General features: G+C 40.8%; 4 protein-coding genes and 1 long non-coding RNA gene across 7 annotated transcripts; 2 read left to right on the top strand and 3 right to left on the bottom strand.

Moving 5' to 3' along the window:
- Positions 1 to 36357: 36357 nt before the first annotated feature.
- Positions 36358 to 143533, top strand: LOC308659413 (unconventional myosin-X-like). Its single transcript, XM_081312988.1, has 42 exons — positions 36358 to 36530; positions 71736 to 71834; positions 73868 to 74026; positions 79276 to 79463; positions 79607 to 79741; positions 80621 to 80745; positions 81112 to 81125; positions 82267 to 82351; positions 86958 to 87061; positions 88694 to 88823; positions 89461 to 89579; positions 92965 to 93111; positions 93836 to 93936; positions 94256 to 94322; positions 98115 to 98207; positions 99911 to 99979; positions 100968 to 101050; positions 101666 to 101774; positions 102285 to 102365; positions 102853 to 102977; positions 103523 to 103637; positions 111194 to 111300; positions 114884 to 115180; positions 117085 to 117124; positions 118425 to 119210; positions 120503 to 120629; positions 122436 to 122679; positions 123951 to 124046; positions 125500 to 125593; positions 126888 to 126943; positions 129183 to 129325; positions 130692 to 130886; positions 132808 to 132965; positions 133500 to 133623; positions 134754 to 135051; positions 135497 to 135704; positions 136325 to 136461; positions 137013 to 137136; positions 138117 to 138566; positions 140154 to 140345; positions 141500 to 141609; positions 142744 to 143533. The coding sequence occupies exons 1-42, from the start codon at positions 36510 to 36512 to the stop codon at positions 142754 to 142756; spliced, it is 6168 nt and encodes a 2055-aa protein (XP_081169114.1). The 5' UTR covers positions 36358 to 36509; the 3' UTR covers positions 142757 to 143533.
- A 1180-nt stretch (positions 143534 to 144713) lies between these two features.
- On the bottom strand, positions 144714 to 156414 carry AIP (AHR interacting HSP90 co-chaperone). Of its 2 annotated transcripts, none has more exons than XM_081312989.1 (6): positions 156147 to 156414; positions 153095 to 153274; positions 151146 to 151334; positions 150320 to 150496; positions 148242 to 148383; positions 144714 to 148063 (listed from the first exon to the last, which is right to left on the bottom strand). In XM_081312989.1, the coding sequence occupies exons 1-6, from the start codon at positions 156243 to 156245 to the stop codon at positions 147858 to 147860; spliced, it is 993 nt and encodes a 330-aa protein (XP_081169115.1). In that variant the 5' UTR covers positions 156246 to 156414; the 3' UTR covers positions 144714 to 147857. The 2 variants fall into 2 exon arrangements, with proteins under 2 accessions (XP_081169115.1, XP_081169116.1); XM_081312990.1 differs by lacking the exon at positions 156147 to 156414 and adding an exon at positions 154053 to 154351.
- An 8621-nt stretch (positions 156415 to 165035) lies between these two features.
- On the bottom strand, positions 165036 to 178595 carry MTCH2 (mitochondrial carrier 2). 2 transcript variants are annotated; one of them, XM_081331059.1, is made up of 13 exons: positions 178306 to 178595; positions 176128 to 176212; positions 175024 to 175130; positions 174024 to 174050; positions 173771 to 173827; positions 172772 to 172829; positions 171706 to 171757; positions 171448 to 171507; positions 170972 to 171065; positions 169878 to 169925; positions 167218 to 167285; positions 165902 to 165977; positions 165036 to 165225 (listed from the first exon to the last, which is right to left on the bottom strand). In XM_081331059.1, the coding sequence occupies exons 1-13, from the start codon at positions 178390 to 178392 to the stop codon at positions 165139 to 165141; spliced, it is 906 nt and encodes a 301-aa protein (XP_081187185.1). In that variant the 5' UTR covers positions 178393 to 178595; the 3' UTR covers positions 165036 to 165138. The 2 variants fall into 2 exon arrangements, with proteins under 2 accessions (XP_081187185.1, XP_081187186.1); XM_081331060.1 differs by having other exon boundaries at positions 178328 to 178435.
- Positions 165236 to 190741, top strand: LOC308670028. The gene is made up of 3 exons (XR_014026910.1): positions 165236 to 165280; positions 184379 to 184470; positions 190709 to 190741. It is a non-coding gene; the product is annotated as an uncharacterized lncRNA (long non-coding RNA).
- AGBL2 (AGBL carboxypeptidase 2) lies at positions 181672 to 208161 on the bottom strand. The gene is made up of 18 exons (XM_081330998.1): positions 207982 to 208161; positions 207492 to 207554; positions 205639 to 205702; positions 203358 to 203486; positions 203051 to 203239; positions 201038 to 201145; positions 198887 to 199037; positions 195668 to 196447; positions 193911 to 194070; positions 192523 to 192649; positions 191183 to 191283; positions 189899 to 190023; positions 188674 to 188740; positions 187386 to 187505; positions 186460 to 186493; positions 185149 to 185343; positions 184761 to 184803; positions 181672 to 183171 (listed from the first exon to the last, which is right to left on the bottom strand). The coding sequence occupies exons 2-18, from the start codon at positions 207522 to 207524 to the stop codon at positions 182874 to 182876; spliced, it is 2724 nt and encodes a 907-aa protein (XP_081187124.1). The 5' UTR covers positions 207525 to 207554; positions 207982 to 208161; the 3' UTR covers positions 181672 to 182873.
- Between the last annotated feature and the right edge of the window lie 710 nt (positions 208162 to 208871).

Below are 208871 nucleotides of genomic sequence, written 5' to 3'. Positions count from 1 at the left end.
CCCATATCACCCTTGTATCTCCCACTGACAACTGCCTAGTTTTCTTTTAATTTAGTCCTGCTACTTTCTTCTACAGTTGCCATATAAAGATCAGATTTTGTGACAAAGCTAAACTGCATGGAAGATGCTTTGGCTTTGTTCGCTAAATTTGAACTTTTAGAATCTGAAAAGCCTGCTCCCTTTTCAGTTGCATTCATTCAGTCATGTACATTGCATTTGTGCTTGATTCATAGGCCAAACATATGCCCAAACACCATGCAGCACAAGTTCAGTGCAAGATTCCAGCAGTGCTATCCTACTTGGATCATTAAACAGGGACTCTAGTGAACTGTGAAGTCCTGTTCCATCAATCTGTTGTATGTAAGTGGAATAAAAGATATACACAAAAGGTCAACCCTGACTTGCCTTTAGTGAGGCAGCAAACCATATGACATAAGAATTTGGTTCATGGCACCACTCTGCTCCACTGCCTCTCTCTGTTACTAAAATGGAGCTGTCCCTACCCACCTACCTCAGGGGTTACCTATTGAGGGCTGGATTGTCATGAGGCCATATATATATTCCTCTATTCATTCCCAGCTGGCTGCCAGCCTACCCCACCCACAGACAGTGACCTCCATTGTGCCCTGTGTAGCAAATCTGAACTGTCGGGGCAGAGACCCCAACACAACTCCTCTGAATGTAATAGGAAGGATATGGCTGCACCAATAAATCTTTCACTGGTATGTTTTGCCTGGTTCCTTTTATATGCTCCTGAAATAGAAAATCCAGCAAAATAAAAGCCCCATTCAAGTAGAATCAGGGCTTTTTTTGTCATAGAATGCTCAGAATAGAGTTCCGGCACCTTTTTTGGATGGAACCTTGTAGGGTAGGCAAGGCGGGTTGTATGACGTGTGAGTTCCAGCATCTTTTTCTTTTACAAAAAAAGCACTGAGTAGAATCAAACACAAGGATTCAACTAAAGTTTTCCCTTCTAACTGTCATACATGTGCATGCATTCTGAGTTGCCTTTTCTTTAGATGATTATTAGCAAGGCTGTTCTTGCGTTCCTTAAGCCTCGGTCCAGGTTATAAATAAATGAAAGATGTTCCTGTTTCTGACACCAGATCTGAATAATCTACACTGACTGTTATTGCCTCTCAGATGTTTCAGCCAGACACCTGTCCTTGGCTTGCCAGCAGAAATCTCAGAAACACAGAATTCAAATTCTTGATTTTATGTAGGCATAGCATATGTTCTGCTTCCCTCACCAAAGAAGTTATGCCTGTCCATTAATTTCTTTCATTAAACTGTACTCAAGGTTTCATTAAAATGTACTCCAGTTTAGGATCAAAGAAAGGACAAATGCACAACTCCATAAAACAAAGTAACATTATCTATCTATCTATCTATCTATCTATCTATCTATCTATCTATCTATCAATGACATAGTTGGCATTACAGAAACCTGGTGGGACGAAACCCATGAATGGAATGGACTGATGGATGAATACAAATTGTTCAGAAGAAACAGGTCTACAAAAAGAGGAGGGGGAGTTGCACTGTATGTAAAAGAACACTACATATCTACAGAAATGCACGTGATCCAAGATAAAATCTCTCCAGAATATATATGGGTCAATATAAAAGGGGAAAAAAGTGACATTACCATAGGTGTATATTACAGGCCACCCAACCAAACAGAAAAAATAGATGAACTCTTTGCCAACCAGCTAACAAATGTATGTAGGAAGCATACCACAGTAGTAATGGGAGACTTCAACCATCCAGATGTCAACTAGGAGACAAACTCTGCAGCAAGCAGATGATCAGACAGATTCCTAACCAATCTAGCCTACAACTTTGTCATCCAAAAGGTGGAGGAAAACAACCCAAGAAGCATGGGGAACTCTGAAAAATGAGATCATAAAAGCCCAGACCAGCACAATACCACTGAAAAGAAAAACAAGAAATTCAAGAAAAAACCAGCATGGCTGCACAAAGATCTCTCTGACAAACTGAAAGACAAAAAGGACAAATACAAAAAATAGAAAGAGGGGTACATAACTAAGGCCAATTATCAACAGACAGCCAGAACATGCAAAGATGAAGTCAGGAAAGCAAAGGCTCAGAACAAGTGAAGACTTGCAACAGAAATCATGGATAATAAAAAAAAAGTTTCTTCCAACATATTAGCAACAAGAAAAAAGTCAAGGAAACTGTAGGTCCACTAAAGAGAGAACATGGGAAGGAAATAACAGGCAACAGGGAGAAAGCAGAGCTGCTTAACTCATACTTTGCATCAGTCTTCACACAAAAAGAAACATACCAAAAAAACCACTGCAAAAGACAAATTAGAAACAAAAATTAAAATAAGCAAAAAATGGTAAGAGAACGCCTATCCAACCTTGACGAATATAAATCACCGGGGCCTGACAGATTACATCCCAGAGTTCTGAAGGAGGTAGCAGATGTTATCTCAGAACAATTGCACCACATCTTTCAAAATCCTGGAGTGCCAGGGAAGTACCTGAGGATTGAAAAAGAGCTGATATGGTTCCCATCTTCAAGAAAGGGGAAAAAGAAACAGACCCAGGAAACTACAGACCAATCAGTTTAACATCAATACCTAGGAAGGTCCTAGAAAAGATAATCAAAAAACAGATCTGTAAATAACTAGAAGCAAACAAAGTTATAACTAGTAGCCAGCACGGGTTTGTTAAAAACAGATCATGCCAAACCAATCTTATTTCATTCTTTGACAAAGGGACTAAACTAATAGACCAGCAAAATGCTGTGGATGTAGTATACAGTAAGGCATTTGATAAAGTAAACCACAACCTACTCCTTAGTACGCTAAAAAAAGGTGGAATAGACAACATTATCACCAGATGGATCTATAGCTGGCTGACAAACCGTACTCAATGAGTAGTCCTCAATGGCACTACATCCACATGGAGAGAAGTAAAAAGTGGGGTACCACAAGGCTCCGTTTTAGGCCCAGTACTCTTCAATATCTTCATAAACAACTTAGATGAGGGAACTGAAGGGGAACTCATCAAATTTGCAGATTACACCAAACTGGCAGGAGTAGCCAACACCCCAGAAGACAAACTCAGGATCCAAAAAGATCTTGACAAACTTGAACAAAAGGCCTTATCCAACAAAATGAGTTTCAATGTGGAGAAAAGCAAAGTTTTACATTTAGGTAGGAAAAGTCTAAGGTACAAGTACAGATTGGGCAAGTCCTGGCTTAAAAATAGTAACTGTGAGACGGACCTTGGAGTCCTAATGGACAATCACTTAACCATGAACCAGCAGTGTGCAGCAGCAGCCAAAAAAGCTAATACAATCCTGGGTTGTATAAACAAAGGCATAGAATCAAGATTACACGAGATATTCGTACCACTTTATAAAACCCTAGTAAGATCACATCTGGAATACTGCAGCCAATTTTGGTCACCATATCATAAAAAAGATGTTGAGAGTTTGGAAAAAATTCAGAGAAGAGCAACTAAAATGACCAAATGTCTGGAAACTAAAACATATGAAGAATGGCTGCGGGACTTGGGTTTGGCTAGTCTAAAGAAAAGAAGAAATAAGGGAGACATGATAGCAGTGTTCCAGTATCTGAGGGGCTGCCACAAAGAAGAGGGGCTCACATTATTCTCCAAAGCACCAGAGAATAGGACAAGAAACAGTGGTTGGAAACTGATCAAAGAGAGAAGCAACCTGGACCCAGATTGTTGGGGGCAATTAAGCTGACTTTGTAATAATGCCGCTTGGGGTGTGTGTGAAAGCCCTAATAAGCAGGCATATACATAGAATGAAGGCTACTGCTAAGCTTGTAAGCCACCCTGAGTCTTCGGAGAAGGGCGGGATATAAATGGAATTAAAATTAAAAAAAAATTAAGGAGAAACTTCGTGACAGTGAGGACAATTAACCAGTGGAACAGCTTGGACCCAGAAATCATTAGCATTCCATCACTGGAGATTTTTAAAAAGAGGCTAGAGGCTAGACAGTCACTTGTCTGAGATGGTATAGATTTTCCTGCTTAAGCAGGGGGCTGGACTAGAAGACCTCTAAGGTCCCTTCCAGCTCTATTCTATCTATCTATCTATCTATCTATCTATCTATCTATCTATCTATCTATCTATCTATCTATCTATCTATCTTCTCAAGATAGATATAGTATGGGTGCAAAAGCTGCCAACTGTACATACTATATGAATGCTTATAAAATAAGCAAAATTTAGAAGATTGCTCAAGATGAGGAACCAGAAAGGAAAAAAAATCATTGGGACTTTGTGGGGAAAAAACAGACTGGGAAAAAAGGGTGAAGTATTGTTCCTGCATTTCAGTATTCCACGTGACCCTTCTAGAAGTGTTTGTCAGGCCCCTGTCTTAATTTTGTTACAGAAAACACTTCCACCTTAAATGAAATCATACTTCTTAATTAAATACATTTCGGCCCAAGTTTTATAGACAAGTTTATTTCAACTACAGTGTGCCCCCCACAAAGCTCCTATTTCTTTTTTTCCTTGGCAAATTTTACTGTTAGGAAAAGCAGCAAACAGTTGTGAAATAGCTTCTAAATTATTAAGAGCAGCGTCAGCTGAGTATCAGTTTTCTATTATTCATTCATTTGATTTTGATCCCGCCTTATATTACTTTTACAAAGAACTCAAGGCGGCACACATATCTAATGCTCCTTTCTCCTCCTATTTTCTCTGCAACAATTCTGTGAGGAGGGTTGGGCTGAGAGAAGAGAGTGACTGACCAGCTTTCATGTGTAAGGTGTGACTAGAACTCACCATCTCCTGGTTTCTAGGCCAGCACCTTAACCACTACACCAGTATTCATCCCAGGGAATCTACAGCAAGCCAATATTTCATCAGGAAAAAAAGTGCAGTCACAACACACGCTCTGCCCCTTACTTGTGTGCAACATTACAATGCAAGCATAAAAGGAGTTAATACTTTATAATGCTTTGGTAAGACCACCCTTGGAATGGAATGGGACAACTCACCACAGCCAACTCACCACGGCCAATTCACCAAGGGACAATTCACCATGGCCAACTTGCTGCTGGACAGCTCTGTGGGACAATTCAATTTAATTATTTAAAATAAATTTATTTTTTTTTAATTTTTGTCATTCACATATTATTCTGTCCCTCCTTTTACATCCTTGCTTTAATGATTCTATTCTATCATTTCTTTGATATTGGTGTAACTCTTGTCCCACAGCGAGTTGGCCATGGTGAGTTGTCCTGTGGCAAGTTGGCTGCAGCAAGATGGCCCTGGCAGGTTGGCTGTGGTAGGTTTGCTGTGATGAATTGTCCTAGGTCCCACTTGGAATACTGCATCCAGCTTTGGACACCATATTATAAAAAATATGTTGAGACGCTGGAAAGAGTACAGAGAAGAGCAACAAAGATGATTAGGGGCCTGGAGGCTAAAACATATAAAGAATGGTTGCTGGAATTGGGTAAGTTTATTTTAATGAAAAGAAGGATTAGGGGTGACATGATAGCAGTATTCCAATATCTAAGGCAGGGCTTTTCAACCAGTGGTATGGGTACCACCTGTGGTACATTGGCACCTGGCAGGTGGTATGAGACCATCCTAGGAAAGTGGTAGTGGGGGAGGAGAATGAACCAGTGGTAGCACCGTATAAGCCTGAGCAAGAGATGGCTGGAGCTGCAGGGCTGTTAGGGCACAGCGGAAGCGCCAGGATCAGCGGCAGGCTCCAGCTGCTGAGCCCAGAAGAAGCGCTGATCAGCTGGAATGATGCAGCAACTCCAGGGTCTTGTGATTTACATTCAGATGCTTGGCAACTGATTCATATTTATGACGGTCACAGTGTCCCAGAGTCATGTGAAGTGACCAAAACCTGCTGCAACCACCCAGTAGAGGGGAGGGGGAATCAAAACCAAACACTCCACCACCACCCCACCCCTGCTGCCAATCCTCAACAGAAATGCTCACAACAATGAAAACCTCAGACAGGAGGAAGAGCGCCGCTGGGCGGGCAGGCGGGTGTCTTGCTCGGCTGTGGCCTGGGGGGGCACTTTTTTCATTGCCATTGTAACTTTGAACAGTCACTAAGCGAACTGTTGTAAGTCAAGGACTACCTGTACTTTATCACTCTTTTCCTTTTTTTTTTTTTTGGTCATCAAGTTTTTGACACCTTGCTAGGCGACTGGTGGTACTCGGATGTTGCCATATCCTAAAAGTGGTACAATGGGTGAAAAAGTTGAAAAGCCCTGATCTAAGGAGCTGTCACAAAGAAGAGGGGGCAACTATTTTCAAAAGCATAGTAAAAGCAGGACAAGAACCAATGAATGGAAACAAATCACGGAGAGAAGCAAAGGAGAAATTTCCTGACATTAGAACAATTAATCAGTGCAACAACCTGTCTCCACAAAGTTGTGAATGCTCTAACATTGTAAGTTTTTAAGAAGAGTTTGGACAACATTTGTCTTAAATTAGTGCAATTAGTGCAGGTTCGCATCCCACCAGGCTCAAGGTTGACTCAGCTTTCCATCCTTCCGAGGTAGGTAAAATGAGGACCCAGATTGTTGGGGGCAATTAAGCTGACTTTGTAATAATGCCGCTTGGGGTGTGTGTGTGAAAGCCCTAATAAGCAGGCATATACATAGAATGAAGGCTATTGCTAAGCTTGTAAGCCGCCCTGAGTCTTCGGAGAAGGGCGGGATATAAATGGAATTTTAAAAAATGGTATAGTTTTTCCTGCCTGAGCATGGGGTTGGACTAGAGGAGACGACTTTCAAGGTCCCTTCCAACTCTGTTATTCTATATTTATAGGAGTAGAGTTTACATTGTGATATCACAATGCATGTTTCATCATTTTCCCCCTCCTTGCCTCCCAATTGAGGCAGCATGTGTGAGTTTATAAGTTCAAAGCACATCCTATTAAACTTACCTGATGAATTCAATCCTGCCAAGTTAGCCAAAATTATTATTTCCATATTATAGGCAGGAGAGCTGGTAAGACTACAACTCTATGATGGTAGTTTGCTTATACTGTTCAGATGAAATTTGAACTAAGGTGAAATCCTGCCAGTTCCACCCCACTGCACTGGATGGGAAGGAGGATTCCTGCTTAACAAGTGATACTGGGTAAAGGACAAAAAGAAATTTGGAATCCACCAATCACTGCTTGAAACTTTCCTGTATTAAATCATAAATCCTATGGGGATAACACCATTTAGGTCAACATATTTTTCTGTTGACTCAAGGATGTGAAGAATGCAAACTGGGGTTCTACAAGACAGTATGCAACCCCTGATTTGCTCTCACCTGAGCTAGGAACTTATTGGGTCACCCTTTGTGCAAGGTGCAACAACAGCTTGCATTTACGATGAGAGTGGGGTTCGACAAATTGAAAACTGCAGCAACCTGCTCAGATAAGACAAGTGAGTATTTCTAGGCATTCCAGATGCAGGAGTAAATCCCAGAATACCCTATGCTCCAGATCCAAAAGAGGACAGACAAAGAGTTGAACTTTGTCAGCAATGGGCATCTCTTATTTCAACTAGGTCAGGAATTTTTTGACTGCCATGACTTTAAGTCATGACTGATTTCGTCAATGCCCATGACTGCTTCTTGTTTAAGATTTGGTTACTTCCAGAACACAGTTTCTGGTTCCTGTTTTCCATTCCTTTGCTCAATCAAAACAGCCTTTTGGTGGATGAAATTCAGTCCTGGGAAAACACTTCCTTAATACCAAGGAAGTGGTCATTTCAACTAGAAAACCAAATCCACAAACTCAGCATGCAGAGCGCTCCCAAACCAAGAATAAGGTTCCCCTTTGATAAACTCGCTAGTGTAGAATTCCAGGAGAAAAAAAAAAGACTTGTCTAACCACAGCAAACCAGTCCTAGTTGTACTCCTTTGATTTAACACAATAGGGCCTTAAAGTCATGCAACTATTCTATACCAATCCAATCAAAGAATGCCGATTGGTGGCCCCCAGGGGGAGAGCGTTCTCTGTGGGTGCGCCAGACCTATGGAACCGCTTGCCGGTTGAGCTCCGGACGGCCCCCGACCTTCGCTCCTTCCGGCGCAACTTAAAAACATATCTATTCGAGCAGTTCTGACCTGGTCTGATGGGTTAGGGTTGGGGTTTTAATATGTTTTAATACTGTTTTAAACTGGGCTAAATATTTAATCGTTTTTTAACTTTTGTATTCCGCTTTTTTATATTTATTGCCCTGTACACCGCCCTGAGTCCTTCGGGAGAAGGGCGGTATAAAAATATAAATAAATAAATAAATAAAAAAAAATAAACTGTTTGTAAATGTGAATTACAGGTAGTCTCGACTTACAGCCATTTGTTTAATGACGGTTCACAGTTACAACTGTAGTGAAAAAAGTGGCTTATGACCATTTTTCACACCTGCAGCCATGGATCATCCCCATGGTCATGTGATCAAAATCCGATCACTTGGCAACTCGTTTGTATTTATGATGGATGCAGCGTCCCAGGGTCATGTGATCACTTTTTGTGACCTTCTGACAAGCAAACTCAAAGGGGAAGCCAGATTCATTTAACAACCATGTTACTAACTTAACAACTGCAGTGATTCACTTAACAACCGCGTCAAGAAAGGTTGCAAAATTGGGCAAAACTCACTTAACAACTGCCTTGCTTAACAACAGAAATTTTGGGCTCAATTGTGCTCGTAAGCTGGAACACCTACCTGTTCCAGCTGAAGTAGCTGAAACAGTAGTTCTTTCCAGAAAATGAGAAATATAGGGCCACTATCCAATAAGCAAGACTCGATGATAAGATATTTTGGTCAGTAATAATATACACTTTGCCCTATTCCAAAGTACCAAGGATTTCAACAATGAATTAGTACAGGCACTTAAATTATTTTATTAGGGGTGAGAAACATGAGTTGTTATTGAATTATACTTCCTAGCATCTTTCACCATTAGTCTTATTGATTAGACTTTTAAAGATATGGTGTAGCAACTTTATCTACATCCCTGATAAGATAAATCTGCATCAGCTGCAGCTTCCAGACAATCATCAATGGCAGCCCTTAGTAAAACACATTACAATATAGCGTATGAAGCTAGGACTGAGGTGATTATATTATGTAATATAAAGATGGGGGAAAGTGAGATGGGGAATTTCCCCTAAAATCAAGTCTACATTAAAGGTATCACTGTAAGCTAGAGCACTTTTCATTCTCAAGGACAAGAACTCAATATATTCAGGCCCACTGAGTTGCAGGAAGTGCATGAATCAATTCTATCGGCTGGCAGGAGATCATGTTGAATTTCTTCCTCGGCTTGCAAAAGCCTCTGGCAGCGTTCCTGCAACTGGAAGGCAAACAAAAATGACATGAATCATTCACATGATAGCAGAATTAAGTAATCCAAAAGAACCCCTTTTGCCTAACAGTCACACCTAACTAAAGGGATTCGTTTCCTCCATTCTTTGACAAAAGATCATTAACACAGTACATTATGAAAAGGCATCTAGCCCCCCCCCCCCAAAATATAGTACACTGCCTTTTTAATTTATTCAGGACCCAATTCCTCACAGCTATTGGAAGAACTAGAGCTGCTAGTTCTGTGACCTTCCTTGATTAGCTACAACTTATTAACCTAGACTCTTACTGTATAAATTGGTCGTATAAGGATTGGCCTGACCTCCAACTCTAGTAGCCAATCTCTCTGTAAGATGTTCTTGCGGTACTTCTCCAGCCTAAGCTGCCTCTGTAAGACATTCAGCTCACAGAGATTTCTTTGGTGCTGTGTTTTAGACACGTTCCAGTTGCCTTTCTTAAGTTGTTGCTCAAGGGCTTTTAGTTCATTTTTCTTGGCCTCTTGCTGCAGATGCAGATCTGAAATCCTCTGGTTTACCTCCTGAATCTCTGCTTCCAGTGTCCAAGAACGTTCCTCCCGCCACAGCAGGGACAGGAGCTCCCCATAGATCTCCTGAAGCTGATTCCTTTCCTGGATAATTGCTGTCTGATACATGTCTCTATTATTTTTGTTGTTGTTGGCTTTGGATGGTCGTGAGGTCTTCATACAGTCATGATGGTTTTGAGGTAGTTCAGATTGGCAAAGGGATACACCATGCCAGGGATGGGAGAGGTTGCTTTTCATCACTCTTATGTCACCACACCTCCGGATTAGGATTGGATGTGAATGTTCTGGGTGAGAGCTATGCCTGCTAGCATGGTATTTCACCCACTGCTTAGTAAGTTCAGCAGCTACTAAGCTCTTATGAAAAAGATCTGGGACTAACCTCAAGATCTTCACAAAGGGATGGATGTAAGCAAAGCCCTGCAGATCAAGCAGGCTCTGAGGGTGGAAGGCTTGCTCACAGATTGAGTCCTTTCTCAGGAGCAAGGCCCATTTCCTTCTGAGGGCAAACAACTGCCTGGCTGTACGTGCTATTGACACTGTGGCATGAGGCCTGCATCCTTTCATGAATCCCAAAGGCCACCCATCCAGCGAGTCATCATTAACATACAGGTTCTCACACAAAGGAAACACAACTTTGGCATCAAACTCTTCTTTCAAAGAACTTAGGTAGCTCACATAAGAGACAAACCAAGAAATGTAGCTGGCGATGTCAGATTTATTCCCACTAATTGTAATTCTCACAATGTCCTGTCCGTTACATTCCTTGCACTCCACAAGCTTTTGCAGCTGCTCAAGACTGTGAATCTCTACTACACCATCATCTTCACAGAGCAGTAGCAACAATACATTGTAAAGAGTGTGAATGTCAAAAGCCTGCTGACAACATTTTATGTGCTTCTCAAAGGCCTGGATCTCCTCTTGAAGACTGGTATACAGGGCTTCCACAGGTGCCATAGGCCACCTGAGAAAGGAGAAAGGGAAATTGTTGAGGGAAAAAAATCACTGGGCAAGGTTTAATTGCATACCCACAAAAACCCATGTTTTCTCTTGAATAATTGGGATAGCTCCCCCCACATAAAAATATCCTCCTCAAAACAAAATAACAAAGAATCTTATACATGTTTAAAAATCAGACAATGTATATACAGTATTGGATACATTTTCATAAACTAGATAGATAAAATATTATCCAAAAAAAAGGAAATATATTTTGACAAGAAGCAAAAATCCCAAAAGTGTTGTCTGTGAAATTCACTGCTAAATATTGTTCTCTATACCAACATTTTGCATCCTTCCCACTACTCTTCATACATGCACGTATGAACAACTGAGTTCAATATTGCATACATCTGATGTATTTACAGGAATAACTTAACCAAATTACTTTTCTAAACATTGTAATCTAAAATTACAATTAAATTTACAAGAAAAGTGCACTTACTTTTCTTTTATGTTCCACCTTAATCTCTGAAGTTCAGACCTTATCACCTCAGGCTGCAGTGCCCATCTATTGAAAAGAGAAGCTGGTTACATTTTATTGAGCAGAGGGAGAGAGATAAACAATTTTTGCCATGGACACAGCATGTTGGAACTTGCTTGTAGGGCTCACTGCCAGGAGAGAAACTTAGTTGTATTATGATCCATCAACAATGGAGAACAAATTTCCAACGGACAGAAACTCAATCTCACTACCAAGAAAGAATTAGGAAGGGTAGAAATTCTAACTCTACTAGATATCAAGGCAGACAAGACTCCTTTAGTCCTCACATTTGGACAGAAAAAGGAGTTGCAACTTAACCTGAACCTGATAAAATTTCAATTGAGTTCACATAATATACTAAGTCAAACGGTCCATCTCTGAAGCATTGTTTTATTGTCCCTAATAGTATACATGACCCTGGGTGGAGAAAAGGAGACTTACTCCATCTCTTCATCATTTGATTTTGGAATACAATTATAGGGAAAAAATATTTCTTACATGCTGGAGTTTGGAATTGAATTAGAAAGTCTAAAGACAACTTTTAGAACAGGAGATGGAAATAGAAAAGCACTGATTTCACCTGAGAGGGTTTGGGTTTTGTCTTCTCTTGACAAACTGGTTACATCAAATGATACTTGTTTGGAAAATATTTAAAAATCACTAATGAATGCAAGATAAAAATGTTGTTAAATGAGGTAAATACAAGAAAAATGCACTGCGCCCTTCTGAAAAGATAAATTCACGGGAAGCATATGGAGCCTGGATATACAACTGCTCCTAGATACCCTCAATTTACAGAGCTTAGAGGTACTCTGATGCTCTGAAACAAGAGGTTTTGAGAGTAAGGGCTACTCTGTACACATCTACTCTGTACACATCCTCTAAATAAGCTGGCTAAGATAATTTTAGCAGTGGTGTTGCAGAATCCAGAACAATGGATCCTGGGAGAAATCAACCCCCATACTAAGTGTCAATTTCTGCAACGAACCTAGCTGATGCCATCTTTGTTGTTTGTTCTCACTTGCCACGTAAAGAGAGGGGAGATCAGGTTGCTTTTATTTTTCTTAGACTACACATAGAACGATCTCGAGGGAACCAAGGTCATTCTCATCAGACCCTGAAGGCGGAGAGAAAAACTGTCAAGAAGACCACCAAATGCACTTATTGGATAATGTGATCAGTAGCATAATAAAAGGGAAGGAATTGCTACATTTAATTACTTTGAATCTCTGGCAGAAAGTTTAGAGTTGGTTTCACTTATGACAGTGCCAATATTATGTATCCAACAAATAACTTCTTTGTGGAGTTCCCAAGCCTCAGAGTTCTACATTATTCAGTTTCATTCGTCAGAACCTTGACACTAAGATTGGACTGGATCAGCTCAGGAATTCATGGGATCCATAACAACATGGAGAGAGCCAGTTTGGTATTTTGGGTAAGGCATCAGGCTAGGAACTGGGAGATTATAAGGTCTAGTCCTGCCTTAGGCACAAAGCCAGCTGGATGGCCATAGGCCAGTCACTTCTCTCTGCCTTAGAAAGTAGGCAATGGCAACCCACGTCTGAAAAACCTTGTTGCCCTATCTATGTTTCTGGGTAAAATACATGGGAAAATCCTATTGGAGGAAAATTCCACTTAGGGTAAGGGTTAGGTCAACATGAACTCAGAAAAATGGACATCACCAACAAATTCAGAGTGCTTGGGTATGGTTAGGAGGGCACTGACTTTTCTAGCCTGCCCTATATGTGTTTCCTGCTAAAATACATGGGAAAATCCCATTGGAGGAAAATTTCACTTAGGGTTAGGGTTAGGTCACCATGAACTCAGAGAGCAAAATGGACATCACCAACAAATTCGGAGTGCTTGGGTATGGTTAGGAGGGCACTGACTTTTCTAGCCTGCCCTATCTATGTTTCCTGGTAAAATACATGGAAAAATCCCATTGGAGGAAAATTCCACTTAGGGTTAGGGCAGGGGTAGGCAACCTCAGCACTTTTATGACTCATGGACTTCAACTCCCAGAATTCCTGAGTCAGCATAGCTGACTCAGTGAACCTGTAGAGTAAAATGGACATTGCCAACAAATTCCGAATGCTTGAGTGTGGTTAGGAGGACACTGACTTTTCTAGGCTGCCCTATCTATTTTTCTTGGTAAATGTCAGGGCCCAGTTGAAACCTCATCCCAAGAATGTAGAACTCATGGAAGCAATTTCTTGCCAAAGGATCTTTTATTATGAGAAGTTTATAGCAGGCATACTAGACAGGTTTCCTGCTCAAATAGATAGGTAAAAGTGTCCCAAGCAAAACCCCACCCCATAGTTCATCGGGTCAGTTCAAATGGCCCAATCCCCAAGTGTTAGGTTCCTCTTGGGAAAAGGGAGATAACATCTGGACATCTCTGGTTGTAGCTGCGATTTTTAGGTTGCTCTTTGCACTTTCTCCTGGAAGCACAGAGATAAACCAGTTGCCAAAGGTTGCATTCCATTCTTTCCCTCCCTCTGCTAGCTGACATTAAAGGATGGGAAAATTCACAGAAGAGATCTGCAGGAGCTTGTCTAGTGAGTTGCTAAGAATTGGACATGATTGAATGCAAGTAAAAAAACAGTTGAGGATGTCCTGATTTGCCCTCCATCTGCACACAAAGCAAATAATATCCTTGGCTGTTGCAATGTTTTTTATTGTGATAAAAATAATCATATTTGGATGGATTTATTGTGGGAATTGGGCTCATAACATTCAACCAGTCTTTCACTTCAAGAATGGAGAATCACTTGAGAAAGTCTGCCTAGAGCCTTATGGAATCTAATGGATTCCTGGAAAAATTTTCTGCATGGTTAAAGTTGGTGATTTTGTTGAGACCACAGCTATTTACTAGAAAGGTATGATGAGATGGCTGAGGAGACAATCACTCTTAAGAATCTTCTACAGCTTTGCATATTCTGTATTGCACTCTAGTTCTCAAAGGAATTGTGGATGATTACAACTGGCTAAAGAATTAATGATGGAGAACTTATCACAAACATGACTGAATGCACATTAGGAAACACAACTATGCCTACAGCTTAGCAGCACGGGGGCTGGGGAAATGATATTTGCAAATTACAATACATTTTAGCTCAGGGGTTGCAAACTACTCTTCCCTAATCAAAGCACTCAAGCTTTTATCAGTCTGTTATGTGACAAATTTGTTCAACATTTCAGTTATAAAATTATTTGTCTGTGAAGATCTAAAAGGTAGATTTCAAAAGAGTCTGAACTATGTGTCCAAGACACAGCCATCAATACTGATTCCTCCAAACAGTAGCTTTGGGAAATACCCTATGTAGACCTTTCCATATGGTCAAATCATGAGGAAAGCTAAATGGCCATTAGCACCACAAAAGTTTCAGCACAGAAACAATAAAGCAGACATGTCAAACACAAGGCCCGGGGGCCGGATGCGGTCCGCAAAGTGGTTTCATGTGGCCCGCGAAGCCATCCTGGAAACAGTGAGGGAACGGCCCCCACTGCCTTGGCCCTGGCCCAGAGACCCTCCTTCTGCCAGAGACCCTCAGATCTGTCCCACTCCTGCCCAGGCCCCCATAGGCACCCTTGATGCGAACGATGTAGAGCTGGCCACGCCCACCCAGTAGGCCATACGCACTCTAGCCACGCCCACCCAATAGGCCACACCCACCCAGTAGGCCACACCCACCTGGCCCCTTGAGGGCAACCGCAATGCTGATGCGGCCCTCAATGAAATTGAGTTTGACACCCCTGCAATAAAGGGTAGGCGAAACATGAGCAGGAGCAGGAAGTGGTCTGAAAGGTGGAGTCTTCATATCTGTATTTCATCTAGGCCTAGCAAGCCTCAGGAGGCAACCACCCACTTAATGGCTTAGAAACAACCAATAGAGCATCTAAAGAGTGAGCCAAAGGGGTCTGGGGACAGTGTTCTTGGAGGAGCATTCCTCCTCATTAATTTTGTATGAGTATATTCACTACCCAAAGTGAGAATGCTTTGGGTAGTGAATATACTCATACAAGTAACATGATCAAAGTACTCAAAGTAAGTGAGGCGTTGTCTGCTTGTGTTTTGTGGGATCCATTTGAGTTATTGTTCAGTTGACAAGAGCTTGCTGCAAAACCATCTGCCCTCTGATTGGAGATCCATCAGTACTTTCTACAGTTCTCTAAAATACTCAGCAGACAACCTGATGGAATTCTTTGCAGACCCATAAATGTTCTCAAATATATGGCAACAAATTCATAGACTCTGGAGGGAGAGGAAGACTGCAAGATTTTTTTACTCTCCTAAATTTTGCTTTCTCTTTTTGCCTTTATGAACACACGGGAGGGGTTGAGCTGTAAACCTAACAGAAAGGGCATGCAACATGCTTCTGCAAAAAAAAAAAAGCTGATTCCTAATGCTCTCAGTCAGTTGGTGCTATTCTTCGTGCCGATCTATTGGGGCTGCATTGTCAGTTCTCTCCGTGAGCCCCAGATCTGACAAAGAACGCATTTGGGAGTGAGGACAGATAAGAATAGCAAGAACAAAGGAAATAGGAGATATAAGAAATGCTAGGCACATAGGGTAGAAAGTTATTTTTGCTCTGTGATGCTGAATCTGTCCATGCTCTCCTTAAATAAACAGGATGCTTATTTTTTTTCTATGCCTGGATAATTTGAGAGAAAGTGTCTTTTTGCAGCCTGGAGTTGACTTGTATTGGGGAAGGAGAGCTGACACATTGCATTAAGCTATGGTTTGATTAAATGTGGCTTATATAGTGAGCCACAACAGACTCTATTCACCCCAGCAACTAAACATAAGCCAAAATGATGAATCACAGTGACTGAATTTGCACAACACATTGAACTGAAACTAAACAAATAATACATAATGCTTTAGTGCAATGTATGAATGCTGTTACTACTTATTGCATTTTATTGTACAAACCCAACATCCTGTGCTTCCCTCCAGAGAGCAGCAAAGAGCTAGCCAGGGCATTAAAAGCTAAGAAGGTGGCATAGCAAAAAAGAAGGAAGGGAATCAAGAGATAATTGTGTGAGACAAAATTGTGCTTCATGTGCCAAAATTGACCTGTAGTGCCCTTCCTGAGCAGGAAATGATGCAAGTGGCACAGGGAAATGAAGGGTTAAATTATGAACGAAAGGGCTGCAATTTAGGTCAGAAATAATTAGTGCTATCTTTGTTGTTATAAGAGAGTATGATAGGATGTCTCCATAAGCTGGTTATTACTGCATGTTATGATTTAGTAAATTGAATTGCCATAATAGCCAAAGCAGAAATGAATTGGGGAAAATTGTGAGCATTCTAAATGAATGTGTTCCTGGGGGAAAATATGGTGCTATTAGTTAATTAGAAGGATGTCTGGTAGTTATCTGCATAGAAAAAGATATGAATATGAATGAATGAACCTTTACTGTCAAAGTACAACCATGTATACATTGAGATTGGCTGAGCCTGCCTTCGTGCCCCCCCACAACTCAGTGACAACAAACCCTCCATCTTGTTACACCATGTGAGCTAATTGCACAACACACCGGCCTCACAAGTCAGTCACACATAAAATTATAAAATTATTTCCCATTCAAGACCCTAACTGCCCATGGATAAAAGCTGTTCTTCAGCCTGTTGGTATGGCTGGCTATACTCCTGTATCTCCTACCCGATGGTAGGAGAGTAAAGAGATACCGACCAGGGTGTGAGTCGTCCCTAAGAATTTTCCTCACTCTTCCAAGGCAGCGAGCCCTGGCGATGTCATCCAGTGGTGTCAGGGGACAGCCCACATTGTCTTGTGCTGTGCTCATGGTTATTTATTTGCAATAAGCATGCCTAGTAGGGAATATTGGGGGGAAAGAAGTGGAAGAAAAGGAGAGGAATTATAAAAAAACTAGAGTGAAAGTCAAATGACTGCATTCTGTATGAAAAAACACACACACCAGGTGATAGATGAATTTTGCTCCCAACAGAATGAAAAGGGCCATTAAAGAAAGAGAATTATGAAACTCTTGGAATACAGTGAAAATAAATATGTGGAGTTATACCAATGTAATGGGAACTATGAAAGAGGATGCTTGAAGGAATGAGGAAAAGAGGCTATGGATGAGGAAGCAATGGATATAAGGGAATGACAGTTGCAAAAATAATAAGAGAAAGCTACTGTATAATATGCACATAAAGAGGGACGAATAGTTGTAGAATGTTAAAAGAGACCAAGGACTGGTTAAAATTAAAGAGGCCTGAGAAAATGTAAAGGTCTGATGAGGATGCAGGACATGGGTTTGTTGGTGGGTATGAAGAGGGCCAAACAAGGGCCCCCTGGCAGACAGAAAGGGATTAAAAATGAATGTTATGAATTTATTTAGGATGAAATTGAAGAGTAGAACTGCTAATAGTATTTTAAAATGGCATTTATAAGTTGAAGACGGGAACCACAACCAACGTTGTGCATATTATTATTCAGGGGAGAATGATGAAAAGGAAGTCCTAATGTTATAGGAATACAGGAAAAAAACAGATATGATGGAAACAAACCATATATGAGAACATATGATACATTTACTATTTATTATCATGTGCTTTAATGCTGAACAGAGATGGAACTAATGCATGGCGTTTTCTTGCTCAATTAATATATTTATAGATGAAAACATAAGTAATGGTTTTAGTAACCATAATGATGTGTAGGATGGGAATGTGAAAAGATGAATTTTTTATGTAGATAGTGGCTTGTGTTTGGCAAGAACCAAAATAATGTCCAGCAAATGTTAGATATAATGTAGAGCAGAGGTCTTCAAACTTGGCCCTTTTATGACTTGTGGACTTCAACTCCCAGAATTCCTCAGCCAGGCACGCTGGCTGAGGAATTCCAGGAGTTGGTCCACAAGTCATAAAAGGGCCACGTTTGAAGACCCCTGCTGTAGAGAGTGATACAGTGTTGAATACTGGCACTGGAGAATCATGTGACAAAGATCAAGGGAGTGGTGATTGACAGAGAAGATGGAGTGAACAATGGCAAATTATACGTCCAGCAAATGGTGAAAAATTAGAGCAGGTGACTGAATTTGTTCAGAAACATTCTTGGAAGAATATTTACTAAAGATGAAAAAACAGATGGGGAATTTTGAGGTGTGCAGATGGAAAGCTGAGAGAAAGGTAGTAAATAGTAAGTAGTTTGTTGTGGAAAGGAAACAGGACTGTACATAAGACCGTGCCTCTGCTGCTTTTTTATATGGGGTGAGAGCCGGCTATATCAGAAGGCATATAAAAAGACATTGAATGCAGTGAGAACAGGGTACTTTACAAGCACAATAAAGCAAAAAGATTCAAGAATAAATGAGTGATGAACATGACCTGAACACAAAAAGAGTTTCCTCATATAGCATGAATGAGGATTGAATTGCAAAATAAATATAGGAAGGAAGGGTGAATGACTTGAGCGAAAAACTGATTGGATGGAGTTGGGAAAATGTTGAAAAAAAGAGAGGTAAGAAGTTTAAAAACAAAAAGTAATATATGGGTCAGTTTATGGATAGGTACAATTAATAGTGTTGTGTAAACTAGACTTTGCTGTATGGTATTTCTTTTCCTTTTTTTAATCTCATGCCTTTAATTTCTCTGTTCTTGCTATTTTTAAGCTACTTGTGTTTGGTATTTTGTCTCTCTTTCTTTTTTTCTCCTTTTTATAGTTCTGCATAAAGTTGCTTAACCAAAAGAGAATAGCATTGTAATGTATTGGCCATAATTGTTTTAAATCACTTGTTTAATGTCTGATCACTTGCTTAATGTCTGACCTAGATTTCTCTGTTATGTAACAGTTGCTGTTACTGAAAGCCAGACTTGCTGTCTCCAGGCTGATAATTAGGTTTGGGGTGGGAAACTGTTACTTTAAACTTACTGGTCACCGCCTAGAGGCTAACCGTATAAATAGCTGCGCAGCAACCATTAGGGCTGCTTCTGTTCTCAGTTAATAAACTTGTTTGCTGTTTTAACACTTCGTCTCGCTGAATGCCTAAAGAACCGAAGATATAACAGTGGCAATGAAGGTGGGATGTGCTGCTTCATCATAAGAGTCTGAAGTCACTAGGGGGTGAGGCCAGCACAGAGCCTGGCAGGGACCACATTTCCCCCCCCCCGGTCTGCCAGCAAATCACGCTGGAGACCACCTCGCCCTAAGGATCCATCCTAGGGCCTATGCAGAAGCCAGCAGCACAAGGCAACGCGAGCAACAAGCAACACAAGCAACTCACCATGGCGAAAGTGGAAAACTCAAAGAGTTTGACATCACACACCCGGAGAGATGGGCATCCTACATTTCCTGTGTCGAAAATTACCTCCGCCCCAACCAAGTCGGTAAAGACGGGCTGAAGGCCGCGACTCTCCTCTGCATGTGCGGCCCCGCCACCTTCGACATTGCCGAGAACCTGGTCACCCCGAATCCGCTCGAGTCCGTCACCTACACGGACTTGAAAAAGAAGCTCTGAGACCATTTTGAGCCTAAATTATCTGTCATAGCGTGGAGGCACGCTTTTGAGCAGCGGGAGCAACAGCCCGGTGAGACTGCTACAGAATTCATCGCCGCTCTTCATCAAGCATCCCGACTCTGCAATTTCATGGATTTAGAGGAGAGATTAAGAGACCACTTAGTTTGTGGCCTCTGGAATCAAGAGCTCCAACAAAAACTGTTTGCCAAACAGACTCTCTTGCTACAGGAGACCTTGAAGGAGGTCATGATGGACAAAGCCGCCAGAGGGCCCGTTAAAGCGCCATGGCCTTCCAAAAGCACTTCAAGCACTGAAGCCGTCCACCACAAGGTTGCTGAACGGATGGAAGACACCAACTCAGACTACGAAGTTGACAAGCTACAGAAACACCAGGAGAAGGGACTGCGGCCAACTGAGAAGGCAGTTCTGTTCCTTAGATGCATGGGCTGCGGAGGCTGCCATCAACGTGCGGAATGCCGATTCCAAACAGCCATGTGCCGAGCCTGCAGCAAACCAGGCCACATTGCCACCCTCTGCTGAGGTCACTAGAGGGATTATCCACAGGAAGACCCAGTCAGGAGAGGTACTGGGGCCCCGGGGCAATACCGAGTAGGGTTCTGCTCCAGCCAGAGGAGTGTGTTCTGCACAGGTGCCCATCGCCCCCTTAAACAGAAGCTTTGACTTCAGGTCAAGCTTCAGGGAGTTCCATGCAAAATGGAACTGGACACAGGCTCAGCCATGTCCATCATCTCCATAGGAACATTCAGGCACATTTGCAACCGCAGCAACAGATGGGTCAAACTTCGGCCATCTAATCTACTGCTCATAGACTTTAAAAACTCCTGAGTGGTGGTCAAGGGCGAAGCCACACTTCTGGTGAATTTCAAGGGGTTTGTAGGCCTACTAAATGTTGTAGTGGTGGAAGGCCAACACACGAGCCTCATAGGGCTCGATTGGTTTGATGCATTGGGCATTCAAGTAACCGGCATTCACCGAACACAGGCGGCAGACTTGTCTTCAGTCTTCCAAGAGTTCGCAGATGTTTTCAGTTCAAGCCTAGGGGAGTACAAGGGTTCTCCGATAGCCTTCAAGCTTGATCCCCTGGTAACACCAATACAGGTCAAGCCTTGAGTGCCTTTCGCTTTAAAACCCAAAATCGACGCAAAACTGGACAAGCTAGTCAGTCAGGGGGTACTACAGCCCATAAACAGTGGGGTGTGGGAGACCCCCATAGAAACACCACTTAAGGCCAATGGAGAAGTACGCATATGTGCTGACTATAAGTGTACCATTAACCGGGCACTTCAACAGCACGCGTACCCAGTGCCAGCTGTCAGCCATATTTTGGCGTCATTGCAAGGAGGCCGTGTTTTCGCCAAATTAGATTTGGCACAGGCTTACCAACAGCTGCCGGTGGACAAGGCCATGGCAGCCGCTCAAACCATTATCACCCATCGGGGGGCCTTCAAGGTCAAGTGCCTATAGTTTGGGGTGAGTATAGCCCCAGGGATTTTCCAGGGAGTCATGGAGCACACACTTAAGGGCATTCCTGGGGTCTGCCCCTACTTCTATGATGTTCTCATTGCCGGTGAATCTGTAGAGGTCATGGCTGAATGGCTTAGAGCCATCCTTCAGCGGTTCCGCACAGCAGAACTTAAATTAAAAAAAGAAAAGTGCAAGATTGGGGTAGAGTCAACTGACTTCCTTGGGTTCTGCATCGATGCCAATGGCATTCATCCAGTGGACTCAAAGCTGAAAGCAATTCATCAGGCCCCAAATTTGAAGTCCAAAGGAGAGCTTCAAGCCTTCTTGGGCCTTCTTAATTTTTATCATGCATTCCTCCCACATAAGGCCGCAGTGGCAGAGCTGTTACACCGGCTCTTAGACAAAAAGGCTCAGTGGCAGTGGACCAGTGTCCACAAAAGGAGTTTCCAGGCAGTCAAATCACTGCTGTCCTCGAACTCTGTACTCACTCATTTTAATGAGAAGCTGCCAGTCTGCATCACGTGTGATGCATCACCATATGTGGTTGGGGCTGTGTGGAGCCATTTGTCAGCTGATGGGAAACAGTCTCCCATCGCCTACTATTCTAGGACCCTGTCATCTGCAGAGCGCAATTACGCGCAGATTGACAAGGAGGCCTTGGCCATTGTGGCCGGAGTTAAAAAGTTCCATGACTATGGCCACCACTTCACAGTCTTTATGGACCACAAGCCACTTCTAAGGTTGTTCTCTACGAACAAACAGACACCTCAGATTCTGTCTCCTCGAATGCTGAGGTGGTCTATATTCCTTTCAGCCTACAGCTACAGTCTGATTCACAAAGCAGGCAAAGAAATGGGCCATGCAGACTGCCTTAGCTGCTTAGCAGATTGCCCCTGCCTCACGTGGAGCCAGATCCAGATCCAGCTGCACGCATCCTGGCTATTCAGGATTTGCCAGAGTCTCCTCTCCATGCTGGAGACATAGCTGCTGAGACAGCAGCTGACAAAATGCTTAGCCGCATGTTAAATTGGGTACACACTGGATGGTTGGACAAAAGTCCAGGGCCAAAATTTCAGAGTTTCTTCATGAGGAAAGATGAGCTTTCAGCTCATAAAGGGTACATTCTTTGGGAAAGTAGGGTCATAGTCCCCAGCTCTTTAAGTCCCAGAGTTCTTGAGTCTCTGCATGAAGGCCATCTGGGAATAATCCAGATGAAGGCACTGGCGAGGAGGTACCTTTGGTGGCCAGGGCTAGATAAAGCTATCAAGGCCCAAGTACATGGTTGTTACATGTGCCAACAATCCAGGCCGGAGATGCCACAGGCCCCTGTCCACTGATGGGAGGACACTCACACACCATGGTCAAGAACCCACATTGATTTTGCCAGGCCCTTTCAGGGACAGCTGTTTTTAATAGTGGTCGATAGCCACTCTAAATGGTTAGAGGTTGCACCAGTGCCCACTTTGATTACTGCCAGGACCATCCAGGAACTGCGCAGAATACTTGCAACACATGGGCTTCCAGACATCTTAGTCTCAGACAATGGGGCTCAGTCCACCACTTCAGAATTCCAAGCCTTCCTCAGGGCAAATCTCATAAGGCATGCCACATCGGCTCCTTTTCACCTGGCATCGAACGGTCAACCAGAACGCATGGTCTGCACCACCAAGGAATCCCTGAAACGGATTGTCACATGGGATTGGCACCACAGACTGGCCGATTTCCTACTCTGTCAGCACACAATGCCTTGCACTGCCACGGGCAGGAGCCCAGCTGAGCTCTGATAGGATCGATGCTTGATCACCAAACTGGACAGGCTACACCCTGACAGAGTTGCCTCAGACACTACACAGCCAAAGGCACCAAGAAGCTTACAAGTGGGTGACCGGGTTTGGACCTGGAATTACAGGCAAGGGGCTTTGTGGGTGGCAGCAGTGGTTGTTAAGATGTCAGGACCACTCTCCTACGAGGTGTCCTGGAAGATGGGCAAGTCCTTCGCTGGCACATGGACCAGCTGCGTCGGCGGCTAGGGGATCAGTCGCTGGCTCAGAACTCCCAAGAGGGCTGAACTCAGGGCCCGCAGGACAGTGGTCCAACAGAGCAGCTTGCACGCTCCGACAGAACTCTTGCTCAAGGAGATGGGGGGATGGCTGTGGAAGAGTCTCCTCTGGACACACAAACTGTATCTGCTGATCAGAACAGGCAAACTGTGCTAAGAGACAGCCCTGCAGACTTTGCTGCACAATTGGACTTTGGTTTGGGCTGACTAAATATCTGCAAGATTATGTCAAACAATTGAGAGTTTGAATTATCTAGGGGGAAGGGGTGTAATGTATTGGCCATAATTGTTTTAAATCACTTGCTTAATGTCTGATCACTTGCTTAATGTCTGACCTAGATTTCTCTGTTATGTAACAGTTGCTGTTTCTGAAAGCCAGACTTGCGGTCTCCAGGCTGATGATTAGGTTTGGGGCAGGAAACTGTTACTTTAAACCTATTGGTCGCCGACTAGAGGCTATCTGTATAAATAGCTGTGTAGCAGTCATTAGGGCTGCTTCTGTTCTGAGTTAATAAACTTGTTTGCTGTTTCAACACTTTGTCTCACTTAATGCCTAAAGAACCAAAGATATAACAAGAGTGATGGGTATAAATATGATAGTAACAGCCAGTTTCCGAAGTGTGATTTCTAAGGTGTAATTCCAAGAGGCACCAGTGAGGAACTTCAAAAGGCACTTTGTCTATTACCTGAGTGGGCATATTGATTATTACCACATTTCCCACCCACCCCCACCCTTCTGCCCTGTCAGATTCATGTGCCTTAAGAGCTTTGCAACAGAGAATTTCTATCACAGCATCATCTATGCCGGAAATCACTATATAAAGACTATCAATCGGCAAGAGTAGTCTGAAAGCCACAGAAACCTTGACAGTCCTCAATATCAAGAACCTTGATCAGGACTGTGTTTAAGGTCTGGGCACCAACTTCTGGAGGAGATCTCTCAAAAGAATATCTCCCCTGATTTCATGAGCATTTTTAATTTAAAAATCTAATTGGGAAGCTAAATGTTATCAAGCAAAGAACTAGCCACAAACACACACACACAAACCTTTATTCCAAGAATACCTCTAGACCTTTCAGCTATAGAAGGCTGTAACCCAGGGTTTTCTTTACATGCTTTGTAACTGGCCATACCCAAATGGCAGCCATTTTGTGACTGTACCCACAATATGGTCTCAAAATTGTCTGGTAAGTAATTTAAAAAGATAGGGGTTTTCTGGCACAGGATAACCAACAAGTTCCTAGACTCCAGCCATTGATGCACCCAAAGCAGTATAGGACAGGAAATTGGTGTGATAATAAGAAGACAGTAATTCCAATAACACATCCTAAACATCTAACATACCCTGAAATATCTACTGAAATCCAGAATCAATGGTTCCCTCTAAAAATTACCCTGTGGCAAGCGGTAGTTTTGCTAGCTTATGCGGCCCGGGAGGGGACACGAGGCTGGTTCCACGCAGTAAGGTGCTGGTGATGACCTATAAAGCCCTAAATGGCTTGGGTCCGGGATATCTGAGGGAACACCTGCTGCCGGCATCAAGTTCCCTTCGTCCAGTGCGCTCCCACAGGGAGGGTCTTCTCAGGGTGCCACCGGTAAGAGATTGCCGGCGGGTAACACCCAGGGATAGGGCCTTCTCAGTGGGGGCGCCTGCCCTTTGGAACCAGCTGCCAGTGGAGCTGAGGACTGCCCCCGACCTCCGTTCATTCTGCCGGGGCCTGAAGACCTGGCTCTTCGAGCTCTCTGGCCCAGGCTGAGGATTAATCTTATTTTAACTGGGGTTTTATTTATACAGGGACAAATATAATTTTTTTTCAATTTGTTCTTAACTTTTGTATCTTGGTTTTTTAATCACCCTGTAAACCGCCCTGAGTCCTTCGGGAAAGGGTGGTATATAAATGTAGTAATAATAATAATAATAATAATAATAATAATAATAATAATAATAATAATAATAATAATAATAATAATAATTATTATTATTATTATTATTATTATTATTATTATTATTATTATTATTATTATTATTATTATTATTATTATTATTATTATTATTATTATTATTATTATTATTATTATTGTCCTCACTTGTTTTCAACTTGTGGCCATATTTTTTTTAAAAATCAGGATACCACCATCTGGCAGCTTTGCCTGGGATAGAAATATCCTTCCCCTCCCTCTTTGTGAGAGCAGGTGTTACCTTTCCCAGTGTGATCCTGTAAAAGCTCTCCTACCCCTACATCTCATTCCTCTGGAGCAATGGCACAGCTGGTGCACGAACAGGGTCCTCCTCTCTGGGGAAGAAGATGCAATTTCCGTAAAAGCAACAATGAAGAAGATAGAAGGAAGTGGTGGGAATAATTCCAGAAAAGGTCACACGGTGAGAACCACAAAAAAAGAGCGGAGGGCTCTCCTCTCACATGCACCTGCCATCCTAGATCTCTGACTGAGCATGGCTGCACATGCATAGCATCACCGGAACACACACAGAAATTCCCGTGTCTGCTAAATATTGTTATGCCTCAGAACAAAACGTTCAGTGCCAGCTGGATAAAAATCACAATCACTGCCAGTTTAAATACATGTTTAAAAACAGCACCCAATAGGGCATGTTATTGGTTGCTAATCATGTGTAATAGTATGCACAAGAAATATTTTCTGGCATTAAACATGCTGCCAACTCATTAGGGCTCTGATTCCACAGTACAGTCAAGTTAATAAAATATATTTTAGTCCTAAAAGTATGGCTACTCTGTGATATTTTGATGTGTATAACCAATACTTTGCTTACAACCCTGCATGCAAAGAGCTAACTTGATTTGTCCAGTGCTCTAACATAACAACGGCAGAGCAGAACCAAAGGCATTTGTCCCACGCAGAAGAAAATATTTAATGCTGGAGAACCGCAATTCCACACATTGCTTGGCCTGGTAAGATCAAAACCTAAACCCAAAGGAAATGCAATCCACTCTTATGCATCATTAACATGTAGGCTAGACAATCTCCTGATTAGTTGAGGAGGAGGGAGGAAAATACATCACCAGAGGAAAAGACAAATTAGCAGGAATAGCTACTTCATTACCATTTACATTATGACATAGGGAGGTTGGTCCATGCACAATCTGATCCCGTTTAGGAGAACAGGTAATTGCTTCTTATATCAAAGTATTGAAGTAGAATTCATGGATGTGAATTCTGAGGAGTTGGAAACTATGAAGAAACCATAGGATAAACAGGAAGAAATATCTCCAAAATTCACTACACTAGGCAATATCTTCACTGGATTCAAACAAAATATCACAAAACAGTGAGAGTTTATGGGTTATTATTTTTTTTTAGTATTTTGCTGACAGTTTGGTCAGTCCTAATATAGATTTTATCTGGCTATGAGTTTTCAAGATTTCTTTTTCTGACGGATCAGTATGACTCTAATTGTTTTCTATGGGAGAATCATGGTAATAAAAATTTGAAGTATGATTTCAAAACCATGCATATTGCTGGGTGTAAACTTTCCCTAATAGTTTGACCTAGCTCACAGAGGTTGTTTTTTTTTGAAGATAAAATGGGAGGGGAAATGAGATATTTGGATAAAAGACAGATATAAAAACCAACAATCCCACAAGTATACGACCAGTTGAATATGAAAATCAACAATATACAATGAAAAATGAAAAGAGAATCATATATTTTGCCACAATTTCTATCATTAAGTGTATAGTAAAGCTGAATCAACACTGTTAGGATTAGAATGCAATCTAGCTAGAAGCAAAACCTTCCAGATTTAGTACTCTAGGTAGAGTTGGAAAGATTTCTGCCTGGAATCACAGAGAATGCTCAACTAGACTAGAGAACCAAAAGGTCTGTGACTCAGTGAAAGGCACTTCCTATATTCTTATACTAATCCTTTTTATCAAAAATGATAAGGAAAAGCAAACAGAAATCTGATAATTATGTTGCACAATCAGTGCAAGACTAAGGAATGGAATAAACAATGGGCCCGAAGCAAACATTCTGGGGTTATGCCCTTCCAAATATGGAATACAAATGCATCATGAGTAACACAGAAGTCACCCACAGAAAATTGTTTCCACTTGTACTTTGAAAACTGGTATCTGACTCATGCGGTGTCCTCAACTGGAAAACCTAAACACCTGGGCAACTGGGTTAGCCTCTGTATATATACCCTGTGCTTCCTGAATCCTTTAATAGAAATTGAAAACAGCCAGAGTTGGGGGAGAGGAGAAATAGGTGCAGTCCTGTGATCAGAAAATTGCATTTGGACTGCAAAGCCCACAAACGCTTCGGAAGTGCCCCAGACTAATTCCCTTTTTCCCCTTCCCCCACTTCTCTGACATCAGAAGGGGTTGCAACAGGAAGACAGGAAATAGATGCTCACAAGGCCCTTTGATGTGCTGATGGGTTTGTGTCAGTGACCAGGCATCTTCAGCCAGCTGCCAGTTCCAGGCAGACAGGATGGCTCCCTTCCAACCAAGGAAGAGTGTCCTAGATACCAATCGCCTATTTATCATTCAGAAGGCATGATAAGAAGCATTCTAGAAAAGAGAAGGATGAAGGAAGAACGCTTCCTGTTCTAACAACTTAGCTCTGGGTCCCAGCTCTACCATAAGCCCAACTTTTAACTCCTTCCAAGACTGCTTCAATATGCTCAATATCATATCTTAGGTTGAAATTCAGGTTGTCTCCCGTCAGCAGTCCTATGGTATTTCAGAGCAACCTCTGTGTGCAAAACCTGACTTTTGAGCAAAGGTAGTCCTTGACTTACAACCATTTGTTGAGTGACTGTTTGAAGTTACATTGGCACTGAAGAAACTGACATATAATTGTTTTTCACACCTATGAGCATTGCAGCATCCCCATGGTCCCATGATCAAAATTGAGACATTTGGCAACTGGCTTACATTTATGATGGTTGCAGTGTCCCTGAGTCGTGTGACCCCCTTTTGTGACCTTCTGACAAGCAAGGTCGATGGGAAAGTCAGATTCACTTAACTTTTGTGTGATTTGACTTAACAACTGCTGTGGTTCACTTAACAACTGTGGCAAGAAAGTTTGTAAAATGGGGCAAAACTGACTTAATTGTTTTGCTTAGCTACAGAAGGTTTGGGCACAGTTGTCATAAGTCAAGGACTATCTGTATCTCTGAGGAATAGTTTTTTGATTCCCATGCTTTCCCATCCCTGTTTTGCAATTGCATAAGATAATTATGCAATTGCAAAAATCACATAAACTTGGAAGAAAGGAAGTTTTTACTCATGAAATTCTTGCCCTTTCCATTCTTCCATTATTTCTCTGTGTCAAACATTAAACTATGAGCCACATGGGGCATATTGTCTGTGAAGCATTACTCAAAGTAATCATTCAATAACTATGACCATAACCTTAGCAACAATAGTAATATTTTCTGTCTTGCTTTCACAATGAAAGAATGATTAACAATGATGTTGTCGATTCCTGAACGTTTCTTTGCTACAGGGGTTGCCACAAAGAAGAGGGAGTCAAGCTATTCTCCAAAGCACCTGAGGGCAGGACAAGAAGCAATGGATAGAAACTAATCAAAGAGAGAAGCAACCTAGAACTAAGGAGAAATTTCCTGACAGTTAGAACAATTAATCAGTGGAACAACCTGTCTCCAAAAGTTGCGAATGCTCCAATACTGGAAGTTTTTAAGAAGAGACTGGACAGCCATTTGTCTGAAATGGTATAGGGTTTCCTCCCTGAGCAGGGGGTTGGACTAGATGACCTCCAAGGTCCCTTCCAACTTTATCATCATCATCAACAACAACATTTATTTTATTTTATTGTATTTTACTATTTTATTAATTTATTATATTTATTGGTGTATATGAATTAAAAGATCCCATCCTGGTCTAAAGGATGGTTTAAGAAGTGGATTAAACTAAAGAGTAATTATTTCAGGTCAACTTGTCATGTCCCTGACTAGAAGCTGCTGCTTGGCTATTGCAGCCAAATTGTAATCTTCACTGCTGCCTCATTTCTGTGGCTTTGTGGCTGCCTTTCAGGAAAGGAAATGGGAATTGCCTCATCAACAATACCCCAAACCTCCAATTGCATTGAAAGCCACACCTCTTCTCCACTGCTATTTTAGTGTCTCTGTCAGATTGTCTTTGGCTTACCTCTCACATGCCCTGGCTGAGGGCTGATTGGCAAAAGGAGAGAGAAGGAAATTCTATTTCTTTTTCTGGTCTGTAACATATGTTGTTATGACTAACCCAATGTTTCTCAACCGGGCTGGGGAATGCTGAGAGTTGAAGTCCACACAGCTTAAAATTGCCAAGATTGAGTAACCCTGAAGTAACCCATCTGCAGTCGCAACATGACTAGGTTTTGAGCAGAAGAAGCAGAAGCAAAAGAGGTTGGCTCAAAGGAAGGGAGAAAGGAAGGTACAAGACATTTTTATTCAATACCCAAGAGACTGTATGTAGCTCAGAGTTGAAATGTGGACTCCTTAATGGTCTCTGAGTTTGATTGTTTGCTTGCAGAAATTTTTATTATCTGACCAGGTGGTATCATCAGTGCACTGATGATGATACCTAGATGATATTACCAATGAAGCATCTGCAAGCAAGCAACCAAACTCAGAGGGCACCAATGTTCCTCTAGTAACTTGGCAATCTCATTTCCCGGCTTTGGGGGGGAAAAACCCTCTCCAGAACTGCAGAGCCCACCAGAATTATTCCTGACTTATGCAACTGCACCATGGTGTTTTTTTGTTTTTTCTTTTGAAAAGGAAAATTAAATCCCAAGGCAGCATCTCTACTGTTGGTCTCAGGGTATGAGTACCGCTCTGTACTTCAAAGACCGTATCATGTTTATTTTTTATGGACCATAGCTGGAGAACTGTTTGGGACATATTGCTTCCAGAATTAGCATGCCCTTGAACCTTTCCAAAATCAAAGCAAACCTAGTCTGAGCATGGCCAAATAGTCCTGTTTCAATGAAAGAGTTGATATCCATTTATTAACTAATTATCTATCTATTTAGGATGGCCTTGCCTTTTGGAAGGCTAGCTTCTCTTCAAAAGCCTGCTTGTTCTATCTCCAATTTAAGGAAGATGCAAACCTACAAAAACCTTGGAATTAACTATGATGCAGATGAAGCAAATGCACTTAAACAAATTACAATCTTCCACGATATTAGATATTATTTAAATAAAGATATAATTATTTTAAAATTTGTTTCTACACCTATTAACTAAATATTGTCCATCAGGATTTTTTTTCCTGATATATTTTCATTCCTCCCCCCATCCCTCCACCAGCCATATAAACACAGTCATTGAGCACAACATTAAATATGCAGGTTCTTGTCCACTCCTAGAGAAAGACATTCCATTGGATCACACAGCTTGCTCAACAGAATACGGTTTCTTAAGTCTAAAGTTGGGTTTTTAAGCAAAGGGTTTTTAGATCTTCCCATTGCTGTTGACCTTGAGAACTACTGTAGTTTTATTCTGCAGTTGTTTTAATGCTTTGGGGATTTTTGCTTGCTTTATTCTTTATTCACATACATTATGATTTATACAGTATATTATGTTACCCTGATTTGGAAGTATACCAAATAATATTGGATCATTGATCTACTTTGCAGAGCATTTAAATAGCCCTGTCCTCTTATGCAACTACTTGTTTTAATAATCTCTTGGTAATATATTTTGGTTTCTTGATAATATATGTTTGTCTTCTACATGCACTTTAGATGTTCTAGCTGATGTCTTCCTCAATCTCTTGGGGATCATAAACCCTTTTCAGACAACACAAATAGTCAAGGCTTTTTGAGAGGAAGCTGTTCTTTAGTTCTTCCTTTGTGAAAGAGTTAGTAATATCCTAAGTGCTACTTGAGCCATCCTGATAGTTTGTTAGTTCTTTTATTTATTTTTGGATGCTTATACTGTAACCCATTTCAATCAAAGCAGAGGTTTCTGTCAGTCATGAGGCAAGTTAATTTGGGGGCACTCATATATAATCTTTTTGTCTAAGATTTTATAATCTTTGCAGTTATGCTAGGATTACTCAAGGAACTACTGTAGTCATTGGCTATAAATACCTCATCAGCTTTAGCACTATGTAATTATAAAAACATTAGAGCTTTTGCATTTTACAATACAGTCTTTTACAAGAGTCTAGCTAACGTTTGTACAACATGAAGGTAAGGAAGGGGGGAGAAGTTATAGGTGAAGGAGTTGTGGTTTTAATCCTCAAAGAGAAAGAAAATTATCAAATTTCTGGGTTGATTGACGTAATATATAGAAGGGGCTTCATTTCTGTTAAATATGAGAAGATAATATAACCAAAGAGAGAACCATATGTGCACTGTAACCATAGTGCAAAAGCTTCTCAGCTTATATATTTATGCACACATTACATACTTATAGACAATTTTTTTCATCATTAAAACATATAAAAATTAACTGGAGGGGTAGTAATTCTTGACAGTGGGCTGCAATTCAAGAAAAATTATGCTTAGATAATAAACCTATATACCAAATAAATATAAATAATATGATTATGCTTATATAAATAAATAATAGTGAAGTGCTGCATGTTTCCATGAAAATTATGCTCTGGCCCAGTTTAGTCTAGATCAGAATTCCTTCCATGATATGTATCTTTCATGTTAATTTTTTGACTAAAATAGAGATAGCTGCTGACTTTGTCCAATTCACAATTTTCAGTTTTATTGGCCTTCCCACAATAGACTTGCAAGTAAATACAGGTACAGTAGTTCACGACTCACAACCATACGTTTAGCACAATGTTCAAAGTTACAACAGTACTGAAAAAAAGTGACTTATGACCTATGACTTACAGTCCTCAAACTGTCACAGCATCCCCAGTCCTGAGGTAAAGTTCATGTGTTTATGGCAATTGCAGCATCCCGGGGTCACGTGATTGCCATTTGAGACCTTCCCAGCCAGCTTCCAACAAGCAAAGTCAGTGGAGGAAGCTAGATTTGCTTAACGACCATGTGGTTAACTTAATCACATGGTCGTGAATTCACTCAACAACCATGGCAAAAAAAGGATGGAAAACTGGGCACGATTCACTTAACAACCACCTTGGTTAGCAACAGAAATTCTGATCTCAATTGTGGTCATACGTCGAGGACTATTTGTACCACTAAAATAAAGAGTACTTACTTATAGTAAATATGGGCAGTTCTGTGCACAAAAACATCATATGGAGGTGGATTGAAACTAGATGAGTAAGCATCAAGAAAGTCAGTTTGCTGAAGTGACAAAAGTGCCGGGCTAGAAATTGGGATATCATGAGTTCAGGTTCTCCCTTAGACAACATGAAAGCTGATCAGATTTGGGGCCTGTAGCTCTTAACCTAAGCTACCTCACAGGGTTGTAACTGTAGGAAGGTACGAAAAAGGAACATTATCTGCTTTAGTTGACCAAAAATAAAGATAATATAGAAATCTAATACATGAAATCATATTGTCAGACTTTTTCTCTATCATATTTCTACTTGTTACCTTGTAGCTGAATAATTTTTCCAGCACCTGTACAGATATTGTAGATGTTTGACAAATAGTCCTTGCTGCAGCTGAGTGTGTGGTTAATAATAATAATAAAGTTTGAAGGGACCTTGGAGGTCTTCTAGTCCAACTCCCTGCTCAGGCAGGAAACCCTATACTAGAGGTAGGCAACCTTGGCTCTTTTATGACTTGTGGACTTCGACTCCCAGAATTCCAATATTGGAGCATTCACAGCTTCTGGAGGCAGGTTGTTCCACTGATTAATTGTTCTAACTGTCAGGAAATTTCTCCTTAGTTCTAGGTTGCTTCTCTGTTTGGTTAGTTTCCATCCATTGTTTCTTGTCTTGCCTTCAGGTGATTTGGAGAATAGCTTGACTCCCTCTACACAACATCACCACCAGATGGATCTGTAGCTGGCTAACACACCATACCCAACGGGTAGTACTCAATGGCACTACATCCATATGGAGAGAAGTAAGCAGTGGGGTACCACAAGATTCCGTTTTAGGCCCAGTACTCTTCAATATCTTCATAAACAACTTAGACGAGGGAATTGAAGGGGAATTCATCAAATTTGCAGATGACACCAAACTGACAGGAGTAGCCAAAACCCCAGAAGACAAACTCAGGATCCAAAAAGATGTTGACAAACTTGAACAATGGGCCCTATCCAACAAAATGAGTTTCAATGTGGAGAAAAGCAAGGTCTTACATTTAGGTAGAAAAAATCAAAGGTACAAGTACAGATTGGGCAAGACCTGACTTAAAAACAGTAACTGTGAGAGGGACCTTGGAGTCCTAGTGGACAATCACTTGACTATGAACCAGCAGTATGCAGCAGCCACCAAAAAAGCTAATACAATTGTGGGTTGTATAAACAGAGGCATTACTGCTTTATAAAACCCTAGTAGGACCACACCTGGAATACTGCAGCCAATTTTGGTCACCATATCACAAAAAAGATGTAGAGCAGGGGTGTCAAACTGTCAGCCCACGGGCCGGATGAGTCATACGGAAGCTGCGCCCTCCCCACTGCCGGGAATGGCAAAATCGTCCCGATACGTTGCGCGATGTCACGTGATGTGCAAGTTTGACATGTCTGATGTAGAGTGTTTGGAAAAAATTCAGAGAAGAGCAGCTAAGATGATCAAAGGCCTGGGGACTAAAACATACAAAGAACGGTTACTAGACTTGGGTTTGGCTAGTCTAAAGAAAAGAAGAAATATGGAAGACATGATAGCAGTGTTCTAGTATGTGAGGGGCTGCCACAGGGCAAAGGGGGCCAAGTTGTTCACCAAAGCACCAGAGGGAAGTACGAGAACCAATGGTTGGAAACTGATCAAAGAAAGAAGCAACCTGGAACTAAGGAAAAACTTCCTGACAGTGATCTTGAGTCTGTCCCTCTGTTAATGCAGCCTAGCATTGTGTTGGCTTTTTGGGGTTGATTTGGGTTGATTCCTTTCATACCTCTGCATGGCATTATTGTTACAATTTGCAGTTTTGATAAATTGTCATCCTTTGTACTATTAATCCTCTAACTGTGTTATGTTCTCATTTATTTCATGTGAGGTAGTCTTTTATTTGCTAAAACAAACATTAAATTATGTGGCACAGATTTATTGTGAGATTGGCATACTTTTTCACAAACTAAAAGCCAATTTATGAGATACCTAATGATCTCCACTTAAGATATAAATGGATCACACAAAGATTCCAGGATATTTAGTTTGTAATTCTATATAGTTACCAGGAGTAAGCTCCATTACAACACTAATCAATTAGTTGCCAGTTTTAGAGAAATGCCACTTATTCACTTACCTATTGGAAGAAAATTGCTCTTATCATTGCAATGGCATAACTTGATCCTTGCTGGCATAATGCAACTTTTATCCATAAGTAATGGACACTAACTCTCATTATCTATAGCTTCAATCGATGGACGTATAAATTATTGGATGATGAAATTTGTTTTCCCATTCTTCTGCTGGATGCCAGACTAGAATAAAAAGCCTAATAGTTTCCTCATTACTGGAATTTGAGAACAGTAGGTACCTAAATGTATTTTAAATACTGTAATGATTAAAGCTGCTCTCCAGATTTTGAAACCTTTTCATTTTAATAGCAGTATTTTTAACTAGATTGCAGTGGGAAGATCTAACTGAGGTTATTTCATTCTTGCCGGAGAGAAAAGGAAACGCTTGACAAGGCTTTCTCTTGCCACTCCAAGTATTTTTTTTGCTTTTAATGCTTTTTCACTCTTATGAAAACTTAAGCAGATGAATAATACATTATTTAAAACTCTTTTTAAAGTATTAATTTTTAAATTGGGAAAGAGCATTATAATATAGGCACATATCAAACATCTATAAACGTGATGTGTTTCCACTCTCTCTAATTAATCACTGGTTCTATTTTATCCTCTTCGGGATCCCTTCTTTTATAAACGATAGTCTTGAGTTAATAACATTGTCTGTTCCTGTGGCTTTCACTACTTCCCCAAGGCGTCTAGCCACAATAGAACTCTGTAAATTTATAGTTTATTATTATTAAAGCTTGTGTGAAATACGCCAACCCTAAAACAGCATACAATCAACAGCAGACACAACAGCTGCAGGTGGGGTATTCAAACCAAAAGCCAATTAGAGTATTTCCCCGCCTCCAGTCGCGTCTGTATTTTAACCACAACAACATATTTCTTTTAAATAAAATCCTTGGAAAAGAGGCGATTTTGTATTCAAGTCAATAATACAACACGCAGCCACAGAGAAGCGCCTTTAGCGAAAGGATGGTTAGTTTAGTGATGGTTAGTTTAGGTAGTTTAGTGAAAGGAGATTGCGTATTTTTAATGCCAGGGCTTTTTTTGTGATAGAACACTCAGAACGGAGTTCCGGCACCCTTTTTGGATGGAACCTTGTAGGTTAGGCAAGGCAGGTTGTATGACACGTGTGAGTTCCGGCACCTTTTCTTTTACCAAAAAAAGCACTGGTTATTACAATTCGATTTGCACCGGCGAAACATCGAGGGATAACAAAAAGTTCAAAAGTTGCCAGGTTCTCAGCCTTCTGATCTCGACGCCCTGGAACGAATACAGCGCAGGGCCCGGACACAGTGCTTCTGAGCATGTACAGAGTGCTTTCGGATTAGAAGGAAGGGGCTGCTTTTTCTTCGTCCGGCTCTAAATTCTCGGAACCCCGGAGCTCGATCTTCTGCGAACCTCGGCGCGCTCCCTCGGCCGCGCCTTGAGGTGGAAGAAGGCAAAGAGGGACCACAGGCCGGCGTTCTCGCTGGATAGAGAGAGAGAGAGACAGACCCCACCCAAAGGCTCTCCCGCCCTCCAATCAGACGCGGCTAAAGGCGGAGTCGGAACTGGGACCGGCCACTCGCTTGGCCCCGCTTGCGGGATGTCGGAGCTGCCTCTGAGCGCGCCCGGTCGGCTTTAGGAGGTTTTGTCGTTGTTGCTCCAGACCGGCTGAAGCCCTGCCAAGCGGACGCCCATGCGATAGAATCGCGCCTGCCTTTCGGCTCGGCGGGAAAGCCTCTCCTCCTCCTCCTCCTCCTCCTGGCAAGCGCCTCCAAAGCAGATGGACCCTCAGCTGCAGGAGGTAAGAGCGCGCCGGGGGTGGGGTGGGGAGTCTTGACTGCTGTCTCGCCATCTCCGAGCCGTTCGTCTCTGGGCGCTGAGATTTTCCTCTTCCTCGCCCTTTTTTTTTTCGGGGAGGGGGGCGGGCGGGCGGGGAAAAGGCCTGAGTTCTCTTTTGACCCGGCCAGAGGTGGCTTTGCTAAGCCAAGTAGAGAGGGGCCGTTCTCCTGCCGGACTTTGATGCCCTCCCACCCCCGACCGCCTGCTGGACTCGATCGCACCTCAAGGGCTGAGTAAAGGTTGCCAAGGAGTCGAGGGTTGGCGTCCCAGGCTGGTACGGGGGCTTCTTCCATTTGAGACGGACGTCTGCCAGCTGACATTGTCAGGGGGGCAATCGACTTTGCCTATCGGAGATGGAGAATAGGCGTCTTGCTTTCACCTCCCTTCTTTGGCCGACGTGTCCCGGTTCCTTTGCACCCTAGGCAGAAGGAGACATCAGTCTGCCTTTGGGAAGAGAAAGGAAATCAGCCCAGAGCCCCATTGCAGAAGAGGGAAGAACAACACGTAGTCAAAGAGTATAGCTGGGTTGTGCTGCCAGCCCTTAAAAGAAAGGCTAAAAGGACCTTCCCTTCCCAAGGCAATCTAAATAGCTTGGATGACAATTGCCAAACATCCCTGATAGCGTGACCAATTGAGGCTGATAGATCAGGGGTTGGAAAAGACTGCTGCAAAAGCTGAACACTTGGATTACAAATGATGCCTGATTACATATACATGTATCAGGACTATAGCAGAAAACTGCTGGCTCTGGTTGAAGAGAGTAATGAAATTCTATGCTGGCAGGTCTAGGCCTAAAGAGTGGACTAGTATAATGTGTGAATCCTATGTGTGAATCATTTAGCCGAAGAAGTCACAGCTTCCGCCTAGGGCTTAACTCTAGGAGGGATTGAAGGGCATTTTATTGCCACAGTTAACCATCAGTATACAATTTGCTTCAGGCTAGAGCCTTTCTCCCTTCTGCCAGTATGCTTAGCCTGCTTTTAATAGGGAACATGCTTCTCTAGTTATGACAAAGATGGCTTTGGACCTTGAGTTGCTTGCTGGTACTTCCTGGCGACTTCATGGTCCTTTCCTGCATCTGTGCGTGTTGGCTGATTTTACTGTGCAGATTTTTGCCTTTTGCTAGGTATGTAAAAGCTGCATCTACTTCTGTGTATGGAGGAGGCAAAAAAGAACCAGCCAGCAAGAGTAATTCCTTGATTCAAAGTGACTGTTGCACACTCATCTTTCCTTCTTCCTCAATTAGTGACTTTCAATTTTATGCCAGAGACCTTACCCATTTTAAAGACGTGTGGACTTCAAATCCCAGAATTCCCCAGCCAGCATGTGGAAGTTTATACATATTAAAATGGCCAGGGTTGGAAAACATTGTTCTCCGGCATCCTTGGAACCATGGAAGCCATGCCACAAACTGTTTTGTGCTTTTTAGACTTATTTCTGTGGCTTCTGAACTAAGGTGTTTGGCCAGGCACCCTTGAGTACAGGCTAAAGTTGCCTTCCTCAGTCTGATGACTTTAGTTCTGATGGAAATGGTAACCTCAGAGTTGGGGGGCCAAGGTTTACCAGGATTGGGAAAGGCTAGATGCTTCTACTGCTGGCAGCTTCTTAATTGGCTTCATGCTCCATGTATCCTGATGCTCATTTAACTTTCATGGTCTGCCTGAAGCCATTTTCTCCAAAGCTTTGACTTGGTTGATTAATTCAATCTACATACTCCCAAAGCTGCAGCCAAGTGCTTAACTTATACAACAAGGTCTATCTGTAGGACTTCTTTGTGTCTCTTGATCCTAGGGCTAGCCCAAAAGCTGTCCACAGTAAAACAAAGAGTTGGTGGTAACCTTGTTGTGATTATGAGGCAGGATAGTGCAGTCTTTGTTTATTGGCGTTCACCTTCCACGGAACAATAGTAGGTCCCTGGGCAATATAATAAATGTACAGATGTAGTTCTCTCTTCTTCCACGGAAAGGAAGGGGCCCAGCTGCTTTATCCAAGCCAGATGACTTTCTAAGGGAAGAGCTGATGGGTTTGGAGGCCTCTTTGGTCTTTGGTTCCCCTTGATTAATCCTGAGGGGTTCCCATCTTGGTTCCTTTCTCAGCCATTAAGCTAAGTGTATGAGCTGCCCGTGCATTAGTGGAACAGGAGCAGATAATGAGTTTAAGAGGTTACTTTTTGCCCAGTCTCTCTTGGTTTACTTTATCCAAGCATCTGCTTGATTTTATGGAGTCTACCTCCCCAACCTCACCCAACAGGCTGTGTCTGTTGTTGCCTCCCCCAGATTCTCTTCCTGAAAAATGTAATTAGGAGCTGCTATATTCTTTTAACTGATTAACCTAATCTGTGCAGGTCATCTGGTGCCTGACTGTAATTGTAGGAAGTCTTGATTTGCACGAGAGTATCTTCACCCTGGCTTCTCTTTCAATAGCTACCATAGCTACTTGGGAAAAGGTTGGAAATACTGATTGGTAATAGCAGGAGCAGCCCAGCCTCACAACTGGCTTCTACTGTTTTATATCCACGATAAGTTTTTTTTTAACCTTGATAGTTAATGAATACAGGTAGTCCTCAACTTACGACCACAATTGAGTCCAAAATTTATGTTGCTAGGTGAGACGTTTGTTAACTGAGTTTTGCCCCATTTTACAACCTTTCTTGCCACAGTTGTCAAGTGAATCAGTGCAGTTGTTAAGTTAGTATAACCTGGTTGTTAAGTGAATCTGGCTTCCCCATTGGCTTTCCTTGTCAGAAGGTTGCAAAAGGTTTATCGCATGACCCAGGGACACTGCAACAGTCATAAATATTGCAAGTATCCTAATTTTGATCATGTGACCATGGGGATGCTGCAACGGTTGTAAGTGTGAAAAACAGTCATAAGTCATTTTTATCAGTGCAGTTGTAACTTTGAACAGTCACTAAATGAACTGTTGCAAGTTGAGGACTATCTGTATATACCTTTCCTTCTCTCTTTGTCTATGTGGAACAGACCCTAGCTATTTTACACATTCAGTGACTGAACCAGGACTTTCTTGTAACCTACACACTTGATTTTTGTGACAGCTTCTTTCTTTGGATTAACTCCTGATTGAGAAGTGTAGGGTCTAATAGGTGGAATATCTGAAAGGGAGCAGCAGTCTAGGTCAAATCGGCAAGAGTATCTGCTGCATATCTTTTAGCCTGATGCATTTTGCTGTGCCAAAGAGCAGTAGATTTCATTTCTCTACTCTGATCTTCCCTGCTCTGTGCCTCAGCTGGTCCCTGGAGTGCCAGAGTATCATACGTGAGGCTATACTGTATATCATTTTGCCATGTCTTTCATCTCATTGTAAGGCATGATGATGGCCACCAATTCATACCTTTTAAAAAGGGAGGGGCAAATGTACTGAATCCAGAATATTAATGTATGAAGTACATGATTGCTGGTTGAGTGTAGAAAGGCATCTTGGGCATTATGATTTTTATTGTTAAACCTTTATTATTTTATATTTCTTAGCTTAGTTATTTTGCTACTGTACAACATATTATCGGACTAAATCCTAGCATAAATCAAGACAGGTAACCAATGGCTTAACTTGGTACGTTTTAAATAAATGGCATTTTTATTGAATAAAAAGCCCAAATTGCCAACAGAAATACCTATAAAAAACCCCATATAAACAAAAACAATGATGGAAAATTCCAGTATAAGAGACAAAGAAAATCACCGTCTAAAATCAATTGTATTTTTTAAAATTGATATGACCAACCATTAACAAACATTCTTTAATTTGTAGAGTTTACTAAGGTGCTGAAGATCAAGGGATGAAATGGCAAATCTTTCGAGGGATGGAGGTTCCAAAGTCTTTTGTGTTCAGTGGCTGAAAAGAGTCCATTCCATATCTTCCCTTGCAGCTAAGCCTCAGCTAAGATTGCAGAGAACAGTTAGATTCAAAAAGGGAAGGTTGGGGTTAATAATATAAGTTCTAATGAGAACATTTATAGGGTGGTAAGATAAGCATAGGGACGCAGTGGCTCAGTGGGTTAGGACGCTGAGCTTGTCGATCAGAAGGTCAGCAGTTTGGCAGGTCGAATCCCGAGTGCCGCGTAACAGAGTGAGCGCCTGTTACTCGTCCCAGCTTCTGCCAACCTAGCAGTTTGAAAGCATGTAAAAATGCAAGTAGAAAAATAGGGACCACTACGGTAGGAAGGTAACAGTGTTCTGTGCGCCTTTGGCATCTAGTCATGCCGGCCACATGACCATGGAGACGTCCTCAGACAAACGCTGACTCTTCGGCTTTGAAACTGAGATGAGCACCGGCCCTTAGAGTCGGAAACGACTAGCACGCATGTGCGGGGGGAACCTTTACCTTTACCTTTTTTTAAGATAAGCATGTTGTAATGAATGGGCAGAATAGAACCAATGGATGTTGCATTCTGATTAAAATTGGACTGGGAATGATAAGACCAGATTTAAGTCCCACCTGACCATAGAACTCAGTGGGTGACTTTGGGCCAGTTATGATCAATTGGGTATAGCAGAGAGTAGCATCTAGCCAACTATGGTTTAACATCAAAAGGCAAAGTAAGGTTGAATCTAGTTAGTACTTGGAGAAGAGACTGAAGGTTAGACAAGAAAGTCAAAAAAGCATCCAGGAATGGCAAGCTACTTCCATATTGTTAAAAAAAATCACTCTGAATTGAGTTTGACTTGAAATAATCTTCACATTTTACATTTATTTTCTAGCAACCCGAGTTTTCTCACAGTCATTGATATGAAAATAACATTAGAGGAGAATAACCCCCAGCCCGTGTGGGTATCCTTTAAACTCTCATAGTCAAAACAAGTATAATGGATTAATCAGAAATACACTTGGTGTAGTGGCTAAGATATTGTACCAGGCTAGAAATTGGGAGACCATGAGTTCTAATCCAGCCTTAGGAACAAAACCAAGTGGGTGACCTTGGGCCACTCATCCCTCTGGACATGGAGCTATTCTAGTTATTCCACTGTTAGTTGGCTCTTCTTTTATTGCTCAGCATTGTGGTGGTGATGGTGGCAGTTATTGTTATTGCAGAATGCATCCTTGGCTTCAAGTAGCAGATCATTGCTGTGTTTAAAAACATTGCTTAAAAACAAGCTCATTCATTTGAAAGGGCATCCCTATGGGGAGTAGTGGCACCGTGCCCATTGTGCCAGCTTCTTGATTACCTCAGCGTATGCTGCAGGCAGGCTGCCCTGCTCTCGGGGGACTCTTGCCAGCGGTCTTGGGCAATTCCAGGTTGAAATTGAGAACAAATTTTAGAAAGCTCTTCTATTTTATTTGTGTATTTTTTTTTAGCTCTCTTTAGAAGCTACATAGTCTGCAGGGACCAAGGGGTGAAATTGAGCTTTGGCTTCTTGCTAGATGTGGCCAATCCCACTCAACCAGAGAGAAGTGGCGTGTGGGGAGGAAGGGAGTTTTAATTCTAGGGAAGGCAAACATTTGCTTATATTAACAACAATAACTCCACTAGAGAAAGAAAGTGAAAGAGAGAGAGAATGAGTGAGAGGCAAGTGGGAAAAGCGAATGGGAGGTCCAAGGGAACTGGACCAATGATTTTGCTTTGTCTCCTGTAATCAAGAAGTGAGTGAAACAGCCTCTTGGTTTTTTTATGTCGGTGTTTTTGGGAGATAAACAGAGATGTTTGAGTCAAGCTCTGAGAAATGCCTTTCTCTAGACTAGTTGCATCTGCAGCAGACTCCTAGTTTCCTTTCCAGTGGGTAACCCTAGGGCTGATGGTTGCCCTGGCAAGCATAATTTTTTCCATGTCAATCCTTTTTGTTAGGTTATAATGTAAAATACAAAAATACAAAAGCAAATAATAGGAAAAATAGGGGAGGGAAAACGAATGAGAAAAGTGTAGAGAAGAAGGGAAAAAGAAAGAAAAGGCATTGACTTGCAACTCCCTTTGGTGCAGTAGAATAAGAAGTAACATCGAACCTCAACTTTTTACTTTTACATAATAGTGTAAAAGAGCCATTTCTATAACAACAGATCTATCTAATCCGTAAAACCCCAAACCAAAGTTTCATTTATTTATTTTTCCACCTCAGGCACAAAGTCCAGAAGCGGTTTCCAAGTAGAAACAAAAGTACTTGTGTTTTTTTCTTTTATCAAAGCAATCAATTTAGCCATCTCTGCTAACTCCCTCATCCATTGTGGGGATTGAAGCATCCTTCCATTTTTGTGCATAAAGTAATCTTCTGCAAGCATAATCTTTCCCATGGCTTCTTAACTTCAAGCAAATCTTCCTGCGTAAGGATTGCATATCGTGATGCTAATATTTCTGCCTTTTCTGTGATATGCTGCATTGTCTGATAGCTTTCAGGAAACTGAGCAAGTGAGGAATAGGGCTTTGGTAATACTACATATGTATGTACAGTATATATATATATATATATATATATATATATATATATATATATATATATATAGGGGTGGCTCAGTGGGTTAGGACACTGAGCTTGTCGATCAGAAGGTCGGCAGTTTGGCGGGTCGAATCCCGAGTGCCGTGTGGCAGAGTGAGTGCCTGTTACTCGTCCCAGCTTCTGCCAACCTAGCAGTTCGAAAGCACGTAAAAATGCAAGTAGAAAAATAGGGACCACTGCGGTGGGAAGGTAACAGCGTTCCGTGCACCTTTGGCGTCTAGTCATGCCGGCCACATGACCACAGAGTCGTCCTCGGACAAGCGCTGGCTCTTCGGCTTTGAAACGGAGATGAGCACCGGCCCCTAGAGTCGGAAATGACTAGCATGCATGTGCGAGGGAACCTTTACCTTTACCTTTACCTTTACCTTTACCTTTAGGGGTGGCCCTAGCAGCAGCAGAGTCTCAGTCAAACCAAATTGAAGATTGCTGTCATTTAGGGTGAAAGTTCATTCTCTGAGCGTGTGGGTTGGTTTCTGAATGTTTCATTACGAGGCTAGGTAATATCTTCAGCATTTAAACTCCAGTGAAGATATTACCCAGCCTGGCAACGAAACGTTCGGAAACCAATCCACACGCTCGGAGAATGAGCCTTCACCCTCATCCTACACCCAAGCTACAGATATTTGCCACTATTGCTGTCATTTTTAGGAACCAGGTTTATTGTGCTTGGATTTGTCTGCTCTCCCAGTGGTTTGAGCCCTGCTGAACTGACTTCCTTTATGTGCAGTCTGAAGAATGAATGGTGGCCTATTTTCAAAGATTTGGTTTTTGGGTGGAAGACAATGGAGTCTCAGGCATCCTTTCTCTTGACTCATTTAGTTCATAATGCTGCCATTCTAGGGTGATCTGTAAAGTTCTATGTAAAGAGCTGGAAGATGATGTTTACAAATGGTGGTCCATAATTGGTCAGGTAAATTACGAATTGCCCTGCCAGATATGGAAGTGGTTATGGTCTGTGTGAAAATCTATTGTTACCATAGTCTCTGGATTCTGCAGGATCTGAGTGACTTAGCTGATGAATCCAAATGATAATAAATACCGGTAGGTTGTTTTTTCTAACAACTGACTCAGGTAGACTGTGATCTGCACCCATTGTCTTTGTAGTTGTATACCACTGTTTCACAATGAGACCTGGTTCTCTCATCCCATTTATTGCATTGTTTAAGATAGTCTTCATTAAGAGAAAAGAGAGTGGCCGGTCTAAGTTCTGCCAAGTAACTTTCCAAATGAGGGCAGTCTGGGCAAATCGGAAAGAATTTCAGCTACATACAAGACAGGGAAGCATTGGAATGGAGAAGCAAGATAAATTTCTGATGGAGAAAGTTGTAATCAGTATCTGATCAGACTGCATAAATATTATATTTCTAGCCCTCTCTCTCCCCAGTACCCATTTTTGACCCACACCCTATCTTGGGTGGTAGGGATGGTTGTTGTTTTTCTCACAGAGGGTTGGAGTCTAATCGTTTCCTGGTAACTTTAAATATCCAAAGATTTGCCAGTTGAACTTGATCAACCTAGGGACCTCCAGTCTTAATCCAATAGTAACTATCAACTCCCTATGTTTATGGTTTTAGACCTTTAAGGATATTTAAAAGCTTACATATTTATTCTAAAAAGATGTTGGATTTAGTAGGCTATGAAAATCCAGCCCATTAAGATTCATTTATTAATCTTCTTTAAACAGCCTGGCTTACAGTGATGTGATCCAATCACACCCTGGGAGAAATAACTTAAACTTCCAAGGATAAAAATTGCTTATATAACTGCAGATGCTTCTATGGGTTGATGTCCTTTTTGGATGCAGTCATGTACAGAACGGTATTGTTCATCTGCAATGTTATATCTCTCTTGTCACCAAATACAGAAAAATAATCAGACATTGTCTCACATGCAAATTGTCTTCATCTGAGTCAGTTAATTTGTTCAGTGATGAGCATACAGCCGATGAAGTAAACCAACCATTACAAATTCCTAGACACCATCTTTTTGTGTGTGTGTGTGTACAATGAGCCATTATAAACACACTTAACTATTTGGAAATAGGAGATGTCTAACAAAGAAAAAAGAATCACTTCAAAAATGCACTGTAAAAATCTGGGAAATCCTCTATTTGAAGTATATAAGTGAAGCATTATTACATGCACTATTTTCTGGGTACAGCTCTAAAGACAAATGTCGCATAGTTTAGATTTGCCATGACAGAGTGCCCTAGTGCTGCTAATATCATAGCTAAAGCATCCCATTTTAACACAGGCTTAGAAATTCTGGTGTATAACAACTTGGATATACACAAATGGCACTTTAGTTTAGAGAATAATTAATTAATAACTAGAAATTATAGGCAGCCCTTATTTAATGATCAAAATTGGGATTGGCAACTTGGTTATTAAGCAAAGCTGTCACTAGTATTCCTGGCCACATTTTCAGAAGTGGTTTGCTGTTGTCTCCTTCCTAGGGCTGATAAACATTGGCCCAAAATCACCCAGTTGGCTCTGTGCCCGAGGCAGGATTAGAACTGTAATTTCTCTGCTTCTAGTCCAGAAACTTAGCTACTTAGCCACAAGACCAAACTGGCATCCTCTGCCCCAAGTCCTTATTAAAATTAGTGGTCAGCCTAGAATCTAATTCCATCTTTACAGTTCCATTCCCATCCCAATATTAGCTTTTTCCATCTTTCTTATTACGTCTATATTCCTGCCTTTTATTCAGAAGGTAATAATAATAATAATAATAATAATAATAATAATAATAATAATAATAATAATAATAATAATAATAATAATAATAATAATTTTATTTGTATACCGCCCTTCTCCCGAAGGACTCAGGGCGGTGAACAGGGCAATAGTGCTTCCTCCTATTTTTTCTGTACCCCACCACAACTCTGTGTGATGAATTGGATTGAGATGGAAAGTCACTCAGTAAGTGTCCCTGGTTTAATATGGACTAGAATCTGAGTTCCCTAGCTAGCCCAATATCTTAATCACACATAATTCTTTTTATTTTACATTTTATAAGAATCACCGTTTGGATTTCATCAAGGTTGCTTTTGAATTGTAATCATGTCTTGTTCTAGTGTTTGACAATCCCTGGGATTGAAAGATGAATGAACTTTTTTTTATTTTCAGATGAGAGACAAACCAGGAACCTATTAAGTTGGCTTGATTTTTAGCTGTTCCATTTGCTGGAACAAATCACAAAACTCGGTTGAGGGATGGAATAACAGAAAGGATAGTGTGATGTTAAAATAACCAACACAAATCTGACAACAGACATTTATACCATTCAAACATGTTCCCTCCAGTTTTGATAACATAACTGTTTTGATCTATGGGGGATGAAAAAGGGAAGCAATTCAAAATTTACTTAATCTTCAGTAGGCCATATTGGCAAATCTCCATACTATGAGCTCACAGTAGCTCAAAAATGTGTTACTCCCTATGGCAATTTATCTGAATCCTTGTTTCCTTACTAAATTGTGCCCTGTTAATAAGTATTAATGTATGGTTTGTTATGAAAATAACAGCTAAACAGTATAGTAACATAAACTTTATTTTATTGTATGTGAAGCATCCGAGATTGTCTTTGTGTTTTGATGAAAAGTTGAATACAGATGACTCTTGCCCAAGGTGATTCTTATATAAGACAATAGACACTGTTTCCTGGAGTTTCCCATGTATACCTTTTAATTATATTAAAAGATCAAGCCAAACAAGCTAGCCATTAAATTGCAAAAAAAAGACCTTAAAGTTATCAGTTAACTCCATGAAAGCATGCCAAATTAAGATTGACCAGGGATAAAAAATCATTGATGTTTCTTAAATCCTACTCAGTATAATTTCTCTTTAATACTCTGGTAGTAATTGTTTTAGACATTCTTTCACTTATTGCAATCAAAAGCTAGCATTTAAACCTTGATTCTAAGTGGTATTCATAACTTGAGAGTTACTGTATCTGTCTGTTGTCTTATGTAAGAATCACCTTACTATGAGCTCACAGTAGCTCAAAAATGTGTTACTCCCTATGGCATAACATATTTTTATGTTGATAGGATTTTTTAGGATTTTTTCCTGATCTGCTTTCCTGTAATTTCTACCTATTGTTTATAAACTTGACATCTGGAGTAATAGAGATAAATTCTGCTTCATCTTCTATATAACAACATACTGTATGTAAATTTCTTCTTAAAATATGATGCCAAGGAATGAATACACTACTCCAAAAATGGCCTAACAAATCAGAATAGAATTATATTTTCAGTGATTGGACATAATAGTTATTTTAATGCCATCCACACAAGCTTATTTTTGCTAAGTTTATGATCCACTAAAATACTTACAGTAGATCTCTCCTGAATGTCCTGCTTTCAAGTAACATTACCCTCATTCTATCTTGTATATCATTTTTTTAAATTTGTTTTTAATACTAAAAACGAGTTTGCATTCTAGTGCACTAGTTTGGGCATGATGTTCAAAATTGTTAAGATTTCTTTTGAAAGTAGATTTGACTTGGGAAGCATGCATTTTTTGTGTCACCTGATTTTTGTGTCACCTGATGATTTAATAAGTAGCCTCTTTATAGCCTTATTCAGTTATATTTTAAAACCACTGAATAGTACAGGACACAAGACAGAGTCCTGCAGCATCCACTGGAGTCCTTCCTCCTGCTCATGACAGAGCAATTGTTGAAAATGACTGCTTTACTAGCTGCTGATTTATCTAAAAATACCAGGCACCAGTCCTTATTTTGCTCTTAATTTAGATATGCATTATTAGAGTCAAGATATAATATTCCCATATACTACAAGAGTTCTCCTGGAATAAAAGAAATAAAATAGTCTGGCACTATTTGCTTAATCACTTAATCTGTTTGAAAATCTTACCTAACACTTTTTAGAGTACTTAAGAACTGAGCATTCTGGTTACCTTGCCCCACCCCCACCCCGATGCCATATTTATTTTAATGCCAGTTGCTACATTCATAGCTTATGAATATTTAAAGCAACTAAATGTTTTTTTTTTACTTTCTACATGAGTCAGGATTCTACTTTATCAAGGTTACATGGAAAGTAAGATTGCTTCAGGGCAGCTGGAATCCTGTAAGTGTCTGCAGCAACACACACAAATTTGATTGACTTTGGCAAGGAATGGAAGATATTCAGAGTTGAATGCTTTTGGATAACAGTGTCTTAATGGGACTGCTGATACCAATTGGAGACAGGAATAAAATTCAAAATGACATTAATAATAACAGGGTGGAATTTAGCAGACAAATGCAAATTAAATGCTCAGGTATAGGACAGAGGATAATTAGCTTGCAGCAGTACTCGTGAAAAAGAATTTGGAATAGTAGTTAATTAAATTGCAACATAAACCAGCAGGTTGCGTCAACAAAGGTATAGTGTCCAAATTATAGAAAAGAATAATTTGTATTTCTTTGTTTGTTTATTCTACCTTGACTAGCAAATCCGATTCTAGCCACCATACCTAAAAAGGATTCAGACAAGCTGGCAGGAAGAGAGGAGAGGAAAGTTGATCAAGGGACTAAAACAAGGGACTTGACAGGATACTGCCAAAATCTAAAAGACACACAGAAGAAGGCCATGACCATTGCAGGATTAATTGCAGGAAGACAGATTCCAATTGAATTTCATAAATACATAAAGAAATAAATTATGAAATCATTTATTTCATAAATATATAAAAAATCCTGAAAGTTAACCAGAGATTTTAAGGGCTTCTGTTCATTGGCTAAGATTCCTTAATTTGTTTTCTTACACTATGCAGATGGTTGAGTTTGATAACTTAAAATGATCCCCGTGATTCTCTAAAATTGCACTTACATGCTGCTAGAAACCATGAGCTTGGGAAAATCGTTAGCATTTTTTTCTATATTCGTACCACACTCCTGAACTACAATAGCTATTTCTATTCTAGTTCAGATACATTTTTTACAAGTACGACCAATGTTTTAAGACAAGGAATCAACAATCTGAAATGGGCAGAAGTAATCCTCAAGGGATCTGATTGAAACCCATTAGCACTTCTTTGCTTGCCTGCTAATAATAGGAGAAATAGTGCCAATGATGAGTAAATATACAGAGATATACACATATCCATCAGATAATTTTTGGAGGGTTGAGCAACATTAAAAAGCACAGAAAGGGCTGAAAAATAGTATGCCAAAGAAATTAAAGGCAAGAAATAAGGAAATGTAGCTAAATTTAGGTAACACTAATACCGTTTACTACATCTTCATATCTTTATATTGCTGTAAACTATCCTTGTTTCCACTGCTTCTAGTTAGATATTGCTTTCTTTAGACTTTCCATCTCTCTTTGAGGATTGCATCAACTTTCTCCAACCACAAGTTTTTCTGCCTTTCCCTTAATCATGAACCGGTCACTCATCCTTCGTTTATTTGTTTTATAATTCAGTCCTCATTCATATTCTGTATATCAGGACTTTTCAACCAGTGGTACGGGTACCACCTGTGGTATATTGGCACCTAGCAGGTGGTACGTGACCATCCTAGAAAAGTGGTAGTGGGGGAGGGGAATGAGCTGAACCGGTGGTAGCACCGCACAAGCCTGAGCAAGAGATGGCTGGAGCTGCAGGGCTCAGCAGAAGCGCCAGGATCAATGCTCCTTCGGGGCTGTCAGGGCTCAGCGGAAGTGCCAGGATCAGTGCCAGGCTCCAGCTGGAGCTCGGCACTGATCCTGGCACTTCTGCTGAGCCCAGAAGAAGCGCCGATCAGCTGGAATGTTGCAGCATCTCCAGGGTCTTGTGATTTACATTCAGATGCTTGGCAACTGATTCATATTTATGACGGTCACAGTGTCCCAGGGTCATGTGAAGTGACCAAAACCTGCTGCAATCACCTAGCAGACGGAGGGAATAAAAACCAACCCTCCCACCCCACCCCCACTGCCAATCCTCAACAGAAATGCTCACAACAATGAAAACTTCGGACAGGAGGAAGAGCGCTGCCAGGTGGGCAGGCAGGTGTCTTGCTCAGCTGTGGCTTGGGGGGCACTTTTTTCAGTGCCATTATAACTTCGAACAGTCACTAAGCGAACTGTTGTAAGTTGATGACTACCTGTACTTCATCACTTTTTTCCTTTTTTTTTTGGTCATCAAGTTTTTGACACCTTGCTAGGCGACTGGTGGTACTCGGATGTTGCCATATCCTAAAAGTGGTACAATGGGTAAAAAGGTTGAAAAGCCCTGCTCTATCTGACAAAACCAACACAATGTATTTCTTTCATATTAGTCACTACCTTTCGAATTCAAACTACATCACCCATTGATTCTTGGCCCTACTTGTTGTACAATGGACAATTAGTATTACCACTTCATTCAATTAACTTTTATATTTCTCTTGATGTACCAATCTCTCACTTCCTTATAACAAAGATAATTGAAGCACACTTTTATACACAGCCACTTTTGCTTTTTTTCAACAGGATTCTTCATTAGAGTATATATTAACCACTCTTTGATATTAGCATTTGCATATCTTAAAATGTCTCCATCTGTTTTCCCATCATCCATAAACATTCTACCAAGATACCCAAATTAATCTAGTTTCTCATCATTTATGTGCAACTTGCAATTATCTTCATATTCCCTATCAAACAAAATGATATTGGTATTTAACATAATATTCAGATCCATATTACTTATTACCTTATATAATCTCTGCAATAGTCAATGCAAATTATTTAGGCTCTCAGCCAACAATATTTATTTATTTATAGTTATTTATAGTTACATTTATATACCGCCCTATTCCCTGAGGACTCAGGGCGGTTTACAGGGAATTAAAATCCACCATACAAAAGTTAAAAAAACCAATTAAAAAAAAATATTAAATTACCCTGTATACATTAAAACCCCAATTAAAAATTTCTCCTCAGCCTGGGCCTGAGAGCTCAAAGAGCCAGGTCTTCAGGCCCCGGCGGAATGATCGGAGGTCGGGGGCAATCCTCAGCTCCACCGGCAGCTGGTTCCAGAGGGCAGGCGCTCCCACCGAGAAGGCCCTATCCCTGGGTGTCACCCGCCGGCAATCTCTCACCGGCGGCACCCTGAGCAGACCCTCCCTGTGGGAGCGCACTGGGCGAAGGGCGTTTGATGCCGGCAGCAGGTGTTCCCTCAAATAGCCCGGACCCAGGCCATGTAGGGCTTTATAGGTAATAACCAGCACCTTGAATTTCACCCGGAGGGCAACCGGAAGCCAATGCAGCTCGCGGAGTAGAGGTGTTACATGGGAGTATCGGGAGACCCCCATTACAACTCGCGCGGCCGCATTCTGCACCAGTTGAAGCCTCCGAGTGGTCTTCAAGGGCAGCCCCATGTAGAGAGCGTTACAGTAGTCCAAACGGGAGGTCACAAGCGCATGAGTAACTGTGCGTAGGGCGTCTCGGTCCAGATAGGGACGCAACTGGCGCACCAGGCGAACCTGTGCAAAAGCCCCCCTGGTCACGGCTCCTATATGGTCTTCAAAATTGAGCCGTGAATCCAGGAGGACGCCCAGGTTGCGAGCCCTATCAACGGGGGGTAACACCTCACCCCCCATCGTTAGAGGTGGAATAACTTGGTTAACCCGAGATGCCGATATGCACAGCCACTCAGTCTTGGCGGGATTGAGACGAAGCCTGTTTCTCCCCATCCAGACCTGAACCGCCTCCAGGCACCGGGACATCACGGAGAGGGCATCGCTGGGTTGGTTCGGGGTGGAAAGAAAAAGTTGGGTATCATCAGCGTACTGGTGATACCCCACACCGAACCCACGAATGATCTCGCCCAGCGGCTTCATATAGATGTTGAACAGGAGAGGCGAGAGGACCGACCCCTGCGGAACTCCACAAATGAGAGACCTCGGGGTGGATCTCTGCCCTCCTGTCAACACCGACTGCGAGCGGCCCTGGAGGTAGGAGGAGAACCACCGTAAAACGGTGCCTCCCACTCCCAACCCCCTGAGACGCCGCAGCAGGATACCATGGTCGATGGTATCGAAAGCCGCTGAGAGATCTAATAGGACCAGGACAGAGGAGCAACCCCTGTCCCTAGCCCTCCAGAGATCATTCACCAGCGCGACCAATGCCGTCTCCGTGCTGTATCCGGGCCTGAAGCCCGATTGGTACGGGTCCAGATAATCAGTTTCCTCCAGGAACAGAGGGAGCTGATGCGCCACCACACTCTCAACAACCTTCGCCAGAAAGCGAAGGTTGGAGACTGGACGATAGTTGTTTAAAACAGCCGGGTCCAAAGCAGGCTTCTTGAGAAGGGGCCTCACCACCGCCTCCTTCAAGGCGGCAGGGAAGACACCCTCCTTCAAAGAAGCAGTTATTACTGCATGGAACCAGCCTCGTGTTCCCTCCCGAGCCGCATAAGCTAGCCAGGAGGGGCACGGATCCAACAAACAGGTGGTGGTGCTCAGTCTCCCCATGATCCTGTCCACATCATCAGGGGAAACAGGGTCGAACTCAGTCCAGATAACGTGCTCAAGACCGCCTGATTCCTCCACGTCAGACTCTGCCCAGTCAGAGTCCAGGCCGGTCCGGATCAGAGCGATTTTGTCCGCCAGATGATGACTAAACTCCTCGGCTCGTCCCTGCAAGGGATCCTCTCTCACCTCCTGGTTAAGGAGGGAGCGAGTCACCCTAAACAGGGCGGCCGGGCGATTATCTGCGGACGCGATAAGGGAGGCAAAGTAGTTAGACTTTGCCGTCCTCATCGCCGCAAGATAAGACCTTATAAAGGTTCTTAACTGCAATCGGTCGGATTCGGATCGGCTGGATCTCCAACCGCTCTCTAGACCTCGTCTCCGACGCTTCATCTCCCGGAGCTCCACAGAGAACCATGGGGCCCAACGGGATCTGCGCCAAGTCAGAGGTCGCATGGGTACAACGCAGTCGAGTGCCCTGGTGGCAGCCGTTTCCCAGGCCTCCACCAGAGCATCGACTGGGCTGTGGGTGAGGGTGATAGGTATCGGCCCAAGCGCCCTCTGGAACCGGTCCGGGTCCATTAGGCGCCTGGGGCGGAACCACCTGGTCGGTTCCGCCGCCCAGCGGCGGGGGATGGCATGACGGAAGACCAGCCTCAGGAGGTGGTGATCTGACCATGACAGAGGGGTGATGGATGGAGAACCCCCTCCCAGATCATCCAACCACTGTCCAGACAGGAACACCAGGTCGAGAGTATGATCCCCCTCGTGAGTAGGGCCCTCAATAACCTGGGTCAGGCCCATGGCTGTCATGGAAGCCATGAACTCCCGAGCTAACTCCGACGACCCCCCCAGTGATGTCAGGTTGAAGTCACCCAGGACTATAAGCCTGGGGAACTCCACCGCCAACCCTGAGAGGGTGTCGAGCAGCTCAGGCAGGGCTGTTGCCACACAGCTGGGCGCCAGGTATGTGAGCAACAAGCCCAACTGAACCCGAGGACCACATCTCAAGAGGAGGGATTCACTCCCGGCCATCTGGACACTGGTGGCCTCCCGGGGACACAAGGTCTCCCGAATAACCACTGCCACCCCACCACCCCTGCCCTGAGCCCGCGGCTGGTGCAGCACCCGGAAACCCGGCGGGCATAACTCGGTGAGAGGCACCCCTCCCTCCGAGCCCAGCCAAGTTTCCGTGATGCACGCTAGATCCGCACGTTCCTCCTCGATCAGATCACGGATGAGGGGAGCTTTGTTAACTACGGATCTAGCGTTAAAATAGACCAACCTGAGCTCAGGGGCCTGATCACCCTCATCCCCGGGTAAGAGGGCGCTAACCGGAGGGTCGGAGCGCGCCACCGCTCGGAGATAGCGGGGGCGCGATCCCAGATGTTGATATGGCCCTCCGCGCAAACACCTGCTGCCGTTCCCTATCGCCGTGGGGATTTGAAGCCCCACCCCCACATTCTGAGAGCCAGCAGCCACCTCCCCCGACCCCGTCCCGTCAGGACCTCTAACAGGACCAGACTGAGTGCCGGTTAAAGATTCCCTCCCTACCCCCCCCTCCCTCCCCCTCCCTAACCTCTTAAAATAACCGGCTAAAAATTTTATCAGGGGCCTCTTAGCATATCTTGACTCGAGGCCCCTATCTAAGCCCAACCATATGACATTGTCTCCATGCAAAAGTACATAAATGTTCATATCCATAACTGTCAGCCCCTGTAAAGTAGATCAGACCAGGGAATTGACTCTCCAGGAAGGGTAACGCTACAGATAGTCCTTCACTTACAACCACAAATAGGCCTGGAATCTCAGTTGTTTAGCAAGGTGATTCTTAAGAAAGGTGCCACATGACCTCTTTGCTCAACAACCAAAATCACTCTGTTACGCGGCACTCAGGATTCGACCCGCCAAACTGCCGACCTTCTGATCGACAAGCTCAGCGTCCTAACCCACTGAGCCACCATGTCCCTTATATGACTTAAGAGCCTTACAAAAAAGCTCAGCATTTGTCACCTTCCCATGACAAAGGAGAGGGCACCATATGCATTACCAGGAATAAGGAATTCCATCGTTCAACATATCACTAACCTCTGCCTGCAAATCTCTGAAAAACTCATTCTTGCATTCTTTTCTATCAGTTTCATCCCAAATAACTTAATCATTTTTACCATTTTATTCCATTTATTCTGCTGGAGGCTTGTTCTGCACCGATTTCTAATTATTATTTTTTTAATTCCAGTCAGCATTGTTCTGGGTTTACTTCGCCTTTTGCAATATTAAACATGCCTTACTCTCTTTGATGGCATAATTTGGAAGTCTCTTTTTCTCTATATAAATATATTATACCTCATCTTCATTTTTTGTACCAATCATTCTGTTATGTGCATTTTTCTTACCCATAGCCTTTTACATTCATTCACATCAATTTTTCATATTATCTTTACCAGAATGACACACACTTCTGTGGTACTACTTATTTTCTATTCTCTTCCAAGCAGCCTTCACATCTTGTTATGTCTACTTTCCCTCCACTGCTTGAGAGATTAATCTGTTTTCCCATACTTTTTTGTATGGAATTGGGATATTCTGTTCTGGTAGTCTTTCTGTCTTCCAATACATTTTATTATAGTGTTAGGATAGCCTCTTCCTGTAGCCCCTCTACTTTTTAAATTTTCCCTTTTCTTCCATGTCCATCTCCCTCCCCGCTTCTTGGAGCCGCTACTAGAAATGGTCTATCCCACATTCAGAACCTCTCATCATTTTTGCACCCCTTAACTTGTATGGTCTCTTCCTGCAGTCATTCTTTCACTCTAGTTTCTTTTTTTATTTAGAAAATTTATATGGTCGCCTGACTCACTCTCAGTGACTCTGGACAGCTGATAAGGATAAAACCACAATACAAAAACCAATAATCCCCCACCTTCTGGTGACAACAATCAGATGGGCTCCATATCATTATGGGGTCCCCAGGCTCATTGGCAAAACCAAGGCCTTGCAAAGGAGTGTCACAGTGGAAGCCGATCTTATCTCTGCAGCGATGATGTTCCATAGGGAGGGAAGACATGCATTACAGAGAAGACCTTTCTTCTTGGTCCTGCTAGATGGACTTCCTTAGAGAGGGGACTTTTCTTCTGTGTCCATCATTTCCCAAGCTCCACTCTTAATGCTACAAAAATTGGTTTTTCTCCCATTTAGAAACTCCCAATATTTTTGCATTCAACAATTTGCAAATGTTCCAGGTGTGGATGCTTGTTCTATGATAGATTAGCATACCAGTAAATACTCGTCCCAGCTTCTGCCAACCTAGCAGTTCGAAAACACATAAAAATGCAAGTTGAAAAATAGGGACCACTACGGTGGGAAGGTAACAGCATTCCGTGCACCTTTGGCATCTAGTCATGCCAGCCACATGACCACGGAGACGTCCTCAGACAAGCGCTGGCTCTTCAGCTTTGAAACAGAGATGAGCACTGGCCCCTAGAGTTGGAAACGACTAGCACGCATGTGCGGGGGAACCTTTAACTTTACTTTAAAGAAATGTAGGAAAGGGTTAGCCAAGTTTTGTCTTGTTCTATAAACAAAAGATGGCTTGTATTAGCATATGTTTAGAAAAGTATTCAGTACTGAATATTTTAGATAAAAACAAGGAATAGAACCATTGAATGTCTTTTCTGATACAGAAGCAAATGTATATAGCAAAACCTTTTGAATAACTCGTGATGAAATAATTGGCCCTCCTGAATAAAGTTTAGGGAGACAGAACATAACAGTTTGGTAGGTAAAATTGGGGTGGTGAATTCACTTATTGGATCTTCAACTGATCAGGAAAATAAAAATCTAGGAGAGTTTTCTTCCCAGATCTCTGAAATCTGAGAGAGTTTGATGTAAATTGAAGTTAGGGGAGAACAACATGTTTTAAATATGAACTGTTTTAAACATGTTTGTGGTGTGAATCAGACAGTTCCAAATATTTGGGAAGTGTTTTAGGCATTGGGCTTCATGCTCAAACACAGGCAGCCCATTTTGACCTCAAAACAGAGCATTTTGAATGTTTGAACAAAGTCGAGGTCTTTGCATATCGGCATTCATATACAATTGTGGCTATATTTTATTCTTAATTAATGCCGTTTATATCTTAGTTAAGAATGAAGGAGTGGCAAAAAAATGTATTCACAGTTTTTGCCAGGCATTGTTTTAAAATCCTAGAGTGAATAACTGGCCATGAAGTCTAGTATTTTGGTAAAGGAAGCCTTTGATCAAAATAGAAACAGATTAAATATACATCTGTATAGGTTCTCAATCACTATCCCTGCTGTTCAATCTTCAATTTCGCAAACTTCTTTTACTGTTTGGTAGCCTTGCAAGTGATATAAAATTCCTTCAAATATCAATTGCCTATGTTTTTCATATCTTGAGAAAACTGCAGTGACTAACATGATGGCACACAGCTGAAGTTCACTAATGTTTTCTACAAATAAAGGTGTTACAGGTAGTCCTTGACCTACGACCACAATTGATCCCAAAAATTCCATTGCTATGCGAGACAGTTAAGTGAATTTTGCCCCATTTTACGACCTTTCTTGCCATAGTTGGTAAGTGAATCATTGCAGTTGTTAAGTTACTGTAGTAACATGGTTGTTAAGTGAATCTGGCTTCTCCATTGACTTTGCTTGTCAAAAGGTTGCAAAAGGTGATTACATGACCTCAGGACACTGCAACCATCATAAATATGAGTCAGTTGCCAAGTGTCTGAATTTTGATCATATGACCCTGGGGATGTGAAAAATTGTAAGTCTGAAAAATTGTCATAAGTCACTTTTTTCAATGCTGTTGTAACTTCAAATGGTCACTAAATGAATGGTTGTAAGTCAAAAACTATCTGTAACTAATAGATCATATATGTGTATATACATTGTACTCAAGCAGGCTTAACATGTGTTAGAAAACCTTAAAAAGCAAACAGTTGAACTTTTCTTTTGTGGAAGAACTTGCATTGTTATCCTGCTTTCTTTACCTCATCAACACTCACTGTATCTAGATTAGTTATGTGGACAGTGTAAGTTGAGGTAAATTAAATGATAAGGATTTCTGAACCATCTCTAGTACAGTCTGTACCTAGAGCTCAGCTCTGGTATTAGGTTCTTTGACTGAAAACAGATTATGGTTAAGGGGGAAGCTATGTTATCTAATTTAAGATTAGTGAGTTAATTGCCATTAAGTCAGGCCTGACTCCTGATAATTGTGTTGACAAATATACCAACAAGAGTTGTTCTCAATGACAATCAGTAATCCTTTCAAGGACTTTCTTGTACCTTGATTGTGTCAATATTCCTTATTCATTCTTTTCCTTTTTCTATTCCTTCTGCTTTTGCAGACTCATTAAAAATATTCCCCATTGTATAACATGCCCAAATTCTATGAGTTTCTAGTTATTTATCATCCAGATTTCATTTCATCCATGACTGATGGATTTGTTCTTATTACAGTCCGTGTAAATGTATTTTGGATGATGTCAAAACTACAGTATTTTAAAGACAGTGAATATTTTTAACTTGGATATAAGTTGATTTATAGGAGTGCCAGAATACTGATATTTACTTTCAGATGACAAAGTAATATGATCTGAATATTGTTAGTGTTTCAACTTTCAGCTGTCAACTCTTCTGGTCCTGCCATTCACTGTGCACTTTACATGGATATGGAGATTCACTTGTCTCATTCCATTTCCTATTCTGAATGACTGTTTCTCCAAATTCAGCTCTTACAATTGCTTCCTCATTGTAATGAAGAGTAATTAGATGTTTTTGGCACACTATTAGCTTTGATATATTCCACATTCTGCCATGGTCTCTACAATCAAGGGTCTAGCTGTAAAGACAAGCAAACCACCTCCTTTAATTATCTTGCTCTGCTCATTATCCATCATACGTTAGCTAACTATCTCATCTTTCTGTCTCTGTCTTTTCTGAAATCTGTTTTCTCATTTCCACGAGTGTGTCTGTTCTTTGTAAGATGCTAAATAAAATTTTGTTTGCTTGAGGAGATTATGGAATGGTTTGATACTTACACATTCTCTAGTACACATTTTTCTTTCATGGTACTACTGTACACCAATCTTTTTTGTTTCCTAATCCACATATTTTTGTTTCATATTTGTTTTTAGATTCATATTCTACCTTTCCTTCAGTTGAAGATGGTGTATATAATACTCCTCCCATTTTCCCTACAGAAATAACTGTGAGGTACATTGGGGTGAGAATGAGTGACTGGTCCAAAGTCAGACGAGTAGTTCTAGTCCAACATCTTGATGATCACATCACACTGACTCAAACATTTGTTAGCATAAAGTTGCCATTACTGTTCTTTATCTTGCTGCTTTAAACATTTCTGTAGACATTTTATGTACAATGTGCCTTTACATTGAGAGTTGGTATATCTATTTTGTTGAATACTATATGTTGCCTACAAATGCTTCTATTATTCCATAAACCCATTCGTAATAAGTCTCACATAGCCTTTCCATCTTCATTTAACTTTCTGCATCAGAAGTTGTTCCGACTAGATTGATTTCTTCAATTTCATACCACATAGTCAATTTGATTCTTACACTGGCCATTCAGTAATATTTAGTTGTATAGTTGTGTTTATGTTGCTTGAAGGAGACTCTAGCAATGAGCAAAAGCTCTGTTAATGTTTCCTGCTTTATTGTGTTGACCCACTTCAAATATTCCTGCAGTTTGAAGTTCCCCTGTTTCTCCAACTTTTGTATCCTAATTGTTCATTGATACTACGAAGTTCTAGGTGTTGGGTTTTAGCATCTCTTGCAATCTGCCATGCAATTATTCAGTATCTTTTCACCATTCTGTCTAATAAATTTGGCTGTCTTCATTTTGGCTCAGTAGCTCAGTGATACAGCCACCATGCTTTGAATATCAGAGGACTCAGGATCTTTCGGATTTCTTAGCTTAGGCTGAAAAATCTCCTGCTTGAAAACTTGGAAAGCCTGTCAATTTGATATCATTGGGTGAGATGGGCCATTAGTTAGATAAAGGTAAAGGTTTCCCCTGTCTGGTCATGTCCAATTCTAGGATGCGGTGCTCATCTCCGTTTCTTAGCCGAGGGAGCCAGTGTCCGAAGACTTTTCCGTGGTCATGTGGTCAGCATGACTGACTATACACTGAAAATGCTGTTACATTCCCATGAAGTAGTACCTATTTATCTACTAGCATTTGCATCTTTTCAAACTGCTAGGTGGCAAGGAACTGGGGCAAGAACATGAGCTCAGCCTATCACGTGCTACTTGTGTGTAAGTTTATGGACAACGGTTTTATTTTAGTTTTATGGGCACTAACCCAATGCAATATACTGTAATTACAGTAATGCTCCACATAACAGCAAGCAGCATTTGTTCTTTAACTTCTATTAAGCTACTGAGTAAGCTATGTTTATATAGAAAACCAGATCAGGAGAGATCCTTTGTGTAAGCAGATTAAATGAACACATATGAAAAGAGATCTCCTAAGATCTTTTTGCTCCATCTGATCTCATTGCCTTGATGGATTGAGTGGGATCTTGTTAAACGTTGCTAACTTTGAGTAACCATGCAGTATATAGTTTAACTCTGTGTTACCTGTTTTTTGCAAGTGACCTCAGTCTTTCTATTTGAGAGGTAAAGATGCAGCTGCTGTGGCTGAAGCCCTTCTAACTTAGTGAAGCAGGACGCTAGAAATTACATTCAACTAAAGACATTGCTTGACTTCTGTTCCTGAGGGTAACATGTCTCTAGACAAATCTTACTCCATGACCTTGTCAGAATTTGCAAGATAAGCACAACTAGGAGGAATGCATCTCTGTGCTGCAGAGAAGACCTCCAAGATAGGAAGGGCCGTGACAGCTGGTTCATTTTGAAATGCAGCCTTTCATTACAGCTGACTTTTCATTTACATGTAATTTCTCTGTTACTTACAGACAGGGCAGCTCCTCTGTTTCATATTATCAGCTCTTTACTGCAGGCATGGTATCTTATTCCTATTTTTATTTTGAAGTCATCCCATTATTTTTGTTACAGAGTGGGAAATTTGTGCTTAAAAATGTTGCCCTTCTGATTGCTCTGCTATGCAAAACTGGTCAGATTGGGCACCAGCTGAGAAGATCATTTTGTTGATACATCCTATTGCCATATAAACATACGGTAATTGTCGACCAGTAACATTTACTCTGATCTTATGCTCAAGAATGAGCACATTATGTTTCTAATATGGCATCAGTCAAGTGCAAAAGAGAGGTACAGGTAATCTTCACTTAATGACCCCAGTTGGGACTGGCAGCTGTGCAGTTAAACAAGCCACCAGTAAGTGGGAAATCATTTGGCTGTGATTGTGCATTCCAGTTGGAAAGAGACAAGAATATTGCCTCGGTTTCACATCTTCAGCTTTGCTTTGCTTTGCTTTGCTTTCTAACACACACACACACATACACACACACAGAATGCTCCAGTGCCTGCTTACTGTCTAGAGTGGGGAAAATGGGAGGACCACAAATTAGAAAAGATTCATGGTTGATCAACAGACCAAACAGCAAAATGTTGTTGGGTTGTTGGGTTTTTTTTGAAACATTGGAAACCTTAAATGGACTTCTTACTGAAAGAAGAAAAAATGAAATGATTTATGAATTTGAAGATTAAGAAAGATATCAATTAAAGGAGGAGATGAGGAGATCTGAGAAGTATTTAAGAGAGTGGTGGAGGGACAACAAAGAGTATAATTATTTGTTGAAAAAAGAGGTCAGAAGTCATTTTTATATTTATTGATTTTGGTTTTCTCTCTTTTTTGTGTATGTGTACATTTTCTTTTCTTCTGATTTGTCTTTATATGATTTTTAAAAATAAATATGAATTTTAGAAAAGAAAAACAAGAGAAAAGAATGCAAACATTAGAAGGCACTCTGTAAAAGTACAGATCAATTCCCCTTCTCCAGCTTGTTGATTACCAGATTGACCGGATCCATCACCAGTCATCTCTTAATTGGTATGTTTAAGAGAACTTGGGTGGGGAAAGCTGAATTCTTTAATATCTTTTTTTAACAAAATCAGGAATGTGAATGTGATAACAGTCACAAACACAGTGATGAGTAAGCTCTGTCCTTAATCATGAATTTAGAACCTCTTAAGAATTACCTGTTCCTGCTTCCTTAACAAGAAACCAATCTGGTACCAGTTTTTTACCATAAGCATTATTTGTAGTGCTGTGTTCTAAATACAAATACATTTCATCTCAAAACTCAGTGCAGTCCCTGATAGTGACACTGTCCTTATTTGATGGTGGGCCAGCTTTATTTAAAATGTTGGTTTGTTAGTATTTCAAATCTTTCTGGTACATAATGACCAACTGCATCTGCTTGGTTCCCCCTGCAGATGGAAGCAACCCCAATCCATATCCAAAAAGACTTATATGTCTAGTCTAGGGGTAGGCAACCTTGGCTCTTTTATGACTCGTGGACTTCAACTCCCAGAATTCCTGAGTCAGTTGGCTCAGGAATTCTGGGAGTTGAAGTCCACGAGTCATAAAAGAGCCATGGTTGCCTACCCCTGGACTAGTCTATGACCTCCCACCTCTCTTTTTAATGTCAGTATTAGAAACCAGCGTTTGTAGCTGACTTTTGGATTCTGGCTTCTAAGAGAAGCACTAAGTCAGAAGCCAGATTTAAACTTAACATTAAGCATCCTGTGACTTCTACATTCCTGCCACTCTTATACAGGGAAAAACTAAGTAGAAACAATTGAGAGGTCTGCCCTGGCACACTTGCTGCTTCCTCACATGCCCGAATTCTCAGCAACTTATTGCAGTATTTTGTGTGAACACTATCCAGTGTGCAATATAAATTAATCTGCGACACTCATTTATAGCTCTAGAATTAGGAAAAGCGGTTGAGACAGCCATGCCAACATATTTTTCAAAAAGTAACTTTGAGTGTTAAAGTGTAAAAGTAACTTGAGTGTTAATAAAACGTATTGTGATACTTGTATCTCAGTAATTCATAGAAAACTGTCTATTTGCATAGCAAATAAGAACTGCATATCTACTGGATTATGTGATTTGACCCCTTCAAAAGTTTAGTTTTTGCAATGATGGCCTTTAAGGAAGGATAAAGAACCTATCAATCATAACATCTGCAGGCCCCAAGATTTCCAGCCTTCGCCTTTAAGCTTGTACTGATGTTAACATTAAGTCTGTAGTCCTTACTTTTAGAGATTTGGGTCTGTCTGTCTGTCTCTCTCTCTCTCTCTCTTCCTGTAATATATGTATATATGTATGTATAACGTTATTAATATGATAAACTCGTTAAAACCTATGAGGTAACTCCTCTGACAGGAGAACACGCGGGAACTTGACAGCTGTCAAAGTTCCCCGTCAGAGCGCAGGCGCAGCCGTCTGACAGCTCGCGGCTGTCATAACACAGAAGCCGGTTAACCACGCGGAGAGAAGAGCTGTCAAGAAGCGGCGGCTATGATTGGACAACGAAACGCGGCGCCAAAAGACAAGAACCCGATTGGACTAATCTGACAGCAGCCGGCTATAAAAGCCGGACAAGTTGTACACTTCTTTGCCTTGTTCCTAATAAAAACCAGTTAGCCAGCCTGTCATCCCTGTGTGGTCCTTCAGCCACTTCACTGGCGACGAAGGTGGGATCGCTCCGGAGCTGAAGTCACGGCCGAGGAAGGGAATTCCCGGCCAAAGAGCAGTCACTGGAAGTTCTAACTTCCAAACGGAGCAAGATCTAGGACCGGACGACATGGCCAACTTCGGGCGTGTGAGGGAATTTGACACCCGCCATCCGGAGCGATGGCAGTCACACCTGGGGCAGGTCAAGGGCTTCCTCCTCGTCAGCAAAATTACCGACGACCGAGCAAAGGCCGCAGCCCTCCTGTACATCAGCGGGCCCCCGGTATACGATGCCGCTGTCGGGCTGTTCAGCCCGGTGCCCATCACCGAAGTCTCCTACGCGGACCTGGTTGACCAGCTCAACAAACACTACATGCCGGCCCGCTCAGAGCTGTACTGGCGAGTACAATTCGCCCAAAAGAAGCAGCGGCCGGACGAGCCCGCGAACGATTTCATCGCAGGGGTCCGGCACGCCGCCCGCAACTGCAGCTTCCCAGATTTGGAAGACCGCATCCGGGACCAAGTGGTGATAGGCTTAAGGGACGAACGCCTCCAGAAAAAACTCACATCGAAGCCCGACATGAGTCTAGCCGAACTTACCAGAGAAATAATGGCCTACGAAGACAACCATCGGAAAAAATCAACCACGACCACACCGGAAAGTCATGCAACCGTATACCAAGAAAACGCAACCTTCAGTGATGACAACGAGTCCGTAGACCTCACCGATGGGGACGCCCTACAACGCAGAATGGAGCGACGACAACCCCGAAGGAATGACACCTCAGACCGCCAAAAAACCAGAAACCCCCTGCCACCGCGAAACGATCAACGGCCCACCTGTGCCAGCTGCGGGGGCAACCATGCCAGGAGCAGCTGCCGGTTCCGAAATGCAAAATGCCACAACTGCGGTAAAACCGGCCACATCAAGCCTGTATGCCGAAGCCGTCCCCGCGACAACGTGCACGAACTGGAGGCCAACCCCCCAGGTAGGAACACCACCCACGACAACAAGGGAGGAACACCGGGGGGCCTAGTGGAAACCATAGATGAGGTACACAGTTTTAGCCCAAAGATAAAAATTAAGGTAAAAATACAAGGAGTCACCTGCAACATGGAGGTTGACTCCGGGTCAGCAGTCTCTATAATATCGTTTAAAACGTACCAGGAAATCTGCCAACAGAGTAATAGGGAAATCCCTCTAAAAAAACACCTCGTCCACCTAGCAGACTTCTAAAAAACTCCCATTCCACTGGAAGGGAAGGCTAGGGTCACAATAGAATACAAAAAATTTAAGGGACCCCTAGAAGTCCTAGTGACTCCAGGGAATCGCACCAATTTAATTGGGCTGAACTGGTTCAGCCCCCTGGGAATTGCCATTACCAGGGTAAACTCAGTGCAGGCCGCAAGCCTCGAAGCCGTCTGCAACAAGTATGCAGACGTCTTTGACGGCTCGCTAGGAGAATACACCGGCCCTCCCATCTCCCTAAAATTAAATCCAACCATCCAACCCATTAAGATAAGGGCCAGGAGGGTTCCCTTCGCCCTCAAGAAAAAAATTGAAGACGAACTGGAACGCCTCGTAAAACTAGGGGTTCTGGAACCTACCTTAGAGAAGACATACCAGTGTGCATCGCTTGCGATGCCTCACCCTACGGAATCGGGGCAGTACTAAGCCACCTGTATAGGGATGGCACCCAAAAACCAATAGCCTTCTATTCCTGCACACTGTCCAAAGCTGAAAGGAACTACGCGCAGATCGACAGAGAAGCGCTAGCAATAGTCGTAGGAGTAAAAAAATTCCACGACTATCTCTACGGAAGACCCTTCACCGTATTTACTGATCACAAACCCCTTCTGGGAATATTCACGTGGAACAAAACAACCCCCCAAATTCTATCTCCAAGAATATTGCGCTGGTCTACCTTCTTGTCAGCGTATTCATACAAATTAATACACAAACCGGGAAAAGAACTGGGACACGCAGATTGCCTTAGCAGACTGCCCATTCAAACCAATGACACAGACCCAGCTCCTGCAGGACACATACTAGCAATTTCCGAACTACCAGACTGCCCCCTCTCCGCTAGAATCATAGCCAAAAATGCAGCCAAGGACAAGATCCTAAGCAGGGTGCTCAGGTGGGCAACCACGGGTTGGCCAGCCAAATGCCCAGAACCACAATTTCAACCATTCTATAATAGACAACACGAATTGTCATCCCACATGGGATGCCTTTTGTGGGGAAACAGGGTAGTAATACCAAATAAAAACATAGCACAAACCCTAGACACCCTCCACGAAGGACATCCAGGCATAGTTAAAATGAAAGCACTAGCCAGGAGCTATGTATGGTGGCCAGGGATAGATAAGGATATAGAAAGACACGTGGGTGGATGCTACCCCTGCCAAGCAACAAGAAGTGAACCACCCCAGGCCCCAGTGCACAGATGGGAAACAACAAAAAACCCATGGTCACGCATACATCTAGATTTTGCAGGACCAATCCGGGGCCAGAGTTTTCTATTAATAGTTGACAGCTACTCAAAATGGCTAGAAGTACTTCCCCTTAAGAAAACCACTTCAGGAGCCACCATACAAGCCCTTAGAAAGGTCTTCGCTACCCATGGCCTTCCGGACATCATAGTCTCAGATAAGGGACCACAATTCACTTCTCGTGAATTTCAGATGTTCGCTATGAAGAACTCTATTAGGCTGGTCACTTCAGCGCCGTTCCACCCATCGACGAACAGGATGGCCGAAATCATGGTACACTCAACCAAAGAAGCATTAAAAAAGTTCGTAAAGGGGGACTGGCATCGTCGCCTCAGCCAGTTCCTCATGGCACAACACAGCACATCTTGCACGGCAACCGGCAAAACTCCAGCGGAACTAAGGTGGGGAAGGAGGCTGATAACACGTCTCGACAGACTGCACCCCGACACATATATATCAGAACCAGATCACCCCCCCCACCCCGCATATTCATACCAGGGCAAATGGTCTGGGCCCGATCGTATACGTCCAACAACAAATGGGTCCAAGGGACAGTCTTACGGCAAACAGGACCCATTTCCTATTTAATTCACACAACTACAGACGGCATCTTACGGCAACATATAGACCAACTCAGACCAAGGCAACCGGAACACACACCACACCACCCAGACCTTCCTCCTACCGACAACCAATTCCCACCCCCCGTGGGGATACTACCTGCACCACCCCAGGAAGAAGGGGGTCAAGAAATTGTACCTCCCCCAGAATACGGAAACGCACCGGCCCCACGACGATCCACCCGGAATAGAAGAGCACCAGCGTATTTACAGGACTATGAATGGGCCGGCTCTAACAATCAACAACAAGGGAGAAGAAACAATCCGGGGGAGGGGTAAGGGGTGTAATATATGTACATATGTATGTATAACGTTATTAATATGATAAACTCGTTAAAACCTATGAGGTAACTCCTCTGACAGGAGAACACGCGGGAACTTGACAGCTGTCAAAGTTCCCTGCCAGAGCGCAGGCGCAGCCGTCTGACAGCTCGCGGCTGTCATAACACAGAAGCCGGTTAACCACGCGGAGAGAAGAGCTGTCAAGAAGCGGCGGCTATGATTGGACAACGAAACGCGGCGCCAAAAGACAAGAACCCGATTGGACTAATCTGACAGCAGCCGGCTATAAAAGCTAAGATAGAACAATAAAGAGTATTCTGCAGCTTCAAGAAAACTTTTCATTCTGAGACAGAGCGTACAAGTTGAAATTTGGAACAGCACTTTTGGCTGTCTCACAGAAGATCCGAAAGCAAATAGTTCATAATGTAAGATTAGCCCCTAGCAGAAGAAAAGCACATTATTGCTCAAGAAGTATCAATGAAAGTTCACACGCATGTTCTATTTGATCTCCCCTTTCACGAAAACTATTATTGACCCCCCACCACCCATTCTGCCTCTTTCTTGAGATCAGATAACCTCTTTCCTCTTGTGCTTTGAGTGGATGTTCTTCCACCTGCTGCATCTCACATCTGCTTCCATTAGCTAATTTCTGTTTATATGTATCTATTACTTATTTATGGCCCTCTGGATCAATCAAAATATGCATTTGATGAAACTTGATTCAACCCTTATCTGGAAGTTATGGCTTCTCCCACTCCCTCCCATATTGTAGCTATTTAATGTAACTACTACTACTACTATTACAATAATAATAATAATAATAATAATAATAATAATAATAATAATAATAATAATAATAATAATAATAATAATAATAATAATAGTAGCAGTAGTAGTAAGCTACCTAATAAGTAAGTTACTTAAATTACTAAAAGTTTTGTAATGTAGCCAAGGTAGAATCCTGATTCTTGATCATTTGTGGGCACCTGATACAGGAGGACTTTATAAAAATGAGTATCTAAAGCAGCAAAGTTAAGACTGATCAGAATAGGAAGTCAAGTTGTTCTTGATAAAATCTATGCCTGATAATGGCTGATATGGCTAATAATTTTTTTTACCATAGAAAGATTAGCTCAAAGACCACATACTTCAAAAAGTCCTATAGTTTATCATTCACTGGGGGAAAACCTAATATTCACCCGTTCATTTATCTAGTGGATTTTTTTTTTAGCTTGCCATGTGCACAAAGGACTCAGAGAGGTCAGGGATAAACTATAACAAACAAAAATTACATTTTAGCTCTGAGTCAGTGTTCTGTGATCTTTCAGCATTTTGTAAGACTATGAGATGACTTCGTAGGAATTGCCTTTGTTGCATCTTGTCAGTAGCTCTTTGGTGATAAGTATCAATCACTATGGAGAGGCATAAAGCAGGCAGGGGTCATGGCAATGATTGCTTAGTGGTATCCTGGCTCTCAACCAGTCCCTCTTCTCCCCTGCTGCAGTTTTTGCTATCAATCCTTTCTCTATTGATTTCCTATCAAATGGGGGGAAAACTTATGAAATCTCTTTTAGCAATGGTACAGAGCTAGCCATGATTTTAACTTTTATATGGACCACAGAGGGCACAAAATGGCCTCCCTTGAGCCTCCATTTGAAAAATTTCCACAAAAATCTTCAAATAGATCAGGCTTTTCTGATAACAAAAGTTGGGTCATTGTGAGCAAAGAAGTAGATAGCGGCACAGAGAGGCTGCTAAAGCTTTTTCCCCAAATGCCACTTCTCGGTTCCAGGCTTGTTATTGCAAAACTGTTAAAACTACTAAGCATTCAACTGTCCCAATTCATTTTCTTAAAAGTGGTTTGTGCTTAGCCCTTGGGTAAAACAAACGTTTACTGCTACTGTGGCTTTAGTTATGCCTCCTCCCCCAAAGAATAGCAATACACTTATGTGTACACACACACACACACACACACACGGCTGGGTTGACTGAAAAAGATTTGTTTTTCTCAGGAGTAAAAAACAGATTTCAATACATGCCCACAAAGGCTTTAAAAATCATATAATTAGAAAGTCATTGATTATGTGTGGATGAGATATAAAGACCTGTTAGAAAGTAAAATACCCAGGTGGATTTCGCCGTTAGAGGCTAAGGCCCAGAAAAGGTCAAATATGGAAACCAAGTGGCTGAAATATAAGGATATATTGATACAAGAAGGAGACCAATTTAAGATAAAAACATATGAGCAGTTGAAAGATAAGGTTGATGATTGGTTTCAATATTACCAAATGAATGAAGTGTATAAAATGGATAAAAAAAGAGGTTTTCAAATAGAGAAATCCAATTTGGAAACGTTACTGTTAGATACAAAACTAAAGAACCTTTCCAAGATGTATAATTTATTGCTGGAGTGGCACACAGAAGATGAACAAGTGAAATCAGTGATGATTGATTGGGCTAATGATGTGGGGCATAACATTATGATTGAGGACTGGGAGAGGATGTGGAAAAAGGGTATTAAGTTTACAGCATGCAATGTTTTGAAAGAAAATATGATGAAGATGATGTATAGGTGGTATTTAACACCGGTTAAGCTTGCAAAAATTTATCATACATATGATAACAAATGCTGGAAATGTAAAGCTGTAGAAGGAACCTTTTACCACATGTGGTGGACTTGCCCCATAGTAAAAGACTTCTGGGAAAAGATTTATAATGAATTAAAGAAAGTTTTGAAAAATACATTTATTAAGAAACCAGAAGCCTTCTTATTGGGTATAGTCGGAAAAGAAATTCCCAAAAAAGATGTTACTTTCTTTCTGTATGCCACAACAGCGGTGAGAATTTTGATAGCCAAGAATTGGAAGACACAAGAAATACCAACGGTGGTAGACTGGCAGATGAAAATGATGGACTATATGGAACTCGCTGAACTGACAGGGAGAATCCGTGACCAAGGAGAAGAGTCGGTGGAAGAAGACTGGAAGAAATTCAAGGACTATTTGAAGAAATATTGTTATATCAACTAGTTTGAAATGGACTTGGAAGTGTTTATAAGTTGTAGTTTTAGAGTTTAATGTTTAATATTAAGGACAATATGAAATGATGATTGTTAAATGATAAGAAATTAAATATAGATAGATATTAAATACGATTTAAAATTATGAAATAGAAATTGCTAATGATGATTAATGAACAAACGCAGATAGGGGGGACTCGAGGAAGTCACCCGAAAATGATTAGTAAGATTAGGAATAACGGAAGCTAAGTATTCTTGTTGTATTTTTGTTGATTGTATTGTTTATGTTATGTCTTGTTTTTTTATATGTATATTTTTTTGTTTAAATATATGTTTATATAAAAGCAATAAAAATTTATATTAAAAAAATACATGCCCCTTTTTATAGGAAAGAGGTCTTGCAGCCCCTTGTCTCCCTGTTTATTTCAGGCACTTTTTAGAAGTACTTGAGTTCCTCTCAGTTTCTTCCTACTCATAGGACAAGAGACCTCCACTCTCTGGTATCTGTTATGTAAATTGGCTGTCCTGTCCTTTTGTCCTCCTCCATTTGATCAGTTTGAACTTTTATCCTAGCCAAGTTAGACCCTTTGTTTGTGTGAGGAATTATTGTGAGCTGAGGGTTCAGGATGGGTCCAGCAATAACTTCTGAGATTATCACAAAACATTTTTCTAGTTACTACAGCATTGCCAATTTTCATGGTACTTAATCTCCATGTAAGAAAAATCAGGATTGTATGTAAAATGGTTAAAAATGAATTGCATTTGAATCACGCTTTCCTCTAAGGACATGAGAGGATAATTTCAGCTGTCTTTATGTTAGGAAACATAAAATAGCATTTTTAGTCTCATAAGACTTGATGAAGTGAGTTAGAGGGAAATGGTATACACTACAGTTTAAAAATTGATTGAAACTTGAGCCTGGGAATCTCACATTTAGGGCTAACACAAATGAGCAAAATCTAGGCAGAATTAAATCTTGGGGTGTTGAAAATGGGTGGAAACCATTTTCTAAATCCAGTTCCATACTACAGAGTGGTGGGATTCAAATACGTGAACAACTGGTTCTCTGTGTGGATGGCTGCTTCTGGAAGTCCATTCTGGGCCTGGGCAACAAAAAATTAGCTACCGGTTCTGCTGAAGTGGTGCAAACTGGCTGAATCCCACCACTGATACTACATATCAAGATACTGTGATTCTTACACAAAGGCTGCTTTTGCTTGTTTATTCTAATGGTCTGGTGACAGCTTTTGGCACAATTCAGTAATGTCTTTGAATGTGGGGCAAGGCTGGGAGACTCTTATATGTGCCTGAGATGAATGGGAAAATGTTAACTACTGTATTGAAATAAAGGCAAAGTGAAGTTTTGTGCCATCCACAGTGTTTGCAATGTAACTGCTTGAAAAGAAATTTAAGAATGAAGAATGTGGATTCTTTTCTACCAGTCTAAACTGCATCAGGCAGACTGAATAGTTTATCATTGCAGGATAATGTTGGGGATCCATGCAGACTATAGAAATTTGAGATATTTTAACCCTGGTAGGCAACAGTGTTCAGCTGTCATATATATGGTGAGATGTTACCAGTTCCAGCAGTCGCTATAACAAAGTTTGCACGCGCACGCGCGCATGCGCGCACACACACGCACACACACACACACACACACAATATGCACATACCAGTCTGTTTGTAGACAGATGGGGAGTTGAATGGGATAGAATTTTCTGTCACAGTGCTAAACATAAAGTCTTCTGAGAGGGACTATAATGATTGCCATCCTGAGTGCCAGTCCAGCCAGCTTTCCTATGAAAGCAGTTTAAGTAAAAAAGACAAAAGTGAAAGGATCAGTCATCTATAATTGTTGATCTTAATTCTTATAGGCATATATACTACCTTATTTACAAGATGAAGGGAAGACTGCCCCTTTGTGGTGGCCATCTACATGTTTTATTCATGCACTTACTGCTGAATATGCACACTTGAAGTATTTCTGGATATGATATATTTTTGCAGTTGATTGGCAAAGAAAGGAAACAATAGCAAGTGTGATCACTAAATGTGTGTGTGCATGTGTATGTATGTATATGTATATACACACACACATACATATATATCATATTTCTGAACTACCCATCTCCCTTGGATGTACAAATGTAGACAGATGAAGACTATATGGTTGAAGTCTCTTGTGATTGGTTTCAGGGAACACGTGTGTGGCTGCAGGAACTGGATTATATGCGGCCCTGCACTCTTGGATCCTGTGCTAATGGCTCCATGCTCTTCACTTCAGACTATGGTGAGGTAAGTGAAATTTAAGACTTTAATGAACCACTAAGAAAGTACTCTTGGATAATTCCCTTGCCCATTTGAGCTATTTTTTTTAAAAAAATACATTGGGAGACTCAACTGATACCTCCTAACATGCACCGCCTAGGATGGCCAAGTGTTGAGTAATGTCATCTTGCCTGAACAGGCATATTTTTCTTAAGACTTTGCTCCCCATTCTCACTTGCAAATTGATTCTTCTGAATTGCTATTAAACTCTTTGACCCTGAAACAAAGCACACAAGTTCTCAGTAAAGACGGCAACACACCTTAGCCAACTGGGGCAGGCTCTTGAAGCGTTCAAGCCATTCACAATAGTTCTGCAGTTCTGCAGCTGGCCAGGTTTGAAATTGGAGATAATTCTGCATTAATACCTTGAATTGGTCATTTTCTCTAGGCAAATGCTTGCTCTTCTGAATCTCTCTGATGTAGTGGGAAGGGAGGCCTGCATTTTTCCTGCGTATATAAGATAAGATGACCTAATGCAGATCAGTTATTTTTTAATGTGACCTAATTGCCATTACAGCATCTCAACGAGGCTTGCTAAAAGAGCAGTAGAAAGATGGATATGCTTTCAGTGTATATTTTTTTATGTTAGCAATTTACTAGTACAGAATCAAAGATGGAGATGCAGGAGTTTGATACAGTGTCCCTGTGGCAACTGACAATCCATTACAACATTTACATTTTTGAAGCATGAACCAAGAGCAGAACAGTCTGTAGCAATCCAAACTTTTCTACACTGGACTCTTCAGCTGTGTGTAAACCAGTGATAAGGAAGCCAGTTTAAGAAGCATGTTTCCACATTTCAACCCTTCCCTCTGTTTTTCCACCACGCAGACAGGTTAGTGTTTTATCTGGATCACATTAACCATGATTGGTGAAGTCCCCCACCTTTTTTTACCATTCCTGGACTGATAAAAAAAAAAGAGAAATCCTATCAAGCTCTGTGAAGTGGTATATAAGTCTAAGGGCTAAGGCCTATTTTCCTGTCCTAAGGCCTAGAAAGTATTTTTTTGAAAATGGCCAGAGGACAGTTAACCAATGACTGGAACAGAGAGGGTGATCCTGCCAAGTACCGTATATAGTAGCCAGTTCCAGTGTAGTTGGGGCACAATAGAAGAACTGCTGATTGGAATCAGCAGAAGTAAAAATAAATACTTTTGTTGTATAGCAGAAAATAATGGGCATAGATTGCCTTTCCTAGTGGGCTAGATGTGGGTGACAGAAAATGCCATATGTTGCTATCCTTAAGAATTTGTCAGTGGCCTTTATTCACAGTGGGTCAAGCAAATTAATTCTTGCTCATTACTGAATAGATTATTATAAAATGTTCTGTATAGGGCTACCCTTGTGCTTGTGCAACAAGCACAAAATGGACTAGCAGGATTCTTTTGCAGAGGTGTTCAGCATCAAAAGCTCCATTTCCTATTCCATTACTTTAAAAAGTTTAGTTGATAGGAATATGAGACAGGATTTTGACTGCAGCAGTACCTGGCTTATGGAGTTTTCCCCCCCAAAGAAATTGTACTTGCTCCATCCCTGATAGTTTTAAGTGGTTGGTACTGTGGTGTTTTTTGTCTTTAAATGGTAGTGTACTGATGCCTGCATTCTTCATTCTCTCTGACTTCTAAATTTGAACTTGATTCTTTTTTAATATTACTCTAGTGATTTTCTTAATTTTGATTGCTTGGAAGTTCTTTTTAGGGGTACCATATGAAAGGTTTGCTTAAAGGATGTGGGAGTACAAGAAATTGAATGTTTGCAAGCATGCATGTGATTACTAATTGACCTACCTGCTCTTGATGTACAAATTTAACACAGGTCCTTTACTATCACATCTAATTCAGCAGATGACAATCATCCAGGACAGGGGCAGGCAACCTTGTCTCTTTTATGACTCATGGACTTCAACTCCACAAGTCATAAAAGAGACAAGGTTGCCTACCCCTGATCCAGAACATATGGTCATTTTGCATCTCTCAATGCAATCTTTCCTTTCCCACTAGGTGTTCTGCTATCCATGGGCCTCTCTGCCCAAAGAAAAAATTCTGCCAATGCATCGGTCAAGTGTAGAAGGTGTGGAGGACATGTCCATGCTGGGAGACCTGCATGAGGCTGCCATATTGCTCAATCTGCACCAGCGCTACAAGCAGAACCACATCTATGTGAGTGAACAAATTAGACTGGTGCCCTGCTAATCTCTCTAACGAAGTGCTAAACAACATCCTCAAAAGAGAAGTTACCTGCATGGCTGTATCCTCATCCTATGATAGGTTGACTTGACATCCAGGTGTGCAGGAACCATAACTCTCTGAAGTGTGCTTCGATGCTTCAATGTCTTTGGGTCATGAGCACAGAAGCTTGGGTTAGAGACCTCTGAGAATATTTGGACAGCTTCTTAGTAAAACTGGGCCATGACAATCCGTCAGATAGAATCAAATACCAGAATTTTTGAATACTGTATCTACCCAAGTTTAAAAAAAATGCAGCCTGCATGTAAGTTGAAACACAAACATAAATGTTCATATCAATGCTAGATTTCAGCCTTCTTTCCCAACTTTAGTTTTCTATTTGCAAAGAGAAGAAAAGTGCTTTTACATAACATACCCCTTTCCTGAATTCCTAGGGATGACACCCATAGTGCAATCTAAAGAGTCTGCCATCTAATTCCTTCTTTTGGTGTTAAACATCCAATTCCTACCTATTTCTGTAAATATGGATGGAAGACGAGGAGCAGGTAAATTCTGGGTCAAGATGGCTGCGAAATTATCTGGGAGCGCAAGGAAGGGGATGAGGCATATTCCCTTATCTTCTTACCTGTGCACAAGCGTTCTTAAATTCTGATGTTGAAATGTAGATCTTAAGTCTGTTGCATCGCAACGGTTACTAAGGCAACAAGGACTGAAGGCATTTTATATTCCACTAAATGATCAATTAACTGACCTGTTTTCTGGGAAGCATCTTCTTTTTGAGCAAGCAAAGGACTTGCAAATAATGTTTTATGCTGTCTAGTGTTAACCTGTTTGTTTTTTACCATTTGCACCCATCTTACAATTGGACTTTCACTCACCTCTAAGCAAAAGTTCTTTACAGTCCAGAGCTCATAATCCACCGGCTTTTAAAGCTTTGATTTATCTGCTGCTCTTTTCTTTTTCCTTTCCCTTTCCCTCAGAAAGGGAATGAGAATAACAATATTTACATCATGCTCTTTTCAGATTCAGAACCTCCACATGCATTGTCTAAGGGCCAGATAGAATTACAGAGGTGAATCTGCATCCATTTCTTGTGTGTTGCATTTTGTGTGTGTAATATCTGATGCCAGCTGCTCTACACATAATGAGATGAGATCACTACATTGCTCATTTCCTTGGCCCTGCCAGGCAGTGCTATGAAGGGGGGCGGAGGGGGGCACTGCACGATTTATTGCTTTTGTTAGTAGGAAGAAAGATGGCAGCAGTTCTAGGTGTCTTTAAAAAAATAACATTTAGCAGTCCTGTAATACTTGGAATCAGCCAGAGTGAATATTTATGCAAAAGGTTTTTTGTTTTAAAAAGCCAGAGGAAACATTATAGGGGGTTTTGTTGGTTTTTATGTTTTGTTTTTGGGTAAAGGCAAATCTAAATCTTCCCTTAGAGGAAAGAAACTGCAAAAAAAATTAACAGATTTTTTTTTAAAAAAAATAGTTTTTATTTACTATTAGTCATTTCTCTAAGGGAAAAAATTACAAGATGTATGAAAAATCGTGTAACTGCGCACTTCTTGAATACATTGTGCTTGCATTTCCTAAGGTGGAACAGTTTATTAGTTCAAAAAACCACCACTGTAGTGGAAAATCATTGGTGATCAGCCAGTCTTGCTTAAGGGGGAATTTCTTTCTAAACAGTCCCAGGTGTTTAGTCATCTTGGGGACCAGAGGTTGCTAGAAGAATAATGTATGAACTAGTCGTGGGTGACATTAAAAGGAACAAGCTTTTTAGGTGTTTAATAAGATTAGCAAAATCATAAATGTTGCAGGTCTGATTAAAAAAAAACACTCCAAAGATCTTGGAGGGTTGAAACTTCTCATATTTATTGATAACTCAGAAGCATTCCAATTTTTGTACACAGCTGAGCAGGTTTGGAATTAGAGAAGTCTACTATAGTGTTTGCGATGGTTGGCATGCCTAATAAAAAAAAAATCACCCAGCGCTACCTACCTGCCATTCCCTCTGTCTTTTTTGTTGAGGAAGGAAAATGTCCCTTTTTTTTAATGAACTTGGACACACTTCCAAACAAAGCAGAATCATAGCTTTCATCATCATCCTACTTTACACAATGCTTTTGAGCCTTCCTAGATATCTGTAAGCTTTCTTGAGAAACAAAAAATACTACTTTTGTTTTCCTGACCATTGAAAAAAAAATACAACGATACCGTAATTCAGAATAGAAGAGAGCATCTGGTAACCCTGGACTGAGTCATAGGGAACAACTGCATCAGTTACTTAAGCCACATTGGAGTTTGACCACGTTCATATTTGCCGCAGTAACTACATTTTGAAGGCATCCTTAACATGTCCCCAACATTCCAGATAAAGCAACTGGACTATTAGAGTGTCTTATCTCTTAAATAGTATCATGTAGAGCAAGAAAATAAAGTAATGGGATATTAGAACTCACTACCTGATTCTTAAAACATTTATAGGCATGAGGCTTTCATTCTTTGCTGTGACTATGGAGGTAACAGGTAAAGGTTTTCCTCCTCAATCATGTCTGACTCTAGGGTTGGTGTTCATTTCCGTTTCCTAGTCAGGGAAGCCAGAGTTGTCCAAAGATGCTTCTGTGATCTTGTGGCCAGCATGACTATATGCCAAGGCACACAGAACGCTGTTACCTTCCCATCAAAGTGGTACCTATTTATCTACTTGCATTTGCATGCTTTTGGACTGCTAGGTAGGCAGGAGCTGGGAGCTGGCAAGAATGGGAGCTCACCCTGTCACATGGTGCTTGGGTCTGAGCAAACCCAGTGTCTTAACCACTAGGCCACCACACACCCCTGAGACTATGGAGACACACATACACTAATTTCCTCTTAACATTTTCTGTCTAATGCCCCATTTTCAGTTCCAGTGGATTCTGCTTCTGAGGAAGTAGGATGAGATCCTAAAAATAGAAGATGTGTCCTGTTTCACCTTTCATGAAACATTCAATAAAAAACATGTATGATAGCAGTAGTCCTTAAGAAGATCTTGGTTTGAAAAGTAATTCTTGGCTTCTAAAGGTTTATTCTGCAGATTTGTACAAACTATATTTTTATCTATTAAAGAAGACATTTTGGTCTTCATCCTGAATTTGGCTAATGAGTTCATATTGTATTCTGGTCTTTACGATACTTTAGATATATCTATTGCCTTAGATTGTGCAGACTTTAATAGCTTCCTCCAACAAAGTATTTTTAGAAACCTTTAATGTACCCTCTTACATTCCTTTTTTTAATGAGCTGACAAGGCTTCATCCTTTAACATTTTACTCAAGATATTGTTTCCACTTACACCCATTGATTTCTCCCCTGTCAATGATGGAATCTCCATTCTCAGATAATAGCTTTTGATGTATTTTTTTTTAAAAGCCCAAATACCTCCTGGTCAAAAGCTCACCATTGAATCCATGCTGGTTCTATAGATCAAGCTACATATTATGCAGAAGGTGTTCAATTTGCTCAACTCTCATCAGAATCTCAATGTATTTTCCCACTATGGGGCATAGCTGAACAGAAGTGGTAATTTCCATGTTAAAAACTGCCTGGGAGAAATAATGAAACATGTTCATTATCATGATCCCCCCATAGTACCATTACAAGAAGATAAAGGCTAGGGGAGCATCTAAAATTCGTCATAGTAGTTCTGCATCTCTGGGAGAGCTTAATCAAGGATTCTGTTCGAACACTGTTTGCTTGCCTCTGCAAAACAACTGAGAAGGATATTTGTAGCGTAGGGAGTGCCCTGCTGCAGTTTTTAAGCTCAAGCAGACTTTTTCTTAAAAATGCTAATTGAATAAGAGAGACTTTTATTATGATTTATTGTGCATATCATGTTCTTAATTCAGGAATCCCAGAGCACTTTTAGAAGAACACTTTTGACTGTTTCAGATTTAATGAAGTTAGCATAACTTAAAGAAAAATATCATGGATCTCAAGTACTTAGGCCATAGTTATGACTACTGTCATGGAGTCCGAAGATAGTTTAGTTTAATAGGGAAAGTTGCCACTCATGACTTGGTCATAGGATGAATGCATGAGGCTGATTGTGGACTGTGTTCCTTTCATGTCCTGTTCTGCTCCCTGTTGAGATCTTTAATTTAAAATTATATTTCAGTGGAAAAAGTGTGCTGAATAACATGAGAATATCTTTTCAAGCGGTAAAGAGGAGTTCCATGCTAGTTGAGGGAAGATGAAAGTTGCAGTCACATGTATTTTGAGTGTAGTATATTAAGAAAGGTTGTATGGAAAAACATTAAAATACACTTGTAATAACTGCTAGCTTTGTTGCAGTTACATTTTTAATACCATAAGCAAACAAGAGAGTGAATCATTGTTTTCATTACTTGATATTCTGTAAGTCTGAAGAAGGCTTTCTCTTTATTCTTTCTTGGCTTCTCTTTTTTTTCTTAATAATCCAAATCTTTATTCTTCTTCTTGATTGGGGTGCCTGACTTCTGGATACTTCACTATTCTTTATGTAACACGAAAGAGGCAACGAGGGTACAGTCTAATTGCATAATTACCCATAGTTCTGCCAACTATATTAAGAAATGTGGTAACAGAATATGGGAAATTTTATAACTTAAGCTGCGCTGGTAGGACCTCTAGTTAGAAAACTGTGGAACATAAAACTGTGGAAAGCTGATATAGTAGCATGTGTGCCAATTTCTCTTGGTTCCTGAAGAATTAATTGGAGGTCACATACGGTAATACACCAGGCTTTGGGTGAGTTGATTGCTGGGTGGCAAGGCCTGTTCACACCTATACACGTATGTGTACACAGAAACACACTTGTCCATCTGGTTCTTTTCTATACCAGAGTAACCACTTGTATTAAGTATTCAGGTAAGGTTTTTCTTTAATCTCAAACAACCCCTCTCCCTCTACAGCTTTTGTGATAAAGGTTGCTGGATCCTACCATACAATAACAATGGAAAATGCAAGTGAGATCTCCCATTCAGGATTTACTTGCAGTAGACCAATCTAAGATCTCTTTTCCAAGAGCAAACAAAGGCAGAAACCTTAACGTTTTCCCTCCCTTCCAATGCCTCTACGTTCTTTCAAACTAGCATTCAGCTACCTTGTTAATTTCACAAAACACACTTCCTTCCAAACTATCAGTTTTTAAGAAAACATAAAAACACTGAATTGCTTTGCCTTCCTTCCCTTCCCTTTCAGACAAGCATCGGTTCTATCTTGGTTTCTGTGAATCCCTACAAACCCATTGCTGGGCTGTACGATGCATCCGCCGTTGACTTGTATCGACAGCACTGCCTGGGGGAGCTGCCCCCTCACATTTTTGCCACCGCCAGTGAGTGCTACAGCTGCCTCTGGAGGCGACATGACAGCCAATGCATTCTGATCAGGTGAGAGAAGTAATGAGGCCACAAGCTGCTGGCTCCTTCCCAATTTGTCCCACTTCTGGTACTGAAAGATGGGTGAAAACCTCAGACTCATTCTTGCCATTATGAATTCCTTGATTTGCTTGTCTTGGGCTGTCTATTAACAGTGGAGAAAGTGGAGCAGGAAAGACAGAGAGTACCAAGTTGCTGCTAAAGTTTCTGTCAGCCATGAGCCAGTTCTCGTTGGGTAGCTCTGCTTTGGAGAAGACAGCCCACGTGGAGGAAGCTATCCTGGAGAGCAGGTAAAAGGAGCTTCCTATGTGTGGGCGGGCAACGGGGAGATTGTTTCTGAAGAGCCACATCAGGAGAATGAAGACATTTGACATCCTCAGTATCAGGGGCATACACTCCAGTGGTACAGCTTTTATTCCTCCCTTTTGTGTGCTCTGTTGCACAGGAGCTCTGGGAAAGAGCCTTGGTGGAGCAGTGGGCTAATGCCTCCTTAAGTAACACCAGCTGCCTGCAATTAAGTGCAGGTTCGCATCCCACCAGGCTCAAGGTTGACTCAGCCTTCCATCCTTCCGAGGTAGGTAAAATGAGGACCCAGATTGTTGGGGGCAATTAAGCTGACTTTGTAAGAATGCCGCTTGGGGTGTGTATGAAAGCCCTAATAAGCAGGCATATACATAGAATGAAGGCTACTGCTAAGCTTGTAAGCCGCCCTGAGTCTTCGGAGAAGGGCAGGATATAAATGGAATTAAAATAATTTTAAAAAAAGGCAAGTTTCTTATTTCCTGCGATAGCGTTGCAGCCAGTAGGGAGATTCCTTTGGGGAAATTGTCCCAGGGACTTGAAACACCAAACAAGACACTTTAAAAACAAGAACGTTTCTGCCCTAAGAAAGGATGTACAATGTGTAAAATTAAGAATATTTGCATACTCTTTCTGCTTCTGTTAGTTATAGGACCAGTAAGGAACATGGCACACAAATTTTATCATGCAGTTTTGAGGTTATCATTACAGTTTTCAAAACTAAAAACTTTCTTTTAGCGGAAGTTTTGTCAACATCTAAATGGTCTCTATATCATACAACCAGGCTTGTATTGTTGAAAAATGTATTCTGTGTAAACTTATCTAATATTTCTGCCAAACAAATCTAATTTTCCTTTTTTTCACTAAAGCCCAGTCCTGGAAGCTTTTGGAAATGCCAAGACAGTCTATAACAACAATTCTAGCCGCTTTGGCAAATTCATCCAGCTACATTTTTCCCAGCATGGACATATCCAGGGAGGGAGGGTCACAGACTGTATCCTTAACTTGAATGGCAGCTCTTCAGATATTGCTCACCTCTAGTTTAAAAAAAGAATGGAACCAATAAATCATCTGTGCAGTTAATTTATAGATGGCAGTGATGAGGTAGCCTTCTGAAAAATCCATAAATGAGGGCAGAGAGATTACACTATAAATGCTTTTTATGCAACTCTCCCAGCTCTCCATCAATTGCTTTATTCTTTTTCAAAGTTCAGCAAAGTTTAACTCCTTAGATTTAGGAAACAAAACACCTCTTATGTTTAGGTGCAATAATATTCATTTCCAAGATTATTTGCCAGCTATCAGAGAATATGTTTGTAAGAGAGCCTTAATGACATTTATTTCTTAACTTCTTGCTCAGATTTACTGGAAAAGGTAAGTTAAGTTTGTTCTCTTTAGTTTTCCCAACACTCCTCTTGATATGAATGATGCAGAAGCAGCCAGGGGATGATACCGAATCTAGCACCACTAAGTATTCGCAGCAAAACTAGGTTATGCCCCTGGCAATTGGCAAATGTTGTATTTAGCTTCATTTCTAATTAGTTCTTTATCATCTCAGAAACAAGCTTTAGAGCATGCTTCTCTTTTCCAACTTCTCTGTTGTATTAATGATGCCCAGTGTGTACAGCTACACCCTGCTTTGATTCAGGCATTCCTCATTTCCAGTGCATTTTATTTTAGGACTCAAAAAGTCACAGGAAAGTTTTCTGGAAGGAAGCATATGAGAGTCTAAAATACTTCTCCTTCTGCTTGCAGTCAGGCAGGCAGAGACTAATGACTAAATCAGTGTTTCTCAACTTTCTTAACAACTAAGATATCTGTTTAACTCCCAGAATTCTCCAGCAAGCAAATTGGCTGGGGAATTCTAGGTGTTGGAGCCATATATCATAAAGTTGCTAAGGTTGCAAAATGCTGATCTAGATGAAACAAGCAAAGAGGCAACATGAACACATTCACCGAAACAAACCAACCTGCTTTACAGCCGCTGTTGTGTAGGTACAACCGTAGGAAAATTTTCATGAAAGGTAGTGCAAGTTTTCATTCTTTACCAAAGATGCAAAATTTTGTTTACTTTTAATGAAGCACCTAGTTTGATACACAACAGGGAAGGAATGGGCATTAAGAATAACAGACCATGATTGTGATGTGGAATTTAGATAAAATAACCTTTGTTGTCATTTTTTTTTACTGTGGGTACAACGGCACACATCAAAAATGAAATTTAGTTTGCCCGCTCTCAAAAGTGAACACATACATGACACACAGCTAGCATACTATATACAACATATGTATAGACCCACACCCTTACTCCTTCCTGCATGGATATCTGCCCATTTAAATGAAGAAAATGTGGACACCATTCAGGATTTTTGTGTATTGGTGGTAAAGTAAAAAGGCTGTGAACCCAACTTGCTTCATTTTCCTCAAAACACCCAAACTTGGTGCATATAAATATTGGGAGTGTTACTCAGGTGTATTGAGTTTATGCTAACTGCTTTCTGTTTTCCTTTTACAGAACAGAGTGGTTCACCAGAACCCAGGAGAACGTAATTATCATATCTTCTATGCATTATTAGCTGGTGTCAGCGGGGATCAAAGAGGTAATAGTATTTCCCAAAGGTGCTGATTGCTATGCAGTGGATGCAATTTAAAGTGGCGGTGCTAACCAATAATCCCAAATGACTTGGTGCAAATGATCTACAGATTCACATTCTCCCACTGCAACCAGCACAATTCTATTTGGAAGAAACCATTGGGGAATGGGGGTGGCAAGGTTCAGTGGTGCTGCTTTTGAATGACAGTATTGGTCTTTTGGAACAGCCTCCCAGTGGCTATTCAGTTGACTCTCACTGTAATTGCCTTCTGGAAATATTTCAAAACTGAGAGGTTTTTTAGGGCTTTGGGGCCATTATTCTTATTGATAACCAGTGTAGGGATTACAGCATTGATGTAATCTGTTCCTATTGGCAAGTGCCAGTTACAATATGAGCCACTGTACCCTGAACCAACTGCAGCTTCCAAATAGTCTTTATGTAGCACATGTTGCAGTAGTCTAAATCGGGTCCCCAACCCCCAGTCCATGGACCAGTACCGGGCTGCGGCATGCCAGCAACCAGTCCGCACAAACAAGCGAAGCACCATCTGTGGGATGCCCGCACTCTCTGGTCCATGAAAAAATCTTTCTTCATGGAACTGGTCCCTGGTGCCCAAAAGGTTGGGGACCTTTAGTTTAGATAGCTGCTGACAAGACTGAATCAATGTAGTAAGGTCCTTCCATTCCAAGTAGAACAACAATAGTTGCACCATGACCTATAAGTGCTATTCTAGCAGGAGCAGTAAGTCCCAGAAGGAAAAACCCTCCCTCAGGTTATAGACTTGTTTCCTCAGATATAGCCTAATGAAATACCTCTGGAGCAGACAGAGAATCTTGATAAACAGTAACTCTATGTCAATCTTCCTAGTGGCGAATTCAACATTAAAGAAACTCCATGGCCTTGAGGTACCATATGAGATAATTTTTATTGAATACACATCCCGTCACTGAAGAAGTAAAATCAACTATAAGTTTCCCGTGCAAAGTTCTGGTTAGTTACCAATAGCTTTTCCTAACCCCCACTCACCATGTATTCACGTTGGCCAATCACATTCTTTCTGTTTGTTAAGGGAACGATCCACTTCTCTGCCAGACACCTGCTTTGGATGACTTTGGTTCTCACAGTCCATGAACGGCTTCCTGAAACTCCTGTTTCTTTCCCAGATTCCCCCTCTCCCTGTTTCTGTGACAAGTTGAGCAGCTATAGAGATTAGCAAGCATCTTAGCAGTTCAACCTTGACACTCTATCTTGCTAGAGGATAAGAGAGGAAAGAAGTCCAACCTTTGTGGCACCCTACAAGAGAATATCTACCAGGCCAATTTCTCCTTCCCTGTTGCTAGTCACTAGAATCAGGCACTGGGGGAAGGGGAAAAGCAGAACCATCCAATCCTCAACTCCCATAGGCAATCCAGAAGAAAACTATGGCCGATGGTATCAAAGGTCATTGAGAGGTTCAAAAGACTGGGTGCGCTATTCTCATCCAGGTCCTGACAAAAGTAACCCATATTGTCTCCATTCCATGTTCCAAGCTTGAAGCCTGACTCAAAAGCATCCACGTAATCTATTTCCTTTGGAGTGCACCACAGTTGACTCCTGACCCCCATATCATCAACCTTTGGCGAAAAGGGAAGTATGGAGGCCAAGTAATGTTCTAACAGCTCTGGATCCAGAGAGGACCTCACCTTAGTTAGGAGGGGCTGCACCACAGCCCCTACAAGGTCAGCAGCATCATTCCCTCCTACAGTGAGACATTAACAATTTCCTGGATTGAGAAAGTTACCTGTCCCCAATTTGCACAAAGGAGCAAGGAGAGGCATACATCTAGTCCACCAGTGACAGAGAATGTTCTAGAGAGCATCCTATCCCCCTTTAGGTAAAGGTAAAGGTTCCCCTGCACATGCGTGCTAGTCGTTTCTGACTCTAGGGGCCGGTGCTCATCTCCGTTTCAAAGCCGAAGAGCCAGCGCTTGTCCGAGGACGTCTCCGTGGTCATGTGGCTGGCATGACTAGACGCCAAAGGCGCCCGGAACGCTGTTACCTTCCCACCGCAGTGGTCCCTATTTTTCTACTTGCCTTTTTACGTGCTTTCGAACTGCTAGGTGGGCAGAAGCTGGGACGAGTAACAGGCGCTCACTCTGCTATGCGGCACTCGGGATTCGACCCGCCAAACTGCCGACCTTCTGATCGACAAGCTCAGCGTCCTAACCCACTGAGCCTTTATCCAAGGTCAAAGGAAATCCATGTCTCTAAGCAAGATGATGATCCCATCACCACTCTGGACCGTTTCTATGTAATTCATTCTTCTTGCAGGTGAAATGAAAGCAAGGGAGCCTCAAACTTGTCAATCCAGCTTCTATTTTAAGTTTTTCACGATACCTGAGAGGCTACGAGGGCTGGTGATAGTATTGCATCTGATTATATTTCCCATCTTAGCTCTCCTAAACAGTGGTGCAGTTCCAAGTTCCAGTGGTGAGATGGGATTACTCCTCCACTGATTGCATTACAGTATACCAAAACTGAGCAATGACCAAAGTTCTCAAAATATCCCCATGTCACTCATTTTCTGTCCATTGACCTAGGTCCTAGGACATGCCATTCCAAGCAGCTATTACTAGAGAGAATATGTTTAGGTATGCAAATCAAGGGACCAGACAAGATACTGTTACTAGCCAGCAAGCCGTCACAGATTGGCTGAATGTTTTCTGCATTCTGCTATTGGCTAGGAAAGGCAGAACTGATTGGCTACCAGTTCTCTGTGAATCCTATAGAGTCATAGACTCACCAATGTATAATCAGGTCTGATTATAGCATCTTGATGTCAGCAAATATAGCAACTAAGATCAATGCTTGCTTGGTTTTTAAGTGGAATTAGAAAAATAGAGAAGGTTGATTCCCCCCCCCCCAGAATTCCCTTCTTTTCCTGAAAAAGATGGAATGAGTCTGTCAGCTACAGTAATCTGCTATATCTTCTCAGTTGCCTTTTTCTCCTATTGCTTTGCTTTGTCTTCATAAATATGTTCAGATAAATGTATCTGAAAGCCTGTTTCCATCTTAATATGCTATATTAACCATAGGTAAAAGGTAAAGGTTCCCCCGCACATGCGTGCATAGCTGTAGATTTATAGGAAAAACAATATGTTGCTTCGGTAACAGGAAAATGTTATTAGGATTATTTGTGGACTTACATTAAAATTCATTATTTAAGCTGATCTCAAGAGTTCATGATCAAGGCTCATGTCCCAGCATTATTTATGGATATCCCTCAAGCACATGTCAAATATAGGATACTGTGGAAATCAAACTGAAATTAGTATTATAATATGCAATGATGGGGGGAAAAAACATTGGAAAAAGATCTGATTCTTCCCCTGGTCAGCCTCTGATGGAGATTCTACTGACAGAATAATCAGGAAGGCATTGCAGATTTGCAACTGTATTTTTTAGCATGCCAATAAGTAGGTTTAGAGGTTTTTTCCAATTAAGTGCTTGGAAAATATTGTAGCCTATGAGATAGAGGTTAGTTTAGATGGTGTTCTCACCTGGAAGGTAAACGTGTCATTCTTAAGGGAAGGCAGCTTCACCAAGTCACATTTTGAGCAACTGCAGCAAGAATAGATGCATAATTCCTTTATCTACCACAGGGGTGTCAATCTCAATTTCATTGAGGGCCGCATCAGCATTGCGGTTGTCCTCAGGGGGCTGGGTGGGTGTGGCCAGGGTGGGCGTGGCCTACTGGCTGGGTGCGGCTAGAGTGCGTATGGCCTACTGGGTGGGCGTGGCCAGCTCTACATCGTTGGCATCAAGGGTGCCTATGGGGGCCTGGGCAGGAGTGGGACAGATCTGAGGGTCTCTGGGCCAGGGCCAAGGCAGTGGGGGCCGTTCCCTCACTGTTTCCAGGATGGCTTCGCGGGCCGCATGAAACCACTTCGTGGGCCGCATCCGGCCCCCGGGGCCTTGTGTTTGACATGTCTGATCTACCACAAAGACTTTTCACTCAAAATTCATCCCCTTCCCAGATGAATTTACCAGCCCGGGAAAAAAAATGTACATTCAAACTGAAGATGCTGTCCTCCCAAGGCTGGTATTCATTAAAAGAAACCAAAGAAAGCTATTTGTCTCACTTTCATGCATGTATATGTAACAATGCTTTCCCCATAAGCAGAATCTTATCAACTCTTTCTTTTGCTCAGAGGAACACCTTAACTGATGGACTGATTTTATGCCATCAAATTGGTGTTGACTTTTAGCGACCGTATAAGTGTATTTTCCCCAGGAGTGGAACACCTGACCATCCTCTCTTCTCTACATCAGTTTTATTTCCCTGCAGGCAAGATATTTATTTCAGCAGTGCTTTAACATGCACGGCTAACCAGTCTACTGTTTTGTGTGTTTTGTTTCATCCTTCAGGGTTAAACTGGGAATGTTAATATGTGCCAGTTTGGGGATCAGAATATATATATATTTTTTTAAAAAGCAAGCTGCTTAATGTTTGCCTTTGCCTCATGTTTGCTGGTCTCCTTTCTGTATCTCCATTACCTTTGCATCTCTTCTCTGCCTTTTCACTCTGGTCCTTAATTGTTCTATTTCTCCTTCTGGGAGCTGCTTTTCTACAGAAGGTCTCCACTTGCTGGAACCCAAGAACTATCGATACCTCAGCCAGTCTGGCTGTACAATCAACGAGGACCTGGATGACCAAGACATGTTTAGCAAGGTTATGGTAAGTCTCTTCATTGACTCTGGGCAAAGTTTGATGGATGGATTTCTCTGCCGCCACTTAAAAAAAAAAAGGACCAGTTACGTCTTTTCATGAAGACAGATTGTTTGGGGGGAGCAAAATGCCCACAGGCCAAGAGGGTTTTGCATTCTTGAATGTGGTGCCTGATAATGATGTGCTTTGTTTAATGACAATTAAGAGTCTATTTAGACTGAAGTAATGTAATTTGAAGACAAAGCTCATCTTCCCACCAGTATTTTGTCTTTCTGTTTCTTGAATGCCTGCTTTATCATGCCTGTTCCTTTTACTTGGGGGAAATATCTAAGGGAATCATTTAGTCTGCAAAAATCTGGATACTATTTTTCAAGGTGGGGAAAGTGAGATAAAATAATCAGGCATTTATTATTTATAGAGTGCTTTAAAAGCAAAGTCCTGCATAGATGCTGAATATCAAAAGTAGGGAATGGAATAGGGACAAGAAACAGGCATACAAACGGAGGGATTCGGAGGAGATTATTCTAATCAAATGCCTCAAAAAATAAGTGGATCTTATTACAGTTCCCTTGCAGATCTAAAAACCATTAAGTATGAATCTTCCACTTAATAAGATGCAGTTATGATCAGTTTCTATTGTAATTATTATTCCTGTAGAAGCTCAAGTATTATCTCCAGGAAAAAATCAGGAACACTGGAATCCCAAAATTTGAAGCCATACCATTGCTAGTGTTGTGTGTTGTTGTTTTTTTTTAAAAAAATTAGCTGAATAAATTGAGATCAGATTGTAATATTTATGGAGCAGCATGACATATTTATTGATTGACTGTTTGCTACCTATGTAACTGAAAAATGTTGAGAATCAGTTTAAGAAAAAAAGGAGAACAAAAGGATAAAGTTTCGAGGGATATTTTTTCTCCCTTTTCCTTTATTCTAAGGATAATTTCAAATGTATATTCTGGCAGTTTGTTGCTAAGGATTAAGAATTATTCAAGGAAGCAAGTTGTACATTGACTGTACTACTGCATCAATTACTATTTGGCCATAATACTTGGAAATCAATTGGTACCCCTATATACCATGAGGATTATATTATAACTTATCTTTGCTCTTTACAAGAAATATAAATGTTGCAATAAGAATTTAGGAACATGTGAATAATACTTATATTATTTCAATAATACTTATTGAAATATTAAGATTCCATTCCACACAATTGAGAGTTACATAGCATATTCCTTAAACCTCTTGAAAGTAAATTTAACTACATACTGTAGTGCTCCTTCCTACTAAGTGCATTTGGCTATCTAACTTTAATTTATAACATCATTACAGAGAATGTACAAAGAACTTCTTTATAGAGGATGCACAGATGTACAGAGAACTTTCTTTATACATTATGGAGAAGATGAATGTATTAGCATAGCTTTTGAATTATCATCTGAGACCAAAGTAAGAGCCGTTATTCCAGCAAGGCTTTTATTGTGATTTCTCCTTTATGGATTTTTTTTCCAGTGCTACTTTGCATAATCTTTTTAAATATAATAGTGTCAGGTAACTGGAAGAGTACTAGTAGCTATCTGTACAGAAACACCTGGCTTCTTGAAGCTATCATAATGATTCTGAATGTGGTTTGAACAGACTGCATTTGAAGTTATGGGATTCAGTTCTGAAGAGATCAGAGACATCTTCAAACTTATATCTGGCATTCTACAACTTGGAAACATTGAGTTCATGACTGCTGGAGGAGCTCAGATTACCACAAAAACTGGTACGTGATGCTTATTGTGAATGAATCCTCACCTGGAATCTGCTCTTCCCTTATAATTTTGGTGCATAGCAATAATTAAGCAAGTAGACTATTATGGCTTTTTTGTATTTTTCTGCATTGCTAACAGGTAAATGAATTCCCAGGAATGCAGCTATTTTCCAGTGTAACACAATTTAAAAGAACAAACTACTTGGTTTATGAAAGGGTATATGTATGTATCTTGCCTTTGTGATGTTGCCTAACCAATCTGTTAAATGTGCTTCCCTGTCTCTGTAGACCAATGTTCTTTTTTCATTTAGTTGCTTAGCAAATGAATAGGGTATTTTAGCACCTAGGTGGAAAAGAAGGGTTTGTCTTTAAGACTTTACATTACTGGGAGAAACTTTCTTCCCTTCTGGAGTGCCAAGTAACCGTATTCTGGGTTTTCCTCCTTGAGGAACAACAATCTCTCAATGATGTTTTGGGAGAGTAAATATTTCAGAGCTGTTGTCACATACTAATAAAGTCTTCTTAGCATAAGATCTTCACCGTTGTTGCTTAGTTTCCACTTTGTGAAGACATTTGTGTAATTTATGCTTACTATCAGAAAGAGAAGTAACATCTCTTATTGTCAGTTCTCAATTGTCCTGTCTCCTAGTGCTGCATAATGTCAGTGAGCTGCTTGGCTTGGACACCTTTCAGCTGTCTGAAGTACTTACTCAAAGATCCATGTTTCTACGAGGGGAAGAAATTAGCTCTCCCCTCACTGTGGAACAGGTGAGTTAGTAATTAGCTGCTTTGCAGTTCATATTTGTTATGAAGGTATATTGCCCCTGGATGGCAGCATTCCTGTCAGTATTAAAGGGAAACGCCACGAGGAATCCCTTGATATGATGATATATTACTTATTCTCAGAAGAGAAGGATTCCTGGAATATTCTTAGTGCTTCCCGAATTAAGAATAAGCCTGGGTAATAAAGGCAGGTATTGGAATGGAGGAAATAATGGGTTAATCAGCTTTGTTAAGAGGACCATTGCCATGGATGTTGTGCAATGTAAGGGAGGAAATGTGGAACAACACTTACGAAAAAATTAATAGATGGATTTTACAGAACTCACTCTTGCAAACTGCACTAGTAAAAACTCTTTTTATAGGATGCAACCTATTTATACTAGAAAAAAAATTCTGCTTAGGTATTGGCTGAGAATCAGTATGGATATGGTATGATGCATCTTTCTCATCATTGGCCTTATTCTAAAGCAACAGGACCCCAATAATATTGCTTGCTTTCATCTAGGTGGTAAAAGCTTCCTATTAATATACAGCATGGCAATGTTGGACATGGACCACTGTCTTGTGGCTCTAATATTTGTGAGGTTCCAGGTTGCATGAAATAAATGGAGATTTTATTTTGCACGTGTTGTAAATTGTAAAAAAAAAAGTCCAAAATACTTCATTAGGAAGTCAGAGAATTCTTTTAAGGTTTGAATGAGCTCTAGCTCTTTACCTGAGGATGAAAATCAAGAGCTTCTTGAGTCAAGCTTGACTTCTGGTGGATTTATAAACATGTCCACGTAGTTTGCTTGACAGAAATATGGAAATATTTAATCATTGCCTTCTTGAGTATTTTTTCATTTTCTCAGTCTAGCCACCTACTCACACTTAGCTCCTTAAAATGGACTAATTGCATTGAAAAACTAAGACTCCAAAAATGCCAAAGTCTAGCTTCAGTGCTCGTATGGAACATGAATATGAGCAAGAGGGTGTCATGCATAACTCTTCCCATCATTGACTCATACAAAAAGAGGAAGCTGGGGATCGTAATAGTAAAGGTAACCTTCCCTCGCTAATTAGGCTTCCTGCTTCTAAATGCCCCTTTTCTTTCTCCAGGGACAGCAGTCAGCTGTTGTCAAATAGTCAGCTTCCATTGTACTCAAAGTTCATTACCATTCCAAACTTTGACATTTGGAGTATGTCAAGCAGAAGGAGCTAAGTAAACTCAATGAAGGCTTTGACAGAATGCCTATGGCTGTCAGTCTCTGCTGCCCCTGCTTGTGTCACACTGCTGGGTGTGGAAAGACAGGCACTAATCTGAAAGATGTAACTGAGATGTTAAATGACTATGCAGTCTGACCACTACTTCATTAAAAGAATTGGCTGAGGCCTTAAATATATGTTAGGATGAATATGTAGCTATCCTGACCTGGTCCCCCATATACCTTCAATAATGTTTAGTTAGAAACATGTCAAATAATTTGGCCCAATTCTTCCTTTACTTTCATATATTGGAACCAATGAATTGGAAGGAGTAGAGGGAAGCTCTTAAAGGCATCATACTTCTTTTTTCCATTTTATTTTAATTCCATTTATATCCCGCCCTTCTCCGAAGACTCAGGGCGGCTTACAAGCTTAGCAGTAGCCTTCATTCTATGTATATGCCTGCTTATTAGGGCTTTCACACACACCCCAAGCGGCATTATTACAAAGTCAGCTTAATTGCCCCCAACAATCTGGGTCCTCATTTTACCTACCTCGGAAGGATGGAAGGCTGAGTCAACCTTGAGCCTGGTGGGACTCGAACCTGCAATAATTGCAGGCAGCTGGTGTTACTTAAGGAGGCATTAGCCCACTGCTCCACCAAGGCTCTTTTGTTTAACATTCTATAATAGTATAGTAAGTATATATTGCTTCCCATATGACATTTAGACTTCAGAATAGTTGTGATGTGTTTCTTAATTATGACTTCCTGTGAAAAAGGATCCTAGGATCCTTTAGGTTTGGGGACAAAAAAAATTATGGATATCTTCAGCCTCTTTCACACACATAGACAATAGTGACAGATGTTTGAGCTATCTAGATTAGAACTTAGTTCTCACAAATAATGGCTTAAGAAGTAATTATGAAGTCTTACATGAACAAATAGCAACGGAGGGGTGAGCAACTGAGTAGCATATTTGGGAAAGGTTCTGTTCCTGAAAGCTTTGTGTGTTATGGAGAAAACTAGCCTATTCTTCTAAATGTATAGATTTTTCAATTAAAAATAGATACCCAAAGACCTCAGTTTGAGGGGTCTTTGGTGCTCTCTGAGTTTGCTTGTTTTCTTGCAGACTAGGTAATATCAGTGCTGGTCTAGCACTGATGATGTTACCTAGATTGGGTAATGAAACATCTGCAAGAAAATAAGCAAGCTCAGAGAGCACCAAGGACCCCTCATGTCAACCCTGAGCTACAAATATTCTCCTTTATTAGAGTTCAGTTTGTAGTACTTTAATCTAACTCAGACATGTCAAACACAAGGCCCGGGGGCCAGATCTGGCCCACTAAGTGGTTTCATGTGGCCCGCAAAGACATCCTGGAAACAGTGAGGGAATGGCCCCCACTGCCTTGGCCCTGGCCCAGAGACCCTCCTCCTGCCAGAGACCCTCAGATCTGTCCCACTCCTGCCCAGGCCCCCATAGGCACCCTTGATGTGAACAATGTAGAGCTGGCCATGCCCAACCAGTAGGCCATACGCACTCTAGCCATGCCCACCCAGTAGGCCACGCCCACCCAGGCCATACCCACCCGGCCCCCTGAGGGCAACCGCAATGCTGATGCGGCCCTCAATGAAATTGAGTTTGACACCCCTGATCTAACTGGTCTTCGTTGGAATGAGAAGGCTTGATTGGTGAGAAGCAGTTCATTTTGAGGAGTGTGGGCACTAGGTTTTTCAGTCTTTCCTCCTAACAATTCATTTCCTAGTAATCATGTTCAGATCCTGAAGTCTTTCTGGTTATGTCTATCTACTTCATGAGGCACCTAATAATATGCCACATTCAGTTGTCTCAAAAGATGGCAGTACTAACCTTGTCTGGCTTGGAAGCTAAGCAGGCTTTGCTCTGCTTAGTGGCTGGATGGGAGACCAGCAGGAATTAGTAGGGCTGTAGACAAGACTGGGAAGTTGCAATTGAAGAAACATCTTAGAAGAAAGCCATGACAAATTACTCCTGTATTTTGCCAAGACTGCTTAATAGACATATCCATTAAATCACTCTGAGTTCAGCTTGGTTCTTGTAAAACATTACTATTTTTTTACTAGTTCTTTTTCAAGTGATGTAACTCATTTTTCATCATGCATGACTATGGTAAGTGCTAAGATGTCTTCTTCCCTATTTGCTCCTAGGCTACTGACTCCAGAGACTCTCTTGCCATGGCCCTTTATTCACAGTGCTTCTCATGGATCATTGGAAAAATTAACTCAAAGATCAAAGGGAAAGAAAATTTTAAATCTGTGGGAATCTTGGATATCTTTGGTTTTGAGAATTTCCAGGTCAGAAATTAATCTGTTGTAGATTGTAGCATGGACACAGATAGTAGCAATGCATGTAAAAAAAATAAGATGATATCTGGAGATGGGGAGGGGATGGTGGCAGTTGACACAGGGAGGATGAGCAGCAAGATAAGGTCCTTAAGATAAGGTCCTTCCAGAACTTGGATAATGAGGAGGGTTTTTTGGTCTATGACTGTATAAATTGTGGGATGTATAACGGGAGTGATTCATAAGAGCATGAATATTTATCCCAGCCTTCCTATAGATATGTTGGGACTACAAATGCTAGTTGTCACTAATATAGCCATAGTTACATGATGGCTTGGGTTTAATAGGTGTTGAAATCCCAATAAATCTGGAAGACGGAAGGTTATTATACATAGTCTGTTATAATAGAAGTCTCTTGGGTATATATGCACATGTGCATGCATGTTGCCTTAAGCACACATAGGAGTTTGGTGTTTGTTTGGGGTTTTTTTGTCTTCCTCAAGCCTTACTACAGCCTTTGTTTTCTATCTTACATTCTATGTTTTGTGAAGTTTTGTGCCAAGACTTGCATCAGTTGACATTCTAGGAGGGCACAGGCTGATAAAAACAGGTCTAAGCACATCCTCCACCCCATCCTTGTTTCCCCAGTTCTTCGCGGTCTTTGAGGGAAATAGGATTTTCCCCAGCCCAGAGCAAGATGAAAGGAATTAATATTGGTTTCTTTTTTCATGGACAGGTAAATCGTTTTGAACAGTTTAACATTAACTATGCAAATGAGAAGCTCCAAGAGTACTTCAACAAGCATATCTTCTCCCTGGAGCAGCTTGAGTACAACAGGTAGAAAAATGAGACTGTCAGACATTGGGGATATTTCTTATGTTCATTTCTCATTCTGGCGATTAGGAGAACCCTTCCTTTCAGCTAGAGGATGAGAAAGCTGATTAAAGGAGGAAGAGTGTTTGGTCCCAATACCTTGGGAAAGAGTATTAAGAAAATGGTACAGTATTACCCATTTCTTCACTGACTGGAAGTTTTACATACATTGATGCTTCTTTCTTCCTTCGTTTTTCTCTTTCTTCTGTAACTGCAGTGATTTGTGCTTTTAACCATTCTCTGCAAATGAGTGTTTAATTGGCTTTGTATTTTTCTTTGGCAGAGAGGGAATAATCTGGGAAGCCATTGATTGGATGGATAATGCAGAATGCTTAGATCTTATTGAGAAGGTAGGTCCTTCTCAATAGGTAGGGTGGGTAAGGATGGAAGGATCACCAAGTCTTAATGTCTAAATTATGCTTTAGCCTTGAACTGGAATAAAAGGACACATTTCTGTTAAGGACATCCATAGGCCACAAGATTTGGTTCAGACTCCAAATTGATAATTTATAAAATGGTCCACTTCATCTGAGTCTAGTTGGGAGTTGACCAAATCAACTTGAACTATTTAGTTTTTTTATTTTTTTTAAAAAAAGAGGCCAACCCAAGGGCCTTGGTGGCGCAGTGGTTAGAATGCAATATTACAGGCTAACTCTGCCCCTGACTCAACCTTCCATCCTTCCGAGGTCGGTAAAATGAGGACCCAGATTGCTGGGAGGAATATGCTGACTCTGTAAACCACTTACAGAGGGCTGTAAAGCACTGAGAAGCGGTATATAAGTCTAAGTGCTATTGCTATTTCTACAATTATTTTAATTTATTGATGAAATAATATAATAATAATATTAAACCTTGTCAGAGAATAAGGCTTGCCAAATTAAAAATATATTTGGGAAGTGAAGTGATTCATGCACTAATCACCTCCTGCTTTGGCCACTGCAACATGCTGTAGATGGAACTACCCCTGGAAGGTACATTTGGTCCAGAATGCACTTGTTTGAGCAGTTATGGATGTTCCTCACTTTGCCCACCAAATATCTTTGCTTTGGAAGCTGCATTGTTTACCAGAGGCATTCCAGGTGCAGTTCAAGTATTGGTTGTCATCTATAAAGTCTCACATGACTTACAGCCTACTTAACTATAGGATTAACTTTCTCCTTTCTGGCCAATTGATAAAGTGTGACAGAGTTTGTAAGCTCTAAGTCCTACCTGTAAGGCATTATTACCTTATGAAACCTAGGAAACACACCTTCTGTGTAGCTGTACCTGTCCTGTAGAACATGATCTCCTCTTAGATTCAAATGGCCCCAACTTTTGGGCCTTATATAAATTGCAAAAACCTGGCTCTTACAACAAGTTGGGGGTAAGATGTAATGATTTATTCCCTGGTGATTATCATGTTAATTTAAAATGTTTGAGCTGGATATTTAATATTATTATTTGTTACTTCTGTTTTCTGTGATTATTCTTACCCTAATATGTGAGCCATTTAGCACTACTTTAATGAGTGGGGTGGTCAATAAATAAACAAACAAATAATCAAATGAACAAATAAATAACTAAAGCAAGTAAGAGTAGTGAGATATTGTAATACTTTAATTTTGGTAATACATCTTGCTTTCCTCACATGTCCAACCCAATTTTGCAACCTTAAATAAATGTTGTAATCATTGAGTAAACTAATGTTCGCTATTGGCACAGTTTTGCCAAAAAAATGGAAATAAATACTGGTTTTTGGCAAAACCATTGTAAAATGTGGTCATATGACCACCACCCCCAACCATCAGAAATTTGAATCTGGGTTGTAAGTACACCCAGAGAAGTCCATTATAATTTTGAACAATGCTAAGTGATTGGTTGTAAGTTGAGGACTTACGTATATATGCATAGCATATTACAGTCTTGCGTTCTTGAGGGTCCTAGATAGATTGCTTTCACTTTCATTTTTAATATGTGATTTGTTTACTACCTCTCCCTTACAAGTGAATCTCTGTTCCAGGCAGCTAATGAAAATCAGAAGGTTGTTGGCTATATTCCCTATATTTTTTAAAACATCACATTCTCTCTCCGTTTGGGAAAAAAATGGTTTGGTGACCATTGAAAATATAGTTTCCCCTGTCAAATATTTATAAAATCAGATGAACTTGAAATATATTTGTAATTCCAGACTGTTTTTTTGTCTTTTTCTGTGGCTTTTTTTTTGGAGTTGTATTGCTTTTCCTTCCCCCCCCCTTCTTAAAATGGAATGAGCACAACAAAATATTTAAATTCAGCTGAGAGGATTAGAAATGTTAATACTTAAAACAATTAAATTGCATTTATATATTTGTTGGAAAACAGCAGGAAACAATAAGCTCTCACATATTCTCTCTCTCTCTCTCTCTCTCTCTCTCTCACACACACACACACACACACACACACACATACACACACACACACACATGACTCACGGAAGACCCAGAAGATTGGGGGCATCTAGGCTAACAGCCTAAGCAATAAGTGTATTCCAAAGCCTTACTTGGCCTTTGAGTGGCATGCCATAAGCCAAAAAGAGAGCCAGTTTGCTGCAGTGCTTCAGGTGTTAGGCTAGAATTTGAATAGAGATTGTTGAGAATATTCGTAGTGCAGGTTGTAGGTTTGGCAGGGGTCCGAAGACCTAGAATTTGAGTTCTAGGTCTTCCTTAACATGAAAACTGGCTGGTTGACTTTGTGCTAGTGACTCTTTTAGCCCAATCATCAAAGAGTTGCTGTGGAGAGTTGCTGTGGAGTTGAAAATAGGCAATAATATTAAGTATGTTCACTGACTTGAGTTATGTATATTTAAAGGTGGGGAAGAAGTAGAGGAGGAGGAGGCCTAAAGTAACCAAATTAAATTTAGAAGCTGATCTTTGCAATGACATTTTTAGTAACAAGTTTCCTGAGTTACTAAGATAGATGGGCACGCAAAAGGCATTGCCTCTAGATAACAGCAGCTTGAAAATCATTAATAAAAAAAGGTTTGCAGAAACTTTGCCTATTCGTTTTTGCTCTTCAGATTTGGAATGATCATTTGGGCATATTTTGGGTAAATATGCTTTCTTATCTCTCAACAAACGTAGCAAAGCTATTTCTTCTTTGAAAAGAGAAAAGTAAAAAACCAAGCAGAGGAGAAGCATGGAGCTGGTTTCAGAATGGTCCTTTGGGATATCAACATTTTGGAATTCCAGCATTGGTGGAATGATGAAATGCAGTTATGCAAATGTTCGTGACTGGGTGTTTAGGAGAGGGAGTGGAACAAGAAATAAGCCTCAAATGCTTATGTCAGCCGAGTGCTCAAATCTATAAAATGGAAGTACGTTTCAGGGTTTGCTGTTCTGTTTTGGGTGTTTCTGCCAAAGTGAAACATCCCCATTAAGAGAAAACACAAATGGAGAGAAAATGAAGCACACGTTGATGACAGAAAGATGATGAGGTCATCTGAATGCTCCATAAAATAACCATAATGAGCATTGCACATTGAAACATCAATCGAATCTTTATAAAAAAAAAAAGACCGTAAACTCTTTATGGACTTTTTGCTGAAAATGTATAAAGATGAACTGGTGATTTCAGAATTTATTTATTCAAAAGATCTTTTTATGGGAAGAAGGGAACACTGACCTCTTAGAAGGGTGAAGATGGCATTCATTCTGTTTGTAACTACCACATAGAAATTTGGAAGTAACTTCTTTAGATAGTTTTTCCTCTTTTGTTACCTTTCACTTTTTCTTTTCTTACCCTTTTGTTTCCTGTTTCTGTAGTTTTTTTTAAAAAAAAATTAAATTAAATCTTAAAATGAAAATTACATTTAAAAAAAGAAAAATATATATTTGAAACAACGTGGATAAAACTTGGATTGTTACTTTCTTATGGCTACTCCTCACTCCCAGCATGGTAAGAGTGCTTGGTCAAATGCAATACAACTGTGAAAATATGGTTTTTAGCCAACTATTTTTAGCCAATTTTAAACTCTTTTAGAATTAAGATTTGACTACAGTACCCAGAATGATCCATTTTAGTGTATCTATCTTGCTCTTCTAAAGCTCTAGTACCCCTTTGGCTTAGCAATCCACTATGTCGTTTGTGGTGAAGGGTCTACCTTTCTCCTTGTAATGTGATTGCAGAAACTTGGCTTGCTGGCGTTAGTTAACGAGGAGAGTAGATTCCCCAAAGGCACAGACAGCACCCTCTTGGAAAAACTGCACAACCAGCATGGGGTAAGTAGGCATGCATACACACCACTGCATTTTTCAGCTGCTTAATTTGGGCTCAGTCATTTCAAGAACTGAGATAAACACTGGAGGGAGGGAGGGAGGGAGGGAGGGAGGGAGGAAGGAAGCAAGGAAGGAAGGAAGGAAGGAAGGAAGGAAGGAAGGAAGGAAGGAAGGAAGGAAGGAAGGATCAGACCAGAGTTTCTTGAAAGGTAAGGTTTAATAGAAAGGCAACTCAAGCTCTGCTGTTTAATGGGATGAACAAAATAAGAGAAATATTAAGGAGGAAACATTTATTTAATTACATTGGACTCATTCAGAGCTATAAAACTTCAAAACCAGATCTGGAATTGGCCTTAGGAAAAACATGTCACTAGAATTATCTCTGTGACTGGCATCAGCAAGTAGCCTGTCCTCTGCATTTTGAAGCAGCTTACTCTTTATAAATAGCTACAAAGTTAGAGTGTATTGCACTAATATAACCTAGGTATTATAGTGTATGTTGAACAGGAACCAGTTCTGTATCTTCATTCCACGTATCTGATGAACAGAGAAGAGATAGGCAGTTCAGGCCTGGCTTGGGAAGCTATTTTGGCTCACTGGCTGGACACTTTGTGAAGGGACTTTTGTGATGAGGCCAGAGTTGCTTCTCCTCAGAGGCTGCCCACTGATAACATGTAGATCTGCAAACTTTCACTGATTGTTTGCTTGTTTCATTAGAAAAATGAAAGTCAGGCAAAAAGCCCTACTTCAGAGCACTTGCCAGGGAGGAGATAAGAGTATTCTGAAGGGTATAGTCTCAAAGTTCAGAAAATGTCACTCATACTGTAATTAATGGAAAGAGAAACCCTCCAGGTATATAATATACTTAATTTCAACATTTTAAACTTTCTTCCCTTTCAGCTTGGCTGTTTTTGGCTTCACTCATAATCAGAACTATGTGGATTTTTAAAAAGGGTGCAGGAGGAGAAATCAAGCAGAACCTGAACTTCACATTTCATCTTTTCTGTTTTCCTTGGCTGGAATTCTACACTAGCTCTGTCATATGATAAAAAGGTTGCTCAGGCGATAAAGCTCAATTAGCTCTTTTCAGAGCAACGCAAACAGAGTTCTCTCTTAAGCAAATGACCCTGAGAAATGAAAAGCAGCTAAGATGCAGTGGGTGGAAGTTAAAATTAGGTTAATAATTCAGGCAAGGATAGATTTCCTTGTTTGGTTTATTTTATTAAGGGTAAAATTTAAAAGACTTGAAGTGGACTTTACAAAGAACATGTTCTGAGGAATTGAGAAGGGAATGCGTATCCAATTAGATGGAAAATGGATGAACAGTTTATAGGGAAACAAGCATTTATCTAGAACATGCTGGTTGGGGGAATTCTGGGAAATGAAGTCCACATATCTTAAAATGGCAAGGTTGTGAAACGCTGATCCAGAAAGATCCATCCTGGCTCCTCAGAATGTGAATTCTGCTACCAGAGACCTTTGCCATGTTTCTTCCTTCAGTGATCTATTTTTGGCTAAATTGTCATGGTAACTAGAGGCATTCTCCTTCAGTAAAATGGCATACTCCGTGCCTAGATAAGTGGCCCTGCACCATTTCTGCAATGTGCTGCTGTTTGCAGGTTGTGGTGTTGCGAAGTTTTTGGTTAGAAAATGTTACTTCGGGTGCATCTGTGATAACAAATGTACTTCCCCCACTTTTGTTTCAGAACAACCAATATTACATGAAGCCTCGAGTGACAGATTTCCATTTTGGGATACAACATTATGCTGGAGAAGTAGGTACATTTTAGCTTTATAGCTGAGAGGAAGCTGGCAGTATTCAAGATTTTTTGAACAATAAGGTCTTAGCCTGCAATTCCAAGTAGGCATTTTTATGGTTGCAGTGGGCAAAAAGCCAGAGTGTCTCAGATTTCTTTAATTTGAGCTAATAATAGGCTTATTGAGGGCTAGAGTGCATATTAGTGTTGCTGTAGCTTAGAAGCTCTTACACACTCTGGTGTTCGGGGCTTATACGCCTGCCCTTCATATCTTCATTAACTGTTGAAGATGACATACGGTCCAACAATGTGCAAGCTACACTCCCTGCTTTGAGACTGTGTAATCTAGGCAGCCCTTCCTGATCTGGCATCTGTGCTGACTAGATGATTGTGGGTATCAAAGTCCAATGTATCTGGATGGCACCAGGTTGGGGACCATAGCCATAATGAGTACTTCAAGCCACAGGTTCTTTATTCTGGAAGAAGTGGCTTTTGGGTATTGCACACCTGGGCAGGTTCTGTGATGAGATTTTGGCCATTAGTGCCTGAAAATAGGCCATGGTCAATACAGGGCAGCTTGTCAAACAACTGGTGAGCTATGGAATTATTTACCTGCAAATGTTTATTTTGCCTTTCCTTTGAGGAAGCATGTTGGCACGCGTCATCTTCCCTACCTGCCCCCATATTTATTTTCCCTTTACAACAATTTATTGAGGTGGGCTGGACTAAGAAGCAACAAGTGGTTCAGAGTACCATCGTGAGCCTAATGGCTGAGTTGGGATTTGAATCTGGTTCTCCTTAGTCCCAATCTTGCTCTCTGTGTTGGTTCGGCTACTGCAGCTGAATGAGATTAAAAAGATCTCCATTTGCTTTGATAGTCTTTTGGACAGCTAAATGAATCGTTCAGCCATTTTTTCTTGTCAAGTCTTATTTGCTCAAAAAAAAGGGGGGGGGGCGTCCACGCATGGCAAATTTGGTTATTTGTGTCTAAAATTGTTACCTATAGGTCCTCTACGATGTGAGAGGCTTTCTGGAAAAAAATAGAGATACCTTTCGAGATGACATTTTAAACATGCTGAAGGATAGCAGGTAAAGAAGTTAAAGCCATTTACAGTGAAACAGAATTAAGTTGCTAATGCTAATGTTTTGTTTTGTTTTGCATGGGGCAGGGGTAGGCAACCTTGGCTCTTTTATGACTCGTGGACTTCAACTCCCAGAATTCCTGAGCCAGCATGGCTCAGCATGGAAGCCTCTCTCTTTCTCCTCAGCATGGCTGGCTCAGGAATTCTGGGAGTTGAAGTCCACGAGTCATAAAAGAGCCAAGGTTGCCTACCCCTGGCATAGGGAGAGCCACTCCTTGAGTGCTCAATAATGTAGCTGGAATGGGATGTGGGCACAGGTTTCTAGCAGTCACTTGGGCCATTTTAGTAGGCTGGGTACCTTGGACCTCCAGAACCTCTTCATACTTCCTGGAGGGCTAGCTCTCCTATGGATGGTCAGATGTCTCTGCTTGTCTTGGTGCTTATCTGCCCTTAAGTTCTAGCATTTCACAAAGACGTTCTTGATTCGTATATTATCACTAGGGAAGAAGGATCCATTTCCTGGTTTAAGACAGCAGAAGCAGAGCAGCACGTGAGCTCCTGGTTTAGAAGTTAGTGTTCCATGGCGTCTTTTCCTTTCTCTTATATTTCTCTTTCCACACAGGCTGGATTTCATCTATGACCTCTTTGAAAGAGTTTCTAGCTGCAACAGTGAAGACACTCTGAAGTTGGGAACTCAGAGGCGCAGACCAACTGTCAGCTCCCAGTTTAGGGTAGGAGCAGGAGGCCCATGAATGTGCATGCGAAAGCGCTTGTAGAAACATCTCAGTAGATATGTTTTTGTTTCTTCAAATCCAGTAAATCAAAGAGGTGCACCGCCAAGGTAGATGAGGATTCAGATTGTAGGCCTGCACCTTCTATGCTTCAGGCTCCGCTTTTTCATTTTGTTTTTTTAAGCTGCAAAAACTTTAAAGGATTGCGAAAGGAGATGTGATAAGCCAGTGAATGCAATGCAATCCTTCTGTAGACATCACAAAAGATGTTTCAGTATTTTGCAATTGTGCTTCTATAGCAGTTTCATCACGCTTTTCATGGCTGAGCATCGGCTGTAGGAAATATTGGACCATGTGACAGCTAATGCTCAGTAGATTTGTTTTCATCTTCTCATTTTATTTTTTTTAACATCAGAATTGTAAATGTGTCCAAGGCATTGGAGAATGATAGCAAATCTGGTCCTGAGAATGAATTTCTCCAGAGAAGTAACATCTGCTGCTCTTTTCCAGGACTCCTTACATTCCTTAATGGCTACTCTCAGCACTTGCAACCCACTCTTCATTCGCTGCATCAAACCAAACCTGGAAAAGGTGACGCTCTGGAGGTGGGGAATGCCGGATGAACAGGGAAGGGAGGAGGGAGATTCACCATGATTTTCAATGGCAGCTGAGTTGAAGCTTTGCTGACCGGAAAGGGTGTCTCTCCTTGTCTGAGGGATTCTGGATTCCTAGAAGGAAGAAGTTTGTGTCCAGGATTAGCACAATAGATACAGAAGGAAAGGGCAGTTTCTAAAAGAGCTGCTGTATGCAACACAAATACTCTTTTAATGCCTTTCCTCTTGTAATACATTGGGAGATAAATCTTGCATTTAAAAATTTTCCTTAAGCCTAGTGACTGTTTTGTATATCTAATTCATCTCCTCTGTGTGCGCTTGTGTGTGCATTGTACATGTATGTGCATGCAGAACTAATTAATTGAGATGCCAAGAATGACTTTTGCCATCCACCTGTCACACAAGCAAATCACCTAAGCTGCCATCTCTCACATTTGGTTGGTTTATTCTTGACTGTTCTTTAGGCTCCAAATCTCTTCAGCCCAGATGTTGTGTTGAAACAGCTGCGATACTCAGGTATGCTAGAGACAGTGAAGATTCGGAGAGCTGGCTTTCCCGTGCGGCGTCTTTGTCAAGATTTCCTCTGCAGGTAGAGACAGCGCATTTCCTAGGAATGGGGCGGTTGCAGAGAAATCAAATATAATTGTTTAGATTAATGACTGGCTTCTATGGAAGAGGAAGCTTAAGAAAACCACTTCTGTCCCATGGGTTTCAGCAAACCTATCTCTTTTTCTTCCCTAAAGCCAGTTAATGATCACATGCACTATTATACTCTTCTTATCTGTTCAGAGGCATTTATGTACAGTATCTATTTTTAATTAAAGTATGGAAAATAATTAAACGTCCTTTCCTTCCCCACCTCCCTGAAAACCATACTGAATTTATTATTCTGCAACCAGGTTAAATTTCATTTTATATGTGTAATGCTTTGCAGCATTAAGAATTATTGCAGTTCCTCTTCCCAGATGCCACTTGTATTGTTTGGAAAAGTTAATGGAGCTAGTTAAAAAACCTCTTGTTCTACCACAACTCTGAAGCAAAAACTAGTATAGGAGAGCCGCTAATTGCATCTAATGCTAGGATTTATTGATTTGCACCTGTTTCTGATTAAGAGCATTTGTTTGGTTATTGCAGATACAAAATGCTTTTGAAGAATTGGAGCAACCCGGACAGTGCAAAAAACACATGTGCAAACTTTTTGCAGATGTATGACAACACAGAGAGAGAATGGAAGCTGGGGAAAACCAAGGTAAAATCTATTTCCCCAAAAAGGTAAATTGGGAAATGCTGCATAATAATACTGTCCACAGTTACCTACATGTATGATGATTATTACCGTAGTTTTAGAAATTTGACCTAGCTGGGCTGTGGACCTGCTGAGTCTCACGTGTTTTCCATCACAGAAATCTGAATATATCTTCATTTCTTTCTCCCAGCAAGCCTCTTGAGAAGGATAACAAGCACCCTGCTGTTCTGCTCAAGAGTGCATTGGCATGGGGTCCCTGGGTATGATTGCTTAGCTGATAACACTGTATAGAGCAGAGGTAGGCAACCTTGGCTCTTTTATGACTCATGGACTTCAACTCCCAGAATTCCTGAGCCAGCATAACTCAGGAATTCTGGGAGTTGAAGTCCATGAGTTATAAAAGAGCCAAGGTTGCCTACCCCTGGTATAAAGCGTAAAGTATTATATATATTTAAAAAATCATTAAAAATCATTAGTTCAGGGACAGTGTGTAGAGGCTGTTTTAACCCATTACTCCTCTAGTCCTGCATGTTATAGCCTCTTGATTCCCATCTGTTCTCTTCCTATCTTGTTCCCCCCCCCATCCTGTCATATAAGTCAGCAAGCACTTAAATTTATTAAACATCCACAGAGAATGAACTAAATGGGTCCAACAATGCACTGGAGCACCAATTTTTCCCAGATTTTGCTCTTTTTCAAAATCAGTTGACTCTTACATCATTTCTAGTGAAATTCATTCTCTGCTGAATGTTGATTAAGGTCAGGAAGGATATTGAAGTGCCTATGTTTGTATTTAAACTGATACTTCCGTTCCTCAGCTAAGCGCAAAAAGATTTTTGGAGAGTTTTTTTTAATAAGAATGTTACAATTAAAAAAGTTAAATGCAAACTAAAAGTAAAAGAAAAAAGTGCAGAAAAGAGAAGTTTGGGGAAATGACTCCAAATATTTCAGTCATTACTGAACAGTATAAACAGTATAAATATCTAGAAATAGTATTTTATTCATTCACTCATTCAATTTGGAGGCTGCCTGACTTTCAGACAAGTCCAGGCAGCTGGCATCTCAAAAACAAGAAATAATAAAGTAGAGAACAAATATGTGTATATCCAGGAAGAACACAACACTACCAAAATCTAACAAAAAGAACCACCAGGGGCTCATAAACTTCCCAATCCTCAGGCCTTGGAGCAAAGCCAGTTTTTTAAAGAGTTGTGGAACGACTGCAACGTATTTAATAAAACATTATTTGGAGAGTGGACACAAAGTACAGTGATAAAATGCAACTAAGACAATGGGGTCAGTTAGGAAATTTTACAAAAAGGATGTAGATTACTAGATGCAATAGGAAGAGTGTTCTGTTTGGAGCAGAAATCTGGAAAGTAGGGGGTAGAATGCCCATAATCATAAGATTTTTTTTAAAAAAACATACAAAATCAATTCAGTTTGTGGAAGACAAGCAGCCTTCCATGGGAAGCTATAGTAAGAGCTTACCATGGATGGCTTCCTTGTCTTCCACGAACTGAATTGGTCTTATCTCAAGATAAAGTTCGTATCGATAGGGTCCTGGTTAGGTTTTGCAAAGGTATCTCTTTAGAAGAGTCTAAATTAACAGTTAGGGAAATGCTTGGATTTCTTAATCCAAGAGAAGGATTGGAAATCTGCCATATATATGAATTGTTGGATAAATGTTCACTGTTAGTCTACCTATTCCTTTGTCATCTAAGGAGCTAGGAAAGTTGGTTTCAGCCCAGTTAAAATGAAGACAAATGCTTTGTATTATTAATCAGTATAGCAACCCTTGGCTATATATGTTTAATAAATAAATAAAATCAGAACTAAAATTTGGAGCCGTGTTCCAGTTGTAGCAACTATAGAATTGTGGGCAACTGTAAAATTGGGCATTGGTGAAATGTGTTTTTTGATTCTTAATCTTAAAAAAATAATAATCAGACTGAATAAATAAGCCAGAAATTTAATGAGCAATGCCTGCTGAGTTTCAGTACGTTCGTTGTTATTTGGAGTAATACACTAGTATTGAATGGAAATAAAGAATAATATGCTATTTTTCAGGGTCACTATACAGAACTTCCTCTCTATTAAGGATGTGCAGAACCTTCAGTGTATATAAATCATTCTGGGCCTGGTACTGTCAAGTTCAGGTGGTCCATAACTAGACCAACATATACTTGTTGCATGTTTTATCTGGATATGGAACATCTATATTTGGTCCAGACTCAGATCCAGTCATAGGTGTTTCAGGTCTAAATACTGAGGGTGCTGAAAAGCTGGCAGTGATAGGCAGGGGAAAACACTCTGGGGAGATTGGCAGAAGAAGGAGGAGATGAATGGTTGGACTGTGCTGTGCATGACATGAAGTGTAGCAAAGGAAGTGGAATGAAAGCCCTGAGATGATTGGTAGAGGGACTAGTTGATGTGGCAAGTTGGAGTCTGCTGCATTTGGAAACCATTGTAGGAGAGAAGAAAGGGAAAGGAAGACAGTGGGACAATCGTTTCGCGGGCTGGTACACAAGTCATTGAGAAGAGGATTGGGGGGGGAGCTTTGACCTACTTGTCCCTCAGATCTGCCCAGAAACTGTCTTGCTTAAAACCCAGAACAAGAAGTTCCTGATTTTGGTTTAGGTGGACTAAGAATCTTTTGTGGCTAAACACCAAAGCCATAATTGTATGTCATGTGTGAAACATATAGAACAAGGCACTTTTCATCCATTTTATGCACAGCTCTATGCTGCATGTCTACCAGTGATCATATCACAGAAGAAATAGAACGCTGACTATTAAAATTAGGACAAAGGCCAGTTAAGTGCAATTAAGAATTCCTGCATCACTTTCTTTATTCCACCCAACTAAGGCCTCTCCTACCTACAAAAGCCCTGTGCCAGGTTTGCCCCAACATTTTCTTTAAGACTATTAGATGTTCTAAATCAATAAACCACTGAGGAGCTCAATTCTGTGGGGCAGTAATTAAAGAAGTAGCTCTGCAATAGCCTGTGGTCCATAGGGCAGGGAGTATTCCTTCATTAAAGACCTTCTAGTGTGATCCAAGGGGCTGCCAGATTTTACCAGTGCAAGTAACCTTTAACACCCCCCCCCCCAAGTTGCCAAAATCCAGAAGAAACTGTAAAGCAATTGGATCAGAATAATCCAGGACATTTGGGGCTACTATAATTTGTTTCTATGCTTTTTCTTTTAGTATTACATTGTATTTTTCTTGGGAGTAGGCAGAGTTATAGTATGTTCTGCAGATGGGACTGCCTGGAGCAAACTGGAGAGAGAAGAAACCTTAGGCATCAAAGTAAAAAGGAAATGGCTATCTTTCTGCTTGGTGAACACTTGAAGTTAATAAATCAACCTTAGAGCCATTAAAAGAGCAGGCTCTAAGTGACCGATCCATGGACAACTAGCCTTTGATCTCCCCAGGAACAATAGGACTTTCTCTCCTGTACACATGTTCACTCTTCATTTTGCTGGACCATCTGAAAAGGACTGACTGTCTCAGTGTCCTGTATTAGTACAAAACAAACTAAGCCCTTTTTTTGCAGTTCTAAAGTCCAACTTTATAAGCTTCTCTTTGCAGAATGAACAAGAGGAGGAACTGTAGGATGATTGAAAGATTGCTTTTCTTTCTACTGAATGCTTTGTTCCATTATCTGAAGTTATAAGATAGAAGCAACTGTGCCCAATTTTAAGAAAGATATGGGCAGGTAGATAAGGCAGCCATATTGATGGCCAGACAGTGACAGTTTACTCAATAATGCTCAGTGATTACACAAAAATAGATGCAAAATTCCAGCACACACAACAGTCGCCTTCTTCTTCTTCTTCTTCTTCTTCTTCTTCTTCTTCTTCTTCTTCTTCTTCTTCTTCTTCTTCTTCTTCTTCTTCTTCTTCTTCTTCTTCTTCTTCTTCTTCTTTGAGTAACATAAAGTTGACAAAGAAGTAAAAAAACTTTGGATTGGAAAAAAAAGCCAGGTAGATTAAACTTAAGCTGCAAACTCTTTTTGGTAGCAAAATATTTTTCCAATCCATTTGGATTGGAACAGCATATTTGTACTGTTTACTTTTGTGCTATTGGGATAGAGAAACATCTTTGATGTCGGTTTGATGGGATGTGACTATGATACCTTCTAGGATTCAAGATGCCTGTAACATTTTTTAAACCCATGTGATTAATACTGGGCTGGCTCTCATGACCCCTTTCACTAGGTCAGGGGTAGGCAACCTTGGCTCTTTTATGACTCATGGACTTCAACTCCCAGAATTCCTGAGTCAGTCAGCTATGCTGACTCAGGAATTCTAGGAGTTGAAGTCCATGAGTCATAAAAGAGCCGAGGTTGCCTACCCCTGCACTAGGTGAAGCACTTGTAAGGCTTGGGCAGAGAACAGATGAGGGAAAGGAATGTGAGTTGTCTGGGGTTTCCTTCTTAAGGCTGTAGCTTTGACCACTCGATACATCAGAGATTGCTCCATCTGAGCACCTTCCAAAACTAACCAACAAGTTTCCAGAATTCACAAACATCATGGCCATCTATAGGTCAGCAAGACTGCCCAAAACTTTGTAGATAGAAGACAGCACTATTAGCATTATAGAAACATTTTTCACCCCTTTGTACAGCACACATTATATGAGAGGAAACCAAGATTCATTCTATAAGCACAGCAGATTCTTTTCAGCCAACCCTGGCTCTCTGGTAAGAATGCTTACATAATGTATAAGCCCATATTGTTGTTCACATATTACTTCTTTAGATACACTCTTTTTAATAAAAAAATCCTATTTGTCTGTATGGTAGTAAGTCTTGTAAAACCCTGTTTTATGTTTTTTGATCCAACAGAATTAAACATTTCCTTAAATAGAAGTAAAAAGTTAATCTGGCTGCATTTCTGCATGCTGCTCACAACATAGGACTGGGGAAAGGAAGCAGTTGGCAATTGTAGCTCAGGCTGTCTTTTCCTCAGGTTTCTGGAAGAAAAAAAAATGAACGGGTCTTAAAAACAGTCCTGAGCTTATCTTGTGAAAGTGGTCCCTTTGTTTTGGCCTAAGGAATGGGCTGTAATTTCCTCAGCGTGAGATGGGAGGGAAGCATAGCATTCCCCCTTTGTTTTTGTGTTTTTGAGGTGTTGTGAGATCGCAGGTACCGTGTCCATGTCCAATGAGCCTTCCAGGTGTGCTGTGTTCCGATTCCTGTCTAAGGGGCAATAGGGGGCCCTGGGAAGTTATCAGCATATATGACTATGGGTGTTGGCTTCAACATGTGCTGAGCAGGATGGGGAAAGGAGTAGGAAATGCTTCCTGCAGCATGTATTCAAGGGGTATTTCTATACTGAGCAATTGTTTGGGGGAGGAAGGAAAGGGATTAGTGTAAAGAATTGTGGAGCACAGGAAAGGAAGAGGAAGGCAAGACGGCCTTTGTATTTCTCATTAGGAGCAGAGCAGCTGCCAGTTGTGAATGCTGGAGGGTTGAGTTTTTTCAGGGATCAAAAGAAAGTACAACTAATCAGAGAAGCCCTGTTCTGCTTCAATGCCAGCTTTGCCATTCGCACTCTGGACTTCTGGTTTTCTTCTGCAATTTTCTTTTTCTTATAAAATGAATGCTGCTACGTCGGTGCATAAACAAGATAATGTATCCAACAACTGTGCTTTAACATTTGTTATGTATACACTGTTTGCATTCAAAATTCTTCCTTCCCCGCCCCCACCCCAGGCTCTGGAATATTTGAATATTTTAATTCAGTTTATCCAACTCACCTATGCAATTCAGCGGTGTGGCACTGATACTGGTTTCTCCTCAACTCCCAATACCGCTTTTGGAACAGTACTGTATACATGCGACTGTGAGGTTCCCCCCTACCACCATTTTGAAGCAAATTGGGAAATGCAGAATTCTTTCAAAGAGGAGATAAGACATAGCGATAGAATACTCTGGCTATACTCTGGCCGTGCTACTCTTCCTGTTTTAGAGCATTGTCAGAAGATCAACCCAGGTTGCTCTTGAGGGTCTTAAGGGGGGTTGGAAAGTCAAGTGCACAGAAATAAGGTTTCAATAAACAGAGTGAGGAATAGAGTCCCATAAAAATCACCTCTTAGCTGTGTTGCTGAGATGCCAATGGATACCTCTTTAATTGCTTCTGGAAGAAGCAAATGTGAAATGCAATTGGATTTATAAAATTGAGTTGTGGTGCCTTTACCTTAAGTGAATGTGAAAGATAAGCCATGGAAGTGACCAAAGTAGAGTTCTGGGGGTATGCCATTAAGTCCTTTCATACTTCCTTGGTCCCAGAAGAATGCTACATTCAAAATATCAAGGCCTATCTATCTTTGTCTCTGTGAGTTTATTGCTTAATATACTTGGTTGAGTACATTAAAGTCCATTATAAGGAGCAGATATCAGTGAGTCAATTTAGTCACCAAAAGCAGAGTGGGTAAAGAAACCATTATGGCTCCATTGGAACGTGGCCCAATGCCATCTTTTATTCTCTCACTTCTGCCACATGTTCTAAGATGCTTTTGCATTCTTTGTGGCATTACAAAGAATCCTAGGATTCACTGTTTAGAGACAGTCCATTGCTTCATTATGGATAAAAAAATATTGGTGTTTAAATACCAATACTTCCCCCCCACACACACACACACACAAACACACTTTTCAAATACTGTATAAACCAGGAATGAGAAGCAGGAGTGGAAAATTAATAAATTACTGTGTTTCCAGGCCCTGCAGTTGGAATTTTAATACCTCATCTTTCGAATATCCACGAAGACTTTTGCAATATAATTCTCTTTATTTATGTCCATTTAAAAATCTGATCTGAAAATGTGTATATAAAACGTTGCAACCACCATCTGTTAACGTGCACGTCAAATTAAGCCTGACTCTTGAGGGGATGGATAATTGTAGGGGGAAAAAAATAATACAAAGGAATACTCCAGCTCTTTTTAGCAGGCAAGAAAACGAGGGAAAGGCTGGCTTGGAGGAGAAATTATCAGCCAAAGGAAATATGGATGATTTAGTTGTAGTGCTGAAATTGGTTTTGGGCGCCTCTTCTTTCTTTTATTTTTTTTTATTTTTTTTTTGAAATGGGATCTTTCACATAACTGAACCAGTTTTTTCCCTGTGGTCTTCTCTCAGTCTTTAGGTGGTATCCTAAAAGTGCTTTAGGAATTTTAAATGGAAAGCTCCAATTACCTCAGAAAGTTAAAGCTGTGTCAGGAAAAGGGTTAAACAAGAGTTGTAAAAGCAGTGCAGCCTTCTCTTCTCCTCCCCTTCCCTTCACCCCCTCCGCCCCAATCCTTGAGCACAGAGCGGGGGCTGGGCTGGCACTCCCTGTTCAACTTTTCCCTTGTCTATCGGCGCTGATTCCCGAAGGGAAGGGCTGGCGGAGCAGCGGGGACCGTTGCAGGAGCGCAAAAGAAGCCCTCCGGGTCTGGTTACTCTGAGCAGGCAGGCAGGCAGGCTGGCAGGCATGGGATCTGCTGGTGCTGCCTGGGACTTGCTGTTTCCTCTCTTTGTGTTTGGCGAAACTCCTCCCCGGGGTACTAGGTTTTCCTGAAGGAGGTTCTGGAACAAAAGCTGGAAAAGGCCCGGGAAGAAGAGCTGAAGAAGGCGGCCACCATCATCCGAGCCCACGTCCTGGGCTACATGGCAAGGTCAGTGCTTGTATTGCCTGCTTTGCTTGGCTGGCATTGCTGCCTGCCTGCTGCCTCTGCATGTGCTGGATTTTCCTCTCCTCCCGCCCCCCACTTTTTTTCCCCCTCTGCCCTCCCCATTCCTGCTTACTAGTGTTTCTAAGAGGCAAAGTTAAGCCTTTGACTTTCTCCTGTTGCATTTTTCGTCCTCCATGAAGCTGCCCTTAACTAGATCCCTGGCTCTCTAATCTCTGCCATTCATTGTTGCAAGCACAAACTCTGCTTTGATTTAGAACAGCTCAGTATCAAGGCCATAACAGCTCTGCCTGGTTCCTGTTTCTCTCCAGGGGTCTCTTGGTAGAGTTATAAGCAGGGGGGTTATGTTTCATCCCTGCTCTGTGTCTCCTTACCTATGTCTCTATTTTTAACTTACTATCATCTCTTCTTCCATGGTGAGCTGGGCTTTGTCTCAGCTTGTTCTGGCAAATTGCAGTGTACTGCATGCCCATTGGGATAATCACTTGCATTCATAGGTGCAGCGGTGTTGCTATAAGAAATAGATGGTTATATCTTGCAGGATTGCACCATTGCACATAAAAGTTAGGACTAATTCAGTGTGATTTGTGTAGGCTTGTCTTAAAACTCTTTTTAGACTCCCTTAAGGTTGCGAAGAAAGACTGGAACACCTATGAGCAATGTTGGGTGAAATCCCAGACCCATTGGGCCAGATAAAACTAGGAGAGAGGGAAAATGTATAGAACTAATAAGGATGGCTCCCCGCCCCCATAACAGAAGAAAAATAGAAGTCTTTAGGGTTTTTTACACCTTTACTTAGTGTGCTGTTGCTTGCAATCTATAGGAAATGTACTATTGCAAAATCTATAGGAATATTTTTTTTGCCAAGCAAACTAAACCAGGAAAGTTGATGAGATCTCACCCCAGGGATAGATAACCTGGTGTGTTTCTGATTTTCCTGTCTAGAGTTAGTACAATCTCTTGCCAATGGCCTTGATTGCTGGAAATGGATTGGAACTGAATAGTTTCCAGTCATGAACAAGGCTCCACCTTTTGTCTAAGGCCAACTGAAATTTGAGGGAAGACTATGGAAACTTTGGTTCTGCTGTACTTAAACTAGATGTATCTTTCTGCTAAAGCTATTTTTGCCACTAGGACCACATCTATAATTGTCACACAAAATAACTTTTAAAACATTTGCACACACATATGTATGATACACGTTATTCTACTTGTACAGATAGTTCTTGACTTACAACAGTTCATTTAGTAACTGAAGTTAGAACAGTTACTGAAAAAAGTGACTTATCACCATTTTTCACATTTAAAACCGTTGCAGCATCCCCAGGGTCATGTGATCAAAACTCAAATGCTTGGCAACTGACTCATATTTATGACGGTTGCAATGTCCCGAGGTGATATGATCACCTTTTGCGACCTTCTGACAAGCAAAGTCAATGGGGAAGCCGGGTTCACTTAACCATGTTACTAACTTAAAAAGTGTAGCGATTCACTTAACAGCTGTGGCAAGAAAAATCGTAAAATGGGTCAAAACTCACTTAACAAATGTCTCAGCAACAGAAATTTTGGACTCAGTTGTGGTCGTAAGCCGAGGACTACCTCTACCACTATTTTAGAGAAGCAAAGAACCGCTCTAAGATGGTATCATTAATAAGCAACATATGGTTAATTTTTTAAAAAATATTTTACTTTTTCTGGGTGGTGTAAATGCAAATGGGATTTTCTGCCATGCCATCCCACCTGCCAGTCCACAGCCATGTACCGTAGGTGTGATGTTGGCTTCTCTGGCTTCATGGGATTTAAATGTGGTGCTCACTATTACAGCAGAATTTACAGTAAGTGGAATGGGAATAAAGCTGGATTGGGGATGCCATTAAAGCAGAAAAGCAAGGAATGGGAAGGGCTGCTAAAAGTTTTTGTTTCACAGAGCTGGTATGGAGTAGCTTGGGTATGCACACTTGGGGTGGGGGGAACAGTTAAGGTAGAGAGAGAGAGCATGAACAAGGAAGGTTAAATATTCCTTCCTTCCATCCAAGCCCTTCCCATCAGTTTGATATCAGTCTGATTATGGGCCTCCTACTAATATTTATTTGATTTTTATCCTGCCTTTATTACTTTATAAGTAAGTCAAAGTGGCAAACATACCCAACACACCTTCCTCCTCCAGTTTTCTCCACAACAACAACCACCTTGTGAGGTGAGTTGGGCTGAGAGAGAGTGATTGGCACCAGATCACTCAGCAAACTTTCATGGCCAAGGCAAAACTTCGACTGGTGGTCTGCTTTCTAGCTGCATGCTTTAACCACTAAACCAAACCCTGGGGTCTCAGCAGGTTTTAAAATTTTACCTTTATATCTTTGATAAGGCCTATTTGGAGGAGAGAAGTGAACCTATTTTTATTGATTGAAGTAGTATTTTAAGGAAGTTTTGATTCTCAGAGTTCTGCATGATACAGTTTTAGGGCTGTAGAACGCACTGCTACTATTTCCTGGGACCAGCTCTGAGGGTTTTGGGGTTTTTTTTGCAGGGATTTCTCTTGCTAAGGGCACCGGCTTCTTAGTTCCTATAAGTATTCTTGCCCAGGTGATGCTTCTGTTCTACACAAACATTCAGGAATGTAGTGTAAGATCTATTATTTATCCTACTTCATCGCCATAAAGGTAAAAAAAGGTTTCATGCACTCTATTACGAATTCCCAGAAGAGATCCATGCGCATTGACCCCCCACTCACATATACACCCATCCCCAGCTCTAGATTTTGAGTTCTGGCAAGGAATATCCATGACAGGATCTGAAGCCAGAACCTGTGATTGTCATTATCTGCAAGTTGGAGGCAAAGGTTTTCCCCTGTCCAGTCGTATTCAACTCATCTCCATTTCTTAGCTCAGGGAGCCAGCATTGTCCAAAGACACTTCCATAGTCATGTGGCCAACGTGATTTGAGCCTGAGTTGTCAGCTTTCCACAAGTTAGCCATCAAGAAAACTGAATATCTGTAGGACACCTGACCTCACTGCTAAACAGCAAATAAACTTTCCGGCAGATGAAGTCGATCATAGCCTTTTATTTTTATTCTGAAAACTGATTACTTTCATCCTTTTAAGATGCCAAGCGGGATAACAATCTTTGCTTGTCTTTATGGGAACATCAAGAAACCAGACCGACGTGAGTTAGGAGAAAATAAAGTTGTGAACTTGACCCTATTTGGAGAGATTTAGAAACTCGAGTTTGGCATAGAGAGAGTTATGTTTTGCATCACCCCCCCCCCAATTATTCCATTTGTCGTGCGTAGCAGAAGATCACGTGCAGAAACTAAAAATGAATGGCAGTTTTAAGATGCAGAAACTCCATGGAGTTTGGCAAAGTTTGGGAGAATGGCAAAATAGCTTCTTGGAGCATTGTCTACGTGGAGACTTGATTGTGTTGGGTATTCAGATCAGATGTCACAGGGCAAAACAGCAGCTAGGGAGACTTTTAATAATAATAATAATAATAATTTGATTTTTTAATTTTTGAAAGAAGGGTGATTGCATGGGTGTGACCTCCATATTTATATGCCTTTTGACTCAGGAAGAACTATCGAAGAGTGCTAGCCAGTGTGGTGACCATCCAAAAAAACTATCGTGCTCACTTCTGGAAGAAGTCTCTCTTACGCCTGAAAGCCTCTGCCGTTGTCCTGCAAAAGCACTGGCGTGGGCACCTAGCTCGCAGACTCTACCAAGACCTGCTGGAAGAAAAGCAGAGGCAGAAAGAGGAAGCTGAGGAGCAGAGGCAAGAAGAAGAGAGGATTAGAAGGGAGGAGGAAGAAAGGCAATGGCGAGAAGAGAGGGAGCGTAGCAGGAAGCAAGACGAGAAGGAAAAGAAAAGGTACAATCCACCATGGCCACATTTCTCAGAGCGATTTACTTATTGAGTTAATTAATTAAAAACGTATTTAAATTTTATTTGTTGCCCTTCTCACCGCAAGGTCACCCCTGGGTGGCTTATAATGTTAAAAGTAATAAAATCATAACGGATACAGTCTTAAGAACAATAGAAATAGAACTTATAATTAAAAGATGGGGCAGGGAGTGGGATGGATGGAGGTTGGATCTGCTGTTGGTCCATTTCCAGTGTGATGTACCCCCCCCCTCCATTGGGGCCCTGAGGCCATCTAGCAGAGCTGGGTCTTCCATCTATCTCTCTTATGGAAGATCAGGAGGATGGGAACAGATCTCACCCCCAGGACGGGGGGGGGGGGGCAAGATGTTCCAAAAGGCAGGAGTCACAGCGGAGAAATCTCATCTCCTGGATCCCACCAGCCGGAATTTCTTGACCAACGGGGTCCGCAGCATATGCCTCCTTTGCCGCCCGGTTGGGGTGAGCCAGTCCCATTGGGCTGAGATGGTTCTTTTAAGTCAGGGGTCTTCAAACTTGGCCCTTTTATGACTCATGGACTTCAACTCCCAGAATTCCTCAGCCAGCATGCCTGGCTGAGAAATTCTGGGAGTTGAAGTCCATGAGTCATAAAAGGGCCGAGTTTGAAGACCCCTGTTTTAAGTAATCTGGATTCATGCCATGCAGGACTTTAAAGGTCATAACCAACAAAGCAAACTGGTAGCCAGTGCGGCTTGCAGAGCAGTGGCATAACAAGGGCCACTCTAGGGGTCCCAAGAACTGCCTGCATTCTGCACCAGATGTAACTTTCAAATGCTCTTCAAGGACAGGCCCATGTGGAGTGCATTGCAGTAATCCAAATGTGAGATGACCAGGACTTGAATGACTTGAGTGCAGGACTCCTGATCGAAGAAAGAGCACAACTGGCACGCAACGCAAAGTTGTGCAGTCTCCTAGCCGCAACTGCCACCTGCACACCGGGTCTGTCTGGAGTAGTGCCATCTCATCCAGGACTAAGGATGAACCTTGAAGTTCCTTGCACTCCAAACCGTTTGGTCTTGCCAGGGTTCAGCTGAAGCAGTCCAAAAAAGGCGTTTTGAACTATGGGAGAAATGGAGCTCCATACAAAGAAATCTCTGTATCTAGAATCAAGTTGTTATATGAAACTAATAATAGTATGTGAAATGAATAGATTCCATTTCCAGGTCCAAAGCAACTTAAGGTTGGTGATCCTGAAGGCAAAGATAAATCAGAGATGCCAAAGCAGCAGCAGCTGCTCTTTTCTGAGCCTGTTTCTCTGCCACGAGATCTATAAAAAATGAACCACATTTGGTTCTCAAAAAATTCAACTTTTCCCAAAGGCTCATCCACCTTTGCTTGCACCTGTCTTTCTTTCCCCTTTATTTTCCCAGATTAATTCCAGAATTGGGAAATAGGTTTAACGGAGTCTTTCTCTTCTATGTCCATCCAGCTGTTCACCTGTCTTAACCTGAGTGCTTTTTCAACTAAATGTTTTTTATGAATGAGTTGTTATTAATGTTTTTTATGATGATGAATTGTTATTCATCATAAGGCAAACCTTATTTCTTTTAAGTTGCCACAGGCAGTCCGTAGCAGTCAGTTTCTACTCTTAAAACCTTTAAGAAAATTCAACCTTCAGAAAACCCAAGCTATTAATTAAATGTGCTGTGATAAATTCTATGGTTTTGAGGGTTTTGTAAGAGCTGTTAACCAAGACATAAATAATAAAGGCAGGCATGCCGTTTAAAATTACACGGATTTTCAGTACTAGAAATTGACAGAGTGTGTGATTATCTGTTACTTCTTTGTGAAATTTCTGGCAAATTAGACTGTGTATTTTATTGGATAATCATTTTTATTTTTATTTTGAACAGGAAAAAGGAGCAGTTGGAAGCAGCACTGCAGGTAGCTCAGGTATGTCCTGCTGTTTCTCCAACTTTCTACCTCTTCAGGATCCCCAGCAAAACCCTAAGCTACTTGACTTGTTTTGTTTGTTTTTCTGAGTGCACTGTTAGCTGTGTGCATTTCTCTGAAGTAGCTCTGGGGCACATTTGATTTACAGTTTATCACTTTTAAATCAAAATATATGTGATGCTAAAGTGGAGAGGGAAGTTTAACCTTGTCCTCTTAAAGCCCTTACTTGTCTCAAATCTACATACACCATACCCAAAGCTGCTACCTGACGAGAGAGAGAAACCTCTGAAACTGTAGTGACAATTGATGCTTTCCTTTTGAGCCAACCAGCAACAGAAGGATGTTTTTTGTTTTTCAAGTCACGCAGAAGATTTCAGGAAATTATCAAAAAATCGATTCCATATTTTAGGACCTGGGTTCTGTGCATTTACACGGAAGTCTAAATCAATGCAACATCTCCGTGGTACACATAGGGAGACCTTTTGCTTTCACCTCTAAAACCCTATGTTCAGAATCTGACTGCTGAAATCTTACAAATAAGATTTTGATTATTTTTTAAAAAATGTTTTAATTTTGAGTGGGATTCTGTATTGGATTAGCACTCCAGATATTCACTGGAGAATTCCAGTGAATCCAGTTTGTTGTCTCTTAATTGGTGGAGCAGTGGGCTAATGCCTCCTTAAGTAACACCAGCTGCCTGCAATTAGTGCAGGTTCGCGTCCCACCAGGCTCAAGGTTGACTCAGCCTTCCATCCTTCCGAGGTAGGTAAAATGAGGACCCAGATTGTTGGGGGCAATTAAGCTGACTTTGTAATAATGCCGCTTGGGGTGTGTGTGAAAGCCCTAATAAGCAGGCATATACATAGAATGAAGGCTACTGCTAAGCTTGTAAGCCGCCCTGAGTCTTCGGAGAAGGGCGGGATATAAATGTAATAAAAAAAAATTGAGGCTGGCTGAAAGGCATTAAGAAAACATTGATTCCAACCATGGATAGAGCAACAGGCCTCATACAGTAGTTTTCTTTGGCTCACTTTTTTTTTTTGTAAATACCATACAAATACTAGTGTATCAAAGGAGATACACTACCCGTGATGATCTTTTGAATTACATTCAGCTTAGGGGGATTTAGCGAATTGGTTCCATATTGTATCTTAGAAAAGTTAGAATTTTTAAAAAAGTGAACAGGGGAGCAGTGAAGCACCACTTGGCCCTTATGATAGCTCCTGAATTTTGGGATCTATTGATGACTGTCTAAAACCGATGTATGAAACTTGGTTACTTTCTTGCATTTTCAAATCAGATGGAGGTGCTAAAAACCCAGAAGGAGAACCATCCACTGCGGGAAGAGGAACAGCGTCAAATGGAGGAGATTCTGCGGTTGGAAAGGGAAATTGAGAAGCTGCAGTGGCAACAGAAAGCAGATCATGTCTCCGTTACATGTGAGAATACCAAGAATGAGATGAAGCGGCAACGGGAAGAAGAAATACAGAGGCTGGAGAAAGAAGCATCTAGGGTTGCACAGGAGTTCTTAGAACTTTTAGATTTTGGGAACCTGGACGAAAGCGTGCAAAACCTGGAACGCTCCCTGTCCAATGAAGGAACTCTCAACATTGAATGCAGCCTTGTTGCTCCACTAGCTGAGGAAGAAGAAGATGAAGGTTTTCCCGCTGATGAAGAAGGGCCCCCGGTCCCCAGCCCAAGTCTGTTGAACCAGGACAGTAGCACCAGGACCAGTGACAACTATTATTCGGAGGAAGACACATCTCCAAATATGCCAGTGTCTGGGGAGGAAGAGAACAGAGAAGGCGATGCTCTGCTTCCTTCTACTGAGAGAGCTGGAAACCCTCAGACAGAACATCTGAAAAGCAGATACTGGATAGGCTCAGAAGTCATGCAGAATGACCCGGTGGAGGTGGAAGATCCAATTTACAGCTTGCCTCCAGATGTGGAATCGGATTACGACCATGAGGAATACGATGGCATTGTAGATATCAGCAGCACATCAATTGAACCACTGAACAGGGAGGAAGGCCTGCACAATTCTCATAGCAATGGTGTGGACTCCAATCGTGGAAGCTTGGACTCGGTGAGAAACTTTCATAACCATTGCAGTTGAATATTCCTGTTGTTAACCTGTTTCACCTTGCAGAAGTGATAATGTCAATCGTATTTCTTAACTGATATTATTGTCAAATGTAATCCATAAAGTCCAATGAGCAACATTGGCTTCAGTTCCATAATGGAGGAAAGGCAGGACAAAGTTATGTTTTCACATGCTCTCAGAGACACATATATTAATTTGTTCAGTCCAATATATACAGTATATATTGGGAATACATAGATCAGTCCGCGCATAATCCATGTCAATTTTTATATATTTGGTCACTGGGTTCTTCTATTACAGTTTCATATTTCCCTGTGAGACTGGACTTGTGTGTGTGCGCTCACACGTCTGTGTATTCAAATGAGGACCATTAATGGTAAAGAATGTCTTCTATTATAAAAATGATAGGAGAAAGTTGATATCAAAATAGTCACACTTCTTTTGAGCTTGGACCAGTGTTCAATGTTGCTTCTAATAATTATTCTGTTGCAAGAGCAGCCTCTGTGTTAAGTTTTTACATAGAGTAATAACTCGCAACGTCAGGTGATGTATCACAACATATAGTGATTTTTTTTTCTATCGCCAGCAGTGGGGTTGGTGCGGTTTTGCCATGATGCATCTGGCCCGCGGGCCGGCAGTTTGACAACCCTGCACTAAATCTCCTAAGTCACTCTCAATATTTATTTTTTTTCACCCATCTCAATATATCCTTGCTTCCTCCTTGCTGGATCCAAATCTGGTTTAATATTCTTGTGGGACAAATAGAAGTTTCAGTGAAGAAAGGAAGTGCTAAATTACTTCACGCTAAATTTCCTTTTCAAATTAATTGCCCTACTATTTTTTTTCTTAACTGTGTTATTAAAAGAGGTCTCCCAAGGCATATAATTCAGGCAGACAATTCTAGACAACAATGTGATATGTTTAAATATAATCCTCTGGTATTTTTCTTCTATACTATTATTTATATATGACTGCCATGATTGATTGATCAATTAATTGATTATGTGCATTAAGTCAGATCTGATTCTGGATGATTGCATAAAAAGAATTTCTCCAGGGAGATCAATTTCTATTCCTAATCTGGACCTTCACCGCACTGAGTCCGTCCAACTTGCTACTAGTCATATTTTTTTCTCATTCATTTTTAAAACAAATTCTTGAAAGAAAGGTCTTGATGCAACTTCCGTACAGCTGTTACTGTACCTAGGAAATCAATTTAACATGTAATAGAAGTGGCATAGTTACCAGATAACAATAATTCATTTTTCTCCTAGTTTCTAGATACCAAAGATGAAGAAGGGGATACTTATATGGACACAGATGAAGAATTCTGTAGCGGCCGAATCACTCTGTTCAATGGATCTGGGCCTGCCTATTTTCACAGCTATCTCTACATGAAGGGTAAAGGGTTTTTTCAGTTCCATGAAGTTAGCAGGTTGTCGGCTTCTGCAATTACTCATCTTAAGTTGATACATTCTTTTTTTCCTCCTCTTTTTGCTGCTGGGTCCTGTATTCATTCTACTTATAAAAGTTGTATCTTTTTAGAGAAGGGGTTTCAAAGAATTCTTTGCTAAAGTTTCAGCATGCCTTGCAGTAATATCAGAATGGCAGTCCCGGTATTTTTTCTAGATCAAATTAAACCTTTGTGAGTAGGTAAACTGGGTTTCATATTAGGATGAAGAAGGTCCAGATATTTCTTTTGCATACATATATACCCACCCAAAGGGACGTGGTGGCTCAGTGGGTTGGGACGCTGAGCCTGTCAATCAGAAGGTCGGCAGTTTGGCGGGTCGAATCCCGAGTGCCGCGTAGCAGAGCGAGCGCCTGTTACTCGTCCCAGCTTCTGCCAACCTAGCAGTTCGAAAGCACGTAAAAATGCAAGTAGAAAAATAGGGACCGCTACGGTGGGAAGGTAACAGCGTTCTGTGCGCCTTTGGCGTCTAGTCATGCCGGCCACATGACCACGGAGACGTCCTCGGACAAGCGCTGGCTCTTCGGCTTTGAAACGGAGATGAGCACCGGCCCCTAGAGTCGGAAACGACTAGCACGCATGTGCGGGGGAACCTTTACCTTTACTATACCCACCCAGGTATTCTATAAATGACCACAGGCATTTTTCTCCTCTCCTTCCTGCTGCCGCTCTCATCCACCCTACATAGTCTACTCTGGCTATCCTTTCACAGTTCTCCAGTGGCTTTTCTTAAAGTTCAAAAACCATTAGTAGCTAGCTCTATTATTATCAAGTTACTTGGTCAGCAGCCATGGGCACTGATGAGATAATGTTCTGACAGCAAGATAATGCTTCCTACTCCCAATTTAGGTTTATAATTTATTTGCAATGCTTTCATTACTATATTCTCAGTGAATCTAAGACAATCCTCTCCTTTTACATATATGTGTTATTTGCAGCACTCTAGATCTTCAGGATTTCCTAAAAGAGGATATGCTGAGCTTTGTAGGTGGGGGGAATTAAATCCAGATCCTATACTCTTTTTATCACACAACTGGCACATTGGATTTGTGAGCCATATTTATCCAATTGTAGCAAGCTTCTTCTATAACAACCGTATAGTAATGGTTCAAAGTTGCTATTAGCACTAATAGCTGAAAGGCTTTTTCCTCAAAAATAACAGTAATCAATTTTATGAGTCCTTTGTGTTGTAGGAAAAAAAAAACCAGGAAACTTGTATACTCTTATTTCCCTTTTCAATAAAATCACAAATAGTACAGGTGTAAATAAATTATGGGATATAAGTTTTCATTTTTTTTCTATTGGCAATTGAAGAGAATTGGAAGCTATTCCCGTTGGTTTAGTGTTATGGATGGATCACTCCCTGTTGGCCTGAAGAGTTTTTCACGTCTGTATCCCACTGCAGGAGGTAACTCCTATTCTGGTGGCCCAATAGAGTCTTGTCAGTCCCATATGCATATTGATTTTTGTAACTTATTCTTTTTACGGGCTTAGTAATTGTTTTTTTTAATCTTGATTCATTTTCAGCCTCCCAAAATCACAGTAGTGAGGTGAACAACCATATAGATTGTTTAAATAATTAAGTGGATCTTAACCATACAGGAACTGTTTCATTTTTCAGGGTAATCTTACAGGCATGGGCAGAAATATGAATATATCAGTGTCTGGTCAGATACAGCTGGAGCAAATGTGGAGAATAGTCGGTGTTTTTCCAACTTGGTTTCTTTCCCTTGCAGGGGGGTTGATGAATCCCTGGAGGCGGCGTTGGTGTGTCCTAAAAAATGAGGCCTTTATGTGGTTCCGAGCCAAACAGGAGGCCTTAAAATCAGGCTGGCTTTATAAGAAAGGAGGAGGCATGTCCACATTATCTCGTCGGAATTGGAAACGGCGCTGGTTTGTCCTGAGAGAAGCCAAACTGATGTATTTTGAGAATGACAGTGAAGAAAAGCTGAAAGGAACCATTGATATCAGGAAAGCAAAGTATGGGCAATGCCATTATGTCTCTCCTTTCAAGGAAAACTAGGCTCGACCATTTAACCCAATTCATTATTTCACTTCTTTGTTCACTGTTGGAAGGCAAAAAGCAAAATTCTCTGCAGCCTGGCTTCCAGAGAAATAATTTCAGGGTCTAAGTCCTAGAATACTTCAATCTTAAGCCCAAATGCTGTGAGAGAAAATTGACATCTCTCTGAAGGGGACATTTTAAACTCTTGAATTCCCATGTTCTTATTCATGCAAAATTCTTCTTCTTGTCTGAAAACTATCTAGTCAATTTGACTCCCGTTTGTCTTTATGATGTCCATTACTTGTAAAGAGAGCTTTTTACCCTCCTGTTCCTTCTAACTTTCCATTAGCTCCATCTTTAATATTAGGCTACTTTCCTACTCCTGTTTTGGATTCTTCTAACCGCTTTGTCTGAAAAATCAGCCTTGGGAGCTACTGAAAAGCCCCAAACTGTATCCAAATATAAGGAAATGTTAACTCAGCTCTACACCTGTACCAAAAACAAATGTATTAGCCAGTCATTTTGAGGTGAAAAACATACATAGTAATATGGAGGAAGTGCTAAACTATTGATACCACTAACTGTGGTATCCTTCTGAATTGTCTAGTCTTGGGAGTATAAATTTTTGCAACAGTTTATATCCATAAATGGTGCTGGGATATTACTGTTTACTTATCTCACATATTGCATCTTGTTCCCCAAAGTAGTCAGTAGCTATATGAAACTGCTGGCGTTTTAGAATGGGGCATTATCAGTATTTTGATGATACTAATCTTTACTATTCCTTAATCCAAGGAAGCACTTAGTATACTTCAATATTACCTGCATTTAATAATGGTTAGGTGCATTAGAACAAGCTGAAGTTAAATCCAGACAAGACAGTGGTGCTATTGGGGAAATATGACACGACTTGGGGACTGAGGTTCAACCTGATTTGCATGTGAACTGTCTTCCCCAGTCTTAGAAAGCTCCTTGATCTTCAGTTGTCATTGGATTTGCCCGTGACTGCTATAGCAAGAAGCACTTTTAGATCCCTGACTATGAAATGTTTGCTTAATCCACACTGAAGTCTCCTCCGTTGTTCTGTCTTGTATGTTTGACCTTACCAGGAAGGATGACCTGAGCTGCTTCTATAAGACAAGAGGAGCTCCAAGCTTCCTTGATGCCAAACATGCCAAAGAGATGAAGGCTAAATTTTATTGGATAGCTTTGGCAGTCTGGTTCTTAATGCACGGTCTTTTTGCAGGGAAATTGTGGATATTCATGAGAAAGAGAATGCCCTCGATATTGTGACAGGTGATCGGGTTTACCATATAGTGGCGGAGTCACCAGAGGATGCCAGGTATGTGGTAAAACAAAAATTGTGTCCGAGCTGTTTCCTCTACAGGTGCAATTCCTAGAAATACTGACTGTTTTTTCCTTTGTGGAGCTATAAGGTCCACTTTGCAAGCAATTCACAAGCTCCATTGAGCTGGCATATAAAATGTGTAATTGCTGCTGAAGTAGCACATGGTTACAGACACTTCCACTTCTATCTGTTGCTATATTATGATTCAAGTGTCCGAAGATTTTTCAGGAGACTTAATATTTGAATATCTGACAGTGAAATATAGTAATAATGTCTGCTTACTATGTAAAACTTACATCATCTTAAGGTACCTACTGTATTGAATCTGCTTGTGCCATATTATAGTTTAAATTTATAGTTTACATTGGGCAATCTATTTAAGGAAGCCAATATATTAATGGCCTTTTTAATCTTTGTGAATTGGATGTTCTATGCCACAGCTTCAGACTGTACTTAAACTGGGCCTCACAGTTGGCTTTTTTGTAAGCTGTTTTCCAATCCAGAGTTATAACTGGGCTATAAATATGCAGACATTTATCCTGTGACTGCAAATATATCCTACATATCTTGTGTCAAACTATGAGAACAGCATATGGTACATTCTACATTGAAAGAATCACATTTAGTCCTTCTAAACATTCTTACACAGCAGAACTGAAAAAGACCTGTACCCAATATCTTGGGGGGGAAATCACCATCTATCAGTGACAGAGTCATTTATCACATTATCACGTATGTTGTTTTTTTTGTTCTGACTTAGGTATTATCTAAATCCAGGCAGTTTGTTGGTTAAATCACAATTGGCTATATCTAGCAAACTGATTAATAGCTTGTGATTTATTATGCATTATCACATTCACTAGCCATAATAGAAAGCAAAACCTGATAAATGTGATGGTTGAACTTAGAATAAACTAATACTTTATAAAGGTTCCATAGAACATATAAAAAGGTAAAGATTCCCCCGCACACGCATGCTAGTCGTTTCCGACTCTAGGGGCCGGTGCTCATCTCCGTTTCAAAGCCGAAGAGCCAGCGTTTGTCCGAGGACGTCTCCGTGGTCATGTGGCCGGCATGACTAGACGCCAGAGGCGCACGGAATGCTGTTACCTTCCCACCGTAGTGGTCCCTATTTTTCTACTTGCATTTTTACATGCTTTCGAACTGCTAGGTTGGCAGAAGCTGGGACGAGTAACAGGCGCTCACTCTGTTACGCGGCACTCGGGATTCGACCCGCCAAACTGCCGGCCTTCTGATCGACAAGCTCAGCGTCCTAACCCACTGAGCCACCGCGTCCCCATAGAACATATACACCTAGCTAATAATTGGCTAACTTTGTAGGAAAGATTCAGGGTTGTTATGATCCATCTGCCTGGTAAATTACATAAGCCTGGCATTGCTGGCCATCTAAAATGGATTCTGATTATTTATTATTTTATTTTGATAGTGACTGGTTTAATGTCCTAAGTCATGTGCATAGTGCCACAGAGCAACAGCTGAGAGAAATGCAAGATGAACAAGCCAATCCAAAGAATGCGGTGGTGAGTAACAATTAGGAGAACATCATCCCGGAAAGATTATGTCGTTTCTCATGAATTCAGTAGTTGATTATGTCTTAGTGATAATAAGGTTGCTGCTGATCAAAGTGGTCTAATTGGATATCTCATAGAATCACCATAGAAGACTCAGTCCAAAACTATAAACTAAAAGCGCTCATTAGTTGATGCACTAAATGCAACAATAGGTACTACAAGCCACCACAAATGGTGTAATATAAATTCTCCAGAAATTGACGATAGATCCTTTTGTGCATTCTCTGCACGTGGAATAGAAGTGTGTTTGCAGGGTCAGTTTGGTACCGTGTATGCACAAAGAGGCTAATACCCCATCTTGAGCGGAAACAGAGGTAGGGCACATAGTGCTTTAATTCCAATCATTTAAGAACCCAGCTAGCTCCTAATCACCTTGGTCATTACGGGTTCGCTGAAACAAATTGAGAAAGTAAAAGGTAGGAACAGAAAATATGTAGTTTTGCACCAGCTCTGTATTTACTGTTATAATTTTGAAGATCATATAGGAGCTGCGACCCGGGGGCCTTTTGCCCAGGTTCGCCTGGTCCGCCAGTTGCGACCCTATCTGGACCGAGATGCCCTACGCACAGTCACTCATGCGCTCGTGAGCTCCCGTCTAGACTACTGCAACGCTCTCTACATGGGGCTGCCCTTGAGGACCACTCGGAGGCTTCAGCTGGTGCAGAATGCGGCCGCGCGAGTTGTGATGGGGGTTTCCCGATACTCCCATGTAACACCTCTGCTCCGCGAGCTGCATTGGCTTCCGGTTGCCCTCCGGGTGAGATTCAAGGTGCTGGTGATGACCTATAAAGCCCTAAATGGCTTGGGTCCGGGATATCTGAGGGAACACCTGCTGCCGGCATCAAGCTCCCTTCGTCCAGTGTGCTCCCACAGGGAGGGTCTTCTCAGGGTGCCGCCGGTAAAAGACTATCGGCGGATAACGCCCAGGGGAAGGGCCTTCTCTGTGGGTGCGCCTGCCCTCTGGAACCAGCTGCCCGTGGAGCTTAGGACTGCCCCCGACCTCCACACATTTCGCCGGGACCTGAAAACCTGGCTCTTTGAGCTCTCCGGCCCAGGCTGAGAATTTTTAACTGGGGTTTTTAATTCTAGGGATGATTTAATCTTTTTAAATTTGTTTTTAACTTTTGTATTGGTTGTTTTAAATGCCCTGTAAACCGCCCTGAGTCCTTCGGGAAAGGGCGGTATATAAATTTAATAAAATAAAATAAAATAAATAAAATAAGTTCGTGTTGTTATTTTAAAGGGAACCCTTGATGTTGGGCTTATTGATTCTGTCTGTGCATCTGATAATCCTGACAGGTACGTTTTGTATTTAATCATATTGTGATTGTTTTCTCCTTGGGTTTTTTTCCCTTCTATAATTCTAACATTACTGTAGTATGGAAGCAATGCTATAATAGGGAAATGCATTTAAATTTATGAATCACATACCGGTAGTCCTTGGGTTACAACCACAATTGAGCCCAAATTTTATCTTGCTAAGTGAAACATTTGTTAAGTGAGTTTTGCCCCATTTTATGACTTTTCTTACCACAGTTCTTACGTGGATGATTGCATTTGTTAAGTTAGTAACACAGTTGTTAAGTGAATCTGAATTCCCCATTGATTTTGCTTGTCAGAAGATCACAAAAGCTGATCATATGGCCCCAGGACACTGCAACCGTCATAAATATGAACCAGTGGCCAACTATCTGAATTTTGATCATGTGACCATGGGGATGATGCAGTAGTCGTAAGTGTGAAAAACAGTCATAAGTCCCTTTTTTCAGTCCCATTGTAACTTTGGTCACTAAATGAACCGTTGTAAGTCGAGGACTACCTGCATTTAAATAAACTATAATTGCAACAAAGAACTGCTTAAATTGTCTTCACCCATTTTAAATATCTTTCCAAGGGACTTGGTGTTTTTTAGTGCATAGTCATTGATGCCAAAACCTACCGCTCACCTCTTAGTAATATTTGTTACTTTAGGTTACAGTTTTGCTGCTAGAACTGTTTTTGTTCCTCAACAGATTGTTTGGAACAATCTGCATAGTGTGTAATCCCTCAAATGCGTGTGTTAGAGAAGCATAATTGCACAATTCCCCTTCCTTGGGTGGCTCCCTCTTCTGCAGACCAAAATAACATTTTGACCTTCTTTTGAAGGTTTTGCCAATGGGCCTGGGAACCCCCCTAGGGCAGGTGTAGGCAACCTTGGCTCTTTTATGACTCGTGGACTTCAACTCCTAGAATTACTGAGCCAGCCATGTCTTCGTTCTTCTGCAATCATCCCATAGTGATCTCTGGAAGGATTGAACTTTAAAAGCCCTTCACATATGCAGCTGGGGAGGAGGCTGTTGGAGGGGGAGGGGGAGGAGGAGGAGGAGGAGGTGAAAGTGGTCCATGTTGGTCTATGGCAGGGCTTTTCAACCTTTTCACCCATTGTACCCCTTTTAGGATATGGCAACATCTGAGTACAACCAGTTGCCTAGCTCCAGCCATCTCTCGCTTATGCTTGTGTGGTGCTGCCACCAGTTCAGCTCATTCCCCTCCCCCACTACCACTTTTCTGGGATGGTCACGTACCACCTGCCAGGTGCCAATGTACCACAGGTGGTACCCGTACCACTGGTTGAAAAGCCCTGGTCTATGGTGACAAAAAATTGGTAGCGCCCTTTGAAAAGCAAAATTTGATATAAATGGTGCTACAGGATTCCTGATTTTTTACATCCTTGAAAAAAGAAGCATAAACTCAAGCTCAATAACATCAGCTTAGATTTGGATTTCAGAAAAGGTGTTATTTTACATAATAGTGTTGATTAGAATGATGCAGCTAAATAAACTGAAATGTTTCGATGGTTAAGACATACTTTCTGTAATAGAGGTCTATGTTTAGCCCACAGTTAAACTGTCTGGGCATGGGAGAGTCAATGCAAGTTATCCTGGCCAAGCGTTTTGGTCAGGACAATCCCATTTTATCTGATTCTCTGAAAAAAATGTCTAAAAAGTAAGGAATCTGTGTTAGAGAGCGCTTGCTAGGCTTAAGAACATAAAAACTAATGGGCTGGATCAGATGATTGTACTATCTCAACTTCCAGGTTTGTTCCACATAACTCAATGACTGTGGGAAGCCCAGTAGCAGGACATGAGGTCAATATTAATATTAAGTTCAAACCTTATCTTTCCCAGCTCCTGGTATTTACAACATATATTTCCCCCAATAATGGAGGCAATACTAAACATACTTTTTTCCCCAAATGACAAGAGGGCAACCTACATCGTGCATGTTTTCTTATTAACGGTTTAGTCTATGGGGAAAATATTCTGCCTTTTTGGACCTTTACAGTTTATTTATTTGTGTAATCATTAGTTTAATGCCTACCAGGTCAGAAACCTTTGTATAGTATGTTTGTGAACGTCATGATCTCTGCTTTCAGTCCTGGGAAGTAGAGCTGTTCACTTCTCTTCCCAGGAAGTAAAGTCTGTAAATGTTAAATAGGTGAGTACAGCGAGCTTTCTACGGCAAGGATGAGATGAAGCACCTTCCTTCTACTTTGCAGGCCAAATTCCTTTGTGATCATCACGGCAAATAGAGTCATTCATTGCAACAGTGACATCCCTGAAGAGATGCACCACTGGATCTCTCTCCTACAGAAGCCCAAAGGCGAATCCAGGGTTGATGGACAGGAGTTTATTGTGAGAGGTAAAAAAAAAAAGAAGATGCAGAGATGACCAAGGCAGAAATAGTCCGCTAAATCCTAAAGGTGCTTTTCCAAGAGGCAACTGGATTTTCTTGGTTTTTTTTTCCTTGAAAACATTTCACTTCTCACCCAAGAAGCTTCTTCAGTTTCTCCAGAACTGAAGAAGCTTCTTGGATGAGAAGCAAAACATTTTCAAGGAAAAAAAACAAAACAAGAAAGTCCAGTTGTCTTTTGGAATAGCACGTTTGGGACAACCATGACTTGGATGATTGAGAATCTCCATAGACAATCAGCTAAATCATTTCTTAGTGTGAAATGTTGAACTCCAATTCAGAATTCCCAGCCAATATAGGTGCGGGAAGTATAGTTCTTTTCTGGAAGACATCAAAAATAAGAAAGGCTGAAAATAGCAACTATCAATTGAATAATTATCAGGTTTTTGCTTCTTTTATGTCCCGGCAAAGCGGAAAGATGAAACATTCTGCTACCGGTAGTAAAAAGATTCTTTTAGAGTGCCATTTTCAGCCAGTCACTAGAATAATAACCCAGCTTAATCTCACCTACAGAGAGAGTAGCGCTGGCAGCAGCTGGATACAAAGCTATTAAATTCTGAGCCAGGAATTCATTAGGTGGTCATCTGGCAACCTCCTGAAAAGCTCTGCAGGGGTATTGTGAGCATTGCTTTAAAGTTACATGACAGCTGTATGTATGTTTGTAGAAATAATACTGAACAAAACACGCTAACCTTAATATAAAGCTCCCTCCCCTGGTTGTGTTTGGGTTGTTACTGCTTCTCAGGAAGTCATAGATGTTTTGTTTTTGTTTGTAATTTTTTTATTATTATTGATAGTTTTTTCATCAGTGATATTGGTTTGATATTTTGGACTTTTTACCAAAAGAAAGGAATGTGAGATGCTTAGAATCTCTCTGGATTGGAGTTGCATAGAAACTCAAATAAATAAATAAATAAATGTTGCTTAGTTCAAGAAAACGTAGCTTTGGGGGTTGGGCAGTCATATTAATATAAATTCATATAATTAAAATACATGAAAAGTAATTATTCCCCGTGGATTAATAATTTTCCTCTTTCATCACATTAAGAATGATTACTTGGTGGAAACTTTTAGAGAAGACTATATCCCAAACTGTAGGGAAGCCAGCTACAGCTCTGGCAGCATCATATAGTGCAACCTTTAGTGCAGTTACTTTAAGTAGAAAGTCAGAAGGTGAAGCCAGAAAGTAAAAAAAGAAGAAGAAAAAGAAGATCTGTGATGCTTCACCACAGCCACATCAGCAGCCAGGAGCAGATGTACTAAAAGAGCACAAGTTTTCTGTTGCTGGTTTCATGGATCCTGTATTTTCTGCCAGGGTGGCTACATAAGGAGGTCCAGAGCAACAGCAAGACATTGTCCCTGAAGCTGAAGAAACGCTGGTTTGTACTGACCAGCACTGCCCTGGACTATTACAAGTCTTCAGAACGCACCGCAACCAAGCTTGGCACCCTTGTTCTCAATAGCCTCTGCTCAGTGATTCAGCCCGATGAAAGAATCTTCAAAGAAACTGGTAAGAACTATGTAAGGAAGTTGCAAGTTCTTCTGACACCTGCAAAAATTTTGGAGGACCATATTGCACTCATTATGTGCAATTATAAATCGCTAGAAATATGTCTGCATTTATAATTGGACATGGGTATAACATGCGGTGGGCAAATGCCTGTATGCTGCATGTAGAGCAGGAATAGGCAAATTTTTATTTTATTTATTTAAAATATTTAAACAATAAAATAAGGTGGGAACGAACATAGTGCATGAAAAATAATATCAGTAAATAGAGAATTTATAGTTATAACATTTAAGGTTTGTTGATTAAATAATTTAAATATATAAAATTAAACTCATCATCTTCAGAAATAATTGTAAATCATTATAAAATAATCAACATTATTACTTATATTAATGTCACCATTGTTTATCATTATCTAAAATAAGTGCACGTGATCTTATGAAGAAGAAAAACGAAAAATAAATACTAAAAACAAATCCTTGAATAGCAGCATGTCAGAAGGTGTCAATATAGCCAACAGATTTTCTGTGAACAGATTTCACAGATGTTTATGATACAAAGAAACACAACAAAATTAAAAGAATCTATTGTAAAGCAGCTTGATGAGAACGTGGAATTCCACAAATGCAGCAATGAGTGCAATCTCGCCTTTATCCACACCCTCACCCTAAAGTACCTTTTATACTATAAAAGGATACAGTTATTGTCGGAAAAGTATAATTACGTTGCAGATATAGTGCATCCAGACTCTAGAAATAGACTAAATCATAGTTTGTTAACATTCAGGTAGTCCTCGACTTACGACCACAATTGACCCCAAAATTTCTGTTGCTAAGTGAGACATTTGTTAAGTAAGTTTTGCCCCATTTTACGACCTTTCTTCCCTCAATTGTTAAGTGAATCACTGCAGTTGATAAGCTAGTAACTTGGTTTCCCCATTGACTTTGCTTGTCAGAAGGTTGCAGAAGGGGCGCAAATGACCTTGGGACACTGCAACCATAATAAATATGAACTAGTTACCAAGCGTCCGAATTTTGATCACATGATCCTGGGGATGCCCCAAAGGTCATGTGAAAAATGGTCATAATGGTCATTGTAACTTTGAACGTCTCTAAATGAACTGTTGTAAGTCAATGACTACCTGTATATGCTGATAACCATGAGGACAATTTTAGCTCAACATTGGAAAATATATGCCAATAATATCAGACTAGAAAAAGTAAATCTGGAAGACACACAGCACTAGCTAAATTAATAGTATACATCAGAACAGTGGGGGATGTGAGTTCTTTACACTAAAACACACATTCTTACATATTGTATCATTATTTAAATTGGTTCAGGCATACAATTGGTCTTTCTTTTACATAGTCATTCACATTTTAAAAAATGGAACAGTCTTTTACATTTTCCTTGAATGCTGGCTTAGTAGAATGAAGTCTCTTCTCATCCAGTATGAGAGAAAATTAAGTTGCTAGGAGAAACGGTTTGCTCTGCTTCTCACTAACAAGTTGCTTACCTTCCATGCTTGGCTAGAAAAAAAAACAGAACAATATAATTAGATCTTAGCTCTGCATTCATAGTTGAGAAGCCCAGACGTTTCTTGAACCAATATTGTGCATCCTGCAGATCTTAATATTTCATTCACTGGTTTCTTGAAGCGAAACAGGTTTCCATGTTCAGTGAGTAATGGAACGGTCCTAATGAAAGAAGTTTTAATTAGCATTCTGATAGCAGAATCAATAGCTTTCAGTGCCCTTTGGCTGCACGTTTAATATTACAGCACACCGCAGTTAAAGAGAACAAATTGCCTTACTGTCTTGACTGAGTAGCTCCTCTTCCCATCTTCTCCCTTGCCTTGCTTATTATTTACTGCTCTGAAATAGTGACACACTCATCTTGGTTGTCTTTGTGCCAGCAGGTTATTGGAACATCATTGTGCATGGCAGAAAGCATTCATACCACCTCTACACCAAGTTGTTGAATGAAGCCATGCGCTGGGCCTCTGCCATCCAAGGAGTCATTGACAGCAAAGTTCCCATTGAAACACCCACACAGCAACTTATTTCTGACATTAAGGTAAGTTCCTCCGAGGCTTAACTGAGCTCTACTCAGAAGCCATAGTTGAGTCTCCTTCTGGATATGAACAGAACTCCGGGTTCTGAACCGCCTTTCTTGTTTTTAATCACAAATGCACTTTTTAATGTATGGATCTTTTTTTATTCCCAACCCCATCACTAAATCAGAGACATTTGATAATAATATATAGCTACATACATATGCATTTTTCACCACAAACCTTGCCTACAGTAGTAGAGTCCTCATGGTGTGTTATGTACCACATAATAAAGGCTGCATCGGGGGCCTTATATCATTAGTACATCATACATGTCATACATAGACAATTGCTGGTTCAACTAATGATAAACGTAATTAAAAGTAATGACCTTCCAATATTAACAATAATATTTTCTCTGGAAAAATGTATTGTGATTGGACCAATGGGGGGCTGGCTTTTGGTACACCCTGTATATTTGGAGGAAAAAGGTGAAGCCGTTGGAAACATCTCTGCCACTCTCCTTCTCTCTCCCTGCCCCCTACTGTTTACCTCAGGAAAATAATACAAATTCTGAAGTGGTAGAACAAATCTACCGAAGGAATCCCATCCTGAGATACACCCAGCATCCCTTGCACTCACCACTGCTGCCACTGCCTTATGGAGATGTTGGGATCAACAGTAAGTAACTATGGCTTTGAGGTTTGAGGAACCAAGTCAGAAGGTGCAAAAGAAACAGTTGTCAAAATGTAGCTGGTAGACAGGGCAAAGTTATGGAGTATCAAGTCTCATATTGAGAAGACTGTAAAAATGAACAGTGCAGTCCTATGGATATTTGATTTAAAAAGCAAAATCCACTGATTTTGGTGGGACAAATTCATAAGTAGGCATAAGGGAAAAAAAACAATGATTTAGTAGTGAGTTTAGCTAAGTTTGTCCTGGATGGAGCACCATTGTCTTCAAAACGATAAAAAATCATTAATAATTAGTGCAGGTTCGCATCCCACCAGGCTCAAGGTTGACTCAGCCTTCCATCCTTCCGAGGTAGGTAAAATGAGGACCCAGATTGTTGGGGGCAATAAGCTGACTTTGTAATAATGCCGCTTGGGGGCCCCCGAAAGCCCTAATAAGCAGGCATATACATAGAATGAAGGCTATTGCTAAGCACATTGGTTTGTGCTTAAATTGTAAGCCGCCCTGAGTCTTCGGAGAAGGGCGGGATATAAATGGGATTTAAAAAAAGCAATTAATAATAGTAATAACATTTAAACTATATCTCACCCAGACAGAGGAGAGCCCTCGTGAATTATGCTGATAATTTGGTTCCCTTTTCCAAGCTGAATAAAATCAGTTTTATTATATTTCTTATTGCATCAGTTATCTTCTTAGCTCAGGTGGTCTTTTTTCTGCTTTTCATAGCAAAATAGAATCTAGTGCCTTTCCAGATGGAAAAGAGAAGGTGGTGGAGAATCCAACATTGTTCTAGGAGAGAGACTACGCACATTACTCTGTGTGACTGCAGTGCATGGGTAGAGCCCCCTTCCCTCATCTACCACTGTCCAGATGTGATAAATTTCATCTATCGTAGCCCAATAACCCCTTGTGGTTTTAGACATCTGGTGGATACCAATTCAGAGACGGCTAGAACAGACATTAGTACTGTATTTTGCAACCCCCTGAGGGACCTATATGTAATTTTCATAAGCTTATTGTATTTAAACCTAAAACTGCCTGACAAACAGTTCCAAAGGAGGTACTGTACTGATTGTCCTCTCCCTTGCCTTGTTCTTGTGGTTCTTCTCCCCTTACAGTGCAGCAAGAGAAGGGCTACAGCAGTCTTCAGGATGAAGCCATGAAGATCTTCAACTCCCTTCAGGAAATTGAGTCAGTGTCTGACCCTATCCCCATTATCCAGGGCATCCTTCAGACCTGCCATGATCTCAGGGGCCTCCGCGATGAAGTCTATTGTCAGCTGATCAAGCAAACCAATCACGTGCCACAGCCCAACAGCCCTGGTAATCTTCATCACTGGCAGCTCATGACCTGCATGAGCTGTACCTTCCTCCCCAGCAGGGGAATCCTGCGTTACCTCAAGTTTCATCTCAGAAGGTAAGAGGTATTCTATGCACACTAATGCTTATTCCCCCCCCCCCGGTGTAGATCACAGCTGAAAGTTAAAACTAGATCAGATGCTGGGAGAGATTCTGATCCGTGCTTTTATGTCCTGTATATTGTTTTAAAAAGAGAAACCCCTCAAAATGCGGTTCGTTTTCATTGCCTCGAACACTCTTACGTAGTTCTCCTCTTCCCCCCCCCCCCCCGATGCTTTAAAAATGAAAATGTAAAATACTAGTCCTGTAGTCAGAAAACTAAATGCCCTCTGGAGGGAGATGCAGAAATTAGTACAATTTCTTTAAATCAAAGGACAGTCACCTTGTAGGTGATAAGTAACTTACGGCCTTTGAATGAGTTTGGCCTCTCTCCTGCCGTGATGCCCAGGGTTTTGGATCAACGTGGCTTATAGGGCACTCTACCTCTTCTTTTCTCATCCCAGAGTAAAAGATCTCTTTCTGGGCACGGAAGTAGACCGGTATTCTCAGTTCATCACTGATTCACTGAAGAGAACTAAGAGCAGAGAATTTGTCCCCTCCCAGGAGGAAATACAAGCACTTATCGCTCGGCAGGAAATGACCACTACTGTCTATTGCCACGGAGGAGGTTCCTGTCAGATCACCATCAATTCTCACACCAGTGCAGGGGAGGTAAGACTATAGAAGAAGCTTTTGGAAAGTTGGGCTGCCTAGGAACTCTGTAATTGCTGTCTCTTCACCGACTGATCCAAGAAAGGATTAAAAATTGGAAAAGGAGGCTCTGTCTTCCCTCCCCATGTACAGGCCAGTCCCTTAGAAACTCTTGTCTCAAAATGTACATCCTTTGTCCAATCTGTTTGTATTTTTTATTTATTTTAATCCCATTTATATCCCGCCCTTCTCCGAAGACTCAGGGCGGCTTACAATCTAAAGCACAAATCAAATGTGCTTAGCAGTAGCCTTCATTCTATGTATATGCCTGCTTATTAGGGCTTTCACACACTCCCAAGCGGCATTATTACAAAGTCAGCTTAATTGCCCCCAACAATCTGGGTCCTCATTTTACCTACCTCGGAAGGATGGAAGGCTGAGTCAACCTTGAGCCTGGTGGGATTCGAACCTGCACTAATTGCAGGCAGCTGGTGTTACTTAAGGAGGCATTAGCCCACTGCTCCACCAAGGCTCTTTGTAGCCTTTCCCAATCACGTCTTATAGCCTGGTTCCGTTTTTGAACAAGGATAGAGTAACTAGGTCGGCCTCAACTTTCTTGCCTTCTCTATTTCTACTTTCAGGTCGTAGAGAAGCTGATCCGGGGGCTGGCCATGGAAGACAGCCGGAATATGTTTGCCCTCTTTGAGCGCAACAAGCATGTAGATAAAGCCATTGAGAGCCGGGTGATTGTAGCAGATGTTTTGGCCAAGTTTGAGAGGTAGGAAAAATCTTGGACTTATACTTGGACTTCAAGTGTGTAAGACATAGCTGTAAAGTTGAGTGTCCATAGTGTGAAAATACTCATACAAATTATTCAGGCTCTCTATTTTAGTCTTTTGTTTCTTGCTAAGAATTTAGTCTTCGCTTCTTTCTAAGAAAGCTGTGGCTCATTTGCAATACCATGCTTCATATATCTAAATCTGTACTCACAGTTATACACGTGTCCTGAAAAATGGAGGATAAAGTGTTTTTAAGCTCCTTCTGTTTCTTGTCTTCCCCCCCACACACACCAGACATGGGCCTTATGCTACTCCATTAGCTATAATGCCTGAAGTCACTTGCCACAAGCAGTATTAGCATCTAACGACTTGCTTTGTCTCTACTCATGCTACTATTTGCAGTGATATGAAAATGGTGGTGGTGTACCATGGGCTGAGTTCTTCTAAATGTTGTGGAAAGAGTTGCAAGAAATGGTTTTCAGTAACACCCCTGTGACATCTTAAGTCTTCTTCTTGGTCTGTGACCCAAACTCTCCTCCTATGTGTCTAGACTTGCTGGATCCATGGAAGAGGATGTGGATGGCCATTGGCAGCTGTATTTTAAACTGTATTGTTTTCTTGATGTTGAAAATGTTCCCAAGGAGGGAGTGGAATTTGCCTTTATGTTTGAGCAGGTAAGCCTTCTATGACACAGACTAAGCAGCTTGATTCATGCAACTTAATTGGGTCAAGGATGGATGTAGCATGTTAGCAAATGGTGAAATTTAATCAGCAGTGGGATTCGGAGAGGTTTCATTTTAGCCCAAGGAGCTTGTTTTAGGTGAAACTATCTTCACCTTGTCAGCAGTGACAAGCAAATGCCCAAACTTAATCAACAATGGGCAGCTCTTAAAGCACATCCATTATTCCTTGACCCAAAAAAAAATTGGAGCTATCAGGAAGCTGAAAAACATGTCTCCATTTCAGAGTTCAGTACCAAGAGCTTGAGATGTTCAACATCGGAACACATCTCCTCAAGCTATTTCTGCCTTGTGTGCAGCCAGTGGGAAAGGGGGCAATGAAGTGATGAAGGCTTGCTTGCATTCCATTGGTGGGAAGGCTATAAAAAAACAAGACAGAACTGGAAAGCGTAGATGGGAATTCCATATTCCCTAAAACGGGAGTCCTTGGTGCAGTTAGTGAGAGTATGCGCTGCCAGGAGCATTGACCACGACTGGATTAGGAGCTGACTGGGCCAAAGGTTTTACATCAACAGATCAGGTGGTTGGTGTTCAGATGGATCAGACTGAGATGAAAAGAATTAGCCTGCTTTGGCACATTGCTGCGAACAAACCAAATATGATCTACTTTACCTGAGAAAACAAGACATGAATTATAATATTGTAATTATGGTAAGATGGAATTCCAAAGTCAGGAGAGCCTCTGTGCTGTTGAACATCCTAATAGCTGCAAGCTCAAATTTTGCACATTTTAGTAGTAGTAGTAGTAGTACTCTTCGGAGAAGGGCGGGATATAAATGGAATTAAATAAAATAGTAGTAGTAGTGAGATATATGTCCTGAAATGTGATACTATTTACTGTACTATACCGTACGGCACGGCACTATAAACAAATATAAAAGGCTGGGAATAACTGTTACTTCTGACTTTAACAGGCTCATGAAAGTCTCATTGACGGCCATTTCCCCGGGCCAGAGGAGACCCTGCAACATTTGGCATCGCTGAGACTGCAGTATCTTTATGGGGACTATTCCAAAATCTCCTGGTTCCTCGATGGCGTCTATCCAGTGAACCGGCTGAAGTCAAAAATTCTGCAGTCAATGAAAAGTAGCGGTTCCAGCAGCCAGGTTCTGGAGAGAAGGCGGACTAGCTTCCTGGAGGGCACTCTGAAGCGTGGCTTCAAGGCAGGCTCGGTGAAGAAGCAAAAAGTGGAAGAGGAACAGATGGCAGAGATGTGGGTGAAAGAAGAACTCTCAGCAGCTCGGGCCAGCATCACCGAAAAGTGGAACAAACTGCAGGGGTTGCTACAGCAACAGGCCATGGTGGCTTACATGGCAGTCATGAAGGAATGGTCAGGTTATGGCTCCACCCTCTTCGACGTTGAGGTAAGAGAGACATGGAAGCAGGCGTGGGGTAAAGGACTGCGATGCGCATCAGCAGCACTATCTCTGTGCATACCTCCACCCGTAGCCCAAGTGTCCTCCTGATGTTTTGTGTTCCCCCCCCCGACAATCTGTTAATTGGTTTTGGTGTGTATGTGAAATATTGGCCTCTACCCACCTGACATCTTCTAGCTCTGGGTCCCATTTGGACAAACAATCCAAGGAAGGAAACATAGCATGAAACAAAGGTTTTGCCTTTTTTCAGTATTCCCAGCTGCCAAGGAAGGAAGGAAAGGAGGGACAAGGTAAAGAAAAAAACTGGGGTGGCAGTAAGAAAAAGAAGGAAGCTGGGGGTGAACATACAGTGTGCATGTTGGGTGATTCTAGATTTATATTGCATTGTGAGATTCAGATAACACCTTTTGTATTTAGGGTCATAGGGAAGTTATTTGATTTCTGGAATCACCTGTTCATCTTTGTTTTGTGACTGGATGTGGCCACTATGAAAGTCACTTTGTGATGTGGAATTCACATGGCTACTTTTTTGTCATGTGCCCAGGATATTTTTCTAAAAATTCCGACTATGCCCCTTTGCTCAAAATGTCCGTAGATAATTCTTGCACCTAACGGCTTCTGAAGTATCTCTTATGCATGTTATTTCAGCATCTTTTATTTTAAAAAAAAGCTTACATTGTTGTGTTATCCCTGTTAAGAACAGTACCCGTTCTTCAATAACTTGCTGAAGAGCTTGCGCAACATAGAAGTTAAGAACTCAATAGACCACTGGAGAGTTCCAGATTCAAATTTCCACTTCGCTGCACTAAGCTGGGATTTTAACAGGGATGGGTTTTTTCACAATTCATTGCTTCAGTTACAATAGTGGCTCTTCATAATATCATTTCTGAACAGGGACACTTCCGATGTTCTGTCTGGATAAAGGACTATTTTTGTTGGGACAGGAAAGTGTGTTGAGTCCAGTTGCTAGAGTTGGGCACTAGATGGTGTACAGAACATACAGACCTGAGCTAGTAACTTGGTGTGTGTGTGTGTGTGTGTGTGTGTGTCTGTGTGTGTGTCTGTGTGTCTGAAAGAGATCCTCAAAGGATAGGTTTGTACTTGCCAAACATTTTTTTCAAGGTCCATCTTCCTTCCTTTTCCAGTTTCCGTTGCTCCTTTCCCAATTGATCCCACACATTTAATAACTCTTAAAAAGTGACATCAGTGGCTAGAAACCCTCAGTGCAAAGTGTAGAACAAGCTAAGGCCTAGATAATTTCGTCTCCCAAAACAATTGGCTCTCTTTTTTCTTTTTCTTTCCTTTTTTTTTTGTAGGAGAAGTCCTTGTATTAAAGGAAGGCATATTTCTGAGTAAATAAGCTGTTTTAATTTAATACTTTTCACCTGGTGTTTTGAGAAACATTTGCAAAAAGCCCTAGTAGTAAAAGACTAGTGGTCGGAGGGGGCCTGAGGCTGGGGCGGGGAAAAGATCTGTTTACTCATCACGTGTGCTTCCTGCCAGTTTTGACCAAATGTAGCTTCCTCGGTTATGCCATCCCTGTTTGCTAACACATCTTGTTTTTTTTCCCTATAGTGCAAAGAAGGGGGCTTTCCAAATGACCTCTGGCTCAGTGTCAATACAGAGAACGTGTCCCTGTACAAACGGGGGGAGCCAAAGCCTCTGGAAACTTTCCAGTATGAGCAGATTATCTTCTTTGGAGCTCCCCAGCCCAACACCTTCAAGCTAACTGTGGATGAAAGAGAGATGTACTTTGAAACCCCCCAGGTACATTTTAGGGGATTCTTGTCTCAAGAATTCAAGCAGGTCAAGACTGACTCTTCTAAGACAGGATGGGGTTAGACCAGGGGTTCTCAAACATTTTGCTCACAGGACCCTCTGACGTTTTTAAAAATGATTGAAAAAAGGATTCTAGTCCAATACGCCATTCAATATATGCACTGTACTAGGTATTAAAGCTGAGAAATATAAGAATATTTGACTTTGCAGGCTTCCTCAAGGGTTTCAGTGACCCCCAGGAGTCTTCAGATCACCTTTTAAGATCCACCAGGCTAGAAAAAATATAAGGTAGAGAAGCTGATTATATAACTTTAATTGGAAAGTTAGTTGGCTAGTAAGAATATCAAGCAATCGCCTCATAGATCAAGCTTGCCTTCTGCTATTTGCTCTACATTCAGAGGAGAAAACAAGCTACGATCTTCTAATATATCTCTGGTAATCTTGGGTAGATCAGCAAGGGCTTCTGAATTTTTTAGCAGTAGCAAGAAAAATAATCTTTTAAAACTGCCATAGTTAGCTTTCTCTGAATACTTTTTTCTTGTAGGAGAAGGAGGAATTCTTTTTCTAAGATGATAACAATACAAATGAATTTTTAATCAAGTTACACTTCAAGTTCTCAAGCTCTAAAATGGGCATTTTAAGCATTTACTAAAATGCTTGAAGAAAGGTAGAATTTTAATAAAATAATGATGTAAAAACTGTTTAGCAAGTGTCAGAGCTTTAATTGATTTAGCCATTCTAATGCTTCCATATGTATACTGATTTTATCTCCTGTTATTTCCAGCCAGAGAAATTGTTATATATGCTTATTGGAAATTATAGATGTTAAGATCAGTACATATCTGGGGAATCTTAAATTGCGTATTGAAGACTTATATTTCAGTCACAATATAGCAGACCTGTCAAACTCGCGACGTCACGTGACGTCACGCAATGTATCGGGACGGTTTTGCCATTGCCGGCAATGGGGTGGGCGCAGCTTGAAGATGATGCATCTGGCCCGCAGTCCAGCAGTTTGACACCCCTGCAATATAGCATTGTTGATTTGTAAAATACATCTTCAACTTGTCTTGGAGGCTGAGATACCACAGTGATTTTGTAGTTTACTGAAGGGTTTTGATAATTCTCTTTTATTTTATTAGGTGGGAGAAATAATTAAAATCATGAAGGCTTACATCAACATGATTGTGAAGAAATGCTGTAGCATCAGATCAGCCACCAGCTTGGACAGCCATGCGAGTATCTGGATGAGGTGATTGGATTTGCAGTTAATTATGCTGCTTTAGAAGGACATGTGCTGTGACTCAGCCAAATTTGTAGCAGATTCATTTTGTAAGAAAACATTATTCCATAATTCTCCTTCCAGCATCTTGCCTGACAGAACATCCAGATCCTTCATAATTAAAATCAGAAACTCACAGGCCAGATCCCGAGGCAGTTTTATGTGAATTTTCCCTGAGCCCACTCTTATGGGTCAGATCTTACCGCAAGGACAAAGCAAGAGCCATCTTTGCTTGAAAGATCATCATGTGAAAACCTTTTCTGCAATAAAAGCAGCAGGAGAGTTGCTAAGCTAATATCAGCAAGAATTCCGCATCTGAGAGAGATCGTAAGCTCTTCATTGGGTAGAGCATGTGTGATTTCTCAGGAATGAGCTGCTACATCTCAACAGCCTTCATCTTTCCAAGACTTACTTTCACCAGTGGCTTCAAGCAATGATTTCAGCTTCCAAATCAATTATCAGTACTACGTCTATAGGTTGGGGACTCCTGCTACTTGGGAGATCAGCTGTCACAAGGCTGCATGAATGTAAAGACATGGCGTTGTTCCTTCTTGAAGTCCTTCATAATTTTTCACGCTGCATGTTTGGGGAAGTGCCACTTAGCAGAAAAACATTTATCTGGGTTCATTCAGAGGATAAATTCACTTGTATGCTGGAGTTCTCTCTCTTCCTTGGCAAGGAGTTTGGACTTTGCAGTATTTTTTTTAATCTTTTGTTTTTCTGCACTGCCATCATATATAAGCAATGGGAAAAATTGGTGGCAAGATGGGATAGAAAGAATAGATTTCTTCTCTGATCTTAGCCTGAGTGCATTCTCATCTGTTCCGATGCATCCTAGATATGTTGATGAAATCATAACTGAATACAACTGAAGGGTGCCAGGCTGGACAAAGATATTTGGAGCCTAAGATTAAATGTGATTTGTGTAGAAAATAACACATTGGCTCACTTGCACCGAAAATATTTTTGAAAACCCTTAAAGAAAATACTGCGATAAAATGCTCCGAATTCCTTACTAAGAAAAAAAGAGGCTCTGAACCCTTGATACTGTTTGTGAAAAATAAACAGGTTTATCTTTACATCTAATTTATCTGGGTTTGGTAGCAACAAGAAATAGAAGAAATTAGGGACATGATAAAGCTCCTGCCTCATGAAAATCTGGCTCTCTCGGTGCTGCCCATTGGCTTTAGATGAGGACTCCCCCAGCCCCTTTCTACCAGCTATGGCAGCTGGGACTAAAGAAGAATCAAAATATCTGAGAGCACAAGGTTCCCAATGTAAGTATTCTTCCACAATTTATAATTGAGACGTTCAGGCTCTTGAATTGTGTGCCCCTGCCCAATCCTGAATTTACATTATTTTCAGTCATAGTACAAATGTTTGCCACTACTAAGCAACATCTCCCAGACTGGGCCATCTCCTGATGCGTGAACTTCAGCTCTTGGGAGTTCCCCAGGCTGAGGAATGCTGAACTAGGGATGTCTTGTCTACCACCTTCCGGAAATTTTTCATGCTTCATGTTTAGGGAAATGCCACTTAACAGGAAAAAAAAACATTTATCCAGTTCATTCAGAGGATAAGGTTACATCTTATATCCGTGCTTCAGAATGTCCAGCCCGCCCAGAACCCAAAGGAAATGGACCTCCGCAAAGGATTTCCCAAGCAGTGACCTTCCATTCCCTCCTGCGTCTGGGATTGCAAATGAGGATCATGACTAGATGAACAAAATTTCTAGGTCTCGATGACCACAATTGCCATCTTTTCTATTCTCTGCCATAATGGAGGAACAATTAGAGACACCCCCAAATATTTGGTGCGTGTAATGTGATTAACATTGGTGCAGGCTGGGATCTAAACATCACAATTCGCCTCTCTATAGACCAGGGGGAGGCAACCTCGGCTCTTTTAGGACTCATGGACTTCAACTCCCAGAATTCCTCAGTCAGCACAGCTGACTGAGGAATTCTGGGAGTTGAAGTCCATGAGTCCTAAAAGAGCCGAGGTTGCCTACCCCTGCTATAGACATTGCCTTAATATGTCAGGCTGAGTCCCATTCAGTGGCCCTCTCTTGCCTCTTTTGAGTTTCTGAAAGTGGAACCGAAGAGACTGGTAGAAGCGTCACGTGACCTTATTTTTTGTCTAGGTTGGGCAGGCTTCCTCTCAACCAAGTGCCCCCCCCCAAAAAAAATATAGATCAAGAATTTCCAGTCACTGCAGCTGGCGTGTTGTATATTGGGGCGTGACAATTAGTTTTCACACATGGAGGGCACTACTTGAAGGAAGCCTGGACTTCAGTCTCCACAATACATTCTTCAGCTCCCTTGAACCTGCAAAATACCACTATACCGATATATCCTGGCTCATGGGTTGCTGCAGGCAGCTAAAACCCAATTGGGAATGTAACAGACATTAATTGTATTGCAGATTTATTTCTGCACTTCTTTAATTTGTAACTGGCTTTACAAAATGGAGGTTTAATAAATTATTGATTGCATAATTATTTTCCTTTAGTTTTTTTTGTTTTTGTTTGCAGACTTGGTTTGAAGCAATGAAACACCTCATTTCTTGTGATTTTGTCCCCCCCATATAACTGCTTTTTCACACACTTAAAGATACTCCGAAACATTTATTACAGCTAATTCTAATTTGATAGGAAAAAATGCTTTGTGATAAGGATTTGACTGAGGATATTAAAGAAACTCTCTCTGGGCCATGTTTTCATAATTTAAAAAAAATCACTTCCTAGGAAGCAGAATTTGCACACACTTCCTTAAAATGTTATATTTATGTTGATTTCCCATATGACTTGCTAAACCCCATCTAAACTCCTGAATAGATCAGCCTTATGTGACCCGGCCTCATCCTATGATTTCTAATTCATTTTTTAAAAATACCTTTTTGTAAGTTCTTAGACCATTATGCTCTTCTCAATGGCAGCTCAAAGCAAAATAGATAAAATAGGCCCTTAGATGAGCAAAATTTCAGGCTTCTATTTCCACTAACATTTTTGTACAGTACTCTAAACTGTAATCCATTAAATCATAGTAACGAATCGCAAGGCTGGAAGAACAATGAGGTGTGTGCACCTCATGATGGTTTTTTTTACACCTTCTTTGCTCTCATTCTGACCCTGGAGACATGGGCCAGGCTAAACTGAAAGGGGAACAAGTTTACAAGCCATGCAAGGCACAAGAAAATGCACCGGGCAGTATAGATGTGTAGATAACACTGTATTAGACTTCTAATTTGGTTGCCTCTCATTTTCCCTGAATCAGGGATGCGCAGGCAGAAAGATAGGCCTGTGGAAGAGGAAAGTGCCTTTGCTAACGGCAAGACTATCAAGCAAGACAAATTAGTTTATTAAGGGGAAAGCTGTAACGTCCTATTAAAGCCACACCTTAAAGAAGCCACACAGATAATATCCGAGCGAAAAATACTCTTTTTAATTTGAACTGTGTTACATGTTGCCTTCTGCCAGCATGTGGAGGCTTTGCATCACAAAACACTTCAGTAATGGGTTCTCATTTCCATTACTGGCCATCCCTATGGTGCTGAAGACGCATCCATAAATTTCATCATCGTTTATCATTACCAGGCAACTCTGGTTTAGAAGCTATCCAAGCATATTTTTAGTCTACAAGAGCTCACAAAAAAAGGCACAGCAAATAGCAGCCTAGAACTAACACCTGGGGAGCAGCTCTAGCTATACAAATGCACAGCTTTACCAACATTTGGGAAATACACAAGGAAACCAGGTATATTTTCTTCCAAGGAGTCATGGATTGGATTGAGATTAGTTTTATTTGAACTCGGGGGGGGGGGTTGTTCCCTTGAAACAAAAAGTAAATCATGAACTCCCCTGCAATTTAGTGAGAGAAATATACAAAGACTAGATCTAATTCATGGCCCTTAAAAAGGTGACGAACAATTTTAGAAGTAAAATTAGTGAACTGTCAGCTACAGGTCTATAGCTAATCGGGAGAGGTTCACAGGCGACTTTGGCAATAGAAATTTTGAGGAGGCAGGATGGAAGGAAACATCCCGGTCATATCCCCAGTAGGAAACAATTCTCAGTCTCATCCACCACAGGAAAGGGGGAAAAAAAACAAATACTCTCCTGCTCTGCATAGCTCAGCTTCTTCCTTTAGGTCCTCTGGCTGTGCTTCCCAAAGGCAGACCAAACTCAGCTAGAAAGCTCCCAATTATGGAAAGCTGCGCTCACCGGATGTGTCCCTTGTTCTGGTCTTATTAAGGAACATTTTTCGCCCTGTCTCCTGGCTGCAATCGATAGATAGACGCACACAGAAACACATGGATACAAACACACTAATCAGGTCCTTGATCCTAGATTGGAAAGCTGCCAAGAAAATTTTTGAGGTGTTGAAAGATTCTTTCCCCCGCCCCCAAGCAACAAAACAAATAACAACTATTCTCCATTACTTGGGAATGGGGAGTGGATTGGGAAGCCTAGCTCCTAGGAGGGACCTTCACTCTCGGACACTACACCATTAAAAACAAGACAGTCAATAGCGCTCCAGTTTGGAGTGGTGAGGATTTTCTTGTCTAAACCCAGCAAGGTAATCCTCATACAATTCCCGCAACACACAGCACACCCTGGAGAAACTCTCGAGCTACGGAGTTTTCCTTCTGGAGGGAGGCATCGACAACGGTTTCACAGCCCAAGCTGAGGCTGGTTTCTGTAAAAAGGGGGCGGTGGGGGGGGGGAAACAGCTCAGGACTGCAGACCCGTCTCCTCCTTGCTCCGCTCAAGAACAAAACTCAGGATGGGCAGATTTTGAACAAGGAGTGGCTGCCGAACCTAAGCCCAGGGACTGCTTTGCCAGTAACTGCTACTAAAGGAGAAAAGTTGGCATTCCAAGAAGTGACGATTTTATGGCGGAGATTTCTAAAGCAGTCAGAAGCTATTGAGAGGGTGGAGTACAGTGCACAAGACAAGGTAACCCTTGTTGTCATTTTTTACTGTGGGCACACTGGCACACATTAAAAATGACATTCTGTTGCTTGCTCTCCAAAGTGTACACAGACATAAGTGTAGACTACTCCCGATACATAGCTGAGATAGGCCAGCTAGCATCACCTTTGCTCCTATGGCTTCTACAGGAGAGAAGGAAAGGTGTCACCCTATTTTAATTAGGGAGCCACACCCAACAGGTGTCTCTTTTCCTACATATCAAACCCAAGTACCACTGAGTGGCAACTCAAAAGTCCCTTGGCAGGCACACTGCAGCAGCTCCACCAATCCAAGGCTGGAAAGCAACAATACACATCTCTTCAACTCAAGACTCGACCAGCCCGGGATTCTTTCCCCAAGGGTGGGCTGAGGAGTTTGCCAGCACAGCCACGTCACTACAGCAGACATGAGCTCCAGCCTTTTCTCTCAGACATGCTTTGTTTTCCCCTTCTTAACCTGCACCAGAGACGCTCACTATGCTTCTTGGTTAGAAAGGAAAGTGTGTGTGTGTGGGGGGGGGGGGAGATTACTGAGTATAATCCTATATATTCAAGTAGTAGCAAAGACTGGGGGGAAAGGATGCCTAACTGAGACTGTGTATGTGCATGATTCTAAAGAGAGAGAGAGCAGGGATGATATTCAAGAGCCCCTCGCCTCTCAGATTTGTCATTACTGGCATCCCCTTTTCTCTTGCCCACATCTCGGATGTTGGAAGTCTCTGCTGTTTCTAGAGATCAGATGCTCCTATGGCCAGCCTTTTCACTAGCAGCTGAAAGGAGATTTGGAGATGGAAAAGAAGCCTCAATTCAAAGCAAAACCTTCAGCCAAAGCTTTTGCCAGCCCTTTCGTAAGACATCAGCCCAAGAAAATAAGTTTCCTTCCTTGTGCTCAGATGACCAAAAGGCACCGTGTGTGGTGAAACAGGAGAATAAAATCAATTACAGGAGAAAGGTAGGCTCCCAACATAAATGGCAGGATACATTTCTGGGCATGCCTTCCACCTTGCTTTGGCTTGGAGAATCCGAAATGCTTTCTTGCCGTATCTAACCCTGGCAGTAGCAAATAGTGCTATTGGCATGGAGAGTACAGACTTGGTTGGCAAGAAAAGCTGGCTCCCTCCAAGATTGATGTGGAGGGTGGGGATAAGCCTGACAAGGAGCCACATACCACATTTACACAACTTCTCCCTGGACAGGCTCAGATATAAAGCCAGAGCTGTCCTGAGCGAGAGCAGCAGGTCCAAGGACTACTGGGAAAAGATGCCTTTGAAACGGATCTTATCCTCGTCATCTTTCGCACGCAGGCGGGCCTCCAAGCTGCGCAGCTCCCGGGTTACCACTGGGGTCAGCGATGGATCCAACTGCAACACTTTGGCAAAATCGGCCTGAGCCTCAGCTGCGTTCCAGACGGCTGCATGAGCCTTGGCCCTCTTGAAATAGGCTTTGACGTTATCTGTGGGGGAAGTGGCCATTTGAATAAGCCAGGCAGGATCCATGGCCTGACGACGACCCCTGAAGGCCTGCTCTAGTTTCAGCCTTGATGTTTCTCCTCCCCATTAGCCGGCCACATTGTAGACTTTTCTACCCTTCAAACCCACCGTGGCTCTTCAGTAGCTCACAAGCCACCTTACCTTCGTACTTGTTCAGAATAGAAGAGCAGTGATCCAGCACTTCATAGTACTCCTCATTCAGCAGCTTACACTGACAATAATTCAACAATAAAGGAGTGATCTGTTGGTCCAGCTGGATCCAGTCCGGAGATCCTGGCTGCTCCTATGGCATGGGACAAGAGAAAGGGCACAAAGCATGGGTCAGTTGTAAAAATGTCTGTCCACAGGCCAGAACCCTTGTGGGCTGGCCTGGGACAGCCTTTCTTGTGGTGGCAGCAAGATCAAATCCACATGCAGCCAACGGAAGAGACAACTTGCCTCGGCCAACTTGCTGCAGGACAACTCACCATGGCCAACTCAGCACGGGACAATTCACTGAGGGAGAATTCAGCAATTCAATTTAATTATTTAAAATAATTTTTAAAAATATTCAAACTTTTTTTCATTCACATCCCATTTTGTCCTTCTTTTGGCACCCTTTCTTTAATGAAGCTTAGGACTGCCCCTGACCTCCATTCATTCCGCCGGGACCTGAAGACCTGGCTCTTCGAGCTCTCTGGCCTAGGCTGAGAATTTTTTTAAACTTTAACTGGGGTTTTTATTTTTTTCTCAGGGAATGATGTAATCTTTTTTAATTGTTTTTAGCTTTTGTATTGATTTTTTTAAAAATATCCTGTAAACCGCCCTGAGTCCTTCGGGAAAGGGCGGTATATAAATCTAAATAAATAAATAAATAAATAAATAAATAAATAAATAAATAAATAAATACATACATACATACATACATAAATAAATAAATAAATAAATAAATAAATAAATAAATAAATGATTCTATTCCATTATTTCTTCGATATTAGTGCAACTCTTGTCCCGTGGCAAGTTGTCCTGTGGCGAGTTGGCCATGTCGAGTTATTTTGTGGCAAATGGGCCACGGTGCGTTATCACAGACTCTGCGGCCAAGTCCTTAGGAAAATTTAAAAGATGGTAAATAGGAGAGAGAACATGAATCTTTTCCACACAAAACTGCCTATCTTTCTCTAACAAGGACTACATCGCACCTTGAGATGGAATGGCAAAGAAAATTTCAGGTGCCAATTTCAACAGGGAAAACGTAGGCAAGGGAGGAGGAAAAAAACACACTGCAGATTTCATGTCGCACACCAGTCTGCTAGCATTGTGTTAATTCTGACTTGGGAGCCTTTTTATGTGCGTGTTCTGATGAAGAGAGAAATTCTGCATATCTTGACAAATTATGTTACAGAAGCCATTCTGGCTGCTTGTCAGATCCTGTCATGGAGCTGCACGAGTGAAGACAAATGCTATCGCTTTGATATTATTATTCGGAGCATACACTCCCTCTCTCTAACTGGAACTAGGCCAGGAGTGCTCCAGAGTAGCTGAGCAAAAATGGTTCCAATGGCTTAGCAAGGAACCTCCTTAGTGTGTGTGAGTATGCACAAACTGGGACAGGTGCAGAAGCATGTAGGTACATTGTTTCAGATGAGGGCACACCTGGAATTTGGAGAATACTGTATGTGATAAATACTGTACATGCATTCACAACAAGGCTGTCAGGGGAAAATTTCCTGGGAGCAAATCCATTTAGGTGCCCAGGAATTAGCAAATTATCTACAATCCCAAGGGGTCTTTGTTGGGCCCAAAGGTCTTGTTGCCTGACAATATGAAATATTGAAATATCTGCAGAATACCAGTTTCCTTTGCATTTTTTAAATTGAACAATCTTTATAAATTTAGGTAGGATAGAGCACTTGGTGGACCCCAAACAATACACCTGAAGGCATAGCACTACCCGCACTCCTGTTTTAGGCACAATAAAACCAATGTTTGAATAACTAGGAACCCATTGCCTGAACAGAAGAAATCTCATTCACAGACTATTCAATCAAGGGCAAAGATTGTTCTGGTCAGGCCAAGCTTTAGCTAGTTATGAAAATGACCTAACTACATTTCTACCTGCACAATGGAATGAGTTAGGAGTTCTGCTTAATCTAGGGTGGAAATCCCTCACCGATTTGGCATTTGCTGCCCTGAATGTTATACGAGCGAAACAGCCCCCGGGGAAGCACACCATCAGTCACCTTCATTTGCAGGTTCTTAAGGCAAGCAATTGCATCATAGTACTTGGCAGCCGCCTCTTGCACTTTGCCATCCTTGAAGAGCTCATTGCCCTCATGGTGGATCAGGGGCACAGCCTTCATCTTCTCCTCGTCTGACATAGCCCATGGATCCTGTCGGTATGTGCCAGGCCTTTCCACCTGTTGCAGCACAAGGCAACAAGCATGGTTAGATCACGGTGCTAGAGAAAGCAGGCCCGCAAGAACCAGCCTGCTTTTGTCACCCCACGCTCTAAGGTGTTGGAAGAGAATCAGTGCAATGGATTGGGAAAGGCACTGGACTGGCGTTAGGGAGACCTGGATTTAAGGGCATTTTCAGCCACAGAAACTCCCTGGGTAACCTCTGACCTTCCTAATCTATCCCCCAAGGAAATTACTGTAGGGAAAAATGGCATGTGGAGGTGCTGCGCACGCTGCCTTGAGCTCCTGGAGAAAGGAGAGAGATGTACTGTATGTAACAAATGAGTAAAATAATTGAAAAGGTGTCTCAAAGCTGAACAGGTTGACACAGGATAAGAGGGAAAAGAAGGACTTGCATTACTTCAAACAGCCTCAGTAGGAGAGCAAAAAGCATGCTGTCTTTCCCCTTAAAATAAGACCCATTAAAATGATGGTAGAAATCTCCATGTATTTGTGCCGGGAAAAATTCATTCCCAACTTCTATCTGAAGGCATCTATCTTCTCCTTGATTTGTGGAAATAAGTAAGCAAGAGAATCCCAAACATATAAAGCCCAATTGCCCTTCTTAATCTGTCTAGCCCAGAGGACCTCACCTTTCCTTCCCCCTCACCTTGAGCACTTCAAAGGCAAAGATGAGGGGCTGGGGGTTCTGCTGGAGCTCGTCAAGGTCTGGGTAACCCAGCGAATGATGCTCGTGCATCTGGGCAATGCCACAGCAATGTCGTTGTCCCTCCAGAGGATCTTTCCCAGCTGCGATGTTCCTCAGGCTCTTGGACACCATTGGATATAAGACCACATGCTGGAGAAGCAGGAGAAGGGGAGAAAAATGGCCCAGTCAAGAGGGACTAAATGTATTTCCCCAATTAGGAAAAATGAGCGACGTCTACTTGTTATAAAAGAAGGAAACCTAGCATTCCTTTACTCATGCCAGAGTCAATACTAGTTCAAGGTCCCTTTATGAGCCACAACAGAAGAATTTGGCAAGGGCCTTTTTCCTACTTCTGGAAAAGTAGATTTCAGCACTAGGCAAAATGATCTCCAAGTCTCTCTCTCAACCTCACATTGTAAGTACAATTTTTAATTAAAACTTTTAAACAGGAAAATAAAAGCTAACACAAACTAATGGATAGTAATAAAAGACAAAGAAATAAGAAAAGGCAAAAACGTGCAAGAAAAGGGGGGGAAGTAAAATAAGAAAGAAAAAAAAGATACATTTTGATATTCTTCACAGCGGTTATAAGTACAAATATATTTTGACCTGTCTCTGAAGTTACATCTTGTTACTCGTCTTTCTATAATCTATCCTGTCTTAATCATCACGATGTCACAAGTTAATTTTTTCATTTTTATGCTAAGTCAGTAATAAAAATAGAAACGTCTTTTCTCACATCAAAGTTAACTATCCATTTTAGCAAGATCTGTTAACTTCACCAACCATTCCTCCCTAATACTGTGTTTCCCCCCAAAATAAGACCTGGTCTTATTTTGTTTTTCCCTCCAAAAGCATTAGGTTTTATTTTGTCTCACCTCACGGCAGTGGCACCACTGACAACCCCGTCCAGCAGGAGCCCGTGTGGCCACCACTGGCCCACTTCTTCTGCAGCCATTCACCGCCGCTCGCATGCATTGCTCCCGGCTTCCGTCTCGCCAGCAGAGGACTTCAGGAAAGACCTCTGCTGGTGAAACGGAGGCCGGGCAACATTTGCGTCAACCCCTGGCTCCATTCTCAGCTGCAGAGGCCTTTCCTGAAGGCCTCTGGCTCCTGCTGGATGAAGCTGTTGGTGCCGCCATGAGGCGAGGCAGGTGTCAGGGCACGGGAGGTCTAGCTACAAAGGGCCTGAGGTAAGCGGGTGGGGGCCATGTGGGGCAGCTCCATCCCCTCCCTCACCTGCCTCGCCATACCTCGTGGTGGTGGCATCACAAACAACCAGACAGAATGGACGGGCAACCAGCTGCGCAGGCTAGGGCTTATTTTGGGGAGGTAGGGCTTATATTAAAGGTAAAGGTTCCCCCGCACATGTGTGCTAGTCGTTTCCAACTCTAGGGGCCGGTGCTCATCTCCGTTTCAAAGCCGAAGAGCCAGCGTTTGTCCAAGGACGTCTCCGTGGTCATGTGGCCGGCATGACTAGACGCCAAAGGCGCACAGAGCGCTGTTACCTTCCCACTGTAGTGGTCCTTATTTTTCTACTTGCATTTTTACATGCTTTCGAACTGCTAGGATGGCAGAAGCTGGGGCGAGTAACAGGCACTCACTCTGTTATGCAGCACTCAGGATTCGACCCGCCAAACTGCCGACCTTCTAATCGACAAGCTCAGTGTCCTAACCCACTGGCCTACACATAAAAATCAAGGTAGGGTTTATTTTCGGGATAGATCTGATTTTCGGGGAAACGTAGGTAGTGTCACATCTTTCTACCTCTGAATACAGTAATCTCACTGCTGTGATCGTACGTTGAAATGATATTCCAGGGTGGTGTGTTTTTTTTAACTCCAACCTTACATTCTAGGATTGTATGAATTCTTTGCCAGATTATCCCTCAAAACAGGCATGAGAAATACCTTTGTGTCACACAAGAATTCAGCCACCTCTCCCTCCTGCATGCTGTGTAAGATGGTTTCCCAGACAGGCAACTTGAATTTCTTGCCGAAGATCAGCTCCATAGGTTTGTCCCGGGCATGACTATCATCTAATACTTTCTGATCTGAACTGCAAAGCATTGTGCGATAGTGGAAAGTAACCTAAAGAGAATCAGAAGCAGATTAACAGAGTAGGTCACCTCACTGATCTACCAGAATAGACTGCAGGTAGTCCCTGAGTTATGACCATTTGCTTAACAACCATTTGAAATTATGACGGACCTACCCAGAGCTATTTACAAACCATTTTCTAAGTTATGATGGTCATGTGATCGCATTTTGGGTACTTGACAACTGGCTTACCTTTATAGCTATTTACCACGTCCCATGGACATGTGACAAATTGCAACTTTTTTTTGCTGGTTTCTGGCATTTATTTATTTTTTCTGGCAAAAAATGCCCATTGCGGAAAAAAGGGTTCACTAAATGACTACAATGCTTCCTTAATGACCATGGCAGTCACTTAACAACCCCCGTTGTAAATGCCTTGATTTACAACCATTAAGTCAAGGACTACCTGTATGTCAGATACTTTAACTCATTTGCAGTATGGAGTTCAATGATGTCATCTTAATATAACATTGTCCACATCAGAAAGACACAGAGCATTTAGCAAAGGTGAAAACATTATTGGGATTGTGCAATGCTTTAGCTCCAAAGCTGCAAAAATATTTTAGAGCATGCATAATTTTGCAATACCTTTCAGCCAACACCTTCTTGAGGAATCTTTAACTTCTCCTGAATTCCTCCAATAGCCTTCAAGGATATATACACTGGTAAGTTACTGAGGCAGTGTATCCATACCCACTCCAAAGCACCATTACAACCTGTTTTAACTCAAATGTGCAGTTTTCTTTGATCACATGGCTACTGTACTAACCTTGGAAAAGAGGTGGCTTCTTTAAGGAAGTGGCAACAGGTATGGCATGCATACCCACATCTGTTCCAACTTTGGAACCATAAAACAGCATTTCCTGAAAAGCAACTAACAGTGATTTTTAAAAGGACTGATGTACCACTATGAAGAAATGGATTGCTGAAGTGGCTCAGCACAAACTAGCCAAGTGGCACACAAGCATACATGTCAAATGGAAAGCAGCCCGGCTGGCTGACTGGGCTGCCATCTTGCACCTCTGGAGTTGAAAAACACTATCTCAAATGTGGGGCAAGAAAACTCAGTGGGGGTCACCTTCCCAACAGCCAATGCCATTGATTCTTACCCTCTGAAAATCCTAACACTGGGGCAAACATAGGCCACTATGTGACAAAAATAGTTCAAATCATTATGTTAAGGGGACAGCTCCATGCAGTTTTCCCCAAACTGATTCTAATTTTTAGGTTAGAGTTTGAAGACAGTTAGCTTGGATTTCAGCTACTTAGATGTGCATGCAAAGAAGAAACTAAATGGAAGCTAATGTGCATCTTGAGATTAACAACAAAAAACTCCCCAAAAGTAAAGATGCTTTTGAATTGAGGTTGATCCTTGGTGGCTACAGCCATCATTTTCTTGTACCTGTGACAAAACTGGCCTGCTGCTAATTTTTTTCAGATTTTTTTTCCTTTTTACTTGCCAATTTGATTTAGGGCAGTATTTTTCAACCTTGGCATTTTGAAGGTGTGAACCTCAACTCCCAGAATTCCCCAACCAGCAAAGGTGGCTGAAGAATTCTGGGCATTGAAGTCCACACATCTTCAAGCTACCAACGTTGAGAAATACTGATCTAGAACAGAGGTCCCCAACCTTTTGGGTACCAGGGACCGGTTTCTGCAGACCAGAGGGGGTGTGGTTTTGTGTGCTGCCTACATCCCGCGAATGGGGCTTTGCTTGTTTGTGCGGACCGGTTGCTGGCATGCCGTGGCCTGATACTGGTCCAGGGCCCCTGGTCTAGAGTTCTGATCCTTTCTCTGGGTCTTTTGTCCCAACAGTAAGCAAGCTATATGAAGCTTACCAACCAAACCCAGTCAAGCTCAGCCAAATGTTATCTCCTCTGAAAATTTCTCCTAAATTCAGCAGTGGCAGCTTTCTAGTGCCAGACCAGCTGTGACATTTCTAATTTTGTAAAAACTAGCTAACGCCAGCTGGCAGCGCCATTGGTCACGGATGCTGGAATTGTCCAGCAACATTGAGAGGGCTGCCAACTCTCCATTTCTAGCTACAGAAGGTGATCTCCCTTGCTAAACCCAGATTTCCCCAATTTGGTATCCTATTTGTTGTTGTTAGTTGCGAAGTCGTGTCCGACCCATCGCAACCCTATGGACAACGCTCCTCCAGGCCTTCCTGTCCTCTACCATCTTCTGGCGTCCATTTAAACTCACACCTACTGCTTCAGTGACTCCATCCAGCCACCTCATTCTCTGTCGTCCCCTTCTTCTATTGCCCTCGATCTTTCCCAGCATTAGGCTCTTCTCCAGTGAGTCCTTCCTTCTCATTAGGTGGCCAAAGTATTTGAGTTTTAGCTTCAGGATCTGGCCTTCTAAAGAGCAGTCAGGGTTGATCTCCTCTAGGACTGACCGGTTTGATCGCCTTGCAGTCCAAGGGACTCGCAGGAGTCTTCTCCAGCACCATAGTTCAAAGGCTTCAATTCTTTGACGCTCAGCCTTTCTTATGGTCCAGCTTTCCCTGCCATACATTGCAAGGTATCCTATTAAATGGGGTGAATTACTATTCTCGCTAACCACCAGCTATTCTCGCTAATGACACTGAGAGCTGATCAGATTTATCCGTATACAAAGTGGGAACGACAGCAACCTATTTACGTAGACAGAAACCAGAGCAGGAGCAAACGAATGAATGAAGGCAAATGGGCACCGTTCCATTTCGCTCACGCGGCTTCCCGTCTCCGCTCGCCCAGATCTACAACCCCATCGCGCATGGGCATTTTATCCAAATCGTGCCTTTCTATTAGCGCATGCGCGCTTCTCCGCCCGGTTCCGTTATTTCCCGAGAGAATCGCGCACGATCTGTTTTTTTCACCTTGGTACCGTCTTGGTAATCAGGCGGCGGTCCCCGGCCTTCCTGCACCAACCGCTTCTGGATCCCATCCGCCCGGAGCTGCGCGATCTTGTCCGCCATGATGGCTTTTCGCCCGAGTCGGCTTCCAAGTCTTCGTGTGCTTTGGGGATTGCCGAACTTCGCTCGTCTTCTTCCGGATGCGCTCGTCTTTTTCCGTATCCGGTCTCGGACACATCCGTTAGCTGTCGGAAATTTTCGGAAAGACTCGGGCGGAGCGTTTGATCTGACCCAAAGAGGTAGAGTTTGCGAATGACGAGCAGACCGCTGGGAAGAGAAATCTCTACTAAGCAGGGAGCTGGGGCGGCGGCGTTACTATTATTCAACGCTAAATAATATAGATTAGGGTTTCCACATCCTGAGGTTAGCTGAGCCTCATGCCCATTTTCACTCTCCCTGCCAGCCAAGTCTGTCGGCTCTGGAGTCCAGTTCCCTTGTGGGCGACGCTCATGGAGCTTGGTGAGACGAGCTCCGAGCAGGAGTCGGAATGTTCGTAGACGTGCAAGCCTGGGCTCCAGCGAGCAGATCCCGGACGGTGGGGTTGGCTTATGACTTCGATGATCATCTTAGTCATCCCCTACCGATGCCGGAGATCCGAAGAAGCGGCAACTCCCAGAATTTGACTGACTGAAACAGCATTTGAAAACAAGGCCACCTTTTTAACATTCAACATTTTAAATGTTTCTCTGTAGAAATACAGTGAATCAAAGGAAGAAACGCAAGGAGTAAAGCATCCACAGTAATGCTATTTCTCTTCTTTACTCTGATGACGAGAGCAATTATTAGCAGTTCATTCTGGAGTTTTAGGTCAGTAAGCACACAAACTGATTTCTAACCTTTTTCCAGCAAGTGGACTTTGTCACTTGCTGCAGGTCCTATTTTTGCAGTTGCCAGTATTTGCCTTTTTAAGTGCCAAGTCCATTTCTAATGTGAGTTTACTTGTTCTTCTTGTTCGTACAGGGAAAGTAACTTCACTCCCCATGCTTATACCAAAGATGAAAAACCATATTTCATCAAATGATTTTCAACAGACTTAACATGGGAAAAATCCTGTTTCTGTATTTTTTTTAACCCATGAAGTCTATTAGTTCTTCATCGTCTTCTCTACCTATGAATATTGGATTGACCCTGCCAGTTAATACGATTTTTTAAAATTTTGAATGCTTATGCATTAGTCCATTTTACCTTCAACAAGAGATTAAGTAAGCCTTCCTCACTTCCATCTATTCAGTTGGTATCATAACAATCCATGAAGGGAAATATCAATAATAGCATATAACAATGATTAAAGATTATTATAGAAGAATATGTGAGTCTTTGTAATTCCAAACAGTAACAAATGATATTGATTTATTTTCATTCCCTCCCCCCCCCAGCATTATTAAAAACATTACATTGTTCAGTTTTAACTTGGTATGGAACACCGCTAAAAAGTGAATTTTAAAAAATTAATATTTTAATCTTAAATTCCACCAATACATAGATATAATTAAGGAAAAACACATGGGAATAGGTGTTGACAACATATTTAAATAATTTAATGAACTCTTTTCAACATAAAAAAATTCTAACATAAATTAAATGGAAATTAGTAAATTTCAGAGAGCAACTGTATCAGATCTTATTTGGAAAACCAAATCCAAACAAGTTGAATGAGCTGAGAATTAAGGACATTCTTGTGTTGCTGTTAGATTTTGGACTTATCTTGTACCTTTGAAATACGTTTTGACAATGGATATTTTATTCAATGTTATAATGTATACAGTAAAATAATGAGTTTTACATATACTCATTAGTTGGCTCCTAAAGAAAATTCATGCTGTTTACCTTTTTCAGTCTTAGAATTGCTTTAGTTCTATTTTCTTGTTTCTTACTGTCCTGATATTTTAGTGTTTTGTATTTTTCTTCTTGATCATTCCAGACTTTATTTTCTCCTTTCCTTAGCTGGTTTTTAAAATTATTCACAGTAACAGCTGGTATAACAGGGATAAGTTATCTCAAATTGCAGTGAGACATTTTTGCATGGATTCAAGTCTCAGGGTGCTGATCTACCTTTTATAGTGCAAAAAGGTAGTTCCAGAGAAATTCTTAGTTTTTCCCTTTCCACAGGATGCCAGTTATGTCCATTTGTTTGTGTTGGGAAGTCAATTGAAATAATAGAGAGAATCACAGATTTGAAACTTTTTTTATACCAGTAGCAACAGTATCTGCTAGAATACTGGCCCATTATAGATAAAGGACTGTGGTTTGTGACAGATTAGTATAAAACGTTAAATCTGTGCAGGTTTAACTTGCTGGAGTTCATACTAGCAGGTTAAATGGGAAGTTTTAGCTGCACTAGATTAAGCTTTGCATTTTAATTGGCTGAAAAATCTATTGAACTTGAAGCATCTTGCAAATTTGATCCGTAGTTCCAAGAAAGTATTATCAAGCTTGGTGCAGTTTTATTTCTAAAGATTTATAGGTTGGCATTCATGGCCTTTAATTAATTGTATTTTATTTATACTTTGCTTTAGATCTTATTTGTATCAGAATGTTAGCTGGAACAGCAGCATATCACTTTGTTCTTATGCGTACAGACACGCACACGTCTCTTTATACTAGCTTTATATTTAAACATGCATAATGACATTAGGCTTGTTTTCTGTTTCAGTATCAAGAGCTCTCCCCTACCTATTGGGGACTTTCCAGACATGGATCTAGAACATAGGTCTGCAACCCATGGCTCCGGAGCCACATGCGGCTCTTTCAGCCATCTCCTGCGGCTCCCAGTCCTCTGCCATGTGCAGTCCCCCCCCCCAAAAAAAAAGTGGGACTAAAAAGTTCAACCAATCAATTCAAATATGCAGGGTAGGTGCATATCTCGCCTTGGCTCCTCTTCAAACCCTGTTCTGCGCATGTACGCATATGCGCACACATTTTTTGCGGCTCCCAGTTTTTCCTTTTGTGAGGGAACTGGTTCCGAGTGGCTCTTTCACTGTTTCAGGTTGCTGACCCCTGATCTAGAATGACCATTTTATTCTTGGCTCTGGAAGAACAAGAGTAGAGAAAGTTTCAGGATCTGCCAGAATTCCAGACCTCATAGAGAATTGGTGCTTTTTGTGCTGTAGAAGTGGCTTCTCCTGCAAACGTGTTTCTTTCTAGTGTTTCATACAGAATTCAGAAAAAAAGTAATTAAATACTCTTTTCTGTACATAGCAAGCTATTACGGCAGAATTATTCAGGTATTAATTTTATTTTACTTTATGTTTGTTGGGAATAAAACAAGTACAATTTTAAGATTTAAGGTGCTGGATCTTACCTATAAAGCCCTACATGGCTTAGGCCCGGGATATTTGCAGGACCGTCTGCTGCCAGGAATGACCTCCCATCGCCCGGTGCGCTCACACAGGGAGGGCCTCCTCTGGGTGCCGTCGGCTAGACAATGTCGGCTGGCGACCCCCAGGGGGAGAGCCTTCTCTGTGGGGGCACCTGCCCTGTGGAATCAGCTTCCCCTTGAGCTCCGGATGGCCCCGGATCTCTGGTCCTTTCGTCGCGACCGCAAAACATTTCTTTTTCATCAGGCTGACCTGGACTGACGATAGGGGTTTTTTAAAAAAAATGTTTTTAATATTTTATCACTGGGGCTTGTTAGTTTAATCTTTTTTTAAAATATTTGTATTATTGTGTTTTATTGTTGTTAGCCGCCCTGAGTCCTTCGGGAGATAGGATGGCATATAAGTCCCAATAATAAATAAATAAATAAATAAAATGTTTCAGGTATTAACTAAATGGATTTTACCCAAATGACGTTCTTTATATGGCCAACAGATATTGTGAATTAATGGATTTGGAACCCATGTGAAGCCTTTCTCACAATGAATGATGCCTTAATATGTCTTCTTAGCCTGCTTACCTGCTTTAACTATTCATAACCTAGAGGATTATTTAGGGAAGACTGAAGAAAATCAACTAGGTTTAATCATTATTTCAGAATGAAAAAAAATTGCATGTATGACTACTACAAGAAAATAGGTATATTATAAAAAACTAGTTCCAAGTATCTCTTTAAAAAGGCCTAATTATGTTTTAGGAAGGAGGAAATTTCAAAATTAATTTAACTGTAGACGTACAATGGGTTATTTAAAGGTTAATTTGAACACCTGAGTAAAGAAATGTATCTCAGTTTCCCGAGGGAATTGATCTCAAGTCATCAGCTTCTAGCTGCCCCTCCAAGATCATCTTTATTATATGAAGAACTCTGGGGGCATACAAGGAGATTTGGGCTATTGAAAAAGAGGTACAGTTCTCTGAGCATTTCAGATTTTATGGCCAGCATGTACCATTTGAACATCCACTTGTGCTTTATGGTATTCACTCAGTCCTTGTTTCAAGATTTCAAGTGTGTATTTCTTTCGGGAATTTTACATTCTGTGAATCTTCAGCATAGGTTCAAAGGAAGGTTTGCAGCTCATTAATATTAAAGTGTTTCAACAAAGAGAGGAATGCCTATAATTGAATCCACGTTCTATTTCACTACATCCCCAATTCCAACCAAGTCCTAATCTCCCTATAACCAGTAGCTAAGGAGGATTGTGGAGGTTCAATGACATACCTTCTTTTTTTTTTTTTGCTAATTTGATTTGTAGGTCTCTCATTGTCCTCCGAAAGCACTCTTGATGCAGAACTACCATTAAGCTGCAGTACTTGAAAACAGAATAAAGTGGCCCCAGACTTCTGCTGATCTGAATGTTACTCTTAATGCACTTTAGCTTTTAAAACTATTATAGCTACACTACACATGGAGCAGCATCTACTCAGAGATCAGGATGGCCCCAACCTTTTCAGCCTTTCCTAAGGTATTAAAGACCAGGATGTTCCCTCAGGCACTTCAATTGGGAGGCTGAATTAACCCTTTTGGTGGTCTAGTTTGATGGCCTGTATAGATTGAATATGGAAAGTTAACACTAGGGTTTAAACTATGTCAAGTATTATTACTATTTTAGAGGGGGGGTGTGCTTTGTTATTTTTAAACCTCTGTGCACCAGACATTCACTTGTATAATTGTTTACACAAATATACCTCAAAAAATTTCATCTCAAATATAGCTCACTGTACAAGTAGGTGTTTTTGCGAGGACATTTACATACTAATAATGTGCAGTTGCTTTGCTGCTCAAATCTCAACTTATTTCATATGAAAATCTGCCATATGCAGATACATCAAACTCTGGGTCACATTAAAAATATAGTAAGGAGACACCTAGCAGATTAGAAACATAAAATACTGATTTTCACTGACTACAGTCTTGAATCAGGGCAACATATTCTAAGCAAGTCTTTTAAAATGGGTGTTTAATATTTCAGAGCAAGCTTAGTAAATTCCCAGGAGCTAAGTACTGCATGTTTTTCTGCAAGCATAGATGTCAGCTGGAACTTGCACACCAGAAAAAGACTCTGAGCAATCCTCCTCACAAGTCCAATAGCCTGTTGCCATCTCATTTTTTTCTATTTTTCAGGTAAGAAATCCTTTTGGACAATAGAGACCACTGTTTTATCTTTTCCGTCTCTTGCACAATTAAGAAATTATTCTTCCCCATTCCCCCACCCCCACATGCCCAAGTCCCTCTTCTTGGTAAGACGATGGTAACCACATAATGGTTAGTTCATGAGCCATCTTCCGATCTTAATTACAGACTTTGTGAAAGACAGATATAGCTACATTTTGCTAGCTAAACACTCAGCAAAATGAGAAACTGGGGCCATTCTTTGGCAAGAGAGCTGAATACGTATCTACCAGACAATACAATGGAAAAGGACATGGTACTTGGATCTAAAAAAACTCCAGAAAATTCAGTTACACGTTTTCTGTCCTTTTGAACTAGTGGACGTAAGATCATAATCTCATCAGAGGCTTGAAATTTAGAACCAAATTTTATCTTGAGGAACAACTTTTAAGTATCCAGGCTGGTTTTTTGTTTTTGTTTTTAATCCCATTTATATCCCACCCTTCTCCGAAGACCCAGGGCGGCTTACAATCTAAAGCACAAATCAATGTGCTTAGCAGTAGCCTTCATTCTATGTATATGCCTGCTTATTAGGGCTTTCACACACACACACCCAAGCGGCATTATTACAAAGTCAGCTTAATTGCCCCCAACAATCTGGGTCCTCATTTTACCTACCTCGGAAGGATGGAAGGCTGAGTCAACCTTGAGCCTGGTGGGACTCGAACCTGCACTAATTGCAGGCAGCTGGTGTTACTTAAGGAGGCATTAGCCCACTGCTCCACCAAGGTTCCCTATCAGTTTTCCTCTGAACATTGTAGATGCTCCCTCTGGGATAGTGCCAGATTAGTTTTTGAACTCATGCCATGGCAAAAGCTGTATTCAGATGGCAGTACAGAATTAGCCAAGTAATTATATGGATTGCTCATGAAAGGATGATGTTCTGGAGAATCTATAGTATGTTTATGTTTATGTTTATGTCACAGAAACAAGTTCAACAGAAAACTAGACTGTACAGTATCTTTTGCAAACTATGATGTCAGCCACCTTTCCTCTTGATATTGGATGACTTTAGATTGGAATTTAATCAATATTTTGGATATCAAATTACAAACTGGGTTTCCCAAACCTTCCAATGACAGACAGAAATAACTGAATGAGATCTTCTGGCAGGCTGGACAGGTCAACCATGCAAGAATGGAGTTTCTTCAATATGTTCTGACATGTTAACACCACTTTGGCACAGCCATAGAGGCTTAGTAAAATGCTAAAAATACAGTTTTGGAGATCCCAAATGATGAATAGGATAAACACTGCATAATATTTGATTTCTGACCATAACCCTCCAATTGATGCCTGCATTTATAAAATGCAGTGTTTTGAAGATCAATGGATGTTAATAAAGATTTCACTAGCATGAACCACTTCCCACCCACACACATAAAAAAAATCATACTTCTGACAAGGTACTTTAAGAATAACTGAAGAAACCATTTCTCATTTTATCAGTGAGAAAAATAAAGTCACTAGTTTTAAGCATCATACATGGGTTTTGGGCTATTTAAACAAAGCCATAGGGCCTCAGACTCTTACAGGAGTCAAGGACTATCATATACCACAAGGTCTGAAGAAGACATTCAGTTGTCAAGAGTTTACCAGAAAGATATATTCCTGAGTAGGGCTTTAAGCCTCTAGCTTAATTCTTGAAGCTCTTAACCCCTTCAAATTCTAAGCATCTTGCCCAAGTACATCATAGCATGCCAGCCGTCATTAGCAGAATTCACAAGTATTTACTGTTTCTGCATTCCTCATTTCATCAATGTAACACACCCTGGGTGTTTGTTAATTTGTTCATATATGTATTCTATCCATCATGCCCAAAACAGCTAGCCTTTTCTAATCCCAAAATAAAATAAAACCACCTTAAATCCCATTTAGATGGATTCTAAAGAGCAGGGGTTTGGAAATGTAACCCTTGCTGAATTGCTGGTCATAATTATGATTTTACATTCAACTATATGGAGGCAACAAACTTTAGAATCTGATAGCTGACAATCTAAATGCCCAATCTACTTAGAACTCCTTTGAGGACTGTGGCATGGTCAAATATGGATAATCTTCTCTTTTAAAAAATCATAAAAAGGGACAGAAAAAGCTCTTGTTCTACCAGATACTAACACAGATAATACAGGATGAAGACATGGATGGGACCAAATTTTACGGTCTATCCCATTGGGTAGCTGGTAGGACCATATTACAAATGTATATCAATTATGTCCTCCAGATACAGCTATAGCTTTATTGACATTATAAAATTCTAATAGAATTTTAAGAGCATACTGAATTAATCCCGTAACTTTCTGCACTGCCAGTAAGTTTCATGATCACATTTTTGAACAGCATTATTTCCCAGGCACAACTATAAGGGTAGCCTCACCTGTTCTGGAATCTCTTGTACCCAAAGGACCCTACTTCACACCTTTCCATCCTGTGGCAGAATAGCCATCATCAAAAGATGGTTATTTATTTAGAACTTCCACATGAATGCCAGACGAAAGGCTTTTCTGCCCAAAAGTTTCAACACTCCGTTTTCGACTGAAATATTGCACAGAATTCAATTTTGAGTAAAGCTATCCCTCTGTAGGATTATTTGTGGGCAGAATGGGAGAAAAAAACAAATTAGGCGGCTTTCTCGCCATGACAACGGATCTTCCTTTTTAAAACGTTTGTGTTGACTTTGGAAGAAAATTTCTAAATTCATACTGTGATCTATTGAAAATGGCATCTCCTTTCCATGGCCATCAAGAGTAAAGCTCCCTCAATCATTTTGCAGAAAAAGTGAAAGATGTTTTCTGAACCTGCTGGGTGGCAGAACACAGGCTCTGGCTGCTGCTTGGTAACGCTGAACCTTCTTGTATAGACAAGCAGACTCATCTTCTGGGCTTAACTAAAGCGAAGTTTAACAATATGTTTGAAAGAATGAAGACTGAGAAATGACTGTGTCCCTGTGTAAGGAAAAGAACAATTGGTCCACATTCCCCAAATTGATTTAGCAGCTGCAAATAAAAGGCACAAGGCCAAACAGAACCCATCTCGTTCCACCAGCAGCTTGTTTCTATAGCTTTGCAACCAAGTCGCAGTAATACCTGGGTAGTATAGCAAGAACATGAGGGGGGCGCGAGTATTCCCAACACAGATGTTTTTCTCTGGAGAAAGTTAAAAAAATATCCCTATTCACAAGCCAGTAACCCTCCATTTCCCCCCACCCCCCCAAGTGTGGCAACTTTTTGGCAATTACCCCAATGTTTCAGAGGTGGGAACAGGATTTTCCCTTTTACTTTTGTCATTAAGTCATGCTCACAGTCAAGTCCATTTCCCAAGGTTAAATGATTATTTTTTAAAAAAACTGTATAGAAATCAACACACTGCCATCATTCTGTGTATCTGGAGCAGCCACAAAAGGCTGTGGACTCATTGAAATCTCTTCTCTTCCCACACGTATCGTTTTCCTGCAGGTACCTTCCGGAAAAACAGGCTGTTGCCTCGGCTCATGTTGCCCTAAATGAGAGGAAAATGAAGCAGCTGAGAGTCTCGTAGAGAGAGCACTGCGACGGTATGAAATTCACACACTATACAGCAGCTGAGGTTTGAGGGCCAGCTAATATGCAATTTGTGTGTGTGTGTGTGTAAGAGAGAGGGGGGAGGGGGAGGGAGAGGTGTGTGTGTAAGCTACAGCAGGACAACTTTTTTACTTAGATGGTAAAGGTAAAGGTAATGGTAAAGGTTCCCCCGCACATGCGTGCTAGTCATTTCCAACTCTAGGGGCCGGTGCTCATCTCCGTTTCAAAGCCGAAGAGCCAGCGCTTGTCCGAGGACGTCTCCATGGTCATGTAGCCGGCATGACTAGATGCCAAAGGAGCACGGAACGCTGTTACCTTCCCACCGTAGTGGTCCCTCTTTTTCTACTTGCATTTTTACGTGCTTTCGAACTGCTAGGTTGGCAGGAGCTGGGATGAGTAACAGGCGCTCACTCTGTTACGCGGCACTCGGGATTCGACCCGCCACACTGCCGATCTTCTGATCGACAAGCTCAGCATCCCAACCCACTGAGCCACCGCGTCCCTACTTAGATGGTAGGTATGCCCAAAGGAGGGACTCTGCCACCTCAATTCTATACCTATATCCAAGCAAAACATCAGGATCCTGTAAGGAAGGACAGACATTTTAGACATACCTCCCGATGCAGCTGGCTCCAGCAGTGTAACCAGGAGGTATACGCTGGTGCATAAGGTGGGAGGCCAGCAGCGAGCCTAGAAAATAGAAAGCAAGGCTTACAGAATTCACTCACTACCAGGTTTCAGTGCCAGGCGCCTGTTTGAAGATCACAGCTTAGATGCCATTTCCAGCCCAGCCCTTTTTGCTGCACGAGGAAACGGGATCAAGCAGAAGCTAAGGTGTTTGAGACAAAACTCAACAGGTACCCTGACAGAAAACTGCCTTGCAACTGGCTTCTATATGGGAGAGCAGTCTAATAATCAACACATTATTTACAATGGAAGGGACAGAAATTATAACTTAGCAAATTAGCAACCAGAAACTAAAGGTTGTCCTCACCATTCTATATCGGCATTTGGAATGCCACCATGAAACTGGCTGTATTGTAAGAATTAACAAATGGAAATATTTCTTAACATATTGTTATTGGCTTAGGCTGTGCATGCTCACCTTACAGTATGTTATACTAAGCTAACCTGCATTTATTTCTAAACAGCCACCAAAGTGCAGATAAGAGCTAAATGGAATTCGCACACTCTGAACAGTGGATATTTGGCACAAATGAGAGGGACTATCATTTTCATAACCTACTGTTAATTCTACTGCAAAGATCTCACTGGTCAAAACTGGAATGTGAAACCGGAAAGATCTGATCCCACAAATTTGGAATTTATCTTTTTATTAGCAGAGCTATTGCCACAGAATAATGTATTACAGGAAAGAAACACAATCCTGGCAGTTTCTGGCTCCAGAGTTATTCCTAAAAACTTTAAAGTAGATTCCCATTCCATACAATTGGACAATACCAAATGAAAAAGTCCAAACTATTTTCAATACTTTATATGCTTATATAATGAATTTCTAAAAGTGTGCTGGATTTGCCGCTACCCACAAATCTTAAAAGGGTTTTTTTTAAAAAAAAAAACAAAACCTTTAGCTCTTTCTCCAGCCACAAATATTTTGGTTTTAGGCAGGGCACTATAAAAAAAAATGGGGGTTTTGGCCACTGTACTTTTAAATTAAAACTTTTGAGTTCTTTTAGTCATCCCAACAACCTCCTATAAAAATGTCACAAAACTTTTTTTTAGCTGGGTTGGCTATGGTATGAACATTCCAAACAGCAATTACTGAAAACACGAACATTGTGGCAAAGGCACAGCATACTGCTAAGATTCTCAATAATTACTGAAGAATGAGGCCTGAAAAATAAAACCGAGCTTTGTGTGCCGCGCATTTCAAAAAGAAAAGCAAGCGAGAGAAAAAGTGTGCACTTACCCACAGCTATTAATGGCCATCAGGTTTGAAACAAGTGTGAAGGGGTAGGTTAGCATACCGGTAAAGAACTGAAAGTACAAGACAGCATGATGTATCAGTGAAAAAGTATATGCCACCACTTCTTTCCTCACCCACAAGGCTGAGGACTAGATAATGACAGAACCACCACTAACCCACGCCCCATACAGAACAGCAACCTGGTGGACTTAACAGAAGGATAAACTCTTACACTGATAACAAAGCAAAAGCAAAGGCAAAGACTGGCAACTACTTAGCTAAGCCCCCAAAGTAATCTGAACTTAGCAACAGCATTTATTTATTTATTTATTTATTTATTTATTTATTTATTTATTTATTTAATTTATATACCGCCCTTCTCCCTAGGGACTCAGGGCGGTGAACAGGGCAATACATAAAAAACTAGATACAAAAATTAAGATTATTAAAACATAATTAAACAATGCCCATAAAATTAATACAAATTTAAGATTAAAATTCATTAATTAAAAATCCCACCCCGTCCTATCAGGCCAGGCCAGCTTGTTTAAAGAGATGGGTTTTAAGATCGCGCCGGAAGGAGCGGAGATCGGGCGCCATCCGGAGCTCAACCGGAAGATGGTTCCATAAATCCGGTGCACCCACAGAGAACGCCCTCCCCCTGGGGGCCACCAGTCGGCATTCTTTGACCGGTGGCACCCTGAGGAGGCCCTCTCTGTGGGAGCGTACTGGGCGGAGGGAAGTTGACGCCGGCTGCAGGTGCTCCCCAAGGTATTCCGGACCCATGCCATGAAGGGCTTTGTAGGTCATTACCAACACCTTGAACCTCACCCGGAAGACAACTGGTAGCCAATGCAGCTCGCGGAGCAAAGGTGTGACATGGGAGTATCGGGAAACTCCCAGTACAACTCTCGCGGCTGCATTCTGTACCAGTTGGAGCCTCCGAGTGGTCTTCAAGGGTAGCCCCATGTAGAGAGCGTTGCAGTAATCAAGACGAGAGGTCACGAGCGCATGAGTGACCGTACGTAAGGCATCCCGGTCTAGATAGGGCCGCAACTGGCGCACCAGGCGAACCTGGGCGAAGGCCCCCCTAGTCACAGCTACAATATGGTCTTCTAAGGAGAGTTGTGAATCTAGGAGGACTCCCAAGTTGCGAGCCCTATCTACAGGAGATAATGACTCACCCCCCATAGTGAGGGGTGGGATATCCTGAATATCCCGAGATGCCGGTACGCACAGCCACTCAGTCTTGTCAGGGTTGAGTCGAAGCCTGTTCCTCCCCATCCAGACCCGGACCGCCTCCAGGCACCGGGACATCACGTCGAGGGCATCACTGGGGTGGTTTGGGGTCGAAATGAAAAGTTGGGTATCATCGGCATACTGATGATACCCAACTCCAAAACCACGAATGATCTCACCCAGCGGTTTCATGTAGATGTTGAACAGGAGAGGCGAGAGGACCGACCCCTGAGGGACTCCACAAACGAGAGGCCTCGCGGTCGACCTCTGCCCCCCTGCCAACACCGACTGTGAGCGTCCCAGGAGATAGGAGGAGAACCACTGAAGAACCGTGCCTCCCACTCCCAATCTCCTGAGACGCCGCAGCAGGATACCATGGTCGATGGTATCGAAAGCCGCTGAGAGGTCTAATAGGACTAGGACAGAGGAATATCCCCTGTCCCGAGCCCTCCAGAGATCATTCACCAGCGCGACCAATGCCGTCTCCGTGCTGTACCCGGGCCTGAAGCCCGATTGGTACGGGTCTAGATAATCCGCTTCATCCAGGACCAGAGGGAGCTGATGCGCCACCACACTCTCAACAACCTTCGCAAGAAAGCGAAGGTTGGAGACCGGATGAAAGTTATTCAAAACAGCCGGGTCCAAGGCAGGCTTCTTGAGGAGAGGTCTTACCACCGCCTCTTTCAAGGCGGCGGGAAAACTACCCTCACTCAGAGAGGCAGATATAACCGCCTGGAACCAGCCTCGTGTCCCCTCCCAGGTGACATTGACAAGACTGCTCGTGTCCTGATCGTCCGATACTGCCCAGTCGGAGTCCAAACCGGTCTGAATCCGAGCGATTTTGTCCGACAGATGTTGACTAAATTCCTCGGCACGTCCCTGCAAGGGTTCCTCACTCACCTCCTGATTAAGGAGGGAGCGGGTCACCCTAAACAGGGCAGCCGGGCGATTATCTGCGGACGCGATGAGGGCAGCGAAGTAGTTAGACCTCGCCACCCTCATCGCTGCGAGATAAGACCTAATATGGGTTCTTAGTCGCAATCGGTCGGATTCAGATCGGCTGGACCTCCAAACGCTCTCTAGGCCCCGTCTCCGACGCTTCATCTCCCGGAGCTCCGCGGAGAACCATGGAGCCCATTGGGATCTGCGCCGGGTTAGGGGCCGCAAGGGTACAACTCGGTCAAGTGCCTCCGTGGCTGATACATCTCTAGTGAAGAAGTTGTAAATTCCAATCTTGGACAGAGAGTCTGAAGGCGGAAAATTGAAAGGTGTTTTCAACACCATTAGTTCAATACCATTCTCTGGCATCCCTCACAAGACCACCAGGACCAAAGGTTTAAAAGTGAGTTATGAGGTTTGTGGTCCTCTTGGAACCTTTTTCCTTTCATCTATATCAAAGAAAATAAGACAAATTATACACTCACTGAGGTGACAGCCTGAGAGTAACCCTTCATCTCAGTCATGGTGGAGACCTAGAAAGAAGATTCATGACTAAAAACACACATTCCTCAATGACAGAGGTCATTCCCAACTTTTGACACAAAGCTAAAGACAATGCCTCCCAGGACTGCAAGGCTTCGGGTTCAAGGCAAAGAGATGCTTCAGTGCATGCAACAGTCTAAACACAGCCCTGTCCCCAAGGAGTTTTTTTCTGAGGGTCATACAGCAGCCAATGAGGGCAATTGGGTTTCTTTTAAGAAGGTACTGCAAGGGGCTACATTTATTTATCCCCCTGCGTGCTTCCAAAGGACCCTTTGCTTTTGTAACCAAAATGCATTGCCTGAGAAAGCCAACTTATCCCCACAAGATGTGGTACTAATATGTATTAGTATATGTATAGGTTCTTAACAGCCACGCGTGTAGGTTGTGAACAGAGAAAATACTTGACTTAGCTAATACTCGTGAGCTGGGATTTGTAAAGCATTCTTTGCACAGACCATCCTATGCCTGAAACCAATACTTTAATGTGGGTGATCTGTGCCTGAACTGTAATCCAAATTCTTCATCCTGACACAGAACTGAGAATTATGCGTTTGGCTTGGAAATCACCCCAAGGCAACTGTGCTCCAGGTGGGGTATTAGGCATCCGGACATCAGCAGCAGCATAGCAGCAGCTAAATACAAGCTGTTGGGAAGCTGCAGGGGCAGACAAGTGAACAGACAAGAGGGGAAAGAAGGGTGAGGTGTATCAGTCTTGCCTTCTTGCTCTAAAAGATTACCTCAAATTTATTTTTGCTAGAGCCCAGGACAAACCTTGGGAGTCTTAGGTTTCAGTTCTGCTGAGCCATGGACCACTCAGAATAGTTTGACAGAAACAGAAAGCGTTTGTTCCATGTATGTATGAAACAAACTACATTTTTCATTTCACGCATGTCTTTTGAGGATGCTGTGGCACAGTGAGAATAGGCACCTTCAAGGCCAATACCAGAAAACTGCACTATGCTTTAAAACCAAATGGAGCTCAGCATTCATTGCAGCTTCAGCTAAGGACACAGCACTCTACAAGCAGAATACTTACCCCATTCTCCAGTGCATAGGTATTGATGAGGTAGGCCAGCATATTACAAAGCCACAAGGATAGGATATCTCCGAGCAGGCGGGGAATCAGGCCCCTGAAACGAAAACAGCTGACTGGTAATAAGGCTGGATAACTTCAACACTAACATGTCAACACACTTGCCACTAACTGCTCACATGGCAGGAAACTGCTCAACACTGTGCAAGACTAGGATGAGCAACACCAAGAAAAGAAAACCACCATTTTTGCCACCCACCTTGGGATGGTGCATTGCCTAAGAATTCTGCTTCGCCTAAAACATCCAATCAGATGCCTTATGAAAGCAAGCAAATAATAGCCTTTCTCCAGTAACTAATACAATACGCAGTGGCATTCTGTGCTCTTTCTGAGAAAATCCCAGGTAAAATCCATCTTATCCCTGCACTAGCTATCATGGCACTCATAAATGGTAAAAACGCACTCTAAAAAGTACTCACGCAAAAAATCCAAAGATGCCCTCTTCCTGGTAAATGGTGACAAAAGAGGTAAACACTCCGCTGAAAATTGAAGGGGAAAACAATCCATCAAGTCTCTAACAAATAACATGTGATTTCCTCTCCCACAGACACCATTACTAATTACAACAACAGAACCCTTCTGACATCATACATTAATTTATCTCCCAGCCCTCGGTTCCATCCGTTGTATGGGTTAAAACCCCAATGAAGCCAATTTCATTGCAAATATGTGTATACCTGTACTTGGTCTCTCTGCCAATGAATTGCACCATACACCTCAAGGTGATCACTAAAGAGCAAGGAGTCAAAAGCGAAAAACTATTGTTAAGGAAGACCTCACCTAAACTCCATCCATTTGCATTTATACAGGAGCATATAATCCCAACATTTTTAACTCAAGGTGAATCTAGGCATAATAGCTACAACCATGAATGGTACAGCCTATCTAGTAAAGTGGATGCAATATGTGGGTTGAAATAGAGCTCCTTTTGAAAATGTCAGGTTCAGCATCTAGGATTCTTTTGGATCTGAAACAATCAGATTATGGCCAAGAACTTTGCTCAGCTGAGGCTGGAATGCCAATTACAGCCATTCCTACAGATGGCTCATCTGACAACAATGTTATCTTCCTGAATTAAACTGTATCTGGATTACTGCAGTGGCATTTTACAATTATTAGGAAATCAGACTGGATAAAATCTTGTGGCCAGGGTGTTCTGAGGTAATGTATTTGGGAGACATAAATCTCTTACTGAATCAGCTATGAGAAGTGCTATGAGAAGAGATCTCTTTCTGTGGGAGGAAACTTGAGATTAAGGACACCAATAGAACTACCCTACCCCATATTACCTGCCCACCTTTTGAAGTTATCATCAAAGATCTTCTTGCGTATTGCAACACCTCTACAAACCCATTTCACTGAGGCTCAGGAGAAGAGGGCCTTTCCATTAGCTGCACTCCTGGCACATCCTCCTCAGCTGAGTTCCTCTCATTGCCTCTTCAAAGGACATCCTCAAGCATGGCCAGAGTCTTGATTTGATTGTTATGGGCTTGTTATGGTTAAATTTGTGTGTTCACAGTCATTTATTTTTTTAATTCACTGCTGGCTCCAGTGTATTTGATTTCATGGCGGTTTTTAACCCTTCACCTTGTTAGTTAGTTAAAGCTCACTGAGGAAAATAGGGTGGACATGTTTCCAATAGTTCATTATCAATCACTGCCAAAAGGGGAGGGAGTTTTTTTCTGTATCTGGGAGTTACAATGACACGACTGAAACTGAACTGACAGATTAATCTATACATACCATGAAATGGATGGGTGACTAGTGTAGCAGCAGAACGCGCAATCATCTCTTGAGAGGTCTAAGAGGAAAAACAGTTGGAGACATATTAGAAGAAAAGTTAGCCAAAGAAAGGGCAAGATGTCCCATCTACCCAGATTCCAGTAAAGGATTAAATAACTGCTACTCATCATATAATTGGAAGTATTAAGATTAAACATTTTTCATTAATTATCATTGCTCTATAGATCAATCTATTTCAACCACATTTTCAGTTACTTAAGAAAAAAGTCACTGCCCAGCTATCACCTTAGACCAGGGGTAGGCAACCTTGGCTCTTTTATGACTCGTGGACTTCAACTCCCAGAATTCCTGAGTCAGCTATGCTGACTCAGGAATTCTGGGAGTTGAAGTCCACGAGTCATAAAAGAGCCAAGGTTGCCTACCCCTGCCTTAGACAAATCCCGATATGATGTATACCCCAAATAAATCCCAATATGCCCCATCTAAAGAATTTCAGGGAGCAGGGTCAAGGAGAAGAGCCTTTTCCGCTATGGATCCCTGCCCCGAGAAACACTCTTACTACTGAAGAATAGAACTGCTCCCCCCTTCTGACCTTCCTAGAAGGGTATTAAAACTTGGTTTTGCTGGTTGGGCAGGGTTCTGAGGGGGTTGACAGGGTAAGCAGATCTCATCCCCAAGCTGTCCCATTTCCTTGCTTCTAGTTTTTATATAGCTTTTATATAGCTCTGACCAACGCCAGAATGTCATGACAGCAAAGAAACATCTCGCTTCTATTCTTTCCTATGCTAATAAGATATTCATGCTTCTCAACTTCATTATGATACAATCTATAGTCTGTAGGCAAACAGGCTGTTGCTTCATATCTCCTGGTTTCAGAAACAACCGGTTACCATTCCAATTATCCACCAGCCAACAGATTTGGCAGGTGACAGGTCAGGAATGCTCTTCTGCAATATCCACAGCCAGCCAGTCCCCTGATAAATGAATTCCATACCTTACCTCTTTAATGACTTGATCCAGAGAGGATCCGGATTCTTTGTCAGTATTCCCTAATTCCTAAAAAGGCAGAAAAAAAGCCAGTCTAAAAAACCACCAGGTATGGAATCCTCAATACCAGGTATACTATTAATTTTATTTATGAATTCTGCAGAGTCTTCCATTCCCATATAGACTGCAGTACGGAACACAGGCACGCTCTATGAACTTTAATTTCAAAAAGGAGTTTTATTTATGAACGGACTTTATGACATACCTCACTTTGGTCAGCATTCTGGCATTGCTAGATAGAAAAAAAATATACAACTATAAGCTCATAATTTCTCTCTTCAATCTTTTATTACCCAAACCATTAAATGTACATAATTGCACTTACATTCCTTTCCCATCCTCCTCCTGAGGTTCTTTACTTCAGTGGTAAGCTCTGTAGACCAGATTACATTGGCCTATGCATTCTATAACATATCACTAGAGCACCAAACTCACCATAAACAAGAATTCAACACATAGCTTACCCAGTCAATGAAGAATGCAAACACGCAAACTCCGTCAAAATGTAAATCTGACAGAACAGTTCAGTTTCTGAGGAAAAAAGGCTGTTGAAGCACCCCTAAGGTCTTAAGTGCAGGTAGGTCACCAAACACCTGAATTCTGATCACATGACCCCTGGAGGACTGCAATGGCTGTAACCTCAGTGACTAGGCATAAGAACCATTTGATCAGCATTGCTGTAACTTCTAATGGTCACTGAATGAATGGTCATTAAGAGAGGACTGCCTGTAATATAACTTGATTGTGTGCTTCGTATTTGTTCCAATATGTAACCTATCACCACCATTATAAGCTGGCCTAACAAAATAATTGCAGCTGCCATCCGGGTAGACCACAGAAATGTTTAAACATTTTACATTAAAATCAAATAAAATCTGTACACTCTAGGAATAAAAGGTTTTGAGGATCAAAGAACTGAACATCAAACTAGTTCAGTGCTAGGGGCTTTGAGCTGTGACATGCAATTCTGGCTCGCAGAATGAATGCAAATCACAGGTAGAGATATGGAATGAACAATAAACTGGACTAGGCTGAAAAAATAGAATCTTATCCATGTGTTGGGGTTTTCAGTGACAATTTCTGCAGTAAGAAAGTTGTTAAGAGGTTATTTACAAAATTCAAGCAAAAATGGTTTACATTATAAAGCATTTGAAATCTGAAATATTTTGTATATTAAAACAATATACAACCAAATTATAAAGTACCTGTAAAACTTTACTGTGTACTACAGTGCCAATGGCTCCTGAGCAGAGTCTAGGAGCCAAACCTTTGAAGAGTCCAGCCCTCCCATCAATCTTCATAATGTGTTTTGCTGAAAACATAAACAGAGGTAAGCAGCTGTCCCATTATTCACCCTTCTCCCCCAAGTGCCACATATCTGAATCTATCTCATGCTAGAAAATTCTAGTTTAATTCTGTTTAATGCCATTTGAGAAATTTTGCTATTAAGTACATTGAATGCACATTGAAATATGCATTGGCTGCATATAACACCTGCAGCAACAGAATCGTATCATGTACACTAGTCCTTACCAGACTCTATTATATACTATAGCAAGAATGAGCAATCTGTAGCTCTCCTTATCAACTCTCAACTCTTTATTACTTTGACCAGCATTAAGAAGTAATAAGAATTGTAATCCCCAAACATCTGAAGCTCCATTATCTTGCCATCTCTGCTCAACAGTAACAAGAACTATGAGCAAAGTTAAAAACAACTGGCTTCTCTGAGTAAACATATGAAGAAACAACAAACAATGGAGATTCAGTGCCTATCATTAGAGAAATGCATGAAGAAAAATCAAATCATGAACAGGCAACCAAGTAAGGGTTTAACCCCAAAATAGCTGAAGACTAGAAACCTACAGTTCAAAACAGATACTCAATCCCCATATTAAACAGGGATTTTTTAAAAGGTTACTGTATAAGCTGCATACTGGGGGGAAATGTGGCATTGCTATAACATGCATATGCATTTGTAAATCAAATTAAAAATATGGTGCTTGAAAAGATTCTAAGCCCAGGAAGAAATATTGACTAAACATTACTAACAAAACACTGCTTACTACCTGGAATTCAAAAGTGAATATAGATAGTTTTGACATTCTTTTTAAATATCCAGTTTAAATATGCACTATATTGTTACCTAACTATACTTTCCAAAAGTTATCTTTTGCAAAACCTATTATACTATATCTGATAAAAGTCTTGTTGAAAGGCATGCATTTTTCACAAACACATCAGTAACTACAGCAATCCTACTGTGTTTTAGGCAGTTTATTTACAAAATACATACATTATATACTCACCATAAGCAAACAGACCAGGCAGTTGATAGACATGCCGACCAAAAATATTTCTTCCCAGAGTTGGAGGGAGCGGTTCATATCCCACCTTTGAAAAAAAAAAAAGAACCATCCACAATGAACATTATAGCCTACAAATTGAACATCCTCTCAAAGAAATAGTCAACGTTTTTTCACACAATTAACACAATTATATCATTAACAAGTTCCTTTCTTGTACTAGTGCTATAAGTATCAATACCAAAAGCTCTATTTCTATTAGTTGGTTGTGATTTTGGAATATATGACCAGTACTGACATAATCTGCAATTTAGTATATTGGATAACAACATTGTTTTTATTATATGACAAATTTAGAACGCTAGTGCAAATATATGTCTCCTCCAAAGCAATCTTTATCTTTCTTAATTTCAAACAAAATCTAACCACTTCTTACTCTTTTGCAGTATTTTGCTATTAAGATTTAATTACCTAAAGCAGAAAACTTCCCTTAATACATCCTGTTACCTCAAATTGTGTTGTGACTAGGATGGTTAAGTTATAAAACAATTAGGTGGTTAATTCTTAAGATGAAACTTCTTTGGTGATTCATTGATTGATTTGCTAGGAGCATGGCGGACGCACACATTCCAATTCACAACACAAATTATTTAGGAGATCTGCAGTTTAGCAGAAAATATTATTGGCAAGCAAATACCAAGTTTTCTGATTTCTCACAGTACACATGTACTCCTCATACAGAGAATGACTTCCATACAAAAACAGATGTACTCCTGGTTCTGAGTGGCCCTTGGTGGACAGATATACAGTTAACAAGTGTCTTTACAAATTTAAGGTTCAAAGGTTAAGGTTAAATATCCTTTGCACTTTTGATTAGAAGTTCTTGTTCTGAAAGCACATTGTACAAGAAGACTGTTATTCTTACAAAACTACAATTTTCAGCCAAGAATGAAATAAATATAAAGGCACAACATGCCAGAAACAACAACCAATGTTACTAAATAAAGAAGTCTGAAATTACTGAGAATTGGTCTGGGAGTGTCCTTCACACTGCCAATTGGAATAAGAGACTTAAACATGAGGTTCATATAAAACTAGAAAAGTGATTGGAATTTTGAAAATCAGCTCACTTGCAAAGATAACTGAGTGGGACAAACAAATTTGAAATGGCTTCTGCAATGAAGACTGCCCTATGGCTTACAGTGGGACTTTTATTCCTGCAAGAATTTAAACAAAGTGTAAGCAGTAAACGAGAAAAGCGCAGTGTCGTGGATATGATTTTGACTTTGTGGTGTTATCGGGATCGTCTGCGAATCCCACTGCTAGCACTCAACCTATACGGCTGCTACTGTGGAACAGGCGGCTTTGGAAAGCCTCTGGATGCAGTGGATCGCTGTTGTTTCTTGCACGACTGCTGTTATCGTCACACCAGGCTCTCTCTGAAATGTCACAACAGGGTAAAATGGCAGCGCTACAAACTGCTGTGTAAAACATCCGAGACAGAGTGCGGGTCAAAAAGCATCTGTGGCAGAACAGCGTGCGAGTGTGACAAGCAACTGGCCGAATGTCTCACGGCAGCAAAACCTCAGCGGAAGCATTCTTTCTACAACAGAGAACTCTGCCAAGGGTCTAAGGGCACTTGTCCCATCATGCAGCACCAGAACTGGACTGCAATCCTGCATTAAGGAAGTTTCTGCTATTACTCGATTGCAAAGCTCTGGAGGGGGGGGGAAGAAGACTAGCTGTGGCTCCAGTTCCTCAAGAAACCTCATCTCTGACAATATTGGTGTTTCTAGGCAAGAGGAACAGAATAGAAGCGGGGGGGGGGGGAGGAAGGAGAGACGATCGGGAAGAGCTGATCCGTGTATATATATATATATATCGGTGGCTTCTTTACGACTTGCAGATCGGCGACTGTATTCACATCGGAACAAGAGAAGAGTTGACCCTCCAAGGCAGCCAAAGCCAAAGCAAAGGCCCCGAGGGTTGGGGTGAGCCTGCTACGGCGAGGGTGAACAGCGACCCGGAGAAGAAAGAGCCATCGCCGACGAGAAAGCAACGTCAATCTCCCCGAAGAAAGCGAGGGGCGGTCGTGACGGCTCAGGGTGGTCCCTCCCTCCCGGGCGTCTCCTTCTCACGCTCTCGCACGAGGGGAAATGCCGGCGGGGCCAAAGGTCTCACCTGCACTAGCAACTTGACGTACATAAGCGGCTGCGAGAGCACCGTGAAGCCGGAGCCCAGCAGCACCTGGGAGGTCGTGTCCGCCATGCTGCAGCCGCACCGGGCTCCGCCGCGGGAGGGGGCAGCGGAAGAAGGAGCGGTCGTGCAACCAGCACCACGTGACCTGCGGCGGAGGACCAAAAAAAAAAAGAGTCTCCTATCGCCGTTCCCTCTTTCGATCAGTTCCGGGCCTAAATGGTTCCGGTTTCCGCCACCTGCAAGGGCGAGTTAGGCCCGAGGTGGGGTGGGGAGGAGCCGCCGCCTATAAAATCGGATCTTCCGATTTTGTTGTTTTGTTTTTTTTAAGACGTGTGACGAATCGTCATTGGCCCAGATTCCCTTCATCGAATGATAGATCCGTGTTTCGAAAGGTGTCTTGGGAACGGCAGTGGCGGCCAGCTGCACTAATTTGGCGTTTCTGTCGATCTGGCCTCGCGTTTGAATTTCGCTCCGAGGGTCCCCAACTCGCACTTAAAATGGGGGAAAAAAATTCATCGCCCAATGAAACGGGGCGTTTTGGAGTGGGGGGGTGGGTGTCAGAGCAACCACCCGCGCTCTTCTTCCAGTTTTGGGGTTGCTCGTCTTGAGGTTTACGGGCCGATCTAAATTAAAAGAAACATGCCTTGTGAGGATTGCGCTGACACCTCCAGTTTAAGGAAACAAAACTGGTCGCTTTCTGTACATCTTGCTGTACGTAACATAACTAATTGCTAGTTCGAATGGCCCTAAGCCAACAGAAATGCCTTCTTTGCTGGCTGTGGTCATAGGCCTGTAGGTCTTGGCAAAGGAATTAAGAAATCCCTCATTGCCATTTAATTCAGTCAGGTCTATTTTAAAGTAAGTATGTGCAACATTACAATGGTTGTGACCTAAACCTAATTTAGCACAACTCGCTGTTGCTGTTCTGTGCGGCTTTCAATAGTAGTTTCAGTTTTCTCAAGGTTACTGTAATAAATGGCTTATTTACAGACCGCACTGTATAACCTGCCCTTTCAAAAATAATGTTGAATTCAAACAATTCAGTGTAAGTCAATAGAATATTGTTGCTTTAAATCCATGTGGGTTTGGGTAGTTTGTCTGGCAGATCTTCCTGCCATCACCATATGTTTCTGACATATTTCACTATACAACCCAAGCTAGTTGGAAAAATCTCTGCCTTTTAATCTGGGTTTCTTGTGCAATTATAGACTTAACTGAAGTAAATATTAGATCCTTTTACTCAACATTCATTTTCCTTTCATTTTTCCCTCTTATCTGCTCTGCAGAGTAACCCAGTAAGAAAATCATTTATTTTATTTTATTTATTTATTTTATTAAATTTATATACCGCCCTATTCCCCTTAGGACTCAGGGCGGTTTACAGGGAGAGTTAAAAACAAATATACAAAAGTTAAAATCAGATTAAAATTAATTAAATCAAGTCCCCAATTTAAACTAAAACCCAATACAATTAAAACCCCTCATGTTTTCTTGTTTTTTTAATTGCATCATGCCTAATACTGAACGAAAAATATGCTGTCTTCAGAACAGTAGCAGTTGCAGCTGAACCATTCTCTATATAGCTGAACCTGAAAAACTTCCCAACAAGATGACAATAATGAAACTTGTAATGTTGTGGTATGTCAAATAGATTTCTATATGGGATACAAAAGTTAAAAGTATTAAAAAGCTGTTCCCAAAGATACACAACTTTACAAGAAAAAAATGGGTAGTTGACAAATACTTTGGCAAAAAATGTATGTTGACACAAAAAAATATAAGAAAATTGAACGATTGCTATGCATGGTCTTTTGCATGGCAATCCACTTATTTGCATTCATATCTGATATATGGCTTTCTTTTCTACATGCACCCTATTAAGATGCAAGTCTCAATGTGCAGAATGTAGAATGAATGATTTTTTTTCACAATCTCTAAATGAGGACATCTGTAACTGACAAGTGATTTCAAAAACTACATGCCATGTGAATGCATTTTGTTTTATTTTACATCAATGAATAGTATCCATTTTAAAATAAAGTGTTTAATAATATAGTTTCCTGGATTTTATTACTTATTTGGAGTATTCATCACAATAGAGGAAGTATTGAGTGAAATATACACCCTAGGATTCAGATACAATACTAAAATGGAAGTGGGATGTTCTAAAATATGCACTAAAAGAAGCCAGGAGAGATGCTTTTTACTAAGGACAATGAATGCATATTAACTAGTATGGGAGGAAAATTTACACTGATTTGTAAAAACAATTGAATAAACTATAATAATGATGATGATGTTGGAAGGGACCTTGGAGGTCATTTAGTCCAACCTCCTGCTCAGGCAGGAAAGCCTATACCATTTCAGACAAATGGCTGTCCAGTCTCTTCTTAAAAACTTCTAGTGTTGGAGCATTCACAATTTCTGGAGGCAGATTGTTCCACTGGTTAATTGTTCTAACTGTCAGGAAGTTTCTCCTTAGTTCTAGGTTGCTTCTCTCCTTGATTAGTTTCCATCCATTGCTTCTTGTCCTGCCTTCGGGCGCTTTGGAGAATACCGTGACTCCCTCTTCTTTGTGGCAGCTCCTGAGATATTGGAATACTGCTATCATGTCCCCCTCATCCTTCTCTTTATTAAACTAGACATACCCAATGCCAGCAGCCGTTCCTCATGTGTTTTAGTCTCCAATCCCCTAATCATCATTGTTGTTCTTCTCTGTACTCTTTCTAGAGTCTCAACATCTTTTTTTACATCGTGGTGACTAAAACTGGGTGCAGTATTCCAATCCAGAGAAAAGAAATATTTTTGGGAATATTAAAAAGGTAGATATATTTCCCCAAAGGAATGGAGAATATCTTTTTAAAAAGGCAGAAACTTCTACACACACACACCCAGCCAGACAACTCAACAGAAACCAGCTTTTAGAAATGCAGATGTAATAATCCATTCAGGAAGGTTGGAGTCCTCCAGCTAGAAGCTGAAGAGATCAGGAAGACACAGACCCTTAAAATCTATATACTCCACCCAAATTCTAAGGACAGGAAACATAATAGGATTAACCCACCACCATCAGAATATCAGCAAGGCACACTCAAACTCAGGCCAAAGTACATGACACAGGAAATACAAAGCCTCAGACAGGAACAGGAAACAACCTCAAGAGCCCCAGAAGGTATAAAAATGGTCATTTTGTCAATAGGAAAAAATGCCCAAGGATGCCAAATGTAATCAGATATTTAGGTGCTTTGTGTGAATTAATTTAAATTTGGCCCATAAACCTTCCATGTCTTTTGGTTGCCATTATACTGTTTTTCAGTGAAACATATGACAGTTAAACCAGGCTTATTATGTAAATTTCTTTAATCTGTAATGTGAAAAATACAAAAGCAAAATAATATTTCTAATACATTCATGTACACTACTTTGCAGCACTGTACTTATAATTTGTCATTGGTTTAATTTTTTTAATAACAGAACAAAACCCAGTCTGTACAAGTTTCAAAACCTGTTAGCCTTTGTAAGTCATATACAAACTTCATTAATATTATACCAAATCCATAGCCAAACACAAGTTCCAATACATGGCTTCAATAAATATGTTTTAACAGAGAGTTATTTAATTTTGCACAACTTTAAGAACATAAACATTATTTTATGAACTCTGCATCTTCAGCACATTTTTATGTATTCTAATGTATACACATTTTATTTTTTAATTATGAGCTCAGGCAGTAATAAAAATCCAAGTCTGTCCGTGTACTCCTAAGAAGTAGGGGAGTGATACATTCACCCAAAGGATAAAAATGCAGTAACAGTTTTGCTTGCTTTTTGTGCATTGTAGCAGTAAACAGGTGTATTCTTATAACAGTCTATGAACAATAAAATTGAATTTGTAGAATTTGCAATTTATCCTTCATCATAAAAAAGAAAGCCTTGTGCATACATTTCCTACGAGAAAGATTTGAGTGACATTCTGCTGAAGATGAGGAAGTTTTCTAAAGCAACATTTGCCAAAGTAATATGAGTTCAATGGAGGAGGAGATATTCAAGAAGAAAGAACTCTTCCTTTTTTCACTGAATTTGTACTAAATTCATGCATTGATTTTTCCTTGAGCTAATTTTGAATCTCATTAGGGAGCAAATTATTAAAATAAGAGGATGTGAAAAAGATCAAAACTTCTAATAGTTTCATGACACTACCTACTCACAATTCTGCTTTGTCACAGAAATCTCCCTCCGCTCATAGCCCTCTTTATTTCTTATCAGCAAAACAAATAGGTGGGAAATCTGTATGCAGCTTCTCTTAAGTTATCTTAAGATATGAATGAAGGAGGAAAACCCACGCCCTTCAGAACAGTTTGCTATTAATCTGTGGAAAGAAGAGAATTTACTGTCTTTGTCATCAAGGCTCCAAGTTCTCATTCGCTGAAGATGTGCAGCAGTCTTTGCACTAAAGGCTTGTAACACAAAAATACAAAACAGGAGAGTGCCTGCTTTCAACTGACCAGCTGTTATCTCAGTGTAGCTTATTTTTTAAAAAAATCATGGGTTCATGGCTCCTGGTACACAAACTTAATGCTTGGAATGGTTTCTCTGCTATCTTGTGATGAATATTTTTGACCGACTGCTTTTGGTAGTCTCTTGGTTTTGGCACAGTTCTCTGCCCTCAGAAGTATGGGGTCAATTTGGAAAGGCTTCCATATGAATTCTCGATGAGGAAGAACCTGTGACCGGCTTTGACTCAAGTGCCACGTAGGTCTGTTGCCTAAGAGAATCTGAGATTTCAAGGAGAGACTTCGACGTAGCATTGAAGTCACAGAAGGTACTTCAGGGTTCCACCACAAGGACCTAAACAGGAAGTGGGGGGGGGAGGGTAAATAAGTTTATGATAGTAAAAAACAGTACATTACCATGTTTTCAAATAGATGGTTCATACTACTACAACTCAAAATACACTTTACGGTGGTTCCACCTTTTCCTCCTCGATGGATTTTTTTTTATTTAAAAAAAAGGGTAGAACAAATGTTGGGTGCATTTTCTCTGCCTTTTTGAAGTACAGGCTCAAGGGGATTCTCGTTTCTTCACAGAAACTATGGTACCGGGGGGGGGGGGGGGCTGGAATGTTTAATGATTTCCCTTCGTAATCCCCTCCACTAATTATGGTTTGTCCTTAGGGAGAAATATTGTTAATCACTTTGCCTCCTGGAGAGTGTAGGATTTTGATAAAGAAAATAGTGAAAGAATGGCAGAAAGAAGAAAGACATTTCCTATCACAACTACTGGGAAATATATATACATATATATTTTTAAAAAACTCAGAGCCTCAGAAGCAAAACAGTACCATAGAATGGATGTGAATGACGTTTAGGAGTTAAAAGCACATTTAATAATTTTAGTGTATTTCTTTAAGTGATTATTATGTGATGTCTATATAAGCGGACAACTATATCTCTAGTAAATATGCTGTTCACCATGCCTGAATTCTAAGACCTTAAATGTAATTGGTGAAGGATGATGTGTTCTTTCATAAATAATCTCCCTTTTTAAAATTTATTTAGGGTTGTAGGGTGGCACCTACCGTTTAAGCCTAAAATGCAAAATGTTGCAAATTGTCAAGTGCAAGAAACCTGGAACAGAAGTTTAGTTCAAAGCACTTCAAGTTTATTACACAGATAACAACAAAAATATTGGGGGGAAAATATGAAACCAGCTTCTGCTGATCTTCCTAAAATCAGTAGTTTTCAGAAAGTCATTATTGAACTCAATGGCTTTTATAAATCATTATGGGATTTTATTAATAAATATTTAATTTTCAGTGGGTTTTGGCCAATTGTCAGATGCATCAGATATTCCTAAATTCCTAAATAGCCTATGGAAAAATATTGTGGGATGCTAATCCTGAACTAACTTAGCTTACATTTTCCACCCAAATAGATGGGAATTGCTTCCTCTGGTTTGGGGCCATATGTAGGGACATTAACCCAATAGATATTCTCTGTACAGTCTTCTATCCCTGAGTATCTATATAATGAGAATATACATGTTATCCTCTTAGATCATAAGAGCTTATTCACCACAGTTTTCCAAAAGTCTGCAAGCTCTGCAAGGAAGCAGAATTAATGGTGATGGAGGAGTGTGCCTAGATGAGTGAGTACATATTGAATGGGCACGTTTGTTTCATGCTTAAGTGCAAGTGAGGAAAGGACCAAAGAATCTGATGAACAGCAATGGTTACTGTACATCAACAATATTCCTATTCAAAGCTAAATACCTAACTTCAAAGACACACATCAAACATGGAGCAATATATCAGGACAATGTTAGTTTTTAAAAGTTCAAGCTTTAACTGTTCAAGGATTAAACCTCAGTGTCTGGGGCACACAACAGTGCCATTTCACTAAACACGATAATCTCCAAGAGTTAGGAAATGGGAATACCTGTACCGTTTGACTCCAGGGCAGGTTGATGGAAGAGAGGTACCTACAGAGAAACAAAAATACATTTTGGGAAAACATCTGCAAAATCATAAAGTAATAGCAGCAATGCATTTTTTTCTAAGAGCCTTTTTCTCTATGTGGATAACAAGGGTGCAGTATTTATAATAGACCAGTTTTTGCACTTACATAGCCCATGGTACAGAACTGGTGTCTGAGTGGCATTTTAATTATAAACAAATGGTCGTGCTTTAGTCCAAGCTTTGTATGTTTCTTTTTTAATCTGTTGAAATCTTTTTCTATAATTAGCCACACTTCCAGTAATACTTATCTCATTTCTTACACGTTCCACAAAATTTGCTAGTCTTTTGGTATTTGCAGCTTCTCATACCTGCATCCTGTTTCCCATTAGGTTCTCCATTGGAATGCCCATAAAATGGAGCAGGAAGCTGTTTGATGGTTGATGTTGTGAAACTGTGTCGCTGTATTGGTGATAGAGGAATCGTGGATATCAGGAGGGGGCTGGGATTCTTGATCTTGAACTCACATTCAGTCAGGGGAACCATCTGTTTTCCTCTAGGAATCTCTATGTAGCAGATATAGAAAGCACATATCAAATGAAAGGATCTCAAAATTCTCTAAAATACACTTTTCTGGAATCAGAAAAACTCTACCTATTCACTTTAATATATCCCAAATAAAATACATTTGCATAAATATTTGGTGGTTTAACATAATGCAGCAAAGTCTTTTTGTAAGAATTGAACAATGTTACCCAGTTAGCAGTCTTGAGAGGATGATATTTCAATATATATTTTTTTGCTCTGCCTTGTCACAGGCAAAAAGTGATACTGAATAAAGTAGATAATCTAGTATTGACCACATTCAACATTATCTCATGCCCAAGGTTTAGAAGGAATATTTCATGCCCACAATTGTTTTCAAACACAAAAACCATGATTTCTAAAATCTATAAATCATACCATGGCACTCTCACTGGATTATTCTGAGTGAGGTTTAAGGTCATACTATTCCAAAGATTTTTTTTTATAGAATCTCTATTTTGAACAAGTGGAAAAGAGCTTCAAGGCAGGATTTGTACTGCTGTCAGCATGTTAAGTCATGAGCCGTGGTTGCGCAGTGGTTAGAATGCAGTATTGCAGGCTAATTCTGCTGACTGCCGACTGCCAGCAGTGCCGCAGTTCAATTCTCACTGGCTCAAAGTTGAATCAGTTGACTCAGCCTTCCATCCTTCAGTAAAATGAGGATCCAGATTGTTGGGGGCAATAGGCTGACTGTAAACTACTTAGAGAGGGCTATGAAGCACTGTGAAGCAGTATATAAGTCTAAGTGCTATTGCTATTGCTACTGAATGCTCTCAAACAACAACAGTCACTTCATCTGGAAATACGTAGAGGCCATTTTAAAAATAATATATTATGTGAAAGGTTTGGAAGGGAAATCAACTACCAGTCTGGAGGATGGTTGCAATGTGACATAACCAAGTTTATTGCTTATTTGCATGAAACTAAGAAGCACAAGTACAAATGAATAAGATAAAGATGCTGGAACAGGGAATTTTGACAGCAGTCATAATTTCACATAAAGAAGATGAATTTTTCCACGATACATGTAGAGTGTTAATAGCTGGGTTAGTGCATTCCCCAGCAGACCTAACAGGATATCTAGATAAATATCTTACCTTGACATTTTTGACTGTTACTTAAGTTTTCTCCCTGCAAAAATAAAGACTGAATTACCCAGTTGGCCCTGTATCAGACAAATGTAAGTCTTAAGTCTCTGCTTTTTTATGCTACTAATATATTTGCTGATGTACTATTGATGAACATTACTTGCCTTTCTTGCAGTTTCTTTACTGTAGAAATTATGGCAAGTTTGAAATAGTATTTGCAATGTTAAAATTGGACATAAAATTTTAGACATCTATATTCAAAGGTACAAATATATTTATATGCCACTTTATTTTATTGAAAAGTTTTACAATACATTTTTTAACAAAACAAAACCCCTCCCAACCCCCTCCCCTCTCCCCAACCCTCCCCAACACCTCCCTGCCTTCCCCCTCCCCCCTCCCCGACTTCCCAGAGTTAAATACAAGGTATAAAAATACAAACAATCATAATCTACCTTATGCAAACAACAATAAGCTATTAAATCTATCGCACTTTAACTCTTATAAAATAACAAGCAATATGAATATCACATCAATACTTATTCAAATGCTAAATGAAACTTTTTAGTCCCATATTTATTCTGAATATAATCAATCCATTTTTTCCACTCCACAATATATCTCTGTTGCGAATGGACTTTCCAGTACGCTGAAATCTTTGCCATTTCCGCCAGGTTAGAAACTTTTAAAGTCCATTCTTCTATAGTCGGCAGTTCTTCCTTCTTCCAGTATTGCCCAACTAAAAGTCTTGCTGCCGTAATTAAATTCAACATCAACTTAGTGTCCACAACAGTAGTATCAGTAATAATGCCCAGTATTATATGCCACTTAAATAGATTCAAATTAATTAATTTTGCATTCTAATGAAAAACTTTTCTAGTTGATTACTTCTATTCAATAAAGCTACATTTGACACAATTTTATTTGCTTCTTACCAGAACTTTTCCCTTGTGCTTTAATGCAGGACTCACAGCTAATTTCTGATGCAAATCATTTCTTTCTTTCCTGGTTCGCAGAAGTTTCTTTTTCTTCCTTTTCTTCTTCTCATTACAGTCCTCCAAAAAGAAATGCTCCAATAATTAAATATATCAAGATCAAAATGTGACACATTAACCTATGTCAAATCAGCTCAATCTTTTAAAAAATTGTGAATATTTGAATGCATGAAAGTGGTCAAAGTATGTTTTTTGGGGTGGAATAGGAAAAACAGGATTAAGGTTTTAGTCATGTTAGCACCAGGCTGGAATATGGGAATATCCTAAGGACATAAAAATTGGTTTCTAAGCTGTGTAAAGATGGTGTTAGCTTTTCCAAAGCTTGCTGTGATAAATAAATGGAACCCACTGGAAAATATTGTTCTGCTGTTGACATGAATGGATGGGGGAGAGAAAAAAAATGAAAAGTGAGATAAGTGATTGAGTTATTTGGAGACCAAGAAAGGATGAGAATCGTGATTGTTTTATGAGTATCTGCTTAGTAAAAGGTCAATTTATTTTGAATATGTGCTTAATCATAATTATAATTATAATCATAATTACATCCATGCTCTAACTAGAAAATGGCTAACTCAATATTCCTATTGAAACCAATGGCACAATTACATTTGCAAGGCTCAAAAGGTTGTTGAGTTTTCACCCAGCAGACTATTTGGAAATAGTTATCTATTTAATCAAGACAACCCATGTCTGCTGGTTTCCTGCCTGCCCCCTTCGCCCAGGAAAATGAGACTGCAAATGCCTACAATGCTGAGAACAGTAGGGGGGGGGGGGAAGAAAATCAGAAACAGAAATCAAATGGTTGCTAGCTAATTGGTGCTTCATGGTAGAAAATGCAAGGTGAATTGGCAATTTTATATAAAGTGACATCACCATTTCCTTTCACTTACGGCAGGTAGCAAAAGTCATAACAAATATATCAAATTTGAATAAATAACTAACACTAATAGCAGTCACTGGGTGACAATAATAATAACAATTAATAATAACAATAACAACAATCAATAAATAATCATAACAACAACAACAATATAGAGTTGGAAGGGACCTTGGAGGTCTTCTAGTCCAACTCCCTGCTCAGGCAGGAAACCCTATACTATTTCAGACAAATGGTTGTCCAGCCTCTTCTTAAAAACTTCCAGTGTTGGAGCATTCACAAATTCTTCTGTATTTTATATTTTTAAATTCTTCCAATTGGAATTATTCACTGAAGATGCATAGCTCTCACCTTTTCTACCATCTTGAGCAAATGTGCAGGAGGGCCATCTGATTGGGAGCTATCCGACCCACTCGTGCTAATTAAGAGAAAAGAGAAAAGCTATTCATGTGATGCACAATAACAAACTGTTATTGTTTTGCTTCTAGCAGCCTAATTTTGCTAAGAAAGCTTAAGGACTAGACATAAAGCGTCTCACTGGATAGGCCTAAAACTTTAAATCATTCAACCTATCTTCATCATCAAATCACCTGTAAGGCGTAAGCCCTTAAAGCTAATTATGTGGTGAATATCCCTTCCCTTGGGTTGCTTCTCATGACTTTGTGGTGCGAAAGTTATTTCTGATTCAAGCTGCACGGCTGTTGGGTAAATTGGAATTGGAAAGACCGCACAGATGTTTCTTAGGTAACCTAGAGAGTAAGGATTTTTTAAAATAATTACCATGTCTATCCATGTGACTTCAATGCCCATTTAGTTTACTCCTTCAACGTAACATAATACAAAACATTAACAGTTCCTATGAAACGAAAAGTGCAAATGAAAAGAATGTACAGCAGGGGTGTCAAACTCAATCTCATTGAGGGCCGCATCAGCATTGCGGTTGCCCTCAGGGGGCCGGGTGGGTATGGCCAGGGTGGGCGTGGCCTACTGGGTGGGCGTGGCTAGAGTGCATATGGCCTACTGGGTGGGCGTGGCCAGCTCTACATCGTTCGCATCAAGGGTGCCTATGGGGCCTGGGCAGGAGTGGGACAGATCTGAGGGTCTCTGGCAGAAGGAGGGTTTCTGGGCCAGGGCCAAGGCAGTGGGGGCCATTCCCTCACTGTTTCCAGGATGGCTTCGCGGGCCACATGAAACCACTTTGCGGGCCAGATCTGGCCCCCGGGCCTTGTGTTTGACATGTCTGATGTACAATATGTCATACAGCGACATCTCTGAAATCAAGCTGTTGAATAAGAACAGCAAGTGAGGTTGCATTGATGTTCTCAGGGAGCTGGATATTTGAACAAGATACGGCCTCAAATAGGTACAAAAGTATGAAGAGCAAGGTAAGAAAAAGAGCCTTCAGAGATGTAGCTCTTGTTTTAAGCTTTCCTTTTCTGAATAAAAGAGCTAAAAATATTAGCAGCAGGGTATCCCCTGGCATGGTTATTTTATAGCCTTGGAGTATAGAAAAAGCCACAGGGCATCTCACTTTTATAAAATCCCTTATCGCCAAAGGTGGGAAGATTTGGATTACCTGGATTCCACGTCAGACAGAGAGATGTCACTCCAAGTACTTTCTGCGTTTTTCCCCAACTCTGAGAGCTTAGACTGGATTTTTTGTTTCAGTAATTCCTTAAGCTCGAGCAAGCATTGCTGAAACTAAGAGAAGAACAGAGAATTCTTAGACCAAATGGAAAATATTGTTTGGCTATATACACTTTAAAATGCTCTAACCGTTCTAACCATTTCAGTGAGCAGTAACACAAATATTAGCAAGTAAAATATAAAACAATTTGAAAAATGTACAATATATCAATTTTTATAACCATTAAAAGATTAAAAAATAAATCCAAATGGCATCAACAAAAATCTCTTCAACCAGCATGTGCACATGTGCAGGCGCGCACGCACACACACACACACACACACACACACACACACACACAGAGAGAGAGAGAGAGAGAGAGAGAGAGAGAGGCTGAATTCCCTTTAGGATGTATTTCGATATTTATTGCCCTGTACACCGCCCTGAGTCCTTCGGGAGAAGGGCAGTATAAAAATTAAATAAATAAATAAATAAATAAATAAATAAATAAATAAATAAATAAATAAATAAATAAATAAATAAATAAATGTATCAGGATCAGTATGAAAAAATTCTTAAATTATATAGTCTTTCCTTTGATTATCAAATTTCCTACGTGGACTAATTTACATTTCATAATATGTTCATAACCCGAGGGGCAACTGCATTCAGACAAGTTTTTAGTTAACAAAATTCCCATGTATACTGAAAAATTAATATCTACTATTTGTTTGAAGTTTTATTTCTTACACATTTCAGACTCGCAAAGAAAAAGCATATACAGTAGAGGAGCGGGCTGCATACATGACTTCTATTGGTATTTGGACAGTTTGGATTTGAACTGCATGGACTATGGCTATTTCCAGACTACGTACTTTCAAAATGTAAGAAACAATAATGGCAATATTAAAGCATGCCTCAGAAATATGGGAGCTGTGGTGGCGCACTGGGTAGAATGCAGTACAGTACTGCGGCTGATTCTGATTCTGCCCACTGCCAGGAGTTAAATCCTGACCTGCTCGAGATTGACTCAGCCTTCCATCCTTTTGAGATCAGTAAATGAGGACTGAGATTGTTGGGGGCGATACGCTGATATTTGTAAACCATTTAGAGAGTGATATAAAGCACTATGGAGCGGTATATACGCAAGTCTAAGTGCTATTGCTATTTAAATGCCCTGGCCAATCCAACACTATCTTCTAGTTCTGTTAAGCTACAACTGGAAACTCTTACCTTGGAGCGGTCTGGATCACAAAAGTCCAATAAAGTATCACAGACATGATAACCTAGAGATTTGAGATCCTCAAACGTAAAATGACAGTTACTTTTAGCACCTGAGAAAGACAAACAAACATGTGGCTCTTTAGTCTTTAGTACAGTAAATGCCTTGATGTGCAATCAAGAGAAAAGTCTTTCTCCTATTCATCATATTGTGTAATTTATTATTTAAACAGCATTCTTTGCAGTCTTTTCTTTTGCCCATTGTACCCATTATTATTCAGTAAAGGGCAGCCCATCCATTATAATCTTTTTTCTTTCTTTTACTCCTTCCTTTTTTGCTTAACGCTCCTGAAGAATGAGAATTTACTCTTCAAGTTGTACTGTTGTTTCTGATCTCTTGCTGTCTACAGTTATGTCATGTTCTTTTCCATTCAGTACTAATCAAAAATTAGCTAAGGTCTTCCTCCCACACTTCCCTTTGCTTCTTAAAAATACAAAAGTAGATACAGTTTTAGATGACCTCACTCATGCTGCTACTGCTACCAAAGTCTATTTGACAGAATGTTAAAATAGCTAGTTCCTTGATGATGTTAGGATTTCAGAGCCAGTAAAGCTTGTTTCTTCCTTTTCCAGTACTGCTCACTTTATTATTTATTTATTTATTTATTTATTTATTTATTTATTTATTTATTTATTTATTTATTTATTTATTTGGTTGGTTGGTTGGTTTATATACCGCCCTATTCCCAAAGGACTCAGGGCGGTTTACAAGGCAAAATTTAAAAACAATCCAATATAAAATTAAAATAAATTAAATTAAGTCTAGCCACAAAAATTAAATCACAATTTAAAAACATTAAACCCCTCAGTCCAGACCAGATAGCTCAAAGAGCCAGGTTTTTAGGTCCCGGCGAAATGAACGAAGGTTCGGGGGCAGTCCGGAGTTCCGTTGGCAGTTGATTCCATAGGGCAGGCACGCCCACAGAGAACGCGCCCACAAAGAACTTTACTATATTTAATTTAAAATACTCTTAACATATAGTCTCTGTATCACAAGGAGATAACTTTATTTTCCCACAACCTGAAGCAGTCAGCCCAAGCAATGAAATAAGGCTGGGATAGCCATGAATTTAACTGTAGGCCTAAGGTGCAAATCCTCACATTCTGTAGGCTGAGTGCACAGCTGCTAACCCAAAACCAATTAAAAATTACCAGACCATTAAAAACAAGAGAATATGTGTAGTTCAGGGTTGAACTATGGCGTCCTTGGTGCTCTCTGAGCTTGGTTGTTTTCCCATTATCTGAACCTAGATACTGTACTACCTTGAATAGAAAAAAAGATGTACACTCACCAAGTGTTGATCCACTGAATGTAGATTCCATTGTATAACTGTTCTGTATTCCCATTCTCCACATCACAACTCGTCCAGTTCCTTCTTTACACTTCTGAACTTGAAATTTACAACTGTTGAAACAAAACTGAACATCCAAATTGTCCAAATTAGAATTATTATATGATATTTATGAAAGCATTGTTGGATCAGGCCAAATAATTAACAGTAATCCATTAGATGTATTAAAAACACTCTAGAATGCAGTTGATTGAGAACCAGTTTGGTGTATTGGTGAAGCTGGTAACCTATAAAACCAAGAGATAAGTGAGTTTTAGGCCTGCCTCAGGCATGAAAGCAGTATGGGTTGACTTTGGGCTGGTCACTCTCTCACAGCCCAAACCACCTCATAAGTTATTGTGCTGGGGAAAATAGGGGACAGGAATATTAGCTGTATTCACTGCCTTGATTTACATAAAAAGGTGAGATAGAAAATTATTAATAAAAACAATTTCTCTCTCAGATTACAAACTGTGTATCTTCTAGGGATTGTTGGCGTACAATGTTAAACCATCTTTTAATCTTCTCGGATTAGTTTAGGGTCAAATAAAATACAATTCTAGATAGAAAGTCTGAGCTAGCCAATCAGTGTTTCTGAATATTATTTGTTATGTTCTATCATTGCTTCTGATTAGCTACATGAAATTTGGCAGTGGGCATATAGATATAGGATCTTTTTTTAAAATAAAATAAACATCTGCAATCAATATTTACATGTGGCCTTTAAATAATGTTGCATTCTGAGCTGTTGCACCTCTTTCTCCTGCTTCTGACAAAGCGCACATCTCCTTTCCCCACCACCTTATGCCTGGGTTCTGCCTGATCTTCAGCTACAATTGTTTTCCAGTCATTATAAGCATTTTCTGTGTTGACAACAGTGAAATGCATGGCTTTTTTAAATTAGAGGTATAATTTTATTTTTAAGACCTGCATTAATTTATTTGTTTTCTTGAAAATAAAAAGATTTATTTTTATGAGTTTGTATTAAATTTTTGTTATCTGCTTATACTGAATAATTTGCTGTATTTGTAAAATGTGAGAAAAATCAATGTCACAGTTCAAGAGGATTGAAAAAGCAGATATGCTGCATAAATAACTTTCTGTTCCAAATTACCCCAAGTTTCACCACCAAATGGTTCTACATCCATTAATTAAAAACGGCACAGGTCAGAATATGTAGTTTGTTTAAGGGAGGAAAATTCTGGCTATTGTAATCAGATTATTTTTTTTAAAAAAAAGATATTTTCCAGTAATGAAAAGAAGTCTGAATAAAACGGTATCTGTGAAATTTAGACAATTTATACTGAAATAATGAATGTACTGAATTAGAATCTGCACATAGGCCCCACCTTATCAGGGATATTCTTGCTCATCATAAGAGGAAAGATTCGCTCATGAAGTAACTGATCTTGTGTATATTTACTGTTACAGCCATACATGAAGATATTGTTCTTTCGACTATGTCCATGGATATCACAATAGAGCAGAACTTCACGTTCCTCAAGGACTCTTTCAGAGCGGGGACACAAGACAGAAATAAAAAGAGATCCAAGGAAACCTCTGAATGTCTGATTTCATACATAGAAACATAGAAACAACTATACTGTATTGTTTTCCCCCACTTGTATGGCAGTATCAAACAATTAGGAATTTGAACATTCCTGATGGATACATCTTTAGCTAGATTTAATAGTTATTTAAAGTAAATAATAGTTTGATTCTCATTTCCCTACTAATGGCAGAATAGCTGTAATCCAATACACTTCTGGCAGAAAAAAGCCAGTCTGGTGTAATGGTTAAGGTACCAGGCTAGAAAGTGGGGGACCATGAGTTCTAGTCCTGCCTTAGCTATGAATACCGGCTGGGTGACCTTGGGCCAGCCCAACCCACCTCACAGGGTTGTTGTAAGGAAAATAGGAGGAGGGAGTTGTGTTGGACACGTTCACTGCCTTGAGTTATTTGTAACAATAAAAATAAATAAAAAAATAAGAAAATGAAAGCACAAGAATTTTAGAAACAAGGAATAAAAGCAAAACAAACACAAAAACACAACCCACTGATTCTCTGGCACTTTTTTCAAAACTGACCAAATGAAGGATAGCCCTTAAAAATCAAGGGTGTATTAGGCCATTTTACCTTCTAATTAAAAAAATATGTATGAAATCCAGGAAGCAACAGTTAAAACAGAAGAATGTAGACCAGCTATATAGTTCTAAATTGAGTGTGTTCCAAGATTGTATATTTTTAGTTTATTTAGCCATATGCAAGCTGTATCATAAGAAATGCTAAAATTACTGTATCGATATCTTGATGATACCACTTTAATGGCACACGTGAGAAAGCCTTAAAGAATTATCTTACTGAAGATAAAAGAAGAGAATGCAAAAGCTGATCTGCTGTTAAGATTATGTCAATAAGAAACGCCATTCCAATGTGATAATAGTAGAGAAGATAAAGTAACACCATCTTTTAGGCTCAGATAAGAAATGTTGATTGAAACTATGAAAAAAGATGTCTACTACTGGGAGAAGTATGCTAACTCTAACAGAATATTTGTCTTTTGCATTTCCCCCCCTGAAAAAAAGCATTCATTGAGAAATCCTGGCAAAACGGTGTTCATCAGGACACGGGGTTAGAAATGAAGAATAACTGAATAACAACAATGCATATAGCTCATATGAATACTTGCTAGATACAGCATTTCTAGAGATGTTCAGAGTTTATGCACTTTTCTAAATTTTCTGTTTATAGTATACTCTCCTATATTTTGCAGAACATATATTGGATAAACCAGTAATTTCACCAAATAGCACTGGCATATTTGAAGCCTCCGTAGCCTCCCACATGCAAACTAAGTCTGATTATTTGTATTATTGCAAAAAAAAAATCCTTCAGAAATTGTTGTAGGTATATACACATATGCTCACAGTGTGTACGTATGTGTTTATTAAACAAATTTATATAGCTGCTCACCTCACATGCAGTGACTCTCTCTCTCTCTCTCTCTCTCTCTCTCTCTCTCTCTCTCTGTGTGTGTGTGTGTGTATGTGTATAGTTCTTAATATATGCTGCCTTTAGAAACTTCATATAAATCTCTGTCACTTACCTCTTGATCATGGCCCGAGTATACCAAATGCAGGGGAAAGATTCCTTTAATTCTGTCCTATAGTTTCTGTTCAAGTCTCTTCCTGCCAACGAACAGCGATAGTTCCCCACAATAACTCCATCTGGGTTCAGCATGGGCACAACTTTGAATATGAAGAGATCTCGAAGGAGCTGAGCATCAGGAGCATCACTCAGGATAAAATCCAAGAAACCTCTCATCACCCATGAACTATTTGTTTCCCCAGGATGGACTCTGGCACTTAGTATAATAGCTTTTTTTGCTGCTGCAGCCGTGGCACTTTGGGACGGATTGGTAATAGTAAGAAGGTATACTGTGTTTCCAGCTAGACTGTTGCAGAGAGGGCGGAGTTTGCAGTACTGAGAATAGAGTGGATTACTTACCAAAGTCAAAAGATAATTTTGTAGGTCTGAATAGGTATAAGGATAAAATTGAGCAAAGTAACATGTGTCATAGCTGTTAGGAAAACACACTGTCCATGTGAGGCAATAGAGGATTTGACCTTCTTCTGTGCTGTATTTATAATACTTGATATGATTACCCACCCTCCTCCAGCCAATGCCCTCAGACTCAGCATCCTTCTGAGAATACATAAGAGGCTTCATCCCCATATTGTAGAGGCTTTTGGCTTTCATCAGATTAACAATAGTGAAGCGGTACGTGACGTCTTTTCTAGTATTTTGTACTCTGAAGTAGTACCACTGGGTATGCTTGTTGGTATAAAGATCCGTCCGCAAAGTGAGTTCATATTCATATTCACCTCTGAAAGGAAGCAGGGAGAACAAAGGTGCATTAAAAGCCAGCAGCAGCCTCTTCCTTTTGGAAGAACTATATAGTGACATGTCTTTCAGTCTTATTTAAAGATGAAATAGAACGATTCGTTTTATTACGGTCTTCCTCTCTGTGAATGAAGAGTTCAAGGACATACTCTTTCCATCAGCTTGTTAATGTGGCATATCATTTATTATTTGTGTGGCATATGTGGCCTTGACCAGATTCCATTTTGGGGAAATGGGGAGTTTTAAGAGATGAACTGAATGCCTTAACTCTTGCTGGTCTGTAGTATTTAGGTGATTTGCTTTATATGGAAATCAAGGTGGCTTAGAAATCTTAGCCAATATTCATTTTTGTTTTCTCTCATTCAACAAGGAAGGGGATGAGTTAAAGGTAAGGTGTGAAATAAGTAAGTAAGAAGAACATTCCTTTAGAACAGTGCTAAGATGTAACAAAGACAGCTAAATGGCTCTAAAAATTTGATAGGGAAAGCAGTGTCTTTTTAGAGTGCCAAATGTGAAAATGCCACTTACATTCCACCCATATACAATTGCATACAAAGTTTAAGAATTACTAGTTAAACTGTGAATTCAACTAAATCCTGAAGTGAACAGAAGCTGACAAAACCCCTACATGTTCTGCTTCTACTGTAATCCACAGCAAATTTGATTACTTAATATTTATGTGCAATTGTTTACAAGTAAAGAGTGAATACGACAAGTGAAGAACGTTGGACAATATTTTATATCATCTTTGGCAGAAGGAACAACTTCAGAAAGAGTTAAGAGTCTTGTCTCACTATTGGATTTTCCCCGCACTCTTCCTTGCGGATCTCTTCTAATTGTCTCAGGTGGTCTATGACAATTCACCATGGCCAGCTTGCCACAGCCAACTCGCCCTGGCTAACTCACCACGGGACACGGGACAAGAGTTACACCAATATCAAAAGAATGGTGGAATAGAATCATTAAAGAAGGGATGCAAAAACAGGTACAAAATGAAATGTGAATGACAAAACTTAAAATATTTTTGTAATTTATTTTAAATAATTAAATTGAATTGTTCAATTGCCCCATGCTAAATTGTCCCACAGCAAGTTGGCCATGGCAAGTTGTCCTGGGACGAGTTGCCTGTGGTGAGTTGCCTGCAGCAAGTTGGCCGTGGCAAGTTGTCCATGGTGAGTTGGCCGCAGCAAGTTGTCCCATTTCAGAGTCTCAGGTCTCCTTGCATGACCTGCATACTTGAGATTTTCTCATGGACTTTCAATAATATCCAGCTCTGGGAAGTAGAAAGATCATTCCAAAACTCAAAGGTGCTTTTTCAAAAGGCAACTGGACTGTTGGTTGGTTTTTTGTTTTTGTTTTTTTGCACTCTGATACAGATGACATGGAGGCCCCAGATAAACCCCCAAGTGGCCTCAAGAGTTCTCAGGGAGAGTGCTAAGACCAGAGACTGCAAAGAAATATGATCCTTCCACACATACCCTGCCATCCTGACCAAATTCATCCTTCTAGCACTCCCACCATCCTGCCAGAACCAATGAAGCTACTTGGACGAGAAACAAAATGTCTTCCTCAAGAAAAAACAGTCCAGTTGCCTTTTGAAAAAGCATCTTTGAGACAACTATGACCTGGGTGACTGAGAATTTCCACAGACATCATTCCAAAATCTTTGTCTTTCTTTCCTGATAGCATGGTTAATTTGAAGATATGAGAGAAAATGCCTTTATAGCCCCCCCCCCCCAAAAAAATTCAGTGCTATATGCTAGGTGAGCTCTTTCTTCTATGATAAGATTCTGGATGAAGGAAGCCTTATTACAGGCCAACCTGGCACCTACAATAATAATAGAAACTGGAATTCAAAACTGCTCAGGATCCAGTGCCCTAGTATTAGATGTCTGGATATCTTTACCTGAGTCTCATTGCTCATTCTTCTTTTTACTTCCTCTGTTGGTTTGCTTAATACACAAATGCTTATGAGTTCTGGATAACCAAAAACCTTGCTAACTGCTTAGATAAAGCACTATTTACCCAAAATGTTAGCTTCCTTTGAATTGTTTAGGAAAGGCATAATAAATCATAGTTTTTAGCTGCAAATACATTTGCATAAAAAAGTTTGCATAAAATGTGGCAAAACTCAGTTAACAACTGCCCTGCTTCGCCACAGAAATTTGGAACTCAATTGTCATAAATCAAAGACTACCTGTAGATCAATTTAAATTAAAATTCATGATAAAGTACATTTGAAATATGAGGGTTCTCTTACAAGGACATGATTTGTAACAAACCTTAGCATTGTTAATGTTAATGCAATAGAACAATCAATGTCCTTCAACAGATTGTCCTAGCCGTTCATTAAAAAAATGTTCTCCTTTTCTGGTCCCACATGTTTTCCTGCCCTGTATGATTCCCAACTCTTCTTACTCACACCCTGATTGCTTTCTGGAGATTCCCACTTTCAAAGCGTGATTCAAATAACAGTACAGTATCTTCTGGATCTTTTAAGGTGGCAGCAGCTGACTTGATAGGTAGCCTTGATCCTCCAACTCGTGAAGCAATAAAATAGGTATCTGTAGTTGCTGCAGAAGAAGAGGAATGCCTGTCAACAAAGTTATCATAGATCTTGCTCTGTGATAACTAGATCTGTGTACTAGCTCTGCAAAATTCATTATTAAAATTACTGACAAACACTGATCTCCCATGGATAAATAGCAAAATTGACTGCAGATAAGTAATCTGATTTCAGTTTTTCTACTTTCTAAAAACTGGGCAAAATTAAAAACACTGTACAGTACTTCTCTAACTTTCCTCAATGATGACTTAAGAACTAAATTACATAATACAGTACATGCAAGACAATGTGTGTAACAATCCTCAAATTATTCAAATTCAAAGCAACTGGGAAGAGGCTATGGTGGAACAGTAGAATAGTTGAAAAGGTGCATAACTCTGCATTCAACAAATTTTTTATTATAGTTTTATACCTTATGCTCTTTTTTTAAAACCTTTGAAATAAGTACTTTGTGATCTTTGGTAAAGGCCCTGAGATAGGGCAGGGAGTTAAATTTAAGCAACCAATTTTTTTCCTTTCTTCTTTCAAATTACTCTTAACATTTTTCTTTCTTCACTTTACATCATGCCAAAAAAATCAGCAAATTTTGTGATTTATTATTTTAAATTGAAAAATGTACTGTGTATTTTCTGAGCTTGTAAAAATAACATTTTATTTTTGGATAATCCATTATGTTTACAGAGTGATTGGCATTGGAAAGAATGCTAATGATGATGGGTTGGTAGATAAGTAAAGACATATGGAAAGATACAGCTCTTCTTTCATTGTCTTTGAACCCTCACATCCCTAAATATGACACTTACCTTTTCCTTTCTAGTAGCAAACTGTGAAAATTATGTTCTGCAAATTAATGCTCATTTATATTATTGATACAATCAATTCTTGCAATTCCAAAAGTAGTTTTGGAACCATTATTAGCATTGTACATGTTTAAGGAAGTGTGAGAGGAGTGATAATCTAGAGGTCCTGTACAAGCCTCTGACACTTAGAAATTACACTTATGTATTTCAGTCTCTCCATACATAGACAAGTCTCCTAATAATCACGCAAATAACTTGATTATATTCAAGAATAAGATTCAAGATTTATATTCTTCAGGTATACATCATGGCTTGAGATTATCCTTAACTCAGAATCTACCAAGATGATATGAAAATCAACCTCACAGAATTTAATATCCAGACCAATCATATTTTGATAGGAGATAAACCATACTTCTCATCGATAATCCAGCATGATTTACTTTCTTTTCTATTATCCTGTGGTCTGTTACCTACACTACTTACTTTCTCTTCTGTATTCTAATTCACAACTGACTCTTGTCTTTATTTTCTAATTCCCCATTTCCAAGTTTCTCTTCTGATTTTATCAATAGATTCATTCTGTTCTGTTGAATTCTCTTAGTTTTCCATCATTCTCCCTGGTTGCCATTCTCAATTTATTCTTTTGTTAGAACTAATAAAATGCATTTAAAGTATCTGTGTAGGAGATTTCTTAAGTCGGAGACAGCAATGTATATGGAACATAGCTTTTAGCTGATACGTTATTTGACTTACAGGTATGAATTATACCAGATGTTGTGAAGCTGAGAACCACTATGGAAAAGCCAAAATATGATTATTTTTAAAACGTTACAATATGTAAAAAAAATAAGGCATAGATTTTTTTTATGCTCTCAGTTTAATATAGGGTTTGTATAACTAATTTTTTACAGATGAACAAAGTCATGTATATGTCAAAATGTATATGAACTTGCAGCAAATCATTGAAATCAATTCAATAATAAAAAGTTATAGTTGATTACACTGAATTACCAAGCAGTTAGCTTAAAACTACATGCAAATTTAATGTTTGTAGATGTATATATACACTCAGATAGATGTACATAGATGATTTCAAAATTAAGATTTTGTTTAGCCTTTACAGTAGACAGCCTGCACTGTTCTCAGCCACTAACTAATAAGGCATCTTTATAGCAATATATTATCACCCCATATATACCAATACCTGGTTCTATGAAATAGACAACGGTTCCAGAACTCTCTCCAACTATTTCCGGTGCAAATTCATTTCCAGTTGGCTGATAAAAAGGTTCTGATTTAGGAGGAACCCATTCTAATAAAGAAGCAAATAACGGCACATACTTATTTCACTGTGATTTTGATTTCCCAATTTAAAAATTATATACTTCCTATTTGCTCTGGTTGATTCCTTCCAATATGAGTTTCCTCTCAGTTCCATTCTAAAGACACTTCACAGTATGATATAAAAGCATACAGAACACATTATATGTGTGTGTGTTTGTGTGTGTGTGTGTGTGTGTATTCACACTTATGAGTGTAGCAACTTCTCCATGGTCACGTGATCAAAATTAGGATGCCTCGCAACTGATTCATAATTATGATGGTTGCAATGTCGTGGTGTCATGTGATCATCTTTTGCAACCTTCTGAGAAGCAAAGTCAATGGGGAAGCCAAATTCACTTAATAACCATATGAATAACTTAACAATGGGAGTAATTCACTTAACAACTGTGGCAAGGAAGGTCATAAAGTGGGGCAAAATTGACTTAGCAACTGTCTCACTTAGCAACAGACATTTTTGGCTCAATTGTGGTTGTAGCTTGAGGACTACCTATATTGTCCTGGATATTTTTCATTTATCAACTTTTTGAAAGCATAATATTTAAGAGGCTATTTCAAAAGTTTGTTATTGAAATCCAATATATAGTTTGCCCCAAATTTCAATGCTAAACAGGATAGACAAATTTTAATTGCAAATTCAATGCCAAATTAAGATGATGCTCTGGAGTTTTGAGGAAAACATCAGTTACCAACCCCTGCGGTAATCAACCTAAAGCTTTGACATTATGTTTTAAATTAAAAATTGGGAATATTCTCATTATAGAGCTACTGTATATCCTGTTTTTCTTATTATATAAAAACATTCTGAACAATGATTGAAAATACCTATTTAAAAAAAGCAATTAATCATAAAGAAACAAGCCTTGCAGAAAGAAAATCAGCATTATTTCCAAACAATTAATCCTATCTTGCTATTCTTCTTAAGTTCTTTGAAATTTTCATCAGGCATGTGAATAAAAGTGATTGTCAACATGGTATATTTGGATCTGACTCTGTTGATAGTATATATTTGGATTTTTTTTAAAAAAAGCATTTCTCACCAAACATTGTTGGGCTTAGCAGTCATAAGAAAAATGGACCTGTTATCTTGTGCATTTGGTTACAAACATAAAACACTTCCTCACATAAGCATATCATTACATTGTGAAATTCATTACTCATGACATAATAATAGTCACTAGCAGGATAGGCTTTAACGTGGAATCAAATAAAATCATGGAAAATAGAACTAGCACTCGTGAATACTGAATACTCAGTTTGGAATACCTCCAGGTTGTGAGTAGCATGGCTCTAAATACTAGCTGTAGGTAGGGGAACAGCGGTGGGACAGGGCCTGTATCTCCTACTTTGATCTCCTGAAACATCCAATGTAAGATGCTGGATTTAGATGGACCTCAATCTGGCCCAGCAGGGCAATTCCCATGTCCTTCTTTTCTCTTAAATGTACAGGGTTATTTCTGGAATGATTTGCAAGCATATGTATAGAGCCTTGGTGGAGCAGTGGGCTAATGCCTCCTTAAGTAACACCAGCTGCCTGCAATTAGTGCAGGTTCGCGTCCCACCAGGCTCAAGGTTGACTCAGCCTTCCATCCTTCCGAGGTAGGTAAAATGAGGACCCAGATTGTTGGGGGCAATTCAGCTGACTTTGTAATAATGCTGCTTGGGGGTGTGTGAAAGCCCTAATAAGCAGGCATATACATAGAATGAAGGCTACTGCTAAGCTTGTAAGCCGCCCTGAGTCTTCGGAGAAGGGCGGGATATAAATGGAATAAAAATAAAAATAAAATAAAATAAAATATGTAGCAAAATTCTATCTGTACAATAAATACATTACATTACAACAAATACATTTTTTCCAATATAAGATTCAGATTACCAATGTGATAGATATGATCTTCAATTACTTCACACTCAATTGGCCAGAGTGGGCTCAGTTTTGAATTTCTACCTCTAGGAAGAGAAAAAAGATTCCGAGGTTCCCGTAAGCGCAAGATACTAGGGTTTTCCAGTTGATCAAGCATGCGCTGTTTACTTTTAAGAAGTGCAGTTTCCATTACTAGTGAACCTGTCAAAGGAAAAAAACATATACAATGTGCTACTGCTTTCTTTTCAGATACTCAGTGAAGGTTTTATTTCAGTTTCAATATCTAATGCACAAACAGTTGATAACTCAGTTTACTTACAGAGTAGGGTCTTGTCTGAATCATGTTCTTTTCTATCTTTTTTGCAGAGGTTGCCTGCTGTCAGTAAATGGCATGAGCTCTCCCAGCTTTCAAAAGGAAAACTAAGCTGGTGAGGAAAATTTTCCTCATCTAAGAAATAAATTTTTATAATATTATTTCATGAAATTAGTTATTTTTAGTTAACCTTATAATTGCAAGCTCTCAATGAATTACTATATAGATATTACAAATTCAGGAACATATACATTGAGAAATTATGCTGTGTTACCAAAATCATATTTATATGCCAGGCTCACAGGCACAGCTGCCAATGTGTTACATTCAGCTGCAACTCTCTGCAGATTCCACATTGCCTTGCAACACTCTTACCCTCATATTTCCCTAATCTATTCTGCAGGATTTGGGATTCCCAGATTCCTAGAATTCTGCTTGTTTGAGGCAGGTGATACTGTAGTCCAATATCATCTATATGATACAAACTGCCCATCCTTGAAAATTGGTATATACTGTACATAGGACCAGTTTCACCTGCTGTCTAATCTGATGTGTATTATCAACTTCAAGAGTGGGTAATTTTTTCAGCTCAAGGCTGCACTTAAAAAAAACAAAGCAAAAACAATGTTGGCCTCCAAATCCCAAAGGTGTTTTTCAAAAGGCAACTGGACTTTCTTAGTTTTTTCCTTGAAGACTTCAAGGGAAAAAAAAACAAAGTCCAGTTGCCTTTTGAAAAGCACCTTTGGGACAGCTATGACCTGGATAATTGGGAATCTCCATAGACAGTTGGCTTCCAATGATTACCGAAGGTTTGGTAATATGGTGCTGTCACAGTAAGTAAGGATGAACATTTCTGCCCTATATTTTCTTTTTTGGTAAGTGAGGATTGAGACTGAAAATGGAGGTTTTGATTTCAATCCTTATTTTAGAAAATATGCAAGAGCTTTTGATATCAAATATCAACTATGTTCTATTAAATTCCACTGGTATCATCCTAGGGACAGTCAAAGGAGAATGAAAAGTCCATTATTCTCCCTATGTCCCTAAAGTCAATTGAGGAAGGATTATCTGTTTCAGAAGGTTAGGACTGAGGCAGAAGTAAAAGGACAATGTCTTATATTGTGTGGTATCTGTGTGTGCTTATAAGTCAGTCTTGACTTCTGGCAACTGCTTGGACAAGCCCAGGCAGTTTTCTCAAAACATTTTCAGAAGTGGTTTGCTGGTGTCTTCCTCCTAGAGCTGAAAGACAGAAACTGCCTCATATCATTCTAAAAGCAGACTAGAACTCTGCAAATTTATAACCCAGTTCCTTTAACCATTATAATAAATTGTAGTGGTATAGTGCTGGAGTAATATATTATTTTTTCAATACTTTCTCATTTTATAAGTACAACAGTTTTTTTGACTAAAAGACATTTATTTTCATATTAGAACTTATCCCCTAAAGTGTTACCCACCTATCCAGAAGCTGGCAGAAAACTATTATTAGCACAAAATTTGTTGTGCCCATTGCTGACCTCTGTCTTGCCTCCACCCTGTCTCCAATTACTGTAAGTCGGTTGACTAATAGGTAGCAAAGCTTAATAGATTTTATATACCTTGAAGCTGTCCTTGAATGTAACTGGGGTTTTATTTTCAGGGATAATTTAATCTTTTAATTCTCTTTTAACTTTGTATTTTATATTGATATGATTTTAAAATGCCCTGTAAACCGCCCTGAGTCCTTCGGGAAAGGGCGGTATATAAATCTAATAAAATCTAAAATCTAAATCTAAATCTAAATCAGAATAAAGGGGAAATTACTAGTTTAACATTAGCACAGCTAAGGACAACTTAAACTTGTCTCACTTATGGATTGTGGACAATGGACAAGGGCAAGCTAATTTTTAGCTATGATAGCTTTCTTTTACTACTACATTTTATTGCACTGAATGCTAACTCACTGCTCACTTCAGGAGTTCAATCCTGATGGGCTCAAGGTTGACCCAGCCTTCCATCCTTCCGAGGTGGGTAAAATGAGGACCCAGATTGCTGGGGGCAATATATGCTGACTCTGTAAACCACTCAGAGAGGGCTGTAAAGTACTATGGAGGAATATATAAGTCTAAGTGCTATTGCTATTGCTATAAATAACAGTAAGCACTAAGGATTTCTTAATGTTCAAACAATAAAACAAGCAGTGAAAAGCAATTCCTAGCTAGTCCTTTGACAAAGGTAGTATCTCTTGCTATAGAATGTTACAGATGCAATAAAGATGAAAACATCAAATTGAAAACAGATGCCTTACCTCTGAAATAACCATAGTACTGGAGATGTTGATATATAAACTGTTCATATGGGTCTTTAAACTGCTGTGGAAACAATTAAGATTTCTGATCATTCCAAAAGCCAGCATGTATACTTGAAACTCATTTACCATAGTGTAGCCATGCTGAGACAAAAACAAAAATATCTGAATATGTTGTATTTTAAGTATGCTCTTGAAAAAACTTCTTGCTAGTCACACCCAAAATCCAAACTAGGACTGTTCATCACATCTATCTATATACTATTATTACTGTTGTGTCTGTTTGTTTGTAGCCTTCAGCTGGGTAAAATTGGGAAGTACAGAGCAACAATTATTGAACCAAGGTAACTGAAATGGGCTAATGTACAGAATGCTGGGACCTATGACTCTTGTGGGAATGAAATTTGGGAAAGTTGTGGCCACTTCGCACCAACACGCCTTCAACTATATTTCCCAGAAATCTGTAGATTGTATAGAACGAGGAAAGATAGGAAAGGCAAATTCCCACCCTCCTTCCTACCTACCTCTAGTCCCTGTGGTCTGGCAGCAAGTCCTGATGAGCAAGTGGCCATTGGCTGTTTTGGAACCAAGATTAACATTTGAAATCTCCTAATGGCAATGACTGGTGATGAAAGGGAAGGAGCTACTGGGATGCTTGCTGGTGAGGTATAGTTGGCTGGGGAGTGGTTGAGAGGTGAGACCTCTTCCTCTCTGAAAGGTTGGCAAGGGAGACATGCCAAAATGGGGAACAGGGGTGCAGTTTTCCTTGTAATCTGCAACTCACTTCCCCCTTCCTCCAGCAAAGTGGCGGACAGCCAAGAAGGTGGCGGCAACCACCTGAGGATCATAGGGGAGGGGAAAGAGTGCAAGCTTGTGGAAAGAAGAGTGACTCAAAGGGTCACAGGTTGCCCAGTTTACTACTAAAACTCTTGTGTCTGTAACCTTTAACTGGGTGAAATGGTGCATTGTAGGGCAACAATTTTTGAACCAAGATACCTCAAATAGGATAATTTACAAAAAGTGTCCAAAATCTGGAAACCACCCCGCCCTTCCTGCCCCCCGACTCTAATGGTATTGAAATTTGGCAAATTTGATGAACTGTTTTATGACATAAAATTTTACAAAGCACTTTATGACTTATTACAATGTGTTATAAAACATTTCTATGCTCAACTCCTGATGTTTGATTGTGCTATGCAACATGGGCTACTTTCAAGGCAGATACATCTCTAAATATCTCACTGAGTTTTTAATAGTTTTTCAGGACATTAGCTCTGTCATTGTTGAAAGCTTTGAGGAATCTGATAAGGAAATATCTGTAAAATGATGATCCAATGGATTATAGGTTGTATAAAAGTAAAGGTAAAGGTTCCCCCGCACAGGCGTGCTAGTCGTTTCCGACTCTAGGGGCCAGTGCTCATCTCCGTTTCAAAGCCGAAGAGCCAGCGCTTGTCCGAGGACGTCTCTGTGGTCATGTGGCCGGCATGACTAGACACCAAAGGCGCACGGAACGCTGTTACCTTCCCACCGGAGTGGTCCCTATTTTTCTACTTGCATTTTTTACGTGCTTTCAAACTGCTAGGTTGGCAGAAGCTGGGACGAGTAACAGGCGCTCACTCTGTTATGCGGCACTCGGGATTTGACCCGCCAAACTGCCGACCTTCTGATCGACATGCTCAGCGTCCTAACCCACTGAGCTTGTATAATTTCTCCTAAAAATCTAAAGGATTGCCCCCTTTACTAGAGACCCTAGTTTTTGCTTTACCACCGATAGAACAACCACTCTCAGAAATTAAAAAAGGGAGACTTTTAACCTTGTTTCTTAAAACATATGAACTCAATTTTGTACTAACCTGAATCTCAGGTTGTGGGTCTAATGAACACATGTTGAATGCAGTGATGTTATCTGATGATGCCTAAAGAGAACAGAAGGGGCGGGAGAGACACCTGAAAGTTTACAATTTATTTATTTTTATTTTTTTTGGCTTAAAAGGAACGACTGATTATTGTGCAAATTTCTCACTGTACTACAAATCTCATCAAGCACAAGATGACGGTGGGGTTGTGAAAACGAGCCGACTAACGAAGCAAAGCACAAAGGACCAAAGAAAGTAGGGGAAGGACGAGGAAGGGCAGGAGGAGGAGGAGGAGAAAGCAGAAAGAGGTTTTGTCTTAAGAAGACTTTTCAAAACAATGCCTACTGCCAAGATCAAAACACCGTCGCCTCCGTGACCACGGATTCTCACGACCGCACACGCTCCTTCCGGGGATCAAGGGCGTATGCGCGCCCTGCCTCCCATAGCCCCGCCAGCGGGAGCCGCTCCTGCACTAGCCTTAACGTACAACAGTCGCACTCCCGTCTCAGGAGTGAGGAAGGAGTATTCCGCCGGTCCTTCGCGTAACCGACTCAAGGCTTTGCTCCATTCAGGGTAACGCAGGCCCGCCTCTCTCGGCCTTCGGGCATCTGCCACAGTGACACCCACCGCCTTTCTCTCTTGTTCCCCTCATTCCCTCGGGAAGCGAACTTGGTATCCTAGCGACCAGTCCACGCCAAGCTGCCCGGCGGAGGGAGGGGGAGAGCGGGCTAGCGCAGGGGTAGGCAACCTCGGCTCTTTTATGACTCATGGACTTCAATTCCCAGAATTCCTGAGCCAGCCAAGCTGGCTCAGGAATTCTGGGAGTTGAAGTCCATGAGTCATAAAAGAGCCGAGGTTGCCTACCCCTGGGCTAGCGGGAAGGTGGCTGTTCATTGGCCCGCCGAGGAGAGCTTGCGGCGGCGGCGACGCCTTCAAGCCTGCAGGGCCTTTGACAAAACTGAGGTGCGCGGCTCTCTCCAGCGAGGGAGCGAAGTTGAGTTTCAGTGGCGCTTGCGTGTCTGTATAAAACGTTATCAGTCGGTACGCTTTCAGACCGATAGGGATATTATGATGGGCTGCGTCTCAATCAACCCAGCTGTTGTTTCCATCTTCCCTTTCAGACGGAATAAGCGACTGGAATGAAATAATAATAATAATAATAATAATAATAATAATAATAATAATAATAATAATAATAATAATAATAATAATAATAATAATAATAATAATAATAATAATAATAAAAAAACCTGGGCGGAGAAACGTCAAAATTAGCATGGACCGGGACCCTGTAGTCGGGTTTCAGCCCAGGCTTTTTAGTTTGCTGCTGGTTTACGTAGAAAGAAAGCAAATATGATACAGCAGGTTATATATATT

This window comes from Vipera berus, assembly GCF_964194415.1.
Source record: "Vipera berus genome assembly, chromosome: 1".
Taxonomy (NCBI): Eukaryota; Metazoa; Chordata; class Lepidosauria; order Squamata; family Viperidae; genus Vipera; species Vipera berus.
The sequence above is the reverse complement of the archived record's forward strand: the minus strand, read 5'-3'. Positions and strand labels throughout refer to the sequence as shown.

Excerpts from the sequence above, each read along its gene's own strand:
- AGBL2 (XM_081330998.1), bottom strand. The coding sequence starts at position 207,524 with ATGTGTTCATTAGACCCACAACCTGAGATTCAG. Across the intron at positions 201,146-203,050 it reads AGATCATATCTATCACATTG|AATGGGTTCCTCCTAAATCA; the intron begins GTAATCTGAATC and ends CTTCTTTATTAG. Across the intron at positions 194,071-195,667 it reads ACTCGGGCCATGATCAAGAG|AGTCCTTGAGGAACGTGAAG; the intron begins GTAAGTGACAGA and ends CCGCTCTGAAAG.
- MTCH2 (XM_081331059.1), bottom strand. The coding sequence starts at position 178,392 with ATGGCGGACACGACCTCCCAGGTGCTGCTGGGCTCCGGCTTCACGGTG. Across the intron at positions 174,051-175,023 it reads TACACAGTAAAGTTTTACAG|CAATGCCAGAATGCTGACCA; the intron begins GTACTTTATAAT and ends TTTTCTATCTAG. Across the intron at positions 172,830-173,770 it reads TGGATCAAGTCATTAAAGAG|ACCTCTCAAGAGATGATTGC; the intron begins GTAAGGTATGGA and ends TTTTCCTCTTAG.
- AIP (XM_081312989.1), bottom strand. The coding sequence starts at position 156,245 with ATGGCGGACAAGATCGCGCAGCTCCGGGCGGATGGGATCCAGAAGCGG. Across the intron at positions 153,275-156,146 it reads ATTACCAAGACGGTACCAAG|GTTACTTTCCACTATCGCAC; the intron begins GTGAAAAAAACA and ends GATTCTCTTTAG. Across the intron at positions 150,497-151,145 it reads TTGCCTTTGAAGTGCTCAAG|GTGGAAAGGCCTGGCACATA; the intron begins GTGAGGGGGAAG and ends GTGCTGCAACAG.
- LOC308659413 (XM_081312988.1), top strand. The coding sequence starts at position 36,510 with ATGGACCCTCAGCTGCAGGAG. Across the intron at positions 36,531-71,735 it reads TGGACCCTCAGCTGCAGGAG|GGAACACGTGTGTGGCTGCA; the intron begins GTAAGAGCGCGC and ends GATTGGTTTCAG. Across the intron at positions 79,464-79,606 it reads AGCCAATGCATTCTGATCAG|TGGAGAAAGTGGAGCAGGAA; the intron begins GTGAGAGAAGTA and ends GTCTATTAACAG.